Source organism: Sinohyriopsis cumingii, chromosome 1 (genome assembly GCF_028554795.1).
Source record: "Sinohyriopsis cumingii isolate HCF-2022 chromosome 1, ASM2855479v2, whole genome shotgun sequence".
Classification (NCBI taxonomy): Eukaryota; Metazoa; Mollusca; class Bivalvia; order Unionida; family Unionidae; genus Sinohyriopsis; species Sinohyriopsis cumingii.
The window spans coordinates 175,418,865-175,707,222 of record NC_142961.1 but is presented as its reverse complement, the minus strand read 5'-3'; the positions used below and the strand labels follow the sequence as shown (position 1 = coordinate 175,707,222).

Below are 288,358 nucleotides of genomic sequence, written 5' to 3'. Positions count from 1 at the left end.
AAGGAATAACCCACAAGTTGTAGTATAAATAGATAGTGGGATTTCATATGAATTTTAGCTGATTATAGCTATAAATAGATACATGGGTGTTTATCCACGATCGTCACACAAGTTGATATTGTAAGTAGTTACTAATTTTATCCATTTTAGTCTAAACCATTGTAACTTAATTTTCGGGGATATGTTTATTTTCCTTTAAATTCTGGGACAATTTCGTCATTTTAGCGTTACTTTTAGTCACATCCATTTTGTCGTTGAACATATCCTTGATTATAGCTATTTATAGCATCATTACAATTATGCAAATTTTTGAACACCCCAGCAAGATTTCAGGTCTTGGTAATGCTTTATATATAAATCTCACGCTTGTGCTAGTGTATGTATGTCTCTGTCTCTGTTGTGTTTGACCCTCTACCATCATTGTCCCTAGACAATCCCACCATGTTCAATTCCCCTTGACGCTATACAGACCCACCATGTTCAATTTCTATATGTTAAATTCCCCTTGACGCTAGACAGTCCCACGATTTATTCCCATGTTCAATTTCCCCTTGTCCCTAGACAGTCCCACGATCTATTCCCCTGTTCAATTCCCCTTGTCCCTAGACAGACCCAAACTCTATTCCTCATGTTCAATTCCCTTGTCCCTAGACAAGCCCAAACTCTATTCCCATGTTCAATTCCCCTTGTCCCTAAACAAGCCCAAACTCTATTCCCCATGTTCAATTCCCCTTGTCCCTAGACAAGCCCAAACTCTATTCCCCATGTTAATTCCCCCTTGTCGCTAGACAGGCCGAAAATATATTCCCCATGTTAATTCCGATTGTCGCTAATCTTACCCAGGGTTTTTTGCCCATGTTAAATTTCCATTGTCGCTAATCTTACCCAGGGTGGTTAATGTTAAATTTCCATTGTCGCTAATCTTACCCAGGGGGTGCTTTTAATGCTAATTCCCATTGTCGCTAATCTCACCCCTTTCACTACTACCGGAGGTCCCGCCCCCTCTGCTGCTATCAATTAAAAATTATCGTATTAATAATGCCACCAGCAAAGGAATCTCACACTGCTAGATTAGCTCGAGAGAGACTAAAAGCAATCAAAACATTTCTTCCTGTTCGTGATTCTGTTAGACAAAAGTTGCAAGAACGTCAAAAAGCCCAAGTTGAATTTACAGAAGGCACAGAACAGTTATTTAAACCCATTACAACAATTACTAAAAAAGCTGTATGTGGAGATTTTAAGGATAATGAGGATGACGAGGACGAGGAGAAGAAAAAGAAGAAGAAGGGTATTCTTCAAGTATTAAAACAAACCGCTGCGCAGACTAAAAACGTAGCCGAAAGAACCAAGAAAACAAAAAAGATTTTACGAGATCTTCCAACTGAAATAGCTGCAGCTCAACCTTTACCTGATGAAGAAATACCTGAAGGTATTGGTAAAGTTCGTACTGAAATCGCCGACGTGAAAAAAGAACTTGCGTCTAAACCAATAACAGAAAACATTAAAATAATGGAAAAATTTAATGAAAAATTTATCAGAGAAATTAGAAATACTGAAGAGGATGATTTACCTGAAAAAATAGCAATTGGTATGCTTGATAAATCCAGTATTTTAAAACCCGGTCATGAAAAAATAAACAATGATAATCTTATTAAGTTGATATATCGCATATATAAAAACAAAAGGCAAGTCAGACATGATGATTTGGAATATGCAGATCTTTATAACGAAGTACAAAGACTTTATAGAGAGAGGCTGGAACAAATAGAGCAACAATAATCTTCTCCATCGCAATCCCCCCAGCAAGAGCCTTCCTATCAGCTTTCTCCACCTCTGCAACAAATAGAACAACAACAATCTTCTTCACCGCAGCAAAGGTTGACGTCGGAACTTAAAAAGTCTGAGGAGCTATTTAAAAGAGAAGGGGAACGAAAAAAAGAAAGAGTGAGACAAAAAAAAAAAGAATTGATTGAGAGAGAAATTGAGCGGAAAAAGAAATTGTCTCTTTTATTAAGTAAAAAAGATTCTAAAAAAGAAGATCTTGATGATGATCCTCCTGGCGCTACTGGAAACGGTTTGGGGAGTGATCTTATTACCCGTCCTAACAGTGTTCTTTCTGACGTAGAACGACTAGAAATACTGATTGGAGGAAAACGAGCTGGGAATAATTCTTCAGAAATTGTTAATGAAATATCTGATATTTGTCGAAGATTATTTCAAGGCGGTATTATGGATCGCAGTATTTATCGTTCTCTTATTGATGAAATTGCTGATGATTATCACAGTGACTAAACAATTAATTAATCAGTATATAAAAATGATTATATACACTGCTCAACGTGGACCGATCATGGTCAGGGTAGTAAACTCACGACTGCCAGATTACAAAACAATTTACGGAGATGGATTTGGTCATGTTGTTCAGGGTCTATTTAGAAGGATGGCTCCAAAAGCAATACCGATTGCAAAACAATTAGGGATGAAGGCTATTGAGGCTGTTCGTGATAAAATTCCTGGCGCTGTTGGTAATATTGCCAGTAAAGCGTTCTCGAAAGTCGAGGACAGAGTAGCTCGATTAGTGCGAAGAAAACTGCAGCAACCAATGAAACTGACCAGCACTGAAGTTATGCTCGCAAATGTCAGCAAAATAATAAATCAAGCCGCAAATCAAACCCTAGCGGAATTATCTGAAGAAGCAGAAAGAAATATAACTGCAAATTTAATGGCAGGAAGTGGTCTTCGGCGATAATTTAGATCACCATTTGGAAAATTGATAATTATAATAAAATGTTCAAGCGGATATCCGACCCAGCATTTGACATGGATGCACCGGTCCTCAAAGATGAATCAATACGTGATTATCAATTTTATTCCTATGACGCAAGACAACCAAATCAGCGGGGGAGAATCGAATTACAGGTTCAGGACACAAGTAGATATTTCTTGCCCGCTGAGGCGTTTATTGAAGTAGAAGGTGAACTTGTAAAGGCGGATGATACTAAATACGGCGTCAATGACCGAGTTGGTTTTGTCAACAACGGGATTATGGCACTGTTTAATAGCGCCACATATATGATTGATGAAAAAAATATTGAATCAATTCAGAATGATGTTGATGTTGCTACAACAATAATTGGTCTAGCGAGATATACTGATGATTACACAAGATCAGCTGGTCCAACAATGATGTTTGCCAAGGATATTACCAACAACGCCGATCATGTTAAGTATATTAAGTTACAAACACCACGAGATACTGCAGTTAATCCACAACCAGGTGATTTTGAACATGAAGATAGACCAGGTGCTGTTTTGATATTATAAAAAGTGTTAATGCATCTTACAACTTAGGATTTGCGACACGCCGAGCAGTGTTGTCAGGAGATAAAAGAAATTTTTCATGTGCAATTCCACTGTCTCACATCTTTGGATTTTGCAGAAATGTTAGAAAGGTCATCTTTGGAGCTAAACACAGTTGTGCTCGCAAGAAAAAGTGATGATAATGATGCAATCTGGCTAGGTGTTGGTGTTGCTGATGCTGGTAAAGTAAATATAACGAAGCTTTCATTGTGGATGCCAGTAATGATTCCATCTATTGCTGAAGAACAAAAATTACTCTCTTTTACGGATCAAGGCGGTAAATCATTGCTATCATGGTTAACAATAACCACAGATGCTGCTCAAAATAATGCTGATGGTTTATTTACATGGAATATAGCATCACAGCAAGGTGTTTCTGCGCCACGACATATTTTTATTGCGCTGAAAAATAATAATCGGACGAATAGTCAAGAACATTCACATATGATATTTGACAAACTTGGAGTTGATGAAGTTTCCTTGCGGATAAATGGACATCAAGAACCAGCTGAAGATATATTGTTAAATTTTGGTCAAAATCACGTAGCGCGTGCATATCATCGTTTGATGTCATTTATGGGACGTGATCAAAACGTGGATACAGGGCTGCAAATATCACAGTTAGATTTTATAAATCTGTATCCGATTTATTACTTTTCGCTGGAGCATCTTGATTTATCCAAGCAATCTGTTGTTGATATACACTTTCGAGCTCGTGTTATTGACCTGCCAGGTGGTGGTATCTACAGAGCAATCGCGGTTATACTCAGTGACAAAGCGATGTTACTTGAAGGTGGTAGTTATCGAATGAGGGTTATTGATGCACCAGTGGAAAATCTTTAATCATGTTATTTAAAAACACGAGTATTATCATAAAATGCCATATCATCACGTTAGTGTCAGTCTGACTCCTGGTCAGATTAAAAACCTTCTATCAAATTCAGCAAAAAACTGCGGAATGAAATTATCACTAAAGCGAGATCAGATCACGGGTGGTCAAAATAAATTATCATTATCAGAACGTCAACTTAAACATTTCAACAGCGGTAAACAATCAAAGACATGCGTCAAACTTAATCTCTCTGCGGGTGCGGTTAAAGACTCAATTAAAACAGGCGGTATTTTTCCACTTCTCGCGGCTATTCCAGCATTAATTGCCGCAGCGGCACCTGTCGTAGCAAAAGCAGCCGCATTAGGTGCTGTTGGACCGCTGCTGCAATGGCTCTAAAGAAAGCAACAGGGCGAGGATTAAAAAAAAAGAGGGACCGGATTAAGATTGCCGGGATCTCGTTGGGGAAAAGGTCTGAGGCTTCCAGGATCACTTCGTTAATTATTCCAGCATCAAATCTTGATTTACTTGATGCTGTTAAACAGCTAAAAATAAAAAACTTCACAGGTGTTTTTATGCGAGATCAATTGCCGGGCCGACCAAACAGCACTGAAACAGGTATTATTAATCTCGATGATAATTCAGGACCTGGTACTCATTGGACCGCATACGCAATTGATCCACGTGGAATCGTTTATTTCGATTTGTACGGGTTAGCTCCACCTCGTGAGTTTATCAAGTATGTCGCGCCACTTCACGCAGAGGTTTGGTACTCAACGCTACCAACACAAACAATGACGGATCCGCCAATATGTGGCAGTGAAGTAATTAATGTACTTGACGCTATATCAAAGTCCTCCGCGGAACCTCATAAAGTAGTGCATGATTATACAAGCAACCGTTTCGTTTTGAACAGATCTTAAATTATAATAGTTGATATTTACGGAAGATTTTCTCCTACTAGTAAGAAAAAAAAATCCGACATTAATTTGTCGAAGTACGCGACTAAAGATGAACTCGCTGATATTATGAACCTGGCTGGAGTTGACCCAGATGAGGTTGTTATTTTTCAGGACCGATACGGAAAACTAAAAACGAGCAACATCAAATGGAATGATATAGTTCGACGAGTACTCGGTGCGGTCACGGATAACATTCCTGTGTTTACTGACGGCGGTAGAATCAGGGATTCAAGTATATCGCTTATAACCATCAGAGATGAAATTGCAAAAAGTGTTGCTAATCGTGTAAGAAACACCGGCGACATAATGACAGGTGAACTCTGCATGAACGGAAACAAGATAGTAGTTTTAAGAGATCCAACATCCGACGAAGATGCCGCGACGAAAAAATACATCGACGTCAACTACAATACCGTTGACGGTAAAATATCCACGTTGCGGGCCGAGCACAGCACAGTAGATGGTAAATTATCCATGTTGCGGGCAGAGTATGATGTGCACGTAGGCGCTTTTGGAAGATTTCGAAGAAATTTTCAAAAAACCGATGAAGCCATCGATAAATTCTTCGGCACTCCGCACGCCGTTGACATAAAACTTTCTGATATCAAAACTAACCTAGACGCAACTAAAAAAACATTGGAAGATGTCGTAAGTGGAATTCCTGATATCGTTAACAAAATTAGTCTGATTAAAATTTCAGCCGGAATAACTCCCGGGCATATTACCAATATCGTATGCACAGTATCATCTGGATTCGCAACATGGTAACAGCAAAATAAAACTATTAAATATACCGCAACAGTCACTGGATTGTACAGGCTGTCTGTGTTCAGTGCTGCAAAATTCGAGATTTTTACAATGTACCCATGGCGTCATTCCACCGACAAGTTTTCTGCAGTTGTGCCTATCATATTAAATAGCGGAAACGAAGAAATATTTATTCTCGAAACAGCTGATAAGAAATTAACCACAGCATCTTTCTGGTGGTGTCTAGAATTTGTAGCTGAAACACCTCAATTGGTTACTGTATAAAATATAATAAGTACCTCAGCATCGCATCATTACAGGTACAATCAAGCACGTGAATGGCAAACGAACTTAAAAGATCGATTCGAACAATATACGGTAAAAATAAAGAAATATCGACGACGACTAGTTATTGTTGACGTAATCGTTTATTCAGTATCCGCTGTTGTTGTGTCCACCAGCGTATTATTATCAACGATAACAATGATGGCGCCAGTAGCCGTAACAATCTCGATAATATACAAAATTTGTTTTTGTTGTTATCGCAACATTATAATGATGATTTAAAACAACAGATCATTGAATCGATAAAACATTTAAATCAATTGGAATCAGATTATAATTATGCTAATGAAAGTTTCATTAGGGAAGTATATGATCATATAAGAATAGAGATTATTCGTGCTCGTGATCATCGTGATGGTGCTCTTCCTTTCCCCCTCCATAGAAGGCCATTTATCGGTTACGAAATAGCAGAAAAAGAATATGAGGAAAAAGATTTTACATTTACGGTACCAACATTTAAAAAAATTATTGATACAAATTTTCCTCAAATCATCAAATCATGGAGAAAAATAGCACTTGTTTTCAAACATGATAACGATCCATACGGCAGCGGTAGACATGTTTCACCAGGAATTGTTAATATAACATCGACAATCGCGCTTAATCTCGTTTGTGATGCGATCGATGGCAGCTATCAAATAGATCTTGAAAAATCAAATCAGGCTCAACAAGGATACATTTTATACACGTTCACACCACAAGTACCCCCTGGGGATTTGATCGTGCAAGTACCAATCAATCCTGTTTATCTGCGGTGTCATAATAATATGTTAGCATGAATAAATTTTAAACTAACTGACCACCTTGGACACTTAATTGACATGAGGGGAGAGGAATTGATTGTGAATCTGTATGTGAAATCTTAATGATTTTTCAGAAATATTTTATTTATTCTGAAATAATTATTATTATCTGAAATATTTTATTCTGAAATGTTTGATTTATTCAGAAATTGATGGGGTGGTTGGTACTTAAAATCATGTAAATCAATCAGATTGTTTGTTTTTGATGGGGTGGTTGTTACTTAAAATCATGTAAATCAATCAGATTGTTTGTTTTGATGGGGGTGGTTGGTACTTAAAATCATGTAAATAAATCAGTTTGTTTGTTTTGATGGGGTGGTTGGTACTTAAAATCATGTAAATCAATCAGATTGTTTGTTTTGATGGGGTAAATCATACTTAAAATTGTGCAAATCAATCAGATTGTTTGTTTTGATGGGGTGGTTGGTACTTAAAATTGTGCAAATTGCAATAATTATTATAACCTGAAATATTTTATTCTTCTGAAATATTTTATTTATTCAGAAATTGATGGGGTGGTTGGTACTTAAAATCGTGTAAATCAATCAGATTGTTAATTTTGACGGGTAAAATGGTACTTAAAATTGTGCAAATCAATCAGATTGTTTGTTTTGATGGGGTAAATGGTACTTAAAATTGTGCAAATTACAATAATTATTATAATCTGAAATAATTATTATAATCTGAAATATTTTATTCAGAAATATTTTATTTATTCAGAAATTGATGGGGTAAATGTTACTTAAAATCATATAAATCAATCAGTTTGTTAATCATCGATCAAATAAAAAAATTCAGAATAAATAAAAAATATTTCAGAATAAATAAAAAGTATTTCAGAATTAAAAAAATACTTCAGAATAAATAAATTTTAACAAAAATAAACAGTAGCAATGATGAGCGGTTATCAATCATGGGTTTTCCTGCACTGTCCTGTGTGTCTCCATGGGATCCTTTGTTTGAGACTTTTGTCCCGAGACTCTGTCGGTTGAGACTTTTGTCCCGAGACTCTGTCTTCATTTGAGACCTTTCTTATGGTCTTTTCTCGGCATCCCATGATCGTTTCTTTTAGCCAAATATTTTTTCTAAATATTGTTTTGTGGGTACCCATGTGACTTAGAGCTTATACATCCACACTACTGTTTATTTTCGGGGCGTCATAGACATATCTCAGGAGAATTTATCTAACCGAAACTAAATGCTAGAATATTCAGAAGATTGTCTATGCGCCATGTACACCCCCCCGGAGAAAATCCCGGGGTTGCTAAAACGCGCTCACACTACGGTTTCGTAGTGTGAGAGGTACATGGGCTGATGCCGCCCCCACTTTTATATAGGAAAAACCCTACCTTAGGTACCGTCGACAGTATGTCCGTTACGAGATTCTAATTGGAGACCCCCAGAATGAGAGTCAGCTGCGCTACCATTTGCGCCACAGTTCCTAATCTGATTGTATACGCTTTAAAAGTTATTATATAGTTAAAACCATCACTGAAGAAATCTCTATCTCTACAAACTTAATATTAAATCATTCGATAAAACTAAGGAACTCAGTATAACTAATTGTTCAGTTTGAACACAGATAAAACGTACAAGTCAGATTTAGAAAGTTAGTTATTTTTTGGGATAATATATGTACCTGAAAAACGTTCTGGCTACTTGCTATCGCAGAAGACATATGCCACACTGTAACCAGAAAAACCGAACGAATTTAATTAAAAAATATATTGTTTGTGCTAAATACAGTCACTCTGATATAAAATAAGGAAGATAATTGATACTATTCCTGTAAGACTTTTCAGTTCTGAGTACAGATAAAACGTATAAGTCAGATTTAAAAAGTTAGTTATTTTTCAGGATAATATATGTACCGGAAAAACTTTCTGGCTACTTGTTATTATCGCAGAAAACTTACATCACTATAACACGAGTATCGATAAATGGACCAAACTGCCACACTGTAGACATGGTAGCGAACCAGGAAAACCGAACGAATTTAATAAAAAAAAAATATATTGTTTGTGCAAAATACAGTCATTGATATAAGGAAGATAACTGATACTCTTCCTGTAAGACAACGGAAAATAACTGATATTCTTCCCGTTAGCCAGCTCTGGACAAATCAAAATTAAATAAGTACGGTTTACATCCAATAACTCCCATGTACATTGAAATCAATGGTTAATTGACATACATGAATACATCGCAATTTTGAAATAGATGTACTGTCCATTTCATTTAAAGTTGGAGGGTATAACAATTTTCCGCTTACGGTCGTAAATACGGTCAAAGGGAAGTAACTCAATTACATGAGTATACTCAACGGAGTTATCCCCTTCTTCAGGTAAGTAGTGTGCTCGTACACTACAGACCCAAATATTAAATAAATAGTTAATAAATATAATTCGAGGTAATTTGACGATTTATCTCCATCATTGATATTGGAAGATGATTCTTTGATCATATTTTTAGAGAAAGCGGATCTGGTTATATTTTCCGCGACAGAATTTATTGAAAACCTTTCAATATCAAAATATTTGCCAGCTGCATACATCGATTGAAATATTCTCTCTTCACCAGTCTCTAAATTTATAGATAAGTCTGCTTTGGCACTCTTATTATTACAACCGGTGTTTCCAACTCTACAATTCTGACTTTGCGTGGCAATCCTCAGATTGGATAAATTGTAATTAAGTTTGATTCCATCAATATGATCAATAACAAAACCATCTTTGATCAACCCCTTATGACACTCGTATATGAATCGATGACAGAAATAATTTTTCCTCCCATCAACAGTAAATCTTAGATAACCAGTATTACTAATAACACCAACTGGTCTCTTCAACCTGCAATTTCTGATCACACCATTACGATTTGATTCGTAATTCTTGATGATAGGATGCTTCACAAACTCGTTCATATTTTGCTCCATTTATATAATAATAGTATTTGTCTAAATCATAATTTGTCTGAGAACTTATTTAAATAGTCCTCTTCAAGTTTTATAACTTTGTCACTGTCATTATTTTTTTTATCATAATATCTTTTAAGTTCCCTGTATCGCTTACCAACACCACGAGCACATAACTGTGTCTTCCGCCAGACTCTGACACCACATCGCAGACACTGTATTGGTCCTAAACTACCATTACGAACACATTGTGAATGTTGTCCGCAAAATTCGTTTTTACAGGAATTATTACAGCGGGTCAATGAACCGGTCATCAACCATTTGCACTGAGACTTTATATATAATATTTTTCATTTAAATACTTGTTTGAAATATAATATGAGCGAGTTCGATAGATTGTCCCGAATCAAGCCCTGGAGCGCACATAAATTTAATCTCGACAGAATATCTCCCGACCTACCGATGCGAGATCTGGTTGATCCGAAAAATAAAAGTTTGATTAATAAAATTCACGGCGCCAAGAAAGAATTTCACACAGATGGTGCATCTCATGTATGGTCAACGTTCAAGATTATACGCAACGGTGTCATCGACGCTACGATGAATGACGAACGAGCAGCAACTATCATTAACTACATTGATAATCGCAAATATCTTTTCAGAATAAAATTTGTCGTGCTAACAGAAACAGGTAATTGGATTATCCGTGACAATTATGATCCTGTACACAAGGGTGAAAAAAATTTCGTACTAAGTAAAGATTCCAAACCAGGTCTACTGACTGGCATTGACAAACCATATTATGAGCGAGCGTGTCCTGTAATAGCAGTTATTTATGAAATCTATGTGATAAATGAAAAACCCAACGTTGATAAACTGGCGCCGATGAAATTTTCAAAAATAAACTGTGTGGCTGAACGAGTAACAGAACATTTTACCGTTTCGACTCGTGGAAACGGCTTAAGGGATAAAAGACGTAAAATAATAAACACGTGGGGAGAAATGGTTAAAGATACCGGGGCGTCAATCAAAGATGTGGCTGAGTTAGGAAAAAAAACTAAAGTTCCCAATAACCGTAGCGACGATAACAGAAGAAATATTGTTTGAATCAAAATATAAATCAAAAGGAGCTTCGATCGAAATTATTGATCATAACGCACACGCTTGGACTAGCGCAGTAACAGTGTTTCCACGAAATCGAACTGTTAAAATTTACCGCGGAGATATGTATGATTTTATTAACGAAATAAGTAAAGACGATCCTGTGTCAGTATGGTTATTTCAGAGTTCTAACGACGAATCATGCGTGGAAGACAAAAATAAATTTGATCAGTTTGTACGACCTAATGGCGTTATTTATCGAAAAGATCTTTCCACGAGAAAATGAAAAACCTTGCACTGCAATATACTGATGATACTGACGAACTATTGAGCAACTGTTTTACTGTTCCGTCAGTTGCGGATCATTTTGCTAGAAAGAAAAATTCGTGGAAACCAACTAGATTTGATTTTCTCAATGATATAATATCCAGTTGTGTCGAATACGGACACGGTGGATTATGGAATACTAAATACGATCACAGAGATGTTATTTCGGTTGATATGGTCGCGTGTTATCCCGGAAGTTTTCTCGGGTACGGAGATTGTTCTGTGTACTTTGAGCGATTCGGTCATCCGACGCACGAGATGATACGAGTATCAATAAATGGACCATTACCGGATTTTGACCTGACTGGATTCGCTCTTATCGAGTCATTCGAGTTTGCTATGGGTCTTCATCCAATTTGTTATGTTTGGTTTGGAAAACATTTTTCAGATAAAATGTGGGTACCAATAGTACTGTTACGATATATGCTTGATTGTGCGATGTTAATATCGTTCACGATCAGCAAAGCAATTATATCATATCGGAAACAAACCGAAGTTTGGTTACCACAACATAAACAGTATTCTGATGATGAAAACCCGGATAAAACAGATTACGAGAATAAAATTACGAAAGATCTTGGCAGAAAAATAATTGGCAAGTTCACTCAAGGAGGATCATACGATCATAAGCGACACTGTACAAGATTGATCATGGACGATGCTGAGTTAGATTTTATAATCGCTGATACAACGAAGAAAAACACGTTTATAAGTCGAGAAATAGCTTTCTTGTCAAACGGAACTAAACTAGGTACAATTGTGAGCTACATGGACGGTGAGTCACCTCAGTATACTCATTTAAGATCATCGATGCTCGCGTACGTTTCGATAAATCTGTTATCGATGATAAATAAGGTTTCTAAGTTTGCGGTCAGAGTTGCCACGGACTCGTTTTATATTAATAAAGAATATTCAGGATTGTTAGGACAACTACATATCGATACTTGTGCACAGTGGGGTTCGTGGAGAATAAGAAAAGAAAACATACTCGATTATTCCGAATCCGCAGATGTTACAATTAAAGATATTTATTGTAAAAAATATCAAACATTAAAGCTATCTTCTGCACCATCTGTGTACGATCCAATAACCAGAAATAAAACGGTTTATCTGAACGGACCGGGAGGGTCTGGTAAGACGACTCGAGCAATCGAATTATTTCAGAATTCAGATATGATTGTTTTAACTCCTACACATAGACTCGCGCGAGAGATGAAACAACGAGGAGTACAATCGTGTACTTATCACAGCTTCATCCGATGGAAGGGTGATGCATGGACTTCTTCATGGATGGGTGAAAAATATATTCCGAGGATTATCGTTTGGGATGAAATATGTACAGTACCGTTAGAAACATTAAAAACGTTTCTTGATTGGCTATTAACAAGAAATACTGCTGTGATAATGTGTGGCGATTACGGTCAACCACCACCTTTTGTTGGACCATCTCCACATTATTGGCTGAAAGATTGTGTTGACCACTTCGAAGAAGTGGCTGATGAGCATAGAGCACTTGATCCAGAATTAAGGGAGTTTAAAAAATTAATCAGACTGTGACCAAATAAAATTCAATGTGAATTGATGCGTGAAGTGATCTCAGAAACACCCATGAACGACTTTTTACGCGCGTGGAGACCAAACGATTTGATAGTTGCAAGTTGAAAAATAGTCAGAGACACACTTCAGCAGCGGTTGTTTCAGTTACAACGAGAAAAGTTTCCAACATTGGCAGTTCCGTTATGTTATCGACCAGCAGATACACGACGACAAAATATTGATGTTGATATACCAGGACAGACCAAGAAACAGAATTTAGTGTTGAATGATATTGTCGCAGTTGATGTCAATGTTGTTGAAGATGCGCTAAAAACAAATAAATCCCCGTGGACGCTAGGATACGCGATGACGATTCATTCATTTCAAGGATTAACTATTACTGATACAGTTGTTTGGATCGTCGATGATCGTATCGAGTGGTCAAATTTGGTTTATCTCGCAGTATCTAGAGTCAGAAGAATATCTCAACTAAGAAGGATTGTCCTGGACGAGTCAGTGATCAATGATGATGATGTTGACGGTGACATAATAAGAAAAAAATTAGCTGGTTATAAACAGTGTGATAAAAAAATAAACGCGACTTTGATCTTGACGTTGAATTTATTAATACGCTGAAACAGCAGCAGAATAATCACTGTGCGAGTTGTAATTGCATAATGTTATGGCGGTATCTGAAAAATAATCCAAGACAATTTACCGTAGATAGGAAAGATAACCATCTTGGCCATACACGAGAAAACACGATGTTGACATGTCTTGAATGTAATCGACGTAGGGGTGCTAGTTAAGTGATTGCGGTGGTAATTGAGTGTCCTCGGGAATTATTTGTAGTTGTTCACGTACAAATCCACGTTGAGGAGCAGTTGAATCTAGTCTGTAGATTGTGGATCTTGTTATGTTAGATATCTTGTGTGTCGTAATAATCCAAATATGATCAGTTGCTCTTTTTTTACCACCTTCAAGTTCACCTCGTTCATATAAATATCTTACGGTCACATTACCTAATACTGGCTGTGTTGAAAAATCACGTCGTTGTACATGTATATTTTATTTGGTAATTGCGTTAATAGGTTTCATATTGGTTATTCGAGTAATCTCATTATTTAACGCGGCTCTCACACTTGGTAATCTTGCAACCCATTCGCGAGATCTTTTATCTTGAATGAATTCCTTCGCGTATTGATATCCAAATAACCGCTCAGCAAGTGTTCGATTGAATCGTTCAACAATTGCCTGATCACGATGAATTGCAGTGTGTCCTCGTCTGATTTTGACATTATGTTGCTTCATTAACGATGATACTGGACCAAGAAATTCTTTGCCAGGATCAACCTGTAATAGTTGTGGCCATCGTAATGGTCCTCGTTGATAAATTCGTTCAAACGCATCGGCTACTTCAGATGATGTTTTCGTTGATAGAGGTTCTACTTCTTTATATCTACTGCAACATCAACTACAGTTAACGCGTATTTGTATGTTTTTCTGCGTACAGTATCATGTGGTAAAAGCAGAATATCTGCTTGATGAACTTCATTAGTAACACTAATGTCGAAATACGCGTACTGAATTCGTTTCGGTGATGGTAGGTAAATTTTCCATATTGTTTGTTTGGATAACCACGCTTTAGCAGTAGACTGTTTAACCGCTGCTGCATCAGCGAGTTTACTAATTGCTGCTTTACACCTCCAGTATCCCCTTGGACTATAATAAATTGATTCCATTTATAATTAATTATCAGCCCCTAATACGAGTTTACCTTTCATTGCAGATTTTACGAACCAATTAGCTAATGATTCTCTGATATTTTTATTTTTTATGGAGTCTAGCGAATGAATCAACTTCACATCTGCAATATGCCTGTGTTGTAGATCTTTATTTTTATAAGCCACATCATGAACGTGACATGCTTTATCAATATCATTTATGGGATACTCACGTGGTTTTGGTTGATCCTGATTGTCAAGCCTGATATCAAGTCGAGTACCAGGACTACAATAATTATATCCTGGTAGATGTTTTACTCCAGGGTATTTAGCCCATGGGGTTCCTGGGAAATTTGACATTAATTTAGCAATATCACCACCATCTTTTCTGGGTAAAAAAGAAAACTTTTTTTTCTGTTACATACTGCACATCTTCCACCATATGCTATTCTCGCATTTTTTTGTTGTAACCGTAGATAAGTCATTAGTTGGAGTTTTAACTCTGCAACGTAAACAATATAGATTCATATTATTTATATATGGATATAATTGATTTCTGAGCGACACGAAAACAAGAGCCAGTTAAACACCATCCTGCGTTGCCCAATTCGATCAGAATGATAATAATAGGTCCATCTGGATCGGGTAAGACGCAATTATTACTTAATCTGATAATGAGATGGCTAAAATGGGTTAAGTTGTATTTAATAGCATCATCAGTTGATGATCAACGATGTTATGATGTGCTTAAAGATTTCAATGAAAACGCAAGATTACTGGACGAAGATAAGGATGTTATAGAGTTTATAACCGATATTGATGAAGCGCCGAGCGTTGATGTTTTAGACGGATTTATTAATAATTTAGTTGTATACGATGATGTGATGCTGGACAAGCAATCAAATCCTGCCAGAATTTTTTCACGTGGCAGACATAAAAACACTGATGTGATTTATGTTACACAGCGATACACACAAATACCAAAAGTATTCAGAGATAACTGTAATATTTTAGTTATGTTTAATGGAGTTGATACGCACACGTTGCGAAATATTCATCAAACTTGGTGTAGCGGTGACATGGATATAATTAAATTCAGAAATTTCTTTTCACAAGCACAGTCAACCCAGCACGGGTTTATAACAATAAATTTACATGATCCTAGAACAAGATATCGTATTGGACTTGATAAAATTTTTGGATAAAATCAACAGAGGGGGCGGGACCTCCGGTATCTAAACACAACTCTCGGTCAGGTTAATAGTGACCTTATTTTTTTTATTTCGGAAGAAGCTTATACTTTAAGCAAATTCGGTTTCAGACAAGTGGTCTGTTCGCCCCCTTTGCTGCTCATTCATAGGATATTTATTTCATTAAATATTTAGACTGAGTTTTCGAAATTTGGTAGAGAAAACGGTGTGATATTTGTTTTTATAAAAGAAACTTATTGTTTTGAGTGAGTGGTCATATGTGTCGTTTTCTCTCTACTTTTATTGAATGAGAGGCTTGTCCGATAAAGGTTCCACATTTTCTTTTCTTTTTTCTGAATGTTTCGCCTTTAGAGGAGTGTAGCTCCTTTATTGAAAGTGTAATTGAGAGTTCCAAAAGTTATAACTTGTATTTATGTGTTAGTTAAGTTAGTATTGTTAGACTTGTTCTTCTTTAAATGTTACTATTCCCCCATGTTTATGTTATGTTTGTCCATATCCTCTGCGTGGGTTTTTCTGTCACTATTTCGCAGGCCTGTCCACTTCGCGTAGCGCCTTATGACTTAGCCCTGCGACGTCTATGCAACATACCTCTCCCACGTATAGGTTCCCTGTATCCCTTACTAACAACAAACGTCAAACCAAAAAAATAAAATAACAAATTTTAAACATTTTTAAAAAAATAACAATAAAAAAACTCGTTTTTCTCTTGTAAGTTTGGGTTGAAGGTCTTTTAAGTTGGGGTTGAAAATATGTTTTATCTGCAGGTAAATATTAGTCGCGCCGTGGGGCAGAGTTCGGCTCGCATCTGCGTTACCGCTATCAGTACTACCGAAACCCTCCCCCGCCTCCCCACTCGAGATCGTAGATTGGTGTTTATTTTCTATTTGGTTTTCTTATTTAAAAAACTTAATCACTTGTCCGCAGGATATCATAGTTGTTATTATGTAGTCTATTTTTTTAAAAACAGTTTTGTTATCATAATCCACATCTAAATATAAAATATTATTTCTATGATACTTGTATTTCTTACAAATTTCCATTATAACCATGATCCTATTATTACTGTTTTTGTCGCATTGGGCCATCGTATGTAGTTTGGTGAAATTGGCATTTTTACGTAGCGGACATTTTGGCATTTCCCTAATCATACGACGTTTTATTGCTTCTTCGCCTGTAAGCCAGGCGTTGTGTAAATACTTAAAAATTATACTTTGTGTTTTTAAAGATCTTATTTTTTCCAAGTTTTAGTCCAGTTTATCCCCCAGTTTTCCTGCTCTACTCTACATTTTATATATTTCGTTACTTCTTCTCTAATCCATGTATAACTTTTGCTTACTTCTAATTTCCATATTTCCGTTTTATCCCTGTACTTTAAAAGTATTTCTTTAATATATTTGAATTTTCGTGGTACTTCTAATCTTTTGGTTAATTTATTATTTTTATATATTTCTGGTCGGTTTCTCAGAGTGAAGCCGAACCAGTAAATGTATAGTGCTTCCCATGCTGTAGCCGGGTCTGGTTGTATTTTTTAAAATCTATTAATTATATTTGTTAGTTTTAGTAGTAGAGGGCTTGGCAAACCCAAGCCCCCTCTACTTTTGTCTCTATATAACGTTTCTTTTTTTATGTAATGCATTTTAAAATTCCAGACATAGTTTATTATCTCTTTGTCTGTCTTATTTAAAATTGTGTTATCTACGTCTATGGATTTAATTATATAGTTTATATTTGAATATAAGTATGTCTTTGCCACTTCGGCTCGCTCCATAATGCATAATGGCGTCATGGCCCAGATATCCACATTTCCCTTTATTTTTTTGATAATTTGTTTGTAGTTTTCTATTGTTTCTTTTTCCCCAAAGTGCATCCCTAGAGCTTTTACCGTATCTCTCAGTGGGGGTGGGGGGAAGCCCAGGATGGTTGCCCCTCCAGTTTCCTATTTTTAAGACTTCCGTCTGGTCGTGATTAATTTGTAAGCCAGACGCTTTACCGAATTTTTCAAATTCTTCTTTTAAGTATTTGTCACATCTTCCCTCCCTTATAAAGTTAGTGCAATCGTCTGCATGTTGGAGCATTTTTAATTCTTTTTTTAGGTTAGGTATTTGTATGCCTTGTATATCTGGGTTATTTCTTATCTTGTGGCTTAGGATTTCTATTGCCATTACGTATAATAGCGTCGATAGTGGACATCCTTGTCTCACTGATCGTTGTATTTCAAATTCTTTCGTACATTTTCCATTTACCTGTACACATGAAGTTATCCCTGTGTATAGGATTTCGGTCCATTTTCGGAAATTCGGTCCGAAGCTAAATTTTTCTAAAACCTTCTGTACATAGTTATGTTTTAATCGGTCAAAAGCTTTATCTTGGTCGAAGAGTACCATGGCATCCTTCGTGCCTGTTTCATTTATATAGTCTATTACGGTTTTGATATTTAGAATGTTATTTTGTATATCCCTCCCTTTTCCCCCACAAGTTTGGTTTACATTGATTATTTTGTTTATCCCACCCTTTATCATGTTTGTTAGTATTTTACTTAAAATTTTGTAATCTGTATTTAAAAGCGATATAGGTCTCCAGTTCTTTATTTCACCTCTTTCTCCTTTCCCTTTATATATGATTGTAATAATCCCTTCCCTCATTGATTTAGACATGTGTTTTTTGCTTAAAAATATATTGTTAAATAAGGCGTTGAGGATCGGCGTTAGTTCACCGTGGAATTTTTGATAGAATTCCACGGTGAGTCCATCTTTCCCTGGTGATTTTTTCTTAGTGAAGCTATATTCTTATTTATTTCTTCATCTGAGATGACATCCCATATGTCTCTATGTTCTGATGATATCGTCATACAATCAACATTATTTAAATAGCTGTCGATTGTGATGGAGTGTATGTTCTGTGTAGTGTAGAGTTCTTTGTAGTAGCTAAATATATTGTTCAAAATTTCTTCCTTTTTCGTGTAAATTACATTGTTTATTTTTATTTTATTTAGAGTTTTTTCGCCCCCTTTTCTAAATTCTTCCCGTTTATATAGACTATTTGCTTTATTGTATAATTCTTTACATTTTCCCGCCCTTATTATTCTCCCTTGATTCTCATCTTCTTCAAATTTTTTTATTTTGTCTGACAGTTGCTTTTTGTCGTCCTCGTTTAGCATCTTTTTTAGGCTTGATTTAAGTTCATATTTGTCTTTTATTAGTTTCTCTGCTCGTCTGTTTGAATATTGGATCGAAATTCTTGTTATTCTATTTTTTTAAATATCTCACTCGTTTATTATGTTTATAGTTTCTTCATTTTGGAAAGTTTCAATTTCTTTTTTTATTAATTCTATATATTCATTTTCATTTAAGATTTTGTTGTTCAGTTTCCATAGTCCTGGCCCCCATTTTATCCTTTTCCTGACTCTTAGATCCATTGTGACCATATAGTGATCTGATAGCTTGGTATTAGTTATGGCTGCGTTGATATAGGTTGAAGGATCGTAGAAATTTCCATAAAATTTGTCGATTCTTCTAGCTTGGATTTGTTTGTAATTGGAAGTGAATTCTCTTCTTAATATGTTGAGTTCTCTGTAAATGTCATGTAATTGATGTTTATTCAATAAGTTTATCATTTCGGTCCTGTATATTTTGTCGCTAGTTGTTAAGTCAGTCGTTCTGTCAATTTCGCCCCCTACCCAGTTGAAATCTCCCCCTATTATTACATTTTCCATTGAATAAAGTTGTAGATAGTTTGTTAAATTTTCGATAAAATTTAGCTTTTTAGTTCTGTTTGTTGGCATATACACATTTATTATATGCCAGTTTAAACATTTTTACATGTATTAAGCGACCTTTGAAAAACTCTTTCTCCTCTATCCTTTCCCAGCTTAACCCCAGTTTATTTTTGATTATCGTTGGTACTCCTCCTCTGATATCATTGCTAATATAATCATTACTTATAACTATTGCATTTAGTTTGTCTTCAAGTAGAAATTTTAGCTCTGGTGTAATTCCATTGTGCGTTTCTTGTATCAATATTGCGTGAAAGTTTGTTAGTAGTTAAGGGGGATCTTATAGCGTCAATGGGAATTAGCATTACAGACCCCCTTGGGAACATATAGCGTCAAGGGAAATTTAACATGGAGAAAAATCGTGGGAACATATAGCGTCAAGGGAAATTAACATGGAGAAAAATCGTGGGACTGTTGAGCGTCAAGGGGATTTGAACATGGGAATAGGGGACTGTATAGCGTCAAAGGAATTTAAACAGGGTGGGACTGTATAGCGTCAAGGGAAATGGAACATGGGATTTTTTTTTAAAAAATAAAAAAGGGGTAGGCAATTCAAAGACTATCTCTTTTCGAGAAATATGGCTGGCCCTGAAAAGGGCCTTTGGTTTATGTTAATATGCCCTTAACATAAAGGGCATTTGCGACATCTTCTTGTCCTCAAACTTCGTCTTACAGCAGGGCCATACATCAGAGTCCTCTTGAGGCAACCTTGTCTCTCTATATAGACTCTTCTTATCCACAGGCTGCTGCTGGTCCTGTGGACAACGGTCCACTTGGATCGGACATACATGAGCATGTCCGTCCTGAACATCATTGTTGACACAAGGGTTGAAGATTCAACGTCTGTCCACATGTTGAGGCTCCGACAATAGGTGAATCAATGCAGTGAACTGCGCTTATTTATAGGGACAGAAAGGATTGAAACGGATTGAGTTCATTCACCAATCCTAACACGCGTTACAGAATTCAGTCAGCCCGCATCCAATCCGAAGAGAGCAGTCTGTGACGTCACGTAGTCTATATAGATTCGCTAGCGCTTGTGTGCACTCAATCTATGCGACAGTGATTCAACATGACGGAAACTCAGAAAACGATCCAATGGGGTGCACCAGCAGGGGAGACCGCCCAAGGGAACCCGGACTTACTTTCAGAAGAGGTGAATTGGGATTTTGTCGATTTTCTCTCCTCGCAAGAATTTGTTCCGGAACCTTCGTTACCTTCTTCATTACCGCAAGTGGAGAATTTTAGACAGAGACAGAAAGAAGAATTGGAGAAATTTATACAACGACAAAAGGAAGCGGAACAGGCTTTTCTCCTACAGCAACAGCAACAAGAAGAAGAGGTAAGAAAAAAACAACAGCAAGAAGAAGTAGCAGCAAAGAAACAAGAGGGTGAAAATCAAACGGTCACGGTACTGTTGGACATTTTAGCGGAGTTAAGAAGTCTGAAACAAATGTATCAGACTTCTTTATCACGACCGAAGAGAATACGACCTTCCCGAGCTAAACACGTCAACCCTGTGACTAAGCCTACCGTACCACCCTTAGTGATTTCAACCCAATCATTATCATCATCATCAACATTACGCAGTCCAGAAGTAGGCCTTGGCCGTGGCAAAGGCATAAGGCAGTTAAAGTTGATTGCTTAAACTCACCCCTACATCATAAAGAAAAAAAGGCCCTTTTCAGGGCCACCCACATATCTCGAAAAGAAATACAATTTCAATTTGCCAATAACTCAAAAAAAAAAAAAAAAAAAAAAAAATAACCCACCCATTTTACCCTATAGTACGTGTCTTTGTATGAGTGCGTGAGTGTAGCTTCTTATTTTAAAATCAAAACTCAAAGACTCTTACCTTATATCATTCATTTATTCTTTTCTCCATTTTTTACAATCCAATTCACAATTCACATCATAACACTTTAATTTAAAGTTCATTGACTTCTTCTTTTTCCTTGTTTAGTCTCTCTGTTTTTTGAATTTCTTCACTGTCACACTCTTTTCCTCTTCTTCCTCCTCACTGTCTTCCCTTCTTCTTTTCTTCTCCTGTTTCTTTTTCTTCACCTGTCTGCTTTCTTCCTCTGAAGAATTCCTCTCTTCTTCTGAAGAATCCCTCTCTTCTTCTGAAGAATCCTTCTTTTCTTCTGACTCCTCTTGTTTCTTTTTTGGGCAATCTGGAGACCAATGTCCTTTTTCTTTACAATAATAACAGGTATCTTGACTTTTGTCTTTTTTAGTCCCTGTTTTTGTTCTTTTTTGACGGTCTGGACACTCTGAAGACCAATGCCCTTTCTTCTGACAGATATAGCAAGTATCTTGACTTTTATCTCTAAAGGAAGGAGAGTAGTCCGTAGGCTGGTCTGAAGAGAATTTTCTAATGACCCCTCGCAAAGCTCTGACGAAACGTTCCATCTGGTTAGTCTCTTCCATCGTTGTGCTCGGCTTGAGAGTGAAATGAATAGTGAAAGGACAAGACACACACCCTTTTATATACGCTGGTATGCTATGACTATAAAGTAGCTCATGGTGTTTGAACTTGAGTCATTTGACTTTTTGCTTTCAAGATGAAACGATCTAATTCATTCGAGAAGAAAGAAGAAGAAGAAAGAAGTAAGAGGCAGAAACGTGATCTATCGCCTCGTACCAGGGCTGAAATCTTGGCACAAATTCATGCCAGTGATTTTGAAGAGGACATGAGTGAACCAGAATCCGAACCCTCTAAACCAAGTTCACCACCCTTAGTTAACCCTGAAAAGTACTATTCCATTCGAGAGACGGAAAAGCGCTCCTCTAGAAAATTTAGAACTACGGCTTACAAATACACAGTGAAGTTTAAAGATTTCAAGGCTGAAGTGCCGTTAGAGAAAGCAGAAGTGTTTATCACCGGAGTGTGGGATTCTTTGCTCACTTCACTCAAGCAACAATGTCAACCCAAAGAAGACGATCGCTTGAGACTTTCCATACAACACGACGGTTTGAAATCCCCTGTTTGGATCGAGTTTAGCACCCCTGCAGAATTGACCGCTTCCAAAGTCATGGACAAGATTCAACACGTGCAACAATCTAATGACCAGTTTGACATCACCGATGGAAAAGCCACATTGGACATGACCCACGTTTCTCCTCCTCAAGGGACCGGACGCAAAAAGATGTTATTGGTGAACGACCTTCGCAGCATTAAGCGTAGCCTTGTCCAAATTCACAACCCTCATGACCAGATGTGTTTAGCCCGTGCCATCGTAGTGGGACGAACCTATGCCAACAAGAACGACACGGTAGAATGGAAAAGAACCTGGAAAACTATTCAACAATCCGACCGAGCCAAACAACGAAACGAAGCAGAACTCCTGTTGCAACAAGCTGGCCTGTCCAAAGACACACCCTGTGGCATTCCTGAGATGCAAAAATTGCAAGATGCCCTAGCTCCACGATACACCTTGAAAGTGCACCCTCAAGAAGTGCGAGGGCCTATGTTGTTTCGAGGGCAAGATTTTAAGGACGGAAAATACATTCATGTTTATCATCACGATGACCATTTCGATACCATTACCAGTATCACTGGATTCCTGGGATACGGTTATTACTGTGAGAAATGTTACCATGGTTATAATAATCGAGAGCAACACAAGCATTGTGGATGGAAATGCTCAGGATGTTTGGCCGCTCAACCCTGTCTGAGCGAAGAACCAGTGCCTTGTTCAACTTGTCTGCGTACGTTTGTCAGCCCTACCTGTTACCAACAACATCTGAAAACGCAAGGTTCACAGAAGAAATGTGCTTGTCAACTCCTGAGATTGTGCCCTACGTGTGAACAAGTCATACGTACCAATAATACCAAGGCACACGTATGTTCAGGAAAGAAAAAATGTCACATTTGTCACCACATCGTGGACTTGGAACACGAATGTTACGTGCAAAAATACCAACCCCCACCAGAGAAAGAGGACGGTCACAAGAAGAAAGGCAATTTCATCTTTTTCGATTTCGAAAGCATGCAAGAGACTGGCATTCACATTCCTAATTTCTGCGTGGCTCATCGAGCGTGCGAGAAGTGCATTCAAGAACCTATCTTCAGTCATTGCCCTCACTGCAGCAAGATTCCTGGAGGGCGTGAAAAAATATTTCGGGGACCAAACACGTTAGTCGATTTTGCCCAATGGGTCTTAGACCCCGTCGACAAGACGTGGAGCCAAGAGGACATCGAACTTTACGGAGATTGTCATCGCCATGCCACGGTGATGGCTCACAATTTCTCCGGATACGATGGACAGTTTCTTTTGAGGTACTATGCGGAACAAGGCACCGAACGTCCTAAAGTGACTTTGAACGGAGCCAAAATCATTTTCATGCAAGTGGGACAAGTACAGTTTAAAGATTCGATGAGCTATTTGGCCATGCCTTTGAGTCGAATGCCTAAAACGTTTGGAATGACAGAAATGGCTAAAGGGTACTTTCCACACTTTTTCAATACGGAAGCCAATCAACACGCCGTTCTACCCCATTTGCCCGAGGCTCACTATTACGACCCCGACAACATGCGTACCGAACAACGAGAAGCTTTCTACGCTTGGTACCAGGCTCACGCTTTGGACCCTTTCGACTTTCAGGAAGAAATGTTAAAGTATTGTCGTTCCGACGTGGACATTTTACGGCGTTGCTGTGGAAAATTTCGAGAACTGTTCATGGAACACGGAGGGGTCGATCCTTTGAAAGAAGCTTGCACCATTGCCAAAGCGTGTTCCTTAGTGTATCGACAACGATTCATGCCTGAAAACACCGTGGCTGTCATCAGTCCTCAAACGACCCACTTTGTCAAGCGTCAATACTCGGTCAAAGCCCTACGCTGGTTACATTACTTGTGCGACAAGGAAGACAAGTGGATTCAGCATGCTCGCAACGGAGGGGGTGAAAAGACCATCGGAACGTATTCGGTCGATGGCTGGGACTTAGAAAACCCCAAGATCGTGTACGAGTTTAACGGTTGCTTATTTCACGGATGTCCCGTTTGTTACCCTGACCGTGGCACTAAAAATCAGTTTTTACAACGAACCATGGAAGACTTGTACCAGGACACTTGTCAGCGACGCCTAAAGTTAGAACAGCAAGGATACCAAGTGGTGGAAATGTGGGAACACGAGTACGATCACCGTTTGAAAACCGATCCCGAGTTTAAACGCCTCGTGGAAAGTTACCAGTTCATGGACCCGCTGAACCCGAGGGATAGTTTGTACGGAGGAAGGACCAATGCCACCTGTTTGCTGTACCAAGCCGACGAAGAGAAAGGAGAAGAAATCAAATACTTGGACGTGTGTTCGCTGTATCCCTACGTGTGCAAATATTGTCGCTTTCCTGTAGGGCACCCGCAATTGCTGACGGAACACATCGACCTGGTCAACATTCGACAATACGAAGGCTTGATCAAGTGCAAAGTTTTGCCTCCCACGAACCTATACCATCCCGTCTTACCTCACCATTGTCAAGGCAAATTGATGTTTCCCTTGTGCCGTACTTGTGCCGAAACGTGCAACCAAGACCAACCTTGCCATCACAGCCAGGAAGAACGGGCCTTGACGGGAACCTGGGTCAGCGTAGAATTGTTCAAAGCTCTGGACATGGGATACCAGCTGTTAGAAGTGTACGAACTTTGCCACTTTCCCAAGACACAACAATACCACAAGGGTGACCCTACTCAGAAAGGCATTTTCGCAGACTACGTGGATGCCTTTTTGAAACTGAAGCAAGAAGCCAGTGGCTATCCTTCCTGGTGTCACACTCCCGAAGACCAAATACAATTCAAAGAGAAATACTACGAACAAGAAGGCATCACTTTAGACCACATCGAGAAAAACGAAGGCAGGCGATCGTTTGCCAAAGTGATGTTAAATTGCTTGTGGGGTAAAATGGCACAACGACCGTGTTTACCCAAGACGGAATATTTGACAGAACCTTCCCGCTACTTCCAGATGATTCACGACAAAACCAAATTCATGAAACACGTGGACGTCGTTCGCGAGGATTTGATCTTAGTCAATTACGAAGAAGATCTGGACTTTGTACAAGACGACCCCTTTGGAAATGTCATCATTGCGGCTTACGTGACAGCCCATGCTCGCTTAAAATTGTACGAAGCTTTAGAACTGTTAGAAGAACGCGTCCTGTACTTTGACACGGACAGTTGCATTTACATCCATCACCCGATTCAACATCACCCTGACATCGAAGGAGACCGTTTAGGAGCCTGGACAGACGAGCATCCCGACGACAAGATTCTAAGTTTCGTCAGTGGCGGTCCCAAAAATTACGGCTACGAATACCGGGACAAACAAGGAGAAGTGCACACGACGTGCAAAGTGAAAGGACTGACTCTGAATCATCGTACCAGTCGAGTGGTCAACTTTGGGGTATTGAAAGAAGCCTTGCAATCGGAAGAGGATGGAAACTTTAAAGTGACCACCTATCAACCGAACAAGATTGTACGTTTACCCACTCACCACATCGTCAGTCGACCCTTGGAAAAAATCTATCAAATTATATACCAGAAGCGAGTTCGACTTCCCAATCATTTCACCTTACCGTACGGTCACGTCGGTATTGGTCTGTATATAAAAAGGAACCCTAGGCAAAATCGATAGTTCATTGTGACTACCAAGACCGAGCGAACAAGATGAATACTTTCAGAGAAACACAGAACAAGTTGTTTAGAAGGGCACAATTCAAGTGTGAGGCTTCGGAAGTGGAATGCGATTGTGAGCCTTGCGATGGGTACGATGCTGTACCTTGTGACCTGAGCGATTCCGTAAAGCATCATGGGAACTTTAGTGCCCCTACCCCTATCATGGAAAGTGATGCTGTGCGTGTCAAACCTGTGGGATGCGAAAGTGATGCCGCTCGTCCTCTTGGACATTTTACTGGGTTTCGTTTTAAAGGGGAATGTTCACCTTCACGTCTACCCCCCTACGGATGTCATCCAGCCCTGAGCAAACTCCTACCCATGTCACTCAACCCTCATCGAAACGAACCTGTGAAAGACGAATATTCGTTCCCTGTGCGTTTGTCGGAATACTGCGACTTTGAAAATCGTCTTCAATCGTTCAAAGGAAAATGGCCTAAGTATCTGGGAGGACCGACCCCCGAAGAATTAGCCAGAGCCGGATTTTTCTACTTGGGCGAAGGAGATAAAGTCAAGTGTTTCAGTTGCGGTGTGTCACTTCACCACTGGGAACCGCAAGATTCGGCCTACGTAGAACATGCTCGATGGTCACCGAATTGTCATTACTTACCCTTAGTGGGACCGAGACATTGAAGTAACTTCTTACCATAATAATCTGTTCATGGATACTTTACAAGAGAACATTTGTGCTTTGCCTGTGGAGTTGAGAGAACGCATTTATCGAGAACTGGTCAAAATACAAGTGAAACGTAAAGAACAATTGCATCCGATACGTCACCGGTGTTTGAACCACTGGTACCTGAAGGCTATACAAGGACTGATTCAATTGAAAGTGTTCCATCGGACAGACATTGATCAACGATCCTCTAGTTTTCAAAAGGATTGGTTTGTTATGGACGATTCTACCTACATCATTGTAAACGTACTGCATCGAATTCCAGAGGAAGAGTTAACGAATTACCAACATCTTGAACGCAATGTCAACTTAGTGAAAGAGGAAACTTCTGAACGAATTGTAATGTGTAGATTAGTGACTCAACGATTTAAATTCGACACTGAAGTGAAACCATGTTTGTGCAAAGAGTACATTTCTTGTGTCAGACCAAAGAGGATTTAGTATGACCTATTCATGGATACTTTGCTAGAGAACATTCGTGCTTTGCCTGTGGAGTTGAGAGAACGCATTTACCGAGAGCTGGTGAAAATACAAGTCAAACGTAAAGAACAATTGCATCCGTTACGTCACCAGATCTTTAACCACTGGTACCTGAATGGTATAAGAGAACTGATTCGTCAGAAATTGTTTCAGTGGTCAGACCTTGTTCAACACTTTGAGTTAGTGAATGATCGAAATGTTCATTATTTTGGTTACTTCGAGATTCACCTACAGCAATACATTGAGGAAGACAAGTTAAAGGATTATCAACATATTTTACGTGGAATCTACTTAGAGGAAGAGGAAACTTCTAAACGAACTCTGAAGTTTCGGTTACAGTATGCAAGATTTAGATTCCCTACTGGAGAACGAAGATCTCTGGCTAGAAAGTACGTGTATTGTTTCCGAAACAAAGAGACTATAAAAACAGGCTGCCATGCCACGACTTATGTCACATGTCATCCAACAGATTCCGTGGAAGGAACTCAATGACCATATTCAAACCGTGGATCATTACCATCGATTATTGCAAGAACTGTATCCATTCAATTTGGGACGACAAGTGGTGTGTGTCTTAGTGACTTGTTTTTTGGGATTTCGTTTACCAGCCGATTCTTTGTGGACTCTTTACGATCAGTACTTACCACCTCCATGGCCTTAAATGGTCACGAAAAACTCCTTTTGCTCAAAGCCTTGCGTTTTCATCTGGATACTTCTCGACCTCAACAGGAAAAAAAGATTCGTCAACTTTTAGCTACCCAAGACGTGTATGACGATGTGTGTGTAGCTTGTGACTTACATCCCCATTGGACAGATGTCCGTGCCTGGAAAGAATGGGATTTTGAGGCTTGGACCCAAGAAGTGGCCCAGTATGCACGAGAGTTGTTCAAGGAAAAAAGTTACTTTTCAACCCGTGTTAGTGACGGTGCCAGAAGAACCCGTCACCCAGGACAGGACTGTCGTGGACAGACCTGAAAGACCCTTTCGGGAGGACACTTGTGTGACTTTACCCCCTGTTGAACTAGTTAGAACATTACCCAAAACATGTGATTGTTGTACAGACACTTCTGTTTATTCCACGTTCATCGTTATCATGTGCCTCTTATTCTTGTACTTAAGCCTTTGGCTTTTATGTATTTTTGTCTTTCGTATTCATGTTTGATAAAAAACATTCAATAAACGTGTTCTGAAAAAGTATATAAACTCTTGTCTTGTTTGTTTTCGTGTCACAAGTGACATTTCTGACACCATGGCTACCTCTACTGTCTCTGCTCCCTCTTCCTCCACTGTCAAAGTCATCGACGAACACTTAGATCGTGCCAGTTGGGAGGCTTTGTATCTTCGCCATCCCTTTAACATGCTCATTGCTGGACCTAGCGGTTCAGGCAAAACCGAATTCGTCAAACGTTTGATCGAGCATAAACATCATTTGATCGATCGGCCCCCTCAACGGATCGTGTGGTGTTACAAAGAGTGGCAATCGGCGTACAGCCTTTTGCGAGAAAGTCAAGGCGATTCCATCGTGTTTGTGGAAGGCATTCCTAAAGAAGACGACGGCATCGTCTCTGACTCCCGTCTAACCCATTTGGTCATTTTCGACGACATGTTAGGAGAAGACGAAGAAGAAATTAAATTGTGGTTCACGCGCAAAGGGCATCACCGTAATGCCAGTGTCGTTTACATCACCCAAAATTTGTTTCAACAAAGTAAAGCCCATCGTACCATCAGTCTCAATGCGCATTACGTGGTCTTGTTTAAAAGCCCTCGAGATAAATCGCAAGTGCAAGTCTTAGCCAAACAGTTAGGAACGCCTTGGCTGACTCAGGCGTACGACGATGCCACTCAAACGCCACACGCCTATTTACTCGTCGATTTGAAACCTACGACTCCTGAGGATTTGCGATTTCGTACCCACTTGTTTCACCACTGGTGCCAAGACGGAGGGCCTGTCCTGTACACGTCTCCGTCCTCGACTTCATTTCACTCCCCATCAAAAAATCTATAAAAACCTCAGACCCTTTTTCGTCTGTCTCACTCTCAGTGCGAACATGACGTCCCTTCAGTCGCATCTTCCCGTCAAATTGATTCGTGCCTTGTATGGCATCAGTCGAGAAAAAGATCCACAAACACGAGCTCGTGTCTTAGAAGCTAGTCTCAAAGAAGTCTTACGATGGTTCACGGTGACGGCACGTCAATTACTCCAAGGAATCATTCAGATTCCTCATCAAACCCAACGCTTTTTCGATCGAAACAAAGTCGCTTTGGTCCAACTGGCCGATCCCCGCATCGACACTCAAACCAAAAAACAAATCATTTTGAAACCTGGAGGGAGCGGTACTCTAGGAGGGGTCATCATTCGCTCACTCTTAAGATGGGATCCTAATGCCCCCAAAGTTATCCCCAAGACAAAAGTCCAACGAAGCCCCAAGAAGAAAAAGAAAAAGACCAGGTCCCCAAGAAGAATAACTTCTCCAGTGGCGGGACCCTCCTCTTACCAGACACCACCCCGAAAAAAGAAAAGAAGCCCCCAGAAAAAGAAACAGAGAAAAAGTCCCCAGAAAAAGAAAAGTCCACAGAAGAAAACTAGTCGCAAGAGAGGCACTTCGGCCAGGACGCAACCTTACACTCGCAAACCACGACCTGCCACAGCAGTGACTGCGTCTCCGGCATCCTCACGTTCATCCACTTCTCCGTTGATGACACCCAGAACTGAAGAGTACTTGGAGACGTTGATCACACCAAGAACATCTCCGTTGATGACCCCCAAAAGAACTTCCCCAGTGGCAGGACCCTCCAATTTAGTGGCAGTGGCTGCTGCTCACAAAGTACCTTCTCCCAAAATCAAAGTCCAAGAAAGATCGGGCATGTTACAAAGTTTACTGGATTTGTCCAAGCAAGAACTGGCTCGATTTAGTCCGTTACGTACCCCTGCACGACGTGTCATGCCTGTCCTCAAACTGATAAAACGTAAAGACAATCAGTGGCGACGCGTTCCAGTATAAAACAGGCCTGTGACCAAGTAGGGTATCAGTGTTCTTTTGGTGCTCCTAAAGACTCAAAGATGTCACCCTCCAGAAAACCCCAAGGAAAGAAAAGGAAAGGACTGCCACCACGTTTAGCCAAACATGGGGACCTGTTATCTGTCCTGTCCAAAGCTTCTTCACCCCTACGAAAAAAACTCATTCAAACAGCCTCCAAAGAGGTCATCGATACCGTGTGCGAATGTTGTTTGAACGTTTTGAAAGGCACGATCCCTTTGTCCAAACACCAGAAACAATGCTTAGGCAAACATCGTCACGTTCTTCGCCAAATGGTTCAAAAGAAAATTCCCATTCGTCAAAAAAAGAAGATGTTGGTTCAACGTGGAGGCATTTTGCCTCTCTTGTTAGGCCCCATACTGAAAGGAGTCTTGGGAACCATGTTGGGAGGACTAATGGGAGCAAGATAAAAAGGCCTTCGAAAGTCCCAAGATCTCAGAATCGACCCCTGACAACCCCATGGAAGGACGAAAACTAGCTTTAGTGCCTTACAAACGATGGATGGAATACCATCGGTGGCAAGAACAACGCACCCCGCATTTACCTCCCAATCCCCATTTGAGCGAGATGTCCCAGTTACAACACGAATTGCAGTCCTTGATGGATCGCCAAGATTTGTCCGAAACAGAAAAATCGCAAAAGTACGGTCAACTCTTGCAACGACTGCAACTCTTTCACCAGAAAGCTTTAGACGAAACAGCTTTACCCACTCTAAAAGATTTTAAGACCTTGATGAAAAGTCCAGCACCATCATCATCATTACCACCACTACCATCCCCAAGGGTCACCAGAGATGCTACCCCACAAAGACCTGAGGAAGAAGAGATGCACGAAGTGTTTCAAACACCGTTAGCAGCTCCCATTTCGAGTAAGATTGCAGCATCCTTATTGACCCCGTCCCCCACACCCCAACGAGAAGAAATGAAAGCTTGGGTTAAAAAGATGATGTCCACGCCTCCTTCGACAGAAGTGAAAAAGAAAGAAGGGAAACCAGAAGCGAAAAAAGAAAAGAAGACCAAAGCCATTCCATTGCCACCACCACCACCACCACTACCTTCTACTTCTACTCCCGTAGCCCATCGGACACGTAAATCCGTTTCCAAACCACCCTTTCGACCCACCCAAAGTAGCATCACCGAAGAGTGGGTGACTTATTAAAACGCCAACACAAAATAAAAATGGAAAAAGTCTTAGCCAGCATTTACTACGATCCCTCACATCCTGCAGGTTACGCAGGAGTTCAAAAATTGTATCGTGCTGCCAAAACTCGACTGAAAAGTCTCCGTTTACCTCAAGTGCAACGATGGTTACAAGAACAAGCTACCTACACTTTACACAAACCCATTCGACGCAAGTTTGCCAGAAGTCGCACCCGAGTGGAAGGCATCGATCATCAATGGCAAGCCGATTTAGCCGATGTCTCTCATTTGGCCAGCTACAATCGTGGCTACAAATATTTGTTTTGTGTCATCGACGTCTTTTCCAAATTTGCCTGGGTCGTACCCTTGACTTCCAAATCCAGCAGCGAGTTAGTGCGAGCCCTGCAACGGGTGTTGAAACAAAGCGGTCGTCACCCTCTTCGATGGCAAACGGACAAAGGCACCGAATTTCTGAACCAAGCTTTCCAAAAAGAATTAAAGAAACGTGACATTCATTTTTTTACCACCGAGAATCCCGAAACCAAAGCCAGCATCGTGGAACGTTTTCAACGCACTTTGAAAGAACGCATGTGGAAATATTTTACGCATCACCACACTCTGAAGTACATCGACATCTTACCGCACCTGGTGCAAGCGTACAACCAATCTTACCATCGAAGCATCGGACGTGCCCCGCAAGACGTGACTCCCGACAACGAAGTGCTGGTGTTCGAGCGCCTGTTCGGTACGTCCCCGACGAGGGCTGTCCCCGAGAAAAGTGGAGAGTTGACCGTAGGAGATTGGGTGCGCATTGGCAAAACCAAACGCACTTTCGACAAAGGTTACTTACCTAACTGGACGACCGAATTGTTTCGCGTCACTGGACGAGTGCATGGCCGTCATCCTGCCGTCTATAAATTGGAAGACATGAACGGAGAAGTACTCAAAGGAACGTTTTATTTGCCCGAGTTACAACGTGTCACCAAAAAAGAAGACGACGTGTACGACATCGAAAGCATTCTCGAACGCAGAACCCGTAAAGTGGGCAAACGACGTGTCAAAGAAGTGAAAGTACGTTGGAAAGGATATCCACCCAGTTTCGATTCTTGGATCGACGCTTCGCAAGTCATCGACTATAAAAAGAAGAAGTGACCATCATGCCCTTTCACACAGCAGCAGACGCAGCTACGTCGACCACTCCTTCTTCCCCTAGTTCTTCTGTGCAAGATTTACAAAAACAACCCTTGTGGGTGTGGTGTGGAGAACGTGTGCCTAAAACACAAATCGTCTTTTTCTGCCAAATCTTCGTGGTGTATTGTGTCATCGGGGCAGCCATCGCCAATTTGAGTTTGCAACAAGGAGACAAACAATTGTGGACCATTTTATTGAGCAGTTGCATCGGTTACCTGCTTCCCAATCCCTCCCTGAAATTCTCCTCGAACGGGAACGTTGTGTCCAGTGCCAGTGCCAGTGCCAGTCACCAGTCCAACCACAATCAGAACCCCATTTTGGGCGGAGACACGCCTCTGACGTCCAGTAATATCCCCTCGGAGAGCCACAGAACTCTGGAATTATGAGTCACCAAAACCAATTTTACTTAACTTTACCCAGTGACAGTTCCATGGAGGTGTTTCCCAACAACACGTTGTGCTGTTACACGGCCAAATTACCTCAAGCCATCCCCTTAGATCATGAAGCCCATTGGGAAGTGGCTTTAGTAGAAATGATTCACCCGACCCAAGTCCTCAATGTCCTTCCCAATGAAAATAAATTTGATGTGGAAGTTCATGACGAGCAAATGCAACAGTGGATGGATACCCATAGCAAATATGACAAGAAAACCCGTACACCAAATTCAAAGTGGACCACCTATCACTTGTTCATTCCCCCAGGCTATTATTTTAGTGGTCAACATTTGGTCAACACCATAGCCACCAGGTTTAATAGTGTGTTTCTGAAAGCTTTGGAAAGTGTCAAAAAAAGTGTCACCCTGGAGTACCACAAAACAGCTCGTCGCTTCCTGATGAAATTTCCTGAGGGGCCCAAAATCATGTCTTTCTTATTTTGTCATGAATTGTTTGACATGTTGGGCGGTGACATGGAGCTAAGGAAGAAAGTAGAACAAGAAAAAGGTGAATTACCAGTCATTTCTGACAACGATTCTTTTGCCAAGTATTTTCGTACCCCGGTAGAACTGAACCAAGGACTGAATTTGATCTTCGTGTACTCCGATGTGGTGGAGTACAACGTGGTGGGACACACCTCCGTACCGTTACTGCGTGTCATTCCTTTCAAAGTGGATTCTGCCACAAACGCTGACAAGGAAGGTGGAAACACTTACCACGTCCACCGCGAATTTGTCCATCCTCACTATTTACCTGTCAGCAAGTCGTATTTGGACACGGTCAACATTACTATAAAAGGAGATTTGGGACAAAATATTCCATTCACCAAAGGAAAAGTCACGGTGAAACTCCATTTTCGAAAACGGTTCTCTCACGACTCGTAAGTAAGTCATGTATCCAGTGTACCAAGGGGTGGCTCGACAGCGAGGACACGGTTTAGGAGACATGTTAAAATCGGCCTTTCGTTCGGTGGCCCCGGTGTTGAAACCGATGGTGACACGAGGATTGCGCGCCTTGAAAGATGCGGCACTGACGCAAGGCAAAGAATTTCTCCAAAATGTCATCATCGACAAACAAAACCCTAAAGAAGCCTTCATGAGGGCAGGCAAAAATGTCTTGCTGCAAACGGGCAAAGACATTTTGGGCCGACGAGAGACACCTATAAATGCCCTGCACGCTACCGAGTCAAGCATTCAGCAAGGACAAGGCAGAAAGAGACGACGAAGAAGAAAACACCCTTTCACCAGACTTCAAGCGAGAAAGGCCAAGAAAAGAAGAACCGTTCGAGACTTAGACGTTTTCGATTATTGAGACACAAAACAAAATGATGCACCGAGAATCTTGCGCCTGTTCCAAGACGGAACTGGATCTGTTTGCCATGCCCCCCACCATGATGACCATGCAAGAATCCCAGTGGGTGGAATTTCACCCCGTCTCCTCATTGACAGCCTCAGCTCCCATCGAGTTTGAAATCAAAGGACAGCCCGAAGATTACATCGATCTGAATAGCAGTTACTTGTACTTGAAAGTCAAAGTTGTCGATGAGGACAATTCGACCCTAGATGGCGATGAGGTAATAGCTCCCGTCAACAATTTCATGCATTCCTTGTTTAGCGGAGTGGACTTGTACTTGAACAACAAACTGGTCAGCAGCAGCATGGATACTTACCCTTATCGAGCGTACCTGGAAAATCTCTTGACGTACGGAATAGATGCCAAGAACACTCATCTCAATGCCTGTGTGATATGGGAAGCTGACGAAGCAGGCCAGTTTGAAAGATTCGAAACTGATGCAAGCAAAACACCAAACAATGACGGATTTGTAGAACGAAGAGACAAAATCAAAAACGGACAAAGTTTAGAACTGATGGATCGTTTACATCTGGACATGTGGTTGCAAGAGAAATATTTGCTAAACGGGGTGAATGTTCGCCTGAGACTGAATCGTAGCAGTGCCGCTTTCCATTTGATAGGTACTACTGTTTGCAAAACTGTCATCGAGGAAGCCAGGCTCTACGTACGCCGTGTGGAAGTGTTACCTAAAGTGGGTAACGACATCAGTCAGACGTTGAGCAGAACGACCGCCAAGTATCCCATACGACGCGTGGAAGTGAAAACGTTCACCATTCCCAAGGGACAGCGATCCATGATCGAAGATCATCTGTTCCAAGGACAGCTACCCAAACGTTTAATCGTTGGTATCGTCGAGAATACAGCCTTCAACGGAGATTTGGGTAAAAATCCTTTCTACTTTCAACACTTTGGCGTGTCCAAGATCGAAGTCAGTCGCGATGGCAAGACCTTGTGTACCCGACCTTTCGAACCTGACTTTGAGAAGAAGAATTACTTGAGATCGTACTTGTCCCTGTACGAAGCCACCGGCCAGTTAGGAACCAACACCAGTCACGGTATTACGTACGAGGATTACGTAGGAGGCTATGCTTTGTGGGCTTTCGATTTCACTCCTGACCAAGGCAGCGACGAGGGACATTTCCACCCTATAAAATCTGGCCAGATTCGTGTGGAAATTCAGTTTAAAGACCGAATCCCTGATGAAACGGTGAACGTCATTCTGTATGCAGAATTCGACAATACCATAGAAATCAACAGTTTGAGAGAAGTCATTCTAGATTACTAGAAACCATGGAAGACTGTTATCCCACTTTACCTAGTGGAGAAACTTTGGACATGAAATGTGAGGAGACTGTGGAAGAAGTGATCATGATGAAGTCAAGATGGCCAGAACAAGAAGCCCATTTAGTCTCCTGTTTTGCCAAACACTTGGTCGACAAAATGATGGAATTGATCAAGAAAAATTGTTATGGATGTCAAAACGATCATCCCAGTCAAATTCAACACGATAAATGCCTGATGTTGAGTCAAGAAGAAAAATTGGACGAGTATCTGGACGAAGCTTGGAGTCTCATCTCGAACAAAGACGTGTTGCACCAGTGGTATAAAGACTTGCGTGAACATTCTTGTCCACCATTAACCACTCAAGAGATCCATCGTATCGAAGCTCTCCTGAATCAGAGTGAGGAAACAGAACGAATAACCGTTTATTCGTCAGACATTTTCAAGCAAAAAGTCAGAATCGAATTGACGACTTATTATTACCTGTGAAGAAGAAGAAAAACACAAATCAATGGATACCTGGGAACTTTATTACCTTTTGAACCACAGTTCGTATACGGCTTCTTGGAATCCTGTCGTCTGTGCTAAAGATGAACTCCCTCATCGCAAACCTAAAGACCATCAAGCTTACGTGATCAACACGGACGAAAGTCATCTCCCAGGAACCCACTGGGTAGCCGTCTACTTTCCTCAAGAAGGATGTGTGGAATATTTCGATTCGTACGGATTGCCCCCTTTGGAAGACGATATCATCGACTTTATGAGAAGAAATACTCAAACCACCCGATTCAATAACGTGAAATTACAAGGCACAGATTCCTTGGTGTGTGGACAATATTGTGTGTATTTTCTGCATCATCGCAGCCTGGGCTATTCCTTAGAACATTTAGTGACTCATTTCGATCCTCGTTCTTCTGCTAGAAACGATGTGAAAGTAGATCGATGGTTTTGTGACCATTATGCTTATCTTTTGTCTCAAGCTAGGAAACGTAGTGTCCATCAATGGCCTAATGATTTCCAACAGTGGAAATCACAATTTCATTCACAACGTTGTCAGCCCTGTTCTAAGTAGATTGTTAATTGAGAAAAAAATGTTGGATGTTATAGTGTTATATTATTGTTAAAAAATGTTAGAGTTGTTGTTTAGTGTTAAGTGATTTTTGAATAAAAAATGTTGTGTTTTGAAAAAATGCCTTTGTCTTTTGTTTAGCTATAAGAATGTTGAATTGATGCTCTTTCATTTCTTACTATCCCTCTCATGAACGTTGCGGCTCGAAAAAACCGTGTGGGGATGTTTTCCTTCACGTCCGCGCTTTCACTATAATAACCGGGGTTGTTTCCAGTCTAACCATCCATTGTCGACTCATCCTCCTAAGAAGATGTGCTCCAAACTAGCTAAGCTCAACGAAGCCTACGTGAATTTGCATAGGGTCAGACACAGTCTGATACCGAAGCCAGAAGAAATAGAGAATGTGAGAATGTTAAAAATCACTGAAGACCTAATAGAAGAGCTCTTCAGAGAAGAAGTGAACAGGGAAAAAGAAGAATGGACAGAGAAGTACAGACTTCAAAAACAGCAGCAACAGCAACAACAAGAACAGCAGCAGCAGCAGCAGCAACCTGAACCTGACAGAGGCTTTGTAGATTGCCGTATCGACACCAAAGAGTTCTTCTTCTCTTTCCGAAGAAGCAGACCTATTGCCAGAAAGTCTATCCTCAGAGGACATCGCATTCTTAGAAACTAAAAAAGAATGCCATAGCAAAACAAAAAACAGCCCTTTTCAGGGCTACCCCAATACTCTAGAAAAGAAGTAATGATCCATTTGCCAATGTGTGTAGGTAGAGTAGTGTGAAAATAAACACTAACTCTTTCTTAAAAATTTTGAGGGTATGTGTTGGTGTGTTTGTGTTTGTAAGTGATAAAGTAGGTTGGTGTGGATAGTAGATTAAAATGATGTTTGTTTGTTTTTTTTTTGGGCTGCTTGAGGTGTATATTTGGGGTTAGATTGGATTGCTTTGAGTATGTGGATAGTCTATTGAAGTGATGGGTAGCATAAAAAAGTGAGCAAGTGTTTCTTTTAGGTCCGCGCGTTGTTGTTGTTTCTTGGTCATGATCTAGGTAAGATGGATTTTATGTTTTTAGGGGATGTTTTAGTTCACGTCCGCGCTTTCAGTATAAATTGAAACTCGTTCGGCAGTCCAGCTACCCTTGTTGATTGATCAACACCAAAAATGAACACGAGACTTGAGAAACTGTTGGAGCTTCATGTGCATCTGGAATATGCCAGGCGCATATTAAATGAACTGGCCGCGGAAGCCATTGTCGAGGAGGGAAGGATAAGAGAGGAGGAAAGAAGAAACAAAGAAGAAGAAGAAAGAAGATATAAAGAGGAAAGAAGAAACAAAGAAGAGGAGGAGGAAAAGGAGAGAAGAAATTTCAAAATCCCAGAGAGTGAAAATTGGGATTCTGAAGCAACATATCCTGCCTCTGCTCTCTCCCCCAAAAAGGTAAAAAGTAACTGGGGGATAAGATGTGTATGTGGCGCCAGGCCTGGAAGGTGCCACCATTAACCAGGTGCCCATGAAGTTCCAAACAAAACAGCCCTTTTCAGGGCTACCCAATACTCTAGAAAAGAAATAACTATCGATTTGCCAATGTGTGTAGGTAGAGTAGTGTGAAAATAAACACTAACTCTTTATTAATAGTGGAAGTGTATGTGTTTGTGAGTTTGTGTTTGTAAATGATGAAGTAGGTTGGTGTGAATAGTAGATTATGGGTTTCTTTATTGTTTGTTAGAGTATGTGGAGAGTATAGTTTGGGTTTGATTATATGAAATGAGAAAAGTGGGGATGTTTTCCTTCACGTCCGCACGTTGTTAGGTTATGATCTAGGTAAGATCCATTTTATGTTTTAGGGGATGTTTTCCATCACGTCCGCGCTTTTTGTATAAGAACCCACAGTATTCGTGGTTCAAACCATTCTGCAAAGAATAAAAAAGAAGATGGCTTCAAACCACCTTAACAAAATGGAAAAATTGCAAAACGTCATGGACAATTTAGGAATGTTTGAGCAAATGTTGGTTAACCTAAACGAGGATCACTACTCATATAGTCCCCATAGAGTGAAGATGGAGATAAACAATTTACGAAAAATGAAGGTAATCATCAGTGATCTGTTAAAAGAAATAAAGGAGGAAAAGGAGGATGAAGAGGAAAGGATAAGGATGAGAGAATGGAATGAAAAAATTGAAAAAGAAGAAGAAAATGAAAAGAGGAAGAAAGAAGAGGAGGAAGAGAAGAAAGAAGAGGAGAAGAAAAAAAAGAAAGAGAAGAAGAGTGTAGGAGATAAAATAAGAACTTGGTGGAGGAAAAGAAGAAATTAGAAGAAGAAGAAGAAGAAGAAAACCCAAAGGCCCTTTTCAGGGCCAGCCATATTTCTCGAAAAGAGATAGTCTTTGAATTGCCTACCCCTTTTTTATTTTTTAAAAAAAAAAAATCCCATGTTCCATTTCCCTTGACGCTATACAGTCCCACCCTGTTTAAATTCCTTTGACGCTATACAGTCCCCTATTCCCATGTTCAAATCCCCTTGACGCTCAACAGTCCCACGATTTTTCTCCATGTTAATTTCCCTTGACGCTATATGTTCCCACGATTTTTCTCCATGTTAAATTTCCCTTGACGCTATATGTTCCCACGATTTTTCTCCATGTTAAATTTCCCTTGACGCTATATGTTCCCAAGGGGGTCTGTAATGCTAATTCCCATTGACGCTATAAGATCCCCCTTAACTACTTTTGTTTCTCTGGTTATTTTTTCTGCTTTCGCCTTGTCTATCCCGTTTCTGTTGATAGTAGCGATTCGGATGTTTGGTTCTTCCATTTTTGCTTCACTTCCCAGGTGCCGCATCGCTTTATGTAAGCTGTTTGTCCTTATATTCTAGTTACGATATTTATTTCTTTTTAGTTTAGTTTTTTATGGGGCTCTGGGTTGCTTCCAGAGCCTCATTTGATGGGTCGTTATTTTCTGTAGTTTGTGAGTTGTACATTTTTGATTCGTTGTCGTTGTCGTTTTCCATATCCGTTCCATTGTCGTTGTTTGTTTCATTATCATTGTCATTTTCCGTATCCGTTTCATTGTCGTTGTCTGTTCGTTCCTTTGAAGTTTCTTCGTCTGTGTCTTTGTCTTTGTCCTTAGCCTTCTTACCCATTCTTTTTATTATTTTGGTCTTTACTGGCGGGATTATTGTCTGTTGGGTTTGATTTTGGTCTGGTCCAGCCGCACTCCACTCCCCTTCTGGGGAGGAGCTTTGTAAGGATGTATTGTATTTGCGTTTCTGGGACGGTGCAGGGGTCGACGTCATAGGTTTGGTTCCTATTAAGTCCACCGGCCCTTCTTTTTTCCCTTCACTTTCTTCACTTTCTTGGGCGTTACCCTCGTCAATTTGTAAGAGGAAATATGTATTGGTTGTCAGTATTTCACTCTCCTCTTTGTGGGATCCCGGGTGGCAAGTCTTTTTGGGAGTAGTAAAATCCTCCCACTCCAGATCTTTGCCTCCCATTGTATTTATGGTAGATGTATGCGTATTACCATATTGTGTAGTTGTCTCTAGTTGGGAAGTTATGGGATCCCCCTCATCTTGCTTTTCAAATTCAAGTTCTATTTCAGTCTCCTCGACTGGTTTGGGTGCCGCCGCGCTTGCATAAGTATACTGTGTCATTGGTTCCTTGCAATCTTTGGGTGTATGCCCAACCTTACGGCAGCGTGTGCAGGGTCGCTCATATTCACATCCCCTGTACCATGCTTTAAGCAAGAAACCCAACACATAGAAAAAAGTAGGCAGCTTAGCGGCGTTTTCCTTGGCTACTGTAAGTATCCTTACCCCTGATTTGATTTTTTGGTAACCCCATACGGTTGCCATTTTTTGATTTTTGATGGGGATTTTGGATTTCTGCCTTATTTTGTCCACTAGGACTTCATTGTCGATCTCCAAGGGGAGCCCCGAGATCATGACGTCTCTTGTTCTGGGCTCTAACCCTCGGGTTATTGGGGGTGCCTCTGATAATGTTGCTGTTAGCCCCTTTACTTCAGTTTGTGTCATTCAAGTATTGGGGTGTCATAATCTGTAGGGTATACAATGAACTTGTTTCTCCCACCCATTTTGTATGCCCTTAATCCCTTCAATGGGTATGCCCTTTGCCTTAAGGGAGGCAATAATGTCAGATTGCCTGGGGCATTCTGCAATATTCCCGAAATCCAACATCTGGCACCCTCTAGGGTGGGAGGCAATAAGGATGTTTCTTCCATCTCCTTTCTCGATTTGTACATGAAAGTACTGTTCGAGTCGTGCCCCTTTGTGCGTCATAGTACCTGCTTGGGCCATCTTACTAACAAGATTTCACAATGTTTGCAAGAAATTATGAAAACAAAATAACAAATGAGAGGGATTCTTGAAGAAAGGATCACGACTGTGGTCAAACTAGTTATCAAATAATCCCAGTGTAGGCAAGGTGAGTTTTACTCATGTGGCTCCCGCGCTACTGCGTAGGGCCAAATTACTGTGAAATATGATCACAGAAATATCAAAAATACAAAATTGTTTCAAAGGAAAATGTCCTTCAAAGCAAATATCAAAAATGCAAAATTGTTTCAAAAGAAAAAAGTCCTTCCAAACAAAACCAAAATGACAAATGAGAGGGATTATTAGATGAAAAGATCACGGCTATTTATCAAATAATCCCAGTGTAAGCAAGGTGAGTTTAACTCGTGCAGTTCCACGCTACTGCGTAGGACTAAATTGTTATGAAATTTGAACACAATAAATCTCAAAAGTGCAAAATTGTTTCAGAGGAAAATGTCCTTCAAAACAAAAACAAAAACATATGTAATGAATTTCAAATGAACTGAAAAGGAAAAAGGGGAAAAATAGATCACAAAAGAGATCAAAAAAAAAAAATGAAAATGTAAATGGAAGGTGTTGTGACACTAATTTTACCCTTCACTACTGTGGTGCGCTCTTACGAGCTGCCTTGGTTGCCAATTCCAGTCCATCGGAGTTGGGCTCTCGTGACCATCGCTTCGATACTGGTTAATCCTACTCTACCCAGCACTTTTACGTTCGTCACTCTGTCTTGCCATCTGACGCCCATAATGCAGCGCAGAGCTCTCATGTGGAACGCTTAAGTTGCTTGATGTGCTTCAGGTATGTTGTCCAGGTCTCACATCCATATAGGAGGCTTGTTAGCACAACTGCTTTATATACATTTATCTTGGTGGACAGTTTGATATTCCTGTGACTCAACACGCGCGAGCGGAGACGTCCTAGTTAATGTCTGAGCTGCTGATGCGTGCCGTTATCTCTTTTTCGAGGGATCCATCGGAAGATATGATGCTTCTAAGGCACTTGAAGTGATCGACAGCTTTCAGCTGGGTGTCTTCGATAGACACAATCGGGGAGGGGGCGAGCTATGGCGTCTGGGACAGGTTGGTTAAATACCACCTGTCTTGTTCAGACTGATAGTGAGTCCTAAGAGTCTCGAAGCTTCCGCAAAGCGAGTAACGATGATCTGAAGATCTGCTTCCGTGTGTGCCATGAGAGCACAGTCATCCGCGAAAAGTGCTTCAAGAATAAGATTTGCCATTTTTTGGTCCGGGCATTCAGTCGGCGAAGGTCGAAGCGACATCCAGTCTGTACTTTATGTACACTCCTTTCTGGGGATCACATGTAGCATGGTTCAGGACACATACGAAGAATGGGTTGAATGACACTGGGGCGAGAACGCAACACTGCTTCACGCCGTTAGAAACGTTGAATAGTTTAAATACATCCCCGTTGTAAAGAACTAGTCCCGTCTCGCCGTCGTGAAAAAGTCGGATGTGAATGAGAAAGTCTTTGTGTTGTGATCAGTATGGCTTCAGTTTTATAATAATAATAATAATAATAATAATAATAAAAATAACGAGGACTTTGTATAGAGCGTAATCTTTAGAAGCTCCAAGCGCTTTACAACATTAGACAACCCTTAAACATAAAAAACATATATAATGATATGATTACAAAAAAACAAACACCATGAAATTAGATAACATAAAATCATGCTGAAAATAGTTAAGGTAGGAAACTTTATTAGGTTTTTAAGTTTGTTCTTGCAGTCGAAATAGGTGAGTTTTAAGAGCACTCTTGAATGGGATCACTGTGAATTTGTGTCTAAATTCCGTGGGCAATTCATTCCACGTTGCTGGGCCCTGATATGCAAAATGAACACACAAGTGTTTTAGTGGCATCAACTGAAAGATATTTCCGAATGGAGCTGATGCGTCTCAGCTCAGGATATGCAGCCTTGCATATGTTCATGACATGTTCGTTCAATTTGAGAGTACTGTTGAGAGTAACACCTAGGTTTGGTACTGACTGTGTGAATTTATGTTGGTGTTGCTAATATTTATTGTTTGAAGTAAAGGATGTGAATGAGAAAGTCTTTGTGTTGTGATCAGAATGGCTTCAGTTGTATCATCATTCATATGCAGCTTGTTACATGCCATCCATGATTTCACATCAGAAATGCACCTCTCTACACCTTGGATGGTAGCATCAACTTCAGTTGGGTGGCTAGATTTGTATATTTTGGTGTCATCAGTGTGCAATTGTTGAGACACTGGATGATGATTTATGACATTTGAGAGCGGCTGAGTGCATATAATGAAGACAACAGGTCCAAGAACAATCCCATGTGGAACACCACAACGTAGATCAACTGGGCTGGAGTGTATTCCATTTGCGGACACAATTTGTCCTGTTGAGCAAGTAGGACTTGAAACTAAGTAAGACTGTATCATGAATGCCAATTACATGCGGGAGACGGTAAACTAATATATCATGGTCTATTGTGTCAAATGCTGCAGACAAATCAAGGAGGGCGAGGACTGTATTCTTTCCGCTATCCAAAGCAGAGAGAATTTCATTAAGTACTTTTAGAAGAGTAGTTTGAGTACTGTGGCAAGGGCGATATGCAGATTGTACATTTCTAAAAAAGAATGTTTGAATTCAGATGAGATAAAAGTTTGGGATAGAACAACTTTTTCTTAGATGTTTTTTTATATGAATGGGAGATTAGAAACTGGGCGGTAGTTCTTTAAATCGTTATAGTCTAGTGTTGGTTTCTTCAGCATCGTTATAGTCTAGTGTTGGTTTCTTCAGCAGAGGCTTAGCAGCAGAGAGGGTGAACAGACCACTTAAGGGAATGGTCACCCTTGTGTTTGACCAAAAAAAATAGTGACCACTCATAGAGGTCAATTACCACGTCTACGATTATTGTTTGTCCCAAACAGAACCGTAGACGCCCCTCTCTGCTGCTATCAATATTGGGAATCATCATCTGAATCATGGGAATCTTCATCTGTTTCATCTTCATCTGAATCTTCGGAATTTATTCTATGTTTCAAGTAATATTCAAGTTCTGATGGTGGTTTTTCTATTTTTGGATTTATGTTCTTTCTGTGTTTATAATATATCATCAAACTTCGATATCGATCTCCACCGCAATTTTTGCAAATCTGATATAATCCTCTAACGCCGTTGTTACATCCAACACATCTTCGTGGACCAGCATGAGGATTTTTCTTTATAAGATAATTATGTTTCTTGCAATATTCTCCACGGCACCTTTTGTTGCATTTATCTGTTGTTCCTTGACGCAGCCACGCACAGTTGTTCATTATATTAATGATATCTGTTTAATTAAATTTAATTTTATCATCACCCCTGTTACCCAAATATTTTATCAATACCCACACGATATCTTGTTCTTGGATCATGTAAATTTATTGTTATAAATCCATGCGGAGTAGCTTGCGCTCGTGAGAAGAAATTTTTGAATTTAATTATATCCATGTCACCACCACACCAAGTTTGATGAATATTTCGCAACGTGTGTGTGTCTACGCCATTAAACACAACTAAAATGTTGCAGTTGTCTCTGATCACCTTTGGAATTTGTGTATATCGTTGAGTAACATAGATCACGTCTGTATTTTTATGTCTCCCTCGGGAAAATATTCTGGCTGGATTTGATTGTTTATCTAGCATCACATCGTCGTATACAACTAAATTATTAATAAATCCATCTATGGAATCTACGGATGGTGCTTCATCAATATCGGTTATAAACTCTATAACATCAGTATCTTCATCCAGTAATCGTGCGTTTTCATTGAAATCTTTAAGCACATCATAACATCGCTGATCATCAACGGATGGTGCTACTAAATACAACTTATCCCATTTCAACCATCTCATTATCAGATTAAGTAATAACTGCGTCTTACCCGATCCAGATGGTCCTATGATAATCATTCTGATGGAGTTCGGTAGCGCAGGATGATGCTTAACTGGCTCTCGCTGCCGAGTTGCTGAGAAATCAATTATATCCATATATGTTATAACATGAATTTATATTGTTTACGCTGTAGAGTTAAAACTCCAACTATTGATTTAGCTACAGTTACAACAAAAAATAAAAAAATAGCGTACGGTGGAAAATGTTCTGTCTGCTGTAGAAAGAAATTTTCATTTTTACCTAATAAGCGGGGTGGTGATATTGCTAATTTGATGTCAAAGTTTCCAGGTGCTCCATGGGCTAAATACAGCGGAGAAAAACATCTACCAGGATATAATTATTGCGGTCCTGGTACCAGACTCGATATCAGGCTCGATAATCAAGATCAACCAAAACCAGGCGAGGAACCAATAAATGCTATTGATCGAGCTTGTCATGCTCATGATGTAGCTTATAAAAGTAAAAATCTACAAGATAGGCATATTGCAGATGTAAAATTAATTCATTCATTAAATTCTATAAAAAATAAAAATATTAGAGAATCATTAGCTAATTGGTTAGTAAGATCCTCGATGAAAGGTAAATTAGCGATTGGGGCTGGTAATTAATAATGGAATCAATTTATTATTCACCGAGAGGATACTGGAGAGGCAAAGCAGCAATTGGTAAACTTGCTGATGCAGCATCGGTTAAACATTCTACTGCTAAAACGTGGTTATCTAAACAAGCAATATGGCAAATTTATCTACCACGTCCTAAACAAATTCAGTACTCGTATTTCGATGTCAGTGTTCCTAATGAAGTTCATCAAGCTGATATTCTGTTTTTACCGCATGATACTGTACGTGGAAAAACGTACAAGTACGCGCTAACCGTAGTTGATGTTGCAAGTAGATATAAAGAAGCAGAGCCGCTATCAGCGAAAACATCATCTGAAGTAGCCGATGCGTTTGAACGAATTTATCAACGAGGTGGTGGACCACGAGGTGGTCTACGATGGCCACAGCTACTACAGGTTGATCCTGGTAAAGAATTTCTTGGTCCAGTATCATCGTTGATGAAACAACATAATACCAAAATACGACGAGGTCATACTGCAATTCACCGTGATCAAGCAATTGTTGAGCGATTTAATCGAACACTTGCTGAGCGGTTATTTGGATATCAATACGCGAGGGAATTTATTCAGGATAAAAGATCTCGTGAATGGGTTGCAAGATTACCAATCGTGATAGCTGCATTAAATAATGAGATCACACGAACAACCAACATGAAACCCATTAGCGCGGTCACAAAAAAAAATATACCAACACAACGGAAAGATGCTGGAAAACAAAAAATATTAGGTGATGTCACAGTCAGATATTTATATGAGCCTGGTGAACTTGAAGGTGGTAGCGCGAGAGCAACTGATCCTATTTGGAGTGTTACCACACACAAAATATCTACCGTGACAAGATCCACTGGAAGAAATGCAGGCGTTTCCAGACCTGCAATCTACAGATTAGATTCAGCTGCTCCTCAACGTGGATTTACACGTGAACAACTACAAATAATTCCCGCGGATACACAACTACCGCCGCGATCACTCCGGTGATTTCGATCACTTAACTAGCACCCAAGGCGCTAGCGCCTCTACGTCGATTACACTCAAGACAGGTTAACATGGTATTTTCTCGTGTATGACCGCGACTATTATCTTTTCTATCTACGGTAAATTGTCTTGAATCATTATTCGAATATCGCCATAACATTATACAATTACAACTGGTGCAATGATTGTTCTGCTGCTGTTTTAACTCAATAATAAATTCAACATCAAGATCAAAGTCGCGTTTATTTTTTTTGTCAGATTGTTTGTATCCGATTAATTTTTTTCTTATTATATCATCATCGATGATGTTAAATTTATCAACGATTTCAGGAATTATAATTCTACGTAATTGAGATATATTTCTGACCCTCGATACCGCTAAATAAACTAAATTTGACCACTCGATGCGATCGTCTACAATCCAGACTCGTGTGTCAGAAATAGTTAATCCCTGTGACGAGTGGATCGTCATAGCGTATCCCAACACCCATGGAGATTTGTCAGCGCGTAATGCATCTTCGACCACACTGATATCAACGGCGACAATATCATTTAATACGAGATTTTGCTTCTCAGTCTGTCCTGGAATATCAACATTAATATTCTGTTTTCGTGTATCTGATGGTCTATAACATAACGGAACGGGTAGTTCTGAATATTGTTCTTTATGCAGCTGAAATAACTGCTGCTGTAAAGCGTCTCTGATTATTTTTCTACTTGCTACGATCAAATCGGTGGGTCTCCATGAGTTCAAAAAATCACTCATTGATGTCTCTGAGATCACTCCACGTATTATTTCACACTGAATTTTGTTTGATTGTAATCTGATTAATTTTTTAAACTCCTTCAAATTTGCATCAAGAGCTCTATGATCATCATCTATTTCTTCGTAATAATTAACGAAATTTTTTAACCAATCATGTGGAGATGGTCCAACAAAAGGCGGAGGTTGACCATGATCGCCACACATTATTATGGCGGTATTTTTCGTCAACAACCAATCAAGAAACATTTTTAGTGTATCCAATGAGACCTTGCATATCTCGTCCCAAATAATTATTTTAGGTATATATTTTTCTCCCATCCGTTCAGGAGTCCATGTATCCCCGCGCCATCGAAAGAAACTATGATACGTACACGATTGTACTTGCCGCTGTTTCATCTCACGTGCAAGTCTATGTGTGGGTGTCAGCACGATTATATCTGAATTTCTAAAAACATTAATCGTTCGAGTTGTTTTGCCGCATCCACCAGGTCCATTGAGATATACTGTCTTATATCTCGTTATTGGATCACTCAACGATGGTGCTTTCGACATTTCTGATATTTTATTACCCTCACGATAAAAATCTCTCACTGGAACATCTGCTGATTCTACATAATTGTGTAATAGTTCCTTTTTTATTCTCCACGAACCCCATCGTTCATCATTACTTGTAAATTTCATGACAGGTTCTAAATATTTACTTGAAATATAAAACGAGTCCGTTGCGACTCTGACTGCGGCCTCAGGAAATCTATTAATCATCGATAATAAATTTATAGAAACATAAGCCAACATGGAAGATCTTAGATGAGTATATTGCGGGGATACGTCATTTATGTAACTAACGATCGTACCTAATTTTGTTCCGTCGGATAAATAAACACTCTCTCGATTTACAAATGTATTTTTCGCCGTTGTATCAGCGATTATAAAATCGTACTCGGCATCATCTAAAATTAATCGTGCGTGATGTCTTTTATAATCATATGCACCACCTTGAGTAAATTTACCTATAATTTTTCTACCGAGATCTTTTGCGGTTTTGAGTTTATTAGGAATATCATCCTTAAACTCGCTAATAACTTCAGAATCTGACATGGGCAACCAAACTTTGGTCTGTGCATGATATGATATAATTGCCTCACTGACCACCAACGATGTCAGTATCGCACAATCTAGCATATATCGCAACAAAACTATAGGTGTCCAACGTTTTTCACAAAAATGTCTGCCAAACCAAACATAACAAATCTTGTGAAGATTTTCGTTAAACTCGAACGACTCAATACAGGCGAATCCAGTCAGATCAAAATCAGGTAATGGTCCATTAATTGCCACCCGCGTCATCTCGTTTGTTGGGTGACCAAATCTTTCAAAGTACGTAGAACAATCTCCGTATCCCAGAAAACTTCCTGGATAACATGCAACCATATCAACCGAAATAACATCATTGTAATTGTATTTGGTATTCCATAATCCGCCATGTCCATATTCGACGCAACTTGCGCGTACGTCCTCGAGTAAATCAAATCGTGTTGGTTTCCATGAATTTCGTTCCCTGGCGAAATGAGCCGCAACAGATGGAACGGTAAAACAATTAGTTAGTAATTTGTCAGTATTTTCCGCGTGCTTGCACTGTAAAAACGTCGCAAGATTTTTCATCTCGTCATGGAGGGATTCTGTGCGATATATTTCACCGTTCGGTTTGACAAACTGATCAAATTCACCCTCCTCATTACTTTTGAATAACCATACCGATACAGGATCGGTTTTACTTATTTCGTTAATAAAATCAAACATACTCATATCTGCCACAGCCATATCTGTGGGATAAAATCTAACAGTTCGATCACGTGGAAATATTGTTACTGCGTTAGTCCATGCGTGTGCGTTATGATCGATAATATTTATTGGAGCTCCTTTCGATTTATATTTCGACTGGTACAGTACTTCTCCCGTTATTGTTGCTACGGTTATTGGAAATTTTAATATTTTTCCTAACTCAGCAACATCTTTTATTGTAGCACCGGTATCCCTAACTGAATCAGCCCACGAGTTTATTTTTTCACGCCTTAAATCAGTTAATCCATTTCCACGCATCGCGTTTGTAAAGTGTTCTATTACTCGTTCGGCTACACAATTTAACCTTGAAAATTTCATCGGCGCTAGTTTATCAACGTTAGGTTTTTTATTTATCTCATAAATTCCATAAATAACCGCTGTTACAGGATATGCTCGTTCATAATACGGTTTATCAATACCAGTCAATAGACCCGGTCTGGAATTTTTACTTAATATGATAGTTTTATTATTGCCAAGGACAGGATCATATTTGTCACGGATAATCCAACTATCTGTTTCTGTTAATACAATAAATTTTACTCTGAATAAATATTTTTGATTGCCCTCGTATTCAGCGATGTAGTTAATGATAGTTGCCGCTCGCTTGTCATTCATTGTAGCGTCCGTGACAGTGTTTCGTATAATCTTGAACGTTGACCATGTATGAGATGCACCATCCGTGTAAAATTCTTTCTTAGCGTCATGAATTTTCGAGATCAAACTTTTATTTTTCGGATCAACCAGATCTCGTACTGGCAAGTCAGAAGATAATCTGTCAAGGTTGAATTTATACTTAACAGGCCTAGTTTGGGATAATCTCTCAAACTCGTTCATATAATTAAAACAAATATTTAAATAAAGAAAATTATATATATATATACAATGTCCCAATGCAGATGTTTGATGATCGGCTCAGTAAATCGATGCAACAAATCCTGTAGAAAGGAATTTTGTTGGATGCACTCACAAAACATACGACGAGGAAGTCTAGGACCAATACCATGTCTACGGTGTGGTATTGGAGTGCGAGGAAAGACAGAATTATGTGGGAAGTGTGGCGGGAAACGGTTCAGAGAGCTTAAAAGATATTATGACAAAAAAAATAATAGCGGTGAAAACGCTATAAAATCCGTGAAGGATTATATATCAAGATTTCAGACAAACAATGATTTAAACATATAATATTATTATAATGGAGCAAAATATATTTGTCCCACATCCTGTCATAACAAACTATGAATCAAATATTAATGGTATCATCAGACACCGCAAGTTGAAGAGACAAGTTGGTTGTATTAATAATGTTGGTTATCTTAGATTTACAGTTGGGAAAAAACATTATTTCTGTCATAGATTTACGTATGAATGTTTCTTCGGAGTGATCAATGATGGTCTTGTTATTGATCATATTGATGGAAATCCTCAAAACAATAATTTATCCAATTTACAAGCTATCTCTCACAGCGAGAATAATACACGCGGTAATACAGGAAGATGTAAGACAATCGGAAAGAGGGCGGTAATTTCTACAAACATAGAAACTGGTGAAGAAATAAAATTGCGTTCAATGCGTTCAGCTGCTAAATATTTTGATATTCACCCGCAATCAGTACAAAGAGTGGCAGAAAATATATATAAAACAGCTTTCTCGAAAAAATATAAACAGAAAATTACATTTCAGTATCAATAACTATCATCACCACATTATTAACTATCATCACCACATTATTAACTATCATCACCACATTGAATTAATTTTTTTTAATTTATGTCACAGAGGTCCTCCATACACTACTGAATTTTTGATTACATAAGGGAGATTACTTTGTAATATATAGTTTTCTTCGTAGATGGTTGGTTTTTTATGATCGTAATTAGTCAGTTTAACTAATTACATCGTATAGTGCCGACGAACCTAACTCATTAGACTCATAAGTATTATTTATGGTTTTTAAATATTTTCCCATCATACAACACATGATAATATTATTGATCCGTAGGAAGCTGTGTGTAAACAGAAACCGTTACTCATTGTAATTGACCTGCAGTTGTGTGTTCACTGAACTTACAATTCTGGAAAGTTCTTTGACTGGTGCATTAATGCCACTGTATTATTGATTTTCGGTCTGCTACAAATACAGAAACTATTATTCAGAAACCGCTACAAATACAGAAACTGTTAAATACAGAAACCGTTATAAATGCAGAAACTGTTATAAATACAGAAACCGCTACAAATACAGAAACTGTTAAATACAGAAACCGTTATAAATGCAGAAACTGTTATAAATACAGAAACTGTTATAAATACAGAAACTGTTATTATTCAGAAACTGTTATAAATACAGAAACCGCTACAAATACAGAAACTATTATTCAGAAACCGTTATAAATGCAGAAACTGTTATAAATACAGAAACCGCTACAAATACAGAAACTGTTAAATACAGAAACTGTTATGATTCAGAAACCGCTGTTTACTGTAAATATTGGTTCCTTAGCTATATATTAACTTCCGAAACATATGTTCGTAACAATGTTTGATAGCTCGATCAGTATGGTATTGGACTGTGGCGCTCGCGGTCCAGGATCAAACCCCCATGGCTGACAATTTGTCGGTGGTGCGCATAATTGCGATTTTTATAATAGTGGGGGGGAACCGCAAGAACCCCTCCGCTCAGCAAATTCACAACCACAATATTGACTGGTTGTTGATACATATTTTCGTATCACCCACTGGATTAATTATTGTGGGTGTGATTTTGCTGAGCGTATATGTTTGTACTGTCCTTAGTTAGTACCGTTTCATTCATAATCTGAGCTCGCTAATACACTCGATAGGGGCTCTTCATTCATTGTATATAACCATTTCATTGTATATAACCATTTCATTGTATATCATTCATTTCATTGTATATATGTTATATGTATATCCTCTAAACTTGGTAGATTGCGGTGGCAAGCTACGAGTTTAATGAGGACTGTGCTGTCCTTATGCTGTCCTTAGTTAGTGCCGTTTCATTCATAATCTGAGCTCGCTAATACACTCGATAGGGGCTCTTCATTCATTGTATATATGTTATATGTATATCCTCTAAGCTTGGTAGATTGCGGTGGCAAGCTACGAGTTTAATGAGGACTGTGCTGTCCTTAGTTAGTTATATGTTATGTGTATATCCTCTAAACTTGATAGATTGCGGTGGCAAGCTACGAGTTTATGAGGGTTGTGCCGTCCTCCCTCTTGGGCCTCTAGACCGTTGTTTGGCGGGTTAGGGGCTCTCGTAGAGGGAATATTTGCCTAATGAACTTGGTAGATTGCGGTGGCAAGCTACGAGTTCTTGGCTGTGCTGTCCCTGAAACATCCCGACGAACTCGCTAATACACTCGATAGGTGTTCTAGGGATATTTTTTTTATTTTAAAGATTTATATATTATATAATGAACCATGAAAATATCAATGATGTAATTGTCGCTATTAAAAAATTAAAAAAAGATGGAATTAATATATCTGATGAACTTAATCCTGAAAAAATAGTTTCTGACTTTGAGATTTTACAAGAACGTAAAACCATGGGGACACACACACTATCATCTGAATACAGGCTCATGAAACGGATTCAATCGGCAATGTTTCAGTCGCTAGCTACCGTAGAAGATGATCATGTGAAGGAGTTCGTTCCTCTTTCTACCGCCGTAGAAAGAATTAAGTCGTTATTATCCCACGAGTATGAGGCAAAGAAAACGATTAGTACTCGCATAAGACAATTAAGAAAAATAATGTCAGAGAGTAACCTCGTTACTGGTGAAACGATCCAAGGTAACTTCGTTACTGATGAAACGATCCAAGGTAACTTCGTTACTGATGATAATGAAAATGAAAGTTTTGGTAACTGGGGTCCAAGTCAACGCTGACCACGTGTATTGATAGTCAAAATCAAGAAAGTTCTAACCTTGTCAAATTTGTTCCTAATAAATTTTATTTATTATAAATTTTATTTATTATAAATTTTATTTATTAATAATATTATTTTTTACTGAATTAATTTATTTTTTTTTACTAAAATCAAGAAAAATGCACAAATTACTTGATTCTGACGGGGTAGTTGGTAGTCAAAATCAAAGAAAAATGCACGAATTACTTGATTTCTGACGGGATAGTTGGTAGTCAAAATCAGGAAAATTGAGCAATTTCGTTGTATTTTAGTAAAAAAAAAAATAAAAATCTCAGTAAAAATAATATTATTAATAAATAAAATTAATTTATAATAAATAAAATTTGTTAGAAACAATTTGACAAGGTTAGAACTTTCTTGATTTTGACGGGGTAGTTGGTAGTCAAAATCAAGTAGTTCATGCATTTTTATGTTTCTGAGGGGGTAGTTGGTAGTCAAAATCAAGTAGTTCGTGCATTTTTATGTTTCTGAGGGGGTAGTTGGTAGTCAAAATCAAGTAATTTGTACAATTTCAGTAAATATCAGGAAAATTAATAAATATTATTTTTTTTTGTGATAGAAATTTTAATTTTACTTTCATCGACTAGCTTTTTTAGTTGCCTGGGCCGATTAATTTGTACCAAACACAAATTTGTGCCAGTAATAATAAAATATTTTTTTAAGTTGATTGAATTTGATTCTGATCTCTGTTACAAATGTTCTTCTAACTGTTAAGAAATCCTCGCGTGTAAAAACCCTCCACATAAAGATCTACGATAAATCCTTAAGACAAAAGTCTTTACGACAAAAGTCCTTAAGATTTCACATACAGATTTATTACAAGCTCTTCTTCACGTATGTCAATCAAGCGATTAAGGTGGTCTGTGAGTTTAAAATTGATTCGTGTTAACATATTATTGTGACACCGTAAATACACCGGATTAGTTGGTTCTTGCACGATTAAATTTCCAGGGGGGACTTGTGGTGTGAACGTGTACAGGATGTATCCTTGTTGAGCTTGATTTGATCTTCCAAGATCTATTTGATAGCTGCCATCGATTACGTCACAAACCAGATTGACCGCGACCGTCGGTGTTATATTAACGATCCGCGGGGATACGTGTCTTCCTCCGCCATGTGGATCATTATCATGTCTGAGAACGGTTGCTGGTGGAATTAATTTTCCCCATGCATCGAGTATTTTAGGAAAAAACTCATCAATGACATCATTGATAGATTTTCTTAACTCGGTTACACTATACCCGGGAAATTTATAATTTGGTACATCGGCTTCTGTTAATTTATATTTTTCTAACCACGCCTTTGCATCAGGATTTTCAGGTGATTTTAAAAGACTAACCATCTCCTGAACTATTCGGTTATTAATATATTCCATATCTGATATAAGCTGATTTAATATTTCCACACGCGTGATGATTTTTTCACGCGATGACGCTGATATGTCAAAAATATGTTCGTTAAAATATTGATTCAGTTGATCTAGTTGTTTTTTACACTCTTGATTGATTTCCTGAAAATATCTAATAATCGTTTCTCGATGAAAACCCCAATGAGGTCCTGTTTCTCCCGGATTTTTAAAAAACCATGCCTCAACTCCACCGAAGAAGACAAAATTGTGAAGCATTGATGAGTTTTTTATAATACGTAGGTGTTCCCCGTATGATGGATTAATTTCATGATATGATTGTCTATCCGTGACATAATCAGACTTTTTCGGTTCTGGTGGTATCGGTGTTATCGGTGGTGATATTTCAGGCCATCCTAGCACGGATCTGATTGAAGATTGATAAATATCAACGGCATAATCAGGCGAGTTTATTTCAACCGTCGAGGACAACGTCGGCTCATGAACGTTTATTGATATTTTTGATTCTTTTCCTGTTATTGATTTTATTCTACGCGCAAATTCCTCACCGATCTCTTCAATCTGGTAACTGCCGGTTGGTATTCCAACAACAACCCAGTCAGGTGTTCCATCGGGTTTGTTGTTGTTAGTAAATACGAGCGAATTATTAGCTGGTGTACCATTAAATGATTTTGATCTGATATTTGGCCAGCTGTAATATACTCGTAATTGTGCTAGTGCTATTTCTTTTACTGGAATTGCAGTAGGAAAATTAACACTAAATTCAGGATTGGTTGAACTTACCGAGATCATCGTTATCTTTGGCGGAGTTGTGTTGGTCACGATCTGCTGGAGTAATTCTGTCATTATTGATACTTGTATCTTTAATACCTTCATCGTATATTTTGGTCATCATTGAAAATTCGAAATCAGATATAATTCCATCACTGAGACTCGCTGATAACAACGAGGATAATTTCGAGTATGCTACCGTCGCTGTATGTAATTTTATTTTGTAATCGGATAATTTTTCGTTCGTACAAGTACATATTTTTTTTGTGATGATACTAAGCACACCTGCAATAGTTGTTGCTGCTGAAATACAGATAGTTACAGCTACTGGTGCCATCGTTGTCAACGCTGATAATATTACACCGGTTCCAGCAACAACAGCGGATACTGAATAAACAATCACATCAACGATAACCAATCGTCGTCGATATTTTTTTACTTTTACTGTATATTGATCAACTTGATCTTTTAGCGCAGCCTGCCATTCACGCGCTTGATTGTATCTGTATTGCGCACCGTCCATATATATTTTTATGCCGTAACCAATTGAGGTGTTTCAGCTACAAATTCCAAACACCACCAGAAGGATGTTGCGGTTAATTTCTTATCAGCTGCTTCCAGAATAAATATTTCTTCGGTTCCGCTATTTAATACAACAGATACAACCCCGGAAAACCTGTCTGTGGAATGACGCCATGGAAACGTTGTAAATATTTCAAACTTAGCGGCGGAAAACACAGACACGCCAGTGACTGTTGCGGTATATTTGATAGTATTATTTTGCTGCGACCATGTTGCAAATCCCGATGATACCGTGCATACGATGTTTGTGATATGCCCGGGAGTTATTGCAGCTGAAATTTTAATCAAATTGGTTTTACTGACAATCTCAGGAATTCCCGTTACGACGTCTTGCTGTGTTTGTTTGATCGTGTCTAGGTCAGTTTTGATATCAGAAAGTTTCATGTTGATGACTGGAGGAGTGCCAAAGAACTTATTAATGGAATCATCGGTCTTTTGAAAATTTCTTCGAAGCCTTAAAAAACCGGTTACGTGAACATCATATTCGGCCCGTAACGTGGATAATTTACCGTCTACGGTGCCATAGTTGACGTCGACGTATTTTTTTGTTGCTGCGTCTTCGTCAGATGTTGGATCTCTTAAAACTACTATTTTATTTCCGTTCATGCTGAGTTCACCCGTCATTGTGTCGCCGGTGCTTTTCATACAATTAGCAACGCTTTTTGTAATTTCATTTCTAATTGTTGCAAACGATATACTTGAATCTCTGATTTTGCCATTGTCAGTAAACACGGGAATATTATCCGTAACTGCACCAAGTACTCGCCGGACTATATCATTCCATTTGATATTGCTGGTTTTTAGTTTACCATATCGATCTTGAAAAATAACAACTTCATCTGGGTCAACTCCAGCCAGGTTCATAATATCAGCGAGGTCATCTTTAGTCGCATACTTTGACAGATCAACGTCGCCGAGCTTTTTTCTTAACGCGTGAAGAAGATCTTCCGTAAATATCAACCATTATAATAAGATCCGTTGTTTAAAATGCTTTACGCGCAACATATCGGTTGCTTGTATAATCGTGCACGACTTTATGTGGCGGCTTGGATGATTTTGATATAGCGTCGAGTACATTAATTACTTCACGGCCGCATATTGGCGGATCTGTCATTGTTTGTGTGGGTAGCGTTGAATACCAAACTTTATAACCGCTAGTTGTTGCGTGGAGTGGTGCGACATACTTGATAAATTCAACAGGTGGAGCTAACCCGTACGAATCAAAATAAACAATTCCACGCGGGTCAACCGCGTATGATACCCAATGAGTACCGGGTCCAGAACGTTTGTCAAGATTAATAATACCTGTTTCTAGTTTGTTTGGTTGTTTCGGTAATTGATCTCGCATAAAAACACCTCTAAAGGCGGATATTTTTAATTTTTTAGCAGCATCAAGTAAATCAAAATTTGATGCTGGAACATCTAACGAAATGACCCTGGAAGCCTTAGGCCTCTCCCCCAACGAGATCCCGGTAATCTTAGGCCGCGTCCCTTTTTTTTGTATCCCTTTCCTGCTGCTTTCTTTAGTGCCATTCCAGCTGCTGTTCCAACAGCACCTAACGCGGCCGCTTTTGCTACGGCTGGAGCAGCTGCAGCTATTAATGCCGGAATTGCCGCAAGTAGTGGGAATATACCACCCGTTTTAACCATGTCTTTGATGGCGCTCGAGGAGAGATGAAATTGAACTCCAGTTTTTGATTCCAGGGCTTTATTGAAATGTTTAATCTGATTATTTGTCAACGATAATTTGTTTGGACCACCACTAATATGATCTCGTTTCAGTGATATTTTAGTTCCGCATTTGTTGGCGGTTTTTGATTGAAGCTTTTTTACCTGACCCGGGGTCAGAGTAACATTAACATGACTATACGACATTTTTATATAAAATATATTTTTCTAAATAACACGATTAAAGATTTTCCACCGGTGCATCAACAACTCTCATTCGACCACTGCCACCTTCAAGTAACATGGCCTTGTCGCTAAGTATGACCGCGATCGCTCTGTAAAAGGCACCAGCACCTGGCGGGGCAGTAACATGAGCTCGAAAGTGTATATCAACAACAGATTGTTTGGATAAATCAAGATGTTCTAGTGAAAAATAATAAATCGGATATAGACCTGTAAAATCTAGTTGTGATATTTGCAAACCAGTATCTATATTTTGATCACGTCCCATAAATGACATCAAACGATGATATGCGCGCGCTACATGATTTTGTGCATAATTTAATAATATATCCTCGGATGGTTCTTGATGTCCATTTATCCGTAAAGAAACTTCACTAACTCCAAGGTTGTCAAATATCATATGTGATTGTTGTTGATTATTTATCCGGTCATTATTTTGTAGTGCAATAAAAATATGTCGTGGTGCAGAAACACCCTGTTGTGATGCTATATTCCATGTAAATAAACCATTAATATTGCTTTGAGCAGCATCTGTGGTTACTGTTAACCATGATAGCAATGATTTACCGCCTTGATCCATAAAAGATAGTAATTTTTGTTCCTCAGTAATAGATGGAGTCATTACTGGCATCCACAATGAAAGTTTTGATATATTTACTTTACCAGCATCAGCAACACCAGCACCTCGCCAGATTGCATCATTATCATCACCTTTTCTTACGAGCACAATTGTGTGTTTAGCTCCAAAGATGACTTTTCTAACATTTCTGCAAAATCCAAAGATGTGAGATAATGGAATTGCACACGAAAAATTTCTATTATCTCCTGACAGCGATGCTTGGCGTGTTGCAAATCCTAAGTTGAAAGTCGTGCTATCACCTTTTACAATATCAAAAGCAGCAGCTGGTCTGGCTGCATATTCAGGACCATCAGCAACCGGTTGTGGATCAGATGCAGTATTTTGTGGTGTCCGTATTTTAGCATACCTGATATGATTAGCGTTATCGGTAATATCCTTAGCAAACATCATTGTTGGACCAGCTGATCTTGTAAAGTCGTCAGAATATCTCGCCAGACCAATTATTGTTGTAGCAACGTCGACATCATTCTGAATTGATTCAATATTTTTTCCATCAATCATGTATGTGGCGCCACTAAATAATGCCATGATCCCGTTGTTGACAAAACCAACACGTAAATTAGCAGCATATGCCGTATTAGCATCAACATTCGTTACAAGTGTACCTTCTACTTCAATAAACGCCTCAGCGGGCAAGAAATATCTACTTGTATCATGAACCTGTAATTCGATTCTCCCCCGCTGATTTGGTAGTCTTGCGTCATAGGAATAAAATTGATAATCACGTATAGATTCATACTTAAGGACAGGTGCCTCCATATCAAATACTGGGTCTGATTCGCGCCTGAACATTTTTATTATAATTATCATTTTTCCAAATGATGATCATCGTCGACGAAGACCGCTTCCTGCTATTAAATTTGCTGTTATATTTTTTTCTGCTTCTTCAGATATCGCCGCTAGTTTTTGATTTGCAGCTTGATTTATTATTTTACTAACATCTGCAGGCATCACCTCAGTACTTGCCAGTTTCACCGGTGGTTGTTGTTTTCGTCGCAATAATCGTGCTAGTCTTTCCTTGATCGCCGAGAACGCCTTACCAGCAACATTGACAATTGCACCAGGAGCTTTATCACGAACAATATCAATAGCCTTCATCGATAATTGTTTTGCAACAGGTGCTACTTTGGGAGCTATCCTCGTGAATAATCCTCGAATGACATCACCAAGTCCATTTCCGTAAATTGCTTCATAGATTGGTAATCGTGAGTTTACCGCTCTGACCTGTGTGGGTTTACGATGATTATCATGCACAATCATCTTATTTTATTTACCATTTATCTAACAACTAGTCATCAACGAGCTCATCAATAAGTTCTCGGTAAACGCCGATATCCATGATGCCACCTTGAAATAGTCGCCGACAAATATCAGCTGCTTCATTAATTATTTCTGGTGAATTATTTCCAGCTCGTTTTCCTCCTATGAGAACTTCTAACCGTGATACGTCATTGATGATATTATCAGGACATAAACCATGTCCTGTTTTAGGTTCATCTTGGGGTGTTTTAAATACTGGTGGTTGCATTACCGGAGTAAGTACTTCAGTGGTGGCCGGGGGTGAACCTTCTCGAAATCCATGTGGTGAATCTGTCGGTGTAAATGTCATTTTCGGTGCAGAAATTTTACGTAAAGGTGAAGGAATTTTCTTCGAGGAGGGTGATTTAAGTGACTCTTTAGCCTTTTTAATTTCCGACATCAACCTTTGCTGTGGCGAAGAAGATTGTTGTTGTTGTTCTATTTGTTGCAGAGGTGGAGGAAGCTGATACTGGGGGGACTCTCCTTGTTTTGGTTGTTCCCATCTCTCTCTATAAAGTCTTTTTACTTCTTCTTTAAGTCTTTCGTATTCTGAACCTCTAGCTTGTTTTTTGTCGTAATATACGCGATATATCCATTTAATGAAATTATCATCATTTGTTTTTTCATAACGGGGTTTTAAAATACTAGATTTATCAGATATATTATTTAATATTGCTTCAGGTAATCTCTCTCTTTCAGTTTTTCTAATTTCCTCAACAACTCCTTCGTTAAATTTTGCAATTAATTCTACGTTTTCTCCTGCTGGTTTGGATTTAGATGCAAGTTTTTTTCTCACATCGGCGACTTCAGTACGAAGTTCTTCAATGCCTTCAAGTATTTCCTCATCAACAGGTGGAGGTTGAGCTGCAGCTATGTCAGTTGGAAGGTCTCGTAAAATCTTCTTTGTCTGTTTGGTTCTTCTTGCTGTTTGTTCTAATACCGGAAAAATACCCTTTTTCCTCTTCTCATCTTCCTCCGCAATATCTCCCCATATAGTTTTTTCAGCAGCCGCCGCAGCTTTCTCAGTAGCTGCAGTGACGGGTTTAAACAGTTTTTTAGTGTCCTCTTCATACTCAACTTGTGCTTCTTGCTGCGCTTGCAAGTTTTTTCTAAATGAGTCTCTGACAGGAAGAAATTTTTTAATTGTTTCTAATCGTTCTCGTGCTGTTCTTGCAGTATGAGATTCTGGATGTACCATTTTTATTATAACATGATAATTTAATTAATATCAGCAGAAGAGGAATACAGAAGTTTGATGATATATTATAAACACAGAAAGAACATAAATCCAAAAATAGAAAAACCACCATCAGAACTTGAATATTACTTGAAACATAGAATAAATTCCGAAGATTCAGATGAAGATGAAACAGATGAAGATTCCCATGATTCAGATGATGATTCCCAATATTGATAGCAGCAGAGAGGGGCGTCTACGGTTCTGTTTGGGACAAACAATAATCGTAGACGTGGTAATTGACCTCTATGAGTGGTCACTATTTTTTTTTGTCAAACACAAGGGTGACCATTCCCTTAAGTGGTCTGTTCACCCTCTCTGCTGCTGGCTTTACAATGGCAGTTTTGAAAAATGATGTTAATTCCCCGGATATGAGAGAGAGAGAGAGAGAGAGAGAGAGAGAGAGAGATGTATTAATAACATCGGATATAAGCACTCAAGCAGCAGTGCTTTTGGAATTGGATCAAGTTCATATGACTTTGGTGCACTCTTCATCACGGTTGTACGTACTAAACCCATAGAGACAGGTTCAAATGCTGCTAATGGTTGCCACTGAAATTCTGTATCCCAACTGTATGGTGACGATGAGTCAATTGAAATTGTTGTCAAGCTCATCTCTAATGGTTTGTATTTTATCATGGAGGAAATTTGCACACACACACACACACACACACACACACAGATATATATATATATATATATATATATATATATATATATATATATATATATCGTGACGAAACGTGTATATTATCAGCAGTTCTAATGTGTTTCAAATCAATATCGCCTTTATTTATGGTTTATATCTTGATGTTTTTTTTTTTTTTTGTTGTTGTTGTACAAATAATAGATACACCATATCAGCATACTATTATAGAATTTGTGTTCTATATATACAGTGCATAACTGAGTGTCAGGAGCCAGGGCCGGACTAAGGCGGGTGGGGGGAGCTTATAGACCTTCAAAGACATATTTAAACTGTCTTTGAAATGTGAATAATTAGTATTGCTATATTTAAGGTAAATATTAGACTTTTAGACCTTTATATGGTTTATTTAAACACATTTAATTTTATCCACGGAAACTAGGGCTGGCATCCATGACTGTGGTGAGAGTTGCCTGGGCATGTCCCCCTCCTCCCTTTAATCTGGCCCGGCCTAAAATATAGTCAATTTCGGTCCGGATCTTAGACGAATTTCCGGTAACTCATCTTATGTGTTGGTTCTAACCTTTCGTTTCTTCTACAGCTAGAGGAGTATTCTAAAACGTCTACAGCAGATTGGATCGTCGTACTAGAGTAGCACTGGAAACGTCTGTAGGAATGAATTCTTTCAATTTTAGAACCACAACATTTTAAAAGACGTCTACTGATTTATTTTAAGAAGTTCTCTCTAAATCTGTTGACATTATCCATGATTACGGGGGCAGGTTACAAAAGAAGTCACAGTATCTGTCAGTTGGTAGAGGGCTGCGGCGGTTCAGTATAATAGGGACTTAGTCCTACATGTAAGATATAGCACATTTTGATTTTGTTCCTGACGCCCAAAACATAAATATCAGCGTCAGGTCTTACAGGTGGGACTAAATAGGGACTTAGAACAAATTACCATCAATAATTGCAGAAGCTCCTGACTTGGTATCTCACAAGCATGAGCTTTCCAAAATCACATTCTAATGAACTAGTCAGCTACAAGTAAGACCTAGTGATTCTTAGGGTTATGCCAGTTGAGGTTCCTTAACTCATCGCCATTTGAAGGGACGAAAACGTAAACTGACACTCTTACTTATTTATGTCTTTCCTATCATTACTCTTCTGACTGTCCTATCTCTTCCGTCTTTACTTTATCTTTGACCACATATCACCCGTTGCTTAATAGTCAAGTGTGACTGTGTCAGCGTATTTATAGATAATGTATACCTTCTGTGACACGGCGTCATCCTGATCTCCAGTTTGGGAGAATCACAATTTCAAAACAATAATTGATCGAATCTAGGTCATAATTAATACAATAGTATGGGTAAAAATGATTAAAGATAAATTATATTCTTTGTTTTGCCACCTTGACTTTCTTCTCTACATATCATCCTTAACTTGGACACTTATGATAATAAATATTTTATCAAGTGCTTAGGTAACCCATACAAAACTGATCAGCTTAAATGCTCCAGAAGTTTTGGAAAAGTGTTAGGATTATTTCCATTTATTTCTTACCTTTTATTTAGTTTTTCACCCCCAAACTGTTGTCACTCTTGTCATTACATACGCTCAAAAATATGACACTAGCAGCATCCTTGAATGTTTTAATTGCAAGAAATTAATTTTAATATGGATATTAAATTCCATCTTAAAGCTTTCACACCTTTAAAGACATCGGCCGTTGCTAAAACCAACACAGTTGTGGGCAGAATTGTACTAAGGAATAAAAGGATATAGATATTACCCCACCTCACCCTGCATCAAAGGAGTCAAGGTTTGGGGGGCAAAAAGCAAAATCCTGCTGGGAACCCATGTTCCCATGCTCAAGGTGCACCACAGGAAAAGCACATATATCAGTATGTAGTGTGATAAATTTAAAACAATATCTACTATGTTGCAGTGTTTTTACTTTGAATGAGGCAGATGAAAATTTTGATGTTGACAGCTGCCATGCTGCTTTTGATTTGGACTGCATGGAGAAAGGGAAGCATTTTAATATAATTTCCTTGGATAGTATCAATTTTATTCTTGTAATTTGGGTGATTTTCTGCAAAAAAACTTTGCAAGCATGTTCATAAAAACTCCTCATTTATTCCTTTGTTGAAAATGAAGCTGTAACATGGGGCACTGTATCCAGTTAAGCTAAATCCATATTGGTCTCTGTAATTCAAATGCACATGTTTTTAATGGACATCGTGGGTACAGAGCTGAATTCACAGTTTTGTAACAATTATTTCAATGCAGTATCATGTGAACACATCTGTCATGTCTGAGTGGGATATCAACAGTTCGTTTTGCTCCTTAGGCTCAAAAACTGAGCAAGGATTGAAGCATGTACAGTACATTGCCAACAAAATTTGAATATGAAGAATTGTTTTCATCATTAGGACAAAAAAAAATCCTTGACTTTCCCATCCTTTTTTATAAAAAGGGATCATTCTCAACTCATTCCTTTGCCCCCACCCCATCAACCCAATAAATCTGAGGAATCATAACCAGAGATCAGTTATATATGTGTAATCTGCTCTGACTAAGTAGATAATGTTTGGTAACAAATATTTGTCCATGTGCCAAAACAAACATGGTTCATATATGTTTTAAATAAAGGTGGGGTTATGTTATCTTTCCCAGGGGTCTATTACTTGTAATATTTTAAGTTCTGAGCTCCCTTGGTTGGAAATTTGTAAGTCCCATAACTCAAGGCTTTGAACCTCCCAGACAGAAGGATTTTCCTCCTGAGATGAGGAGTACCTCGCAGTGATCACTGAAATCTTCTGTGATTGCAAAATTATTATTGAAATTTTTTTTTCTCAGTTTGGTTTTGCACCTTGTTCAAGTGCAGTATATTTAGAGTAATACTGCCTGTGATCAAATGACGACTGTTTTAAGCAGGGCAAGATGATTTTGATGCCAATTTCAGGAAACAAAAACTGCCAATGAGCAGGATTATGTTATGTGTGATCAGCAGGATTATATTATGTGTGATCAGCAGGATTATATTATGTGTAATGCCGAAAGAATTAATGGGATTAGTTGGTTTTAGCTGAATTACTAACGAGCTCAGTCAGAATAAAACAGGATCAATTTGGGTTGGGTGTTTAAAGTTTGTTGAGATGTGCAAGTGTGCATTATCTCCCAGTGCCAAAGTACCCAAATCTAAATCAAATTATCACTTGAAATTCAGTGATTAATGAAAACATGAATTTCATCGAAACTATGTTTGCAGAACCTGCACCAAATGTTGATAAAGGCACTTTGTGTCAAGATACTGTTTGCCATCTTTATAGCCAAATATAATCTCCCATTTGTGGTAGCAGATTATTTGTCACATCTAATGTTCACTGATTTGGAACTTGCAAAAAAGTTCTTGTACAAAGGGATGAATATGGATTAAACTACTTTTAGAGACCCAAGCTTTAGGTCCCATTGGGAAAGTAAAATCGAAGATGTGCCACAATAAAAAAATGTGCAGTTCTCCTTGAAAATCTTCCCTTTTTTAAAGTAAAATCTCCTGACCAAATATTGCATTTCTCCTGATTTGTCATAAACTAAATTCTCTGTTTTGTCATATGTATGAAATGTAGCCCATCCAATCAAATCACAGATGGACTATGGTGAACATAGTGATAATGAGAAACATTGGATGCTACAAACATTAGCTCAGAACTGTTCTGTTTAACCCACTATGCATCAGTTTCTTTCCTATCAGTTTGCTCATCCACACTCTCATCTAGCAACATGAATTTATTATTGCTAGGAGTTGTAGTATTACATCTTTCCACTACCATCCTGTGTAATGTAAACACTCCATTTTTGTTTCTCATATTGTCAGTTATTTCTGGGATAACATAAAGTAAATGCATCTCTATAGATGGTTCCCAACCAAAGTCGATCTCCACACAAGGATCCAGATGACCAGGTCATCCCAAGCAGTATATTGCTGTTATGCTGACAGCTTGCATCAAAAGTCATTTACTTTATTCATAGATAATAGATACCTTTCAAGACATGTAGTTATTTCTCCTTTATTTATGTCTTTTTCCAACTTTTATGTCATGAAATGTTCTGAATTGAAATACATTATACCCACCATATTTGCCCTTTTCATTATGATACTGCTTATGATGTTTAGTTAGAACTAAATGAAGCTGTTGCTGTTCCATGTCCACTTTGACTACTGTGGTGGCTATCTTGATGTCCACTTTGACTGTGGTGTCTATCTTGATGTCCACTTTGACTACTTTGGTGACTGTTCCATGTCCACTTTGACTACTGTGGTGGCTATCTTGATGTCCACTTTGACTACTGTGGTGGCTATCGTGATGTCCACTTTGACTATTTTGGTGGCTGTTCCATGTCCACTTTGACTACTGTGGTGGCTATCTTAATGTCCACATTGACTACTATGGTGGCTATCTTGATGTCCACTTTGACTACTGTGGTGGCTAACTTGATGTCCACTTTGACTACTTTGGTGGCTGTTCCATGTCCACTTTGACTACTGTGGTGGCTGTCTTAATGTCCACATTGACTATTGTGGTGGCTATCTTGATGTCCACTTTGACTACTGTGGTGGCTATCTTGATGTCCACTTTGACTACTCTGGAGGCTGTTTTATGTCCACTTTGACTAATGTAGTGGCTATCTTGATGTCCACTTTGACTACTGTGGTGGCTATCATGATGTCATTTTGACTACTGTGGTGGCTATCTTGATGTCCACTTTGACTACTGTGGTGGCTATCTTAATGTCCACTTTGACTACTGTGGTGGCTTTCTTGAAATTCTTATTCTCACAACTCCTTCTGGGCAGATGGTAATATTTTTATGAAAGACGATGCTTGTATGTGAAAATGGAGCTGATCAAATGTAGCCATCTTGAAAAAAAAGTGATATATTAAAATGATTCTGATCTAACCTCCAAAATGGCTGCCTTGATGGCCATCCTGGAATTCCTTATATGGCTCCATTTCCAGAACAGATGGCCTTATCCAGATGGATTTTAAATCAAATACTATTATTTCAATAGATTGATAGTTCTGAATGAAAAGGATGTTCTTCAGACCTCCAGTATGATACTGTTATGGCCATCTTAAGAAAAACCCTGTTATCACCACTTCTCTAGCATGAATAATGGCATTGACATGGAGTTTTCATAAAACATTTCTTGCCATATATAATATGCTCAGAATGAAAATGATGCAGATCTGACCACCAACATGTCTGCACATTTGTGAAGGATTTTTCAAAACCAGATCTAAGTTGTGGGGGGGGGGGGAAATCTCCATACAAATATTATAGCTTGAATCAAATTTAGCAAATGGGTATAGTTGAACACAGAGACAAGTTCAATAATTTTCTATCCATGACGTCAGTTTCAAAGCTAATATCTGTGACAAAGAACTTTTGTCATGCACTTACGGGTGTCTTATCCACATGTTAACTTGGACTTGTTGGAAAATTGTGAAACCAAATTTTTTATGTTGAAATTTCTTCAGGATATCAGAATTGGTTTTAATACTCTGCAGCTAAAAAAACATGGTGTTATCATGGATTCCAGGAAATTCATTTCAGCCATTAGAGTGCCAGTCCCATCAAGGGGCTCTTGTTTATGTTTAAAATATCTTATTCTTAACAGAATGCAGAACAATAATTTAATTGCATACATTGTAATTGCACCATTTTTCTGCAATTAAGGTCAGCATAGAATTGCACTTTATTGATAAACATTGAATACACTTTATAAAGATTTAAGTAGGTGTACAATTGATAAATATGTTTATATAATACCACAAACAAAATACATAATATAATTCTTTATTTATCAAACCTTTGATAATGCTGTCACATCATTGCTGTGCATATATATCCTTTCTTCAGGATGCCTTTCTGAGATCAGTTTATTAATTCATCATAAGTCTTTGTAACTTTCTTACCATCACATAACTTGTACATTTGAATTCTACTTCTTATTTAAAAATGGGGAGGTTGTCTTACACAGCATATACATTATTCAACATTTTGAGTAGTCCTGACAGAACTTAAAGTGACTAATGTATGTACCCTTTGAAATCTACCATTCAGTAGTCCTGACAGAACTTAAAATGACTAATGTATGTACCCTTTGAAATCTGCCATTCAGTAGTCCCGACAGAACTTAAAATGACTAATGTATGTACCCTTTGAAATCTGCCATTCAGTAGTCCCGACAGAACTTAAAATGACTAATGTATGTACCCTTTGAAATCTGCCATTCAGTAGTCCCAGCAGAACTTAAAATGACTAATGTATGTACCCTTTGAAATCTGCCATTCAGTAGTCCCGACAGAACTTAAAATGACTAATGTATGTACCCTTTGAAATCTGCCATTCAGTAGTCCCGACAGAACTTAAAATGACTAATGTATGTACCCTTTGAAATCTGCCACTCAATAGTCCCAGCAGAACTTAAAATGACTAATGTTTGAACTCTTTGAAATATGTCACTCAATAGTCCCAACAGAATTTAAATTGACTAACGTTTGAACTCTTTGAAATATGTCACTCAGTAGTCCCAACAGAATTTTAATTGACTAGTGGATGTACTCTTCAAAATCTGCTTCTCAGTAAGGTTGTGGGAAAAAAAACAGTTGTCAGAAATCATTATACACACTTTTAACAAGAGCTGTCAGCAATTATTTGGAATGCCAGCTGCAGTAGATATGTTGGGTGGAAATATGATTGTTTAAAGATGGTTTGCTAAGATGCCTAAATCAAGGACTAACACTTGAATTTGGTTATTAACTTACTAGTGTCCACACAGTGTTGGCAAGGTAATTGTGACAGGCATAAAGGATCTGCATTTTGTTTTTTTATTACTGGGTGTTGTAAATAAATTAATATTCAAAATTACATGTAATTGGCTATGCTGGCAGAGATATGTTGCATTTAGAAAGAGCTTGGACAACAGGGGTTTATTATTTATAGAGGGGTAAGAAAAGGAAATTCCCATTTCACACAGTTGTAGAATTCTTGACATCATTGAAAACAAGTCAGGTGTATAATCCATCCAGATGTAGAATTCTTGACATCACTGAGAATAAGTCAGGTGTATAATCTATACAGATATAGAATTCTTGACATCATTGAAAATGAGTCAGGTCTATAATCCATCCAGATGTAGAATTCTTGACATCACTGAGAACAAGTCAGGTGTATAATCCATACAGATATAGAATTCTTGACACCATTGTGAATAAGTCAGGTGTATAATCCATCCAGATGTAGAATTCTTGACATCGCTGAGAATAAGTCAGGTTTATAATCCATCCAGATATTGAATTCTTGACACCATTGTGAATAAGTCAGGTTTATAATCCATCCAGATGTAGAATTCTTGACACCATTGTGAACAAGTCAGGTGTATAATCCATCCAGATGTAGAATTCTTGACATCATTGAGAACAAGTCAGGTGTATAATCCATCCAGATGTAGAATTCTTGACATCACTGAGAACAAGTCAGGTGTATAATCCATCCAGATGTAGAATTCTTGACATCACTGAGAACAAGTCAGGTGTATAATCCATACAGATATAGAATTCTTGACACCATTGAGAATAAGTCAGGTGTGTAATCCATCCAGATGTAGAATTCTTGACATCACTGAGAATAAGTCAGGTGTATAATCCATCCAGATGTAGAATTCTTGACATCACTGGGAATAAGTCAGGTGTATACTATGCCAGGATGTCCATTAACGTGAACCCTTGTCCTTCTAGTTTGTATTTCTTTTCATCCATTAGTCAGTGAATCAGTATCATACTGTATCTTCACATACACTACTGAAGATATGAACTGTTGAATATAATGGGTGGGTGTCTGTAGATGTGCACAACGATTATAGAAACTGATATAACTCCCTGAGATTGGGCGTGGAGTTGGAGTGGTGTGGGGTGTTTTTAAAAAAAAAAGAGATACAGTGTAACTGAAATTTCATATTTTTCTTTTCAGTTGTATACGGAAAACCAGACTTACAGAATGGAAGATGGGGAGGTGGGTACAGCTTGCTATTGATATTTACATAAACTGCCATATTCCCAGACAGTGGGTGTGTGGGTTGTTAGTAACAAAAAGTGCATTTTTAGGTCCCAAGCAAGATCAGTGCAAAAAAGTAATATTGTCCAAGTGAGAATAAGCCTATAGAAAATGATTGGAAATTCAAATTTTAATAAAAGAAAATAACTTGTCTGTTTTTTTTCCAAAGCATTTCATACACTTACAAAGAAAGAAATAGTTGATACACTTAGCATTGTCAAACATAATCACTTTGACACAACATTAATTAAAAAAATTCATCAAGTGTCTGTCTTTAAGTACATTGGGTGTCAGACTAAATATTTAATTCGATGCAGTCTTTGCTGCTCTTGGCAGTTCAGTAAGGGACATGAAGGTAATACAGGAGCCATTAGTGTTTGGTTTTGGACTCACTAGAAACCAGATGATACTGTTATTCAAACTTCACTGCCTATTCCCTAAGCAGATCCTGGTCAGAACAGAGTTGTTGTTGTTGTGGGCTGTAACGCCATTTTTCAGCACATGATAGGCTGTACATGGCGGCCAGTATTAATGATGGAGGAAGAACCCAGGAAAACCCCAGAAAGAACCACCAACCCACGAGAAGCTACTGGCAAGCTTTCTCACATACCCACATTGGCCGAATCCGAGACTCGAACCCACGCAGACAGATTTGAGATGGCAATGATCTGTAAAGGAAAGCACTTTAGACCACTCAGGGGCCCCCAGAACAGAGTTGTTCTTGATGACCATAATGTTAGCATTGTCAAAACTGTATCTGATGCAGTTTGATCATGAGATATGCTTGTTTTTATAGAAAATGAATATACATGTACCTCACATTTGGGACTGACAATATCATTGGCAGGGGGATTGGACGGGGGACAATATTTTCAGGTTGAATGGGGGGCTTTACGGATAATACAGCAGCAGTAAATGACTCTGTCCAGGTCAGGTGTTAATGCTTTATCAACACGAGTGTCTGAATATTATTGTCCTTCAGTCACCTTGTAAAGCATGCACTAATTAATAGTTAGTATTTTAATGAGATTAAGCAGCAGGGGGGGCGAATCCGACATTTTGTCCAATCGTTATTTTGCTTAATTATTACTTTCTGCACTCAGCGGATCCGGTGTCGTCAGCGCCTGGTAAAAAAAAAACGACGTCGTCGTCGAGGGGATCGTCCGGACGTCATTTGGTTTAATTAATACCTTCTGCGCGCCGATCCCAGCGTCGTCAGCGTCCGGTAAGCACATCGACGACCGCGTCGATGTCATCGCCCCCCCTGCTGCTATGATCTTACAAACAGAGTGATCACTAACTCCTCCTCTTGTAGATCAATTAGGTTATTTGACTGATCGGTAATTCTAAAATTAATTCTCGTTAAAAACCGATCATGGCATCGCATATAGACCGGATTAATCGGACTCTCAATGATCAAAAATCCCGGAGGGGCTGTTGGTGAAAACGAATAAAGGATATACCCCTGTTGAGCTTGATTTGATTGCTTGGTATCCACCTGGTAACTCCCTTCGATAACATCGCACACTAGATTAATCGCTATCACCGATGCAATATTTACGTTGTATGGAGCAATATGCCTACCACCATCTCCGTTATCGTATCTGAGGATAGTTGATGGGGGGGCGTCCGCGGGTGGATTCTTAGGCCATCCTAGTATGGTTCTTATTGAACTGTTATAAATATCAACCATATACCCCGGTGTGCTTATTTCAATCGTCGACGATAACGTCGGTTCATGAACCGTAATAGCGATTTTTGATTCTTTTCCTGTGATCGATTTTATCCTGCGTTGAAATTCCTTATTGATTTGTTCTATTTGGTATGACCCAGTTGGTATTGTAACCTCCTCCCAGTCTGGGGTCCCATCGGGTTTATTTGTCCGTGCAAAAACCAGCGAGTTATTAGGTTGTTGTCCATTAAATGCGTCCGCTCGAATATTAGGCCAACTGTGATATATTCGCAATTTTGCCAGTGCTATTTCCTTTACTGGAACCGGCGATGGGAAGTTCACACTGAATTCGGGTTTCGTTGACGTTATCGATATCATATTTGTTTGTACCGGAGTGGTATTCTCCGCGATCCGCTGAAGTAATTGAGACCCTTTGGGGTTCAGCGACATTATTATTATTCGTTGTCTTTAGTGTCTAATTTCAGCAACCAGGTGGTTCCGGCTTCCAGTTAAAAATCCTCGATTTTTGACATCGCGGAGCTATACAACTGGACCATCGTGGAGAATTCAACATCGGATACGAACAAATTATCAATCGATAACGAGATCAACCCGGATAATTTCGAGTATGCGTCGGATACTATTTGATGTTTTACTGTATACTCGTTGAGTTTTTTCTGAAAACACAATGATATCTTTCTAGTGATTGCATTGGCGACTCCAGCAACTGTTGTCATCGCGGAGACAGCGATTGGAACAGCGATCGGGGCTATCGTGGTCACCGTGGATAAAATAACACCGGTGCCAGCTACTATACCCGACACCGAGTACACGACCGCGTCGATGGCGGTTATTTTACGACGGTATTTTTTTATTTTTGCACGGTATTGTTCGGAAAGCGTTTTTAAGTTCGCGGAGAATTCTTTTGCGGTATCGAATCGATATTGATGTGACGTCGGTGATACCTCTGATTCAATTACCTTGGTGGTCATTTTATTCTAAAAGAGCTAGTGTTTTTAATTACTTAGATTCGCTACAAATTCCACATACCATGTGATGTTTGCCCGGGCTAAATTTCCATCAACGGCATAAATTGTAAACTGTTCAGTTGCGTTCTTGTCTATAATTGTTGATATTGTATTGTTAAACCCGGATGAACTCGACGATAATATATTAAACTGCATCATTGAAACCAGTGTCAATCGATAAATGCCCTTAACAGTTGCGGTAGTATTTACTGTATTCTGTGTAGGAGTCCAATCGAATGATCCATGCCGAATTGTGTATACTGTGTTGATGATGTTCTCATGAGGGATTTTTATTTTTTCGAATTGCTCTGCTACTCTCGGTAGTCCGTCTTTAATCGCTTCAACATCAGTTCCGATTATTTCTATTCTCCGCAAATTCGCGTCTATATTATTCTTGTTCGCTGCAACCCTAGTAATGAGTATATCTATTTCCTGTATATGCGCGTCCACATTTTTTTTGTTCGCTGCAACCTTAGTAATGAGTGTATCTATTTCCCGTGTATGCGCGTCCACATCTTTTTTGTTCGCTGCAACCTTAGTAATGAGTGTATCTATTTCCCGTGTATGTGCGTCCACATCTTTTTTGTTCGCTGCAACCTTAGTAATGAGTGTATCTATTTCCCGTGTATGCGCGTCCACATCTTTTTTGTTTGCTGCAACATCAGTTTTGACTGTTTCTATTCTCCATTCATGCGCGTCTATATTATTCTTGTTCGCCACAATATCAGTTTTGATCGTTCCTATTCTCTGTTCATGCACGTCTATACTTTTTTTATTCGCTGCAATATCAGTTTTGATCGTTTCTATTTCCCCTGTATGCGCGTCTATATTTCTTTTGTTCGCTGCAACATCAAGTTCGATTGTTTCTATTTCCTCTGTATGCGCGTCTATATTCCTTTTGTTCGATGCAACATCAGTTTTGATTGTTTTTATTTCCTGTCCATACACGTCTATATTTCTTTTGCTCGTTGCAACATCAGTTTTGATCGTTCCTATTTCCCCTCTATACACGTCTACACCCTTTTTGTTCGCTTCAATATCAGCTCTGATTGTCATTATGTCCTGTGTATGCGCGTCTATATTCCTTTTGTTCGCTACAATATCAGTTTTGATCGTTCCTATTTCCCCTGTATGCGAGTCTACATTATTTATGATCGTTGCAACATTAGCGCCGATTATTTCTATTTCCCGTTCATGCACGTCTACACTCCCTTTGTTCGCTGCAACATCAGTTTTGATTGTTTTTATTTCCTGTCCATACGCAGTGATATCATTTATAGTTGTTGTGATTTCATCCAGCTTGGTATTTTTTTTACCAAAGAATTTATCAAAGTTGTCATCGATCCTGTTAACATTTTTTCGTAACGTGTAAAATTGGCCCGACAGCGTTGTAAACTCCGAAATAGTATTTTTTATTGTTGCAAGATTCGGTTCGGTTACCGTCGGGGTCCCGAAAAAACTAGCGGTAGTGAGTTGTATATCGGTGACAGATTTTTTCACCTCGGTGAGAGATTTTTTCACCTGCGCGTCAAGTTCGGTCACCGATCTATTCAACCTTATAAAACCGTCTTTGACTAATGTTATCGTCGACAGATGTTCACCCGGCTTGAGTCGTCCGTCGCTGGTATACAGCGCGATAGTGTCCTCGGCGGCATCACGCCGTCGTGTTAAAACGTCATCCAGCGACACATTACTGGATTTCAATTTACCCTGGCGGTCTTGAAATACAACTATTTCACCTGGGTCAACACTTGTTAAATTCAACGTATCAGCGATTTCATCCTCGATTAGTTTTTTTATGTCATCGGTGGCGGGCGTTTCCGTGGATCCTTTCAGCGCCGAAATAGGTCGTCCCCAAATATCAATCATCGTTATTGTAAAAAAAAACAGCGTTTCTAATTAACCCGCCGGGCCTCTACGACCCCACTAGTGTATTCGTTTACAACCACATGAGGTGGTTTTCGCGATGATGAAATCGCCGCGAGTACGTTCAATACTTCACGGCCGCATATCGGCGGGTCGCTTAACTGCTGTGTTGGCAGCGTGGAATAAAAAACCCGGGCTGAACACGTCCGGATATACCGCATGAACTCGTTTGGCGGGGCTAACCCGTATGAATAAAAATAGACGATCGCACGCGGATCAATCGCGTACGCAACCCAATGAGTTCCCGCTCCGGAGGACCCATCGACGTTAATTATGCCGGTTTCAATATTCCTTGGTGCCGCCGGTAATTGATCCCTCATAAAAACACCTCTGAAGTTTTTTATCGCTAGCGCGTCTGCGGCGTCTATTAAATCAAAATTAGACATGGGAGTCATAGACTCCTGAGTCAATAAACGGTTCCCGGTAGTCTTAGACCCTTTCCCGAGTACCATGAATACGGGGTTCCCGGTAGTCTTAGACCCTTTCCGGCCACGGATCGTTTTTTTTTATAGCCTTTCCCGGTTGCCTTCTTCAATGCCATCCCCGCCGCGGTACCAACGGCTCCTAACGCAGCCGCCTTAGCCACTGCTGGGGCCGCCGCGGCAATCAATGCCGGAATCGCGGCTAACAACGGAAATATCCCACCGGTCTTTTCCATGTCCTTGATCGCTGCGGCCGAGAAATCTATTTGAACACCCTTTTTATTCTTCATCGCATTATTGAAATGTTTTATTTGACGCGCCGTCAACGATATCTTATGATTACCACCCGCCATCTGCGACGGCTTCAGCGTTATTGTGGTCCCGCATTGTTTAGCCGACTTTGATCGTAATTTCTTGACTTGACCATCAGTCAACTCTACACTGACGACACTATACGACATTTATTGTAAACGCGTTTGTGCTTTCAATTACGTTTTCCACTGGCGCATCAACGATTCTCATTCGTCCACCAACACCTTCCAACAGCATTGATTTATCGCTGAGAATGACAGCAACCGCTCTGTAATTGGCACCACCCGGGGCTATACGAGCTCGGAAGTGTATATCAACGACGGATTGTCTCGTTAAATCAAGATGTTCCAACGAAAAATAATAAATCGGATACAGCTTTTTAAAATCAAGTTGTGATATTTGCAAACCAGTGTCGACGTTTTGATCACGACCCATATATGACAGCAATCGATGATACACACGTGCGACATGGTTGTCGCCGTAATTAAGCTGTATATCCTCGGATGGTTCCTGTTGTCCGTTTATTCTCAGCGAAACATCCCTGACTCCTAATTGATCAAATATCATATGGCTGTGTTCTTGATTACCCAATCGTCCCCTATTCTGTAGTGCTATAAATATATGACGCGGGGCTGAAACGCCTTGTTTTGATGCCAAGTGCCATGTAAACGTATCGGCGACGTTATCCTCTTTAGCATCAGTTGTTACCGCTAGCCAACTCAACAACGATTTCCCTCCCTGTTCCATAAATGATAACAATCGTGCTTCCGTGGTAACTGATGGAGTCAGCACCGGCATCCACAATGCCATTTTAGTTAAAACGACTTTACCGGCAGCGACGCCAGCAGCATGCCATATTGCATTGTTATCATCGCCCCTTCGCGTGAGCGCGATTGTATGCTTAGCCCCATAGATAACTTTTCTGACATTTCTGCAGAATCCAAATATGTGATGGAGTGGAATCACGCATGAAAACTGCCGGTGTGGTCTTTTTAGCATCGACATTCGTGCTGCGAATCCCATATTGTAATTATTGTTAAGACTTTTTATAACAGTGAAATCAGCGCCTGGTTTTGCTCTGCGATCTGGATTGGTTGCTTCAACCTGGTCAACTGTGATATTTTCTTTTATTAGCACGTTAACGTACTGAAAATGGTCAGCATTATCGGTGGTGTCCTTCGCAAACATCATAGATGGGCCCGCCGATCTTGTATAATCATCCGAGTATCTCGCTAACCCAATTATCGTCGTTGCAACATCAACCTCGCGTTCTATTGATTCAATTTCTCGCCCGTCAATAAGATATCTGGCGCTCTCAAATAACGCCATGATACCGTTGTTGACGAAGCCAACTGGAACACGATGGTCATCTGCGTACGGTGCATTATCGGCAGCATTTGTCACGAGTTCTCCCTCGATTTCGATAAACGCTTCACACGGCAGAAAGTATTTACTGGTATCTTGGACTTGAAGTTCAATTCGCGATCGTAGGTCAGGTTGCGCTGCATAATAAGAATAATATTGATAATCGCGGACAGAATCATCCCTGCGCACTGGGGCATCCATATCAAACGCGGGATCAGCGGTTCGCGCAAACATTTTATTATTATTCATGTTGATGTTTTCAATTGAAATCCATCAACGTCGTTTTCGTCGTAGACCACTTCCCGCTATCGCGTTCATGAGCGCGTTGGTTGCCGCATCGGCGGATGGCGAAGTCGCCATTGGCGGAGTCATCGCCAACGACTCTAGTTTTTCTTCCACGGCGTTATTTATTACTTTACTGACATTTGCAGGCATCACTGTCGTTGATGGCATCACCGGTAGTTTCTGTTTTCTTTTTCTCACCAATGACATTAGTTTATCCCGCGCGGCTGAAAGCGCCTTTCCGGCAACATCTCCAATAGTACTAATACCCTTATCACGAATAACATCAATAGCCTTCATTCCTAATTGTTTGGCTAACGGCGCTACTTTTGGGGCCATTCTTGTAAATAACCCCGCAATGGTGCTACCGAGACCATCTCCATAGTACGCGCGGTAAACAGGCAATCGCGAGTTTACCACGTAGACGAGTACTGGTTTATCGTGGTTGTAGTGTATGATCATCTTTATTATAAAAACACCGGTTTTTCAATTAGTGATTGTGATCACCAGTGATTGTGATCACCCCTTTCCCCTTTCCCACCGCCGTGTGGAAAACCGGAATAAATTTTATCAAAATTTCCTGGGGTTTTTGCCCTCGATAAAAATCCGTTTTTTTTCCGGTTTTTTCCTGATTTCTAGTCATTTTTGGTCGTTTTTTCTTGCCTATAGTCGTTTTTTTTCGATTTTTCAGCAAAAACATCGATTTTCTCTAAATGATTTCCTGGGGTTTTTGCCCTCGAAAAACGGTCAAAAACGGTCAAAAAATGGCAAAAAACGACCAAAAACTGTCAAAAAACGACCAAAAACGGTCAAAAAACGACCAAAAACGGCCAGAATTAACAAAAACGATAATTTTTTTAATCATCCACGAGTTCGTCTATGAGCGTTCGATACGCACTAACGTCCATGATACCGCCCGTAAATAACCGCTTGCAAATATCAGCGGCCTCATTGATTATTTCCGGAGAGTTATTTCCGGCTCGTTTTCCTCCGATTAGTACCTCTAGCCGTGATATATCACTGAGAACACTGTTAGGACAGGTAACGCCGTAGGATTCTTTACCAACAGAGTATCCTTTTCCTTTTTTTAGTTTTACCCTTTTTTCAACTTCCTTGTGGAATGCGTCGTAATCGGGACCATCACCACGTAGTAATACATCTTTATGTTTACTCGCTAAATACACTGTTCTTGTCCAATCCTTTAACGACTTTATATTTTTCTCGTAACCGCTATTGATATGCTCCTTATCTCGTGTTTTCTTAGCAAAATTGTTGGCAGCAAAATCAATTAATTCTTCCCTCTTGCTGCTGAGGTCTCTAATTTGATCTATTGTGGACTTTCTAAGCACATTACGGGGTATATTCCCCCCTTTCTCTTTTTCTTCCGGTGTTTCTTCCGGTATTTCTTCTTCTGGTTCTCTTGCGGTAGCACCTAGTTCTTCTTCGTCGGCCATTGTAACATAAGGTTCTTGTGGTTCGGTTATAGCGAGTGGTGGTGGCCTCCGTGTTGTAGCAGCCGCTAGTGTTTCTAAAGACCTTTTTGTTTGTTCGGTCTGAGCCGCTATCTTTTCAAGCGCATCGAGGACGGGTACAGTTGCCGCCGTAACATCCTTGGTCGCTTTAGTTACCGGGGCAAAGAGTTGTTCGCTTCCAACAGTAAAATCGGTTTGTAGTTGCTGCCGCGTTTGAAGTTGTTCTCGGACCCTGTCTCGTAACGGTATGAACTTTCTAAGCGCTGCTAGCCGCTCTCTGGCTAGCCGAGTAGTGAGTGATTCACCTACCATTATTGCAATTGCGAAGCAATTTCTAATTTCTCGCCGGAGTTTTCGTCTATAATCCTTCTAATGTTTTTGATCTTACTAGAAATCTCCCGGCGTCGTTCATAAACACGTCCGAGTTTTTTTCGTATTATTTCAACGGCAGTGAATAGTCCAATGAATGCATTTGCGTCATTGTGGTACAAGTTTTCATTGATCGTATGTTGTAATCGTTTTATGAAAAAGTACTTGCGGGCCAGGGTAAAACGCCCCCGTTTCGATTGTTCGTTAATAATCTCATAATCGGATAATATTTTTTCACTGTCGAGACCATCAGATAATTCAATTCCTTGATTTTTTAATTTTGAAATCTCGGCTAATATATTATTGATGTCTTCGATATTCATTATTCTTATAGAACATCTTGTTTTTAAATTAAAAAAAATGAAACCCCGTGTATCGATCCCGAGGTGTTCAACAATACTGAATACTTTGTTTTCTTCCGGAATGGACAATTTATTGTCATGGCGACTTCGTCAGCGCCATCGGCGCCGGTGACTTCGTATCTATATATGAAAATCGAATTCTATGCCCGGTCTTTTTTGAGATTGCTGTTTGATATACTCGTTCTGCTACTTTTCGTATTGAGGCGATACAAATGTCAAAGTATCTACTGGCTTCATTCATCGACTGAAATATTTTTTCCTCGTGAGTTGTTGTATCAAATGACTTTACGGGTTTTGCTTTCTTTGGGTATTTACCGGTTTGGCCTTTTTTGGTATTTTGACTCTGCGAGACGGCTTGCAAGTTTATAAGAGAATTATCAGTCTTATTATTATTAATATGATCAATCACAAGTCCATTTTCGATTAATCCGTTGAATACCTCAAATATCGCCCTATGAACATGGTACTTCTTCTTTCCGGCACCAAACATCAAATACCCCTGATTACTTACGGTACCAACCGGCTTCTTCAGTTTGCGGTTTCTAACAATGCCGTCGCGAGATGCCTCGTAATTGACGAGCACAGGATGCGGCTGAAATTCTTGGTCCATTTGTATAATAATACTATTTGTCTAATTTATTATTTGGTTTAATTATAAATCTTTCAACGTAGTCCTGGGGGGTTTTGATGACGAAGTCGGCGGTAGGGTCAATGACGGCGTTTTTAATTCGCTTGTCATAATAGCGTTTTAGTTCCCTGTATCGCTTTCCGCCACAATTGATACACAACTGCGATTTTCCTCTTACACCGACGTGGCAAACCAAGCACGGGAGGGGGCCAAGAGAACCATTACGAACGCTTTGTAAATGGTACCCGCAGAATTCACCTTTACATGATTTATTGCACGGGGTTGTCGACCCAATCATCAACCATTTGCAGTGATTCATTATACTATATTCTTTCATTTAAATACTTGTTTTAATTATATGGAGGAGTTTGAGAGATTAGCAGCAATTAAGCCCTGGAAAAATATTAAGTTCAATCTCGATAGAGTCCTCAAGGACGCACCAAAAGCGTTAATAAACAATAGAACCCTGTTGAGTAAAATACGCGATTGTATCGATGAATTCAAGCGTGATGGCGCATCTCATGGTTGGTCAACATTTCGAATTGATGGCGTTGTTGATGCTACCATGAACGACAACCGCGCAGCAACGATAATATCACAACTTGACGGTAAAAGGTATTTCTTCAGAGTAAAATTCATTGTCCGGGTGGAATCAGGTGATTGGATCATACGTGATAAATTTGAACCAGTTCTCAGCGACAAGAAAACAGTCACTGTTAGCCGCGACTCCAAGCCGGGGTTGTTAACCGGAATTGACAGACCATACTATGAACGAGCGTATCCTGAAACAGCAGTTGTTTATGGAATATACCCGTTAAATAAGAAACCTGATATCGGAAAACTGAAACCAATGAAACAGTCAACTGGGATAAATTGTGTAGCAGAACGAATAATAGAGCATTTTACAAATGCGTGTCGAGGAAACAAATTGACTGATTTACGACGTAGCAAAATTAACCAGTGGGAACTAACCGTAAAAGAGCGTGGAGCAACCATCAGCGACATAGCGAGATTAGAAACGTCGTTGAGATTTCCAATAACCGTTACAACGATAACCGGTGAAGTATTATACGAATCAAAGTACAAATCAAATGGGGCCCCAATCAAAATTATTGATCATAACGAACACGCATGGACGCCCGCGATCACAGTGTTTCCACGGGATAGAACGGTAAAGTATATCCCGGGGGAATTTATACAAGATGGTTTTCTCGCGGAGAGGAAACTATTTGATGCTATCGCTTATTTGTGTAAAAACGACCCTGTATCAGTGTGGTTACTTCGCAGCGCTGATACCTTTGATCAGTTTGTAAGACCAAACGGTGAATTATATCGCACTGAAGCATTTCACAACAGGATGAAAAAAACCGCCATAGAATTTGAGGAGCATGATGAACAACTGCTAACAAATTGTTTTACGATTCCATCGGTTGTAGCTCATGTTGCAGCAAGGAAAAATGCGTGGAGTCCAACGCGCAAGGAATTTCTACCGGATGTACAATCCAGTTGTTTGGAATACTATCATGGTGGACTATGGAACACTAAATACAACCGCGACGCTATGATTTCCGTTGATATGGTTGCCTGTTATCCAGCGAGTTTTCTCGGGTATGGATCCGCCGCTGAGTATTTCAAACGATTTGGACACCCCAGACATGAAATGACTCGTGTTGCTATTAATGGACCACTGCCTGATTTTGATTTAACCGGATTCGCTCGCATAGTATCATTTGAGTTCGCGGCAGGACTTCATCGCTGTTGCTATATTTGGATCGGTAGACACATGGCTGAAAAGAAGTGGTTGCCAATAGCGCTGCTACGGTATATGATTGATTGTAAAATGCTAGTTTCGTTGATTGTCAGTGACGCGATTATATCATATCGGGCGCAGACTGAAGTCTGGTTACCAGAACCAGAGCGTCTAGATAGCATAATTGACGAATCCAGAAAACACATCGATGCCGACGAGGAATATATCGTCGAATGGTCCAAAAAGATATTCAACCAACGAAACCGCGAGGCAAAAGATCTCGGTAGAAGAATAATCGGTAAGTTCACACAAGGTGGAAAAAACTGCGACTACAAACGATATTGCTCACGGCTGATTATAGATGACGCAGAATATGATTTCGTAATCAAGGACGCAGTGGCGAAAAATAGATACGTGAACTGCGAAACAGCTTTCTTGTCCAATGGAACAAAGTTGGGTACAGTTGTTACCTACAGCGATGGAGACAGCCCGGCATACCCGCATTTGAGGGCGTCTATGCTGGGTTACGCCGCTATCAATTTATTCTCGATGATAAATAGATTCCCCGACACCGCGGTTAGAGTAGCCGTTGATTCGTTTTATGTTGACGTAGCGTATAAGGAAAACGTAGCCGAGTTTACTAGTCCGGACGAGAGTTGGGGTACATGGAGAATTAAAAATGAAATACGACGCGATTATTCCCCGTCAGCAGATGTCACCGTTGAGAACAATTACCTACGCGGCGATAAATTGTCAGAATGGTCTAATGCACCACCGTGTTCTGATCCAATTTGTAGACACAAGACGGTTTATTTAAGCGGCTGTGGCGGGTCAGGAAAGACGACTCGGGCAATTGAATTATTTCGAACGCAGGCAAGTATAATCGTGCTTACTCCGACCCATAGACTAGCGCGAGAGATAAAACAACGAAATGTTGACGCCGTTACTTATCACAGCTTTTTTCGATACAGCGGCGGTGAGTGGACTCCTGATCGAATGGGGGAAAAATTTATTCCCGACATTATCATCTGGGATGAGATATGTACTGTTTCGTTAGATACTTTACAAATGTTTCTTGAGTGGTTGCTGCGCGCGAATACAGCGGTAATCATGTGTGGGGACCATGGCCAACCACCACCATTTGTCGGCGAGGGTCCACATGATTGGTTAAGGGGTTTTGTGGACTATTATGAAGAAACCGATACTGATTACCGAGCACTTGATGAACAACTGCGCGGGGTTAAAAAATTAATCAGATTACAGCCGGATAGAATTCAGTGTGAAATAATTCGCGAGGTGATTCCGGAAACGCCGTTAAATGAATTCTGGGAAACATGGAGACCAAACGATTTGATTGTAGCGAGTAGAAAGATAGTCAGAGACACACTTCAGCAGAAGTTGTTTACGTTGCATAAGGAAAAGTTTCCAACGCGTCCAGTGCCGTTATGTTATAGACCCGCGGATACACGGCAGCAGAACATTGAAGTTGAAATTCCAGCCCCGACAGCGTCGGGGACAAAAAAACAAATTCTCGTGCTGAATGATATCGTGCTCGTTGATATCAGCGTCGTCGAGGACGCGCTACGTGCTGATAAATCCCCGTGGACGCTAGGATACGCAACAACAATACATTCCTCGCAGGGACTAACCATCACGGACACAATTGTTTGGATCGTTGATAATCGCATCGAATGGTCGAATCTAGTCTATCTTGCAGTGTCCCGAGTACGGAAGATAAATCAGCTTCGAAGAATTGTTGTTGACGAAGTCAGTGACGGAGTCACCAACGACAACGACATTATCGATGCAAGTGTCATTGATAGAAAACTCTCGGGTTACCGCCAACAGGATAAAAAAAAACAACGGCGTTTTGATATTGATGCCGAATTAATAATTGCGTTACGACAACAACAGAATAATCACTGCGCGAGTTGCAATTGTATAATGAGTTGGCGTTATTCGGATAAAGACGCTCGCCAATTTACCGTGGACAGAATCGATAACAGTCTCGGTCATGTTAAAAACAATGTGAGGTTGACCTGTCTTGAGTGCAATAGACGCAACGGCGCTAGTTAAGACCACGCGGGGGTAATTGAGTATCGTCAGGTATCACTTGTAGTTGCTCGCGTGTAAACCCCCGCTGTGGGGCAGTTGAATCCAGTCTATAGATCGGTGGTCTACCAGTTGATCGTGTTATCGTTGATATGTTATGTGTGGTAACACTCCAAATAGGATCAGTAGCTCTTTTTTTACCGCCTTCAAGCTCTCCTGGTTCATACAGATATCTAACAGTGACATCGCCGAGAATCGGCTTGGAAACGCTATCTATTTTTGATCTTCCGGGTATATACTTTTCTTTAATCGCGTCGCTGGGCTTCATGCTGATTGCTCGGGTAATCTCGTTATTTAACGCGGCAATTACGCCTGGCAACCTTTTGACCCATTCACGAGATCGTTTTTCTTGGATGAATTCCTTCGCGTATTGATATCCAAATAACCGTTCAGCGACAGTCCGATTGAATCGTTCAACAATTGCCTGATCACGATGTAGCGCAGTATGACCTCGTCGTATCGCGACGCTATGATGTTTCAGCGTTGATAGAACAGCGCCGCGAAATTCACTACCGGGATCAACTTGTAATAGATTTGGCCAGCGCAGAGGACCTCTTCGATAAATTCTTTCAAACGCAGCGGCTACTTCAGTTGCTGACTTTGTTTTCAACGGCTCCGCTTGTTTGTATCGACTCGCAACATCAACTACGGTTAGCGCGTATTTGTAACCGTTGTCATGCGGCAGAAATAGTATATCAGCCTGATGAACTTCATTAGGTACGCTGACATCAAAGCGCGAGAAGTTGATTTGTTTAGGCGGTGGTAGATAGATTTGCCATATAGCCTGTTTGGATAACCAATTAGCCACAGTGGTCTTTGTTACCTTTGCAGCGCTTGCAAGCTTACCAATTGCGGCCTTCCCCTTCCAGTATCCTCTCGGAGAATAATAGATGGATTTCATGTTGTTATTAATTACCAGCGCCCATCATTAATTTACCTTTCATAGCCGATTTTACCAACCATGAGGCCAATTTTTCTTTGACGGATTTATCAGGAATAGCATTTAATGCGTGAATTAATTTTACATCCGCGATATGACGCTGTTGCAGATCGCTACTTTTGTAAGCAACATCATGAGCATGACACGCCTTATCGATAGCGTTTATTGGATACTCACCGGGTTTGGGCTGATTTTGATCATCGAGTCTAATATCTAATCGTGTTCCGGGGCCACAGTAGTTATATCCTGGGAGGTGTTTTTCTCCTGGATACTTTGCCCACGGTGTTCCGGGGAGTTTTGCCAATTTGGCTGCGATGTCACCTCCTCGCTTTTTTTTAAAACATCTCCGGGTCTAATAGAAATAAATCTAAATTTCTTTGTACCGCATTGTACACACTTACCAGTAAGCGCCGATCTGTTATTTCTTGTTGTAGCGGTTGTCATATCATTTGTGCCAGTACGTACTCTACACTTCACACAATATAGATCCATAATTTATGTATAGAGATATGAATATAATTGATTTTTCGGCGACTAAAACAAGAGAACCAGTTAAGCATGTTGCAGCGTTACCAAACTCGATCCGGATGATTATCATCGGACCATCTGGATCCGGCAAGACGCAATTGTTACTCAATTTAATAATGAGATGGATGAAGTGGGATAAGTTGTATTTGGTTGCTCCTAGCGTGGATGATCAACGATGCTACGAGGTGTTGAAAGATTTCAACGAGAATGCATCAGCGATCGCTAAAAAAAATGTTATTGAGTTTATTACGGATATCAATGATGCACCGGGTATTGATGATATTGATGGCGACGTTAACAATCTAGTCGTGTACGATGATGTTATGTTAGATAATCAAAAAAACCCAGCTAGGATATTTTCCAGAGGCAGGCATAAAAACACTGACGTGATATATGTCACTCAACGATACACTCAGATTCCAAAAGTAATTAGAGACAACTGTAATATTCTTGCTGTGTTCAACGGCGTTGATACACACACGCTACGAAATATTTGGCAGACATGGTGCGGCGGTGACATGGACTTTAATGTTTTTCGAAACTTTTTTAGTCATGCTCAGTCGACCCCACATGGATTCGTAACGATAAATTTACATGATCCTCGCACACGATATCGTATCGGACTTGACCAAATATTCGGTTAGTTGTAAATAATTTTCATTGTAAATAACTTCTTAGCAGCAGGGGGGGCGATGACATCGACGCGGTCGTCGATGTGCTTACCGGACGCTGACGACACTGGGATCGGCGCGCAGAAGGTATTAATTAAACCAAATGACGTCCGGACGATCCCCTCGACGACGACGTCGTTTTTTTTTTACCAGGCGCTGACGACACCAGATCCGCTGAGTGCAGAAAGTAATAATTAAGCAAAATAACGATTGGACAAAATGTCGGATTCGCCCCCCCTGCTGCTGATTAAGATGAAGAATAGTAGTAAAGAGAACTAATATGAGTGTTCATTTCAGCATGTTGAATATGTTACAGGTAGTGCTCCTATTTCAACAGATGTCATACACCCCAGAATGACTTAAGTTGGTAGGTTGCATTGCAGAATGCATAAAAAATCCCCCACCTTGTCTCCGTGCTTCACAAAGTAAAAAGTCCATCAGCCTGGAGCTGTGAAATTTATTTTTGCTTGGCTTTGGTGATAGCTTATTGCTTCCTCAATCACCTTCAAAAGGAATCACACTCGAGCACTATTCTGACAACTGAAATATTCATGCATATGTGTTTTAGATATGGAGTAGAATCTGACTTCAAAGAAACGTTGCCGCTGTTCAAAAACTTGTCAGTTTTATTTAATACAGATGGCTTTAACATTCTCATTCAAGGCAGTGATGGGTAATAACTTTTGTTCCTCTATATGCATCTAGCACCTCTTTGATTTACCTGTAACTTATAATGAATTGGGTTGTTCCACTTTTTGAACTTTTGCTAAGCAAATTAGCACAATGTGGTCCCTGGCAGCATTCTTCAAAGGACTTGATACATCGCTGTACCTATTGTCAGCCAATTAAGTAATTTGTGAAATGGTGGGTGGTTATACCTCACTTATTTGCCATTAATTGTTGTGTAAGCTGCCCCATGGATAGTTTTACATGAGCTGTCTGTGTTGTGTACAGCAAAATACCTTTCAAGTGATTATCACGTGTACAATTCTGATGCCAAGTGCTGTGTTGTAGAAGAGAAAAAAATCAACATAAGTAGATGCATCTAGTTTTGATAAAGAAAACAGAACACCAAAGAGACTGAGAAATTTATGGAATCATTCATGAAATAGAACATTCCTATTGGCCAAAAAATGATAAAACAAAGGAACATTATTAGTTTTATGCACATGGTGTTTTGACTGGAAGAAATAATGGAATGGCAACCCAAAGAAGACGGAGCTTGCAAAATTCAACAGAAATGTATCAAGACAAAGGGACATGAATGTTTAAAATAAGAAACTATTATGAAATTGATGGTGGTATATGAAGGTCTATAACTTGCAAATTTAGATCCCAAACCTGCTGGGAGAAATTTGTAAGAGTGAATGTAGTATGGCATGTTTTGCTTAAAGGTGAAGTGAAAAAAGTGAATGGAATATGGTCATTTGTTTCTAATTCCAGTGTCTTGGAAAATTGATTGATTTTGAAATGGAATTCAGCTAATTAAATAATATAGACAAGAAAGTGAGATCTTTTACTTTTTTCCTTCTATTTACACACAAAATTAAAGAATGTCATTGTAATGGCTATAGTGGAACATGGTATCACAATCATAGTTATCACAGTTTTCAACTGTCTTCATTTTTATTTTAATACTATTTCATAATGAATGAGCATTAGCAGTCTGGTGACATTATATATGTGACAATAATATGCCATGTTAGAAAATTATTGCATGGGGGGGGGAATAGTATGACTATTGGGAATGTAAGTTTTGCTGCTGGGCCTGCAACTTTTTTTAAAGTAAGCAGTCCTGGGCTGCAATTGTCAAATTCCTGTGGATAACCCTGGATGTGAATTGTAAAATTCCTGTGGATAACCCTGGATGTGAATTGTCAAATTCCTGTGGATAACCCTGGATGTGAATTGTCCTTCCCATCAATGGTACCATTTATGCCCAGGCCTTGACCTCATAGCAGTGCTGGTGTTGTGAGTCATGGACCCACACGGCCTGCTTGTGGTAGAGTCAAAAAGAAGTGGAGGGGACACAATTTTCTTTGAAAAATGTTCTAGTCCTCGTGTCAAAATATGTGCAGCCCCATCATTTTGATTGAGGAATTATGTGACATGGATACCTCCCCCCCACCTCCAGGTTTCCTCCTCAACAGAGAAACTAAAGGTTAGAAATTGCTTCAGTCCAGGATGAGCATATTCTGTCAGTCATAGTGAGTTTGCCAAAGAACAGGCCGAGACTGTGCCTTCTTCCTTCAGGTTCCCTGCATTCTCCCACCTGTCAACTCAGTTGGTTTATGATTAAGTTATCTGATCTTCCAATAAGGTGGAAAATGAAGTTAATCACCATCTTCCCTCAGTCAAATCTTGTGTGGTTACGAGAAGAGGTTCTTATCCTTTTACATAAAGGTGCAGTGGAATTTCCAACCTCCTGCTCCCAAATTTACTGGTATCCAGAAACCAAACAGTTTAACTGATTATTGATTTTTCCTTGCTTAAACAGCAGCCTCCAGAGTCCCTCAAACAAGGTCTGTCTCACTGCTGGTCCATAATGACCTGGCTTGGACTCATTCCAAGACTTGAGAAATCAGAGCTAGTTCCATCTCAGGCTTTTGTATATTTGGGGTACAGTGGATTAGTTAATGTCCCTCAGGTCATAGCAGACCAAATCGTGCAAGTTGAGAATAAGTTAACAGCTCAGTTTTTTCTTCCCTGCTGGGGACCTTGAACTTTACACTCTGTCTGGATCCCCAGGAAAGTTTGCACTTTTGCTGCCTCCAATTTCTCCTTGTGCCAAATTGGAATCTGCACAGGGATTCCCTGACAGCTCAGATTTTTCTAGGATCAGAATTTCTCCACCACTTAAGTTGGTGGACTGTTTTGTGACCGGAGTCAACATGCATTCCCCAGAATCCAGTTCTTATCTGTTCACAGATGGATCAGATTTTGGGTGGGGAGATTCTTTGATAGGGTTTTTGGTCTCTGGAAGAAACTGCCCTACACATAAACAGTTTGAAAATGTGGACAGTATTTTTAGGCTACAAGTCAGGGGCTATTGTGTGATCGCAAAAAGTTGTTTGTGGCATACCTCAGGTGACAGAGGAACATACATCATTCTTCTCTTTGCATGGAGGTTTAGAGCCTCCTTCACTGAGCATCCTTAGAAGGGTTTACCCTCCGAGTTCATCATATCCCTGGTATGAAGAATATCCTGGCAGACATCCTGTCCATGAGAAGCATGGTAGTCTTAATAGAATGGTCTCTGCACCTGTCCATAACAGAGCCCTTTTCAGACTGTAGAAAAGGCACTTGGTGGATTTGTTCACAATGAGCCTGAAATATAAGCTCCATGATATGTCACTCTGGTCCCATATCAGTGTGATCATGTTTGCTTTTGTTTTCCCACCATTCAAAATAATGTCAAAAGTCAGGATCTCCACTGCTCAGCTCATTTAGATAGCCCTCAGTGGACAGGATGTCTGTGATTGCATTCCTTTATTTCCCCCTATGAATTGTTGAAGCTTCTTTTGAGAACTTTACCCTTTAAATTTGTTTACAGCTTCCTTTGATAACCCCACTCCGCAAAGAGATTCCCAGTCTCCGTTGTGTCTGCACTGAGAGGATTAAGATACACTTATGCTGCGATACAGTTTTACTGTTCTATTTGCCCACTTCTAAATTGGAGAAAAAATGGTTGGAGGCATCCTTTTTTTTTGCTTTTAACTTTTCTGTTAATATTTTTGGCATCCACCATTTCCAGGTGGATTGTCATCATGATGAAGACCCATCAGTCCCTTATTGAGAGGAACCATTCATTTATGAAGCTGAAAGCCTCTAAAGTTCAAGTTCTGCTGCCTTATAAGCTTGTCTAACTTATTCATCACTGGAGGATGTTATTAGAGCTGCTTTTTTGTGGTTCACCTGCTTTCTTCTTTGATGGTTGGTCTTTGCTTCGCAGAGCAAGGCATGTTTTCTTGGGGCCAAAAGTTATGGCACAAAAATTGGCCAGAGTTGATGCAGACTTAAAGTAGTTGCCACTTATACTATAAAGGTCAGTATGTCATTTGCTATTGTGCAAAGGCCAATAATGTATGGATCAGTCTGGGGATGCTTTTTTCTAATTCTGCACTTACAGAACTTTCTATCCAGTGGCAGGGGGGATGGGATTTTCTTATACAGATAGGGGTGATTTCCATCTGGGAAAGGTAGGCAGTGCAATTGCAAAATAAGCATTACATCATTAAGGCTCATTTTACACCCCAACCAAAACCTTCCAAAAAAACCCCAACAGCTACATTTCTACATAAAACTAGATTATTGAGTAACCTTTTTTCTTGCATTGAATATATTGTGATGTTAAATTGCTTTTTAAAAAACAGCAACTATTCTCATAGACAAATACTTGCAGTTGTGGAGTTTGTTTCTATATAAACTTTCTCTCTATTATAACATGTTTCTTTTTAGTTTTGCTTCAAATTTTGTCTTTTCAGGATGTTTTTGTGCCAGGTGATTCAGAGGAGAGTAGAGCAGGTATTATGTTACATTAGTTTGTTTGGATAATTCTTGGAAGGTACTTTTCAATCAAGGCAGAATGCTACATTATTCTTTAGGGTAATTGATGGAAGGTACTGTTCACATCAAGGCAGAATACTGTATAAGTCATTTATGATAATTCATGGAAGGTACTTTTACATGAAGGCAGAATGCTTGGAAGGTACTTTTACAGGAAGCCAGAATGCTACATTAGACTTTAGGATAATTGATGGAAGGTACTTTTACATGAAGGCAGAATGCTACATTAGACTTCAGGATAATTGATGGAAGGTACTTTTACATGAAGCCAGAATGCTACATTAGACTTTAGGATAATTGATGGAAGGTACTTTTACATAGAGGCAGAATGCTTGGAAGGTACTTTTACAGGAAGCCAGAATGCTACATTAGACTTGAGGATAATTGATGGAAGGTACTTTTACATGAAGGCAGAATGCTTGGAAGGTACTTTTACAGGAAGCCAGAATGCTACATTAGACTTTAGGATAATTGATGGAAGGTACTTTTACATGGAGGCAGAATGCTTGGAAGGTACTTTTACAGGAAGCCAGAATGCTACATTAGACTTTAGGATAATTGATGGAAGGTACTTTTACATGAAGGCAGAATGCTTGGAAGGTACTTTTACATGAAGGCAGAATGCTACATTAGTCTTTAGGATAATTGGTATAAGGTACTGTTCACATCAAGGCAGAATGCTACATTAGTCTTTAGGATAATTGATATAAGGTACTTTTACATGAAGGTAGAATGCTACATTTAGTCTTTAGGATAATTTATATAAGGTACTTTTACATCAAGGCAGAATGCTACATTAGTCTTTAGGATAATTGAGATAAGGTACTGTTACATCAAGGCAGAATGCTACATTAGTTTGGATAATTAATGTAAGGTACTATCACATTTAGGCATTATGATACATTAATAATAATAATAATAATAATAATAATAATAATAATAATAATAATTATAAAGACTTTATTTAGAGAAGGTAACTCAATTAGTTACAGAACTAATCTACCTTGAGGCCTTCTATCTGTTATGTACAATATATACAGCATGATGTGAAGAATCTGGCTTGACACTAAATAATTAAGTAATTTTAAAATTCAAATTATTTTTGTCTAGATAATTGATCATAGGTATTGTTACATCAAGGCAGACTGCTACATTAGTTTGTAAGATAATTGATGGTATTGCCTTTTTCATCTTACAGCTTCCTGCAGCATATGACACATTCTTGGGAATGAAACATCTCTTGTAGTAATTGATGGTTGTTTGTCATATTTGGTACATGTACTGTAGTCCGAAGATAGTAATTATGTGGGTTCCATGCATCCTTGCAATGTTCTTTGAAAATATGAAAGAGCACCACCACATTCTCTCACAGCAGTGGCATTAAGATTACTTGGTTCTAAATGTCTGCAAAAGGATGTTGGTTTCTTTATTTATTTATATCTCAACATGTATTCTAAGTGTTAGAAAAGAGTAACTTACTAATTAGTCCAGTTGGCTGAAGATAATTTGCTCAGAAATGAGTACAAGTAAATGATTGTGTAAACTCATAGAGAGAGATATATACATTGTTTTTTTGTTTTATCATGATTTGTTGCTTACTTAAAAACAAATTATTATTCATCCACATTATTTACACATAAATATGCATTTAAAAAAAACCAGAATGCAAAATTTGAGACCCACAAATCTAAACTAATTCACAGTATACCATGGCCATCAGAAGCTGTACATATTGATTTCTCTTCTTCTTAATGATAAATCCAGATTATTAATTAAGTAAAGTATTTTTTTTATAAAAAAAGCAAACAGGGGCCCAGGGTGGTCAGGTGTTCCGAACCATTTGCCTTTACCATTCACTGCCAACTCACCTCTATCTGCAAGGGTCTGAGTCACAGGCTTGGCAAATGAGGATATGTGAGAAAGCTTGCCAGTAGCTTCCCATGGGTTGGTGGTTCTTACCGTTTTTTTCCCAGGTTCTTTCTCCACCAGTTTTGCACTCTGCCATGTATAGCCTATTGTGCACTCAGAAATGGTGATAAAACCAAAACTACAGCAAACAACAATATAAAACAAACCACAATATTTGAGACCAACAAAATGAAACTGATTCACTGTATACCATGGGCATTTGAAGTTGTACATATTAACCAGTCAATGTGCTTTCAACATTTGTTTGTGAGATTTGTTGCCCTTTTCCACATGCAGCTGTAGGTAATTAGTTTCATGGTTACAGTTTATAAACCCAGGAACAGACTCATTTCAGTCACAGGCACAGGGCTGGTACGCATGAGAGGTGAGGATATATTTATAGCGGCAGTATCAAAGACTTTTCTGTAATGGCTATTGGATTGGTATGCAGGAGAGGTGGGGGTGAGTCAGTAACATTTACTCATTCCATCATGGTCTTTAGAGTTGTATCCAGGATGGTTGAGTGTGAGTCATACTCATTTCCATCATATGCAGTGAAGTGGTATACAGGATAGTTGAGTGTGAGTGTGTGTATCGACTAATTTCCAGTGGAGTGGTATACAGGATAGTTGAGTGTGAGTGTGTGTATCAATTTCCAATGGAGTGGTATACAGGATAGTTGAGTGTGTGTATCAACTAATTTCCAATGGAGTGGTATACAGGATAGTTGAGTGTGAGTGTGTGTATCGACTAATTTCCAATGGAGTCGTATACAGGATAGTTGAGTGTGTGTATTGACTAATTTCCAATGGAGTGGTATACAGGAGAGATGGTACATTTATGTCAGAAATAGCTTATCATTCCTCAAGTTTCAACAGAGTTGAATATTTTCAATATATTGGGAACCTTGGTGAACAAAAGATTGAAATTATTCATTGGGGTCCATCAATTTTATTTGAAATGATTATACCTGTGGAATTAGATTTATCTCTTGGTGAAAAATTGTCATTTGATTAATAAAAACTACATAAAACATTAAATGATTTTCAGGTCCATTTATATGCCTCATAAATAACACCTGCATCTCACATGGCATTTTAATGCAAAACAGGATTTTTTCCTATTGCACTGGTTTTAAAATTTGGGTTGGCAGGTATTTGTGTTTTTTAAAACATTTATATTTATATGACTTTTTTTGTTATTTTTTTTTTTATACCATTGGGATGAAATTTTTGGGGTCAGCCAATGCAAAATAAATTTTTTCCCCGGCATAATCTCATTTATTATGTCGTGAAGTTTTATAACATTTTAAGATAGAAAAATATTGTATAATTTTATAAACCTTAGCGGCACAGATAATCAGGTGATAAATTATAACAGGTACATTTAATGATAGATTTAGTCAGTCCAGACTGGATCTGCATAGAACTTTGGGAGATATCATTCCAGAAAAAAGATTGTAAAAGTAATCTCCCTTTACTTAAAGCAGATTTTAAAAAATATTTTATCCTTTGAGAAAGCTTTGACATTATTATATACACACACACACACACACAAAGTTTGTTATATTTACAAGTCTAATTCATACTTCTAATATAAGGGTAAATGTCTCCACTGACAAATTTTCCTTTTTGTGTAGTTTTGGACTTTTCCTTTTGTTTTCTTCTACAGAATTTGAATTCCAGCTGTACGAAAAACTTCCAAAAGGCCACATGACATTGAACAAGTTTCTGAACATCAAACGTTACTGGAACCAGGAGATATTCATAAGTAAGTTGCAAACTGTATTGACTCATATCTGCTGTATTATGATAAAATGACAGGGCTGGGTCTATGCAGTTTATTACAAGTAATTAGTAGAACACACAACACAGGCAGATTAGGGTCTATGCAGTTTATTACAAGTAATTAGTAGAACACACAACACAGGCAGATCAGGGTCTATGAAGTTTAAAGTTTAACACAACTTAACAAGAAGTATATATGGTAAACTCAGTCTTTTAATGTCAGTTTTGAATAATGTATTTGACTGTTTTCAAATACACAATCTATACTTGCTTATAAGTACAGTGCAAACTCCTCTGTAATTGTGCTAGTATGCCTAAACCTCATCAGTTTGTAAGGAATAAATAATTAGTAGAACAAGCAACATCATCCAATATTTGCAGCATATAATGCGATGGCAGATTAGGGTCTATGTTCTTTTCATTTCGACTTTTAAGCAAATACATATATATATATATATATATATATATATATATATATATATATATATAGTAGGTTGAAAAATGTTTTGTATGAGACTGCAGTTTTCACACTTTATGAGAAGTTTTGACTTGGTCTTTGAAAAATTTTAGTAGTCAGTCTTCAGCAATTTATTGGTAAACTTAAAAACTTACAACTGCCTTTATAATTGTATCCTAAAAAGTTTTAAGGATGCTTCAAAATTCAGTCTGACGGTTGTTGGTATAACGCCATTTTTTCAGCACATGATAGGCTATACGTGACCATGGTTAAATAAAACTGAGTAAGTATCATTTTAAAAATGTTAAAATATAAGTACTCTATAGAAAAAATCCCAAAGTAACACATTTAGTTTTACTTTTTAAATTTTTGTCCTTCCTGTGATTCTTTGCAGATGTATGTGGCTGGTGTCCTTGTGCACAGTCATTTGAGAGTGGAAACTTCATACAAGATAAAGGAATCGAGATGGTGAGAGATCTGAATGTATTGATGAAGTACTTGTTTATTTACACTGTCAGTCAGTAATCTGTAACTTTATTAAATCTTAACAATAGATAATCATCATATTTTTAGCTTCACTTTCTGAAGAATAGGGAAAGCTTACATAGATACCTTGACACGAGCATCAATCTCCTATCTTGGTTCATGTTTTGTGGCAGGTTGTTGCTTATATCACATTCATTTATCACTGTTGATGTGTGGATTTTGGTAGATATATTACTGATTATCAGCATATCAATGTTTTCCCGAAGAATATATCACAGTTGTCTTTAAATGGGGTTTTAGGATACTAAAATATGTTTTAGGGTAAGTTCTGATCAGTATCTACATGATTTTGACTTTTATCAGATCATTAAGTTGTAATGTGTATTATTTACAGGGCCGTCCCTTATTAAGAATGATAACAATGCAATTCGACTGAGGGTAGGATTAGGTAGATTTTAAGCTTTTGGACTTGGTGACAGTTTTTCTTAGCTCTAAGCTTACTCAGATACAGGTTTCTACTAAGTTATATATCATTTTAGACTTTTCAGTTGTGAATGAATTGATTTGGAAACAAAATGTAGTATATTTAGAAGCTCTTTTTGCAGTATAGTGCCTAATTTTATGGTAAAAAAATGCAAAAGAAGTTCTCAATTTATAACCCATTTCACTTTAAAAAGCACAGAACATATCCATTTATAATAAATAATATTCACTAAAACTTTCTGCAGTTCAATAAAATATGTAAACATGTGAGAAATGTGACAAGATTAAATTCAAGGGGAAAAAATTGCCAATTAGATTGACTGTTAATCACAGTTTAGATCAGTTTTAAGCATTTGTATTGTAGGCTTATTCATGATACAGCCTTACTGTGGTCCAAGTCCTACTTGGTCAACAGGACACAAATTGTATCTGCAAATGGAATACACTCCAGCCCAGTTGATCAATGTTGTGGTGTTTTACAGGGGTCTGTTCTTGGACCTGTTCTCTTCATTCTGTATACTCACTCGCTGTCAAGTGTCATAGATCCTCATCCAGTGTCTCACCAATTGTACGCTGCTGACACCCAAATATACAAATCTAGCCACCCAACTGAAGTTGATGCTACCATCCAAGGTGTAGAGAGTTGCATTTTTCCTTCAAATACATTCCCTGATCACATTAACATTAGGGATATAAGCCTGCTACCTCTCGAATCCAGCCCTATTAAAAGACGAAAATTCGACTTTTCGGTCTATCTCATATAGACCAAAGGGCAATAACTCTTGCCCCATACCTCCCCTTCCCACCGTCAGGTGTCCTTAGTTTTTAAGCTTCGCTTGTATGGATAACACGTACATTATACCTCCAAACAATCCAAGCCGTCTTAGCGTTAAATTGGACCATCCAAAGTTACATTTGGATTTATTGCGTCGGACAATCATTCTTCTACAGGTTGTATACATTATTTTAAAAAAAAAATTCAAAATTTAGTGACTTTGTCACCCTTATGGATTTCGTCTACTGAAGACCATGTTACACATGCTATCGCTGAACTCGTGTTGTCATTTAAGAGTTAACGCGACACTGACTAATTTCGCTTACTCCGTTAGTAACGGTTGTGGTATTAGCGAATTAATGACATGCTGAATTGCTAATTTGTGATTTGTTTTCTTTTCTTGTGTCGTTTTAGTAGAAATGTCAACTAAATGCATGAAATGCAAAAAGTTCAAAGTAAAAGAAGACAACCATGACTCTTGTATTGTATGTACCAAGTGTACATCATCTATACCATGCAGCGTGTGTAATACTTGGACAGAGCAGACGTGGGCTGATGTAGCCCAGAAGGCAGCAAAAGGGAGGGATAGACGGAATAAGTCGAAGAAAGATAGCATTGATGTCCTCAGTATACATCCAAAGACAGCCTCCATTGTGAGCCTTGTGGGGGACGTTGGGGTCCCCCCTCCACCTAAAGTTCGTCATTTGCAACCGTCAGCCACAGTAACATCAGCAGCAATGGAGGAAAATAATGTTGACAGGGTACAACAGTCCACCTTGGAACAGATGCGTCATTTGGTCCAGGAAACGACGACACAGCTATTGACATCAGGCCAGATATTACCCTTATTTCCCTCGCTCGCTTCCACAGCTTTTTCTGACTCTTTGGGGGAATGTTCCCCCAATTTTAGGCTGCCCAGTGGGTGTAAGTCCCCCCGCATGTCCTATCATGGCCTTCGGGCCTGTAAGTCAGGACATGTGGGGTTTTTACCAGATCCATCGGATCCATTTCATTATACAACCTCTACGTCACTGGCCGTCCAGCTGTCCCAGCATGGGGACCCTATTGCTAAAACGGTCCGACCAGATATGACTTACAGGGATTTTAGTGATAAATCCGTCCGTCAAGCTGTACCGCCAGCAACATACCAATACTATGGCGGAGATTTTAGTGAGAAATCTGTCCGTCCAGCCAGGCGATTGGAGCAGCCGGTACCAGTGATAGCAGGACTGTTGCCAACATTCAGGCTGACCGCAAGCCAGACAAACCAGCCGGCAGGGCCGGCCGTCCATATGTTCATGGCTTATCCACAAGGGAGAGTTAGTGACAGTGTTAAGGATGACGGAATCGCGTCATCTGTGCCACCTGGTATGCTCTATCCAGAAATGCAAGCTATTCCAGAACACGACTCAGCACACAGTGAGGGTGATGAAACTCCTGCAAATCAGCCATACACAGATCCAACCATGGAACGGACTAAGTTTGGCTTCAAGGCGGCAGTGGAAGAAATTTATAGGGTGTTGGCTAGTCCGGAACATAGTCGCGCCGTCTTCAATGTCAGACTTGGTTTCATTAGCCATTTTCCGACTCGCAGAAAAATCCGACAATGACCATGCTTGGGAAGCGATGGCCTGGATCGCTAGAGTTATTAACAGGGCAGCTCACCATTCCATGGCTGATGTGTTGACTGCTTCTGCCAACTTAGACCTGATACGACGTGACACATGTCTGCGGTCCATGTCGCTCAAGCCCCATCATACTCTGGCTTTACGGATGACTCCGTTTGGGTCGCCTTTACTATCTGAAGGAAAAATTGAAGAAGTTCGGAAGCAGACAGCTCAGGAACTGCCCCTCCAACTCGCCGCCCAACCCTCACAGGCATTTAGAAAAAATCAGCCCCGGCCACAGCGGAGGGATGGTTGGCAGACCAGGGACAAGGGATCCTTACAATCAAATGTGCAGTATAGATCCCAACCCCATGCCAGGAGACAACAGTCTAATCAAGCTAGGAGGCAACCATACAGAGGCGGTAAGAAACAAAGTTTCTCCGTCTTCAAGCCTCCTAACTCTATAAATTGACATACCCTTTCCACCACCCACGGACAGCCTACCTGTGGGCGGCTGCCTCCTGCAATTTCAGGACCACTGGACCACCTTTTTTCCTCAGAACGATTGGGTGATCCAGGTCATTTCAGAGGGGCTTCAGATTTCATTTATCCAACCCCCTCCTCTGTCCTCCTCTCCCCTCTTCACAGACGTACCGTCTCATCGGGAGAAGGATACCTTTCTACAACAGGAGATACGGTCGCTCATAGAAAAACGGGCGGTGGAGATTGTGAAAAAACCACAATCACCGGGGTTTTATTCCAGGCTGTTTCTTATCCAGAAGGCAAAAGGCACGTTGAGGCCGATCATCGACCTGAGTCGCCTCAACCAATACATTTTACCACCGAAATTCAAGATGGAAACGGCGAGATCAATCCGTCTTTCCATCCAGCGGGGCGAGTATGCTGTCAGTCTAGATATGACCGATGCATATTTTCACGTCCCTATCCACCCCGCGTCACGGAAGTTTCTCCGATTCGCTTACCGCGACGCAGTTTATCAGTTCCAGGTCCTACCCTTTGGCCTCAACATCAGCCCTTGGGCTTTTACCAAGGTTATGGATTGCATTGTCACCCTGTTCCGCTCGACTTCATCTACAGGGATGGCAATGTACTTGGACGACATCCTCCAGAAACATATGGTAAGTTCTATTCTGCTCAAAGGCAGAAACGATCTTTTAGCACTTTTAGATCATCCAGGCTTTCTCATGAACTGGAAAAAGTCCTTCGCTACAGTCATTGGCACGTGGGAGCCAGGGGAGAGGCCTCTCCACATCAACCTTTTAGAAATGAGGGCTGTCATCAATGCCTTTTATTTCTGGAAGGATCAACTCTCAGGAAAAACTGTCCTCATTATGTCAGACAACTCTGTGGTGGTGACTTACCTCCTCAAACAAGGGGGCACCAAATCACTAGACCTGTGCATTCTGATCTGGCAGTTTCTACGTTGGTGCGACAACCTCCACATCAACATACAAAGCAGACACATTCCCGGCAGACTCAATGTCTTGGCCGACACTCTATCCAGGAAAGGTCAAGTCATTCACACGGAATGGTCACTCCATCGATCAGTCTTTCTTTGGATTTGCACACTTTGGGGGCGTCCGATGATCGATCTTTTTGCGACAAGGTGGAATCGCAAGTTGCCCACCTTCATCTCTCCGGTTCCAGACCCAGAGGCTTGGGCCGTTGACGCTCTGTCAATCAGCTGTGAGAAGTTGTGGGCATTCGCCTATCCTCCCACGGTTTTGGTACCGAAAATAATCCAGAGGTTAAGGGGTCAGAACTGTCGGATGATTCTGATTGCCCCTCTCAGATGGAACAAGTCCTGGGTCACCGATCTACTCGATCTAGCGATAGATCTACCCAGGAAGATTCCAACCAGCCCAAATCTTCTCAAACAACCGCGGTCACAGGTGTTCCACCCCTGCCCGGACTGTCTCCTTCTTCACGCTTGGCTCTTGTCCGGGCAGCCTTGCGAGACAAACAATTTAAACCTTCAATTGTGGAGAGAATCTCAAGAGCAAGAAGGCCCTCCACTCTGAATGCTTACGAGGGAAAGTGGCGTGTTTTCAGGGACTGGTGCCATATCAATAACATCGTCCCTTTTGAGTGTCTCAATCCTTCAACTGGCCAACTTTTTTCTCTGGCTTTTCGAGGAGAAACAGTTGGCCCCAATTACTATCAAAGGCTACCGCTCCATGATATCAGACACATTCCGCCATCATGGTAGATGTGATATTGGGCATAAGAAAGATCTATCAGATCTTTTAGACAATTTTGATCTCAATCGACCAAAATCCCTCACCCTGTTTCCAAAATGGAATCTGTCCTGGGTTTTAACATGGCTCAATTCAGACAAATTTGAACCTTTAGCCCACACTTCGTTAAAGTTACTATCATACAAAACATGTGTCTTGATAGCCTTAGCTTCAGCATGCAGGGTGAGCGAGTTACATGCCCTTTCCAGTGACCCGAACTTTCTTCAGTTCAGATCAGATGGTTTGGTGGTCCTCCTGACGCAACCAGGCTTTGTAGCCAAAAATAGGTTACCATCCATTGGCAATCAAAGAATCGTCATTCGCTCGCTCTCTTCCATAGATAAGTCAAGAGCAGCAGCCATGCAAGATCCTGTTCATGCACTCAAGCACTATTTAAAACGCACAGAGGCATGTTGGGACACATGTAAGCACCTCTTTCTTCCGGTCAAAGCTGGTAAATGGGATATCACCCCTCAAGCCCTTGCTTCATGGCTGAAGTGGATTATACGCTCAGTGTACTCTGAGGTCTCACAAGATCAGAGTCGCCTCATGAAGACTACGGCTCATGAGATTAGAGCAATCTCGGCAAGCCTGGCATTCAAACGCAATGTTTCGATCCGAGATATAATAGAAGCTGTTGGCTGGCATGCGGAGTCAACCTTCTCCAGTTTTTATCTCAGAGATTTGGCTTCGCAGAGGCAAACCTTGAATCTGGTAGGTCCGGTGTCGGCAGCCCAGATGACCACCAGACCCATTTAAAACAATCAGCACAGCCTATCAGCTTCGCTGGATTCGCCAGTGAAATTTTGTAGGTAAGAAGATTTCAATAACTATCTTCTTAACTGTATATAGGGGTCACATATCACGTGACCCTAGGCTGTGTTGCTGATGAAATTAGGAGAATGAGTTATCGTTCAAATGGGGAATCCAGCCATCATTCCCTAGAAGGTACCTGGGGTGGAGGTAGGATGCTCAGCATTCCCTCCTCCTATTACTTATTCTCCTAACGTTAATGTGATCGGGGAACGTTTTTGAAGGAGAAAGCAAATTTTTAGTAAATTTTGTTTCTCCGAGAATACTTACCCGATCACATTACTTAAAAACCCTCCCAACCACCCTGCTATGCGAGCATCCTTGCATAATATATATCGCTCAGCTTAAAAAACTAGTGACACCTGGCGGTGGCAAGGGGAGGTAAGGGCAAGAGTTATTGCCCTTTGGTCTATATTAGATAGACCGAAAAGATGAATTTTCGTCTTTTAGTAGGGCTGGATTCGAGAGGTAGCAGGCTTATATCCCTAACGTTAATGTGATCGGGTAAGTATTCTCGGAGAAACACAATTTACTAAAAATTTGCTTTCTGATGTGAAATCATGGATGACATGTAAGAAGCTGCAGATGAATGATGATAAAACTGAGGCCATTCTGATCACAACAAAAAGACTCTCTCATTCACATCCTTTACCTCAAACAATAAATATCAGCAATGCTAACATTAAATTCACACAATCAGTACGAAACCTAGGTGTTACTCTGGACAGTACTCTCACATTGCACCAACATGTCATGAACATATGCAAGGCTGCATATCTTGAGCTGAGATGCATCAGCTCAATTCACAAATATCTTTCAGTTGATGCCACTAAAACACTTGTGTGTTCATTAGTACTTTCAAGACTGGATTATTGTAACTCAATTCTGTCTGGTTCATCTCAATATCTACTCCAGAAACTTCAAAAAGTTCAAAACACAGCTGCTCGTATCATACTTAGAGTACCACGATCAGAGCACACCTCCCCGCTGCTCTGTACCCTACACTGGCTATCCATTTGATCCAGAATCAAACACAAAATCTGTTCTCTGTGCTATGTTTCACTGTCGGACTCTAGTCCAACATACCTATCCGATCTCACCCATGTGTACACACCAGCAAGATGCTTACGCTCCTCTTCTGACAATTGTATACTCATTATTCCCACTATGAAAACAAAGTCATATGGACAGTGTTCTTTTGCATACCAGGGCCCAGCAACGTGGAATGAATTGCCCACTGAACTTAGACACAAAGACACAGTGATCACATTCAAGAGGGCTCTCAAAACTCACTTATTTCGACTGCAAGAACAAACTTAAAGACCTAATAATGTTTCCTACCTGAAATATTCTCAGCATGTTTTTTATTTTTTAATGTTTTTTCTAATTTCATGGTGTTTGTTTTTGTAATAACATTATTATATGTTTTTATCTTATAGGTGTTGTCTAATGTTGTAAAGTGCTTAGAGCTTCTAAAGATTAGGCGCTATATAAAGTCCTCATTATCATTATTATTATTAATGTAAGTCGTTATTTTATCCATGAAATTCTCCAGCATAATGTATGCATCATGTAAGCACTGTATGCCAGGTTATGGCTTAAATTGAAATTAGTGTAAACATCACGATGTGGTGTACTACTGCATTCTGATAACCTTTACTAAGGCATCAGGAAGTGGTACACTGCTGCCTTCTGATCACACTGACTAAAGCATCAGGAAGTGGTACACTACTGCATTCTGATAACATTGACTAAAGCATCAGGAAGTGGTACACTGCTGCCTTCTGATCACACTGACTATAGCATTGGCAACCCATAGGAAACGTTTGGATCATGCCCACCCATGTGAGCCTCCAACAAGACCCCCTGAAGGCAGCAAGTAAAGAGGCTAATAATAGCCTCTTGCATAATTTCCTGTTGTCTCTCAATTCAAGGTACGTATACAACACCCGTATACAAGTGTTAGCCAATGACTAAGCCTTAACGTTGCATCAGCTTACCACATGACCAATTCCTCCCTTAACGGTCGTTATCAGACAAAGCCCTTTGCAAAATGGCAATATGTACATAAAATAATCAGGATGTGAATAAATTAAAATTTAATAAATTATCATAAAAATACAAATAAACGAGTAATTTAATTAAATAAATGAGGCAATATTAAAACCGTTTTCGTTCTGAGTTATCATAGCATGCAATTTTCAAGTGTAGATAATTCCCTCTCTCATCCAATACAGTATTTGCTGTAACTCATGCAACCATTAAAAAAAAATAGTAAAGTGACTGTCTGGCATAAATATAATTTTGACATAGAGGTTCATTGGTAATTTTGACCGAGTTTGAGTTTGTGGTTCCCATTTCATTGGTAAAGTGAAATGAGACATGTCCTGGTTGAGAGAGTAGCATGCTAGCTGGGGATAGAATTGAGGTCAGTGTTACACTGATCCAAATAAAGACATTTTGGTGTTTTACACAATTTTGTTTTCAGTAAAATTCACAAATGGTTTTTATTTTGAGCAAGGAACCTATTGCATTGCAGTTTAAAAAAGTCAGGATCAGGGACCCTAGTAGCACCTACATACAGAACTTGTTCAGTTGATGTACAGCATATTGGTCATGGTACTTGTGTGTTTTGATTGTCTTTCTTTATTACAAAAAGTCAAAACTGTGCAAAAAGATGAACTCCTTGACTCATTAATATTGTACACTAACTTGGAGAGAGTTGCCCCAGAGTTGGATACATTTTTCTGAATAATACACAAATTAAAACTTGATGAAGTTTAGTACTTATAATGTTTTGTGTCACAGAAGCACAGACTCATTATATGAACAGATGACAGAGGTGGAACAAGTTAGAAAATTAATCTTGGTCTGCAAAGGATGTGCACATTATCTAGCAGCATACTTTCTTTTTACAGACATTAACCTGCTTGCAGAAAAGGTGCTGTTCATGTTACAGGCCAAATGAAGATGAGGAGACCCAAAGAGCAGCCATAGGACTCCTCCACCTGCTTGTTTTGTGTGACCAGAACCTGGCACTGATACAGATGTTGATCCAGAGTGGATACAGTGATGTGAATGCCTGCACAGCCATCCTCAAATTCTCACCTCTGTATTTTGCTGTGTCAAAACATGCAAAGAATGTTGTCAGACTTCTTCTTCACCACAATGCAGATGTCAACCACATTGTCAACAAAGTTCCTCATAGCACAGCCCTTCATCAGGCCATCGCAACGGAAAATGAAGAAATTGTTGAGATGTTGCTGCAAACCAAAGACATCAATGTGAACCTCAGGTCCAAAAATGATGATACTGCTCTTAATTTAGCTGTAAGGATGGATAAATTTGTGCTTCATCTTTTGGAGGCTGGGGCGTTACCAAAATTGGCAGGGCCCCATGGACACACTTGTCTCATGCATGCAGCAGTTCGTAGCAATGCTGACACTGCAAAACTGTTGATAAAATATGGAGCTGATGTGAATGCAAAGAATGACCAATCAGAGACAGCCATTCTTTTCGCTATCTTCAGAGGTGGGCACTTGTTTATATTTTTCACATTTCCATCATCTGTGCAACATAAGATAAAAATTCTTTATTTTAGACTCTGTGCTCCATTGAAGAGAAAAAACACGTTAAATGAAATGTATATTTTAAACTAATTACTCAAGTATTATGTTAAGTGACATATCTTTTATAATAGAAAATCTTTGAGATACAGACTCTAAGACCCTTTTTTTGAGTGTTCTTATCAGCATTATAACAAATATTATTTAGATTTATATAATAATTTCTTCCAGCTTTCTGTGATGCATGAATTTATATGTGTATATCAGTATTCCAAAGAGACATTAATGTACATGTGAACCTACCAGACAAGAGGGTTTTCCTCCTGAGATAAGGGGTTTCCCATCCTTTACTGAAATCTCTCGTGTATGCAACACTATTATTAAAATATTTTTTGCATACCTTGCTTCCAGTGTACAGTATAGCTCATGTGGTCTTTTGATTCCCCTTTTTCAGAGTGGGGGACTGAATCCCTCCACAGTAAATCAACACCATACCTCAACAGGCACACCATTGGTCACTCCACTGTGATGGAAGTGGTTGATATTACTGATTGACATTGGAACAGCCAGTGAATTAAAACCACCCATGCAATGACGTTAAGATTGATTTACAGTCAGATGCAGTTTGAAGAGTCAGTCATCTTTATTTCAATCATATATTTTGACAGTGAAAAATATAATTTAAAAAGTCTTAAAGATTCAAAAAATGTATATTTAGAAAAGTTAGATCGACTTTTGCAATAAGTTTGTGTCTTACTCTACTTAAAGAAATCTGAAATTACATACTGACTTGACAAGGGGCACAACTTGTTGAGTTTCACTTGAACAACATAAGTTTTACCTTTTGTTAGAAGGAAAAGTAATCTTCTGATATATGACTAGTTTAATTTCAGATGGCAACTGCTTTTGTTCTAAAAAAAATCTCAGAAGCACAAAATGCTGAATTTACTGTGAAATGCAACCACATGCGTAGTACTATAGTAGTATAGGAACAGTCACGAGGTTCAATATTCACAACTTTGAACTAATCTTCAGTTCAGACTGCATGTGTTCTGTAAGGGCCTTTGAGGGAACAAGAATGCAGGTTCTTGGCTGTGACTCTAGACCCATCAAACCATCCAAAAAGCATGCCCACCATAGCTGCCCTGTTGGAACATCTCCCAAGTTCTTTAGGCAGGTGCTCAATAGTCTCACAAGCTTTCTCAGTTGAAAGCTTCCTCCCATCTGTCATTTGCTATGTGTTACAATCAAGGAGACAATGGGAGAAAGTCTTCAAACTCCTTCCCCTTTTCCACAGAAGTAGGGGTTAACTGTATGGTGTAGCACCTTCTCCTGTAGCATCTTCCTCTTTGCAGCATCCCATTTGGTGCCTGCAGAGCCATCTTTTCAAGGATTTGGTCAGGCATGGATGATGTGTGGGTCCATTCCACATTAATGGATAGGTACCAACTTTGTTCCTGGGAACATCCTATCATGGAACCCCATCTTCTTTCACCAGTCTAGTCTGGCTCAATTAAAGGCTTGTTTACTGCAAGACTGAACACAAACTCCCTCTTTATGTATATCCAGTACCTAGTAGCCCCCTTCTGGCATCGTGTGTTTTTGGCCTTTGTCAAGACCCTGTTATGAGCCTTTGAGTGAAAATTACTTGGAGAAACTTACCCTTAAGACTGCTGACATACTCTCCTTAGGATCTGTGGTGAGGAGGAGTGAGCCTCATGCCTTGTAAGAAGGGTTGTTTAACAATGACTGGTAACAATGATTCAATTTCTCTTCATTGCAGACTTTGGTTAATGGCTGAGAATCTTAAGTAGCTCCATGTCCTATTGAGATCCAGAGTATCAGTCATATCTACACTGAGAATAATCATGATTGGCTCCTTTGCCTAGTAAAGGCTTTACATTTTATTTTGGCTTCCTCTAAAGTGAGAAGGAAGGGTCAGAGTCATCACATTTTACCTATCAAGGGTTCCTCTTCTATTTTGGTGGCCACTATTCCAAGGTGGATTGTACTGTATAAAGAGTCCCTCACCAGTGAGAACCTTGCTTTTATGAGAATTAAAGCTAGGGCAGTTGCAACTTCTTTGGACCTCCTCACTCCTCTTTGGACAATTTTATGATAGTCACATTCTGGCAGTCTTACATTACCATATCTGCCATTACTTTCAGGCTTGCTACACAAGAGTGTAGTCATTGGGGATGGGTCTGTAGGGAGGGGATGGGTCTGTAGGGATGGCACATTGTGTGACTCAAACAACAACTTACAATAGTGAGTGCTCTGTAATGTTAAGAGCAGATGTTTTCTATCTAAGTTTTTAGGAGGCCATCACCTTCCTTCTTACTGGTAAATTCAGCAATGCAATAGTAAAAGGTAGTTTATTCTTTTAAAATGCAGGTGGTGGGGGTTAAAACTAATTTTGATTAAGTAATAAATGTTACTTTTGCAATGATTTCCTCCTTCCATCCTGCTCTGATGTCATGTTCTTTCTATCCAAGTCAAAAGAGGAAGACATTTCATATAGTGGGCTATGACTAAGGAGTCAGACTGGGCTCATCTTCTCTTTTAGCGCTAATACTAATTATTAGAGAAGGGAATAATTAGCTAGGAAAAGGGACGTGAAGTCATGGAAAAGGAAAACAATGCAATTGTAGCAGGCAAATATTACATAATAAAATTTGCCCCCCCCCCCCCCGTCATTGTGTACTAGTGATTTGTTATAATAATAGTTTATGTTGGCTGTTAGGCTGACATAACCTCTACAATGTGTTTAATACAGTGTTTTTACAAATATTTGCCATGATACTCTGATCACTATATGGGCGACTACTTCACATTGAAAGTGCCTTCCTTGGGTCCAATGTTTTACTGGAACAACCTTAAATAAAAATTATGTTAGCTATGAATAATTATTTCAAAAACATGTTTTTGATGCAGATTTGGCTATCAAACAGTGAGAATAATATCTAAATTCATAGCAAACAGGATAAATATACTTTATAACTCTCATTAATAAAACTTATTTTAAAGATTATAAGCATTTTTAAGAAGAATGTTTGGAGTTTATAATTTAAATATGCTTTTATACATAATGTATGTATTTTAGGTCATACTTATTTTAATAACACATGCATTTTATCTATCTGTGGACCAAAGAGTCTAAAATATATAACTTTCCTTGTCTGATTTAAGCTGTACATTCAAAGAACAGTGCTTAAATGTACGTGCTGAACATGTTGACTAATATCTCACAGCTGTGGTTACATTATAAAAAATTATAATGCAAGTATTGCTTTACCCATATGCATATCGTACAATTGCTTGTCATGTAACCAGAGTATGAAGAACTTAAATATTAATTTAGTTCTTTAAACAGTGTTCATTGTTTGACTCTGTCAAAACGTTACTGCCAATAGGAAAATGAGCCAAAAACTCTCTATCATGCATTGCATGTATTAGTGTATGAAATCTTGTTATTGTTGCTTCTTCAAAACAGAAAGCCAAATCACACATGGTGTTTTAACCAGAAGACTTCTTATGATGTCTTGTTGTTCGTAAATGATGTCTTGTCAGCTGTAAATGTAACTGGTGCCAGTAAAATCTTGTTATTGCTGAAAAGTATCAGAGGGAGGTTCAGTACTCAGCAGTTACAAGGAAGAAATACTCTTAACTTGAACTCTTTGAAATTCTTTTGAACCAGTATAACATTAGTCCCTTCAGGCCACTCTTGTTCTTTTCAAACGGTAACATTTGTTCCTTTTGTAAAATTTTCTTGCATAAAAATGGTAAACAAATTCAAAATGAAGTAAAGTTATTAAAAACAACATACAGACTTTTGTCAGAAAATGTTTGACCCATTTGCTTACTTTGTTATTTGGTGCTCAAAATAGAAAAAGTCTGCACCCATTTGCTTACCTTTCATTATCTGGTGCTATGCATATAAAAAGTCTGATCTGTGTGATTACCTTTTGATTAGCTGTATCCCATTCAGACTTGACATTCAGAATAGTTCATTTAAACTCAAACAATAATTTCATACTGACAAGGTTTTTTTCTCAGAAAATACAACACTAATTAAAACTAATTGTTCTACATTGTATTTATTTTCTTTTGGCCATAGGTTTTGATGATTAAGTTATACAACATTGTATTGTAATTACTTTGTATAAAAGTATTCCAAATGAATAATTGGAAGGTTTACTTTCTGCTTGAATATAAACTAATATAATTTCAAACATCATTCATTATAGAAATTTTCAGAAACTTTATGGGAAATTAAATACAGTTAATTGTGACCATCTAATTGCATGATGTCAGTTCCAGATACTAAAATAATTTGTCCATCTTTTGGGACAACTTTAGAGAACTTTTCTAAAAGTCATGTGACTGTTGAATTGTCTTGTATAGTCATGATGTTTTGATATTGTCGCTTTGGACATGATGTCTTGATATTGTTCCTTTGGACATGATGTTGTCCCTTTGGACATGTTGTCTTGATATTGTTCCTTTAAACATGTCTTGATATTGTCCCTTTAAACATAATGTCTTGATATTGTCCCTTTGGACATGATGGCTTGATAATGTTTCTTTGGACATGATGGCTTGATACTGTCCCTTTGGACATGTCTTGATATTGTTTCTTTGGACATGATGTCTTGATATTGTCCCTTTAAACATGATGTCTTGATATTGTCCCTTTGGACATGATGACTTGATATTGTTTCTTTGAACATGATGTCTTGATACTGTCCCTTTGGACATGATGTCTTGATATTGTTACTTTGGACATGATGTCTTGATATTGTCCCTTTGGACATGATATCTTGATATTGTCCCTTTGAACATGGTGTCTTGATATTGTCCCTTTGGACATGATGGCTTGATCTCTTGGACATGATGTCTTGATACTGTCTCTTTGGACATGTCTTGATATTGTTTCATTGGACATGATGTCCTGATATTGTCCCTTTGGACATGATGTCTTGATACTGTCCCTTTGGACATGATGTCTTGATATTGCCAGATCTGCCAGTACATTTTTGTGATGGCAGACCCGGGTTTGTGCAGCTTGAAGTTGGACTCGGCTTCTAAGCAAGCATATATGGTACTTTACAGGTATTTGTTTTGAAGCAGCTGGTTTACAGTATGCTGTGAACACATGTTAATAAATATAGATTAAAAGACTAGGCAAAACCTACACAGATTATATTGCTGATTTTCTTCATTTCCTGCTAAACTTCACTTGACCCAGAATTGATGTTTCCAATAGCTATTCTACAGTGCCTACTAAACTGCACTTGATCCAGAATTGACGTACCAAGAGCTACTCAGCTGAAATTTAAAACCAACATTTTTATAGATTTTTTTGCAGTACAGTAAAAACCGATTATTTTATTAGACCTAAACTGGTTACTTAAAGGATTGTATTTAGTGCATCTTTAAAATGAAAAGAAGAAATGCTGTTTATTTATATGTTTGATTAAACCTGTCATATTAAAAATCATAAGTAAGATTTGTCTTTTTATTTTAGATGATTTGAATTTAATGAAGATTTTACTAGAGGCAGGGACAGACCCAAACACACTACAATCGACAGATGAAAAAAATTCCATATTGCTCCTCACAGCCTATGATGGTCAGTATGACTTCATGAAGGCCATTATTGATCATGGGGCAGATGTGAACCTTGAGAATTCCATGGGCTACACCCCAATGCATATTAGTGCCTGGAATGGACACTTGGACTGCATAAAACTCTTGTTGGAGCATGGTGCCAAGCATGATAACCCAACAAAGGATAAGAACACTCCATTAGCACTAGCCTGCCATGGTAATCACCCAAATGTAGTTGAGTTTCTTCTTCCTCTCGGCTGTAACATCAACAACGCTGACAAGGATCTGGATACAGCCCTGATTTATGCTACATATAATGGCATGACAAACTCAGTTCGGTCTCTCTTGAAGTTTGGAGCAGACCCAAACCAGGTTAACAGAGCAAACTGTTCTCCTCTTTGGAATGCAGTGTATAACAATCACAAGGAGATTGTCAAGCTTCTTCTAGTGGAGAATGTGATATTAGAGACTGCATCTGTAGGCTCCGACCAACAAGCAAGGTCAAATAACCCAGTATACATATATCCTGAGCCCAAAAGTCCACTGTGGGTGGCAGCAAGCAGAGGGGCCAAAGAGATCCTTCTACTGCTAATCTCAGCTGGTTATGACATCTACAAAGAGAAATGGCTGTATAATGGAAACATTCCAGATGAGTTTGCAGCAAATAATGTGGACAAGATTCTTGTTAAATATGCCAGCTCACCACCACGGCTTCTTTCTTTGTGTCGAAATTTTTTCCGCAAAAGGTTTGGTCGAAATGTTATCGAGCATGTCAAGTCCTTAGATATACCCCCTTCTCTGAAAAGCTATATAACAATGAATGCGCTTATGCAAGCCAGTTGATGTTTTCAAACTTTTTTGTTTTGAAAGTTTTCTTGACTTGAATTATTACCCATCAGAACCATTTTCGATTTGCTAACTAAATGGTAGAGAGATATTCTGCGGGGATATTAAAATTTAGGTGGCAAACACTATTTGGATGTAAACATGTTTTATCTCTTACACAGTAAGGTTAAATCTCAACGACTTTTTGGACAGTCTCATAGTCACACCCTGCAGGGCAATTTCTCAAAGAAATATTAATTTAATTTCTGAATTCTCTAAAGCTTATATTTTAGATATTTATGGTAAATTTATTGACCTGAGGTACATACATGAAATCATAACTTAATGACTGTGTCTTTCATAAGAGGGTTCTCTTTGGGTAAAGTCAAAAGTAGCCTGCATTATGTTAATGATTATTTCATCATTATTTGTTTGTAAATCTCCTTTGTGAATGTAACTAAAATAAAGTAAATTTTCATGTTATAGCCATGCAAACTCAAAGAAAATCTCACCAAAATATCAAATCTCACAGAATATTGGCATATTTTATGGCTTGTGTCAAGTACAATTTAGTATTGTTTATCTAACTTCCTGTTTCATTATGATGTCATAGATAGGTAAGATTAATTTGAACATTGCTAATAAAGAATCGTGTAGATTTTAACCAGTGCCTTAAGGGGTATGAATAGTGTGTAGATAAAAACCATACAGTGCAACCACCATTACCTGTCACTTCTCCTAAATGTTTACCTCAGTTTTTATCACTACATTTGTCCACTTGTCTTATCAGGCCAACCATCACTGTAATAGATCTATAAAAGGGACAATGTTTATATGAAAGGGTCACATAGAATCCTTACTTGACCAAATTTGTTTTTCATTAGAATTAGGCCTTGTAATATCAAAATAATTGTAATAATAGTAACACATGATCCTAAATTCATATGAATCTGTTCACATTGGAAGAGAATGTCTATCAAATTCCACTTGTAATCAGAAATATTTGAATCTTCTGATTGCCTATGTTAAAGTCTGGAAGCTTTGAGAAGCCAGGAACTGTCATCTCCATACATCCTGCTCTTTTCGATACTTGATCACAGCTCTAGATAAGCAGCCCATCTGCATTTTTTACATAAACTGACTAAATAAACTTTTCAATATATTGCACCTACAGAAAGTACAGTCCCTGTTGTATGATAGCACATTGGATCAATTAATATGGCATGCAGTGGGCTCAAGTACCAGGTGATTTGTACATATTTGAAATTACAGTACTTGCTCACTGTGAAAACATTTAGTCAAGTAGAGCCACATATTAAAATGCACACCATAGATTATTGTTAGTAACTAAATCATATGGTGCCTTGAAATGGACAGAATTAATGCCTTGATGTTTATGACAGTCTAAAAAGGTAAGTCTGCATCATGTATGTTTTGTGAATACCCCAACTGAATTTTTAAAAATGCAGTTGGTTTGAAACCAGTGAGTTGAATACTTAATTTATCTAGAAATCCAAAATGAATTTTGTCATTTTTTTATCCACTTTATAAGGTTCTTTTATTATTCTGTTGTAGAATGTTTCATATTTAAAAAGTCTTGGGTAACAATTGGCATCAGCTCAGCCAGTTGTAATTTATTTAGTTATAAACATAACTCAGTTTATACGAGTTCTAAATGTAACTGCTTATTTGAATTCTAAATGTTTCAAGATCTCTTTTAGCATATATGTAGCTACATGTATGTGTTTTGTTGCTAAAATCATACTTGGGCAGTAGCATTATGAAGTGCAGACTTTTCATCTCTTTTGTACCTCCTGCTCCTCACTGTCCTTAAAGTGGAATCATTTGAAACTCTTTGTTAAGGTTTGGTCAAAGTTTTTCTGAATTTATGTAGCAAAAATTATTGCCTTTCATTCCCATTCACTCTTAAATTCCTGCTTCCCCTCTAGGCAAGGTCACAATCATTTGAAATCTCAGATAAACTATATTATGTTGTTTGGTTTTTGAATGTTAAATGTTCAGTTAAGGAATCATTACATATTCATCATGAAAGTGAGACTTATAATTCCTGTTCTTATATTGATATGAACGCATTTAGAATTATTATCCACATGTTAAATCATACTAACTAGGTGCTCCAGTCTAAAATGAACCTTGTTTCCTTCACTACCTGACATCAAATATGCTTTCTAGTAGGTCTGGCTGGTTGGGAGCATGTTGCGCCTCAATTTTATTTGCTTAAATAATCCTGACACACACTTGACATTTGTATTCTTGAGGTAGCCAATCGACAGGTCTGGGTAATATCAAATCCACAACCCATGGATTACGATTCCAATTTTCTACCAACTGAGCAACTATGGCTTCCTATAAGGAAGATTAATTCTTTTTTTTAGTATGTCATTAGGGTAGGCATTGTCACTGAATTAAAAGTTCTCGTTTCTTCGCGAAATGTGTTTTGTATTATTTATATACAAATACAGCTGCTATATCAAAAAGGGATCAAGTCCCATGTGAACTATAATTGTATAATACACCCAGTCACAAGATTATAAAGTCCCATATGAACTATAATTGTATAATACACCCAGTCACAAGATTATAAAGTCCCATATGAACTATAATTGTATAATACACCCAGTCACAAGATTATAAAGTCCCATATGAACTATAATTGTATAATACACCCAGTCACAAGATTATAAAGTCCCATATGAACTATAATTGTATAATACACTCAGACCCCAAATGATATAGTCTTAGATGAACTATAATTGTATAATACACCCAGTCACAAGATTATAAAGTCCCATATGAACTATAATTGTATAATACACTCAGACCCCAAATGATATAGTCTTAGATGAACTATAATTGTATAATACACCCAGTCACAAGATTATAAAGTCCCATATGAACTATAATTGTATAATACACTCAGACCCCAAATGATATAGTCTTAGATGAACTACAGTTGTAAAATACACCCAACCCAAATAAATGTATTCTAAAGTCCCATGGGAACTAGAATTCTAAAATACAGCCAGAGCCAAGCTTATCAAGTCCCTTATGAAAATTAATTGTAAAATACACCCACCCCCAAGATTAAAAGTCCATTAGAATTGTGCTTGTAAAATACGCCCAACCCAATGATTAATTGTTTAATGCTATTTTTCAGCACAAGATAGGCTATACATGGCGGCCAGTATAAATGGTGGAGGAAGAACCTGGGAAAACCCCAAAAAGAACCACCGACCCACGAGAAGCTACCGGCAAGCTTTCTCACATACCCATGTTAGCTGAGCCTGAGACTCAAACTCACACAGACAGAGGTGAGATGTCAGTGATCCTTAACGGTGAGCACTTTATACCACTTGGACACTCCGGGCCTTCCAATGATTAAAATGTTCCATATGAATTGTAGTTGAGAAAATATACCCCGCCCCAAGATTATAAAATTCCATATGAATTGTTGTAAAATACACCCATCCCAAAGATTATAAAGTTCCTTATGAATTGTCGGAAATTACACCCAATCCAATGATTAAAAAGTTCCATATGAATTATGGTTGTAAAAATATGCCAAGCCCCAAGATTAAAAAGTTTCATATGAATTATGGTTGTAAAAATATGCCAAGCCCCAAGATTGTAAAGTTCCATATGAATTATGGTTGTAAAAATATGCCAAGCCCCAAGATTAAAAAGTTCCATATGAATTATGGTTGTAAAAATATGCCAAGCCCCAAGATTGTAAAGTTCCATATGAATTATGGTTGTAAAAATATGCCAAGCCCCAAGATTAAAAAGTTCCATATGAATTATGGTTGTAAAAATATGCCAAGCCCCAAGATTAAAAAGTTCCATATGAATTATGGTTGTAAAAATATGCCAAGCCCCAAGATTAAAAAGTTCCATATGAATTATGGTTGTAAAAATATGCCAAGCCACAAGATTAAAAAGTTTCATATGAATTATGGGTGTAAAAATATGCCAAGCCCCAAGATTAAAAAGTTCCATATGAATTATGGTTGTAAAAATATGCCAAGCCCCAAGATTAAAAAGTTTCATATGAATTATGGGTGTAAAAATATGCCAAGCCCCAAGATTAAAAAGTTCCATATGAATTATGGGTGTAAAAATATGCCAAGCCCCAAGATTGTAAAGTTCCATATGAATTATGGTTGTAAAAATATGCCAAGCCCCAAGATTAAAAAGTTCCATATGAATTATGGTTGTAAAAATATGCCAAGCCCCAAGATTAAAAAGTTCCATATGAATTATGGTTGTAAAAATATGCCAAGCCCCAAGATTAAAAAGTTCCATATAAATTATGGTTGTAAAAATATGCCAAGCCCCAAGATTAAAAAGTTTCATATGAATTATGGGTGTAAAAATATGCCAAGCCCCAAGATTAAAAAGTTCCATATGAATTATGGTTGTAAAAATATGCCAAGCCCCAAGATTAAAAAGTTTCATATGAATTATGGGTGTAAAAATATGCCAAGCCCCAAGATTGTAAAGTTCCATATGAATTATGGTTGTAAAAATATGCCAAGCCCCAAGATTAAAAAGTTCCATATGAATTATGGTTGTAAAAATATGCCAAGCCCCAAGATTAAAAAGTTCCATATGAATTATGGTTGTAAAAATATGCCAAGCCCCAAGATTAAAAAGTTCCATATGAATTATGGTTGTAAAAATATGCCAAGCCCCAAGATTAAAAAGTTATTCTAATACTTCAACTCAAATTTGACTAAATATTTAGACATCAAGTTGGCTAACATTGAATCTGACCAATTATATAATCATCAAATGTTTTGAGCACAAAAACTTTGAATTTGGACTCACAAGTTCAGGAATTTTTTCATTATAAATAGAGATGGTTTTATAAAATCAGTCAAGAAATTTCTTTTTTTTCTCTCCAGAACTCCAAAATTTCATGTTTTTTTCTCTCTCCTTAACTCAACTGCTCCTGTGGCCTAGTGGTTAGAGCATATGCCTTGGATGCGGGATGTTGTGGGTTCAATCTCCAGCCAGGTCATATCAAAGACTTGCAAAAATGGTACTAACAGCTGCCTCACTTGGTGCTCAGCATTAAGAGGTTAGTGTTAGGACTGGTCGGCCTGGTGTCAGGATAATGTGACTGGGTGGGACATCATGCCACATGTCTGCGGCATGATGCCCCAGTGCTAGACATTACTATAAACTGTTACACTGCAGACATCGTAGTGATATGACTGATTTTTTTTAAAGCTACGTTAAAATCCAAATCACACACACACACTCTCCATAACTCTAAAATTTCATATTTTTTCTCTCTATAACTCCAAATATCCGTTTCCGAAGAACTTTAATTATTATTTCTAATTTTAGCATTTTGGATGAACAATTTCATGACTACAAGGCCAATGTCAGGATTTGGTGTTGAGTCAAGATTCAGCATAAGATTTATTTTAATAATCTTTCAGTCTTGCACAGTAACCACAAAATGACTATAGAGCACAAAATTATTTTTTTTTATTTAAATCCTTCGATTAGAAGATAGAAAGATAGACACATGAAGACCTCGGAAGAATTTTGCTTTTGCTTTGCATATTTGCATACTTACTGTTGAAAATTTTGTTAATTTCTTTTTAAATCTTGAGTTTGGGTCAAATTTAAAATTTATATCAGTTTAGTGTGTTCATTAATTATGCTTATGTACTTTATGAGTATGGACCTTCTTGATGCAGAATTGATTTTTTGAGACAACCAATACATTAATTAATCAATCAGCACATCCTTGAAAGGTCTGGTTCTGTTTTGTCTTGAATTTTTTTTACAGACTGTTCTCACAGAAAAGACACAAACATGGCATAAATGAGTGTCTGAACTTAAATGTGTTGAAAGTGACAAGCTAAAATGTCCTCTGTCATTTGTTTGCAATAATGTTCATGAGACCTGTATTGCTTATTTGACTGGTATTCTTTATAATACTGGGTATTGCTTATGACACAGTATTGCTTATCTGACTGGTATTCTTTATAATACTGGTATTGCTTATGACACAGTATTGCTTATCTGACTGGTATTCTTTATAATATTAGTATTGTTTATGATATCAGTATTGTTTATGATATCAGTATTGTTTATGATATTGGTATTACCATACTAGTATTCACAGTAACAATGTAGTTTGTTTATAAAGTTTTCTTACTGTGTGAATTACATTTATATAATGCTGCTAACTTTATTGCTTTCTTACATGGTATTAAATATTATCATAATTATGTTTGTAGCTTTTAAAAGTTTATTGCATTAAAAGTTGGCTATTGCTTAAAAACATCTTCATTCTATTGTAATCTATGTTATTGACCCAATTTTCTGTAATTTACACAACTATTTTCACAAGAAGATCATTGATAGCTGTAGCTCTGCATGTCATAAACCGTCAAGTTTTCACTAAAATATTTTTTAATGATGTCTGGTTGGTCCTAAATGAAAATGGTTCTGATAGGACATCCATTATGGCTTCCACAGTGACTATCTTGAAAATCTTATTGCCACTCCTGAATAGAAGATGGTCATATCAATATGGGATTGGCGCTAAAAGACTTGCAAAGTCAGGGTGGTCCTAAATTCAAATGATGTTGATCAGACATCCAGTATGGCTGCTATGGCAACCATCAGACTTATGTTGTTGTCTCATTGGTCATAATTGAAAATGGTGTCCCATGGGCATCCAATATAGCTGCCAAAATAAACAGATCAAAAATCTTGCCACCAGGTCTCCTGAATATCGATTCTATTAGCATGGGATTTTGACTAAAAGTCTTTTAATGGTGTCTAGTTTGTCCTAAATGAAGATAGTGCTGATTTTACAATCAAATAAGTCGGCTGCAGCAACTAATTTGAAAATCTTATAGCTCAAGAATATCAGAGATGATTTAGGCACTCAGCATTTTCAGAAAAGGAAATGATCTAATCTGAATTTTTGGAAATTCTTTTGGACAATAGTCATTCCATTCAATTACAGAGTTATGATTTAGATCACTTGTATAGTTTAGATTGCCATTTATTAACTGTAACCTTGGACAAGCTGAATACATCTATGATGAAAAGTTACCTAAACAAAGAGCTTCCATGTGTCTCAGAATTGTTTCATTGGTTGTTTTTGACTTGATTGTAAATGTTTTTGACTTGATTGTAAAGTAATACTGACTGATGTCTTGAAATCTGTCCATATTTCTGGCATCCAAACTGATATTAGGGCTAATATTTTTAATCATTCTCTCAGACACTTTTATTGGTAGAGTCACATGACATGGTATGTATGTCAATGTTTGATGAGAAGCATTCCATTGATTAGTGGAAAACTAAGTTGCTGTGACACATATTTCATGCATTGCAATCTGGCCATACTGCCATCGGGACTTTCCTTGTTGATTGATTGATTAGTTGGTTCAGTGATTGATGTTTCACTTTATTTATATAATAATTTGTTTATATATGTTCCTGGTCTGGCATAAGACTGTAGCACACAAGATTCCATTCTTCTTTGCTAAGCAGAATCAACACAAATAATAATTCAGAGTTATATTGTTTAAATAAAAGTTCTTAGTTCACCTGGCCATAAGACCACTGGAACTTACAGTATTGTATAGTCCTGCACCTGTCATGTATTGTCCATCATGTGTTAGATATGCATGCTTCCTGCATCAGCCATCAAATTCTATTATCAACTTCTTCTCAAAAACCCATGGACCATTTTTGCATGGAGCATCCTGTCAAGAACACATTTCAGTTTTAATACAAAGGATGCTGAGCTGTCATCAACTATGGCCATCATTACTAAAAGTAGAAAATCCTTCAAACAAATTCTCAAAATCCACATTTCAGAATTTGACCAAAGGGTGGGGTGGGCATCACAGCTTGAAGGCCTTTCAGATTTGGATAAATGATGCTGATCTGACATTAGAATATGGCCACTTTGATCTGATATCAAATATGGCCACTTTGATCTAACATCAAATATGGCCACTTTGATCTGACATCAAATATGGCCACTTTGATCTGACATCAAATATGGCCACTTTAATCTGACATCAAATATGGCCACTTTCATCTGACATCAAATATGGCCACTTTAAACTGGCATAAAATATGGCCACTTTAAATGAGAAGAAAAAAAACACTTTACAAAACCTTGTCAGATACTGCAGAACAGAATTTTATCGAAGTTTACAGAAAGCATCCTGTCATTTAAGGACTTAGGAGATTGTACACATGATGGCAAATACAACTTCTTGACAATGCATAAACTTTAAATTTTTACCAAATTTGAAAGAAAACATTACGGCATGAAAACCTTGCAGTTCGGGGTGGGGATGGTTGTTTACATTTGATGCCAATCTGCTGTCAGATATAACCACTAGTGCTAACAAATGTCAAAGACATTAAATGGCTTTAGAAAAACTGCTGAACAGAATATGAGCAAGTTGATAAAAAAAAACAGACAATCAGTTCTGTCATGTTGATGTCAATCTTCTATCAAATATGGCCAAGTTTGACAAAAAGCATTCTGGCATAGACATTCAGTTCTATTGATATGATGCCAATCTTCTATTAAATATAACCAAGTTTGACAAAAAGCATTCTAGCATAGACATTCAGTTCTGTTAATATCATGCCAATCTGCTATCAAATATGGCCACCATTACCAAAAATAGTAACAAGCTTACTTTGACCAAACTTGACAGAAAACATCTTGGCATAAAGTTCTTACATTTTTACAATTTGTGTTCATCTGAAATAAGATATGGCTGTTACAAAAATAGAAAAGAACTCCAAGCATCATCTCAAAACTCACTAGTAAGCTGAATTTAGCTAAATCCGACAAACATATATTTCTGGCATGAAGTCCTTGCAATTTTAATCAGATTGTGCAGATACCCCATAATAATGGCACAAAGTCCTTGCAATTTTAATCAGAGTATGCAGATACCCCAAAATAATGTCATGAAGTCCTTGCAATTTTAATCAGATTGTGCAGATACCCCATAATAATGGCATGAAGTCCTTACAATTTTAATCAGATTATGCAGATACCCCATAATAATGCATGAAGTCCTTGCAATTTTAATCAGAGTATGCAGATACCCCAAAATAATGGCATGAAGTCCTTGCAATTTTAATCAGATTATGCAGATACCCCATAATAATGGCATGAAGTCCTTGCAATTTTAATCAGATTATGCAGATATCCCATAATAATGGCATGAAGTCCTTGCAATTTTAATCAGATTATGCAGATACCCCATAATAATGGCATGAAGTCCTTGCAATTTTAATCAGATTATGCAGATACCCCAAAATAATGGCACGAAGTCCTTGCAATTTTAATCAGATTATGCAGATATCCCATAATAATGGCATGAAGTCCTTGCAATTTTAATCAGATTATGCAGATATCCCATAATAATGGCATGAAGTCCTTGCAGTTTTAATCAGAGTATGCAGATACACCATTAAATCGTCACTTACTAAAATAAGAAAAGTTTTTAAACAACTTGGAAAAAATCTTCTGAATAGAAATTTGATCAGATTTGACAGAAAGTTTCCTCTCATGAAGGTCTTTGTTTGAGTTGATATATAAATTTTGCCCATATGCCTTCAAATATAGCTGCCATTTTTATGAAGAGAAACATCTTTAAATTACTTCATTTCAGGACAGTAATTGGTCATATTTGACAGAAATCCTTACATGATCTGCCTTCAAATATGGCTCCCATTACAAAAATAGAAAAACTTTAATTTGCTTCTGATGTATTGATTAGAGTTCAGCCAAAATTGACATAGCATAATGGCACGACTCTATGGTCTTAAAATAAGTAATAGAAAAAGAATGAAAACCAACAAGTTTTGTAAAATTCAACAAATAATTTATTTCCTTAAAATACAGAAGCGAAATGTAAAAAGAACTTACGTTATTGTTGACTTTATATCAATACCTAATTAGATCGAAAATTAATTAGGACTGATAAACCTATGCATCAGACAGTCCCAACCTCTTAAAGAAACTGGACAACATACAGTATCAAGCTCTAGTTGTATAAAGCGGTGCTCTGAGAAGCACATATAAGGAGGAACTTCAAGCATTATTAGGAGAACCACCACTACGCTTAAGAAGAGAAGAACTACTCTTGAAATATGAGGCTACAATACCAATACATGATATGGCGTGCCACTTGAGGTCAGCAATCGAGATATGCCGTTAGCCGGAAATTGGTACCTAACACACCTGGAGGGAAGAATATACATGAACTTTCATGTAATCTTGGGATAGAAAGGATCCAAGCAGAACATGTAAAGTTTCCAGACCCAGCCAAATGGATGTGCAATAGCCCAACAATCAACCTAGATGCATTCAAATATGACAGCAAGGAGTAACAAACCTTGGAACTAAGAGGAACAATTTTCTCGGAGTTAGGATATATAAGCAATACACCAAAATTTACAGAGTAGGATCGAAGTTATCAGAAACAAACAGAACTGCTGCTGAAATTGTTATTTAGGGAGAGGATACAGTCCTGTGGGTGAGACTGCCGGATGGCTGTTCCATTTTTACTGCAGAATTTTGGGCAATAAAAGAAACCTTTAAATGGACGCAATCCAATAATAAACAAAATAACAGTGGTGGCGACTCCCTCAGATCCATATAATCAAGAAAAACTACAAGCAGGGGAAATTTTCTGAAAGAAGTCAACCTCTCTCTTAAATATTTAGAACACAAACTGTACAGTAAATTTTATGTGGGTACCATCCCCAATAGACATTTCTGGCAGCTAAAAAGTGGATAAATAAGCCAAATCCAGACGAAACGAAGTCAAATTCAACTCTATTACAGCTCACAGGACTTCTTTAGTTTAATCAGACAAAATCTGTGACAAATGGCAAAAGGGTAAGGGACGCATGCTGTACTCACAAATTAGCAGAAAATGTTAGACACCCAAAATTAGCTAACCCAATGGAAATTAAACCAATCAAAACAGGAATCACATTATTAGCTGGAAGCTTCCAAAAATACCTACCCATTAATGCCTGAGACTCTACAACATGTGTTCAATATATGCCCATGCTACCAAGTAAAAAGAAGGAAATTGGAGGCTACACTAAAAGCAATAGGAACATGGAACACATATCCAGAGTTCATTATACCAATGCATAGCAGTGTCTATGTGATATCCAAGAATGTTATTAATTACATATTGGAGATTCGAAAGTTAAGAAAAGTATAAACACCTCCACATCATTTCATTATATACACACAGATATCCACCCCTCCACTAACACTTACCAATGTATGTAAGTGACACAGGAACAAATATAGCATGTTACAAACCCCTGACGTGTGAGGCAAAGGGATTCAATCCGCTGAGTAACAGAACGTCGGGAGTCAGGCCACTAGAACATGGCAACACCATATGCGTATCACACCAAACATAGGCTGAGAAAGAAATTCTTGTTTTCCAATTAATCTGGAAAGGGGCAAGACCACTCTGATAAGTATAACTTGGAATTTTAAGTATAGTATATAAGTAACAACTTATCTATAACTAGATAGAAACTTATTCAAAACAATTACATTAGGCTAGTTTCTAAGTCTCTCTAATCTGTTTCACCGCTGTCATTCTGCATTTTCTCGCATCTCTCTAGAAAATGGTGCAAGTTCAAACCCGAATACTACAATATAGACCCACCCACCCTCCATTTAGTTCTCTATATGGTCATCATCAGGCCCTGTTGATAAAGACAACTACCATTTACAAACTGCTCATAATCGGGTGATATGTGTCCTCAGATAGTGTAAGCCCAAGAACATCAGGCCCAACCACACAAAGTGGCATCTTCAACTAATTGATTAGCAAGATTAACTACCAAAATTGTATACAAAAAAATATAAGGTAGTATATGCCAGTACTAACCCCACCCCCACGGATGCGGAATTCAAAATTAAAATATATAAGGACATGATATACATGGTTCACAATGATTACTGTCACTCAAAACGACGCATAAATTATCGAACTTATAAGGTGGTTATAAGCCCAACACCATCAAGCCCAGCTGCACAAGGTAGCAGAATTCAGATGCATCTAAAGCTGAAACCCCACTTCATGGCCATGCTTACGAAATCATCTTTACCCTTTATTTAATGTTATTGCCCATTTTAGACTCTAACTTTCTTTATTTCTCTCTTCTCTTCATGCCACAGAGATTCCATTATTCCAAATTCTGGCAATACATCGTGCTTATTTTTCGAATCTTCTGGTGAGGCTTGTCGGAGTGCCTGTCCACCCTTATCATCCCTTCCACAAGATCTATCCCTATTACCGACACCTGCATTCAGTTATCAAGTAGTCAACATGATTTGGACTTTTACCCTACCATAACAAGACAGAGGCAAATAGTAGGAATAGGCATTGAGACCCAAACAAACAAAAAACAACCAAAAACCAGATAATGACATTTATCACCAACCCAAACAAAAAACAGTGCAGCAAGAAGACGAGTAGGAGGTGGTTGAAGAGGAAAATAATGACTGCGACCCATACAGGTAAAGGCTATTGAATATGGGAGTTCTATCTGCATTAGAAGACAGTAAGAAGGCTGACCATTGTTATTAATGCAGTTACATACATGGCATGGGGATTGGTGAAAACCAGAAAACCAGGGTCTCAGCAATGGCAGATTGGAGCCTACATTCTCAGCCAGTTTTATTGAAATGCCTCAAAGACAACCCTATGCCTGATTTGGTGGAGGCTGCTGAACATCTGTTGTAACTCTATGATCTTGGACCCACATTTTTATTTTACATTAGAAGAAATTCAATGGATTTCATACCTTTGGTCCAGAACCCCATATCTTATAACATAGCAGAGTTCTAATTTTGGTCTAGAGCTCACATTTCATACTAATAATAATATTATGCTAACTAATCAGCCTTAAGTACTGAGTTCCTATCTTCAAAGTTAAGCATCCAGGTGCAAGATAATGGAATGAAAGCTTGGAGGAAAAAAAGAAAAACAAATCACCACCATGGATTATCATGAGCCATCTGGGCACTGCCCTCTCCACCTCTTTTCGTTTGTTGCTACTTCCGAAACTTAAGGACAATGTAGTGCATACATTAAGGCATCAAGCAGCTGCCCAGCACCAGTTAGACAATTAATCTAAGATAACACTGTGTGTACGGTAATCAGACATACATGACCAAAAGGGCGCAGACACCTTTAAATAAAGATCATCATTATTATAGTTTTACCATTCATCATTGACTAGTCCAGAATGACCAGGAATAAGACCAGAAAACTAAGTCAGAACTTAGTACACCAAGGGTATGTTCTGTGCCTCCTGGAATAAGTCGAGGAACTCAAGACATGTAAGAGATTCCTCAAGAGGACCATGATCCATTTTAAAACGCCGAAACAACTTGTTGATTTTGGGAGATGAGGTTGTAGAGAACCAGAAGGAATGGGAGAAAGAAAAAAGGGAAGGAAATTTGTTAAGAAATTCGATTTGACAACTAAAGACTATCATGTTAGATTGCCACAGATGCGAATTAGCTGTGCAGTCAAACCTCTTGCGTGGACCGCATGAATATCTCAAAGCAAAGGAAAAGTAGGGCTCTCCAGGCTGATGATTGAGCTGTCCAGACTAAAGACTAGCCATCCAGACTGATGAATGGGCCGTTGAGACTAAAGATTGGTCTGTCCAGACTGAAGAATAGGCCTACCAGACTGATGATTGGGAAATGGAGATGAAACAGTGATGGAAAAGGGTCGTCCTGACTGAAAAGGATTTAGACCGGCAATAGCATGAATAGCAGCAACAACAACATCAGCAACAACAGAGACAGTCACTCAGTCCATCAGGATTGGGAAAGTGAGGCAAATAATCCTAACTCATCCCTACCTGTCTACATCAATGCTCGAGTTGGAGATTGACGGAATTGGAGTTGTGGATTAGGGAGTTGTTGACACTAGGTGTCTAAAATAATCGAAACAGTCCTTTTCACAGCCACACAATTTTCTAGAATACCACTCAAATGTATTGACAAACATCTGTGTTATGCTTATATGTTTGTGTATGTCTGTGCTCATGTTGACAACTAAAACTTAAAACATTTTACCGTTGTTAAGTAATTTGATTTAATTTATACTTGATTTAATTTAATTGTTTGTTAGTCTTAATTTCTTTTTATTCCATTACATGTTATAGTAATGTAATTTTGTTTACTGGAATTTGTCATTTTCCAGAAATTAGTTTGACCTGTTGCTTCATTAAAAGTTTGTGTCTTAATGCTGACCAAGTTCCTGACCTTAATACAACATTAGGAATAGTTCAAGTAAACAACTTCTTTTTTTAATTCATTCTTAGTGTTGGATTTATAAGTGAAATCGAAGCTGTAATGGGAGTGCATGGTGTTAAGCATGTAAAGCTTCTATCTTGTTCTGGAAAGTGATCATGCGACTATCATACAGGAATCTGTTTTGCATCTTAAATTAGTGTATAACTTTTTTCTGTAGAGAATTTAGTCAGTTGGGTTTTTAAACACTTCGATGTCAAGGTGGTCTTTTCTGTTGTGACCTGTTTGAGTTGAAATTCTATTTTATGGAATTATTAATTCTTTGGTCTGGAAAATATTTAAGTGCTCATACAGAGTTCTTGGATAAAGACATTTATTGAAATTTTATTCAGAATTCAAAATGGGAATATTATTTTTCTGTGGTTCAACGAAGACCTGTTGACACATCAATACTATACTGGTTACAATATACGTCATTGCCTTCAATTTTGGATTTTCGTCGGGAGTCGAACTCAAACTCAAATTCATTAGAACATTTTATTACTAAGACTTCTAATTTTTAATTCTTTGCTTTTTCTTGGATTATTTTTGGATTTGATTCTGAAAACCGCAAGTTCTTTCCTTCATTTTTACCTAGTACTTTCTAGGGAAATAAATTATTTGTTAAGTTTTACAAAGATTGTTGTCTTCATTTTTTTCTTGTTACTGTTTATGAGAACCTAAACACATAACACCCTATGTGTCCATAAACACTCCTACTTTTGCCTGCTTGTATGTGATATAAGATGAGTATAGCGTGTGTATCAACACCCCTACCATTTTAATAGATATTAAGGTGTTTGCTGGATAGTATATCAAAAGACTGGTGTTGGATGGTTGTGTGTGTACGTGTGTGTGTGTGTGTGTGTGAAAATGTGGATGCTGGATAGCAGGGTGTGTGGGTGGCTGGGTGTGTATAACAACTAGGTGGTGGATAGTAGGGTGTGTGTTGGATTAGAATCCAAATAAATTTAATATTAAATTTCCCATGAGAAAGGGGGGGGGGGCAAACATTGTTCAACATGGAAATGGATTAAAACAGTCGACAAGTTAACATCACCATTCCCATCAGGAACCAGACTGACATCCTGAAGTTAAATCTATAGAGGTTTTCAACATTATCATTACCATAGGAGGTTAGAATGCCATCCCATAATGAACCTATAGACATGTTTAACATGACCACTCCCATAACGGGCCAGAGTGCCCCTCTCCCCACATGTTAAACCTATCAACACTTTTAACATCACCATACACATAATGGGGCCGAATGGCATTTACATGTTAAACCTACAGCTAATCTTTACTCCATATTTTGTATTGGGACTGGAGTGTCAGGAATTACTACTGATATAAGAGTATAAACCTGGTTTTGAAATTGTTTGAGCATAAATGAATATTCGTACTGTTATTTGCAAGAGATGTGTAATTGGGTCACTTTGCAGACTACATCTAAATACTGATCTTTCGAAGAGCAACATAAATTTCTGGTGGACCTGAACAGGTTTACAAGTTTGTATTTCCAGTCAACATGATTGATGGTTTTGTCGTTGACCTAAGTTACATATTTTGGTAAGTGCTATTCTGGGTGACAAACTAATGCACAGCATTCCTCTTTGACTAATAGTGGCCTAAGTGGTTATAGCATCTGCCTCAGATGTGGAAAATTGCAGTTTAATACTTGAGAGTGATGGACTGTTTAAATATTTTTAATTATAATAATTCAATAAATTTAAAAAAACATTTGATCAATTCAAATTCCAACACTTATAATTACTAAAATTTAAGAACAAGAGTGCAACATAAAAAGCAAATATCCGTGAAACCAGAGATAATGTGAATGTGTTTACAAATTTGTATGAGATGGAATAAAAGTGTGGCTAATGCTAGTTGTGGTGCAAATAATATTTAAGGGAACAAAATTAACGATTTGCCGATTTCAAATATCAAAAAATATCCCCAATGTTTTAAAAAAAAGATTGATAATTACAGATTATATTTCAATCGATAACATTGAAAAATGCAAAAACATCATTCAAAACAGTGCAGTATGAAGAAATGATAATGTTCTATATTTAATTTGCATTATTTGTTGGCTTTTCTTAATGATTATATGTTATGTGCATCTGTATTTTTTACTTGATCTTATTCAAATTCCAGTTAATGGTGTATCTGCCCAGTGGCATTTATTTTATAAACAGTATAATACATAGCTAATATTTCACTAAGATCAAAGAGTAAATATTCAGATCATTATCAATGGATAAAAACATGTTTAATACAATACGAGTCTTGTACAGTAGTTTTTCACTTGGAAATTCCTAAACTTATTCAGAATTTTAAATGTGTTATAAAGGAGAATTACCTATTTCCTGGCTGTATTAGTGTGTCTTGGCTTTTCATATAATGTTACTTACTTTACAAATTACTCAATCTTGCCTTAACATCTTGAAGTAGAATTAGTCATATTGTTGTATTCAGTTTGTAATTTTGGTGGATTTATTTATTCAAGTTATTATTCACTGGAATTAGAAAGTGCTCAATAATATTCTTGGACGAGAACATTGATTGGAATTGTACCGATTTCGGACAAGAACATTATGGATTATATTATTGTGAAACAGCAAAAGCCTTAGCACATCATCACACTCCAGGTCATTGGCACATGAGCACATTCAAGACTATAGGTATATCAACACATTCAATATCAGAATTTATTTGAAATACGGCTGGAATTCAATTTGAACTATACACATTTTGACTTGTGATAGAACTTTTGAGACCATTCGGGATTTAATTCACAAAACTAAGTTCTTTTTACATTTTCACTTCTTAGGGAAATAAAATTATTTGTTGAATTTTACTAAACTTGTTGGTTATCGCAGTTTTCTTTTACTTAGTTTAAGACCAAGTAGTTGTAAAAATAAATTGCTTACTAACTGTGAGTGGATAAATGAACAAAGTTTTATACGAATAAATTTATATTATAGCTTTAAGTTGTAGTGGATTTTACAAGATCAATTTACAACATTTCAATAAGAACAGTATTTATGGAGAACATAGTGATAAACAACAGCACATGGTGTCTCAGTATCTGATGAACCTGCTCTAGACAATAGGAATGGCAAAATTGTACACACAAATTTGAAATCATTCATACATTTGAAACAATTAAAGAAATTTTGGAAACGGTGACGTTAAATGCTCATATTGTGGATGGATGGATTGGCTTGCTGATATCAATAAAAGACAATGTATTAATCGTAAAATAGTCTCTTGATGTTTAAAACCGTTTTAAAGTATGTACCAAAGATATACATCTCTACTGGAGATGATTGACAAAGGTTGTACCAATGATACACATCTCTACTGGAGATGACTGATGAAGAACAATACTCAAGACTTTTCTCTCATCGATGATGAAAATCCAGTTGTTTACACAAAAACTAACAATGGGAATAAATTACAAGAAACACGCAAGAAAAGAAAAGAAAAAGAAAACTGAAATAAAATAATGGGCAACTGAAAATGTCCACTGCAAAAGTTATTGAGAACGATTTTCATAACAAGCCCAAGTACACACATTTCGTATCAAAAACTTTTTAGGAGGTCCATCATTCATAATTGCAAAACTATTTCCTTCCTTAAACTGAAACAAGCTATCTGACATAGGAATTCTTCAATTTTATCTTCACCCACTAAATTTCCACTTGAATTGAATTTGATAATATATTACAGGCAGGTGAAACTGAACATTGCATTAGTTATGCCGAGTTGGACAGAATAAGAAGCATAAAACATGTTCAGTGTGTGTGTGTGTGTGCAATAAACAAACAATGAACGGTGCAGAACTAGTTTCTAAATAGCCTAATGGTTTTCGACTCTCATAGAGTCTTTTTCAAAGGCAAATACAAAACAGAGACAAGACACAAAAAATACAAAAAGCATTGAGGTTAAAAAATTTGTACAAAACTATCTCTTCAGGAATAAAAGTTTGAAAATTTTGATGTTGCAAGTATCTGGCTTCAGCTTGATGCTAATGCTGAATACTAGCTTCTGTTGAAGTAGAAATTGATGACCCATATAGGCACGTTTTTTATGTAAATTTTCGTAACTGTAAAGTATTTCCTAGATATTTCATTGTTTTAGTAGTAATTAAAATTAAATGAGCGACTAATACTCAAATTTAAAGAATTATTGAAATTAAAATGTGCCAGCTGCTAAAACTATGATAATTTATTTGTGCATGGTTGTCTTTTTCTAGACTTCTTGGTTTAAACCTCTTGGTTTCAGTGTTATAATGTGATGTATCTATTAAGATTCCTTAACTTTTTGGGGGAACAACAATTGTGGTTGTGAGTAAATGTAATTAGTGTCATATCACTGAAGATGTACAATTTCTCGTTCAGTAGAAACTTAGCAGTAATCAGCATCAGCATCCAGTTGATGCAGACCAGTTGAAACATCACCATTTTCAGGACTTTATTCCTGTAAAAATAATTATCTACAATTTGTGTATTTTTTGTTTGTCTTGTCTCTGTTTTGTACTTGCCTTCGAAAAAGACTCATTTTGAGTTCAAAGCGCTTAGGCTAGCTAGAAACTAGTTTTGCATTGTTTGTTGCATTTATTTTAATCGATCCCTGAATCACTCGATCCCCTACTGGTTCAGTACACTTGAAAGGAATATATATATATATATATATATATATATATATATATATATATATATATATATATATATATATATATATATATATATATATATCGTTAAATAGGAAGTATGAGCTTCCACGAACATAACGAATTGTTCTTTGAGAAACTTTACCACACTCGTTTTAAAAATTTGTTCAAGAATTATTATTTTTATTCACCTTAAACTCCTTTGGAAGAACCATTTTCTTTTTGCATTAAACCGGTCTTTAGTAACTACACATTGGCTGTCAAACTGAAGTAAATGTATATGTTGTATTATTCCCTGTATAGAGATGTGAAGCCTAAACCAACCCAAGTCCGCAGGAAAAATCTGCGTTTGGGTAATACAGACAGCCATCGGCGTCTTATAAATGCTTGATATTTCTCTTTCTGATGACAACCTGCGTAAAATGTAGTCTGCAAAAAAAGATTTGTGTTCCCTGTTTAAAACCACAAATGTCTTGGATCTTTCGAGGAAGGACAGAAAAAATTTCAAAACAAGACCTTGGACTGAATTTTCTACCTAGGTAAACGTCGTTTTTAGTCTGTAGGCCTATTGATAGATAGTGATATTGATAGATAAATATTATCTAAGGTCATTATCTAAAACGAAAGTTCTCACGAAGTTAAACTGTTTACCATATACGCCAGTCCTACAATGTAAGACGCTTACTCTGATACCCTGATATTTACGTTCTTTAGGCGAATACAGAACAACATAAATACGACGGTGGACGTCTTACATTGTATGACTACATTTAGGCCCAACCACAGGGACTCGTATCGTTGCTTAAAATTGACCTGTCATACATATACTACAGTATATAATAACTATTATTTATTATATATTACATGTATGACAGGTCAGTTTTAAGCAACGATACGAGCCCTGTGGGCCCAACATGCATAGAAGAATCAAACAAAAGGCAAAGGAAGGGTGATAAAGATACATTCCTCATTCTTTTATTATTTTCTAAAAAAAGGAGACGTCCAATGGAAAGATAAATATGGTAAGAAGCCTACCTAACACAAAAATCGTACATACACACAATATAGCATATATCATATGGCACACAGGACAGTAAGGCGACCTTTTGGCAAAAGGTCACAACGGGGGTGGGGGAGGGAAAACAGCCTTATGCATATGTATCTGGAAGGGAGTACGACCCCCTTTTCCTCAAATAAATTTGGTGAACCAGACTGGGTACTCTGACTTGTATCAATATTAGATAGATCAACCCCAAATTGAAAATAAATTTTTTACAAAGAATTCTTTTTGATCTTTTATGAAAATGCAACACTACAGACCTTCGGGGAGTACACAGACATATAAAATACATTAATTTCTGACTCATGGGGAGGACTCCTCAAATGGTGCCAGTTTATATAGCTGGGAATTTGTGAGGGACCCGAATAAAGAAGAATCTCTTGACTTATATTTCATGATGTTTTGACATCCTCACAAATATTGCTGGTTCGAGTCTCAGATTCGGCCAATTTGGGTATGTGAGAAAGCTTGCCAGTAGCTTCTTGTGGGTCGGTGGTTCTTTCTGGGGTTTTCCCAGGTTCTTCCTCCACAATTAATACTGGCCACCATGTATAGCCTTTGTGTGCTGAAAAATGGCATTAAACCCAACAACAGCAACAACAACAACAAATATTGCTCTTTAGTAAAAGTCATACAGGTATGCACATTTACTGATCTTAAATATAAATTGCTATTTTAAAATATAATACTAATTTTGTTCATCTGTTTCTGTTAACCTGTTTTAAAGTCAAATAGGTCATGTTGGCATTCAGAACTATTTCACTTTGTTCACTTTCTTATCTGATGATACATACTTTTAAATAGGAACTGTTCACTTTATTTGGATTCTCACACAAACAAATTCCTTTGGAAGGTTATTATTTAGATACCCTGAGAAATACATAAATTATTGGTTTCTGGACCCAGTTTAGTACATTGCCACCATAGACTAACAAGTTGCTCTGTTTTTTTTCTTTCTTTCAGACATTACTGGTCTTCTAGCAAACATTAGAGTAAAAAAAAAAGCAGAGAACAACTTATTGGTCTACTAGAGACCATTGTTAAAATCTATAATGATCAATAATTGTCATCTGATAGTTTTTTTGATGACATATAAGGTGCAGAACATTTAAGATCCATGCCCTTTGATTTGCACTGCATTAATGCTTTAAACGCATCTTATTACAAATTGTGTGTCTTAAACTTGGAAGACATTATGGTGTTATCATCAGAGCATAAGAAATATTAGGAAAATCACATCTAGAACACGGATTCGGCCAATGTGGGTATGTGAGAAAGCTTGCCAGTAGCTTCTCAAGGGTCGGTGGTTCTTTCTGGGGATTTCCTGGCTTCTTCCTCCACCATTAATATTGGCCGCCATGTATAGCCTATCGTGTGCTGCAAAATGGCGTTAAACCCCACAACAACAACAACAACATCTAGAACAAGTCTGAGTTTGTGGGTTGGGATGAATCCAAGCAAAATCTATCACATTATACTTCAGGTTGATGCAAAACAAATGCCGCATCCACAGGCACTTGTTTGTGTTAGTGAAGAATGAAAGCTATTGAAAACACCTGCTCCCTTTTGAAAAAGGAAATTACATCTTTATGAAAGGTGATAAACTCGTGTGATTTTAAATGTCTCCTTGCTGAATTTGTGATAATTTTATTTATTCCATTGGCACATTCAGTTACTGTTAAATATCTCAACATCAAGAGGAACTTCCTGAATATGCTTCTAATGTATGATTTAAGTACATTACAAATCATTTAAAAACCACTTTTTGACATTATTACTACCTTTTGAGTCAGAGTTTGAATTTCAGGTGATTTAGTAGGCTTGAAGTTGTTCTCTTGTAAATTCAAAGTTGCATTAGTCGACAGTGCACCTTGTTTGTTTCTTTTAAAGAATAGTGTCAAACTTGTTTGATAAACCCGCACAATTTGAGTTCAGATTTTCTATTAAAATATTAAAAAAAATATTCTGATTTGAATGTTTGTTTGTTGCTCTACCAAGGGTACCAATTTGATTTTAAAATTACAAGTTAGACCAGACAAAACAGAGAACCATGTGTACCTTTAGATCATTATCTTTAGTCTGTTGTCAGCTTAGTTAATGTCAAAGGATGATGATGATGATTGTGGTGATGATGTAAATAAAATTTACTTTTGATATAGTCATTAGAACAAAATCTGTATATCATAAAGTTTAGTCTGTCATCAGTTTTCTTGGCATCAAAGGATGGTGATGATGTAAATAAAATTTACTTGTCATACAGTAACTAAAACAAAATCTGTATGTATCCAGTGAAAAACAGTTCTTCATGATGACCAAAAATGAGTTAAAGGTGAAGGTTTGTATTTTGGATTCAAGTCACAGTTGTAAAAATATCTATGCAAGCAGTAGTTTTTCCAATATACTTTTAATATTCTTTTTGCAGAAGTGGCTAGGAGACTTCTTTATACAGTGAGAGCACTGAAGAAAAATGGGTAACAAACAGGTACTAATAGAAAAAATTTAACAAGGATAGATGTACAAACCCTAGCTCTGGAAATAAGTTTTTATTTCTTGTACTACTAAATGTTGGTGATTTCTTTATCAGTTAATAAATTTAATTCCACTATAGTGTTCTTATATACAGTACTTCCACATTGTAGTACTGGCCATGGAAGTCATATTGTGTACTGCCATATAGTGAGATCACTTTATAAGGAAGTACATGATGCATATAAAGTATTCCCTCATCATAATGTTGTCCATTGGAGTCATGTGTTGCCTTATAGTGAGATCACCTTATAAGGAAGTACATGATGCATATACAGTATTCCCTGATTATAATGTTGTCCATTGGTGTCATAGTGTATTACCTTATAGTGAGATCACCTCATAAGGAAGTACATTATGCTTGAACAGCATTCTCTCATTATAGTGTTGTCCACTGGAAGTCATAGAGTGTATTACATTACAGTGGAATCACCTTATAATGAAGTCAGTGATGCATATAAGTTTCACCGGTACACTGGAATGGGATCCATGACCATTCCAGCCAAACTGGATTGATGTGATAATGAAGGACCTTATAGTGATGGGGTACTTTCATAGAATATATGGATTTTTTTTCTCATAATTGTTAAGTTCCCATAAGAAATATCATTGTCTTTACTAGTTTCATTACCTTGAAAACAGCAGTCTGAAGTAGCCCCCATATTCAAAAGTACAAGCCGGGACAATACAACCAAAAAAAAAGGTTATTGCTAGGGTTTCAAAATATGATGTCCAGTACTCCCAACCTGGAAAATGTTGGAGGTATAGATATAAAAAAACATCACAGCGTACTGTCCTGTTGTCAGCATTATTATTTATGGTAGTTCAATTAATAAACAGACTGAAATGCATAAACAGAGATCAAATTGAATGAGATGTGAATTTTAGGAATGAGTTAAATTTCAAACATGAGCAAACAATAAAAAGTTTGCAATCAAAATTAGAACTGAATTGCCTTTCCCAAAAACCACTCCTGACTTATTTTTAGCATTTATAATGATGATGAAAGATTAGGATTTTAGTGATTCTTTCTTTTACAATATGACATGTGACTTAAGACTACAAGGAATATCTTACATAAAATTAACCTCATCAATGATAATTGCAAAAAAGAATAAGTGTGAAGTATTTTAATGTGATTTGCAATAAAGATTTGCAAACTATATAAATCTTCTTGCTTACATTATATTATTCCATATTGAAATTATGAAGTAAACAAACAAGGTTTTCATTATGTTTGTCTTCACACCTCAACATTACTATTAAAGGTCTTTTTTTAGTGGGGGGGAAATATTTTGGTTGGCACCAGAATTTTCCTTTGGTCAGTTTAACATTATTTACATGTTCTTTACTTGGCTTGCAAGAAAAAGATAAGAATATTGCCCTCATTTAACTTTTAGTCTTCATCCATCATTTACAAGTGTTTTAATTAATAATTTCATCATTCTCTGAATTTTTTTCATTCAAAACTAATGATTGTGTTAATGCCAAGGGTATATGGCCTCCATTTGTCTCAATAAATGCCAGTGGAATATGGCCTCCATTTGGTTCAGTATATGCCAGTGGTATATGGCCTCCATTTGGCTCAATAAATATCAATGGTATATGGCCTCCATTTGGCTCAGTAAATGCCAATGGTATATGGCCTCCATTTGGCTCAATAAATGCCAACAGTATATGGTCTCCATTTGGCTCAGTATATGCCAATGATATATGGCCTCCATTTGGCTCAGTAAATGCCAGTGGTATATGGCCTCCATTTGGCTCAATAAATGCCAATGGTATATGGCCTCTGTTTGGCTCAATAAATGCCAATGGTATATGGCCTCCATTTGGCTCAGTAAATGCCAATGGTATATGGCCTCCATTTGGCTCAGTAAATGCCAATGGTATATGGTCTCCATTTGGCTCAATATATGCCAATGATATATGGCCTCCATTTGGCTCAGTAAATACCAGTGGTATATGGCCTCCATTTGGCTCAATAAATGCCAGTGATATATGGCCTCCATTTGGCTCAATAAATGCCAGTGGTATATGGCCTCCATTTGGCACAATAAATGCCAATGATATATGGCTTCCATTTGGCACAATAAATGCCAATGGTATATGGCCTCCATTTGGCACAATAAATGCCAGTGATACATGACCTCCATTTGGCACAATAAATGCCAATGATATATGGCTTCCATTTGGCACAATAAATGCCAATGGTATATGGCCTCCATTTGGCACAATAAATGCCAGTGATATATGGCCTCCATTTGGCTCAATAATTGCCAGTGATATATGGCCTCCATTTGGCACAATAAATGCCAATGGTATATGGCCTCCTTTTGGCTCAATAAATGTACAGGTTTTCAAAAAAGTAGTTTATTAGAGAAGATCTTGGCAGAAATATACACTTTAAATGTATATTTGCATCAAATCAGATTATAAATGAAATGTTTAATTGCCAGACTCTGCAACAGAAATTTCTTTATACTTGATTAAACAGCCTCTTTGAAAACGTCCAGATGTCCCTGAACTCATGCATGCTTGTGTGTTTGCTTCTTGTTTCAGTATATTTGGAATCCATATTGATGCACATATAAAACATTTTCTGCAATTTTCAGACCTGAAAGTTTGATGATTTTTATGTTTCATTGTTCAGTGTAACAATAATAACATGTGATGCATGTCTATTCAAGGTTTAGTTATAAGTTTACATCTTACAAGTAAATATATGCTAGAATGCATACCTGCCATATGCTCAGACAGTGTTGTGTGGTTTTCGAGAAATTGTTTTGAGGTCCCAAGGGGCTTTGTCTGTGTGACCAAAATAAGTGACGACATCATCCAACTGAGAATAACCCAACTTTTCATGTGAGCCTATAAACACATCTGAATAAAGAAAATAACTTGTTTGTCTTGTGCAAAGCATTTAATACACTTATATGTACAAAGGAAAAAAATAAATGGCAGACTTAGTACTGTCAGATATCATCACCATACAAGTACAAACATGTGCAAACACTCACATAATCACAGCCACAGACATTAAATAAAAACATACACCTATTTTCTGTCTTTAGAAACCTTTGGAGTGCAAAATATAGGCTTAATGAGATGGATGCCATCTTTGCTACTCTCTCTCTCAATAGTTTAATTAGGAGTTTAATAGCATTACAGGTGTCATTAGTGTTCATCACTACACTCACTGGAGACTTGATGGTACTGGTGTTCAAACTTCCCTGCTGGATTCACTAAGCAATTCCTGGTCAAACCAAGTTGTTCTTGATGACCATATTGTTAACATTGTTAGAACCACTACATCTTACCATGGGATATGCTTGTCTCTATAGAAAAAATGCATCACATTTGGGACTGACCATTTCATTGTGGAAAGGGAGCATGATATTTTCAAGTTTAATGGGAACTTTACAGATAACATAGCAATAATAAATAACTCTGTCGGGTATGGATGTTAATGCTTAATGCTTTATTAACACAAATCAATTGCACAAATACAAGTGTGTGCATATTATTACCTTTGAGTCAATTTCATGGCTAAAATCTTCTAAAAAGGCACAGATTAGCTTATAGTATTTTAACAAGATTAATAAAATGAATAAAAATAAGGAGAACAGATCTGAACGTTTACTTCAGCATGTCGAATGTATTTCTTACAGGTGGTGCTCCTATATCAACAGATATTGTACACTCCAGAATGTCTTATGATGATACGTTATTTGCAGTATGTACAAAGAATTAAATTCTCCCCATTGCTGTTGTGTTTCACAAAGTAAAACTCCATCACAGGAGTTTTGAAATTTACTTTTACTGAACTTTGCTAATAGCATATTGCTTCCCAAAATGCCTTCCTGATTATATTGCCCACTGAATATACAGGAACTTAAGACCCTTTATTAAAATTAAAAACAACCCTAAAACATGAGATAATATTGAGTTCTAATTGGTTATCCCACATTATTGAAGTCATTGATAAATATTGGGTGGGGGCAGTGTGCACTGGAACAGATAGATTTGTATTAATTAGTCTTACTGGAGATCTATTTGAAATAACATACAAAACCAGTGCCTGTTCACTCATCATGCCGACTGGAGATCTATTTGAAATAAAATACAAAACCAGTGCCTGTTCACTCGTCATGCTGACTGGAGATCTATTTGAAATAAAATACAAAACCAGTGCCTTCACTCATCATGCTGATTGGAGGTCTGTTTGATATAAAATACAAAACCAGTGCCTGTTCATTCATCATGCCAACTGAAGATCTGTTTGAAATAAAATACAAAACCAGTGCCTTCACTCATCATACTGACTGGAGATATATTTAAATAAAATACAAAACCAGTGCCTATTCACTCATCATGCTGACTGGAGATCTATTTGAAATAAAATACAAAACCAGTGCCTGTTCACTCATTGTGTTGACAGTAAATGTCTCAAAACTGATGTCCTAAGCTGGTATAGTAACAAAATCATGCTGCATATGTTGAACAAGTGCTCCACATGATGTTTACTTGACAGCTGTTGTACCACCTCTCTCTCTCCCTTCCTCCCTCCCCCATATTAATTTAAAGTTATCAATTTTGGACCAGTCAATCATCATAAGGAACACTCTTTGAATATTAACAATATACACTAATAAACTAAGCTTTTCCACAGAATGATAAATGAACAAAACTGATTCGATGTTGACATTCTGAACATTTTTAATTCTTCTGTATACACAGTATCAACATTCTGCTATTATAAATATACACAGTGTATGCACTACATTTCATGAAGAAGTTGATAAATACATTGTCTTTTCTGAGGCGATTCTGGCAAGATTTTGTCAGCAGGTCAGTGCTAAATATGAACATGAACCAAACATTTTGGATGAAATGAAAATATGTGTCAGAGGTAATCAAGTGAAGCTAATGGAAATATTAAAATCATTCAAACAATGTTGGACAAGAAATGTATCACATTTTTATTAGGCTTCTCATTGACTATTATTACACACACTGCATTCATATGCACAATTTGGGATATTTTTCTGCAATATGTGTGAGGAGATTTTATCCATAATCCACAAATATAGGTACCACAATGGAGAAGAACACCATTGGCTATATAATGGTTTCTTTCCTTTTATAAAGCAGTCCTGTGTGGAAATGAAATACATATTTAAGGAAGAGAGAGGAGCATCTTTGATCTATACAAATTTCATCTTGATCTCATTAGGGGCCAAAATAGACTGTTATAGTGCCTTCCCGTTATTTATTTCTTCAAGCTTGTTTCTTCAAAACTAAAGTCTCTCATATCATCAATCCAGCCTCTAAAGAATGTTACACTAACAGTTTGTGCTAGCTTTCCAGTGCAATTCAGCCACTGAAGTACATTACATTAGCATTTCATGCTGGCTTTCTGATCTAATCCAGCCACTGAAGTACATTACATTAGCATTTCATGCTGGCTTTCTGATCTAATTCAGCCACTGAAGTACATTACATTAGCATTTCATGCTGGCTTTCTGATCTAATCCAGCCACTGAAGTACATTACATTAGCATTTCATGCTGGCTTTCTGATCTAATCCAGCCACTGAAGTACATTAATTAGCATTTCATGCTGGCTTTCTGATCTAATCCAGCCACTGAAGTACATTACATTAGCATTTCATGCTGGCTTTCTGATCTAATCCAGCCACTGAAGTACATTACATTAGCATTTCATGCTGGCTTTCTGATCTAATCCAGCCACTGAAGTATACATTAATTAGCATTTCATGCTGGCTTTCTGATCTAATCCAGCCACTGAAGTATACATGAATTAGCATTTCATGCTGGCTTTCTGATCTAATCCAGCCACTGAAGTACATTACATTAGCATTTCATGCTGGCTTTCTGATCTAACCCAATCTCTAATGTACATCACATTAGCATTTCATGCTGGCTTTCTGATCTAACCCAATCTCTAATGTACATCACATTAGCAGTTCATGCTGGCTTTCTGATCTAATCCAGCCACTGAAGTACATTACATTAGCATTTCATGCTGGCTTTCTGATCTAATCCAGCCACTGAAGTACATTACATTAGCATTTCATGCTGGCTTTCTGATCTAATCCAGCCACTGAAGTACATTACATTAGCATTTCATGCTGGCTTTCTGATCTAATTCAGCCACTGAAGTACATTACATTAGCATTTCATGCTGGCTTTCTGATCTAATCCAGCCACTGAAGTATACATTAATTAGCATTTCATGCTGGCTTTCTGATCTAATCCAGCCACTGAAGTATACATGAATTAGCATTTCATGCTGGCTTTCTGATCTAATCCAGCCACTGAAGTACATTACATTAGCATTTCATGCTGGCTTTCTGATCTAACCCAATCTCTAATGTACATCACATTAGCATTTCATGCTGGCTTTCTGATCTAATTCAGCCACTGAAGTACATTACATTAGCATTTCATGCTGGCTTTCTGATCTAATCCAGCCACTGAAGTACATTACATTAGCATTTCATGCTGGCTTTCTGATCTAATCCAGCCACTGAAGTACATTACATTAGCATTTCATGCTGGCTTTCTGATCTAATTCAGCCACTGAAGTACATTACATTAGCATTTCATGCTGGCTTTCTGATCTAATCCAGCCACTGAAGTATACATTAATTAGCATTTCATGCTGGCTTTCTGATCTAATCCAGCCACTGAAGTATACATGAATTAGCATTTCATGCTGGCTTTCTGATCTAATCCAGCCACTGAAGTACATTACATTAGCATTTCATGCTGGCTTTCTGATCTAACCCAATCTCTAATGTACATCACATTAGCATTTCATGCTGGCTTTCTGATCTAACCCAATCTCTAATGTACATCACATTAGCAGTTCATGCTGGCTTTCTGATCTAACCCAATCTCTAATGTACATCACATTAGCATTTTGTGTTGGCTTTCTGATCTAACCCAATCTCTAATGTACATCATATTAGCATTTTGTGCTGGCTTTCTGATCTAACCCAATCTCTAATGTACATCACATTAGCATTTCGTGTTGGCTTTCTGATCTAACCCAATCTCTAATGTACATCACATTAGCATTTTGTGCTGGCTTTCTGATCTAACCCAATCTCTAATGTACATCACATTAGCATTTCATGCTGGCTTTCTGATCTAACCCAATCTCTAATGTACATCACATTAGCAATTTGTCATGGCTTTCTGATCTAACCCAATCTCTAATGTACATCACATTAGCATTTTGTGCTGGCTTTCTGATCTAACCCAATCTCTAATGTACATCACATTAGCATTTTGTGCTGGCTTTCTGATCAAACCCAGTCTCTAATGTACATCACATTAGCATTTCGTGCTGGCTTTCTGATCTAACCCATCTCTAATGTACATCACATTAGCATTTCATGCTGGCTTTCTGATCTAATCCAGCCACTTAAATACATCACATAAGCATTTCATGCTGGATTTCTGATCTAATTGAGCCACTGAAATACATTACATTAGCATTTCATGCTGGCTTTCTGATCTAATCCAGCCACTGAAGTACATTACATTAGCATTTCATGCTGGCTTTCTGATCTAATCCAGCCACTGAAGTACATTACATTAGCATTTCATGCTGGCTTTCTGATCTAATCCAGCCACTGAAGTACATTACATTAGCATTTCATGCTGGCTTTCTGATCTAACCCAATCTCTAATGTACATCACATTAGCATTTCATGCTGGCTTTCTGATCTAACCCAATCTCTAATGTACATCACATTAGCAGTTCATGCTGGCTTTCTGATCTAATCCAGCCACTGAAGTACATTACATTAGCATTTCATGCTGGCTTTCTGATCTAATCCAGCCACTGAAGTACATTACATTAGCATTTCATGCTGGCTTTCTGATCTAATTCAGCCACTGAAGTACATTACATTAGCATTTCATGCTGGCTTTCTGATCTAATCCAGCCACTGAAGTACATTACATTAGCATTTCATGCTGGCTTTCTGATCTAATCCAGCCACTGAAGTACATTACATTAGCATTTCATGCTGGCTTTCTGATCTAATCCAGCCACTGAAGTACATTACATTAGCATTTCATGCTGGCTTTCTGATCTAATTCAGCCACTGAAGTACATTACATTAGCATTTCATGCTGGCTTTCTGATCTAATCCAGCCACTGAAGTATACATTAATTAGCATTTCATGCTGGCTTTCTGATCTAATCCAGCCACTGAAGTATACATGAATTAGCATTTCATGCTGGCTTTCTGATCTAATCCAGCCACTGAAGTACATTACATTAGCATTTCATGCTGGCTTTCTGATCTAACCCAATCTCTAATGTACATCACATTAGCATTTCATGCTGGCGTTCTGATCTAACCCAATCTCTAATGTACATCACATTAGCAGTTCATGCTGGCTTTCTGATCTAATTGAGCCACTGAAATACATTACATTAGCATTTCATGCTGGCTTTCTGATCTAATCCAGCCGCTTAAATACATCACATAAGCATTTCATGCTGGATTTCTGATCTAATTGAGCCACTGAAATACATTACATTAGCATTTCATGCTGGCTTTCTGATCTAATCCAGCCACTGAAGTACATTACATTAGCATTTCATGCTGGCTTTCTGATCTAATCCAGCCACTGAAGTACATTACATTAGCATTTCATGCTGGCTTTCTGATCTAATCCAGCCACTGAAGTACATTACATTAGCATTTCATGCTGGCTTTCTGATCTAACCCAATCTCTAATGTACATCACATTAGCATTTTGTGCTGGCTTTCTGATCTAACCCAATCTCTAATGTACATCACATTAGCATTTTGTGCTGGCTTTCTGATCAAACCCAGTCTCTAATGTACATCACATTAGCATTTCGTGCTGGCTTTCTGATCTAACCCATCTCTAATGTACATCACATTAGCATTTCATGCTGGCTTTCTGATCTAATCCAGCCACTTAAATACATCACATAAGCATTTCATGCTGGATTTCTGATCTAATTGAGCCACTGAAATACATTACATTAGCATTTCATGCTGGCTTTCTGATCTAATCCAGCCACTGAAGTACATTACATTAGCATTTCATGCTGGCTTTCTGATCTAATCCAGCCACTGAAGTACATTACATTAGCATTTCATGCTGGCTTTCTGATCTAATCCAGCCACTGAAGTACATTACATTAGCATTTCATGCTGGCTTTCTGATCTAACCCAATCTCTAATGTACATCACATTAGCATTTCATGCTGGCTTTCTGATCTAACCCAATCTCTAATGTACATCACATTAGCAGTTCATGCTGGCTTTCTGATCTAATCCAGCCACTGAAGTACATTACATTAGCATTTCATGCTGGCTTTCTGATCTAATCCAGCCACTGAAGTACATTACATTAGCATTTCATGCTGGCTTTCTGATCTAATTCAGCCACTGAAGTACATTACATTAGCATTTCATGCTGGCTTTCTGATCTAATCCAGCCACTGAAGTACATTACATTAGCATTTCATGCTGGCTTTCTGATCTAATCCAGCCACTGAAGTACATTACATTAGCATTTCATGCTGGCTTTCTGATCTAATCCAGCCACTGAAGTACATTACATTAGCATTTCATGCTGGCTTTCTGATCTAATTCAGCCACTGAAGTACATTACATTAGCATTTTATGCTGGCTTTCTGATCTAATCCAGCCACTGAAGTATACATTAATTAGCATTTCATGCTGGCTTTCTGATCTAATCCAGCCACTGAAGTATACATGAATTAGCATTTCATGCTGGCTTTCTGATCTAATCCAGCCACTGAAGTACATTACATTAGCATTTCATGCTGGCTTTCTGATCTAACCCAATCTCTAATGTACATCACATTAGTATTTCATGCTGGCGTTCTGATCTAACCCAATCTCTAATGTACATCACATTAGCAGTTCATGCTGGCTTTCTGATCTAACCCAATCTCTAATGTACATCACATTAGCATTTTGTGTTGGCTTTCTGATCTAACCCAATCTCTAATGTACATCATATTAGCATTTTGTGCTGGCTTTCTGATCTAACCCAATCTCTAATGTACATCACATTAGCATTTCGTGTTGGCTTTCTGATCTAACCCAATCTCTAATGTACATCACATTAGCATTTTGTGCTGGCTTTCTGATCTAACCCAATCTCTAATGTACATCACATTAGCATTTCATGCTGGTTTTCTGATCTAACCCAATCTCTAATGTACATCACATTAGCAATTTGTCATGGCTTTCTGATCTAACCCAATCTCTAATGTACATCACATTAGCATTTTGTGCTGGCTTTCTGATCTAACCCAATCTCTAATGTACATCACATTAGCATTTTGTGCTGGCTTTCTGATCAAACCCAGTCTCTAATGTACATCACATTAGCATTTCGTGCTGGCTTTCTGATCTAACCCATCTCTAATGTACATCACATTAGCATTTCATGCTGGCTTTCTGATCTAATCCAGCCACTTAAATACATCACATAAGCATTTCATGCTGGATTTCTGATCTAATTGAGCCACTGAAATACATTACATTAGCATTTCATGCTGGCTTTCTGATCTAATCCAGCCACTGAAGTACATTACATTAGCATTTCATGCTGGCTTTCTGATCTAACCCAATCTCTGATGTACATCACATTAGCATTTTGTCCTGGCTTTCTGATCTAATCCAGCCAATGAAGTACATTACATTAGCATTTCATCCTGGCTTTCTGATCTAAATCCAAAATTAATCCAAGAATAACATTTTTGTAGTCATAATAACAAAATGTTCTACTGATTTTATGTTTGAATCCCAACGAAGAATCCAAGAAGGATTACGATGACATATGCTGCAATCTGTAGTGTAGACTTTGTCTACAGTTCCTTGTAGAAACAAGAATTATCTCTCCGGTTTCTGATAGCTGAATAAATTTTTATAAAAACTGTTCTTGTTCCACAATATTACCTGAGCACAAATATTTTCCAGAAAAATAACAGAATTAATCCTTTTGAATCCAAGTAATTTGAAATAACTCCAAACCAAGTAATTTGAAGTAACTCCAAACAGCACAACATACAACTAACAGTTTAACAGCCCAGCTTCTACTGAGATTAATTCTTCAAACATGGGTTATATGGTCTTTCTAAAACATAAACAAGGGGTCACATGATCATCTTCTGGAAGGTTATAGAAGCAAGTACTTGTTACAGATCACTTTTACCCAGTGTGACCCTGACGAAAACCAATCATTTTACTCTAAGAAATAAAATTTTAATAAATTGTTTACATCTTAAAGATAAAGTGCCATCATGACCTCGAAACAACCAATCATTTTAAAATAAAATAACTTGTTTACAGTGGTTTCTATAAATTTTGAAACAAGGTCAGGATTTAGATCAACACCTGGTGTTTATAAACTAACAGTCAAGGTCAAACTATTTTCTGAAAAAAGTATCATCTTTAGTGAATAAATTTACATTACGATATCATGTAATGAATTTTTTTTTTTAAACTGACATACAATTAAATGGAAATAAATATATATTAAATCAGATATAGTTAAATAAAATATACATAACAGGTTATAACTTTGAAATCACTGACATCCTTCCCTAATAAAGGGTTTCCATGCAGGTCTGGTATTCTGGAAAAGGTCTCAGATTTGAAAATTGCTCTTCCAGGTCTAGAAAATATCTGGAAAAATTGAAAAATTACTTAAAAGTCTTGAAAAAGTCTTAAATTTTTGTTATTGCAGTAGAACCTGCCATGAAAGACCACCCCTTCTGCCAAAACATTATGGTCTCTCAAGACAGGTGGTGTCCCATAACAGGTCATAAGACTATATAATCAATAAATCTGTGCATTGAGAATAAGGTCTGTCATGACAGGTGGTCTCACATAACAGTGGTCTTTCAAGACAGGTTGTACTGTACTACAATTTTTAGTTGGAAGCTGGCATTGTGGCTGCTCTTTTGAATTTGGGAGAAGTTTTAATATATAGATTCCAATCTTGTCAGGAGGTCATTCTGTAAAAGGTTTGGAAAACATCTGGAATCTTTTAAATTTGTGGCAGGAACTCTGCTAATAACCAGATGTACATATTTTCTCTGTGTGAAAGGCCATATCATTGATGCTTCCAGCATTGACCCCTCAGTCTGCTTCTACCTCCTGTGGACTAGTCCTTGGCTTATAACTTAGATATTATTTATAGCCCAACTTTTAAAATATATATACACTTAGTAGGGATGAAAAGGGGATTTGCATGTAGTAACCAACAGAAAGGAAGTCGATTAAGGATGCAAAGGGTGTGATAGTGTTAGTGTTCCATGGACATGGGTCAAATTAAACCCAGTTGAAACCAAACATTTATTTTCATGTTTTGTGTTTTTATATCTTTCAGTTTCCTTGTGTTTGTCATTCATCTTTAAAAAACTGTAGCAAGGGGGACTTCGAGAATCGGTATCTGGATTTAGGAAGAAATGAGGATACAGTTGCAGCTTCTGTTGATGAAGGTAGTGTATATGTTTAACAGAAAAGACATATTTGGAAATTAATGTTATAGATAATTGGTTAATCACTTGAAATAAGGGCTATAAATGAATATTTATATAAACCATGTTCATTATTTTAGGAAGACATTACTACCATGAAAATCACTTTTTTAATGGAATTTTAAACTACTTATTGCCCTGAGTAACAAGAATAGGGGATTCCATTTAGTTCTGACCTCATGGTTACATACTGTAAAATTGCACTGTCTTGTTCGTAGATAATGTGTCATAGTTATTATACATATTTGCAGCAAATTGGACAAATTGTACAATGCATATAATAAACTAAAATGAAGTGCACTAGTTGGGTCCAGCTTCAAGTAATACAGGTAAAACCCATTATAACATGATATGTTATAACATGATTCTGCTTATAATGCAGTATGGCTCCCATTTTTTAATTTAAGGTGATTAAGGTGACCTCTCTTTTTAACAACCAAAATACATGCTCTTGGAAAAGCCGATTATTTGTATCCCTGGCAGATTTTTATTCCAACACTGCTTTTAATGTTGCATTAACTTCACCATTTACCATTTCTACCATACTGGCATGTATGCAATTCAAAACTGAAGTATATTTGATGTCTGATGAAACCCGGCAAACAAAATAAATGACATATGATCAGGAGGTTAGTTAAAACTGATGATATTGAAATTTCAGTTTACATTTTCTATGGGGAAGTTTTTTTGAAAACTTTGTTAACACAATCCCACTTATATCAAGATGTTATTCTTTGGCCCTCGAGCATCTTGTTATAACAGGTTTTACCTGTACAAAGCTGAGAATGTTATGTTTTGATTCTACTATACCCATTTCGGATGGTGTGGTTTACTGTACAGGTGCACCAACACAATTATTTTTGAATTCTTTGGAGTCCTTTTGTTTTCTTGTGAAAGCTCAATAATTCATTATTTATGAATATAACACACATACAAATGAGTGTATATAAAGAAAAATTAGCCTGCTTGATACTTCACATTTTCTAGTTGCAAAATTAATTGGACATGCAGAATTCACATAGTTCAGTGGACTATCACTGTTAAGTCCGTCAATATGCTGCCATCCCTCTTATAATGTTGTTTTGAGCATGGATCCCTTTCAATTTGGCAAGTTTCAAATCTTGTTGAGTAGTATGAAATGGATGGTTTGAGCCCAGCTTTTTTGGAATCCATGTTAGAAGCCTCAGTTTTGACTACCAAAAAAACAAAGTCAGCGGTCTTAAACTAAGGAACAGAAAAGAGTGAAAAACCAACAAGTTTTGTAACATTAATAAAATAATTTATTTCCACAGACTACAAAGTAAAAATTTAAAAAGAACTTACATTACTGTGAATTAATTCCCAAATAGTGCTAAAAGTTCTAGCAAGAGTCCAAATGTATGAAATTCCAATTGACTTCCATTGTTATTCCAAATAAATTCCAATGTTGAATGTATTGATGCACCTGTTGTCTTGAATGTGTTAATGTGATTATAGCAATGTGCCAACAGAATTTATATATATCACAAGAATAAAATCCAAAATATTCTTGTCTGAATTCACAATAATTCCAAATTAATGTTTTAGACCAAGTATATTATTGAGCACTTTGTAATTCCAATGAATAATAATTTGAATAAATAAATAAATACTACCAAATTAAAAACTGTGCACAACAATATGACTGATTCTGCTTCATATGATAAGTCAAGAATGAATAATCCCAATGTAAACAAGATTATATATCCCTCTACTATACCTAGGTCACAATTACAATTTTCTAAAACTTTTCTATCAACTTAATAGGAAATTTCCACTTTGGAAGTTTATAAGGTCAGAATCAAATTGAAGTAAACATGTTTTACTACTGTTGATCTGAAAATTTAATCAACAATGATAGGGAAATATTATCCATGTTTTATGTTGTGTGCAAATAAATGCCCTGGTAAGGTACACCGTTAACTTGATTTTGTGCAAGATTATTTACAATAATACAGATTAGCATAACATAATAAAAGCCAACAAACAAGACAAATTAAATATAGCTCCAGCTACCTTGGATGATCTGCCATTTTAGAATCATTGACAGTATAAAAATTCTCTTTAACTAACAACCAGTACATGAATGGTCATTGGCAGATGGTGCAGCCTTTTTTGTTTAGATCAGTGGGCTGGGTGCTGATTCAGTAGGCCCTGATGAGCATTTTGTGTGGCTGTCAAGTTCTTCCGCATCTTCAGGGCAAACAGCCATACACCACAATGCAGCAACAGGTAGGCTTTTGCATTGTCCTTCTCCGTGCTCTTCTCATCAGACCGCTCCAGTGGCCTAGTGGTTACAGCATACACCTAGGATGCAGGAGATCGTTGGTTTGATCTCTGGCCGAGTCATACCAAAGACTTACAAAAATGGTACTTACAGCTGCCTCACTTGGTGCTCACCACTAAGAGGTTAGTGTTAGGACTGGTCAGCCTGGTGTCAGGATAATGTGACTGGGTGGGACATCATGCTATATGTCTGCATCAAAGCGATATGGCTGAAAAATTGTTAAAGTTACGTTAAAAATCCAAATCACACATACACACACTTCTCATTTTCTTCCTTGCTTCATCTACATCTCTTATCTCCACTTCTCAAAATTTGAATTGGAGCTCTCTTCAAATACAAGCTGCACCTAATCCTCCTGTGACATGTTACTTGTTGGGGTGACACTATGAAAGATTTTGTGGGCAGATATTTAGCCTGTTTGTCAATTTTCTTTGGCTTTTTTGGGACCTTGACAAACTCATCATGTTTATCAGAAGGCTGCTCTGGTTCCTCCATGATAGACTTTATTCATGACCTGAAGACCATTAGTGAATGCTCATTACAGACAGGGTAAAGGCATGCAGCTATGTAAAGGAAAGCTAAATAGGCTGGGGTAATTGAGGCCTACCTAACATTTGTCTACTACAGCCCAAGGGTTACTGGAAGAGGGTGGTGGCAGTTAGAAAGCTGGCAGTACCCACTAGGGTCCATGTAGACACAGTTAGGGAGTGGCTGAGAATACAGACCACATGGCAGATCAACCTGCAAAGTTGTTTGCCCAAGTTTTAACATCTTGACCCCCAACAAATACACCAAGCTTATTTCTTGCTTTTGCCTTTTGACAGGGTTGAATGGCATTTGTACAAGGAGGCTGCCAAGGTTGCTGATGCAGGCCTGCAAGCAGGGACTGCTGAAGTGGCCCAAGATGCTGCAGGCCAACCCTGGGCAGGAGTTTTTTGGGTGATATGATATGGCTGCTGTTGGTATACAAGATTTGCATTCAGCTGGGTGAGACTGCCCCCCCCCCCACTGGGTACAGGGCATTGTGGAATCATTTAACTGCACCCTGGCTGAGTGGTTCTTTGGTCATCAGTATGCCTAGGAGATGAAGCATGGCAGCAATAAGTGTCGCATTGTGAGGCAGCTGCCCACTGTGGTTGCCTTCTTAAATGAGGAAATGACCCATATGATAGTCCAAAGACCAGCTGACACTGTGTGTGTGGCTTTGGTGGCTGCAGTGGCAGCCTCCCAGGTTGGCTGGCTTCTCGGCAGCCCAGGCTCTGGTTTGTCACTTGGCAGATTTAGACAGCTTGATTGGTTGGGCTGATAAGGCATCAGGGGCTGACATCTTGCTGTCTTATCTCGTGTGTATATGTGATGGTAAATAGATTTTATCTGCATGGTTTGACTGGATGTTGTTATGCACTGCTGCGTGTTGCAGGTCAGCAGGTTGGCTATCTACATGTGTACTTCTGTATATAAGTTGAAATTGCACAGTAGACTTCCAGAACTCATAATGCTACAGAACCAACTTTTTTATGCAAATTTTTCAAATGTGTTATATTTTCTCAAATTTGAAGCAAGATTTATAAAGAACCAAGCAGATCATTTGATTTGATATTGAGAATTTGAGTTACTGATATTGTTGCTCTCTCGCCCGTCATTATTATATATTATTATAGACCAATCTTAAAAGTAACTAGTACTGTAGTTGTATCATTTTCACAAAATTATGGTTGTGATCTTGATTTTTTTTTCAGACTGGGAGGCAAAAACAACTTTGTATGAAAAGCTCAGAGAAGGAGAGATGTCACTGGAAGAATTTAAAACTTATAAGAAATACTGGAAGCAAGACATAAGACTAAGTAAGGTTTGCTTATTGGCACCCATTTTCTTTAATATTAAACTTAAATGCAAGGATGTGTTGTTTTCTTAATGTTTTGCAATAAATTGTGTATTCGGGTGTCATTCCATTAGTGTCTGTATGATCAATAAGTCGGGGTCACCATCTTCCAGATCATCAACATTTACTGTACCTTGATGTGTCATATTTAGCTCACTGCACCAAGGGCCAGTTGAGCTTGTGGTGTGACCTTGCATCCATCTGGCGTTGTGCATCATCACATGTTGTGCTTATCAACATGCATATGATTGACATTTGCTTGTGTCTTTCACATCTCAGGGTACAGCTTGAAAAGAGTTTAACCACTTTTTGCAGGAAATATTCTGGCATTAATTCCTTTCAAGAATATATATAAAAATAAGGATTATCTCCTAACATGATCACCACTACTAGAAGCTTTACAAATAATGAAATAATATTTGCTAAATCCCACTTAACTGAATTTGATTATATTTGACATTTGCCAGGTGTTACAGCCTTTTAAAGTTGTACAACTGATGCCAGTCTGCTTTCAAATATGGCCACCATTGCAACTCCCAACCCTCACCCAAAAAATAAAAAAGCTGAAAATCTACAAAACATTGCACCTTCTCAACATCAGACCCAAGTGCACATGAGAAAATTAACCTGGCTCACATAGACCTAATTGCCAAATGCAATTAGCATTTTGCCAAGTAACTCCGAATAGGAACAGCTGGCAACCATATATTATATCATATTGGCTTTATTTGTTTCAATTTTAAAGGAATTTATGCTGTCAGGTTGCATAATCCTTTTCTGAGCTGTTGAGTTGTCAAAGATTTTTTTTTGTTGCTGTTGTAAAAGCAGCCACATTTCCTGGATAGTTAGAACGAACTATGCAACAGCCTTCTCATTATCAACCTTAGTATTTGCAGACTCTCCCGTTTGTTAGTACCCTTCTACCAATTTTAAAATTAAAAGCATGAAAGGTAATATAAAAAAATGCACAAAACTTAGCCATTTCATTTATCAATTTGTAATTTATAATCCGATTGTTACCAGGGGTCACTCTACATTAGCCGGTGGCAAAATTACTATATAAACTTTTCCAGTTGAGCCATATACTTTTTCGAGACTGTAATATTTTTTGTTATAAATTTAATTTTGAAGCAGCTACTGTAAAAAAGATAATGAGAAAGCTGATGGAAGCTTGGAAGGCATTGCTGCCAGATGCTCAGTGTCAAATCTGGTCAAATTTTGTTCTTTTTGCAGAAGTCATTCTATGTCCTTGCAAGTTTATACAAAAGAGGCTGAGCCACCATGATATATGGCTGTCATTACCATAAACAGAGTATGTCGTTTATGAACTCATAAAATACTCTCCTGAATTTAGCTAAAAACTATGAGAAATCATCCTTTGGTATTAATGCTTTTCAGTTACATGCATATGGTAATGTGTGCAGTAAAAAGAAAGAACAAGAAAGCATAATAACCATTTTTAACCAAATTTCATTACAATCAGCCTGGTATCAACATGTAATATAGCTTAAGGAGCATTTGTACCAACTTTTTAATTAAAGCACAAGTTCATATTTTCCCATACAATGCAATAACCTTTTTATTATATACTCATTTTGTTTTCCTGCCTAAGCATTAATAATAACAGAATATACTCAAGAAATAAATTAATTGAATTTTAAAAATACACCACCGCAGATTCATCAATACACAGTAACAATATTGGTGCACACAGCACTGCCCAGCAACCATTGAACTTCGGTTCATTCTCAACATTATTTTTTTTTTTAAAATTCATCTTTTGGTTTATTTAAAAAGAAAGAGTCATATTTTGATTGAATTTGGTCTGGAATGGATGGATTTTGTTTCTCTGTTGGTTCCAATCAGTTTTGTTTTCCTGCTAGTGATGAACTAGGTTTATTAGATTCCATACAATGTACATCTAATCAGAGCAGTGGTCTGGCATTGAATCAACCACACCTCTGTTCTGTCACTGATTGTTTGGAATCATAATGTGTGAAAAATATTAATTCTTTTAATTGAAATTATCAGAAGGCTCTATGGAATACAACATTCATTTCATTTTTAGTGGAGTAATGAGAATGTGATTTCTGTTGGAAATGACATGGGCCATGTTATTCAGATTTGCAGAACTAAGAAAGTACATTCTAAGGAAATTCAAGATGTAAAGAGGAAATAAATATATTGTATTGCCATTTTTATTACCAGCTAAAGATGATATGTTTATGCCAAATCACTTGGATGTTCTCGTTTGGAGGGAACCCAGCTTAGGACATGACCTGTATGGCTTCTACTGCTACTCTAAATCCAAAAATGGTATCAGAAACTTTAAACAGGGAAATATGCAAAGCAGCTGCTGTGTGACAGTTAGTAGCAATAAGACTTCTACATTGCTTTGGTTTATTGGCTCTGAGGTCCTTAGTTTTCTGTCTAAACTTTAAGTTCCATTTTTTCTTGAATTCATTATTTCAGATGACTTGTAAAATGGTACGTCTCTGATAGATATGCAATAACCCTTGGCCTTAATATGGTTTTTTGTTATAGACCTAAAAGAGTAGTGGTCGTAGACTGAATTATTCTATTTGCAAAAAGTGCCAAACATTTCTCCTACAAAACTATATAAATGATCAGAACAGTATTTTCGATACTGCATCACTCACATTTGTTGTGAACAATTTGTGAGTCAGTGAACTCATCCATATTAACTTTATTATCTCTACTTTCAAATATACAAAACAGTATGTTTAGTTCTTCCACAAAAAAGTATTATAAACCAAAAGCTCAAGCGTCTATTACGTGAGTGTACATGATTTTTTTACCAAGTAGCTTTTAATACACAATGCTGTTTTTGGATACGTGCCTTGAAATATGAAGCTGTGCAGTATGGAAAAATACTGTATGAGTCTAACAATGTAAAGTTAACTGAGAAAAAAATTGAACATTTAATAAGATAGGATTCAGAGCATATTTAATGGACACTTCCATTAAACCTGACTTAAGCAGACATATTAGGCTGGTTGTAGTAGTCTCAAACAAAGTCTGTGCAAGCATGTATTATATACTCATAAAATTATTCATTACAAGGCTGATATATAAATTAGTATGATCATTGTTATGCTACACTTATATAAAATTTCCAAAAAATATTTTACAAGTAAATTCCAACAACAACAGCATCTTGTAAACTTAAAAAAAAAAATTTGTTTTATTTGCCTAAAATTGGGATTTAAAGTCATACTGCAATATTGGGATAAAAACATGCAGACTTAAAAGTATTACATATTAATCACAGAAAGCAGGGAAGGTGTCAGTTTGGACCTCATGTTTTATGTTTTGAAGCAAATGTAAATTTATTTATTGTCATGGATGTTAATTTTCAAAGTTCTGTAAAAGATGACATTTAGTTAATACGTAATTTGTTTCTTAGGAAGGAATCATATTGTTTCCGAAAGAAAGAGATTTGTCTTATAGGTTTTGGGCTGTACTGGTTGAAGACTAGAAGAGCTTGTGTTATTCATTTCATGGCACCTGGCATCCATTAGAAGTTATTTTGCTACTTTTCTTAGTCTGCTCAGAGGAAAGTCATGAAATTTGGCATATTGTTTAACCCTGAGGCCCATTTGGTCTGAGAAGTATGCTCCACAGGCATCCAACATGGTCACCCTGAAATCTTGTTATTTCTACTTTTTCTGAATGGATGGTTATATTGAAATGGGATTTTTTGTGAAAGACTTCTTATGAAATGCAGATTGTCTTGTTTGAAAATGGTGCTGATTTGATCACAGACATGGACATGATCCTCAAAATCTTGTAATTACTGTTCCTGAATTGGTGTTCATATCGACATTGGATTTTCACTAACAGACTTCTTATGACTAAAAGATGGTCCAGATTAAAATAGTGTCAATCTGACATCAAACCTGACTGTCCTGGTGGCTGTTTTTGTCATTACTGTTCCAGCATTAATGGTCATATCTACATTTGGTTTTCACCAGAAGATGTTTAATGCCATAGATATTCCTAAATTAAAATTGTGCCATTCAGCATGGCCAATGGTGACCATATCAAAATTGTTGCTGTTATTAATTCTGAACAGATTTCATACTGACATGTGTTTTAATACAGGGTTATGACTTGTAAATGGTATACATCTGAATGAAACTTGTGCAGATAAAAAAATTCAACGTGGCCATCTTGAAAATTGTTGTTGTTGTTGTAGTAGGTTTAATGCCATTTTTCAGCACACGATAGGCTATACATGGCGGCCAGTATTAATGGTGGAGGAAGAACCCAGGAAAATCCCAGAAAGAACCACCAACCCATGAGAAGGTACTTATAAGCTTTCTCACATACCCACATTATCTGAATCCGAGACTCGAACCCACGCAGACAGAGGTGAGATGGCAGTGATCCGTAACGAAGAGCGCTTCGGCCACTCGGGGCCCCCCTTGAAAATTGTAACGCTGCTTTTTTTGAATTTGAAGTGATATCGACATGAGATTACTAAAACATTTCTTATGACATAATAATGGTCAGAAGTGAAATGGTACTGAACATGCATCTCTTTAAAGTTATATCACTACTTTTTTGTATACTTAATTTGTATTTGTTGAATTTTACAAAACTTGTTGGTCTTTGCTATTTTCTGGTTTTTAGTTTAAAACCCTATAGTCAGGTTGAGGTTTGGGGTCTCTTGTATTGGATACAAATTTCTTTAAAATATTTCAGAATTATTATTTTTTAAAATTTAAATTCAATTGTTTACAGATTTTCTCATTCCCATGCATTATTTTTACATATTCAAGAAATCAGTAGTGAAACCAGCAAGCTTTCACAATGTCATTTAAGTGGAGAACTTTTAAATCCTACCTGGGAAAGGTTAGAGTCTTTGAAAAAGGATGAATTGCTCCAGCTTGCCAGATAATATCACCTTTCTGAGGCAAAGGCTTATTTAATGAAGCAGGAAATAAAAAATATTTTTTTTGCAAAAGAATTTATTAGATAAAAGTGCTTTAGGTTTGATTAGTAAGTCTTTACCTGTTTCTGACATACAAGTCATGGAATTGAAATTAAAACTCAAGATGGAAATAGAATTAAGAAAGCTTGAGCTTCAGAAAGAGGAGAGGGAGACAAATGCAGCTGCAAAAAGAAGAGATGTGCTGTTACAGGAAGAGGAAAGAGAGACAATTGCAGTTGCAGAAAGAGGGAAGAGAGAGAAAGAAAGAAAGAGAAGCTTGGCAAATGCTAATTGCAGATGCATTTCATGTGTAGAGAAGTATTATATTGTTTCATGTATATTATGTGTCATTCATAAGACTTCATCTTAATCTGTCATTTTTAATCACATGTATAAATGGCTAATAATTAAAAGAATGGTGCAAATATGCCCTCTAATATAGTCACTTCATCATGAAAATCTTGTTGTGACTAATCAGATCTGAATGGAATTGGTTTCTATAAATATGAGGTTTTCAGTTGTTGTTATTACAAGGCCAGATAAAATAGTAGCGTGGTTCTGGACCCTACATTTGTTTTTGGTAAAGAAAACAATTCAGGAGAAAAAAAATTTAACAAATGATGTAACTATGATCAAAGTTAAATTTGGTTTGCAAATGATGCTTATTTTTTAGTTTATACTTCATTTAAATGTGTCAGACAAAAAAAACTAAAATTTATTCCGACCTTCCTACCCTAATTTTTTTCTTCAACATAACCAGAACCACATGTAGTTCTTTATTTGGCCTAATCATAGTCATCATCATCATCTTCACTTCATGGTTGACATAGCAAGCTAACCGTCCAATTTTTTAACTTAGAAACAAGACATGGATGTAGATGTGCCGGACGATTTGAGCAGGGGGAGTTATCAGAATTTAGAAGTCTGGAGACAAGGTAAAAAGTGATAATTCTTAAGTTTTTTTTAAACTTTACAGACCAAAAGAACTTAATGGATGGCCTGTTGTTTATCGTCCATCATTCATCTGCACATGAACACAATTTTGATATCACTGCTTCTCCTCAGCTACTTGATGGATTGCCTGATTTGATGATTTTCACTAAAACACTTTCTGTCATGTCTAGTAGGTTGAAAATGATGCTGGTCTACATCCAGTACGGCCACCTAGATTGCCATCTTGAAATTTTAGTACCGCTACTCTGACTGATTGGGTTGTCATATCAACATGGAGTTCTAACCAAAAAGACTTCTTATGAATCTAGTTGGTCCTTAGTAAAAATGTTATTGATCTCACATCAAAGATGGCAACCATGGAAGCAAGCTTGAAAATCTGGTTTACACTACTCCTGAACAGAAAGTTATATTGTCATGGGATTTGCACCAAAATGCTTTTATGATATCTGGTTGGTCCTAAATGGAAATAGTGCCAATCTTTCGCCAAAATCCTTTTTGAAAAACTGTTATGGATAATCCCCCTAAAAATAGATGGTCATATCTGCTTGGGATTTTTACTAGTTCAAAGACAAGACTTCTTAGGATGACTTGTTGATCCAAAATGAAAATTTTGCTGATCTTGCATCCAATATGGCCACCATTGCTTTAGTCATATCAGTGTCAAAATCCATCTTTCATCTGCACATTGAGCAAACTACAGAAGTGTCAGATTTTTCCTAAATCTTTCTGTCAGTATGTAGATTTTCACAAATGTTTGAAAATTTTGGGGTCACCTGGCCATGAGACCCAGTGAGCTTAATGTATGTTACTGCTTTTTCCATCCATCATCTGTCAATATTTGCACTCTTTTCAAATTCTTCTAATAAGAAACTGGACACTTTTAAGTCAGACTTGCCAGAGAGCATTTTGTTATGAACAGCTTTCAGTTTTACGCCACTGATACTGATCCACAAATATGGTCCTTGTTACTGAAAATAGAACAAACATAAAGCCACCACCATCAATCTTGAAAATCTTGTTATTATTATTCATCTTGATGGGAAAGTCACATTGACAATAATAACAATAATAATAATAATAATAATAATCTTATTTAAAGAGGGTAACACAGTTAGCTAAGAACTAATCTACCTTGAGGCCCTCATACAAAGGAATTTATTTATTTTAGCTGCATCTCTGAGCCACTGGATAATATTGGGTTTCGAAGAAGGAAATAGAGTGGGCATTTCTAATCTCAACTGGAATACTATTCCAGAGCAGAGTTCCAGAGTATTGGAAACTTTTTTTAAATAACTCCTTATTTGGTTTGGGAATCTTATGCTGTTTTGTAGACTTGGATCGCAGATGGGGAGTATTACCTGGTAGCCTATACTGGAATTGTGATTGTAAATATTCAGGAGCACTATTATGGGATATTTTGTACATTAATTTGGCTTTTCTCAAACAGATTCGGTCTTTAATATTTTTAATTTTTAATTATCCATGCTTTCTTTCTGGATTGATAATAGCCCTAATGCTCTTTTTTGAAGATTTGCCAGCTTTGCTATGTTTATAACATTTGAATTACCCCATACCTGTATTACATGGCGTTTCCACCGGATTCATTCTTATGATGTCTATTTGGTCCTAAATGAAAATGGTTCAAATCTAAAATCCAGTATGGCTATACCACAGTGGCCATTTTGAAAATCTTGTTATTGCTCCTCCTAGATAGATAGTCACATCAAGATGGGGTTTTCACTGGAATACTTGATCCATTATGGCCACCACACCAACCATCTTTAAAATCATGTTTTTACAACTCCTTCTGACTTTATAGTTTTTCAACATAGTATTTTTACTGAAAGACTTAGTATGTTGTCAAATTACTGATCTGAATGAAAAGTCGCATTGTATTTTCATCGAGAGACTTTTTATGATGTCTAGTTGATCCTAAAAAAATATAAATGGTTGCAGGTTGCACATCTCTTATGGCCACCACAGCATTTATCTAGAAAAGTTTGTTATTGCTATATATTCTGAACGGATGGTCACGTCAATATGGTTTTTTTTACTAAAAGATTTCTTATGATGTCCAGTTGGTCCTAAATGATAATGGTACCACTCGGACAGTGGACATCTTGAAAATCATATCACTACTTCTCATAAATGAAGGGTCATATCTGCATGGGGTTTTCACTGAACGATTTCTTGTGGGTTTTGTTTGTTATAAATGAAAATGGTGCCAATCTGACCTCCATCATGACCACTGCAATGGCCACCTTGAAAATTTTCTTGTTGCTACTTCTAGAAGGCTGGTCATATTGACATTATGCTTTCACCAAAAAGCTGCTTATGATGATTTGTTTGTTCTAAATGGAGATGGTGCCAGTCTGATATCCAATATGGCCACCATAGCAGCCATCTTAAAATATTGTAATTTTTACTCCTCCAAAATGGAAAATCATATTAACATGGGGTTTTCACCAGAAGACTTCTTAAGACGTCTTGTTGATCCTAAATTAAAATGTTGCTGATGTTCAGTATAGCCACCATGGTGGCCATCTTGAAAATCTTAATTTTGCTACTCCTCTTAAATGGAAAGTCATTTTAAAACGGGTTTTCGTCAGAAATATTGATCATCGACAGTTTAAAAATGCATATATTTGTCCAAAACAGTTTAGAGGTAAAAATGTATTATGGTATACAATATTTATAAAAAGGATAGATATATTCATTTTATTATTTTAATTGTTTTCCATTTAATGTATTTTTTCTTGGTCAATTTACAGTACATCATCAAAGATTTGTGCCTGTAATCATTATGGAATCGGAGAAAGGGGAGAAACAGCATCTGTGAAACCCATCCACCTGGTGGCTATGTCAGACACTAACCATGACCTTCTGTTAGCATTAATTTCTGATGGATGTGATTTGAATTCCCGCACAAACTACCACAAGTTCACACCCATGTATATTGCAGTCAGCTATGGTTGCAAATCTCTTATGAAAATTCTTGAAGAAAGAGGTGCTAAAGTCAATAAAGTAGCTTCCAAAACTATATTTTGCACGGCTCTTCACAAAGCCATTCAGAGAGGTGATCCAGAAATTCTCGATATTCTTCTGTCCTCAAAGAAAATAAAGGTAAACAAAACATCTCCTAGAAATGAGACTGCACTGCACCTTGCAGTACTGATCGGAAAGAAGTTTGTGCCAACCCTCCTAAGAGCAGGGGCCGATCCAAACATTGTTTTTAACCAAACAACCTGTCTAATGCATGCTGTGAGCAGCCAGGATGAAGAAACCACAAAGCATCTGTTGGACCATGGAGCAAATGTCAGAGCTAAGGATAAAGATGGTCATGAAGCTATTTTTTATGTACCTAGAACATTGTGTGGTATGTATTGATTACTATTACACAAGTCTTGTCACATGTAAACATGAAAGAATGAATATATAGTGTGAAAATTGTGTAAAGTTCACTTGGGTGAAAACAACAGGACCTAATGGAAAAGTAATCTTTTTAACCATAAGCCCAAGTAAACTGAATGTTATTCTCACGTCTACATTAAACCTGCATAGAATTTCAGAGAATTACTTTTTGCACTGTAAACTTCATACAGAGATTGCAAAATGCACCCAACTGACATGCCATATGAAAATTATATTAATGCTCTTTTAGGGTAAGTTAACATTTTCTTAAATTCATTTGTCTCATTACTGCTTGGTTTATTTCTTGAGATGTTTTGAAGATGATGAAATGGTATGTGTGTGTGATTAGAATTTTTATTGTAGCTTTAACAATTTGTTAGTCCTAACACTATGTCGTCTGTAGTGTGGCAGTTTATAATGATGTCTAGCACTGGGACATCACATTGGTATTGTTTTAGAAACACTACAATTTATCTAAATTTGTTTACTAAAACTTTCTTTTTTCCATTTTTATTGCATCACCTGCAGTGGATATTGCATTAGGTGAGACATAGCAGTCACAATGTCTGTCTGGCATGATTGATTGGTTCATGTTTTTTTTTTTAAAGACCCAATACATGTATATTCCATTTCGTCACAAGAACATCACCAGACTTTGCCCAAAAATGCATTGGGGTGGGGAAGAAATATCCATGGAGATTGTGGGCTAAGGTCACAAGGAGCTGAAGTTTAAATTTTAAGCCATCAGTGATTAAAGATTTGGATACTAGTTATTGTTGCCATGGATAAATTGACAGTAGACAAGTAAAGATGTTTACTGTGGGATATAAATATCACTGCAGTTGTGCAGGCTAGAAGGTCAAAGATTAAGGTTACATTGGTCAGTTTATTATTTTTGGGGTTAGAAGGAGGTGGATTATATAATGTATCTAGAAATATATGTTTTATTTTTACCGAGATTTACCCGTGTACATAGTGCAACTTGAGGTAATGAATCCAAGCATTGAAGGCCACAGAGTGAATTGTTCTTTTAGAATTTTGGGCAGGTAAATTGTTGAGTGTTCTGTGAAAGAGAAATATTATCTATTGTCAGATTTGTCACATAATTAGCTGCAGAGTTAAAATGTCAAAGGGCACATTTTATAATGTCAGGTATTTACCATGGCAGCAAGAACATAGTCGCTGACAAGATAATAAATATATTTTTCTTTTTCCTGTAGCCAACTTGTACACATTGCTTCTGGATGCTGGAGCTGACCCAAATGCAATAGACAGCAGTGGATTTCCTCTGCTGGTTAATTGTGCCTCGGCACGTAATTATGATACTGTAAAGACAATTGTTGAACATGGGGCAGATGTGAACTTAACCAACTCTGTTCAGTACTCTCCACTACATATGGCAGCATGGAATGGACACACAGACTGTGTAGATTTGCTGGTCAAATATGGAGCCACACATGATAAACAGACTTTAGATGGTAATACTCCACTTGCCCTGGCCTGTCATGGTAACCACCCCAAGGTTGTGGATCTCCTTTTGGCACTAGGATGTAATGTAAATAATGCTGACAAAGATCTTGACACACCACTCTTGTATGCCACCCACAATGGCATGACAGACACAGTCAAGAGTCTGATTGAACATGGTGCGAATCCAGACCAGTGTAATGTGGCAGGAACCTCACCATTATGGAGTGCTGTTTATTGTGGGAGGAAAGAAGTGGTGAAAATATTACTGATGGAGAGTGTCCATCTTGAGAAAACCAGTGTGGGAAGCGATCCACACCTTCGCTCAGTTCAAGTTTACAATAACCCAGTGAGTCCATTATGGTTAGCCACAGCAAAAGCAGACATAGAAATCCTTCAGCTTCTCCTGTATGCTGGATATGACGTCCACAAGGAACAGTGGCTTACAAGAAGAGAATTCCCAGAAAGATGTCTTGAAAATAATGGAAACAAGATTCTTCTAGACCATCTCAGTTCTCCTCTTCCTCTCAAGTTCATCTGTCGTAATTATCTAAGGAGAAAATTTGGGCGCAGTTTGAGAGAGGTTGTAGATTCCTTTGAAATACCTCATACCCTAAAGGGTTTCTTATTGCTGCAGGACATTCTACGGATGTGATGAACTAAAAAAAATAATTGTCTCACCTGATTGCACATATCCAAGATGTCAGAAAGTATAGAGAGTATGATCTTAAATTGGTAATTACTTTGCTTTACTTAAAAGTAACATACCATTAGCTCATGAAAAATGTTTAAAATATATATACAAAAATAAACTAGAAAAGTAAAAACTTCAACCTCTTGCATGGAAAATAAAAAACATGCTTTTCTTCTCTCTGTTTTTCAGGTAATTTGAATTTCAGCAAGGCCTTCATAATATTTTACAAAAATGCCTGAATGTATTTGTTGATGTAACCAGTGTGTTCTGATAGTCTTTCAGTTTTTTATCCATCTTTTAAAAATCTGGACAGGTTAACAGACACAAAATATTTAATTTTGCACAATATTTTAAAATAAATTTCAGATCGAGTCCGATCTGAAAAGTTGCACAAAGCAATGCCTTTCTCCTCAAGTTACTAAACTGACTCTTCCTTCTTATGTGTCTTGTATCATCACATCAAGGCATAATGGGGACACGCATAAAGTGACAGCTAACTTACTGTCATATATTGCGGATTCTTTTGGTTCCTGCCCATTTATAAAAAATATGAACTTACAATTTACGACTCTTCTGCCATGATTGAAACTTGTGATAAAAACAGTTGTCTGACTGGAGCACTACTAGGTTTAAGACACTGTAGGTATCATAGCAAGTTCATTTCCCAATCATCTTTGGAGAAATAATATTTTCCACATAGTTGGTTACTAAAAAATCCCTTCTGTCTGTTACACTACGATGTCCATCTGCTACCAATTTTGTTTCCATATAATGATTCAAGTTCTGCACCATCTACAAATACCAAACTTTGTGGATGGCTTGCACATTTGGGTAAGGAAGAAGCCTATCGATTTTGAGGTCAAAAGATGGGTCATTTTACCTTAAAGAACAAAAATTGTTTCTACACAGTAACATTATTTCTGCATCACATCCCTGGACTGAGGGATGGCTTGCATTTGGGCTTAATTGGTTTGAGTCAAAAGATCATGGTAACTGTGACTGAAAAAAAAATGGTTTCCACACAGTAAAGTTAGTTCTACATCACAGCCCTTGACAAAGCTTTGTGAACAGTTAACACTTGAGATAAGCAAAAAGCCTAACGGTTTTGAGGTTGGAAGTCAAGGTCACAGTCATGGAATAAAAAAAACGCTTTTTGCAAAACAACATTAGTTCTATGTCTTTGACTTATGCCAGACTTTGTGGCTGACTTGTGCTTGGGGTAAGTAAGAAGTTTATCGATTTTGGAATTAAAAAAAACCCACAGGTCAGGGTCACAATGACTTGAAAAATAGACATAGCTTCTGCACAACTTTCAAAGTTTGTGTATGACTTCCACATTGAGTAAGAAAGAAGCCTGTTGATTTAGGGGTTACAAGTTCAAAGGTCAAGGTCATTGACTAAAATTAAAAATGGTCTTTGCATAATAACTTTAGTCCTTGGCCATATACATTGATCAGAGTTTGTTTAGGGCTTGAACTTAAGGTATGTAAGAGGCCTTTTGCTTTTGGGTTGAAAAAAATTCAGATCAGAGTCATTGTAGTGCAAAGAAAATTGGGTTTTGTAGAAACATTTGTTCTAGAGTATATTCCTTGACCAGCATTGTGGATGACTTACACTTAAGTAATAAAACAAACCCATAGATTCTGGGTTTCGACCATGGTAAGTGTAAGAAAATAATGGTTTAAGCACAGTAAAGTTTCGTTTAAGATAGCATAACTTGAGCAAAGGTCCAGGTCGAAGAGGAATCTCCTGAGTCAGTCATGCCTTGCTATTAACTTTGCATAGAGGACTATTAAATATGGAATGGGCATAGTTCACATTATTCAAGTTTATAATTATTTATTTCACACATGTAAAAATAAATTTCATACATGTGAAAAAGAATTTTACATACATAGAAAAGGAATTCATTTCACATACCTGCAATTCTTTTTCAAATGTGCAAAAAACATTAAAATGTTTTTCATATAATGTGAACATATGATTTATAATACGTATGTGAAGCACAATTTTTTCATATATAACAAAGAATTTAAGATCTTATGTGAAAATCTTTTCACCTATGTTGAACACAAGAGATGTAAAATGCTTTTAATTTCCTCAACATAAGGTAGAGCATGTTGTACTGTGTTGTGATTATTTATCTGTCCATTAAAAAATTTGGGTTCTACACAGTAACTTATCAACCATCAGTTAACAAACATTGGATGGCTCACAATTTGGGTAAAGGATGAACTATATCAAATTTCAATCTAAAATGTAAAGTCAGCTTGACTGAAAGAATAACATTGGTTTCTACACAATAACTGGAGTTTTCTACCAGATACAGAGTCCAAACTCTGTGGATAACTGACACTTGGGATAAGAAAGAACCTTACTGAGTTCAGGGTCAAAGGTCAAGGTCACTGCAATTACTGAAAGGCAAATAATGGTTTCTGCACAGTAAGTTGAGTTCTCCACCATCTAGTAATGAAACTTTGTGATTGTGTGCATATAGAGGAAGAAAGAAGCCCCTTTGAGTTTAGGCTTAAAAGGTTAAAGGTCAGAGTCACTCTAATTTTAGGAAGAACAGTTTCAGCACAATAACTTGAGTACTCCATCATGTACAGTTACCAGACTTTGTGGATGGCTTGCACTTGAGGCTGGTAAAAACCCTACTGATTAAGGAGTCAAAGGGTCCAAGGTTACGATTACAGTGACCTAAACAATAAAAGTGGTTTCAGCAGCAGTTCTTCATCCTATACCTCAAACATTGTTGATGATTTACATTTGGGAAAGGATGAAACCTTTTGATTTTGGGGTTCAAACGTCAAGGTTGCTGACTGAAACAAGAAAATGGTTTCCAATGGTTTCTGCACAATAACAGTTCTGCATCATAGATGGAACAACATTTGTAGCTGGTTTGTAATTATGGTGATTTGTGAGGCAAGAGGTTATTATTCAAGGTCACTAACTGAAAGAAGCAAAATGGTTTCTGCATTTTCGATACATACATAGAAGACTATTAAACATAGGGTGGGCATATAATATGCCATTCATGGTATTCTCGTTCAAGTAAGTGGAATTTCTTATGTAAAACAAAGTTCATGTCAATAAAGTAATTTATGTGAAAACAGAAATGCTGAAATGATGTGCTATTGGTACCAAGTTTGATTTCCATTTTTAGGGTGATCCTGATATTGTAACCACCATTTGCATTTTGTACAACTGAATGGCTTTCTTTTGACATGAAGAACTTGCATGGTGGTCTGTTGTGTGTCATTCTTCATAAGGTATCTGTCTGTTAGTGAAGCTATTCCTCCTAAACTACTGGGAGGATTACAAAGAAACTACACACACATACACACACAACCTGCCCCATGGAAATTCAGTATGATCTTGAAAATCTTATCATTAATCCTCCTGAAAGAATAATCATATTGAATCAAGGTTTTCACTTCAAGACTTGTGCTGTCAAATTGATCCTCAAAGAAAATAATGCCAATCTCCTGCACTGATGGTCATATTGACATGGGGTTTTATTAAGACACTCCTCACTACATTTAGTTGATCCTAATTGAAAAAAATGCCAATGTTACTTACCAAAATTGGCAAAAAATCTTTTAACAGCTCACTCTTTAGCAGATGGCCATATAGACACTTTTGTCTTGCAGTATATTGTTGTTCCTATATTACAATGATGCTGATCTAACCTCCAACTGAAAATAGCTGCTTGGAGGCCATACTGAAAATCTTTGTACAGCTACTTCTTCTGAACAGGTGGTCATATTAAACATAGGGTTTTCACAAAAACAATGGCAGTATATAGCTTGCTCTCATCTGACCTCCATCTTGGCACATGAGTGGCCATCTTTAAAAATGTGTTATTACTACTCTAGCACAAATGATGGCATTGACATGGAGTTTTTGTTAAAATGTTTCTTGCAATTTTATGTGGTTCTAAATGAAAATGATGCAGATCTGACCACCATCATGTTCTCACTTTTGTGAGGGAGTTTTGAAAAGCAGATTTAACTCGCCTTTGGGTTCAAGTCAGAGGTCACTGCTTGCATTTTATACTTCCTTGAGCTTATGAACAATGGCTTCTACATATACAGAGAATTTTGATCAGACTTTGTATTTAGTTTAGAACATGTTAATAGTCAGCACTTTGACACTGATGTCTTGACTTGGGTGTTTAATTTTGTAAGGATGATTACACAAACAAGCATGAATAGATTTACAAGTATGGTTTTGGAATGTATCTAAAGAATACCTTGAATGATGCAACTTAAATAACTTTTGTCCTCCCAAAAATACTTCATTTTAGATTTAACCCAACTGAACAGATGGTTATATCTGGATACTGTCTGAGAAAAGTTAAGTGATTTTCTACTTCTGAGATTCAGTCAAAAGCAGTGAAAGAGAATTTATTCTGCACTTAATGTGTCTTGTGAACATGTTAATTTAGACATGTAATAAAACATTTTTTACTACAACATTGGGTATGTTGGATAATGTCAAGAATATCAGAGATGGTTTCAGTACTCAACAGTTAAAAAGAATAGAGGACAGAAAAAAACAGAATTGTCTTGGATTCGTGAAGAATCCTTTCAGCGAGTACATCAGTCCTTCTAAGGGACTCTTGCTAGATATAATTCATTGTGTCACATCTTAATACCAGTCCTGTTCTAATGTACTCAGAAGGGGAATAAACCCATAACTGTACCATAACAGGAAAATGGTTGCCATTTAACATTAATTTAATTGTCATGAATGAAGTTCAGAAATAAGATAATGTATATTTGGGATGTTATTTTGCCTGAGCTATTGCAAAAAAGGTACAAAAATCATCTTTAGGGAAGTGGTGTAAACTCGAGTTGGCATTACATTGGAGGCATCAATAGCTAGAACTGGACTATGAGATATCATATTTAATTGAGTATTAGGTAAAATCCAACTGCAAACAACATATACCCTGATCTGCCATTGTATAATGCACTGGCAGACATATCGGCCAACCACAAGCTACTAGTATAATAGTAGGATATACCAAAGCCAACCACAAGCTACTATTGTAATAGTAGGATATATCAAAGCCAGCCACAAGCTACTATTGTAATAGTAGGATATACCAAAGCCAACCACAAGCTACTAGTGTAATAGTAGGATATACCAAAGCCAACCACAAGCTACTATTGTAATAGTAGGATATACCAAAGCCAACCACAAGCTACTATTGTAATAGTAGGATATACCAAAGCCAACCACAAGCTACTAGTGAAAGAGTTGGATATATCAAAGCCAGCCACAAGCTACTATTGTAATAGTAGGATATACCAAAGCCAACCACAAGCTACTAGTGTAATAGTAGGATATATCAAAGCCAACCACAAGCTAATATTATAATAATAGAATATACCAAAGCCAACCACAAGCTACTATTGTAACAGTAGGATATACCAAAGCCAACCACAAGCTACTAGTGTAATAGTAGGATATACCAAAGCCAACCACAAGCTACTATTGTAATAGTAGGATATACCAAAGCCAACCACAAGCTACTATCGTAATAGTAGGATATACCAAAGCCAACCACAAGCTACTAGTGTAATGATAGGATGAACCACGGCCACACTACAAGCTACTAGTGTAATGGTAGGATGAATAACACCCAATCACAAACTGAAGATGGATGCACATCTATGACAAATGTGACTTGAATTCCATGGGGAAATTATTGTTAGATGGAGAAACATTACAAGGTTTACAACTTTATTTGTCTGAAAGTCTCTAAATAGTGTCTCCTGGACCTTTACATTAAACTATATCTATCTACAGTTTGCATACAAAAAATACAAGAAAGTCATAAATATCACAGTGAGTTCCTGGTTAATTTGTGCATAGTTCTATTACATGTGTGACTGTCAATCACTTGAACACAAAATCTTAATTATATTGATATACACATCACAATCGTTCAAAGGAATTGATGCTCTTCTGGGCAAGAAGAATTTCCAGAAATTTAAAACAAGACAGATTCTTCCTTTTAACTGTCAAGTGCTGAAATCATCTCTGATATTCTTCAGTGATAACAAACTTTTCAAATTAGCAGCTGATGTACACGTCAGCTTAGCACCATTTAGGATAAAGTACACATCATTAAAAATCTTTTAGTGAAAATCCCATGTCATAATGATCCCCCATTTAGGACAAAGTACACATCATTAGAAATCTTTCTGTGAAAACCCCATCATAATGATCATCCATTTAGGGGAGCAGTGACAACCAGAGTTTTAAGACAGTTGTCTTGGTAGCCATATTAGATGCATTTAGGAGCAAATAGGTATCATAAGAAGTCTCTTGGAGGAAACCACGTGTTGATATAGTGAATCATTTAAAGAGAATCACAGATAATATTTTTAAGTAATCATTTAAGACAAACTAGACATTATAAGAAGCCTTTTGGTGAAAATGCCATGTCAGAATAACTTTCTGTTCAAGTTGAGTTGTGACAAGATTTTTAAGATGGCTGCCATAGTTGCCATATTGGATGTCATCTGCATAATTTTTTTTTAAGGACAGCTAGACATTATAATAAGTCTTTTATTGAAAACTTGTGTTGATATGATCATCCATTTTGGGGAGTAGCAGTAAGAAGATTTTCAAGATGGTTGCCAAGGATAATACAATAGACATCTGATCAGCCCCATTTTAATTTAGGACACACTTGCACATTATAAAATGTCTTTTTTAAAAAAGAAACCAATGCTGATATGACCATCCCTATTGGGCAAGTAGTGATAAGCTTTTCATGATGGCTACCATAGCAGCCATTCTGGACATCATATGGGCACCATCTGCATATAGAACTAACTAGATATCATAAGAAGTCAATGAAAACCTCATGTTAATATTATCATTTGTTCAGGAGGAGTAGCTATAACAAGATTTTTAAGATTTCTACTGTGGTGGCCATACTGGACAACTGATTGGCATTATTTTCATTTAGAATCAACAAGACATCATAAGTCTTTTATTGAAAAGGCCATGTTGATATGATAATCACTTCAGGAGGAGTGCAATAACAAGATTTTCAAAATGACCCAATGTGGTGGCCATACTGGATGGCCAAGCAGCATCATTTTCATTTAGGACCAACTTGGCTATGGGATGAATGTAATGTTTAAAATGTCATGACAATCCTCCAGTTAGTTTAAGAGGAATTGTGATAACAAACATGTGCTTAGGAATGGACAATGGACAACACACCAGTAGAGCTAAACATTAATGCACTTACAGCTAAAGCAGGCATATTTTTTAAAAAAATGATTACAAATCAGAATAGACAAAACCCTGTGGGTCCTTAACAGACAACTTTACTGTACTATAACTGACTAAATTTCATACTGGAACATCTCAGGAAGATACATTTAAAATATCATATAGTGTCTTAATCAGAACAGCAAAAGGCTGCCATTCAGTTGCTTCCATTTCTAATATCAGTTTTGTTGTCAGCAACAAAATATATGCTGAAAGGGGTAGACAAAACCACCATTGCAGAAAATCAGTTGTGTGGCCTCAAATTGTTTATCCAGTCAAACCTGTAGTCAGTCCCCTCATATAAGTGTCACTTAAATAGAATTGCCTAAATTCTTTGCTATGTAAACATGTTGTATATACTGTGCATTGCCATCACTGTTCTTACATGGTCCCAAAAATATATCTTGCTTATAGTAAAGGTCATCAATTCATCTGTATTGGCTCGATTCCTTTGTATTGCTTGGTGGTTAACAGCACATCCATGAAAGGCTATATTGTGCAGAGGTAATGGGAGTAAAGTGCCTAGCAACCAGCCCTTGACCAGTCTGAGCAAGATTTGAACTTGAGCCTTTGGCTTGTTAGTCTGGCATGCTAACCACATAGCCACTATGGCTTCCCGTCTGTAATGTCTAAAACGTTTAAGAGTGTATTGTATTGTATTGCTATAAGCTAAGTAAAGCAATAAAAAAAAAGTATTTGTTTTCACCAATAATTCTAATTGCTACGATCAGTAAATTTCCTCATGCTGATGATTTGTCTCCTTCCTTTCGTTCTCAACTTGTCCAGTTAGTTGACCCTCCCTGTAAAGGCCATGTGCCTATAAATTCCACTTTTGGTCCATCAACAGGGTGACAACATTACACAGGTTTTACTATACATTTGTATATAGGTTTATCTGTATACACTGATTAGTATATCAGTAGGACAGATTATTATATTAATTACAGTGTAATTAGTATATCAATTACATGATGATTAGTTTATCTATAACAGTGATTAACATATCAATTATACAATGCCTTGCATATCAGTAACAGTGATGTCAATTACACAGAAATTAGTATCAATAACTGATTAGCATATCAACTAAATAGTGATTAGTAAATCAATAACACATTGGCTTGCATATCAGTAATTAGTATCAATAACAGCAATTAGCATATCAATTAGTGATTAGATAACAATAATAATAGTTAATAGTTTATCAATTACTGAGTCATCAGCATATCAGTCGGCGATGAATATCAATAAAGGAGTGATTAGAATATCAATAACGGTGACTAGCATATCAATAGCACAAAGATGAGTTAGTGCCAATTGATGCAAACAAGGAAATGGATTTCAGCATTTTAATAAATGCTCCTTTTAAAAGAAAGTCGTGCATTTGGAACATAGTTGTAAACTAATCAACAATTTTACCACGATTAATTGTGCCAGGAAGTTGAATAGTACAATTAATAATTGAAATATATCATTATCAGGAACAAATCCAGAATTCTTTCTATCATGGCTTGATCCTAAATATAAATATGTTTAATTTGGATCACAATGACCATATTTTTATCATTTATTTAAAAACGTACAAGTTTAACTGGAAATGAGGGTTTATTCTGAATTCGTACCCCTATTCACTAGATTTGCCATAGAGTGTAACATTATAGGTGATGATTTGTAAATTGTCTTGTGTAATCTGTGAACTAAAAAAAGCTGCAATACATTTAACTTTGTAATATTTCAATTGTTCTCAGCTCTTTAATTATCAGTTACAGGAACTAATCATACTCGAGGTATGCAGTTACAGGAACTAAACATAATTTGGGTCCTCATTTATTGGAACTAATCATACACAAGGTCCTCAGTTGCAAAAACTAATCATACGTGAGGGCCTCAGTTATGTTTAATATATTTAGTATATGCACCACTATATGATAAATTTTACTGCTCTCTGAAAATCACAATTCCTTTACACATGGACATGGATTATTTATTTTGCACACATACATATATAAAATATCATGTATATTGAAAATTCATGTGCAGGAAAAATGTATTAGCAGAAAAAAGCTGGAGGTATTCATGTTATTTAGAATTGTTTTACTGTCCCAGGGATGCATCCAATTGAAACATTAATTATGAAAAGAATACATGCTAGGACCCTGTGACACCAGGAATGTTGTTCCATACCAGCAGACCTGTATAATGAACACTAGTTTTAAACAATTTTGATTAACTACATCATTGCATTATAATTGGTCCTCATTAGCCAAGAAATTGGATATTTCATGAAATAACATCACATTATATAATTGGTCCTCATTAGTCAAGAAATTGTGTATTTCATGACATAACATCACATTATAATTGAGTATTTCATGACATCACATTATAATTGGTCTTCATCAGCCAAGAAATTGAGTATTTCATGGAATAACATCACATTTTAATTGGTCCTCATTTAGCCTATAAATTGGAGAAACTGGGTATAACATCACACTATTCGTTCTCATCAGCCAAGAAATTAGGTATTTCATGACATAACATCACATTATGACTGGTTCTCATCAGATAAAAAGTACAATCTAGTTAGCAAAGATAAAACTCAAATATCCAATTTAATGGGGATTTATAGTCCGTGACCAGTGTGTTTGTGTATACACATGCAAATACACACAAGATTGAACCACTGCAAACAAAAATACAATCCAAAGTCAAGCAATTACAATGTATCTTATGTCCATTTATTTCACAATGTTTCCATGTTCTAATATTTCTGTTTTAAAAATATTCAATTATCATCATCAATGCAGTTATGTTGCATTTACATTTCTTTTTAATACGTCATTGTAAGTCATATTGTACAAATCTAGACCTTTGTCAAAATAATTTTAAGTTTTATGAACCAGAAAACCAACAATGTAATGTCAACCAATACAAATTGGAGGTCAATTGTGTATGATTTACTGGTTAATACAACTTAGCATTCATGGAAACAAAGGACTATAATTTGTTTGATTACAGGATTTATTTAGCTTTTGAACTGTACATGATCATTTTAAGTGCATGATGCTATGAATTTAATGTCATGATATCACTACCATGCAATATTAAGAATGACCTTGTGATACAAGGAAATATCACATATCATGTGACATTGTGCATTGCAATTTAAAACAAAATGTGAATCATGTAATAAACTATTTTTATAATATAAATACCATGTTTGTCATTTTTAAAGCAATATTTGAAAGAAATGCTGACATGATTATCACATAATGCCACTAAGTATTCTGACTTAATTTTGCAGTAATAATAAAGAAGTTTGCAGACAACTAGCAGGTCACTGAGTGTGCATCAGCTGATATCTTCAGTGCCACTGTATTTTCGGCCTTGCAAGCATTAGGCCAGAACAGCTCATGTTGTGAAGATGTTACCCACCGTACATTATGTAACATTTATTCATCATAGTGAAACTGAAATCATGCACAAGATCACTTCTACTGAAAATACCAGATGAATATGTACTGTATTTCAAAACAAAAACAAAGTTATCACAGTTGTTTCTTTGTTGAACTGGAGTACACTTTAATATGTTCATTTCTGGACTGTACATAACTCACTCCTGATCCTATTGTTGTAGCTGCTGTTATATACCTGTAGAACAAAATGTAAAATATTTACGCATGACAAACAATGCTGGAAAACAAAATGTTTAGACATGACAAACAACAATGACAAACAGTCGAAGAGAAAAAATGTGAAATATTTAGGTATGACAAACAACACTGGAAAATGAAATGTGAAATATTTAGGAATGACAAACACTGGAAAACGAAATGTGAAATATTTAGGAATGACAAACAACACTGGAAAACAAAATGTGAAATATTTAGGAATGGCAAACAACACTGGAAAACAAAATGTGAAATATTTATGCATGACAAACGTCACTGGAAAACAAAATGTGAAGTATGTAGGCATGATAAACAGCACGGGAAACAAATATGTGAAATATTTAAGTATGGCAAAAAGCACTGGAAAAAGCAGCGTCATCTAATTGGATTGAATATTGTGCATACTCATATCTTAAAGCCAATTGCAAACTGAGACCCAGATCTGTCTGTCATCACATAATGCACCAGCAGATCAGGGTTGTTCTAGTGATTACTATTACTACTTGTTTTAGTGATTACTATTACTACTTGTTCTAGTGATTACTATTACTACTTGTTCTATTGATTACTCGCAACAAACTGGATAGAACCAGATCTGCTAGCACATTATGTGATAGCTGATTTTGGTCAGTGCCATTTGCAGTTAGACTTATAACTAAGTATATATGGTACAATTTTGATAAATCTGTAATGGAGACCTTTTTTTTCTAACCCCAACATAAAAATGGTTCAGATAATTCAGACTATGAATGATAGAAACAGTGCTTAACAGTAATCACCCTTGACAACCTGTGAATGGGGAACCTGTGCATAATCAGGCATTAGAAATGGGTAAACAAGGTTTATTGTTCATTCTGTTTTACTTCATTTCTTATGTAACAATTTTTTATTTTAAAAGTAGATTACACAGATTTTTAGTCTGATATTCTGAGGCCAATTTAAATAATGAAAGGTTAAAGTTGTCCTTCATGATTTTAGACTACTGGTATTTCAATTTAAACTTTATTTTCTTATTGCTGATATTGTCTGTGCAAAAAACTAATGGAATAATGAAACAACGACATCTCTCCAAGAAATGTGTCTAACTGAATGAAGGTAATGATTCAGTGGACAAAAGGTTTGAATTTTACTGAACAAAATGTTAATGTGATCATCTTTTGTGATTAGGAATGCTTGGGAAATGCTTTCTTGCATGACTGGAAACTTGGGGTTGTGTATGCCAACATTCTCTCTAATGTGCATGTTTCAAATACAAACAACTTCACCTTACATATGTCACTCTCTCAAAAGTACATAATAAATGGTCAGCGCCCCCATACCCATACATGATTATCCTAGCAACACGAGTATATCCCCATTGTTTGCCCATACATGATTACCCTAGCAACATGTGTCTATTCCCATTATATACCCAAACATGATTATCACAGCAACATGTGTCTATCCCAATTATATACACATACATGATTATCCTAGCACAGGGTTCATGGAGAATTCTGAATGATAAATTCAAAGACTTTTCCCAAACTTTCAAAGACCATAAACATATATTTCCAAGACCTATTTTTGCTAACATTTTGAATACAAGTTACTTTTTTATGAGAAAACAACGAATGCAAAATACTACAACATTATTTAATGATGAAATTCAAACTACAATTAATCAAAATAAAGAAACCAGGAAAACTCTACTACATCCAAATCTAACAACCTTGGACAATTTTATTTGTGATTATGGAAAGAAATAAAATGTTTGGGTTTATTTAAATTTTCAAAGATTTTTAAAGACCTCAGGGTAATCTGCTTGATTTTCACAAACGTTCAAGGCCTTGAAAATGCTACCTCATTTTTCCCAAACTATCAAAGACCTTCAAAGACCATAAGAACCCTGTAACAACATCAGTCTATCTCCATTATATACCCATACATGATTATCCTAGCAAACTGATTCTATCTCCATTTTTTAATACCAACACAAGTCTTTCCCTATACATGATTATCATACCACCATTGTTTTCCCTATACATGATTATCATACCACCATTGTTTTCCCTATACATGATTATCATACCACCATTGTTTTCCCTATACATGATTATCATACCACCATTGTTGTTATTACTATTGCACATAACAATCAAATCCACAATAATTGTGTCTATCTCAGAAATGTAATTGGAATCAACTATAATGGCTCTTTTACAACATTCTAATAAATAATGGTATAGTAACCAAAGTCCCTGCAGAAATGGATGATTTAATAAATAATGGTATACTAACCAAAGTCCTTGCAGAAATGGATGATTTAATAAATAATATTATACTAACCAAAGTCTTTGCAGAAATGGATGAATTAATAAATAATGGTATACTAACCAAAGTCCCTGCATAAATGGATGATTTAATAAATAATGGTATACTAACCAAAGTCCCTGCATAAATAGATGATTTAATAAATAATGGTATACTAACCAATGTCCCTGCAGAAATGGATGATTTAATAAATAATGGTATACTAACCAAAGTCCCTGCAGAAATGGATGATTTAAAAAGCCAAATACAGGTGCAGCCAGGGTGAAGGCCACTAAAGACAGCTGCAGCCCCGTGTTCACCTGAAAATTCCAACATAAAATAGCATTTGAATTACCTTACTATAGACAACATGCAATTAAATATATACAAAACATAATGTTAAAGCTATACAAAGCATATAATTAAAGTAACAGAAAACACATAAGCAACTGAAAATGTAACTAAAGCTACAGAAAACATGCAAATAAAGCTATGGAAAAAATAATTAAAACCACAGATAACATCAGAGGTCTCGGAAATGCTTAATCATGCATATTTGGATGCAAATTTATTATCTGGGACGAAGAAAATCGCTTATGCAGGAGTCCTCCATATGCTTGCAATATCTGGATGGCAAATTCAAAGGCTTGCCAGTCCTGCTTCAGTCACCTGCTGAGTGTGAAAATGTGTTGGTCAATTGATCATTATAGCTGTACTGGTATTTACAATGACAGAATTCAGTGGCTGAAAGACCCTTAGATGTGTACATGTTGTCACTGTAAGAGTACATCAGAAGAACATGATGCAATAGCTGGGCAGCAAGATCAAAGACTGTGACTAGCTGCTGAGTGGTGGGAAAATGTGCTGATATTTAAAATGACTAAATTCAGAGGCAGAAAGGCCCAGTGATGTTCATGTGGTTATTATAAGAGTATATCAAACGAACAACTTTAGTTTTCATTAATGTGTTCATTTCCAAGTGTAGTTCAATAAGTAGTGCATGTGACCTCAAAATCAAGATACACTGAGAATTAGACAAAATGCCATTGAAATCTGGATAAGTGTTATGGGGTTAAACGGCAAACTAAGATTGTAATGAGGTTCAGAAGAGTGCTAAAGTTGTTAAAACTGACAGTTTGCATGGAACAATAGCCAGATGTAAGAAAGTATGTGATGCCTAGCTTAGTGTATGGAATATGACCTTTCCTTGGCCTGACATAATTCAGTCTTCTGGAAGGGGACTGCAGCTTTTGCTGGTGAGACTCCTATTTTTCCCCATATAGGAGTCCTGGACTCCTAGTTTTAAAATCCTAGCGAGACCTCTGTAACATGTCAATAAACCTGAAGAATACATGTCATAAGAGCAATAGAAAGCATGTAACTGAAGCTAAAGAAAGCACATAGTTAAAGCTGAAGAACTAATTAAACCTACAGAAAGCATGTTATTGTTCTTTTGTGGGGTTTAACGCCATTTTTCAGCACACGATAGGCTATACACGGCGGCCAGTATTAATGGTAGAGGAAAAACCCGGGAAAACCCTGGAAAGAACCACCGACCCATGAGAAGCTACAGGCAAGCTTTCTCACATACCACACTGGCTGAATCTGAGACTCGAACTGGCGCAGACAGATGTGAGATGGCAGTGATCCGTAACAGAGAGCGCTTTAGACTACTCAGAGCCCCCAGAAAGCATGTAATTGAAGCTATAGAAAGCATGTAATAAAACCTACAGAGAGCATGTAATTAAAGCAATAAAACCATGTAATTAGAGCTACAGAAAATGGATAATTTAAGCTAAAGAATTACAATATTTATTTATACACTGTACACCAAAATGTCAACAGGATCAACCAAGATCTACAATGGCAGATCTGGATCTATGTTTTTAGGTGCTCATTAGACACTGGTGATGTGATTTGGATTTTTAATGTAGCTTTAACAATTTTTCAGCCATATCGCTACGATGGCTGCAGTGTGGCAGTTTATAGTGATGTCTAGCACTGGGGCATCATGCTGCAGACATGTAGCATGATGTCCCACCCAGCCACATTATCCTGACACCAGGCCAACCAGTCCTAACACTAACCTCCTAATGCTGAATGCCAAGTGAGGCAGCTGTTAGTACCATTTGGTATGACTTGGCCAGGGATTGAACCCACGACCTCCTGCATCTGAGCGGGTGCTCTAACCACTAGGCCACCGGAGTGGTCTTGGACACTGGTAATACAGGTACTAAATGTGATGAATACAAAGCCATGGCAGTTAGCATTAAATGTGGTGTTTTGGGAGGGTTCCCAAACTTTTTGGAAACAAAGCCTTCCCCATCTTTTCCTTAATTATTCCTGGATAAAACTGATTTTTTCAAGGTTCGCTTGTGACAATTACCAAATGGAATCAACAACAAAGTGAATTCAAAAACATGCTTTGTTAAAATCAGAAGCTGCTTTGTGTTTGAGACTCTTCCATAACATCTGACTAAACAACATGATGTATCTTGAAATTCATGCAAATTTGCAATAAGTCATTTAAATTTATGGAACAAAAATGTTAACTTTACCAAGCATAAATGCATATGTTGGTATGAAGAATGTTTTTTTTTGGAAAAATTTTGTTTTAAATTTTGACAAAAATTATTATATTTCAGTATAGAACAGAGGACTGCATTTTTAAAAACCACTAGGCCTGGTTGGTGCCCTTACATCTACTATCAATGTAATCCTAGGCCTGGTTGGTGCCCTTACATCAAATATCAATGTAATCCTAGGCCTGGTTGGTGCCCTTACATCTACTATCAATGTAATCCTAGACCTGGTTGGTGCCCTTACATCTACTATCAATGTAATCCTAGGCCTGGTTGGTGCCCTTACATCTACTATCAATGTAATCCTAGACCTGGTTGGTACCCTTACATCTACTATCAATGTAATCCTAGACATGGTTGGTGCCCTTACATCTACTATCAATGTAATCCTAGGCCTGGTTGGTGCCCTTACATCTACTATCAATGCAATCCAAATACAGATAATATTTCTTGAATTTAGTTTTGACAGTTAAATTCAACTCCAAGGGGAGCTGGGGTTTTTTGTGGGCAGTGTCAGGTCAAAGGTTTTTATTGGAAATAATGTTTTGTACTGTTTTCCCAGTGTTAGATACCAAACAATAAGCAAAGATGTATCATGGTAACAGTTTCATTAACTTTGCATGCCAAAAAGGGAATTAGGAGAAGATAAGCTTTATTATTTTTAAAAACTATTGAGGTAAAATGTTGCGGACAACTCTCTCACATGTGCACACCATGACACCAGACTACAAGGTAACCAATCCACTTTACTAATCTGATTAACTGAACTGACTACACAAACGTGTTTAGGGCAAACACACATGTGAATTATATAGCAGCTGCACCTCAACTGACAGCTACCCAAAAATTCTAATAGAATCTAATAAATTTAAATTATTATCAGATAAATTATGACTAGATTATGTATTTTTTTCTACAGTCAAGTTGCAGCTGAAACTTCCTGCTTTTTTTCCCCTGACTCTGATCAATATTTGTAAAACTAAAGGGTTTTTCCCAGTGTGAAACAATCTGATTCTTTCCCCCAACATTTTCCCAATCTCCTGGTAGTACTAGTGTATGAACACAGCATACAGCAAACAAAGAGATAATCTGATTCACCAGCAGTGTGTGAACCCATCGTATGGCAAACAAAGGTATAATCCAATTTACCAGTTTAAACATTATTGCAATTAAATATGACCTGGGGTTTTGATGACATAAGTTTTGTATACAAAATTTTTATCCGTCTGTCTGATCATTTTACAATTAGCAGCAATGGAAAAATGGGCAAGGTGCAGAAGTCAGACATTTGAATAGAACTGAGGAAATACCTCTGTCAAGAAAAAACCTGAAATAAATATAAATAAACAGACCTTTCAGACAGTCAGCCATAAAGAAGGTACTTGAGGCATAACACCAAAATCCTTATCTATATCACTACTTCCAATATTAATAAACACTGTACTGGCTCTATACAAGTCTCCAAATCAGTATTACTAAATAGCAAGCCTTATTCAGCCCCCTCCCATCCAGCAATCTGTAATTTGACTTGACTGAATTTCTCTGCTCAGTGGGCATATATAGGACTAAAATAAACCATGTGACCTCCTATGACAATAGCTATTAAACACTTCAGCATCTACGCCACAGACACTACTGCATAATTCTCTGGCATTACACATGTTGTAGGCATACTGTAAATTACAAAAATCAAAGACCAAGATCTGCTACCTCATGCACCAAAAGATTTGCTTGAAACTATTAGTAGAACAAAGAGCTAGTATCATGATCATCTGTCACTGAGGACTCCAGTCCAACATACCTATCCGACCTCACCCATGTGCACAAACCAGCAAGATACTTAAGCTCCTCTTCTGACAATCATATACTCATTATTCCCACTATGAAAACGAAATCACATGGACAACATTCTTTTGCATACCAGGGTCTAGCAATGTGGAATGAATTGCCCACTGAACTTAGACACAAAGACATAGTGATCCCATTCAAGAGTGCTCTTAAAACTCACCTATTTCGACTGCAAGATCAAATTTAAAGACCTAATAATGTTTCCTACGTTAAATATTTTCAGCATGCTTATTATGTTTTCTAATTTCATATCATTATATATGTTTTTTTTTAAATGTTATAGGTGTTGTCTAATGTTGTAATGCGCTTAGAGCTTCTAAAGATTAGGCACTATACAAAGTCCTTATTATTATTATTATTATTATTATTATTATTATTATTATAATCATGTATTGGCAGATCTGGCTCAATGATTTTCAAAGATTTTCAATGTCTAGACAAGTGTTACACATTACCTTGACAGGTGTTTCACATTACCTTGCCAAGCATAGAGGGATACACCTTGGCTGTTGATCTGGTTACATCAAAATAGCGAGATATTGTCTTCTGCAAAAAATGTACCAAAAATGTTGCAAAATTAGATGAATATTTATGAAGCTATGATTATTTCTTTGGAACTTTTTGGTACCGATAATCCCATTAAATCATAGGCATAATATATAGCATATACAGATAAGTACTGTGAACAATGCATTACATCCCTGCCCTGTGTTTCATGTACAAATGAGTACTGTGTACAATGCATTACATCCCTGCCCTGTGTCTCATGTACAAATGAGTACTGTGTACAATGCATTACATCCCTGCCCTGTGTCTCACGTACAAATGAGTACTGTGAACAATGCATTAGATCCCTGCCCTGTGTCTTATGTACAGATGAGTACTGTGTATAATGTATTACAACCCTGCCCTGTGTCTCATGTACAAATGAGTAATGTGAACAAAGCATTGTATCCCTGCCCTTTGTCTCATGTACAAATGAGTGCTGTGTAAAAGCATTATACATGGTTCCCACGCTTTTCTAAATATAAATTTCCAGGTCTTTTCCAGGTTTTTTCCAGGATGAAATTAATTTTTTCAAGGTTAACATATGACCATTAATGAAAGGTATTAAAGAACATTTTGATTATAAGACATGCATTTTCCAAATCTGAAGATGTTTCTCTTTCAAGACTCCAAAACATATATGTCAGAAAAGATGATCATGTACAAAACCACAAAATGAGTCACATGAAACAAATTTGACTATATTCCCATAAATTGGCATTTAAAGCCATTTCAATGTACAGAATACAAATTCTAACTTTACTTTGCTGACCTGCATTCTGTTTCTACATGGAAACAACATAATAAGCATAAATTATTTTGTTTCCTTTCAAATTTTTAATTCCAAAGAATTTTAGAGCAATATGTGTGCATGTTATACAAAGTAAACATTTCCTATCACAGTACGAAAAAAAAACAATAAATGCAAAGTTTTAGAATCTTATCTTGTTACGAAAAAAGTTTAACCCTGAAATTATGTGTGCCAATAAAATCTCAAACAAGATTTTTCAGCCAACCAAAACTCCTTAAGACGATTTGTTTAAAAAATTCCATCATTTAAAGACATTTACAAAAGGGTTGATTTCAATTTTAACAAAAGACCTTCAAAATTATATATTATTGGATAAACAAGGCCTGAATTTTCTGTAAAAGCAACTTGACTTCTTGTAGTTCAATAAACCAGTTCCCAAACCTGTATTGATACATGGGCTCTTATTGTTTCTTAATATACAAAAAAGGGATGACAATTTCCCATTTCTCCCACATTCCATTTAAGATCTGAAACCAATGTTTTAAGCTACATGTACCTGTGTATTAGTTTCACACCAAAGTTCAGTTCAGAGCAATTACATATAAATAATTTGGAATCTGCCGCCACCATAAGATAGCTTACCAGTGGGCCTAGCAAATTTAAATAGGTAATATCGACTTTTACCTGCATGAAATTGATAGGAAAATTATTTATTTTCTCAAAAATGGCAAGTATTATAATCATTATGTCTTTATTCCACTGACAGACTAGACGAAACTCAGCATAAGTGAAACCTGACCTGGTACACGCCATTTGCGTTAATAGTCACATTACTTCACAAATCTCAAACAATGACATCGGAAGTCCAAGTCACGTGATATCAACAACAAACTCCTTTTTAATGTTGTTGTACAAAATTCCAATTATATTAAATGAAAGTCTGATACCTTTTGTAAAAACCAGAAAGAACATACAATTCTCAACATATTTATTTCGAAAATAACTACAAGAAACTTGGCCAGTCTGATTCATCAAGCATAGTAGTCTGGTTCCTGCTTCATATACTCCCTATGTGAGAGAGCACATGTCAATATGGTAGTCACGTGATACAACAAAACTCCGAAGTTGGTCTCGGAATACATATAGAGAATTTTGTGCTTTTTCATTTTTGTATTTTTATTACAACCAGTATACGACTTTCATTTAATATTTTTTTCTACATTATTTAAAAATGAAAATTGTGAGACTGTGTGGTTGTGCGACATGCTATCGAAATAGCTAGTACAAGCTCAAATTTCATCAACACATTAGTTTCATCGTCTTTCAGCAGATTAAAGTCATAAAGATTTTAATACTCTCCCGATTTCTGAGAAAATAAATAATTTTCATATCGATTTCATGCAGGTATAACTCGATCTAACAACGTTTAAGTTTGCTAGCCCATCCTCTAAGCGGCTTTGCTTTAACGCCACCATGTTGGCCTCTTGTGATGCCAGACTGGTTTTCATACCTTCCATATATATAAAAATACGGATATCGAGCTGTCTGTTAAACAAAAAGTCTACTAGATGAATCTAATCCACTGAGCATTTGGATTGTCTCAACAAATATATTTATGGCAAGCATCCAAATGATCCATACTGCAACCTCCTAATATTCTGGTTAGAACTTGATAAATTTAATTCACGATCAGTTCAGTTATGACTCTATTAACATAACTGTTTCGGGCATCACGTTGTGGAGGAAAATTCCCAGGATTTTCCTGACTTTCATTAATATTTGCAAAATTCAAGGACTTTTCATAGTCGGGAAACAAATTATCATTTCTCCCAACTCTTTCCCGATTTCCCAGTAGCATGGGAACCCTGATTATATCACTGACCTATGTCTGATGTACAAATAAGTAAAATGAACAACACATAATATACCTGCCCTGTGTCTCAGAGTTCTGTAGGTGGAACTGAACTGCAGTAGCTCAGTTGGTAGAGTGTTGGTTTCTTAATCCAAGGGTCATGGGTTTGATAATTGTCCAATCCAGCTAGCATTGGCTGCCTTGGTCTGTACATGAGGAAAGGCACTTAGCACCATTTCCTTTGCAATATAGCCAATAATGTGTTAAAAGTGCGATTAAAAACAACAACTCAGTACTGTAACAGATCATCACGGTCAGTATTATACCACAGGCCTTGCTTGGACATGCTGGGGTACTGGGGTCTGCCGCAGCATGTGGGGATATCTTATGTCTTTTTTGGAGAAACTTGATGAATGGAGAAGTAGAAAGTCCCTGAAAGCAAGCATCCATGATATCATTTCCTGTAAAAGACTCCACATTTACAACTATTACCAGCATCTGGAGTATATACTCAGAATGCAGCATTATCCTTCAATTCATGCTGGCCAAACATAACTGTTGGCATAGGCCTCATATACATGACCTTAGATGGGGGTTGTGTATTTGGTTTTTTGGTACATGATAGGCTATACAGGGCAGCCAGTACATTTGGTACAGGAAGAACCTGAGAAGAACAATTGACTCATGGGAAGGTACTGGCAATCCTTCTCACATACCCACTTTGGTTCAGCCAAGATTCAAAGTCATGGGCACAAGGTGAGATATGACAGTGATCTGCAAAATCAAGCACTATAGATCACTTGGCAACCCATGGCAACCCTTATGGTGGGGTGGTCGTAGCAGGGTTTAAACAATATTCCTATGCCATGTATATTGATATGTATTGCAATACACAACATATAATTCAATATGATACATACTGATACATGTAAAGAATAAAGAGGCTGTTGATACATAAAAGTTACATTTTATTGGTTGAATATAATTTGTAATCAATTCCCTACCTTTATTATCAGTGTGTGTACAATGGCAGTAAACTATTAATACACTGATACATAAGTGAATCATTTCACCCCTTGGGTAAGAGGCCATTATGATATCTCCTACTACACTTGTTACAGACATCAAAGGATGAAGGTTCTTGACATTGCTTTCTATTGACTTTGACTTCAATGACATCTTCTACAATTTCTGTGCAGAAAAGAGGTCATTATTCCCCCCTGACCACTCAGTATGGACACTGCATGCTGAAGTTCATGAACACTTAGTGTTAGTGAGTTATACTGTCATGTGTATCATCACCAACTTTAAATTTCTTGCACTTTTGAACATTTGGGTCTCAATTTTTAAATGAAATGACAAGAATGACAAAAGTAATTGAAAATAACAACCTGTACATATTCACATATCACATTAACAGACTCATTACTAAACAATCAAAGAAAACGTAAAGCATTAGACTATGTTGGTGTACAAGGTCAGAAAAGTAAAATCCACCAAATGCGAAAAAAATTCACATAATTGCTAATCTAAATACAAAACTAAGGATGACAGCATGTAGCAAATACATTAATAAGGAAAACTATACTAATTAATAATAAATACTATACTAATTAATAATCAATACTGTACAAATTAGTAATCAATACTATACTGATTAGTAATCAATACTATACTAATTTATAATCAATACTATACTAATTTACTAGACAGATGGGTAGAATTCAAGCTGATTTTGTTGTGTATCAAGATGAAATGTGTGCCGATGTTGATCATACCACATCAAAAGCTTACAGTGGTAAACATCTGGTTGAAGGACAACCACTTAATGGTGGCAAGTGGAGGTAAGAATTTATTGCCTCTGTTTACATTATGTAGACAGGAAAGATGAAATTATTAGTCTTTCTGGAAGGGCAGCATACAAGAGATTATGGAGTTTTTATGGAACATTAATGTGATCTTATAGAATGTATTCAATGGAGAATTATGGGTTAGTTTAAAAATATCTTACATCTAATTTTTTTAATATTCTTTAGTAAAGGCAGCCATATTGGATGTCAAACCATCATCATTTGTCAAACTTCAATGTCCCCTTATGTCAGGATGCTTTCCGTGAACATTAGTTAAGTTCTATTGACTGGCTTTTGAAAAGTTGTTTTTAATTTTTTGTTTCTTCTTTTTCAATGGCCATATTGAATTGTGGATTATCCTCTTTGTGCAAAATTTAAAAGTCCTTAATGCCATATTCCTTTCAGTCAAATTCTGTTTATCAGTTTTTAAGAAGAAATCATTTTAAGTTTTAATGCTTAAGTATATCAATGAGGTTCAATCTCATGGCAGAATAGCATCACTGTACACATTTCTTTACAAGACACTTTTGCTAAACTTTGGAAAAAATCTGTAAAGCAGTTTTTAGGAAGTTGCACATGGGTTTTTCTTTTTTTGTTTGTTTTTTCTTTAACAGCAGCCATATTGCGAGTTGATCAGCATCATCTGCATGGTCCTTCTGTCAAATTTGGTCAAACATGTTTTCCCATTTTCAGTAACATCATCCATATCTTAAGATGGATCTGTATCATTTGTGTAGTTTTAACGGTCTTAATGCCGGAATGCTTTGGGTTGAATTTGGTCAAATTTTGTTCAGCAATTTTTAGAAGACCAAAACCATTTATGCAAATATGTTAGATCTTGATGACAGTTTTTTTTGAAAATCTGGTTGAACTTGGGTTTTAAGAAGGTGAAAATAGCTGTTGCAAAATGAGCAGATTTGGTGTTATTGTTTTGGCTCTTTATAGCACATGAACACTTTGAAGGTTGAATTATAACAAGACAAATATGGTAAAATGACCTGCTGAAGTACATATCATGGGAGCTGATCCAGGCTGATCTGTTGGTGGGAATTAAACCCACACCCTTTAGATCATGAGTCCAATGCTTTAACTGATGTTCCACCATAGTTCCCACAATAACAGATGATGGATAATGGACAAAGGCCGCACCATAATCTCATTCTAGTGAGCTAAAGACCACAGTATGGAATTCACGCTAAAGGAACAGTGAGATCTGGCATTTAAATTCTTACCAAAATATATGCCTCTTGATGGCAGGAATTTATACTGTATAATTGCAAAATATGACATTTGTATAACACATTCCACAGAAAGAATAAGGGCCTGAATGCTTTTCAACCAGTGAGATAAGAGTTATCAAGGTAAAAAGTGGAGCCATTTAGAAAAAATATGGGTCACAATTCTTGTTTACTTAAGAAAAATCAAGTACATTTCATGATAAGAAACCATTGCTGTGGGCTGTTCTGCACCAAAAATTTGATTTCTCTTGTTTGGTAGACCATCCTTCTCTATAATCTGACTTTCAGCACCTGATTCTACATTTTCTCTCACTTCACCAAAAACTGCTTTTGAAAATAGATGCAACAGTGCTTCTGCTCAGGATTTCACATTTCATCTTCTCTTCCTTATCTATACATGATCTTTGACCATGTGACCTTGGGTAATGCCCAAGCTAAATAAAATGAGAGTAACAATACTACATGCCAATAAAAGGGTGCAATAGATTTATTAAACCAGCAATGGTATGCTCAATTCAGTCAGTCCAAAATCAACATCAACACTCTGTTGTCATCTTTTCTATAGGGCACAATAAAGAAAATATTCTTAAACCAATAAATGGAAATGTCCAATCGATGGCAAAATGCAGTCTAAATGGCAAAAAGCACAATGGTGCAGTCTAAATGGCAAAAAGCACAATGGTGCAGTCTAAATGAACACTAGTTGCTCATCATAATTGCAGGAGCAGAACTAAATTTTTTGACCAGGGACTCCCAACTTTTTCAAGGTTGGGAGTCAAGGCCCCTCTATTATAAAACTATAAACAAAATTCTGAGTTTACTTGAAAATCTTACTTAAACTGTTCAAATAAGCCTTGCGATCAGTCAGAATATTTTCATGCAAGATCTGGAGTGGAATCAAATTTTAAGGATGTGGTCTCAAGTCCAACTTTTGAAATCCTAAGAAAGCGATCTCAAGTCCAGCTTTTAAAATCCAAGAGAGAACATTGAATGCTACAAAATAAAAGTATCATATTCATTTTATTAACTGATATGTTTTCCATTTTGACTTGAGTAACAAAATTCAAGTTTGGGCCTTACCGGTGGTGGTAGAGTTCGATATCGCATGTAAAAGAATGCACTGACCAGAAGTATATCTCTCCCCACTACAACACAGGTTAGGGGCACTGAAAAGAAATTAAACTGTTTTAGATATGAATAAGCCTGAAAATAGCCCAAACAATTATGCAAAGATTAACATCTGTTTATAAAACTGATCAAAACATAAGATACATCCAAGTAAAAACAAATAACATCAAAAAGACTGGTAGCAAAGGCCCATATACACACATGGGCGACTACAAATAACATAATAAAGACAGGTAGCAAAATGAGCAAATTATCTGAATATCAGTATTAAAGCCCATATCCCACAAAGGGGCTTACAAATAACATTATATGTTACAGGTAGCAAAGGCCCATATACATGCATTGGGGACTACAAATTTCATTATATGTTACAGGTATTAAGGCCCATATCCCACATGGGGGGATTACAAATAACATGATATGTTACAGGTAGCAAAGGCAAATATACCCAAATGGGGGACTACAAATAACATTATATGTTACAGGTAGCAAAGGCCCATATACACACATGGGGGACTACAAATATCATTATATGTGTCAGGTATTAAGGCCCATATACACACATGGATGACTACAAATAACATAATAAAGACAGGAATCAAAATGAGTAAAGGAATTTGATATGAACAAGGTAGGGATTATTACCAGGTAAAAGCCCAGCCACAGTTAGAGTAAGGTACATCATGCTGATCAGTACTTTATCTGCCAGTGGGTCCAGGGCAGTTCCCAGAGCCGATGTCTGATTCTTGAAATTTCTGGCAATATACCCATCCAGCTGTGAATAACAAATAGTACATAAGTGTGAAAAACAAAAACAACCAGATTAATAATGCATGATTACCCGTTTCATAATTTTTAAGTGTGCAAACATGGTATGAACAACAAAAAAGCTGCAGCGCAATCTTGTACAACATAAGCATGAAATTTTTCAAAGGACTCATCGAGATGTATTTAATTGTCTTTTGGGCCCAACCATTTTTTCAAAGCAATCTGAAAGCTAGAAATTGTATTTTAAAAATTGTCACCCCTACCCTGACAAAAATTAAATGGTCAGTCCTTTATATCATACAAATTAAAAGCCTGCATTGTTACATGGAACTTAAAGACCATAGGAGTATGCAGGAGCATTTGTTACTGAGAAGTGCTTTTGTTCTTTCAAGTGATGTACCTCTCACACCCTACATTTGTATATATTGAGAATTCACTTACAGTAAAATATGCATATTATGGATACATGTAAATGCTTATTTTCTTTCATTTCATACAAGATTATTAGTTATCTACACTAACAGATAGTGTTACGCATCATTTATCTACACTAACAGATAGCGTTACGCATCATTAAACAGCTACACTGTATTTGTATTTCAATATTCCTGCTCATCAGTTGTATTTCACATTACATGTATATTACTTACAGAAGGCAAATGAAACAAAGATATTATGAAAAAGAATGATTAAACTAAATAAGTTTTAAAAAAAAAATTAAACCACCTTTTTGGAGAGGGATAATTTTAATATTTACCTGCTGTCAATCTTCTCCTGGACTTTTCTAGATGTGTTGCTTACCTTTCAGGATGGAAATTATTCTCAACCTTATAAGAAAATTCAATCCTCCCAAGGCAATATATTTGTTGTTTTCTTAGTAACTCAAACAGTGCTGGACTAGAAAAAAGTTGTCCATGTATACTACACAGGATTTCCCACATATGAGTAAGAACTGTCACAATGTGGACACCAAAGTACTCTTTTTTTGTGCATCCAGTCTGGCCTTTTTCTCTTCTGACATACAACTGGAGCTTGTGCATGTAACCATTGTATGGGCTGGCTCATTTCCAGACTTTCATTCCAAATGTGTTTGGCTTTGCTGGCAATTATTGTTTGAAGAATAATCTACCTTATAAGCAATGATCCTTTCATCCACGCTTTGCATTTTATGATCATTATAATTTGCAAGACATGTTTTAGAAACTAAGAATAGATACCTTTCTGTGGCATAATCATTTATGACTCCTTAGCTTTTGACCCTATCACAAGGCCTTCATTAGAGGAATGACTTCTGGACTTTATCACAAGGCCTTCATCAGAGGAATGACCTCTGGACTTTATCACAAGGCCTTCATCAGAGGAATGACTTCTGGACTTTATCACAAGGCCTTCATCAGAGGAATGATTTCTGGACCCTATCACAAGGCCTTCATCAGAGGAATGACTTCTGGACTTTATCACAAGGCCTTCATCAGAAGAATGACTTCTGGACTTTATCACAAGGCCTTCATCAGAAGACCTTCATCAGAGGAATGACTTCAGGACTGGAGTCACATGATCATCTAAATGTTGAGTGTGTGACAAAGCCTTTCCGTACAACACTGGAAGTTCCAATCCTGAATCATGGTTCAACAATGGCTCCCCCTCCATGATTTCAATAGTTTCTTTTATTTTCCTCCTCTGGTTATTGTTCTCTCTACCAAGTACTCTGGGTGCATTTTTTCTCCTCTGGGTATTGTTCTCTCTACTGAGAACTCTCAGTGCACTTTTTCTTGGGATAACATCAAAACAGAGAGAAAAATACTCTTAGCGTAGATTCTGTGAGAAATATTAGATGCATATCACAAATATCTGTGAAAGCTAAGAATCAGTAAACAACCATATCCACCTAGCAATAATGGGGGATGGGAAGGGTTCAAAAGAGTTTCTTCCGTTTGTTTATATGGACTATAGATACATATAAGAAAGACAAATGTTTTCTCCTTGTTCTATTGCTGGATTCAGGAGGTAGAAGATGCTATTCTTAATGTTAATGTGATCAAGGAATATATTAGGAGAAGAAACACAGCATTATTGTTTTTCCTTGAGTAAGCATTGATACTGCAATGTATCAGATGATAGTGGAAATCCTGATCTAAAGAAATCAGATCACTGAAGGGTCCCTGTGTGGTTTCAACACAACCAAAAGGAGAAACTGGCGAGGGCTCAAGTGCAGTCTGCCAAGGGGAACCAGGTCTGCTGACAAGTTCAAACTCCCCAGTAGAGAAAGAAAAAGAATGCTGACAATGTGGTCTTCACTTTCAGCATCAACAACAAGGAAAGGAACATGTCTGTCTCTAAATTAGATTCTTCCCAGTACCAAGAACCTTGAAGAATCAGTCCTTCTGGCTCTGGATGAGTCCCTCACCCTGGCTGAGTCATAACAAAGACTTAGAGCAATGGTACTAACAGCTGCCTCACTTGGTGCTCAGCATTAAGAGCTTAGTGTTAGGACTGGTTTGCCTGCTGTCAGGATAATGTGACTGGGTTGGACATGATGCTACATGTCTGTGGCCTGATGCCCAAATGCTAGACATCACTATAAGCTGCCTCACTGCAGACATCATAGCAATTTGGCTGAATGTTTTTTAAAGCTAAGTTAAAAATCCAAATCACATACATACACACGAGATTTAACTGGCAGAAGAAAATGGAGACCTTACTAGAGAGAAATCCCTAAACTGAAGCCAACAGCCATTTTAGAAAGGACCCAGCCATCAACATATCTCATATTGAGCCTCTGTAAAGGTTTAGCCTGATGACAACAGGTACCAACTGAAGAGATACGCTCTGCAGAAGAGGGAGTGAGACCCAACGGCTGCTCACTCCTGACCTTAGGAATGGGGGAAGGACCCACAAACTTACTTCCTGGTTCACCTCCGGGGGGGGCAGGCTTCAGACGGTTATTACTGTTGCTCTAGTAATAACTTGGAAGTGTCCGAGCAATCCCTGTAAAGATGGATAATGCATGCCTATAAGTTTTTGCCACTGCTTCCAACAAACGATGAAGAGCCATTGCTCAATGAGGCTGCTGGAGAGAGGTCGGTATATGAGACTATAGTTACTAGTGACCTAGCCTTCTGCACTAAGGATTCCAAAGTTTTCACTTGAAAGCAAGCCCAAGTCCCCACATACGAAATGCTCACATAAGCCGATTCATCATCCAAAATGAGCAATTTAGCAGGCTAGGAAAAGATATGAACCTTATAGCTAAAAGCAACCACCTAGGGTTACAGTACAGCGGGAGAGATAGATCATTCCTTACATTCTATAGCAAAGTCATGGTCCATGCTAAACCTATGAAAGAACTCCTAAATTGTAAATAAAAGAGGAAGCAACAAGATATCTGATCAAGAGTTTGCCCCAGAATGTTTTTCCAAACTGGCAAGAATCTGAATCACCAGAACCGAAAGGTTTGGGGCACAGGTCACTGGGCAAGAGGTGGTAAACCCTATTTACCACTTTATTGAAAGATCAACGCTCTTTACTCCTCTGCTGCCTAACCAATGGGTGAGTGGGCTTAGGACCTGAAGGGCAGGGTGCCACATGTGCACGACTTGTTCCGTTCATCCCACTCTCTCCTGGGAGGCAGGACTTTGTGACCTAATTGTCTCTCTGATGAGTGGAAGATTTGGAAAAAAATGATGTACAAGCAGTAACTCATCTCATGGAGGTAACAGACTATCCTTAACTGAGTACTCAGCAAGTGGGTGAGTGTGACTCCACCCACTTAGTGCATTTGGGGGAAGAAGGTACATACCTATCTCTCTATTTTGCCCCAACTTTAAAAGATGATGTGGGTCAATGGTACACAGCAACAAACTCACTACCATGTGACTCTGGCTATATGTAGAAAAAGCAGAAGGGCCCATATCCTGTAGAGATTTAGAGGGAAAATGGGGGATGCCAATCTGAACCTCACCCCTAATCTGGCATCTAAGCCTATTTCAAGTCCCCACCCCCCTGTAGGGTGAAATGACAGTTGGGGGATGGGTGCTCTGCCCAATCCCTATCCCTTCACCAGTAGGGCTCCAAATGACTGGTGCTCAGTGACTGGAGAAACAGGCCTTTTCTGACAACTCAGATCTGAAGGAAGACACCGATTTCCCCAGCTCTGATAAACTTAGATCTGAGCCTCCCTCCATACTGGAAGGCTTCATCCCATCACCGATAATGGGATCTCTGGACTGAAAGGGAGTTGCTCCCCCCTTTTATGAGAAGGGTGTGTGCGCACAACTCATTTTCAGCCAACATCAAGCTGTCGGTGAGTGAAAAAGAGGCTATGCAACTTGCTCTCTGCCCTTCTGAATGAAAAAGGGTGCTGCTCCTACCAGAGGGAAGATTATGGCTCACTCTCTATCTTAGTGGAAAAGAGATGGTGCTGATCCTACACTGTAGGATTAAAGTATAACATAAAAAAGGCTGTATTGTTTTGCACTTTCTGCACTGGTTATTTGCAGGAATATGAAGGTGTGTGGGGTACTTAATTTATTGACAGCTGTAAAATCTTTCTTAAATCATCCATGGAATCATACTAATGATGGTGCTTCTGTTTAATTTTAGCAGGATCATGAAGAGTTTTATTATGGTTATTGAAAAGAAATCCCAATACAAAGCCTGTACCCTTATTGCCAATACAAAGCCTGTACCCTTATTGGCCAATACAAAACCTGTACCCTTATTACAAATACAAAGCCTGTACCTTTATTGGCCAATACAAAGCCTGTACCCTTACTGGCCAATACAAAGCCTGTACCCTTATTGGCCAATACAAAGCCTGTACCCTTATTGGCCAACACAAAGCCTGTACCCTTACTGGACAATATCAAAGCCTGTACCCTTATTGGCCAATACAGATCAGGCCTCATATTAAGTGTTGTGTGTGATTTGGATTTTTAATGTAGCTTTAACAATTTTTCAGTCATATCGCTATGATGTCTGCAATGTGGCAGTTTATAGTGATGTCTAGCACTGGGGCATCATGCCACAGACATGTAGCATGATGTCCAACCCCAGTCACATTATCCTAACACCAGGCCGACCAGTCCTAACACTAACCTCTTGACGCTGAGCGCCAAGCGATGCAGCTGTTAGTACCATTTTTGTAAGTCTTTGGTATGACTCGGCTGGGGATCGAACCCACGACCTCTCGCATCCGAGGCAGACGCTCTAACCACTAGGCCACCGGAGCGGTGTGGCCTCATATTGAAGCATACAGCTTGTGGTACACTCATCTAATTCCCTTACTTGTGTACAATACAGAGTGAATCTGCTTATGTTAACACCACAGCATGTAATACACAATCATGAATAGGAACAGTTTGCCACTGAATAAATATTTTTCTTCCTACTTTCAACCGATCTGGTCAGAAAACACCTTCAGAGTAGGCTAGGATAAACATACTATAGAAGATTATGTGGTCATAAAAACAAAATATTTAACGCATGTTAGCAAAGCATAAGAAGTAAGTTACAGTCAATATCTCTGTCTGTTTAGATGTAGTACTAACAAAGATGCATCTAATCATAAAGTTTCAAGGTCGGAAAATAAATGAGACCCAATAAGTGAATTTTAAACAAACAATTTCAGCAAATCAATAAACCATTAAATATAGATCGTAAGCTTGATACACTTAAAATTCAGTTCACTTTTTGTTTAGTACTAACAGATATGTATAATTTCATCTAGTTTAATAATAATTCAAGCATGACCATTAAAAGCCCACAATTTAACCAAAGTCAGTGAGGCATGAAATATGGGCTACAGTGACTTACTTTTAAGATGAGGTTATCGTAATCATTACGATGCATTTTCAAGGCATAACAGTATTTATACAGCATGCAAGAAACCCTAGCTACATCAAACATGGCTACCATGAATGGAACATAACATGCCTGCATGTGTTTACTACTTCCATGTGTAGACAACTGATTTTTTTTTTAACAGACACTATTTTTCAACTTTCAGTCACACGCCATGACCTCTGACATTTTGACCCCAAATGCAACATGCTTCTCCCTCCTTATCCTAAAATCAAGCTGTCCACAGTACAGACAATATATGTGAGGTAATGTTACTTCTTCTTCCAGTCAAAGCAATCTTAACCTTTTGACCCTTAACTCAATAGACTTCTTCCTTACACAAAGCACAGACCATCCACAAAGTCTGACTAAAGTATGTCATTCAGAATTAACATTATTGTGCATAAACCATTATTGTTCTTTTAGTCACAATGACTTTGATCTTTGACCTACTGACTCCAAACATCTATATGGTTCTTTCTTATCTTACATACAAGCCATCCATAAAGTCTGGTAAATGCAGGTGATGAAATACTGAAGTTATTTTTCTTCTTTCAATCACAGTGATCTTGTGTTATGTATATCTATATTATGCATATTATCATTCATGATTAAAGTTAGTAAGGGTTATCTAGTTAATGACAATTTTAAGCAAAAGAAGAAAACAAATTCTGTCTCTGTCAATGTTTTACAGTTATCTGATGCGGCCACAGCAATAACAAATGGGCATTTGTATGGTCCTTCGAAGAAGGTCTTTAGCGGCATCTTCAATAACACATGAACCTTCATCAAAGCAAGCCGATGACCTCTGATCAAAGAAAGTCGGCAACAAACTTAAACAAAAGCATTGTTTCATTTTTTATAGTGACTGGAACATATTTATTTTGCCATGAAAGTTTCCTGTTTGCAACAAAATAGTTCATGCTTATGATCACTACCAATGGCGGTTTAAAACCCAAATTAAAGTTCCAATATTTTGAAACAATAGATATCTGGCCGTCGAGTTAAATGAAGGTGAGACATTTTGCAAGAATGTTAAACTTTTTAATTTGTTCACATGTTTTCATTTCCTTCTTAACAGCCTCATCCCCTTGGTAGCCTCTGGTTGACCAAAATCTAGGCCAATTTAAGTACATGTACATGTAGCATATAAACAATTATACAGCCACTTGCTACTAGGATAATAAATATTAGAGTGAATTGTTTCGGGAAACAGGTTTGTTGACAATGGGATATAGATCAAATGACAACAATCTTTTTTTTTAATTTCAGCTTTAGTTATTTTTTCTAACGGGATTTGACGGATACATAAATTTTCTAACATATGATCAAATACTCGAATTCATGGATTTTTCATATGCATGTATATTATTTAACACACTGTGGAGTGTACTACACAAATATAAGTTGTCAACACACAAGTGTATTTCAGACTAGTTGTCTTCATTTAATCAAAATTTCCATTTTTTTCTCTGCATAAATCCCAGTCACTGATGACAGGTTATCTCTTAAAAAGCTCACTCGTATGCACAATTTCAATTTATTTTCAGCCCCCCCCCCCTTTATCTAAACATCTGCCTATGTCGACAATATTACCTTGGTTCTGAGGATGTTGAGATAAATGGATAGTACCATATTATGAAAATGGCAACTTCATTTAAAAGTTGGCGACAAAATACTGATGTTGGTAATTTTTCGGGAAACAACTTTTTTAAAGCCAGTGCCATCCCTGATCATACTGTAATTACCAGGTCACTTATCCCAGCCAGGATGAGTATCATATTGTAATTACCACATCACTTATCCCAGCCAGTATGAAGATCCCCAGCGCCCACTCAAAGGATCCATTTATTATAAGGTAACCAATAACTGGAGTCACAGCTATCCGCAGTGTTGTCAGTAAGTTGGGAATAGTGCGAACATCTTCTTTGTGGAAGAGTGAAGGCTGACCAACTTCTTTCTGGGAAGGCTTCAATGGAAAGAAAAAGTAAGATGAAAACAGCTTGTGTGTTATACTTGATCTGATGCTAACATTTTATAAGAGTGTTTACAATGGTCACTGCCTTTAAGTTTCTAAAGTGAGATGGGTGTGTAAATATTTAAAACAATTGTTCTGATTTGAAGTATAAAAAGGACATTATCCATTCCTTGTTTTACTTGAAACAAATATATCTTCTGATGAATGAAAGAATAAAACTATCCGAACGGGAAAGAACAATATTGTCCCATAAATTAAATGACCAGTCCATTTCAGTACAGATGCAGTCAGAACTGGACTAGTTCATAGCTGTGTACATGTATATTCAGCCTTGTGACTGGTCCATTACTGTTTAAGTTCTAAACACGTGGTTCACATTTGGGTGTAGACTCTATTTTCTGTTATTCGTTTTTTTTAAAACGAAAGTGGCTGGAATATATTGTTCATATCTGAGGATTACTCTTCATCTTTAAACAGCAGGATCAATTTACAAGTTAGAGAAGTTCAACCAGATCTCAAGTCAGTGTGTAATTTTAAATCAGATCTCTTTGAATAGAGAAAAAGGATAAACTTATTGCAAAAGATGTCAATCATCTTTTTCTAAATGAAAAAATGTACAGTTGTATTAATACAGTTTGCTAGGCACTGCTGTTATGGATATCGGTATTATATATTAATGTATAATACAGTTTTATTTAAGTCATTTGGGTTTATGACATTTATATTTTAATTCTTTACATTCTGTGTCTGGCTTGTGTTATAGAAAAAGGACATGTACGATATGTGTAAAATTTCATCCATAAATCAAGGCTGATTGTCAAGATCATGTCAACAACTATTTTTGTTAAGTATTTAGTATGCCAGGCAATACTCTGAATGGAGGACATGAAAACATCACATGATACTAGGAGTGCATTTGTCTTGTAGAGATATCATGCACGCCTTATTTGTTGATTGGGTCAATAGTTTGAGAAGGTCAGAACATGACTGTCACATTATTTCACAATCAAATGATTTAAATGTTAGGTTTTGTTGATTTAATGTGCACATAGAAACTATATAAGAGAATTAAAGCACCACATTAGTATTCTTCAGCTTATAGCCAGTTTTTTAAGAGTCATGAGCGGAAATTGTGATTTATGTATAATATGTTCATTGAGCTAGCATAATGAAAACATTTATTCTAAAACAGACAGCACCTGTAGAGGTATGTGAAATTACTCAAGGACTTGAATATTTAAATAATTCTGTTGGGTTATGTGAAACATTCAAGAACTTTTGTGATATTCAACTTCTGTAGAATTTACCTTGAAGTAAAAAGTTTTGGACTTAGAGCTGTGATTCTTGAGTGGTGTAAATTTCGCATATTAGAAAAAAAGCATCTTCATTCAGAATAACTTTGGATAGTTTCTGGATTAATGTGATTGTACCAGCTAGACTTGAATTTTAGGGAGAAGTGTGACATTTTCTTTTGGACAAAACAGATAGAAGGGAGAACTAAACAGGGAGAAGTGGAAGCAAAAGCAAGATATGCAATATATATATATATATATATATATATATATATACACACACACACACATACATACACATGTGTATGTAGGTGTGATTTCATTGTTTTTGAATTATGACATCTATTTCTCATTATGCATATGTACATTTGACATTGGTTTTAAGCAACATTTTATGACAAGTAGAAACATTCTGAGCTGTATGTACATTAAAAACTCATTTATTATCATAATCATATGCAGTGTATTTTGGCCACATGACTTAAAAACACTGTAGAAGCTATACATCTGCAATGAATTTTAACTGACAGAAGTAACTAGATTACAGTACTGTAATTTCAAGTTAGTAAAATTGCTTAATCAACTACCCTAAAATAAGAATTGTTTTTCATTATATGAAAATTCAATTTAAAATGAAAGTTGAAAATTTGCTATATTGTTATAATGTCTGCAGTGTGGCAGTTTATAGTGATGTCTAAGACATGGGTATCATGCTGCAAACATGTAGTATCATGTCCCACCCAGTCACATTATCCTGACACCAGCAGACCAGCCCTAACATTAACCTCTCAATGCTGAGCACCTAAAGAGGCAGCTGTTAGTAACATTTTTATTAGTCTTTGGTATGACTTGGCTGGGGTTCATACCCATGACCTACCAAATCCTGGCGGATACTGTAACCACTAGGACATCGAATTGGTCCAACCAACATGTGATTGCATCTATTTTAAGAAAGAAGGGCTTTCTTATGTAACCACTCACGTTCTAGCTTTGTTACATCAGTCCACTGACAGGATTGTAAATTTATGGTTTTATTATTTGTCTACATTTATTTAGTAACATCAGGCACTGGTTAAATTGCTTCACTGCTTTATATCCATATTTTCAGAAAAATGATTGAAATTTTGTTTGACCTTCCATAGCTTCTCAAATTCCAAAACATAGCATTGCCCCATACGTTGGGACCTACATAATTGCATTTTTATGCTAAATCTTGAAATACATAATATTTAGACTTTGCTTTATATGAGCTGAATATTTTCCTTAATATATTTGCCCAAATGTTTACGAAAACAGACACACTAACAGAATGGTACTTCCCAGATACAGCAATGTGTGCCATTATTTCCCACCTGTTAGGTGTGGGTGTGTGTATGTGATTAGGATTTTTGATGTAGCTTTAACAATTTTTCAGTCATATCTCAGTTTATAGTGATGTTTAGTAATGGGGTATCATGCCGCAGACATGTAGCATGATGTCCTACCCAGTCACATTATCATGACACCAGGCTGACCAGACCTAACTAACCTCCTAATGCTGAATGCTTAGTGAGGCAGCTGTTAGTACCATCTTTGTATGTCTTTGGTATGACTCGGCCAGGTTTCAAACCCATGACTACCTGCATCCGAGGCGGATGCTCTAACCAATAGGCCACTGGAGTGGTCCTCACCTATCAGGTTCACTTATGGTTTAAAACTGATTTTATGAAGAAAATAAAATCATCAGGTCACTGATTATGTTCTTATAACACAAACTGCTATTTACATACTACTGTTTACATTTCAAAACACAAATTTGTATCATCAAATGATAACTTGCAGAAATTGGCTGATAGCGATAGTTGCTATAACCAGTGACATATAAAACACAGCTCTGCAATAACTTACTTAGAAAAGAGTTAATGGTCAGCCAGCTATCAAAAGCCTGTGAATGTACAAGAGTTTGTTTGTCTGAGCAATTTAAATCAACACCAGCTATATGCTGGCTTGATGCCTACATTTCACATTAAGCTAAAAACTGGAAATAACTGACTAAGGAGAGGGAGCATCTAAATATGTATGGTCACTGAATGTACATGTAAAAAAAATACAAGGCAAAGTTGTTTTTGCTGTCACAACCAAAAAAAGGTGAAGTTTTCATGTTTTAGGCAACTTAGTTGCCCACTTTGCCTGGCAGTGTGACCCCTGAGTACAAATTAAGACAATATAAAAGAAATTCATATTTTGTAAGTTATTTTGAATTCTTTCACTGTCTTTGATTTTATATTTTAAGGAAATAAATTTATATTTTGAAAAATTTAATGCTGTTGGGTTTTACCTGTCTTGTTACTTAGTTTAAGCCCCAAGATTAACAACTGCAACTACATGTATATTAATATTAACTAAAATTCAATTTGGCATTATATCAATTACATAACCTTCTTTAGAACTTGGAAATATTTATAATCAGCTGATAACAATGTTGATAAATCAGCACCTCTCTCTCTAAACCTCTAAAACGCATGCTTGCAGGGATCATACACAGTAAACCATGCCCTTTGATAGAGACCACATCCACTCCGCATTTTTAACTGACTTTGGTATATGGATGGTACATAAAATCCCTCTTCTTTTGACCTATGGAATTAAATCCTTCAGAACACTAACTTTTTTGCAGTTGATCCCTGTCAGAACAGAGCACCGGAGTATCTGTAAGTTACTGACCTTTCTTTAAATTGCTGGCACATGCATGGAAAAACAGCATCACCCCAAGGTAAGAGTAACATGTGGAGACCATCTAGTGTGGACTATATCAGTAAGAACTCCATGTGTTATGCTTACTGTGGGGTGATGCTGCTTTGCACACAAGCATCATCAGTTTAAAAAAGGTCAGTAACCAATGGATAAATAGGTGTTCTGTTCTCATAGGAATTAATAATAAAATGGTGAGTGTTATAAAAGATTTCGTGACATGGGATTTTACTTACTATCCATATATAAAAGTCGATCCAAATAAATTATTTACCAGCAAGTGGTCAATAATCCAAACTGATAGAAAGATGAAAGCTTCATTCAAAATTGTACCTTAGTGCTACATGTAACACCTCAAAGCTGATATTTATGTTTTGGGCGTCTAAGTCTTGCTGCCTAAATAACAGCACTGTGTAGCATGTTTTGATGTTGAAACATCATAATGAAAGTAAAATTTTCAGGAATATCTCATACAACTAGCAGCCAATAATGACACTTTTCTAAAAAGTAAAGTCATAATGTTTCCGTCAGACTTTACTTACTCTGATGTATTTTCTCTAATAAATTCAATGTCTCACAAAAGAAATGTTCCTGTTTTCAAGTTTTGTTGGCCGACATGTCAAATGGCTAGATAGTGATGGAAGCCGGGAATTCCGAAATTGGGTAAAAATTAAGTATACTTCTTTAACAAAAAAAAGAAAGTGTTCAGATAGCTTGTTTTGTTCAAGATACTTTTCATCCTTTTAACCGATTTTGGTATTCCCAGCTTCCATCACATTTCCAGCCAACTGAAATGTAGGCCAATGAAACTTGAGAACAGGTCCATTTGATTGTGAGGGAAATTGAATTTAGTAGGAAAAAGACGTCAAAGTAAGTAAAGTCTGACTAAAACATTTTAACTTTAATTTATGCGCCAATATGGGCTGCCAAGTGTGTGAGATATTTTTGAAAATTTGACTCGTCATTCAGATATTAAACGACATTGGAACAAGTTATACAGTGCTGTCATTTGGATAGTAAGAACTAGACGCCCAAAGCATAAATATCAGCACCGAGGTCTTACATGTTGGATTAAATTTTACCTGTGCAGGTGGTCTTTGCTAACAGAAATGTGACAAAACGGTTGAGATCTACTTGTTAGTCTACAACTTGGCAATGTTTCTCTTTACCCTCATTTGCACTTCAGATATCCCCACATTTTTAATTTGACCCCCAGTTTTGATACCAATGTTAGTTTTTAACTCAGTCTGACCCCCAGTTTTGACACCAAGGTGATTTTTGACTCTCAGTCTTGCACCCCTTGGGGATACACTGACTTGGGTGACATTGATGTTTATCCTATACAGTTAATATATATCACAGATGTCTATCCTGTAAAGTTAATCTATTAAACATAGATGTCCAACTCAGACAGTTAATCTATTAAAACTTACAACATCTGTACGTATGTCCTTTTCTTGGCTTGAGGTTTTGCTTAGTTTCTGATCAAGTTTGTCGCTTTTGTCGGAATCTGGTTGAACACTGTGCAAACAACATACAAATATTTTATGACTTCGATGAAAAGTGTTTATCCCGGTGTCCGTGCTTGCATATAAGTTTAATTTGTTCGCGATATACTTTCCTGCTTTATGGTAGAAGCCTCTTGCTGATTGGAACGTCGTTGGCGAGTTGCTTCCCTTTATCTTTTGGCTTCGCAAGTTTTGAGGAAAATGCAAAGCATCATTATTTTCTGACCATGTAAAATGTCTACAGAAGGAAAACTGCAACTGTTTTCTACACATGGAACATATCTCAATACATGTTTTAAGTTTACACGAAGTGAATACTGCGTACTTTGCTCTCAATGGTAAAGCAGCTGCAACATATGATAACTTGGGCGCCGCCATGTTAGTGTAAAATCTAAACTATTTTTGTGAATCCTGAAAGTGATGTATTATTATTATTATTATTTAATAAGTATTGATTACAATTAGTTTATATCTTAGAAAGATTCATAATTCCTACTATTTAAGAAGTATATTTTTATTCGCGACAACTTCCGGACATGCAAATATACAATCTAGGGACAATTCCGATACATGCCGTACGTCTAGCATTTCCATCCGCCTACACTTCCTCCAATTGATTCTGTTTTGGTTTACTTTTTTTTTTCTCTCACGTTCTTTTGTGACGTGGGTTGATTTCGGTCAATGGATACGTAGAGCGGTCGACATATAACTTAAAGTAACTTTACATATAACCTCCCAAAATTAAAACGTCATTATGTGCTCCGTACAGGTAAACGTTTTCTTTTCTTATTAATGTATTCTTTTTGAAAGTTTCACCAGTACTTGTACCTAGCCGTAGGTTTACAAGTACAGCATAGCTTTGATGCGTAGCATGGTGATGATGCAATCTGATAATCTGAATGAAAACGAATATGGTACTTGGCTTTTCTCTAGATCGCCTGCACAAATGGCTTAAAAGTAGTCTTGTCATGTAAGATGTTGAACCCGGATATTTATGTGTTGTGGTCTTCCTACTAGCCTACACCCTGTTTTGATGCAGAAATAGTTTTATGCACTTAACGATGCATCCACCTGCCTTATATACAAACTCTGAAAATATAAGACACAAGTGAGGTTAAAAAAGGTGTTTATTTCGATAGCAATAATAAAACATGAATATCATTCACTGTACTTGACAATTTATTAGAAATTAATAGGAAAAGAAGTTTATGCATTCCAACCCCAATTTTCATGTTTCTAACGTCATTTTTTATTCAGTATGATACAACCTGAGTGATAATTTTGAAAAATACTGTGTACTAATAAAATAGTTGGATGCAATTCAAATTAGTTGCCATCCAGGCTGTTTTTGAGGTATTTTATTTGCTTTGAACCCACGTGTGTACTGCTATAGGTGGCTAGCTCTTCCTCCTAGCTGACTTATTTTGACCAATTGAAGTTTTTAAACTTTGTTTCAATATGGTAAGAATGATAATAAACTGAAAATAAAACCTTCACATGTAACTAGATCTACAACGTAAGACACTTCACCCAATATGTTGTTTCTGGGGGTTGATGGGTCTTACTGCCTAACTAATGCCACTGTGTAGCATGTTTTGATGTCGACTAACAGTGTAAATTTTCAGGAATATCACTCACAACTGGCAACCAATAATGATGCTTTCTACAAAGTAAAGTTATAATGTTTTTGCCAGACTTTACTTACCCTAATGTCTTTTCTCTAATAAATTGAAATTCTCATAGTTGGCTGGAAAGTGATGAAAGCCGATAATGCCGAAATTAGGTTAGGTCGAAATATTATTCTTTAACAAAATGAATAAAATGCCTATTGGAATGGTAATCAACATTTTGTTTAATTCAAGAAACATATCCATCACATGAACCTACTTAAACATACTTCGGCATACCTCGACTACCGTTGCATTACAGCAAATTCAAATGTATGTCAATGGAACATGAAAATGCATCCATTTGCTAGTGTTATGTTTTCATTCCGCCAGGATAAAGACAGCACAGTAAGTATATTTATTACACATAAATTAGTGGAAGAGTGTCACTATAGGCTGCCAAGTGTGTGAGATATTCCTGAAACTTTGACTATTAATTCCGATGCTGTACAAGGGCATTATTTGGTTTATAAGATATAGCACTAAAACCAAATCATGTGCTATGTCTTACATTGTAGGACTACACATGTGACCTAATGTCTTCTGTCTCTGATTATTTGCATTTGTAGAGAAATGAGCTGTTAGGATGCAAAACAGTTTTGAAGTACCAAAACCAGTACATGCAAGGATTCAGGTTCTGAATATCAAGATCGCCAATTTGGTTTTAAAAAAATAGTTTACATGCTTAATCAAATCATTTTTATTACAAAGAAACAATTTATTATTATACTATCTTCATTTTTCACAATTTGATTCTTTTTGTTTCTGAAATGAAATCTCTCGCAAAACCAAAATTATGATAAATATAAGGAAAGTTATACCAATGCTAAGTTAAGATCCTTGATGAAATTTTTCCTTTAAACTTGAGTTTTCTATGTGCAGTTCATGTTAATCTGCAGTTTAATTTTTGACTGGCTCACTGTGGTGTCTTAGGTAGAAGTAAACGTATATGTAATGTGTCAAAGTATGTCACGTAATACACAAACTTTCCAATAAGGAGTAGTCTGATTGAAAGAATGCCAAGAATATATCAGTGTCATTTGATATGCATGTAAACATAACTGTTGTTTGAAATGAAATGAGAGGTACCCCCATGAACAAAGTATACATCAGAAAAGGTCAAATTGAATGTTTAACTACATCAATACAGAGGACTCAAGGATACTTTGTAAATTACACCAGTATGGCATTAGAAATAGAACACTTAACTTTATTAAAGCTTTCCTGCTAAGATGCCATCAGTCAGTAATCAGAAACAAATTGACATCTGACATATATCAGGACTTCCACAAGGTTCGGTTCTTAATCCCCTCTTGTTTTTGCTATATATCAATGACCTACCTGAAAACATTCAATGAACAACAAAAAAAACTATTTGCTGATTATCCAGCCCTATTCCTCACCGCTGCTGAAATCTTAGACTATAATAAACTTGAGCAAAAGGTTGCAGATTGGGAAAAATTGTTGGATTTAAACTGAGAATGAAATGATTATTCAGTATATTGATGTATCAATACATTTTCGATATCGATAAAAGAGGTGAAGAATCAATGCAATATACAAGTTAGTTTAATCTTAAGCAGTCATGAATAATTATTAGTTTTTTGCCTTTTCATTCTTTACATTGAGAATTCATTTGAGACTGCCATAGTAAGAATGTGCACTCATTCCCATCAGTAAGAGAGAAAAACTAACAAATTAGCAAAGATCAATACAAGTGACTAATTCGAATGGTTAAAATATGCCTCCACATCCCAGCCCCAACAATTCCATGATGGTTATTTTATCCCCTCAACATGGGAACCCACTGATAACAGATATATATATATATATATATCACTGTACAGTAGTTATTCCAGATTTGTTCTCATGTGTGATTTTCATACTTTACTGATCATTTAATAACCACATTATGTAATGCTTATCTGTTGCTTCATTTCATATCTTATCTGCTTGCATCAAAGTTGAGTGCTATGCTTCCAGTGTGTCACACAGTTAAATATATCACATCAAAACATAGTAGTTTTCAGAGTAAAACAATAACCATTCATCAGAACTAGCTATGACATATTCACTGCATGACACACATGAAGAATTGGCATTCAGAGTAGGTCAGTTTAGAAAGAGAAAAGTGGCTATTGATTGTTTACTTGTTTTTATCATAATCTCTTAATTCTTGCTTATTTATCAATGAACATTATTATTACCTTGCAAGGTTGATTAATTCAGTAAGTTTTATGATGAACACTGTTATTACTTGGTAAGGTTGATTAATTCAGTAAGTTTAACATTGAACACTATAATTACATGGCTTGGTTGATTAATTAAGTTTAACATGGAACACTACAATTACATGGTAAGGCTGATTCGTTCATTAGCTTTAACATTGAACACTGTTATTACATGTACATGGTAAGATTGATTAATTCAATAAGTTTAACATTTACATTGAACACTATTATTACATGGCATGGTTAATATTAGTATAATAATGAACAACATTATTACATGGCAAGGTTGATTAATTCAGTATGTTTTATGCTGAACACTATTATTACATGGCATGGTTAATATTAGTTTAATAATGAACAACATTATTACATGGCAAGGTTGATTAATTCAGTATGTTTTATGCTGAACACTATTATTACATGGCATGGTAAATATTCAGTAAGTATAAAAATGAACAACATTATTACATGGCAAGGTTGATTAATTCAGTATGTTTTATGCTGAACACTATTATTACATGGCATGGTAAATATTCAGTAAGTATAAAAATGAACAAGATTATTACATGGCAAGGTTGATTCATTCATTAAGTGGTCTGAAACCTGTCATCTGTTTTTATGGTACACCAATGCCATAGTAACTTACAGGTCAAATTTTTTGTTGGGATTATCAATGAAATTGGTAATATTTTCCAGATGACAAATTTACAAAACAAATTCATACCATCCCAAAACTAATGAAGCTGTCCATTGCACAACCCTCTAATGGTCCAATGCACAAAACTTTAAAGGTTATTGTAATAAAGACGATGGCAATTGAACAGATTTGCTTCCAGGTATAATCCAAAGTTTCAGTGTTGCTCTTTGTACTCAGTATTGTTACTCACCATGGTTTCTGCTCTTTGGCTGAGAGAATCATATGCCTTTTAACACGAATCTGATACCTTTCATATTGATATTGTCATTTGCCTTTTGACACTGACCTGTTACCTTTCATATTGATATTGTCATATGCCTTTTAACACTGACCTGTTACCTTTCATATTGATAATGTCAAATGCCTTTTAATGCTGACCTGTTACCTTTCATATTGATATTGTCATATGCCTTTTAATGCTGACCTGTTACCTTTCATATTGATAATGTCAAATGCCTTTTAATGCTGACCTGTTACCTTTCATATTGATATTGTCATATGCCTTTTAACGCTGACCTGATACCTTTCATATTGATAATGTCATATGCCTTTTAATGCGGGACCTGTTACCTTTCATATTGATATTGTCATATGCCTTTTAATGCTAAACTGATACCTTTCATATTGATATTGTCATATGCCTTTTAATGCTAAACTAATACCTGTCATATTGATATTGTCATATGCCTTTTAATGCTAAACTGATACCTTTCATATTGATAGTCATATGCCTTTTAATGCTAAACTGATACCTTTCATATTGATAATCATATGCCTTTTAATGCTAAACTGATACCTTTAATATTGATAATCATATGCCTTTTAATGCTAAACTAATACCTTTCATATTGATAATCATTTGTCTTTTAATGCTAAACTAATACCTTTCATATTGATATTGTCATATGCCTTTTAATGCTAAACTGATACCTTTCATATTGATATTGTCATATGCCTATTAATGCTAAACTAATACCTTTCATATTGATATTGTCATATGCCTTTTAATGCTAAACTGATACTTTTCATATTGATAATCATATGCCTTTTAATGCCAAACTGATACCTTTAATATTGATAATCATATGCCTTTTAGTGCTAAACTAATACCTTTCATATTGATATTGTCATATGCCTTTTAATGCTAAACTGATACCTTTCATATTGATATTGTCATATGCCTATTAATGCTAAACTAATACCTTTCATATTGATATTGTCATATGCCTTTTAATGCTAAACTGATACCTTTCATATTGATATTGTCATATGCCTTTTAACGCTGACCTGATACCTTTCATATTGATATTGTCATATGCATTTTAATGCTTGACCTTCATATTGATAGTGTTGTATGCCTTTTAACACTGACCTTATACATTTAATATTGATATTGTCATATGCCTTTTAATGCTGAGCTGATACCTTTCATATCGATAGAGTCATATGCCCTTTAATGCTGACCTGATACCTTTCGTATTGACAGAGTCAGTGTTGCTTTATGTACATGTACTCAGTATTGTTACTCACTCTGACGTGTTAGGCGTGGTCGGTCTTCGGGGTGAGGCAAGGACCAGTGGTATACTAATTAAAACACTAAGCCATATTGTAATCTACTGGTTATATCCAATATACACACTAAGGTCTGCCCTTTATTACTTTTTTCTTCTTTGTTTCCTCCTTTCATCTGCTTTCTCTACCCCCTACTATATCTTGTATCTATCTTTATGCACATATTATAATCCTACACCCTTTCCCCACATACAGAATATGATTGGCTAACCATTAGTAGATGAATGACAGCACCCTTCCCCCAGATCATACCATAACTAAATGGTGCTAAAACAGCAGGAATATGACCCAGTTATCCAGATATGTGATGATACTGACCCATTTACCCAGATTTGTCAAAGCCTTCCTGAAACCCAAAAACTTTATTTGATATGTTCTCACACCCAACTTACATTAGTTTCTATAATGCTGACCTAGTTACCCAGATTTATCATTGTTTTCCTCACATCTGTCCCATAGTCACACCCCCTACATATTATTAGTTAGAAACCTGATACTGGTGCTGCTATATAATTTACTTTATCCCACACTAAAATCCCTTTTGTCATACTCATCATGATTTCTGCTCTTTGGCTGAGAGAATCATATGCCTTTAACACGGATCTGATACCTTTCGTATTGATATTGTCGTATGTCTTTTAATGCTGACCTGACATCTTTCTTATTGATTGAGACATACCTTTTACTGCTGACCTGATAACTGTCTTATTGATTCATAGGTCTTTTAATGCTGACCTGATGCCTTTCATATTGATATTGCCATAGGCCTTTTAAAGCTGACCTGATACCTTTCTTATTGATTGAGTCATATGCCTTTTAATGCTGACCTGATACCTTTCTTATTGAGTCATATGCCTTTTAAAGCTGACCTGATACCTTTCATATTGATAGAGAAATAGGCCTTTTAATGCTGACCTGTTAACTTTCTTATTGATTGAGTCATATGCCTTTTTATGCTGACCTGATACCTTTCTTATTGAGTCATATGCCTTTTAAAGCTGACCTGATACCTTTCATATTGATAGAGAAATAGGCCTTTTAATGCTAACCTGTTAACTTTCTTATTGATTGAGTCATATGCCATTTAAAGCTGACCTGATACCTTTCTTATTGATGGAGTAATAGACCTTTTAATGCTGATCTGATACCTTTCTTATTGATTGAGTAATAGGCTTTTTAATGCTGACCTGATACCTTTCTTATTGATTAATGGGCTTTTTAATGCTGACTTGATACCATTTTAATTAATTTGATAGAGCAATAGGCCTTTTAAAGCTGACCTGATACCTTTCTTATTGATTAATAGGCCTTTTAAAGCTAACCTGATGATACCTTTCTTATTGATAGAGTAATAGGCCTTTTAATGCTGACCTGATACCTTTCTTATTGATAGAGCAATAGGCCTTTTAATGCTGACCTGATAACTTTCTTATTGATTGAGTCATGTGCCTTTTTATGCTGACATGATGCCTTTCTTATTGATTAATAGGCCTTTTAATGCTGACATGATACCTTTCATATTGATATTGTCATATGGCTTTTAAAGCTGACCTGATAACTTTCTTATTGTTTGAGTCATATGCCTTTTAAAGCTGACGTGATACCTTTCTTATTGATGGAGTCATATGCCTTTTAATGCTGACCTGATACCTTTCATATTGATGGAGTCAAATGTCTTTTAACGCTGATCTGATACCTTTCATATTGATGGAATCAAATGCCTTTTAACGCTGACCTGATACCATTCATGTTGATGGAGTCAAATGCCTTTAAACGCTGACCTGATACCATTCATATTGATAGAGTCGTAGGCCTGATACCTTTCTTACGGACAGAGTCATAGGCCTGATGCCTTTCATAATGAATGAGTCATAGGCCTGATGCCTTTCATATTGATAGAGTCATATGCCTTTAAACACTGACCAGATACCATTCATATTGATATAGTCATAGGTCTGATGCCTTTCATATTGATTGAGTCATAGGCCTGATACCTTACATAGTGATAGTCATAGGCCTGATGCCTTACATAATGATAGTCATAGGCCTGAAGCCTTACATAATGGTAGTCATAGGCCTGATGCCTTACATAATGATAGAGTCATAGGCCTGATGCCTTTCATATTGATAGAGTCATAGGCCTGATACCTTACATAATGATAGTCATAGGTCTGATGCCTTTCATAATGATAGAGTCATGGGCCTGATGCCTTTCATAATGATAGAGTCATAGGCCTGATGCCTTTCATAATGATAGAGTCATAGGCCTGATGCCTTTCATATTGATAGTCATAGGCCTGATGCCTTTCATATTGATAGTCATAAGCCTGATACCTTACATAATGATAGAGATAATGTACATATGAAGGCTTCTTGTATTCCACATTTGCAGGAACAAACTTGATTGGAGGAGGAGAACTTATCACAGTGGAATTTTTGGAAAAGTTAATTACATAATTTCAGAATGCAAGTTTCATTATTAAATGTTTTATAGAAGTTTTCTGGAACGCTGAAAAGATTATATTTTTGAATATGTAAATGTTATGATGTCACAGTTCTAGCTAAGGTTTACAAAACACTTAAATCTGTATTTAATACTTGGGTACAAATATCTGCCAGTATTAGATGATGACAAAGTGTCACACATATGCCATATTAGCTGAGGAGTTCAGTTTAGCAGAGTGATGACCTTGAATGAAGTCTCCCGTTGTATAAATTGTAGGAGTTTTTATTGCCACAAAATGTAGATAATAGACATACTGAAATTCTACGGACTAAAATGTGTTAACTCTGAAACTAAATTTAGACTGTTATGGACAGCATGAGTTGGGGTGTCAGGTTATTATGCAGTGTCAGGGAATATATGTGTACTTAAATCAAATGAAGCTTATTGATCTAATTCCACAGCAGACAAATAACTTATACGATGTCTGATCCTATCATGCCTTTGATTTGGCTTTTACTCTCTTCTCGTTTACTGATCTACACAGACATTATTGTATACCACAAAATAAACCACCACCCACAGTGTGTTGATAGGGAATAGTTGTACCTAAATAAACCATCACCCACTTGTGTTGATAAGGAACAGTTGTACCAAAATAAACCGTCACCCACTTGTGTTGATAAGGAACGGTTGTACCAAAATAAACCATCACCCACTTGTGTTGATAAGGAACAGTTGTACCAAAATAAACCATCACCCACTTGTGTTGATAAGGAACGGTTGTACCCAAATAAACCATCACCCACTTATGTTGATAAGGAACAGTCGTACCAAAATAATCCGTCACCCACTTGTGTTGATAAGGAGCGGTTGTACCAAAATAAACAGTCACCCACTTGTGTTGATAAGGAATAGTTGTACCAAAATAAACCATCACCCACTTGGGTTGATAAGGAATAGTTGTGTCAAAATAAACCATCACCCACTTGTGTTAATAAGGAATAGTTGTACCAAAATAAATCTGGCAGCAAATGTCCTGAGCACTAAATCACCAACTTTTCAGTGTGACTTTGTATTGTGATCATTCCACTCAGTTATGGGCAACAATTAGTGCAATAAAATATAAATATAGAAGCAGATATTGTCTTGTGTAATTTTTAACTTTGTACTCTGAAAATGTGTTGTTTTTTTTCTTTGTCCCAGTGTTTGAGGAGTGATTCTGTTTCATCCTACTCAGCTTGATTGTTATCTTATCTTACAGAATGGAATTAAAGAAGAGTCACTTTTTGACCCGAAAATCCTGTATAACTTGGATTTTTCCAAAAGCACAATGCAGTACAACCCAGCTGTGTCAGTACAGAACCCAGGGGAAGGACTCTATATCAGGCCACTATGCAGGCGTGACTATGATGAAGGTACAATGAGTGGAATTTTAAAGTGTTATAGCTGGGCAGTCCTACCACCTGTATGGGTCCTTCTGAGACAAACAGGATTGATTCTTACCACACTAATCAAACAACAAATGACACAGGCTATTGCTTTGTTCATCTGTCTGTCTGTCCATATACATTTTTAATTTTGGAACATTACTATTAAACCATTCAAGATATTGTATCTTTCTGAAACTTTGTACATATACTTAATTAGTGGAAGTGCCTTTTTTGTTAGGAATTCTTCAGTATTTATATGTTTTTGTCCATCCATCTATCTAGCATTCACATTTTGTGTCTGGAGTGAATTTCATACCCATTAAATATATCTCCATGAGGTTTAAAGTCATCAAATCAGTGTAATTTTATAGGGGTGAGAAATGTTGATATGTTTTCTTTTTTTGCACATGCAAGTATATAGTACTTTATTAGCCTCCTTCTGATTGAATTAAAATAAGTTAAGATATTCCAACAAGTTTTATGGAAACATTTACCATCAGTCATCGAGGCGCCGAGTGGCCGAGTGGTCTAAAGCGCTCACCGTTACGGATTACTGCCATCTCACCTCTGTCTGCGTGAGTTTGAGTCTCAGATTCGGCTAATGTGGTTATGTGAGAAAGCTTGCCAGTAGCTTCCTGTGGGTCGGTGGTTCTTTCCGGGGGTTTCCCGGGTTCTTCCTGTACCATTTATACTGGCCGCTATGTTTGGCCTATCTTGTGCTGAAAAATGGCATTAAACCCTACAACAACAACAACCATCAATCATCCACAGTTGGTGCAAGCAAATAGATGTCATTACCAGTGATAGCATTGCTGTTGCTGCTGATGTTCCCTTTGCTATGGTGCATGAAATGTTACACCTACTTGGGTCTGGTAACAAGGATCTTCATTTTTTTCTATATGTTAATTCTGATAGTGACACTGTCATATCTCTGATACCAAATATTAAGGATATTGTTTATTAAATTAATGATTGCCAGAAAGCAACCAATTTTTCTGATACTGAAAGTGACAAGGATGACAAATGATTTAGTACCAGCTGTTATACCCTGGGCCATTTAGGTTCAGCTTAGTATATCGTACATTAGACTGTAACCTACAAGCTTAGCATGACACGCCTTATATTCTTTTTAAGCAGCTGCATGGAATCAACACAACTCTCATTAATAACAGATGACTAATGACAATTTATTTCCATCCAGATAAATGAGACTAATTTAGTTTTCGTTAAGTTATTGAACAAAGATGTTTTCACATAAAGGTGATTTTTATATGATTCATCATTGGATGTCAGACTTAATGGTTTATCATTTATTTTCATAATGATAACATTTATTATACAAATATATGTTGTTGTTGTAGGGTTTAACGCAATTTTTCAGCACACAATAGGCCGTACATGGCAACCAGTATTAATGGTGGAGGAAGAACACAGAAAGAACCACTGATGCACGAGAAGCTACTGGCAAGCTTTCTTACATACCCACATTGGCTGAATCTGAGACTCGAACCCATGCAGACAGGTGAGATGGCATTGATCCGTAATGGGGAATGCTTTAGATCACTCTGCCACTCAGGGCCCCTGTACAAAATATATGTTTAAAAATGATATTACCATTTCAATTGCAACAGTAATCATACCAGTATAAATTCTTAATGACAAGTTACAAGTATATCAAATATCATCAAGCTGGGTAAGTATGTAGACATTTTGAAAAAATTAACTTTCATTTTGGATTTATATTGCACATGTAACCCAGTCCCCAGTAAAATATTACAAATGGGCTTTACAGTACCATCTGCCATTAAATGACTTAGATTGGAAGAATGTTATACTTTTTTGCCCCAGGTATGTAATACAAGTGGAAGCTGTCAATAAATGTTTATCTATATGTCTGTCCATCAACACTTTCTGTATTGGAACATAACTCTGAAGCCATTCAAATCTTTGAATCAAATTTGGCACAGATTTGAAGTTTGTTGCACAGAGATGCCTTATTCAATATTAGTTTAGTTTTCATAAAAACAAAGTGTAGCATAAGTAGTGTAAAAATGTGAGTACAGGACAAAGGGTACTAGCCCAACTAGTATATAAATTAAGAGTGCTGGACCATGGGATACTAGCATAAGTAGTATATAAATTGAAAGTGCATGACTATGGGGTACTAGCATAAGTAGTATATAAATTGAGAGTGCAGGATCATGGGGTACTAGCAAGTAGTATATAAACTGAGAGTGCAAGATCATGGGGTACTAGCTTAAGTAGTGTAGAAATGAGAGTACTGGACAATAGGGTACTAATTTAGTTAGTATATAAATTAAGAATGCTGGACCATGAGGTACAAGCATAAGTAGTATATAAATTGAGAGTGCAAGACCCTGTGGTACTAACATATGTACTGTATAAATTGAGAGTGCAAGACCATGTGGTACTAATATATGGACTATATAAATTGAGAGTGCAGGATTATGGGGTACTAGCAAGTAGTATATAAATTGAGAGTGCCAGACCATGGGGTACTTGCATAAGTAGTATATAAAATAAGAGTGCCAGACCAAGGGGTACTTGCATAAGTAGTGTTGAAATGAGAGTACTGGACAATAGGGTACTAATTAGTATAAAAATTAAGAATTCTGGACCATGCATTACTAGCATAAGTATTATATATATTGAGAGTGCATGATCGTGGGGTACTAGCTTTAGTAGTGTAGAAATGAGAGTACTGGACAATAAGGTACTAGCCTAATTAGTATATAAATTAAGGATGCTAGACCATGAGGTACTACCATAAGTAGTATATAAATTGAGAGTGCAGGACCATGTGATACTAACATATGTACTATATAAACTGAGAGTGCCAGACCATGGGGTACTTGCATAAGTAGTATATAAATTAAGAGTGCTATAGCATGGGGTAGTTTTAGTCAGAATCTTTACACAAGAAGAGGACCAGGACAATATGTATATCTGTAGATAACACTTGTTTTAGTCAGCATTGATGTGGTACAGTATTAGCATCAGAAGCATTTGAGAAGACTTTTATTATGAGGTCACATGGTTGTCTTTAATTAAAATCATTGCTTCCTTCACATTATAAAGAGATGAATGTCCTTTGCAGTCATGTTTTTGTTAATTATGAATTTAGCAATACATGGTGATGTGGGTGTACTGGTGTGTTTACATACTGCATATCTGGTGAGTATATTTGTGTATTCCGTAGGATATATATCACTGTTGTCCCAACCGACAAAGCATATCTGATGAGTATATTTGTATCTTCCATAGGATATATGTCACTGTTGTCCCAACTGAAAAAGCATATCTGATGAGTATATTTGTATCTTCCATAGGATATATATCACTGTTGTCCCAACTGAAAAAGCATATCTGATGAGTATATTTGTATCTTCCATAGGATATATGTCACTGTTGTCCCAACTGAAAAAGCATATCTGATGAGTGTATTTGTATCTTCCATAGGATATATATCACTGTTGTCCCAACCGACAAAGCATATCTGATAAGTATATTTGTATCTTCCATAGGATATATATCACTGTTGTCCCAACCGACAAAGCATATCTGATGAGTATATTTGTATCTTCCATAGGATATATATCACTGTTGTCCCAACCAACAAAGCATATCTGATGAGTATATTTGTATCTTCCATAGGATATATATCACTGTTGTCCCAACCGACAAAGCATATCTGATGAGTATATTTGTATCTTCCATAGGATATATGTCACTGTTGTCCCAACTAACCAAAGTAGGAGATGTATCCAGAGAAGAATTTGAAGGTAAGCCAATTGTCAGTTAACCAGCTGTTTTGAATACTTCGCTTCCTGTATTAACCCACTATTCTCATAATCCTTAGCAAGTACATTTTGTTTTCACTTCATTTTCAGAGAAAAATGTAGTAGTCGGCGATGCTGATGCTTTTTACAATGGCAATCTCAGCGGAATATTTTTTTATTTAAATGTATGACTTATAGCTGTAAAACTATGGATCTTATTTGAATGAAACTTGCTAGTTTAGGGAGAGGGAGGTTTTTTTCCATCAGTATGAATTTCATCCACCTGTAACAAGCTAACCGGGTTGGATTTCAGATTTACAACAGAACCCTTTGATGGTGATACAAATACAATGTTTAATGACAAATGACTTGAATGAGAAAGTAATTATGTTTAATTAATGTGTATATAATATCCAAATCTTGGATCAATTAACATAATCCGCATGAACTAAATAATGAAAATACAAATAAATGATCTTACACAGTACACAGACAAAGGGTGATTGATTCACAGTGATTTCACAATGAAAGAATGATGTATTTTACTCGCATAGTAAATATGTATGCACTCAAATAGTGAAAATGATAAAAACAAATGGACAGATGTACAAAATATCTTTACAGTCCCCAAAACACACTTGGTATTACAAACCCCAAAGATTAGCCCACATCTAAAAGATTACCTCTGTCACCAGCACACTTGGCTACCAGTCACACTGGTCAATCAAGCAGACAGTATTCCAGGTTGGTCAATCAAGCAATCAGCACCCACCAATCTCTGTCAGCAACGCCCAATCACCTGCTACTTGACCAGCAACACTTCACTCAGCTCTATGGCTGCTATGGTTCAGCTTCACAGCTGCTATGGTCAGTTCCTATGGTTAGCTCTACAGCTTGTACCACGATGACTCTGATCACTCTAGTCATCCGACCACTCCGATCACTCTGGTCAGCTTAAAATACATTTAACATGGGCATATATGATAAAATGTAATAACGTTTTATATGGTAAGCTACACTGATTACATTATCGGCACAATAATTACAAAACAATGCGGGGCCCCGAGTGGTCTAAAGCGCTCTCCGTTACGGATCACTGCCATCTCACCTCTGCATCAGTTCGAGTCTAGGATTCGGCCAATGTGGGTATGTGAAAAAGCTGGCCGGTAGCTTCTCGTGGGTCGGCGGTTCTTCCCGGGGTTTTCCCGGGTTCTTCCTCCACCATTAATACTGGTCGCCATGCATAGCCTATCGTGTGCTGAAAAATGGCGTTAAACCCCACAACAACAACAAAACAATGCACAAGTTCAGAAGTGAACCCAAACATGCCCAACAAAAATCCTACAGTACTAAACGTTTCTTAAAAATGCAACTTCATATAGTGCTAATATAAATCTCTTGCTATGTCACAAACAAGAAAAGAAAATATTTGCATGATACTGTGTAAGCCAAAGCTACATAGAAAATATACAAAAAATAAATGTGGTAGTACAATAGTTATAACTTGTACACAAGAAATTAATAACTCAAATACCTCTACAGCTGAAGATGCACAAGTCCTTAAAGTAGACCGCTCACTGACAAGACGTTCCATAATGTAAAGATTTTGTCTTACAATGAGGCATTTATACACAGACGATGCTGCAATACATGTCTGTGTGCTGGAAGTTTTTGGTTCTTCCCATCGAAAGCACTTTGCACGTGCATCATAAGATGAACCAAACTCACTATTTCTAAATCTTTATAGAACGTACATATATCACCCTCGGGTATAGGTGTACACAAAAAATGAAACCCGAAAAAATGTATTTAATAAATAAAAGGATTTATACAACTCCGTGACACCACCCACTCTTATCCATCACCATCATAGTTAGAGTGTTGCATATGACATTTGGTATACATCAGCATCTTAGTTACAAAAGAATGTTGCATATTACATTTGGTATATGTCAGTATTTTAGAAAGAATGTTGCTTATGACATTTGGTATATGTCAGTATTTTAGAAAGAGTGTTGCATATGACATTTGTTTTACTTTAGCATCATAGAGTGTTGCATATAACATTTGGTATATATCAGCAGTGTAGAAAGAGTGTTGCATATGATATTTGGTAAACATCAGTTATCACAGAGTGTTGCATATACATCAGCAGTTTAGAAAGAGTGTTGCATATGATATTTGGTAAACATCAGTATCATAGAGTGTTGCATATACATCAGCAGTTTAGAAAGAGTGTTGCATATGATATTTGGTATAAATCAGTATCATAGTAAGAAAGATTGTTGCAAATGACATTTGGTATACTTTAGCATCATAGTTAGAGTGTTGCATATTACATTTGGTAAACATCAGAATCATAGTTAGAAAGAGTGTTGCATATGACATTTGTTATACATCAGAATCATAGTTAGAAAGAGTGTTGCATATGACATTTGGTATTCATCAGTATCATGGTTGGAGAGAATGTTGCATATGACATTTGGTATTCATCAGTATCATGGTTGGAGAGAATGTTGCATATGACATTTGGTATACTTTAGCATCATAGTTAGAGTGTTGCATATGATATTTGGTATATATCAGCAGTTTAGAAAGAGTGTTGCATATGACATTTGGTATACATCAGTATCATAGTTAGAAAGAGTGTTGCATATGGCATTTTGTATTCATCAGTATATGGTTGGAGAGAATGTTGCATATAACATTTGGTATACATCAGCATCATCTTTAGAAAGAGTATTGCATATGACATTTTGTACACATCACCGTCATAGTTAGAAAGAGTGTTGCATGTGACATTTGGTATACATCACCATCATAGTTAGAAAGAGTGTTGCATATGACATTTGGTATACATCAGCATCTTAGAAAGAGTGTTGCATATGACATTTGATATACATCAGCATCTTAGAAAGAGTGTTGCATATGACATTTGATATACATCAGCATCTTAGAGTGTTGCATATGACATTTGGTATACATCAGCAGTTTAGAAAAAGTGTTGCATTTGATATTTGGTAAACATCAGTATCATAGAGTTGCATATGACATTTGGTATACATCAGCATCTTAGAAAGAGTGTTGCATATGACATTTGGTATACATCAGCATTTTAGAAAGAATGTTGCATATGATATTTGGTATACATCAGTATCATAGTAAGAAAGATTGTTGCATATGACATTTGGTATACTTTAGCATAATAGTTAGAGTGTTGCATATGATATTTGGTATACATTAGCATCTTGGAAAGAGTGTTGCATATGACAGTTAGGGCCCTCTCTCCAAGATCAAGGTTGTGGCACAGTATGTTAAGTTTTCAATAACACTTTTCCATCCACTCTACAACTTTCAAGTCATTTGAGTTTAAGGGATGAAACTTTTGTATTTTTATACATTATCAGTAAATTAAAATGGTGTGTTGCTTACTTAATTGTGTTTCCTGTATTCAAGGTCAAGATCCTGGCTCAATATTTTATTTTCTATCGCACTTTCATTTCCAGTTAACTAACTTCATTTGAGATTTAAAGATGTAACTTGGTATATCTATATATTGTCATTATGTTAAGTACCACATTGGGGATTCTGTTGTGAAGGTCAAAGTCATGGCTGATCATTTAAGTTTTCCTTATGCTCTATAATTGTAAAGCTTTTTGAGGTTAAAGGATGAAGCTTGGCTTACTTGTATAGTGTCACTTAAAGTTGTGTTGTGGACCACACTAGTGGTTGTATCGTCAAGGTCAAAATTGCATCTCAGTATTTTAAGTCTTCCGTTATACTTACCTTTACCTTTAAAACTTTAGAGCTGTTTGAAATTTAGTAATTAAACTTCGTGTACTTATGTATCATCAGTAGATGTGTCATGTACCACATCTAGAGTCCTATCTTCATTGTCAGTGTTATTGCCTAATAGTTTAAGTTTTCCATCACACCTTCCCATTCTTTGATTTAAGAGTTGTTGTAGATTAAATGATAGAACTCAGAGATCATAATGAGTATGTGTGTCATGTACCACACTGGATGTCCTCTCTTCAAGGCAGATGTCATTCTTCATCATTTTGAGTTCTCCGTTACACTACTCTTTCTGCTCTTTAATTTTGAGCCCTTTCAAACAGAAGAACTTCATTTAACCATCTATAATCACAAGAAGGTGTGTTGCATATCTCATTGGGGGATCCTGTCTTCAGGTCTGGGTATGTGAGAAAGCCTGCCAGTAGCTTCTCGTGGGTCGGTGGTTCTTGCCGGGGGTTTTGCATCTCAGTATTTTAAGTCAATATATGTCTTGTTTTTTGCATATGGGATATTATTCTCAAGATCACTCTGTGTTATCAATAGATGTCCTGGTTTTTGAATATGGGATATTATCCTCAAGGTCATATTGTGTTATCAATAGATGTTTTGGTTTTTGCGTATGGGATATTATTCTCAAGGTCACATTATGTAATCAGTTGATGTCTTGGTTTTTGCATAGGGGATATTATCCTCAAGATCACAGTCACATGTCAGGATTTTGTTGTAACTTTTTTTTGTTGCTTTAAATCATGAAAATAGGGGTATAAGAATGAACCATAATACACTTTGACTTCTAAGTTCTCATGCTCAGGGTGGTTTTTTCCTTTTCTGTAACGGATTTTTATATATGGTTGAGAAAATTAGTTACTGTCCATGTTTAACTCCATAGCTATGTCACATATTTTAACTCCATAGCTATGTCACATATTTTAACTCCATAGCTATGTCACATATTTTAACTCCATAGCTATGTCACATATTTTAACTCCATAGCTGTCACATATTTTAACTCCATAGCTATGTCACATATTTTAACTCCATAGCTATGTCACATATTTTAACTCCATAGCTATGTCACATATTTTAACTCCATAGCTATGTCACATATTTTAACTCCATAGCTATGTCACATATTTTAACTCCATAGCTATGTCACATATTTTAACTCCATAGCTATGTCACATATTTTACTGTTATGTGCATTTGGTGACAATTCCACAGTTGCTGTTCACTGGCAGGTCCAGATCAGCAATCACCAGCAGTTCCGTCACAGTTTCTATGGCTGGTTTTATTGGACTGATAAATGTACCCAGTCAGATAAAGTGAACATGATTCATCTTGAAACAAAGTGCTTTTAAAATCAGCTGTGTTCAAAATATGCAATTTAGCCTAGAGTTTGAACAAGTTGGTTCTTTATTGTTCACCATATAAAAATCTCCCTTCCCATTTATTTACAATTGTTGCAATGGCCACACCAAAAGAAATTTTGAAGCAATTGCTCTTCAATAAAGAATGTAAATCCCACTCTGATTGGCTATTATTGTTTAGGAGGGTGTGCAGATTACACTTGTATATTTTGTTTATAGTTGACTTGCTGTGATATATTTTCATTTGAATATAGGGAAGTAACCTTTTTTTTGTTAATAAGAACATGCTTTTCTTTTATCAGCTCGGTTCACTGCAATGGAGGCATGTCCAAATAGTTACTATGTTGTTGTCATCGAAGACACAATGACAAAGAAGGTGATAGGATCAGGAACTTTGGCTGTTGAGCAGAAATTTATACGGAAATGCTCATCTGTAAGTTATTGATGTTTACAAATTTTGCCCATGTAAAGGGAAGTTTATTTGGCCATTACTGTGCATGCATATACATTATTGATTTCTACACAGATTTTTCTAGAATGTTGGAGGACCTTTGTCTTTTAATAATGCATTGATGTTCTGAAAATTTGTTTCTGTGCTAAAAAATCAGGTTCTATGCTTTTTTCTATAATAATAAGCTTCACAAACAACTAAAAAAAAACATTCACCTTCATAGCCTTGTTTAACTAATAAGATAAAAATTTGATATATATCCCATAATGTTAAGAATTGCATACAAGACAGAGGGACTCAACCAGTTGCAGCTTAACCAGCTGTTCTTAATTCTGTATGTCCTGTTTGCTTATAGTGGCAAATATTGAAATATAAGTAACACTTGTTCTGTTACTATCTAAAAATTAGTGTACAGTATTAAGAACAAGTAAGCATCATGTAGCCACTGGTTGATAGAAAAGTGTCCAGAAATAACTTAAATGAGATATCCTAGGTATTGTATATGCACACTGTTGCATATTCTAGCTATTGCATATCCTAGGTATTGTATATCCAAGCTGTTGCATATCCTATGTATTGTATATCCAAGCTGTTGCATATCCTATGTATTATATATCCAAGCTGTTGCATATCCTATGTAGTGTATATCCAAGCTGTTGCATATCCTAGCTATTACATATCCTAGCCAAGATATTCCTTTCTACAGAGGATACAAAATATTATATCTTTTCCAGAGGGGCCGTATAGAAGATCTTGTTGTAAGTGACCAATACAGAGGAAAGCAGTTAGGAAAGCTGTAAGTATTTGTTGGTGCTTAGGTATTCATTTGCAGCAGCAATTAGTGCTTTTCTCATTTATTTCTCACCCTCATAGCATGTACAAATGGACTACAGCCTTGCATGCCATTTTGTTCTTAGCATCCTCCTCTATCCTTCCAAAGGAGCAACCCAAATTTACACCACCACCCCGACTGTAGATTCATAGACAGGGTCCCCATAAACAGAGGTTATTGGCTTCTGTTTTATTTGTTGCTTTGCTGATAGTTTAGGTCATAACTGTTCCAACTTTTATGATGAATCCAGTTATTCCTAGATGTTTCCAGACATCTAGGGTAGGTGTTTCATTTTTCCATTCATGTCCTGAATATTTTTTGTGATCTCATCTTTATATATATCTATCTTGGATGATCACATGGAGTCTTGCACCAGTCTTTATCATCAGTAATGAGCTTCAGTTTTAATCATTATGTTATACGGTGTTTTTCAGTGGTCTTCCGTCACTTATTATCATCAGTACTGTAATGACAGGTGATGTATTGTTGATGTTCAGTTGTGGTAGATGCCTCACACCATTTGTTATCAATGTCAATAGTTCTGATTTATTGTTTCTGGTTTAGGGCATGTTTCATTTGCTGAAATAAAATGTCACAGAGTGTGCAGACATACACACAATGCCTGTCTGTCTTAAACTAGATGTGACCATATGGATGGTTGTGTTTCCTGTTGTGTTCAGACAAGGTAAAGGACCTTCCTCAAAGTAGGCATATATACTAGGGGAGAAAGAAAAAGCCTTCTGTCTCATCATCGGGACACATGGGATCCTTCACTGAAAACCCCACCACTAGGTTTCCACATCAGTAGACAGACATGAGATTGGAAGCATGCGTGTTGATCTTAGTGGACTCTGATGAGGTCGCTAAAGAAAAGTCTGAAGCAGCACCTCATCCTCATACATGCCAACTATTACGCTTTTGGCTTAATCATTATACTTTTTTCACTAAATTACGCCTTAGACGTAAACATGTATGGATTACGTGATTTCATTATATCCACCTTCCAAAAGAAATCAATAATTTGTTTTCTCGCTTTTATTAACATCCCATTAATCACACAGGCCATATTCTAGAAAAAATGGCTTCTATGTAACTACAGTATAAGAGTACGCTTGTCCATGGACTTGCATGCATTTTCCTAACAGCATAATAATCTATTTATAGCAGCTATCCTGTTTCTAAGAAACATGTTGGTTCTACTTTCAAACTTTTGACCTCTGATTCTATTTGTAGCAGCTGTATGGCTTAGTGAGAAGAGAACAGACTGGTTTTTTAATTTTTAATCTTTACTCGCAGATTCTTTGTCCTAGTTCATATTTGGTACAGAACCATTCTATAGGTATTTGGTGCTAAAAAATCTAATTTATTTTTGTCAGTGCATGTTTTTGAGCAAAAATATTTTATAAAATAATTTCATAGAAGAATTAGAAAAGATAAAAATAAACGAAACAAAAAACAACAGAATCCTCCAGATATGAAGACACGAATGACCTAATAGTGTTCCATTCGAGGGCAATATCATGTCCATTGCAGGCTGTGTGGAAAGAATTTTAATATTTGGTGCTAAAAGTCTTCAGATAGATTCTAGTCGATGTGTGTGTTAGAGCACAAATATTTTTTCCAATAATTTCACAGATGGATCAGAAAAAGACCAACAAAAAAAAACAAATCCTCCAAAGATTCAAAGATGAATACATGAATGGCATAATACAGCATTCCATTTTACGGTAGCATCATGCCCATTGCAGGCTGTACGGAAACAATTTTAATATTGATCATGGTGGTATATTTGATGTGGAGAAAGACTTGAAGACAAAGAAACACATCAAATTAGCTCATCCTACTAACTCAAATACTGAGGTAACTTCTTATTTACAGCAGAACTCAAGTGCGGACATGAATGTTATAAATGCAGAGGTGTTATTTACTGAGTTCTTAATAGAACACAGACTACCCCTAGTGTTAGCAGACCACATTGGTCCTTTGTTCAAACGAATGTTTCCTGATTCCAGAATTGCTGAAAAATATGCTTGTGCAAGAACAAGATCATCTTTTAGTATTCTGTATTTAGCAGAAGATACTTCACTTAAAATTGCAGAAGCCATGAAAATTGGGCCGTTTAGTATTGCCACAGATGGGAGTAGTGATTATGACAACAAAAAGGTATGCCCAGGCTGTGTTAGATACTTTGACAATGAAAAGGGTAAAGTCATGAGTGTCCTTCTTTCATTACCAGAATTAACATTATATTCCACTGGAGAAAACATTTTTGATTTGCTTGATAATGCTTTGAAGAAACATGACATAAGTTGGCAGAACTGTATGGGGTTTGCAGCTGATAATGCATCATTGATGACTGGAATTCATAAAGAAGTTGCATCCTATATTTTGAAAATGTCTCCATCAGTGTACATAACAGGCTGTCCCTGTCATTTGATGCACCTTGCTGCTGGAAAGGCTGCTGATAAGTTAAAAGTAGATTTTGGTCATTTGCTAATTGATATCTACTACTGTTTGGAGAAAAGTAGTAAAAGGAAACAAGCTCTAAAGTTGTTACAAGATCAGTTTGATCTTTAAGACTATAAAGTTATAAAGCATGTGTGTACAAGATGATTATCCCTTGGAAAATGTATTAGCCATTTACTTGAGCTTTGGACAGCACTATAAGCTTTCTTTCAAACTGAAAGTGAATCTGCAGAGAGAAACCGGGGAAAAAAGTTAAGAAGAGTAGCACAAAAGCAGAGTATGTTATTATAAGTCAGAAGAGGACAAGAGATAAAAGTATAGATAGAAATACTAACAATAAAGAGGATGGGTTATCAAAAAGGAAGAAATTTAAATCCATGGAATTTTTATTTGAGAAGCCTATATTCATCCAGCATGAGGGCCTCCAGGCTCAGACCAAGATTGTGAAAGATAATCTTGTGACAGAAAACTTCAACCCATTGTTAGTAAATTAATTCAGCCAACTGGATCTGGTTCTTCAGAGGATAAATTGAGTACAAAGCATACTGGATCTTCTCATTCTTCTAAGGACAAAACTAGCAAAGTAGATACTAAGATGTCACAGAAAGAAACAGAATTTGTTCACTGTTTGGAAGAATCAAAGTGTGAGATGGTTTTCAAAAAAAAACTTAACAATCCAGTTACAAAGCTGTGTTGCTTGTTTATGAAGAGAGCCATTCCATTGTTTGATGCAGCAAATGTTGTCTTACAGAAAGAAGAAGCATGCATTCATATTATGCACAAGATTCTGTCAAACCAGTTGTCAGATTTGCTAATAAGGTTTATTAAACCAGAAATCATTTCATCAGCCAAGCTTTTAGCTGATGTAGACTTTCGTGACAGAGCAAACCAGAAAGATAATGAAGATCTTGCTATTGGTGCAGAAGCAAGAGAATTCATAGAACACAATTCTATTCTTGCTGTGAAGGTTTTCTATGATAATATTTGAGATTATTATGCTACAGCCTGTGATTACATGCTCCAGAAATTTCCATATGGAGATGAAGTGCTTTAAATACTTCAGTTACCGATGTAAATGAGAGACAGTCAAAATGTTTTAAAAGTGTTAGATTCTTTGTCAAGAGATATCCCTTTCTATTGCCATCCATGTCTACCTTGGATCATCTGGAAGGAGAATTCCTGAAGTATCAAGTTGGCATCCTACCTGACAATATACTTAATGCAGATAGAGTTGATGTGCAATGGCACCTTATTTCCCAGCTAAAAGACCCAGTCACTGGAAGATATAAATTTCCTCTTCTTTGTCAGGTTATGAAAGGAATATTGGTTCTTTACCATTCTAATGCTGACTGTGAGAGATTGTTCAGTATTGTTAACAAAAATAAAACTGAATTCAGATCCAGACTCAGTAACCCAGTACTTAGTGCTCTACTTGTGTGCAAAACATTTGTGGTCTCAGCTGGTACAAAGTATTTTGAAATGCAACATGTTAATCTTTTGCTTTCTAAAGGTAAAAGTGCTACATATGAAAACTTGAAGCAGTAAAAGATGTTAAAAGACCAGAGGGCAAATAAATCATTGTTCGTTGAATTTTTAGTATGTTATATGTGGAGTACTCTTTTTCTGCTTGGATTACTCTTTTTGTTCACTTGGATTACACTTTTTCCTTGTCAGGGGTTGGCATGTTTGCATCCTCTTTCCCTCAGGTCCTCTTCCTTCTCCCACCTGTCAACTCAGGTGACAGAGGATGAAAAGGTCTGGCCATTTGCTAAGATAGGATGTTTACCACCCTTTTTTTACCCAAATTTGAGTTCCATGCCCATATAATTAGAGGACAAGAAAATCGTCTTCAGTTTGGAGAGACTCTCAGAGATGTGTTTATGCCCAGCACCTTAGCTGGTTCTCTTTCCAGTTAAGGTGCTGGAACTTAAGGCTAGGATGCTCATCAACATAGCCTCACATGCCAATCTGTTTTTGGCTGTCTCCTTCAGTCTTACAAGGCAGAATCTTGGTCTCTAGCCATACTACAATACTTGTTGGAGTCAGTTGCTAAAATCTCAAGGCATGCTTTATAGATGTCCATGGCACTGTCTAAATAGCTGCTCCAACTCTGCATAGATGTTGATCTGGACACTTCTGAAGTCTAAAAGACCACCTTAGGGCTGCTTCTTCCCACTCCTCTGGCATCTTAGACCTGAAGGACCAACAACACCAGTACCTTGCATCAGCTCCTGATCCAATGAAAATGTCCAGGAAACTTGTTCACCTACATGACCTGTCTAGGCCTCCAGTGAAGTTCTTTACAGAGATGTAACCCCAGACCAGGAAACAACCCCAATCTAAGGCTCCATCTCAGCCATATGTAGCTATAGAAATAAGCCAGAAAGGCTGATGAAGGAAGTTTACAGGCCCCTTTCCCTTTTCTGCCACACACCTCTCTTCCAAGCTTTCCCATTGGTGCTTCCAAAGATACTGGCTTCAGTTTTGGGAAGATCCTTCTCTGGCAAGGACCCTGTCAGTCAAATCTGGTCTGGTTAAGTTAAGAGAAACACACCATTCTACAGAAAGGCACATTAGAGAGAACTTTAAATGACCGGTAACTGGCCTTTTACTCTGGATTTTACTCTGATCCAAAATAAGTAGAGAGTCATTGGTATATTGCTCAGCTTAAAAACTAGCAACACAGCAGGAGGAGGTAACAGGTAAGAGTTCTTGTCCTTTGTCTTTATGAGCTAGACAGAAAAGATAATTTTTGTCTTTTTAGTAGGGTAAATTCAGGAGGTAGCAGCCTTATATCTCTAGTGTTAATTTGATTGGGTATGTATTCTTGGAGAATCATAATTTACTTAAAAATGTATTTTCCTCTAATACATTAAACTGTTAATTACACAAATAAACAGTGTCTCTCAGTCCCTGATGTAATTTTTTTGTATATCTTTTCCTGTGTACAAATATTTTCATTTTCCTGATTGGACCAGTTAATCTCAAATTTTACTGTATTGACACTTTTTTCTCAGCAATCTGCTTGGGTATGGGTATTATTATCCTCACCCATCAAATAGTTCCATCACTGTTTAGTACAATGCTTAGGAAAAATTAAATTGACTGGATTTCGCCACCATCTTTTTGCAGCTGTTTCTATTGTTGCTACTTTTGCATGATTATCTTTTAGTCTGACACATTGTTATGATCTTTATATGCAATGAAATTATTGTAACTGTTATTCAGAATTTTCTTTTTTCAGATTTCTTTTTCAAATTCTCTTGTTGCAGATTGATGGATACTTTGATGATATTAAGCCAGCAGGTAGGCTGTTACAAGGTGTCACTGGAATGCAAGGACAACATGGTCAATTTTTACTCCCAGTTTGGACTCGCCAAGGAGGAGGGACAAAACTACATGTGTCGACGATTCAAAGAAATGTAGAATATCCGGAATAATCTTAAACAAGGAATTGAAACTCAATCATTCTGCACCATATGTTTAAAACTGTGTTGCACATACGTATATTGAATTAATATATCACCTGTTTTAGTGCCATATTTCACTTCATGGATAATGTAAAACCTTGGGAAATAATACAACATGTAGCAGAGCTGTAATCAATAAATTGGGTAATTTGCACACTGGTATAAAGCTAGTTTTTAAATTCCATGGGGTATTTTGTGAACACCTTGAAGTTAAAACGTATTAAAACAGTCTTCATCATCAAGAACTTAATCTCGCTATTTACAATCTATCCAGCAGCTAAATGACATTGATTCATTAGACTAATTAAGGGCACTTTTGATTGTACATAATCTATCCAGTAGCTAATGGCATTAATTAATTAATTAGACTAATTCAAGGTACCTTTGATTATATATGATCAATCCAGCAGCTAAATGACATTGATTATTTAGACTAAATCAAGGTACCTTTGATTATATATAATCTGTCCAGCAGCCAAATGACCATGATTCATTAGACTAATTAAGGGCACCTTTGATTATATATAATCTCTTCAGCAGTCAAATGACCATGATTCATTAGACTAATTAAGGGCACCTTTTGATGATTCAGCTCTTTTTAATGTCAGTGTTCTAACTGTGATAAACTACTATCATTTCAATCATGCGTGGAATATCTAGAATTTATCTTGATAACACAGTTTATATTGATCATCTGGAATTTATCTTGATAACACAGTTTATATTGATCATCTGGAATTTATCTTGATAACACAGATTATATTGATCAAGATGGACCATCATCAAACATTGACTATGCTTATCAAAGGCACAGTATGTTGGCAGCTTAAATTAAACAGTTTTGCTTATTTTTACGATTAAAAATTTAGTTAATGTGTATTTAGTCAATTTGTTTTTGTAAAAGCTCCGATCAAGTATGGTATGATCCATTTTATAAGTGAATTAGATTTCATTTTCATTTGATCAAGCATTGACAGTCTAAATACAGTATCAAGACTTCCTTGTCATAGAAATCTCTGCATGATTTGGGACTAATTTTGCAAGAACTCTTGTAAATGGTATAAACCAGCTACCTGTGGGATTTTACAGCCTCTGTAATTTGGCTGATTCAAATACCTCGTCTTCCATGGATAAGACACAAACTTAAAAGAAATACTTTGTTTTCCAACATTTGATGCATGTATACATGCAGTATGAACAAGCAGACATTACTGTCAATCTAAAAACTAATATAGAACATAACAAATTTAACAAGTCAACTAAATTTTGCGAAATTTGTATAAACTGTAAAATTCTTTGATTACATTTAAACATCTTAAGGCTTAAGCTACAAGTGCCATTGATGATCTGGACAGACAGTTCCATGATTGAAGTTACAAATCAGTAATTATATTTTTGCTTTAATACTATGCTTCGCAAGTGATTTAAGTTTTAATGTTTAATTCCATTTCAGTATTCCATTCTTTTGCATTGATTTTTTTTTGCTTGCAGTTTGATAATCCACTCATGTTTGTATTAGAGCATTTGTTTGTTTTTAATTAATGTAACATGAAAGTACAAATTGCTTTGCGTTAGTGTACACAAAACCATTACCTTTAAAAATTGATATGTTTTCATATCAGTATTTCACAAACATTTTAACTTGCTAGTATACTAACATTTATTTAGTCAGTTCCATCTGATTGAAATTATCTGTATTTGCATTTATTTGTTAATTTACTTTCCTTAATGTAGCTAGAAATTGCATACATATTCCACTTGTATTAATAATGTTATTTGTGAATTCCATTTTTCTAACAAAAAAAATATCATCATTTAGACAAAGTATCTTTGATCAACTAAAAGACTATACAAAAGTCATTATCTTTGTCAGAAATATATATATATCCAAAGATTCAGATTGCCTGTGTGTTTTATGGGGTTTCAAATGTAAGATTATTTTAATGAGTATGAACAGTAATTCTGTTGAAAGCATATGGCATTAATGTTGTACCATATTAAACAGAATACAGCTAATTGCCTAAATAAGCACGCACTCTTTTTGGGGTCAAAACTGCTACAAAATATTCAGTGTTGACCATGCCTTATGATCTCAGTGCATCTTATGAAAAGAAATGATTGCAAAAAGCTGCATAGAACACCTTTGTTTCCATGGAACTTGTCAGAATCTCTGCTTATTATCGCCATCCATTGCTGCTTAGCATTGCTGGTGTCTCCATTACCATGTAACATTGCTGGTGTCTTCATTACCACGTAACATTGCTGGTGTCTCCATTACCTCTTAACATTGCTGGTGTCTCCATAACCACTTAACATTGCTGGTGTCTCCATTACCATGTAACATTGCTGGTGTCTCCATTACCATGTAACATTGCTGGTGTCTCCATTACCATGTAACATTGCTGGTGTCTCCATTACCACTTAACATTGCTGGTGTCTCCATTACCACTTAACATTGCTGGTGTCTCCATTACCATGTAACATTGCTGGGTAAATCAGTTTCAGAATTTGGGATCTTAAATATTCTTTACTCAGAATAACCCTTCCCACTGGAGAGCACCTGACACATGTAAAGGTAGTTAACTCATCTAACACGTACTTTTTCACTGTGGACTTGATTTAATAAGCTTTAACTTAATGCCGCTTACCCAAATAATTGTTAGGCACACTGTGGGTATTAAATTGAATGCAGTATGCGATACTTTTGTATTTTGTATAATGACTTAAAGAACTGGTTGTGTATATTTTAAAATGGTAAATGCATGTATTATTTCGTCTGAAAAAGAATTGTCTTTTATTACAGTTTGTATTAAATTAAAAGGTTCACATAACAAAATTATAATAAATTAGAAGTCTTAATGTGTTATCATGACAAAAATGAAAAAGAGGTTTTTCATGTCAGTTCCATGTAAGGGTTATTCCATTAAAACATGCATGGGACCCAGGCAATCTGTGAAATCGAAGTACCCTGGCACATATTTTAAAAAACTGCCTTCACTGGGTATCATGTATATTTAAATGGAACAGCCCTAAAATAGATTTGAGAAAAAGAATTGGATAAATCACATGGAGGATTAAATTTAGAGATTCCAAATAGAAGTAGGAAAGGTATTTTTGTATGAAAAAATAATTATTGGGAAATTATACAGTAATTATGCATCATCATGATCATACATGCTTCTATACATACAAACTTTGATTTTATATATATATATATATATATATATATGTTTATGTGTGTGTGCTAATATTAGATTTCATTTTGGTTTTAGTAACAAAAATGGTATGTAGATAGACATTTTTTTCATGTTTTTACATTTGTAATTGTTATTTGCCTATGCTGTCTGCCTTAAAAATACATATCTGTAGATCTCAAAAGCACACGGCCAGTTTATCAGACTTGATGCACTGTGCTTTGTCAAGTTTGATTTGTCTAATTTTTCTTTGGAAAAAACAATCAAAGATCCAGAGCATTTGGAATGCTTGTTATATATTGGTTTCTGATCAACATCATTAAGTGCAATTCCCCATGTATTTTAACTTTGCATTGATGTAAAGACAACATATTAAGACTATTTCTGTATATTTCTTGTTAACATTTGTGAATGTGACAGAATTTTAAAAATATATATATATTTGTTACCATCACCAAAATACATAGTTTACTGCTGGGTTAGCACAGTGTACTTGAGATGAGCTCTGCTGGGTTGGCACACTTAATGTACTTGAAATGAGCACCTGCTGTGTTGGCACAAATAGTGTACTTGAGATGAGCTCCTGCTGGGTTGGCACAATTATTGTACTTGAGATGAGCCTCTGTTGGGTTGGCACAATTAGTGTATTTGAGATGAGCACATGCTGGGTTGGCACACTTAATGTACTAGTGATGAGAATTTGCTGGGTTGGCACAATTAGTGTACTTGAGATGAGCACCTGATGGGTTAGCACAATTAATGCAACATTTATTATTAAGGAATCTCTAAAGCACTTAGTGTGAAGTGAAATTTGTTCCTGGGTAATCACATGGCTTTATGATTCTCAGGGTGTAGTCTTTGCAGTAGATCACTAGGAAAGGCATCATCTAACAATCAGACAATCATTTAGGACTCTGCTGTGTTTCTTCTAAGAAATATGTCAGTTGGTTGAACAAGGCCATTAATACTAGATTTACTTTAGCGGACTTCTGTTGCAACTAACCTTAATCTTCTTGGAAGTTCTTACTAAAAATGCAATTTGCCTTTTCTTATGAATCTAATAATTGCAGGTGTAATGATGGTCTGTGGTGATCCCTGGTTAAGTGGCCGAGGTTTTTAGGGTATGGCTGTAAATTATGTATATTCATATTTGCTCATACTTACAGCTTGTGCTTGTATTCGTAGAGAATTTCATGATCACAGTTTACCTTTAAGCTAAGCACAGAGTTATTTCCAAGAAGTCTGAGTGTTGAGATGTAGAAGGTTTGTATGGAATTAAATCTGACTTATCACGGCCCATAACATTAAAAAAAAAACTTTAACCAAGGTTACATCCCTTGAATCCCATTGGATTGATCATTTTGTCATTTTGACACACTAACACATCTCATATTCAAGGATTTGGTCAAAACAGACACATTGAAGAAGTGATCTTTTTAAATCTAAACAAAATCTGTGACTGTCTACCACAAAAGAACAGAAGAACAGTGCCGGTGTATTCATCATGAAGAAGGCAGAGTCCAAGAGTTATAATTTTTCATGTTTCATATCTCATTGTGTCATTTGATTACCCATAGAAAGTGCACAGCCTTAGAAAGGTTGGTTTGGTTAAAGATGGGCTGTACATATATTTCCATCTCCCATCTTACTATTAATTTGTTTTTTGGGGATTTCAGTAGTACTATGTAAATGCTGCCAAATTTCATTGTTTCTCTTGTGTCATATTTTTTAAAATTTAACTAAACGTCTTTCTTTCCATACCTTCATTTTTTAGTGGATGTTATTGTGGGATTTGCCTTTATACATATATATTTTGATTTTTGTTCATATTTATTTCTACTGTAGTCTTAGCTGAAAACATTGGGATTTACAATTTTTCAGAGGACAGGGTTAATGTCCAGATGTATGAAGTTTTAAAAATATTTTTATTTAATCTATAATTATCTGATCCATGTGAAATTGACTGTTAGTTTGATTTTGTATCTTTTGTTACCTTATGTTAATGTGTATGCAACAGCATATAGTATAGGCCCAGATCTCACATCCCATAATATGCTGGCAGTGTTTACATTATTTACTTGAAAGTATTATGGGATGGCAAGTCTGAGTTTATTCTCTCTACGGTTGGGCTTATGATATGTGTAAGCATAGACAGTATTAATGATGAATTAGTGTTGCCCTGAAAATATTGATGATGAATAATTGCTGTTCTGAACACATTAATGATGAATAATTGCTGCCCTGAACACATTAATGATGAATTATTGTTGCCTTGAACACATTAATGATAAATAATTGTTGCCCTGAACACAATAAGGATGATTAATTGTTGCCCTGAACATATTAATGATGAAATATTGTTGCCCTGAAAACAATGGTGAATAGTTGTTGCCCTGATCATCTTTTATACTTTATTTTGACCCGGTCAAGTAAATAAATCTTTCCAGTCTTCTAAATAAAATACTTCAAATCAAATTTCAACTACAGACCTTTGCAACAGGACAGTTGTCGTGTCAAGCAGTTAAATGAATTTAAATTTCATTTACAGAGCATGATTTATGGTAGACAATTAGAAACTTGGAAACAAGGGCATTTCTATACAAATTGGCGATTTTTGCAGATCATTGTGGGTAATTGTTGGCAAGTCATTTTGTGGGTAAGCCTGGTACTGTGTTATACTGTAACTAGTTCATCCCATTAATAAAATGTTATTGCAGATTATAACATAATACCATCCATATTTACAGTATCTTGCAGAAAGTTGCCCACATTGACTTGTTAAGATGGTGCCAATATTACCAGAATTTCTGCCCCCTGTTCTGCTACACTGTTTCTAACTAAATTTTAAAAAATTGTTTTTCAAAATAACTGAACTTTCTTCTTTTGGTGTTCACATTTTAAATTTGATGCAGTGTGTTTCAGCTGATGTGAAGAATATATTTACTCTCTGGTACTGATATAGGCTTTGAATCCAATTTATGAATTTGTGTTTTTGTATGCTTTCCTTGATTGCAGGTGGGATTTTTTTAAAAATCTGGCTACAAATTTTCTTTTATATGGTGATTTATATTATTTATAAATTGCTGAAAATGATGTTATTTTCTCAAGTTCAGGACATGTAAGTTTCTGGAAATTAACAGCAATCTCAAATCACTGCACAATGTTAACACTTTTTAAATGGTTTGATCTTTACAGTGTTTTCTGCTGCCAGACTTAAAATCAGCATGCATGTAAATGTTGAATTGTTACATCATCATTTTCCAACTGACCTTGGACTTGTAGGCTGAATGATCCCTGCTGCGAGTCAGTTGATGTTGCTAATGGAGGAAATCTGTTTGATCTGGAATGCATCCCATAACGATATTCATGCTGGGAAGTCCTGGGCTTTTTAAGAGTGTGGTTGATATAAAAAAAATCTACTTTGTATTTTAAGAAGTTTATTGTTGTTTGCTTTCGCTTTTGTCTTGTATGCCTTTTTGGATATGCCTGACTTTACTTGGCAGTAAGTAGCCTGGATTGTTCTGATGTGTCATTAAACGTTATGCAGACATACATACATAAGAACATCCTTGCTTTACTGCAATGTTAATGTATCATTCCTTATTAATGCATCATCCCTTGTTAATGCATCATCCCTCTGCATTCAAATTATGTAAATTGCTTTGTTCACAAGAAACTTTTGTAGTGTTACTAATGCATTAAAAAATGGCCACAATCAATAACAGTGCAAACAAGTTTACCAGGATTTAAAAACAAGAAGTCTGTCATTTTGACAAACTTCCACTTTCCCCTCTACTTCCTTATAATTTTTTCTCCAGACGCATTCTTTAAGGTGCATATCAGAAAAATCCACTCAGGAAACTGTACAGTTATCTTACTTAGATTTAAGAGGAATGTGTAGACTTAAATTTTATAAACTCTATGAATTTCAGCCTCTTGATATTCAGTCTGTTTGAAATGTACTATGATATTTGATTGACATCCTAAGAATGGATCTCAAGGCCAAGTGAACCTATGAATGGATCTTAAAACCTGGGTGCTTACTAATGGACCTTAAAGCCAAGTCAGCCTAATAATGGACATTAAGGTCAAGTCAACCTATGGATAGATTTTTAAACCAGGTGCTCCTACTATTGGATCTAATGAATCATTAGGTCATGTCAATCTACTGATGCATTATTAGGCCATGTCAGCCTTCTAATGAATCATTAGGTCATGTCAGTCTACTAATGCATTATTAGGCCATGTCAGCAATCTAATGAATCATTAGGTCATGTCAACCTACTGATGTGTTATTAGGCCATGTCAGCCTTCTAATGGATCATTAGGCCATGTCAATCTACTGATGCATTATTAGGCCGTGTCAGCCTTCTAATGAATCATTAGGTCATGTCAGTCTACTAATGCATTATTAGGCCATGTCGACAATCTAATGAATCATTAGGTCATGTCAATCTACTGATGCATTATTAGACCATGTCAGCAATCTAATGAATCATTAGGCCATATCAGCATATCAATGGATCTTTAGGCCATATCAGCATATCAATGGATCTTTAGGCCATATCAGCATATCAATGGATCTTTAGGCCAGTCCTCATATTCTCAAAACCTTTTGAGCAATAAACTCCACCTCATGCTTAAAATCCCAAAGTTAAATACACTTAACTCAAATCAAATGTACTGAAATGACATGAAAGTCAAGTTAGATGTACTTAACTCAAATCAAATGTACTGAAATGACATGAAATTCAAGTTAGATGTACTTAACACAAATCAAATGTACTGAAATGACATGAAATTCAAGTTAGATGTACTTAACACAAATCAAATGTACTGAAATGACATGAAATTCAAGTTAGATGTACTTAACACAAATCAAATGTACTGAAATGACATGAAATTCAAGTTAGATGTATTTAAATCAAATGTACTGAAATGACATGAAATTCAAGTTAGATGTACTTAACACAAATCAGATGTACTGAAATGACATGAGATTCAAGTTAGATGTACTTAACACAAATCTAATGTACTGAAATGACATGAAATTCAAGTTAGATGTACTTAACACAAATCAGATGTACTGAAATGACATGAAAGTCAAGTTAGATGTACTTAACACAAATCTAATGTACTGAAATGACATGAAATTCAAGTTAGATGTACTTAACACAAATCAAATGTACTGAAATGACATGAAATTCAAGTTAGATGTACTTAACACAAATCAGATGTACTGAAATGACATGAAAGTCAAGTTAGATGTACTTAACACAAATCTAATGTACTGAAATGACATGAAATTCAAGTTAGATGTACTTAACACAAATCAAATGTACTGAAATGACATGAAATTCAAGTTAGATGTACTTAACACAAATCAGATGTACTGAAATGACATGAAATTCAAGTTAGATGTACTTAACACAAATCTAATGTTCTGAAATGACATGAAATTCAAGTTAGATGTACTTAACTCAAATCAGATGTACTGAAATGACATGAAAGTCAAGTTAGATGTACTTAACACAAATCAGATGTACTGAAATGACATGAAATTCAAGTTAGATGTACTTAACACAAATCAAATGTACTGAAATGACATGAAATTCAAGTTAGATGTACTTAACACAAATCAGATGTACTGAAATGACATGAAATTCAAGTTAGATGTACTTAACACAAATTAGATGTACTGAAATGACATGAAATTCAAGCTAGATGTACTTAACTCAAATCTAATGTACTGAAATGACATGAAATTCAAGCTAGATGTACTTAACTCAAATCTAATGTACTGAAATGACATGAAATTCAAGCTAGATGTACTTAACTCAAATCTAATGTACTGAAATGACATGAAATTTAAGTTAGATGTACTTAACACAAATCAAATGTACTGAAATGACATGTGAGTAATAAAAGTAAGATGTACTTGTATCAAACGTGCTGAAATGGCATCTGAGTAAGGAAAGTGATGTCTAATGCAGGTAATGGAATGTTTTGCATGTGAAAATGAATGTCAAATATGTATATGTCTACATCAGTGTTAGCTTTTGCATGTCAAAAGCAAAGTCAAATATACTTGTATAATATCTACAGCAGTGTTAAATTTGCATGTGAAAAGGAAAGATGTCTTTATCCACAGCAGTGTTAATTTTGCATGTGAAAAGGAAAGTCAGATGTCTTTATCTACAGCAGTGTTAAATTTGCACGAGAAGGAAAAGTTAAATGTGCTCGTATCTACAGTGTTCATTTTGCATTTGAAAGAGAAACTTAAATATACTTTTATGTACAGCATGAAAATTTGGCATGTGAAAGCCAGATATGCTAACCTTGTATCGTATTTACAGCATGCTTATTTTGCATGTGAATGTCAAATATACTTGCATCCTATTTACAGCATGCTAGTTTTGCATTGAAAAGGAAAGTTAAATATACTTATATCAAATCTACAACAGTGTTAATTTTGCATGTGAGAAGGAAATTTAGATATATCTACAGCAGTGTAAATTTTGCTTGTGAGAACGAAAGTTAGAAATACTTTTATCTATAGCACTGAAATGCTGCACATGAGGCGGAAAGTTAGATATCTTTTTATTATATCTACTGCAGTGTTCATTTTGCATATGAGAAGGAAAGTTAAGCACTCGTCTTTTCTTATCACTGCCATCTTACCTATGTCTATGTGGGTTGAAGCCTTGAGCTCAGCCAGTGTGGGTATGTGAGAAAAATTGCCAGTAGCTTCCCATGGGTCAGTGGTTCATACCAGAGTTTTCCCGTGTTTTTCCTCCATCAGTTATACTATCATGTGCTGAAAAATGGTATAAACCAACAACAAGAACATAGAGTCTGATCATGTTCTAATTAAAGTTACATAATGTTAAAGTTAATGAATATTGCACTTTAGTTTTTTTTTTGAGAAAGTTCAGAGGATATGTGGCCAGATATGATACTTGAACCTGGAGTGTATCAAGGTTGCTTAATTTTAGCAGTCTCTGAGATTTACTCAGGTCAGTGAAATGCTTAATATTGGTCTGTTTTACTCTGTTCTCATGTAAGCTGCTGGCTGTAATTGTTTTGAGACTTTGAGCTTGGACTGGATTTTCATGCTCAAAATGTTTATGACCACAGGACTATCTGAGCACAGAACTTGCATTCACGCTCAAACTTTAAAAATCTTGATATCTAAGAATTGCTCAAATTACCAGATGTTCATTTGTTTGTACATGTCTATTGAGATGCATGCCGAGTTTCACAAGACTGAGCAACATTAAGGATGGGTTTTAAATTCTAAAATTTTACATTGGAGTTAAGTTCTTTTATGCTCAGAAAGTCTCATGACTACGGGGCCAGGACCAGAATCCTGAAGGCAAGAAACTGAGGACATAAACTGAACCTGTGCTAAGAGTTTTAAAACTTTGATTTATAATATAATTCACAGTGAATTTAGAATGTCCAAAGTTTCTGTATTATTTTTTTGTCTCTCTCTATGCTTGTCAAATTCATGATAGTGGGAAACTCAAAGAAATGTTTTTGCTTAGATTAGTGTTTTGAATCAGAGTTCAGTTTTTGTGCTCGTCGGTTTCATCAGTATGAGGCCAGATCTTGTGCCAGTTTTGGCTCCTGCAAACCATTCTGGATTGAACTCTTACATATCACTAGCTAAGGAATTATGGGTAATCAATGCTGAAAAGTTATAGCACTGAAAGAAAAAGCTATTAATTTGTATGCCTGGACAAAGGCACAAAAAAGCAAAAGACAAACAGGAGAATATCCAGTAAGTTCAATAGTTTTTGAGATGTTTACAGAGGTTGGGAAGATGTAAAATTGATTGAAAAATGCCATTCAGTCCATCAGGATAGCAGATATCCTTTAAAAGACACATCTAGGCTGTTCATCTACCAGATGGCATTATGTGCATAGGTTTCAGAGCTTTCGTAGTTCAAAGAAGTGTGAACAGACAGATAAACCAATGGAAAAGGTAAATACTATAGGGTTCCTGCATCTTCATACCAGACCATAATGAATTTTTCAGTGCTGTGAATTCTTACTCTCTTATGTTGAGTTGTGGTTGTTAGAAACCATGAATTTAAAGTTCTAATAAACAATGGTTTTTACATAAGACCTCTTTACTAGATCTAAGTACAAGCAACCATGCCATGAAAATTAATACCCACAATTTTTTGTTTTAAGTAACTGGAATATAATATTGAGGTCATAGGGACCCATGTTTTAAAACCCATGTACTCCATAATGAACTCTAGATATCAAGTTACAAAACTCAAAGGAAGAGTTCAAGAACCTGCTAAACATGGCACATGTGGAAGATACATGTAGGTCAGAGCAACCTAGTTTTGTCTGAATGGTGTTGTACAATATGAATTCATATTTCAGGTTGTGTAACTGGTGACAGAGAAGAGTATGAGAAACAAGGATAAATTCTATTCAGATGTTGATGCCAGACAGACAAACAGACTGACATCATTAATCTACATGCCAGACTTGCCTTGCAATCTAGACAAAGATGATGCAACTTTTCAGTTTATATCATCACTGATTAAGCCATAGTTTCATAGCTTTTTCTGAATTTTAATTTTGTATAAAAACAATGGTTCCAAAGATCAACAAGTCTTACCTACAAATAGCCGTATGCTAACATATATAGTTACTGAACACAACCTTGAGTCAGGGCAAGCAAATCAGGATACAAACCTGAGGCATTCAGTAAAAAGGTACTTGGGTGTAAGCTAAATATATTAATGCAGAAGACATAATGCATAAAACCTTGAACAGAATCCGAAGCTTGATACTGTTGACACAGACTTAACAATACAAAATGACATTTCCCATGTCCCCTGCTTATGTAGGGACTGCTACTGAAAGCAACCGATGGTCCCCTGCTTATGTAGGGACTCTACTGAATGTATACTATGGTCCCAAGCTTATGTAGGGATTCCTACTGAATGTACACCATGGTCTCATGCTTCTGTAGGGACTCCTACCAAAAACACACTATGGTCCATCACTTTAGATTTTTACAAATATGCTGCTACATTGTGTTTACATGGTAATATACAAAATATCGTATTGATAAACATGATTAGTACTAAACATGCCTCAATGCAGCTTGCTTGATGTCTACGACGTTTTCCTGAAATATGTTGAATGGTTTGAGTGGAAATAAAAATGTTTATTAACAGTGCTAAATACATGGGGGCTGGGGGAGCATGAAGACGGGAGTAAACTACATCCCAAACCCTGTGAAAATGTCTGCTTGGAGACAAACTAATTTGACAATTTCATATATACGGTCTTCCATGGTATCCCATGAACTTGCATCAGATCACTTCTGTATTATATGTCATCTTGACATATCAGTCCCTAACCCTCCACTTTTATTTGCTACTAATAGAAACCTCCGTATGATAAATAGATCCAAACTAATGCATGACATCCAAGCAACCCTAACAACTTGCTTACCTCCTACAGCAGAGCGACTCGATAACTGCCTGCATTCATTGCTTGACAAACATGCCCTAGCAACGAAGTACAGAGTATCAATTCATAAGTATTCTCCATGGTATAGCAGTGAGGGACCAGCTTTGCACTGCTAAAAGAGACCGCCTTAAAGCTGAAAGGCTTTGGCTTTCCACCAGACTCACTATTCATAAGCAAATCTATGAAGCTGCTAAGAAGAATGTCACAAATATAGACCATACAGCGAAATCAGCACACTACACTACTAAGATCATGGAAAGTTCCAGCTGCAAAGAGCTCTTCGAGATTACTAGCAAGCTAATGTCAAGGAACAAATCTACACCACTTCCAACTACCTTCTCTCCAGTCGACCTTCCAGACATGTTTGCAAATTTCTTCTGTGACAAAGTACAAATTAGAGATGAGCTTGACACCACATTTTCAATTGACTCATCATCACCATACAGTTGTTGGGTTACAGAATTTGAGCGGCAACCATTAGCAGCATTTGAACCTGTCTCTATGGATTTGGTACGTACAATCCTGATGAAGAGTACTCCAAAGTCATGAGAACTTGATCCAATTCCAACATCACTGCTGCTTGAGTGCTTAGATCCAGTATTGCCTTCACTAACTGATGTTATTGATACCTCACTCTCATCCGGGGAATTCCCATCATTTTTCAAAACTGCCATTGTAAAGCCTTTGCTGAAGAAACCAACACTAGACCATAACGATTTAAAGAACTACTGCCCAGTTTCTATACTCCCATTCATATAAAAAATCTTAGAAAAGGTAGTTCTATCCCAGCTTGTAATTCATCTGAATTCAAACAGTCTTTTTAGTAATGAACAGTCTGAATATCACCCTTGCCACAGTACTGAAACTACTCTTCTAAAAGTAGTTAATGACATTCTCTCTGCTTTTGATAGCGGAAAGATTACAGTCCTCACCCTATTTGATTTGGCTGCAGCATTTGACACAATAAACCATTATATATTGCTTAACCGTCTACAGCATGTATTTGGCATTCATGGTACAGTGGTTCAAGTCCTACTTGGTCAACAGGACACAAATTGTATCTGCAAATGGAATACACTCCAGCCCAGTTGATCTATGTTGTGGTGTTCCACAGGGGATTGTTCTTGGACCTGTTCTCTTCATTATATACAGTCAGCCGCTCTCGGGGGCCCTGAGTGGTCGAGTGGTCTAAAGCACTCTCCATTACGAATCACTGCCATCTCACCTCTGTCTGCTTAGGTTCGAGCCTCAGATTCAGCCAATGTGGGTATGTGAGAAAGCTTGCCAGTAGCTTCTCGAGGGTCGGTGGTTCTTCCCGGTGTGTTCCTGGGTTCTTCCTCCACCATTAATACTGGCCGCCATGTATAGCCTATCATGTGCTGAAAAATGGCGTTAAGCCCTACAACAACAACACAAAAAAAAATCAACCACTCTCAAGTGTCATAGGTCGTCATCCAGTGCCTCACCAATTGTATGCTGATGACACCCAAATATACAAATCTAGCCACCCAACTGAAGTTGATCCTACCATCCAAGGTGTAGAGAGGTACATTTCTGATGTGAAATCATGGATGACATGTAACAAGCTGTAGATGAATGATGATAAAACTGAGGCCATTCTGATCACAACACAAAGACTTTCTCATTCACATCCTTTACCTCAAACAATAAATATCAGCAACACCAACATTAAATTCACACAGTCAGTACAAAACCTAGGTGTTACTCTGACTCTGAACAGTACTCTCACATTGCACCAACATGTCATGAACATATGCAAGGCTGCATATCTTGAACTGAGACACATCAGCTCCATTTACAAATATCTTTTAGTTGATGCCACTAAAACACTTGTATGTTCATTAGTACTTACAAGACTGGACTAATGTAACTCGATTCTGTCTGGTTCATCTCAATATCTACTTCAGAAACTTCAAAAAGGTCAAAACACAGCTGCTCAGATCATCCTTAGAGTTCCACAATCAGAGCACACCTTTCCCCCAGCTCTGTACCCTACACTGGCTATTCATTCGATCCAGAATCAAACATAAAATTTGTTCTCTGTGCTATGTTTCACTGATGGACTCTAGTCCAACATACCTATCTGACCTCCTCCATGTGTACACACCAACAAGATACTTGTGCTCCTCTTCTGACAATCATATACTCGTTATTCCCACTATGAGAAATTTCATGGTGTTTGTTATTTGTAATCATGTCATTATGTTTTTTGTTTTAGGTGTTGTCTAATGTTGTAAAGTGCTTAGAGCTTCTAAAGATTAGGTGTTGTACAAAGTCCTCATCATTATAATTAATATTATTATTATTATTATTATTATTATTATTGTTGTTGTTTTTATTATTATTAATATTTATATAAGAATTTCATATTTACAAAAAATACAGGGAAGTGATAGACATCAGGAGTTTTGTACCAGAAATAAAGGTGTGAATCATGTTGGATGGATAAAGAAGAGATAAAATGAACAAAAAGGTATTTAAAAAAATGAAACTGACAAATTTTGAAATACAAAGGTCACATCTCCACCACTAGTTTATTATGTATATCAGATTTCATTGAGATATAATGGTTTGATGTTTTGCTCCAGAAAGAAATGTGAATACTGGATGTATGGTTGGTTGGTTTGTTGGTTTTAAGTGGCATTTTCAGCACTTTGTTTGGCCAGTCAACAGAGCTACCACAATTCCATTGGATGGATTGTCAAACAAACAAAAATACTGCATATATTAAAGTTGTTGAATTGTGATACTGGTAGCTTAAATACAACAGGACCACTAGTCTAATAGAGATATCTTGGACACTTTGAAAAGTATGTTCCAGAAACAAAGTGTGTGGAAGATGGATGGGATGGATGGAAAGGCACATCAGTGACAATGTTAAAAATGCTGAAACTGAAGATTTGTGAGTAGCAAAAGCAAATCTACACCACGAATCCAATAAGTTTACCGATCTACACCACAAATCCAATAACTTTACCAGTTTGCACAGCTAGTCCACTAAATGTACCAATCTATACCACTAATCCAATAAATGTACCAATCTACACAAGTCCAATAAGTGTACCAATTTATACCACTAATCCAGTAAGTGTACCAATCTATGCTGCAAGTGCAATAAGTTTACCTGTTTACACCACTAGTCCAATAAGTGTAAAAAAAACTATACCAGTAAGTGTACCAATCCAGACCACTTGTCCAATAAATGTACCAGTACACCAATAGTCCAATAAGTGTACCAGTCTATACCACTAATCCAATAAGTGTAGCAGTCAAGACCACTAGTCCAAGAAGTGTACCAGTCTATACCACTAATCCAATAAGTGTAGCAATCTAGACCACTAGTCCAATAAGTGTACCAGTCTATGTCACTGATCCAATAAGTGTAGCAATCTACACCACTAGTCCAATAAGTGGACCAGTCTATATCACTGATCCAATAAGTGTAGCAATCTACACCACTAGTCCAATAAGTGGACCAGTCTATACCACTAATCCAGTATGTGTACCAGTCTATACCACTAATCCAATAAGTGTACCAATCTATACCACTAGTCCAATAAGTGAGCCAGTCTATACTCACTAATCCAGTAAGTATACCAGTCTATACCACTGTTCCAGTAAGTACTAATCTACACCACAAGTCCAATAAGTGTACCAGTTTACACCACTAGTCCAATAAGTGTACCAGTCTATACCACAAATCCAATAAGTGTACCAGTATACACCACTAGTCCTATAAGTGTACCAACAAGACTTCATGTGCCTGTAAATCTATGGCAGTTCATGGTGCTACAATGATCCTGATCTGTATGATGGTGTGGGGGTGGTTGGCATCTCGAATTGCAATACTTAGTTCCTAGAGCCAAGGTCTGATTCCTGAAATACCAGGGAACGTACCCTTCAGGCCATGACATAATAGATAGCATTACAGGGTGCAAACATGGTATGAACAACTCTTTAGAAGCGGATGTCTTAAGGTCATGTGCAATTTAAGCATGCAATTTTTTAATGGGTTCGTCTTGAATGGATTCATTTTATTGTCTTTATGTCAAACAGATTAATGGTTTAAAAAGTCATGTAAATGGTTACATGCAACTAAATAGACTCTGACATAAACTATTTAAATTTTACAAAGCTTGCTGTCTTCACTCTTGTCTGTTACTTATTTTAAGACCATAGACTCGTAACAGTGTGTTTATCTTGCCATTACTATCATTTCATTGTAATTGTTCATGATTGAAAATTTTAGGATCAAGTAAAAACTGTACATGATAAATATTTACACCAGCTGCATATTTGCGTGAATTTTTTATATACCGTTTTTGAATGCAATTTCAAAGACGTTTTAACGTCCTCGTGATTATGTCAACATCTGCGTGAGTTTACCTTTGTCAAAATCACTTATACCGGCTTGTAGTCTATTAGAATATGTTTTTTTCAGACATTTGTTTAATGTCATGAGCATCAACTTCAGGTACAGTCATGTATGTTGATATGTGTGTTTATTGTATCCTCCAATTAGCTTTGGTGAAACATTTACCCATTTTCAGGTTTCATTCTGTGTCAGATACTTCCACATATTAATTTTCAGAGTTAAAATATTATTTTGTCTGATTAAGTCGCAAAGTATTCTGTTTTCCTTTTCCACCAAATTCTTAAAGGAAGAAAAACTGCTTGTGACAACCGGTTTTAATAAACATATATACCATAGTTTTTGTTTGTTGCCTCTCCTGTTTCTCGCTTTCTTTTTGCCAATGGATATGATGGCCTATTTATAAGCTCTGAGCCGTTGAAAGTAATAAGTCTGTGCCATGATGTTGATATGGCCATGTGACAAGTTAACCCTGGTAGTACTGGTTGTAGTGTGCTCAGTTATAACATGATGTTGATATGTCCATGTGACAAGTTAACCCTGGTAGTACTGGTTGTAGTGTGCTCAGTTATAACATGATGTTGATATGTCCATGTGACACGATAACCCTGGTAGTACTGGTTGTAGTGTGCTTAATTATAACATGATGTTGATATGTCCATGTGACAAGTTAACCCAAGTAGTACTGGTTGTAATGTGCTCTACTGATTATAACATGATTTTGATATGTCCATGTGACAAGTTAACCTTGGTAGTACTGGTTGTGATGTGCTCAATTATAATATGATGTTGATATGTCCATGTGACAAGTTAACCCTGGTAGTACTGGTTGTAGTGTGCTCAATTATAACATGATGTTGATATGTCCTTGTGGCAAGTTAACCCTAGTAGTACTGGTTGTAATGTGCTCTACTGATTATAACATGATTTTGATATGTCCATGTGACAAGTTAACCCTAGTAGTACTGGTTGTAGTGTGCTCAATTATAACATGATGTTGATATGTCCTTGTGACAAGTTAACCCTAGTAGTACTGATTGTAGTGTGCTCTACTGATTATAACATCATGATTTTATGGACATTTAATCCATCATATGCCTAATCTCCATTTGTTGCTTGAAATCCAAATTGCTCCATTATAGAGTCTATCTTTGCTTGCCTAATCATTGTGTTTATAACTTGTAAAGTTTACAAAATCTTCAACTTGTGAAATAAATTAAGCCTTATTAATATTTTTTCTTTATCTTCATTCTTCACTTTACACTGTATAGACCATCTTAGTTGCATAGCTGTTGCTACTTGTTTCAATGTCACTGGACGTAGCCTAATATGTAAATCTGAATATATTTGTGAAAATAATTCCATTACATCTATTTTATGTTTCAGTTCATCACATAAGTATTTCATTTTCTTGTATGGTACTTTTTATAACACAGCTCCCTTTTGCTATAACCTTTATCCCACCCAAACTTGTAACCTAAAACACATTATCTCCTGATACAAAGATTGTTGATTAATGATCAGTTCAAGATTTTTTTTATCACCTTTCTAAAAGCTGTTGACTTTATTATTACGACTATGGTCTTGAAATAAGTAATCAAAAAGAGTGAGAATCAACAAGCTTTGTAAAATTCAACCGATAATTTGTATCTCTAGAATACAAAGTGAATGTGCAATAAAAAAGAAGTTTTGCGAATTGTCTTTATAGCAAACATTAAAAAGTCATGCAAATGGTTACATGCAACTTCATAGATTCTGACAACTAGTATAAAGGAACATGGCTATGTGCATCTTCGTAGATTCTAACAATGTAAAGGTACATTTCTTGGTGAGAAGTGTCTTAAAGTGATTTGCCTCTCACACCTAGGGTTGCCATATTTGAACTTTTGAAAAAGAGGGTACTCGGGATAGTGGGTATATTTGTATCAATACATGTATAGAGATGTAAGGACCAAAGCGAAGATATATCCTGGAAAAAGAAGACATACGGTAAACCCTATTCACACCGTACAATTGTGTAATGTGGATTCATTTACCTCTCACACCATACAATTGTGTAATGTGGATTTATTTACCTCTCGTGCTGTACATTTGTGTGATGTGGATTCATTTACCTCTCACTGTACAATTGTGTGTTGTGGATTCATTTACCTGACTGTACAGTTGTGTACTGTGGATTCATTTACCTCTTACATTGTACAATTGTGTGTTGTGGATTCATTTACCTCTCACATTGTACAATTTTGTACGATGGATTCATTTACCTCTCACATTGTACAATTGTGTACTGTGGATTCATTTACCTGTCATGTTGTACAGTTGTGTACTGTGGATTCATTTACCTCATATTGTATGATTGTGTACTGTGGATTCATTTATGTTCCTCACATTGTACAATTGTGTACTGTCGATTCATTTACCTCTCACACTGTACAATTGTGTACTGTGGATTCATCTACATCTTATACCATTCAGCTGTGTACTGTGGATTCATTTACCTCTCACACTGTACAATTGTGTACTGTGGATTCATTTGCCTCACATTGTACAGTTGTGTACTGTGGATTCATTTGCCTCTCACATTGTACAGTTGTGTACTGTGAATTCATTTATCTCTCACACTGTACAGTTGTGTACTGTGGATTCATTTACTTCTCACACTGTACACTTGTGTACTGTGGATTCATTTACCTCTCACACTTTACAATTGTGTACTGTGGATTCATTTGCCTCTCACATTGTACAGTTGTGTACAAAGAGTTGTCTTTAAATTTGAGGATACCCTTGAAAATGGAGATTTTTTATTTAAATATTCTTGGTGTACATTAGCAGCCTATACTGGATTATTTTATTTTTCAATTTTTTTTCTAATTGTTTCCCATACATTCAAGAGATATTTAAAAATCAAGAAAGTAAAAATTGTGTCCTTTTTTTGGCTTGGTGCCTTACTTAGTTTCTGATCAACTTTGTCACTTTTGTCAGAATCTGCTTGAAAACTATGCAAACTGCATGCAGGTATTGTGTGATTTGCCAAAAGTGTTTTTCTGCAGTCCATCCTTATAAGCAATCTTAATTTGTTCATGAACTGTTCTCATTTTATACCACAAGCTTCTCGTAGACTGGAACTCCAATGTCCAGAGTCAATTCAAATTATGGCAAAGTTAGGCCAAATGCCAGGCTGATTTGGATAATGGAACACACATACATATTTTATTTTTATAGTTATTCCTACTTTTGAAAACAAGGTCTGAGAATTTTCAAGGTTGATTTTCAGCTTTAAAATTTACACAAATCAGATTTTACATGAAGACCTTCTGGTAGTTCAGCCATGTAAAATTCAAACTATTCTTCATGAATTTCTTTGGCAGAATTGGAAAAAATAAACATGAGTTATCATTGTCTACAATAAAGGAAGACAAGTTATTCTTTGAATAACTATCTTTGAAAACCATGTTGTTAAAACATTTCATAAAGCAGGCTAATGTAGCTGACTTTCAACACTCTCAAATAATAATAATAATAATAATGCTTTATTTATAGAGGGTGACTCATTAGTCAAAGACTATTCTCCCTTGAGGCTCTCTTAAGGAGAGTATAACAATGCACATTATATGAAGAGAGCAATACTTACTGTTTATTTTAACATGTTTAGTATTAAAATACAAAATTCCATTATCTATTAGAAACACATACAGGCTCAAGATATCTCTTCTTAAATACTCTAATATTTTCAGCAGATTTTACATGTAGTGGAAGCTTATTCCACAGAACTGTACCAGAGTATTGGAAACTCTTTTTGGAAAGCTCTGTTCTTGGTTTTGGTGCTAGAAGGTTTCCATGTGATATTGATCTCAGCTGGTATTGTGTTGAAAAAGGCCTGAATAAGTCCTGAAGATACTCTGGTGCGGTTCCATGTAGACATTTATATAAAAGAACTGCCTTGTGAAAATCTATCCTGTCATATATTGTGAACCATTTGAGTTCTGTAAATAATGCTCTTGAGGGATGATCAACAGCTGCATCTAAAATTACATGTGCTACTCGTTTCTGAAGTTTATAAATCCTGTCAAGCTCAGATTTAGCACAGTTTCCCCATACATTATAACAATAATCCATTGTTGGAAGATAATATACTCGTAGTATAGATTGCGAGTTTCCATAGGTAAATATTTCTTGATACTGCTGAGCAGGGTAATTTTGGATGACAGTGTTTTACTAAGCTTATGAATATGGTCATTCCATAATACATTATTATCTATCGACACACCTACAAGCTTTTCATGTTTGACATTTTCTAATGCAGAGGTGGGCAAACTTTCCAGTGCAAGTGCCGCATACACAAATTTACACCTTGTCAGGGGCCGCATAGTTCATTAAGTAAAATAATTAATATTTGAAATAGCAAAAACAAAAGGTTTTTCTAAATAACATCATAATTAATTTTCAGTTTATATGTTGTTAATATTTGAAAATTTAAACTTAAACTTCAAAAGAAGCACATTTATTTGATAAACAGAGTAACATAAACAGAGTCAGTGCGGATGATGACTTGTTCCTAGGCTGCATGAAAACCCTTGGCAGGCCTCATGAAAGCCCTTGGTGGGCCACGGGCCATAGTTTGCCCACCCCTGTTCTAATGGATGATTATTTATTGCAAGAGATAGTTCTGGGTTCCCTAACTTGTGTAGCTTTTGTGATGTCCCCAAAATCATACATTTTGTTTTACCTTCATTAATTACCATCTTATTTTTTTGTACCCAGTTTTGGACTCTAATAAGGTCTGAGTTTAATCTTGTTTGGATAACATCAGTATCAGAACTAGATACATACAAGGTTGCATCATCTGCAAACAAATCTGTATTTGTGGATTCATTATTTAATGGTAGATCATTGATATAGATAAGGAAGAGGAGAGGGCCCAAAACTGAGCCTTGAGGGACCCCTGAATAATGTGTATAAATTGGCCCACAACTTTTATTGATTTCTCATGCAAATTGCATGTTTTCTCTACATTATTTTTGCCAATATTGCTTGAAGACTTGTTAATGTATAACACATTATTAAAATGTACTTAATCATTATCATCAGTTTTTATCTTGCCTGTAACATATCCAACCAACTTGTTTTAATTTCATTCTGAATATTAATCATAAATAATGGTTGAACAGATCATGATGAGAACATTTGAACTAATAAAAATCATTATATATTATTTCTAGGAAACAATCATTACATGGGGCCTCGAGTGGCCAAGTGGTCTAAAGTGCTCACCATTATGGATCACTGCCATCTCACCTCTGTCTGCATGGGTTTGAGTCTCAGATTCTGCTATGGTGGTTATGTGAGAAAGCTTGCCAGTAGCTTCTCGTGGGTCGGTGATTTTTTCTGGGGTTTTCCCAGAGTTCTTCCTCCACCAATTATACTGGCCACCATATAAGGCCTATCTTGTGCTGAAAAATGGCATTAAACCCTACAACAACAACAACAATCATTAGATTTTCATCATTGGAACTAGCATTGATCAAATTGGAAATGTATAGTACTTAAAATCATTATAAAAAAATATGTACATGACTTCATTTATGAAAATATTAGACAAAGTTGAGTAAAATATACTTGATCTTTTAACAGAAATAACACCACCATTTTTGTTGTTAAGTCATAATTTTTTTTATTACAAGTATTATGAGGTTCAAAAGATTAACAGAAATATAGAGACATGATACTGTACTGAATTAAATCATGAATTTGACTGGACCTTAGTGTCATATTTTATTGTTCAAGTTTATAGTACTATTAGTACACAGTACAATATTTAATATGAACATAAATTTGACACAAATCTAATAAAACCATTTGCAAATAGAAAATTACAACTTGGACCTTGTTTTCAGGATTTTTCATTGTTAGTATTTGTAGTATATGTCAATAAAATAAAAGTAAGCTATTTAAAAATTGCACAAAAATGGGTTGCTTTAAAAACACTATTATATTTGAAATGCATTTGGAATATTCTCATTTCTGTTGCGAATTTAATAACTTTTGTTCTAGCATGCGACGGAAAAAGCTGATAATGTCTCAGTTGTACATTATTCTCTTAATATTCTTTACTTTGTTACTCTTCATTATAATGATGCCAATCGCACAAGCCCAGGAGGGGTGGAGCTTAATGTGCATGGAACATTGTATTAAGAAAGAAAAAAACCTGTGATTGGTGCATTATGTAAGAGTTGTAGTTTCTGTCAGGCTTGAGAAAAAAAGAAAATGAGTTTAGTCTATTGGTAACATGTGAGATTATGGTATTTATATCTAAATAATATTTTGTATTTTTCATTATTTTTTATTAAAACAATATGCTACACATCATTAAAAATACATCTGTTGTGACTGGATAACTCTTACCCCTGTTTAGTTCCAGCAGAGTTGTCTCTCTTAAATGGAGTAGAGGGCCTGGTTTTGTCCTTGTCAAATTGACAATCTAACATTGTGTGACACATGTGCTGAAGTAGAAAAAAAGGTATGTTTATTTCACCAGATATTGATGTCCATAAAAAAAACAATTGTTACTGGGCACCATGGCTCTTCGCTATAATGAAAAGTAATAGAAAGCAGTCAGGGAACCAGACTGCAGAATTTTATGTCCATGAGGAATATTTTCATCGCTTTCTGATGCTAGATGATTAACTTTTAGCATGCAGCAGAACACATGTCAACATCAACGTTGCTCTTCCATTTCCATGATGTTTGATAAATAACTTTGGAAGACATTGTAGAAATATACTTTATTTTAATGGGTTGGATGATTGGCCTAAGGCGGAGTACACCAAATATGTTGCATGAGAAAATGAGGACAATGTAACTTTGTCTCCTTCTGCCATCATATTGTACTCTGTAATTCTGAATATTGTTTGCAGCTATATCTATCTGTTGATTCTTTCTAGACTTGATGGAAACTTCAATCAGAATGTTCTTGTTAGACCATTTCCTTCAAGTCGCAAAAGAAACTTCTTGATTGAAGGAAATGACAGCATGATGTTCCAATCGCAACTGTAAATAGAATGTCCTCAGCATTTTCCATCACAAGCTGGTAAAGGAGCAATCTGGTTTCCTGACCACTCTCCACTCCTCTAATTGTTATGAGGGTCAAATTATGGCTTCCACCATTTTGCAATTGCACATTGTACCTGCAGAGTAAACATATTTTGATCAACTTGTTTTATATGAAATAAAAGTGGTACAGAGAAATGATGCTCTGTGGTGAGCGAGTACTACATGCTGGTATTCTTAAAATTCTGTGCTATGCCTTCATAGAACTTTGTGCAGCATGTTTATTTATGATGCATAAGTATGTGAGGTGAAGGTGTGTGAATACCATTTTACTCATCCCAGTACTTAACTGGGGTGGGCATGGCTTAGTTTTTTTATTCCTATGTTCTACTTGCAACAGTAAAGTTTGAAAGAGGTCCAGGCCTTAAAACATCTGTGATTCTTCATTTGTTACCATTATTATTATTATTATTATTATTATTATTATTATTATTATTATTATTATTTGCAGACTATGCTGGTTGTCCTCTTGGATTTCCATTAAAGCTGCCAGTTACTGGATGTTATTGTGACACATCAGCCATTGCATGTTCTTTCAGGATGGTTGTTTTTGTCTGATGTTTAATGGTACATAGATCAGCATTAATAACCTACATGTTGATGGCTGGATATAAACAACTATAAAGCTATCTTATGCAGATGGCTATATCCAGGTATTGTACCATTTTGTTCATGTTACAGAGTTAACAGTTCCATTTCCTTTGTAATAACAGAAGATTTAAGATCAAGGTGTAATTCATCAGAAGGAAAAGTAAAAACATGTACCCTCTAAGTCCTCATAGTTTCTATAGACTGAATAGCGAGGGTGAACGAGATCATAGTAGTCCTTTCGTATATTTTTTATTCATCGCTGTAAATTATACTGTAATATCTTGAGTTAGTTCTGCCTAAGTGTCCTGAATCTGTTGAGATTATTGTGTTGCATAGGATCTATAAATAGATGCTTAATAAGTATTGACAATTATTAATAATAATCTTAATAATAAGACTTAAATGGCACATATGGCTTAATTTCTCATTGGCTGATGAGGTTTCGATGTTTCTATTAGGATTCAGTAACTTCCCATTGGTTGGGCTAGGTCACATGAATAGACAAGTTTGACACAAAATGAATACTAAGTTGTGTTACATGGGGTCTAATGCGAAATATTGTCACAATAGACAGTGTATATATAGAGAGAACTGAGCAATCAGCTTCATTCTGATTTTGGGGCCATTCTTATTTCTTGTGTTCCTGTTCTAAGTCAGCAGACTAGTTGTTTGTTGTATGTGGATATTATTAGAGAAGAAAAACATTTGCCAGGACTGTTCTTTGGAAATAGAAGGTGCTCATTATTTGGGCTATAATATTATTCTGGAACTGTTGTGAAGTATTGGAAGGAGTTCTGGAAGATGCCATCATGACAACATCAGGATTCTTGTGGGATCAGTAACTTCCAGATTTAAATTTATAAGGAATAATTAATTCATTTATGATTTTCATATACCTTTTTAAGGTTAGTTTGGGTTCACTTCACAATACTGTAAGTTTCTCTCACATTTTCATGTATAACTTTGATAATTAAATTGTTTCTTAAGTCTTTAAAACTTGCTGGTTTTGCTTTTTTTCTGTTATTTAGTTTATGACGATAGAGTTGTTACACTACATGGAATATCTATTTTTATACACTGATGTATAGGATTTGTTCTCTATTTCAGACTGAGAAAAGGAAAAGAAACATTAAAATTGTATGGACCACAGAAGCTTCCCAGATTCTTTTATTGTCAGGTACTTTGTCTTTCCCTGAGAGGTCTTCTTCTAATGGAAGTGCTTTTATTCAGGAAGTTGAGCAGTTTGTTGAAGTTCTCTCAACTGTGTAAATTTGTCATCAGACTTAGTCTTAGGACCTGTGAAAGTTGGCACAATGATGTCTTTACCCATCGAAGGTTTATTACTAGGCAGTATTCTAGCTGGAGATAAGGTCGTGGTTAATCCACTTGTAACTGACAAACCTTTACTTTGATCAGAATGTCAATCCTTTAGAAAAATAAATCCCTGATTTATATGCAGCTTGTGCAGTTACTATAGCTATGGCAAAGAAAGCTCTTAAGAATGATGTTGATCAGGATATCATTCATCTATATGACACAATTATTGGTCAGGCTTTTGATGAGGTCACTTTTACTCCTTGTTTGAATCGATCAAAGGGTATTCATCACAGTGATCCTCTTTTAACTACTCATTTTCGTTATTTCAATCTGGTTGACAAATGACAGTCACTTATCGTCAAACAGGAAAAGAGATGCTGGGATCTGTTTGTTTCAGAGTGCTGTTATTGAAACTGAATCCACAATACCCGTTTTATTTTGTTAAAAATGGGGTCTTCATGAGAAAATGGAGATCACCTGAGGTACCTGCTGGTGACAAGTTGTTGGTGAACTGTCAAATTGAAGTTCCAAAATCGTTCAGACAGTAAATTCTTAGTTTGGCCCATAACACTCCTTCATTTAGGGATCAATAAGACATATCACAAGATCTTGAATCACTTTTATTGGATAAAATCGACAATGATGTTGAAATTCTAGATTCCACACCTGTGAAACAACACCTGTACAGGATGAACCCTCTCAAACAGGAATATGTGATAAAAGAAATTCAGTATTTGCTCGAGAATGATTTCATTGAACAGAGTAAAAGTGACTAGGATGAACCCTCTCAAACGGGAATATGTAAAAAATGAAATTCAGTATTTGCTGGAGAATGAATTCATCGAACTGAGTAAAAGTGACTGGAGTTCACAATATACTCATTTGCCAAAACCAGATAATACTTTCTTTATGTGCACTGACTATAGAAAAGTGAACAGCGTGATCAAAACAGATTCATTTGTAATGCCAAGAATGGATGACTGCATTGACAAAATTGGAAATGCCAAATATTTCACCAAATGTGACCTTTTAAAGGATTCTAGTGAATTCCACTCACAAAGCGGGCAAAATGAAATTTCGGCATTTGTAACTCCAGATGGAATTTATCAATATAAAGTCATGACTTTTGGGGTGAAATGTTCACCTTCTACTTTCCAATGCTTAATGAACATGATTACATCTGGTCTTTATAATTGTGACTTCACCTGGAAAGATCATTTAGAAACCATTCAGAAATTCTTTGAAAGACTGACTGATGCAAAGTTGACAATTACTTTAGGGAAAAGTTAGCTTTCTCTGCTTGTGTTATATTTCTAGGGCATATCGTGAGACACGATCAAGTTAAACCTTCAGAAGTTAAGGTCAAGGCCATATCTGAATCTGTATGCCTATCAGTAAGAAGTAATTGATGCAACTTTTGGGTACGGCTTGATATTGTCAAAAAATTGTGCACCAATTCTTCCATTATTGCTGGACCCCTGACCAATTAATTTAGTAGTCAAACCAAATTTCTTTGGTCTAAAAAATGTTAGGAGGCTTTTGACAAGCTAAAGGCCATACTTAAGACTACACCAGTTCTTTCAGGTCTAAATTTCAGTCAATCATTTAATATGTCTGCTGATGAAAGTGATACTGAAGTTGCTGGAGCATTGATTCAATGATTCAAGAAGACAAAAATGATGTAGATCATCCAGTGTGCTATGTTTCTAAAAAAATTAAATAATGACCAGAGAAATTGTTCCACAGTCAAGAAGAAATCTTTGGCTTAGATATTGGCTCTGTAACACTTTCAAGTGTATATTAGTTCAGCTCCTTATCCGAATATTGTATTCAGTGATCACAACACCCTTAATTTCAATAGCAAGATGAAAATTAAAATTAGAGAGTATTAAGGTAAAGTATGATGTTGCAGGAATACATTATTGTTATCAGGTACATCAAAGGAAAATATAATCTAATTGCAGATGCACTTTCACCTTTATAGAAGTATTATATTGCTTCAGTTATATTGTGTGTCATTTATAAGATGTCATTTTGCATAATTTTAACCACATGTATATTGGGCTGATATTTAAAAGAAAGCTTTATTGTACAAATCTTTATTTTTCCTTGTGTGTGGAGGTGTTATGTATATTTAATTTGTATTGTTTGTTGGCTTTGCTTGATGGTAATATGTTATTTACATCTGTAATTTGTACCTGACCTGGGCCAAAATCAACTTAATGGTATACCTGACCAGTAACATATAATGTGTAAACAACATAATACATAGCTAATATTTCTCTGTGAGATTAGATTAAATATTTATATCATTATTAATGTTCAACATATTTACTTGAATCTGAGTCTAGGACATTAAGTTTTCTGCGTGGAAATTCCTAAATTTACGGACAATTTTGAATGTTTTCTAGAGGAGGTTGACCTACATCCAGGCTTTATTACTGTGTCTTAGCTTTTTATGTCAATGTTATCTTGAAAAATTCTTTCTTGCCTTAACATCTAAACCAGAAACAGTTTTATTGCTGTGTTCAGTTTTTAGTTGGGTGGATTAATTTATTCAAATTTTTATTTGCTGGAAATACAAAGTGCTCAATACTATTCTTGGACTAAAACATTAGTTTGGAACTTTGGTGAATTCAGACAAGGACATTTTTGTTTAGATTATTGTGATTCATCAAAGGACTGTTAGCACATTGCCATAATCCATGCCGTTGGCATATTAGCACATTTGAGACTACAAGAACACAAATATATTCAAAATTGGAACTTACTTGGAATACAACTGGAATTCAATTGGAAATTCATACATTTGGACACGTGATACAACTTTTATGACTATTTTGGATTTCATTCACAATTATGAGAGTTCTTTTTTTAAGTTTCACTTTATATTCTATGGAAATGATTTGTTGAATTTTACAAAACTTCTTGGTTTTCACTTTTCTATTACTTAGTTTAAGACCATAGAGTCATGACAGTGATGCAATATTGTTATTCCAACAGAGCACTATTACTAAGATATGTGGTCAAAGGCTATTATTACATCTTATGATTCTGAGATCTAGTCAAAGATCATCCTTCTAGCAATGGTTAAAGATTCTGAATTTTCACCAAAGATTGTTATTCCATTAGCGCTTTATTACTTTGAAGCTTGCTCTGTTTCCAAATGTGCTAATGATTGTGAAATTTTGTTTTTCCATGTTTCAGATGCAAACAACTTCACCTTACATCTGTCTCTCTCTTATACCAACAAGCAGATCTCTGCTTTTTTACTGGTATCAGTACTGTCAAAATAAAAATTAAAATAAAAAAAGTGGAGATCTACTTGCCGGTCTATCACTCTCACAGAAGTTCATAATATATTTAGAGTGCCCACTGGTCCAAAATCTAAAAATATTTTACATAATGATTGGCTAAAATTGTGTATGATTCTATCATTTAATACATTTATTTTTAATTTCATTGAGTTTTTAACATAAGTGTCAAAATTGTACATACTTAAAAAGTCTGAATTAGCACCGAACTCTTTGGTGCGGAATTGAAAGCACACATTTCAAACACATGCAAGTCCAGAAAATGCAGCGGCTTGTATCCTTTCCTCTACACAGAAGCTGACATCCAGGTTTCATATATACTGATAAATACAGATTTGATCATGAGCACTCAAAATTTTAAGTAATTGAATTTTTAATAACATGGTATTTGCATATGTTTACTACGGAAACTGAATTAGTACCATGAGTCATATAGCAGAGAATTTGCATGTGCTGTAAAATTGCTGTAGCCTATATACGAAATTTAACGTTGAGATGACGTCCTGCTAAAAGACTTCATGTATAGAGTTGAAATAAGTGTGGCATGCAAATACAAAAGTTTGATTAAAATTGACTTTAAAAAAAATGGGCCTGTCAGGAATCAGATCACAATTAATAATTCCGGTTCAGTACCCACGAATGTAGTACCAGTCTTTTTTAAGAGCATTTTTTCCTGTCTCTTTTTGGTGGTGAAACAAGAGTTAGATTTCGGCATTCTTTGTATGGATTTAAAGGCAATTGTTTATTCTTTAGAATATGAGCTTATTGTGTGGTTGTTTTTTGTGTTTCGGCGACAGTATACAGTGAGTAATAAGGTCTTGGTAATGATTCGGAAGTGAAATCTAAATTTGTTTCAGATGAAAAGTTTTTTAGTGTTTGACTAGATGAAACTATTTTCTGCTGATAAGAAACAATTCATTTGGAGCCCAAAGTCAATAATAAACGGATCAACAATTCTTAGTTCAACAAGGGCCTAGTCTCTCACAATTTCTAACGAATACAAGTATGATGGAATCAATACACTAGTACCAACGTTTCCGAACTTATCTGTATTGTGTGACAAATAATTGCATTCTCTGTCTCATGCAGTAAGATTTCAAAGTTCACAGGCACCTCTTTTCAATACATATTAAATATTCCCTATGGTTACGCCAATTCAAGACAGTTTAGAACAGCAGAAACACTGATGACAGTTTGCGACCTTCTTAGACACAAAGAAAAAGAAAACACTGAAATTATGGATGCATATTTTATTGAATATTTGTTTACAGTCTATATGTTGTATTATGTGTTCCAAGACTTTGTAAGAAAATGAATATTTCGTTATCGATCATGATAATTTTCAGTTCATTTATCATGTAATTATCAAAGCAAAAATAACAAAAAGAAGAAAAATAATAAGAAACAGGATTTTTCTTGCCAAAAGTATGGAAAGACAATACCCGCTACATTATTACCTTAGCAGCAGAGAAGGTGAACAGACCTTTTGCTAGAACGTCATTTTTGACACACACAAAACAATGCGAAAAAATAAGGTCAATAACGCCAAACAGGAGCCTCTAACTTACGAAAGTATCTCTAATTGGGTTAGTTTTTTTTATACTTTATCTTTGTCGCGTTTTTCCAAATGTGTGCGTTCGTTTACCCGGCGTACGTTTCACTGAAGTCGCACATCCTCTGCTGAAATAAAATGTATGAGTAATTATATCATTATTATATCAATAATGGAATCTTACACTAGTAGATTAGCTAGAGAAACATTAGAAGCAGTTAGAAGATATATTCCTGTTCGTGATGCTCTCAAACAAAAACTGCAGGAACAAAAAGAAGCACAAGTTGAATATGTAGAAGATAAAGAACGATTTTTAAAACCAGTTCTAAAGGTTACCGAAAGAGTTGCAGAAGCTACTGAAAGGCTTCTTCCAACGTTAAAACAAACTGCTGAGCAAACTGAAAAGATTTTAAGAGATCTTCCAACTGAAATAGCTGCTGCCCAACCTCCCACCGTAGATCAGAAATACTTAAAGATATTAGTGAAATAAAATAAGATCATGCACTCAAATCTAAAATAGAAAAAGATAATGTTGAATTGATTAAAAAATTTAGAGAACATTGTTTAACAACTTAAAAATATTAAAGAAATAGTTTTGCCAAAGGAGACACTTGTAGCTATTTTTTAAAATGCTAAATTTTTAAAACCTAATTATGCTACTGCAAATGATGATAAATTCGTTAAGAGTGTATATCGGATATATTACGACAAAAGACAAGTCAGAGATAATGATCTAAAATATATAAGTTTTGTTAATGAAATAAAAAGACTATGATAATGCAGTGGAACACATTTCTCAACAAAAACCTTCCCCACCGCAACCTCCTAAGCAAGAACCTTCATATTAACTTCCTCCACCGCAGCAACAAATAGAACAACAAAAACAAAAACCACAATCTCCTTCACAAATTCCTCGACCACAACAACAAAAATCATAATCTCCAAAAGGACCTCCAGAACTAATTGATATTAAAAGTAGATTTACAACTAAAGGTATTGATCTTATATAAAAAATACTTATGATGATGCAGTTAAAATTGCTGCATGGGGAAATAATGAAACAGCAAAGTATGCAAAACGATTTTGGTGGATCTTGACAAAATGAAGATGATTTGATTAAAGATGTACATTTTATACTTAAAAATAGACCTTTCAAGGATGACCGTGTTTATCGTGAATTTTCCCGCCATGTAAAAAGACGTAAAGAAGAAGATGAACTTTAATCATTATTGACTAAAAAACCTGTTAAAGAAAAATATGTTCCTGGTTCATTATTAAACCCATATACTTCTGAAAAAAGAATTTTATGATATAAAATCTGACACGTCTCCCGGTACTACTGAAAGTGGTTTTTTCGACTCAAAGAAGTGGTCTTATTACTTGTTCTGACAGTGTTCTTGCCAATGTTGACCGACTAGAAATTCTAATCGGAGGAAAACGTGCAGGAAATAATAATCCAGAAATTATTAATGAAAGATCTGATATTTGTTGAAGATTGTTTACAGGACGTGTTATGGATCGTAACATTTATCATTGTCTCATTAGTGAAGTTGTCGACTGAAAACAATTAATTAAGCAGCATGTAATTTAGAAATGAGTATACACAATGCTCAACGTGGACCTGTAATAGTTAGTGTACGTACAAAGCAATTTACGGAGATGGACTTGGTGATTTTGTTCAAGGCTTATTTAAGAGAATAGCTCCAAAAGCAATACCGATTGCAAAACAATTAGGGATGAAAGTTATTGATGTTATTCGCGATAAAGGTATTGATACTGTTGGTAATGGTCCCGGTAAAGCCTTTTCAGCAATCAAAGAAAGATTAGCACGAAGAAAAACTCGGCCAGTAAAATTACCCAGTGCTGAAATTATGCCTGCAAATATCAGTAAAATAATAATCAAGTTGCAAATAAAATACTAGCAGAGTTGGCTAATATACCCTAATCAGAAAAATAAAATAATATAACAGGAAGTTTAATAACAGGAAGTGGTCTTCGTTTTAGACGATAACATTTATAATAAAATGTTCAAACGTAAATCCGATCCAGCGTTTGATATGGACGCACTAATTCTCAAATATGAATTTATACGCGATTATCAGTAGTATTTTTATGACGTACGACAACCAGATCAGCGTGGTCGAATAGAACTGCAAGTTCAAGATACAAGCAGATATTTCTTACCTGCCGAAGCGTTTATTGAAGTAGAAGGTGAAATTTTAAGAACATATGAAACTGAATATGGAGCTGATGTTAGAGTTGGTTTTGTTAACAATGGTTTTATGGTGTTGTCTGACACCGCTACGTACATGATTGACGGAAGAAATATTGAAACATTTCAAACAGGTGTTGATGTTGCTACAACGATACTTGCAAGATACAGCGATGATTACTCGAGGTCAGCCGGTCCGTCAATGATGTTTGCAAAGGATACAACTGATCGTCCCGAGAGTATCAACGTGAGACTAAATGCAACTGGAGACGCAGTTTCATCGACAAACGAACATTTCAACTTAGGATTTGCCGCACGTAGATCAATGTTAATAGCTAATCGTAGAAGATTTTCATGTGCAATTCTACTGTCCCACATCTTTGGATTATTCAGAAATGTCAAAAAAGTTGTCTTTGGAGCGAAACATACAGTTGTACTTGTAAGAAAACTACTAACCATGCATTATGGAGCTTTATCAGCGATGCTGATAAAGTAATATTAATAAAACTTTCATTGTGGATGCCAGTAATCACTCCATCAATTGCTAAAGAAGAAAAATTAATTTGTTTTATGAATTCAGGCGGAAAATCATTGTTATCATGATTGACAGTGACCACATATAGCATTCAGAGTAATGTTGCTGGGTTATGTACATGGCATATTGCGTCGCAACAAGAAGTTTCTGCGCCGGGGACATATATTTATCGCTTTACAAAATACTGAACGACTAAATTCACAACCACTTAGTCATGTGATATTTGACAATTTTAATGTTAGTGAAGTTTCCTTACCAATAAATGGACATCAAGAACCATCTGATTGTTGTTGTTGTTGTTGTGGGGTTTAACGCCATTTTTCAGCACACGATAGGCTATGCATGGCGGCCAGTATTAATGGTGGAGGAAGAACCCGGGAAAACCCCGGAAAGAACGAACCCACGCAGACAGAGGTGAGATGGTAGTGATCCGTAACGGAACCATCTGAAGATATATTGTTAAATTTTGAAAATAATCATGTAGCACGTGCATATCATCGATTAATGACATTTGTGGTACGTGATCAAAATATAGATAGTGGTTTACAAATATCACATTTAGATATTACAAACCCGTATCCGATCTATTACTTTTCGCTGGAGCATACAGACTATTTAAACAATCTGTCGTTAATATTCATGTCACATCTCGTGTAAAACCCAGGTGCTGGTGTTAATTACAGTGCAGTTGCAGTTATACTCAGCGATAAAGCAATTTTACTTGAAGGTACTAGTAGACGAATGAGAGGTGTTGATGCACCGATAAAAAACATGTAATTAAATCGCTTACGATATTTATAATGTCATATCATGTTAGCGTTACTCTGACTCCTGGTCAGATTAAAAAGCTTTAATCAAGTTCAGCAAAGAACTGCGGAATAAAAATTTCACAAAAAAAGATCAGATCACAGGTGGTCAAAATAAACTAGCCGTTGAAGCTCCAGCTGTAATAAAAGCAGCTGTACTTGGTGCTGTTGAAACTGCTGCTGGAATGGCTTTAAAGAAAACAACAAGACAAGGATTTAAAAAAGAGTGAAAGGTCTAAGATTACCAGGAACCCCTTATCGATATGGAAAAGGTCTGAGACTTCCAGGAACAGTTCCTCAATCTTTCCAGTGTCAAATATTGATTTACTTGATGCTGCTAAAAATAAATATAAAAAATTTCTTAGGTGTTTTTATGTGTGATCAATTACCTGAACGACCAAACAATATTGAAACAGGTATTATTAATATTGATAAAAGTTCCGATCCTGGTATTTTTTGGGTGGCATATGCAATTGATCCACGTGGAATTATTTAGTTTGATTTGTATGGGTGGGCTCCAACAAAATAATTTTTAAATTACGTAAACACAGTAAAAACTCCAGTCTGGTATTCAACATCACCAACACAAACAATAACCGATCCGCCAATATGCAGGCGTGATGTAAGTAGCCGCTAATCGTTTTAAAAAGATCTTAAAGTATAATGGTAGAAATTTACGGAAGATCTTCTTCTGTCAAAGACAAGGGGAAAAATGATGATATTGATTTGTCAAATTACGCGACTAAAGATGAACGTGCCGATATTATGAACCTTTCTGCAGTTGACCTAGATGAAGTTGTTATTTTTCAGGATAAATACATTGTTTAAAGACGAGTAAAATTAAATGGAATGACATAGTTCGTAGAGTTCTCGGTGCTGCTACGGATAGCATTCCACTATTTATTGACGGTGGTAGAATCAGAGACTCAAATATATCAATCGCATCTATTAGAAATGAAATTACAAAAAGTGTTGCTAATCGATTACGATCTACCGGTGATACAATAACAGGTGAACTCAGCATGAATGGAATAAAATAGTTATTTTAAGACAGCCAACATCTAATGAAGATGCCACAAAAAAAAAATAATATGTAGACAATAAAAATAATACAGTAGATACTGAATTAACCACGCTGCGAGCTGAGTATGACGTTCACAAAAATATGCTTTTAAATCTTCGTAAAAACTTTCAAAAACTCAATGAAATCGCAGATGATTTCTTTGGAAGTCTGTTAACTGTTGACGTAAAACTAGGCGATATTAAAACAGCTATGTCAGACATTGAAACGATTGATCAACAAGTAGGGGTTATCAGATATCCTAAATCATTTTCAGAGCTAATCACGATACCGCAGAGTAATATCGATGATATTAGAAAATAACTAGAAGATGTTAAAAATCAGATTAAAATTCCCCACAAGCAGATTATCAACGTGGTATACACAGTGTCATCAGGATTTTCCACATGGTCACAGCAAAGAAAAAAACACTATCAACATACTGCAGAAATCACTGGTGTGTACAGGCTGTCCGTGTTCAGAGGTGCGAAATTTAGTATATTTACCACGTATCTCTGGCGTCATTCATGGACCTTGTCTATTGTGTTAAATAAAGGAGACGAGGAAACATTTATGCCCGAATCATCTGATAAAAAAATTAACCGCAGCGTCTTACTGGTGGTGTCTGGAATTTGTCGCTGAAACACATCAATTGATTACTAAATAACTAAAATATAATAAGCATTCCGATCAACGTTCAACATTTTAGATATAATGAAGAAAGTGAATGGCAAACAAAACTAAACCATATCGTTGACGAATATACAGTAAAAGTTTTTTTTTTAAAAAAAATATCGCAGACGTGTAGTTGTCTTTGACATATTTGTATATTCGGCGTCTGCTGTTATTGCTGGAACCGGCGTATTACTATCAACAATAACACCATCGCTAGTGTAATGATGGCACCAGCAGTTATAACAATTTGCATTTCCGCTGAAACAACAATTGCCGGTATTCTGAATATCATCGCAGAAAAAAATATGTACATGCACAAATGCAAAATTGCATGATTATATAATAAAATTATAAACAGCGAAGTTAGCATACTCCAAAATTATCCTCCTTATGATCAGGAAGTCTTAGTGATGGAAACATACCAGATTTTGAGTTCACGGAGATGATTAAAATCTACAAAGAAGCAATGACTTTGATAGAATCCGCCCCTGATTTAGAAAATCGGGATTTAAATAACGTCGACTCCGAACGAATTACTACAGATTGCCGTTAACACAAGTCCGTCAAAAACAACGATGATATCAGTAAGCTAAACTAATCTAGAATTTAGTGTGAACTTTCCAACTGCATTTCCAGCGAAAAAAAAATAGCGCTAGCACAATTATGATTATATCATAGTTTGCCAAATATCAGATCAAAATCATTCGGTGAATTACAAGCGAATAATTCACTTGTATTTGCAAATAAAAATAAAGATGATGGAACTCCTGATTGGAAAGTAGTCGAAATTTCAACACGTAATTATCGAATTGAACAAATCAACGATAAATTCCAGCGCAGAAACAAATCTATAAAAGGAGGAGAGTAAAACAAATAGCTATAACAGTTCACGAACAAACATTATCAGCTGAGATAGAAATATATTCGCAAGATTATGTTGTAGATATGTATCAATCATCGATCCGATCTGTTTTAGGTTGGCCTGAAGTTCCTCCAGAATCTAATGGACGACCAGAACAAAAAACGAGATGATTTTTCTACTAACGAATTTAAAAAAATAAAACTTCCAAAATATCAACAATAAAAAACTATATGGAAATACACTGATGATGTTACTGATCGAATTTATTTCACTATGATCGATAATGATATAGATTGTTATACTTTCCCTGATGATACTAATTTAGTTGTTGACAAAACAATTATTAAATTATTTTAATGATGTAAAACAACAGATTAATGAAACAATACAATATTTAAATCAGGTTATATCCTATCTTGAGTTTATTAATCAGAAAATCATCAAATTTTTAAATAAGTCGACAGTATTTCTCAATCTTTATAAAATAAAAAAAGAACAATTATCAACGTTTGCAATACCAGAATTTAGAACTGACGAGCTAAGAAAAACAGTCAACGATCCTATCAACGAAAACTTTCCAAAAATTGTTGAGTCATGGAGAAAAATAGCCCCACTAGCAAATAGTCTTAGACATGACAGTGATCCATACAGTGGTGGCAGACATATTTCACCATGAATTGTAAATATAACTTCAGTAATCGCAGTTAATCTTGTATGTGATGCAATTCATGGCAGCTATCAAATAGATCTTGAAAAATCTAGGCAGGCACAGCAAGGATATATTTTATATACATTTACACCGCAAGTACCTCTTGGATATTTGATTATGCAAGAGCCTATTAATCCGGTTTATCTACGTTGTAATAATCCGTTATTATCAAGAATACATTTCAAACTTAGTGACCAATCCGGACACTTACTTGATTTAAGAAATAAAAATTTGAATATAAATCTCTACGTAAAATCTTAACGATTTCATGGGTATATTCAAATTATGGGAAAGAAATTGCACAAGTCAATTTTCTTTTATATTTCTCAGGTAGAATAAAGTCAGAGGACAATTAACCAAGACAGGGACCCCAGTTGCCATAACTTTCATTTTCATCACTGACGTCAACACTTTCACTTTCGAAATCCCCTTTACTATTTTCACTTTTGTCATTGTTATCTGATATAATTTTTTCAACTGCCTCACGCGCGTGTTAATAATTTTTTCGTTTCGTATTCCTGAGCTAATTCTGATCTAATTTTCTCAATCACGCTTGAGAGAGATACGAATTTTTTTAACTTCTGTGTCTTTCACAGTAGCCAAAGATTGGAACAAGCATTGATGGAAATCTATATTCGGCTGGTAGTGTATATCTATCTTCAAATTTACGTTTTAGCAATGATTAAAAAACACAATTTTTTCTCGATCAAGTTGAATTTGTATGCCGTTTATTTTAAAAAAATTAATTGCGGAAATATTATCATTAATATTTTCGTAATGCATTTTATAACATGATGTTGATATGTCCTTGTGACAAGTTAACCCTAGTAGTACTGATTGTAGTGTGCTCTACTGATTATAACATCATGATTTTATGGACATTTAATCCATCATATGCCTAATCTCCATTTGTTGCTTGAAATCCAAATTGCTCCATTATAGAGTCTATCTTTGCTTGCCTAATCATTGTGTTTATAACTTGCAAAGTTTACAAAATCTTCAACTTGTGAAATAAATTAAGCCTTATTAATATTTTTTCTTTATCTTCATTCTTCACTTTACACTATATAGACCATCTTAGTTGCATAGCTGTTGCTACTTGTTTCAATGTCACTGGACGTAGCCTAATATGTAAATCTGAATATATTTGTGAAAATAATTCCATTACATCTATTTTATATTTCAGTTCATCACATAAGAATTTCATTTTCTTGTATGGTGCTTTTTATAACACAGCTCCCTTTTGCTATAACCTTTATCCCACCCAAACTTGTAGCCTAAAACACATTATCTCCTGATACAAAGATTGTTGATTAATGATCAGTTCAAGATTTTTTTTATCACCTTTCTAAAAGCTGTTGACTTTATTATTACGACTATGGTCTTGAAATAAGTAATCAAAAAGAGTGAGAATCAACAACTTTGTAAAATTCAACCGATAATTTGTATCTCTAGAATACAAAGTGAATGTGCAATAAAAAAAGAAGTTTTGCGAATTGTCTTTATAGCAAACATTAAAAAGTCATGCAAATGGTTACATGCAACTTCATAGATTCTGACAACTAGTATAAAGGAACATGGCTATGTGCATCTTCGTAGATTCTGACAACTAGTATAAAGGAACATGGCTATGTGCATCTTCGTAGATTCTGACAACTAGTATAAAGGAACATGGCTATGTGCATCTTCGTAGATTCTAACAATGTAAAGGTACATTTCTTGGTGAGAAGTGTCTTAAAGTGATTTGCCTCTCACACCTAGGGTTGCCATATTTGAACTTTTGAAAAAGAGGGTACTCGGGATAGTGGGTATATTTGTATCAATACATGTATAGAGATTTAAGGACCAAAGCGAAGATATATCCTGGAAAAAGAAGACATACGGTAAACCCTATTCACACCGTACAATTGTGTAATGTGGATTCATTTACCTCTCACACCATACAATTGTGTAATGTGGATTCATTTACCTCTCATGTTGTACATTTGTGTGATGTGGATTCATTTACCTCTCACTGTACAATTGTGTGTTGTGGATTCATTTACCTGACTGTACAGTTGTGTACTGTTGATTCATTTACCTCTCACATTGTACAATTGTGTGTTGTGGATTCATTTACCTCTCACATTGTACAATTTTGTACGATGGATTCATTTACCTCTCACATTGTACAATTGTGTACTGTGGATTCATTTACCTGTCATGTTGTACAGTTGTGTACTGTGGATTCATTTACCTCATATTGTATGATTGTGTACTGTGGATTCATTTATGTTCCTCACATTGTACAATTGTGTACTGTCGATTCATTTACCTCTCACACTGTACAATTGTGTACTGTGGATTCATCTACATCTTATACCATTCAGTTGTGTACTGTGGATTCATTTACCTCTCACACTGTACAATTGTGTACTGTGGATTCATTTGCCTCACATTGTACAGTTGTGTACTGTGGATTCATTTGCCTCTCACATTGTACAATTGTGTACTGTGAATTCATTTATCTCTCACACTGTACAGTTGTGTACTGTGGATTCATTTACTTCTCACACTGTACACTTGTGTACTGTGGATTCATTTACCTCTCACACTTTACAATTGTGTACTGTGGATTCATTTGCCTCTCACATTGTACAGTTGTGTACAAAGAGTTGTCTTTAAATTTGAGGATACCCATGAAAATGGAGATTTTTTATTTAAATATTCTTGGTGTACATTAGCAGCCTATACTGGATTATTTTATTTTTCAATTTTTTTTCTAATTGTTTCCTATACATTCAAGAGATATTTAAAAATCAAGAAAGTAGAAATTGTGTCGTTTTTTTGGCTTGGTGCCTTACTTAGTTTCTGATCAACTTTGTCACTTTTGTCAGAATCTGCTTGAAAACTATGCAAACTGCATGCAGGTATTGTGTGATTTGCCAAAAGTGTTTTTCTGCAGTCCATCCTTATAAGCAATCTTAATTTGTTCATGAACTGCTCTCATTTTATACCACAAGCTTCTCGTAGACTGGAACTCCAATGTCCAGAGTCAATTCAAATTATGGCAAAGTTAGGCCAAATGCCAGGCTGATTTGGATAATGGAACACACATACATATTTTATTTTTATAGTTATTCCTACTTTTGAAAACAAGGTCTGAGAATTTTCAAGGTTGATTTTCAGCTTGAAAAATTACACAAATCAGATTTTGCATGAAGACCTTCTGGTAGTTCAGCCATGTAAAATTCAAACTATTCTTCATGAATTTCTTTGGGAGAATTGGAAAAAATAAACATGAGTTATCCTTGTCTACAATAAATGAAGACAAGTTATTCTTTGAATAACTATCTTTGAAAACCATGTTGTTAAAACATTTCATAAAGCAGGCTAATGTAGCTGATTTTCAACACTCTCAAATAATAATAATAATAATAATAATGCTTTATTTATAGAGGGTGACTCATTAGTCAAAGACTATTCTCCCTTGAGGCCCTCTTAAGGAGAGTATAACAATGCACATTATATGAAGAGAGCAATACTTACTGTTTATTTTAACATGTTTAGTATTAAAATACAAAATTCCATTATCTATTAGAAACACATACAGGCTCAAGATATCTCTTCTTAAATACTCTAATATTTTCAGCAGATTTTACATGTAGTGGAAGCTTATTCCACAGAACTGTACCAGAGTATTGGAAACTCTTTTTGGAAAGCTCTGTTCTTGGTTTTGGTGCTAGAAGGTTTCCATGTGATATTGATCTCAGCTGGTATTGTGTTGAAAAAGGCCTGAATAAGTCCTGAAGATACTCTGGTGCAGTTCCATGTAGACATTTATATAAAAGAACTGCCTTGTGAAAATCTATCCTGTCATATATTGTGAACCATTTGAGTTCTGTAAATAATGCTCTTGAGGGATGATCAACAGCTGCATCTAAAATTACATGTGCTACTCGTTTCTGAAGTTTATAAATCCTGTCAAGCTCAGATTTAGCACAGTTTCCCCATACATTATAACAATAATCCATTGTTGGAAGATAATATACTTGTAGTATAGATTGCGAGTTTCCATAGGTAAATATTTCTTGATACTGCTGAGCAGGGTAATTTTGGATGACTGTGTTTTACTAAGCTTATGAATATGGTCATTCCTTAATACATTATTATCTATCAACACACCTACAAGCTTTTCATGTTTGACATTTTCTAATGCAGAGGTGGGCAAACTTTCCAGTGCAAGTGCCGCATACACAAATTTACACCTTGTTGGGGGCCGCATAGTTCATTAAGTAAAATAATTAATATTTGAAATAGCAAAAACAAAAGGTTTTTCTAAATAACATCATAATTAATTTTCAGTTGTTTATATGTTGTTAATATTTGAAAATTTAAACTTAAACTTCAAAAGAAGCACATTTATTTGATAAACAGAGTAACATAAACAGAGTCAGTGCGAATGATGACTTGTTCTTAGGCTGCATGAAAACCCTTGGCAGGCCTCATGAAAGCCCTTGGTGGGCCACGGGCCATAGTTTGCCCACCCCTGTTCTAATGGATGATTATTTATTGCAAGAGATAGTTCTGGGTTCCCTAACTTGTGTAGCTTTTGTGATGTCCCCAAAATCATACATTTTGTTTTACCTTCATTAATTACCATCTTATTTTTTTGTACCCAGTTTTGGACTCTAATAAGGTCTGAGTTTAATCTTGTTTGGATAACATCAGTATCAGAACTAGATACATACAAGGTTGCATCATCTGCAAACAAATCTGTATTTGTGGATTCATTATTTAATGGTAGATCATTGATATAGATAAGGAAGAGGAGAGGGCCCAAAACTGAGCCTTGAGGGACCCCTGAATAATGTGTATAAATTGGCCCACAACTTTTATTGATTTCTCATGCAAATTGCATGTTTTCTCTACATTATTTTTACCAATATTGCTTGAAGACTTGTTAATGTATAACACATTATTAAAATGTACTTAATCATTATCATCAGTTTTTATCTTGCCTGTAACATATCCAACCAACTTGTTTTAATTTCATTCTGAATATTAATCATAAATAATGGTTGAACAGATCATGATGAGAACATTTTAACTAATAAACATCATTATATATTATTTCTAGGAAACAATCATTACATGGGGCCTCGAGTGGCCAAGTGGTCTAAAGTGCTCACCATTATGGATCACTGCCATCTCACCTCTGTCTGCATGGGTTTGAGTCTCAGATTCAGCTATGGTGGTTATGTGAGAAAGCTTGCCAGTAGCTTCTCGTGGGTCGGTGATTTTTTCTGGGGTTTTCCCAGAGTTCTTCCTCCACCATTTATACTGGCCACCATATAAGGCCTATCTTGTGCTGAAAAATGGCATTAAACCCTACAACAACAACAACAACAACAACAATCATTAGATTTTCATCATTGGAACTAGCATTGATCAAATTGGAAATGTATAGTACTTAAAATCATTATAAAAATATATGTACATGACTTCATTTATGAAAATATTAGACAAAGTTGAGTAAAATATACTTGATCTTTTAATAAAAATAACACCACCATTTTTGTTGTTAAGTCATAATTTTTTTTATTACAAGTATTATGAGGTTCAAAAGATTAACAGAAATATAGAGACATGATACTGTACTGAATTAAATCATGAATTTGACTGGACCTTAGTGTCATATTTTATTGTTCAAGTTTATAGTACTATTAGTACACAGTACAATATTTAATATGAACATAAATTTGACACAAATCTAATAAAACCATTTGCAAATAGAAAATTACAACTTGGACCTTGTTTTCAGGATTTTTCATTGTTAGTATTTGTAGTATATGTCAATAAAATAAAAGTAAGCTATTTAAAAATTGCACAAAAATGGGTTGCTTTAAAAACACTATTATATTTGAAATGCATTTGGAATATTCTCATTTCTGTTGCAAATTTAATAACTTTTCTTCTAGCATGCGACGGAAAAAGCTGATAATGTCTCAGTTGTACATTATTCTCTTAATATTCTTTACTTTGTTACTCTTCATTATAATGATGCCAATCGCACAAGCCCAGGAGGGGTGGAGCTTAATGTGCATGGAACATTGTATTAAGAAAGAAAAAAACCTGTGATTGGTGCATTATGTAAGAGTTGTGGTTTCTGTCAGGCTTGAGAAAAAAAGAAAATGAGTTTAGTCTATTGGTAACATGTGAGATTATGGTATTTATATCTAAATAATATTTTGTATTTTTCATTATTTTTTATTAAAACAATATGCTACACATCATTAAAAATACATCTGTTGTGACTGGATAACTCTTACCCCTGTTTAGTTCCAGCAGAGTTGTCTCTCTTAAATGGAGTAGAGGGCCTGGTTTTGTCCTTGTCAAATTGACAATCTAACATTGTGTGACACATGTGCTGAAGTAGAAAAAAAGGTATGTTTATTTCACCAGATATTGATGTCCATAAAAAAAACAATTGTTACTGGGCACCATGGCTCTTCGCTATAATGAAAAGTAATAGAAAGCAGTCAGGGAACCAGACTGCAGAATTTTATGTCCATGAGGAATATTTTCATCGCTTTCTGATGCTAGATGATTAACTTTTAGCATGCAGCAGAACACATGTCAACATCAACGTTGCTCTTCCATTTCCATGATGCTTGATAAATAACTTTGGAAGACATTGTAGAAATATACTTTATTTTAATGGGTTGGATGATTGGCCTAAGGCAGAGTACACCAAATATGTTGCATGAGAAAATGAGGACAATGTAACTTTGTCTCCTTCTGCCATCATATTGTACTCTGTAATTCTGAATATTGTTTGCAGCTATATCTATCTGTTGATTCTTTCTAGACTTGATGGAAACTTCAATCAGAATGTTCTTGTTAGACCATTTCCTTCAAGTCGCAAAAGAAACTTCTTGATTGAAGGAAATGACAGCATGATGTTCCAATCGCAACTGTAAATAGAATGTCCTCAGCATTTTCCATCACAAGCTAGTAAAGGAGCAATCTGGTTTCCTGACCACTCTCCACGCCTCTAATTGTTATGAGGGTCAAATTATGGCTTCCACCATTTTGCAATTGCACATTGTACCTGCAGAGTAAACATATTTTGATCAACTTGTTTTATATGAAATAAAAGTGGTACAGAGAAATGATGCTCTGTGGTGAGCGAGTACTACATGCTGGTATTCTTAAAATTCTGTGCTATGCCTTCATAGAACTTTGTGAAGCATGTTTATTTATGATGCATAAGTATGTGAGGTGAAGGTGTGTGAATACCATTTTACTCATCCCAGTACTTAACTGGGGTGGGCATGGCTTAGTTTTTTTATTCCTATGTTCTACTTGCAACAGTAAAGTTTGAAAGAGGTCCAGGCCTTAAAGCATCTGTGATTCTTCGTTTGTTACCATTATTATTATTATTATTATTACTATTATTATTATTTGCAGACTATGCTGGTTGTCCTCTTGGATTTCCATTAAAGCTGCCAGTTACTGGATGTTATTGTGACACATCAGCCATTGCATGTTCTTTCAGGATGGTTGTTTTTGTCTGATGTTTAATGGTACATAGATCAGCATTAATAACCTACATGTTGATGGCTGGATATAAACAACTATAAAGTTTATGGATATCCATGCTATCTTATGCAGATGGCTATATCCAGGTATTGTACCATTTTGTTCATGTTACAGAGTTAACAGTTCCATTTCCTTTGTAATAACAGAAGATTTAAGATCAAGGTGTAATTCATCAGAAGGAAAAGTAAAAACATGTACCCTCTAAGTCCTCGTAGTTTCTATAGACTGAATAGCGAGGGTGAACGAGATCATAGAAGTCCTTTTGTATATTTTTTATTCATCGCTGTAAATTATACTGTAATATCTTGAGTTAGTTCTGCCTAAGTGTCCTGAATCTGTTAAGATTATTGTATTGCATAGGATCTATAAATAGATGCTTAATAAGTATTGACAATTATTAATAATAATCTTAATAATAAGACTTAAATGGCACATATGGCTTAATTTCTCATTGGCTGATGAGGTTTCGATGTTTCTATTAGGATTCAGTAACTTCCCATTGGTTGGGCTAGGTCACATGAATAGACAAGTTTGACACAAAATGAATACTAAGTTGTGTTACATGGGGTCTAATGCGAAATATTGTCACAATAGACAGTGTATATATATAGAGAGAACTGAGCAATCAGCTTCATTCTGATTTTGGGGCCATTCTTATTTCTTGTGTTCCTGTTCTAAGTCTGCAGACTAGTTGTTTGTTGTATGTGGATATTATTAGAGAAGAAAAACATTTGCCAGGACTGTTCTGTGGAAAGAGAAGGTGCTCATTATTTGGGCTATAATATTATTCTGGAACTGTTGTGAAGTATTGGAAGGAGTTCTGGAAGATGCCATCATGACAACATCAGGATTCTTGTGGGATCAGTAACTTCCAGATTTAAACTTATAAGGAATAATTAATTCATTTATGATTTTCATATACTTTTTTAAGGTTAGTTTGGGTTCACTTCACAATACTGTAAGTTTCTCTCACATTTTCATGTATAACTTTGATAATTAAATTGTTTCTTAAGTCTTTAAAACTTGCTGGTTTTGCTTTTTATCTGTTATTTAGTTTATGACCATAGAGTTGTTACACTACATGGAATATCTATTATAATACACTGATGTATAGGATTTGTTCTCTATTTCAGACTGAGAAAAGGAAAAGAAACATTAAAATTGTATGGACCACAGAAGCTTCTTTTATTGTCAGGTCTTTCCCTGAGAGGTCTTCTTCTAATGGAAGTGCTTTTATTCAGGAAGTTGAGCAGTTTGTTGAAGTTCTCTCAACTGTGTAAATTTGTCATCAGACTTAGTCTTAGGACCTGTGAAAGTTGGCACAATGATGTCTTTACCCATCGAAGGTTTATTACTAGGCAGTATTCTAGCTGGAGATAAGGTTGTGGTTAATCCACTTGTAACTGACAAGCCTTTACTTTGATCAGAATGTCAATCCTTTAGAAAAATAAGTCCCTGATTTATATGCAGCTTGTGCAGTTACTATAGCTATGGCAAAGAAAGCTCTTAAGAATGATGTTGATCAGGATATCATTCATCTATATGACACAATTATTGGTCAGGCTTTTGATGAGGTCACTTTTACTCCTTGTTTGAATCGATCAAAGGGTATTCATCACAGTGATCCTCTTTTAACTACTCATTTTCGTTATTTCAATCTGGTTGACAAATGACAGTCACTTATCGTCAAACAGGAAAAGAGATGCTGGGATCTGTTTGTTTCAGAGTGCTGTTATTGAAACTGAATCCACAATACCCGTTTTATTTTGTTAAAAATGGGGTCTTCATGAGAAAATGGAGATCACCTGAGGTACCTGCTGGTGACAAGTTGTTGGTGAACTGTCAAATTGAAGTTCCAAAATCGTTCAGACAGTAAATTCTTAGTTTGGCCCATAACACTCCTTCATTTAGGGATCAATAAGACATATCACAAGATCTTGAATCACTTTTATTGGATAAAATCGACAATGATGTTGAAATTCTAGATTCCACACCTGTGAAACAAGACCTGTACAGGATGAACCCTCTCAAACAGGAATATGTGATAAAAGAAATTCAGTATTTGCTCGAGAATGATTTCATTGAACAGAGTAAAAGTGACTAGGATGAACCCTCTCAAACGGGAATATGTAAAAAATGAAATTCAGTATTTGCTGGAGAATGAATTCATCGAACTGAGTAAAAGTGACTGGAGTTCACAATATACTCATTTGCCAAAACCAGATAATACTTTCTTTATGTGCACTGATTATAGAAAAGTGAACAGCGTGATCAAAACAGATTCATTTGTAATACCAAGAATGGATGACTGCATTGACAAAATTGGAAATGCCAAATATTTCACCAAATATGACCTTTTAAAGGATTCTAGTGAATTCCACTCACAAAGCGGGCAAAATGAAATTTTGGCATTTGTAACTCCAGATGGAATTTATCAATATAAAGTCATGACTTTTGGGGTGAAATGTTCACCTTCTACTTTCCAATGCTTAATGAACATGATTACATCTGGTCTTTATAATTGTGACTTCACCTGGAAAGATCATTTAGAAACCATTCAGAAATTCTTTGAAAGACTGACTGATGCAAAGTTGACAATTACTTTAGGGAAAAGTTAGCTTTCTCTGCTTGTGTTATATTTCTAGGGCATATCGTGAGACACGATAAAGTTAAACCTTCAGAAGTTAAGGTCAAGGCCATATCTGAATCTGTATGCCTATCAGTAAGAAGTAATTGATGCAACTTTTGGGTACGGCTTGATATTGTCAAAAAATTGTGCACCAATTCTTCCATTATTGCTGGACCCCTGACCAATTAATTTAGTAGTCAAACCAAATTTCTTTGGTCTAAAAAATGTTAGGAGGCTTTTGACAAGCTAAAGGCCATACTTAAGACTACACCAGTTCTTTCAGGTCTAAATTTCAGTCCATCATTTAATATGTCTGCTGATGAAAGTGATACTGAAGTTGCTGGAGCACTGATTCAATGATTCAAGAAGACAAAAATGATGTAGATCATCCAGTGTGCTATGTTTCTAAAAAAATTAAATAATGACCAGAGAAATTGTTCCACAGTCAAGAAGAAATCTTTGGCTTAGATATTGGCTCTGTAACACTCTCAAGTGTATATTAGTTCAGCTCCTTATCCGAATATTGTATTCAGTGATCACAACACCCTTAATTTCAATAGCAAGATGAAAATTAAAATTAGAGAGTATTAAGGTAAAGTATGATGTTGCAGGAATACATTATTGTTATCAGGTACATCAAAGGAAAATATAATCTAATTGCAGATGCACTTTCACCTTTATAGAAGTATTATATTGCTTCAGTTATATTGTGTGTCATTTATAAGATGTCATTTTGCATAATTTTAATCACATGTATATTGGACTGATATTTAAAAGAAAGCTTTATTGTACAAATCTTTATTTTTCTTTGTGTGTGGAGGTGTTATGTATATTTAATTTGTATTGTTTGTTGGCTTTGCTTGATGGTAATATGTTATTTACATCTGTAATTTGTACCTGACCTGGCCCAAAATCAACTTAATGGTATACCTGACCAGTAACTTATAATGTGTAAACAACATAATACATAGCTAATATTTCTCTGTGAGATTAGATTAAATATTTATATCATTATTAATGTTCAGCATATTTACTTGAATCTGAGTCTAGGACATTAAGTTTTTTGCTTGGAAATTCCTAAATTTACGGACAATTTTGAATGTTTTCTAGAGGAGGTTGACCTACATCCAGGCTTTATTACTGTGTCTTAGCTTTTTATGTCAATGTTATCTTGAAAAATTCTTTCTTGCCTTAACATCTAAACCAGAACCAGTTTTATTGCTATGTTCAGTTTTTAGTTGGGTGGATTAATTTATTCAAATTTTTATTTGCTGGAAATACAAAGTGCTCAATACTATTCTTGGACTAAAACATTAGTTTGGAACTTTGGTGAATTCAGACAATGACATTTTTGTTTAGATTATTGTGATTCATCAAAGGACTGTTAGCACATTGCCATAATCGATGCCGTTGGCATGTTAGCACATTTGAGACTACAAGAACACCAATATATTCAAAATTGGAACTTACTTGGAATACAACTGGAATTCAATTGGAAATTCATACATTTGGACACGTGATACAACTTTTATGACTATTTTGGATTTCATTAACAATTCTGAGAGTTCTTTTTTTAAGTTTCACTTTATATTCTATGGAAATGATTTGTTGAATTTTACAAAACTTCTTGGTTTTCACTTTTCTATTACTTAGTTTAAGACCATAGAGTCATGACAGTAATGCAATATTGTTATTCCAACAGAGCACTATTACTAAGATATGTGGTCAAAGGCTATTATTACATCTACACTTATGATTCTGAGATCTAGTCAAAGATCATCCTTCTAGCAATGGTTAAAGATTCTGAAATTTCCCCAAAGATTGTTATTCCATTAGTGCTTTATTACTTTGAAGCTTGCTCTGTTTCCAAATGTGCTAATGATTGTGAAATTTTGTTTTTCCATGTTTCAGATGCAAACAACTTCACCTTACACCTGTCACTCTCTTATACCAACAAGCAGATCTCTGCTTTTTTACTTGTATCAGTATTGTCAAAATAAAAATTAAAATAAAAACAGTGGAGATCTACTTGCTGGTCTATCACTCTCACAGAAGTTCATAATATATTTAGAGTGCCCACTGGTCCAAAATCTAAAAATATTTTACATAATGATTGGCTAAAATTGTGTATGATTCTATCATTTAATACATTTATTTTTAATTTCATTGAGTTTTTAACATAAGTGTCAAAATTGTACATACTTAAAAAGTCTGAATTAGCACCTGACTCTTTGGTGCGGAATTGAAAGCACACATTTCAAACACATGCAAGTCCAGAAAATGCAGCAGCTTGTATCCTTTCCTCTACACAGAAGCTGACATCCAGGTTTCATATATACTGATAAATACAGATTTGATCATGAGCAGTCAAAATTTTAAGTAATTGAATTTTTTAATATCATGGTATTTGCATAGGTTTACTATGGGAACTGAATTAGTACCATGAGTCATATAGCAGAGAATTTGCATGTGCTGTAAAATTGCTGTAGCCTATATACGAAATTTAACGTTGAGATGACGTCCCTGCTAAAAGACTTCATGTATAGAGTTGAAATAAGTGTGGTATACAAATACAAAAGTTTGATTAAAATTGACTTTAAAAAAATTGGGCCTGTCAGGAATCAGATCACAATTAATAGTTCCGGTTCAGTACCCACGAATGTAGTACCAGTCTATTTTAAGAGCATTTTTTCCTGTCTCTTTTTGGTGGTGAAACAAGAGTTAGATTTCGGCATTCTTTGTATGAATTTAAAGGCAATTGTTTATTCTTTAGAATATGAGCTTATTGTGTGGGTTTTTTTGTGTTTCGGCGACAGTATACAGTGAGTAATAAGGTCTTGGTAATGATTCGGAAGTGAAATCTAAATTTGTTTCAGATGAAAAGTTTTTTAGTGTTTGACTAGATGAAACTATTTTCTGCTGATAAGAAACAATTCATTTGGAGCCCAAAGTCAATAATAAACGGATCAACAATTCTTAGTTCAACAAGGGCCTAGTCTCTCACAATTTCTAACGAATACAAGTATGGTGGAATCAATACACTAGTACCAACGTTTCCGAACTTATCTGTATTGTGTGACAGATAATTGCATTCTCTGTCTCATGCAGTAAGATTTCAAAGTTCACAGGCACCTCTTTTCAATACATATTAAATATTCCCTATGGTTACGCCAATTCAAGACAGTTTAGAACAGCAGAAACACTGATGACAGTTTGCGACCTTCTTAGACACAAAGAAAAAGAAAACACTGAAATTATGGATGCATATTTTATTGAATATTTGTTTACAGTCTATATGTTGTATTATGTGTTCCAAGACTTTGTAAGAAAATGAATATTTCGTTATCGATCATGATAATTTTCAGTTCATTTATCATGTAACACTGGTCAACAGTGAAATCATTACTGACTTGAAAAGGCCCTAATCTGTAGTATTTTGGTGTGCCGAACACGAATATAACCGTGAAAAATTTGTATTGGCTCTCGTTTTGAAGATATTCATCTACCTCATTTTCTATGTTTCACTGTGTAAATTTCTCCAGTAGGACTGCAGCAACATCCGGAATAATGATGTAACATTGCATAATACCATCATGCTCACATCATCCACAGTTGATTGCATCATTTTCTGATGCAATGCAATACTAATGCCATGCGGCTGCTGAAGTAAGTTGACGTCAGCAGTGTACTATACATGTGTAGGCCTATTATACTAATGCCAGGCGGCTGCTGAAGCTGACGTAAGCAGTGTACTATATAAAGCCCAATCAGATAGGTTCAGCATTTAAAATATTTTAGACGTTGTGCGAGACAGTTCAAGCTACTGTTACATAAAACTTATTATTTTATCCATTTACGTACAATAAAGAACAGTAATGCCTCGAAAGTGTGTTAATACCGCGGACAATTTTTGCTATATTTGTGGGGAAGTGACATTTGCCAACGAGAAGAAAAGTATCAATTCTCAAGTGAAGAAGGCATATCATCTTTACTTCGGATGCAAGGTTGGTGACCAAGACAAGCCTTGGGCTCCGCATATATGCTGTGCTACATGTACAACACAGCTTTCACAGTGGTTGAATTGCAAAAGGTCATCAATGCCGTTTGCAGTCCCAATGGTGTGGAGAGAGCCAAGCAACCACCTAAATGACTGTTACTTCTGCTTGGTTCCTCCTCTTTCCGGCGGAATAACGAAGCGAAAGAAGTCGAGAATAGTCTACCCAAACATTCCGTCTGCATTGAGACCAGTTCCACATGGTGAGGGACTTCCTATTCCAGAACCTCCAGCAGAATATTCTCTTGATTCATCTGACGAAGACAAAGGTGAGTCGACCTGTTCTTCTCCTGGTCCATCAGCATGCAGTGATCCAGATTTTCACTGTGGTGCATCATCAACCCCACACAGAATAACACAGGAAGAACTAAATGACCTGATTCGTGATTTGGACTTATCAAAGAACAAGGCAGAATTGCTAGGATCAAGACTCCAACAATGGAATCTTCTAGAAGAAGATGTCACAATTACTGCATATCGAAAGCGCCACCAGCAATTGGAGCCTTTCTTCAGAAAGGAAAGTAATCTGATATTCTGTTCCGATATTGAGGGCCTCATGAATGCTTTAAAAATCACTCATGACCCACAAGAATGGAGACTATTTGTGGACTCTTCGAAACTGAGTCTCAAGGCTGTGCTTTTGCACAATGGAAACATTCTTCCATCTATTCCAGTAGCGTATGCTGTCCACATGAAAGAGACATACGATAACTTAAGGCAGCTACTGAATTCCATTGAGTATAACAAGTACAGCTGGCACCTCTGTGGTGATTTGAAGGTAGTTGCCCTTTTAATGGGACTGCAGCAAGGATATACAAAATACATGTGTTTCTTATGCGAGTGGGATAGCCGAGCAAGGGAAATGCACTACATGAGGAAGGAATGGACTCACAGGCAGAATGTAGCCATTGGAGAGAAGAATATCCAACACCCAGCTCTGGTTGAGGCTCAGAAAATCTTGCTACCACCCCTTCACATCAAACTAGGTTTGATGAAGAACTTCGTGAAAGCCATTGACCGGACTTTGCCAGCATTCCGATACCTGCATGAAAAATTCCCTCGACTCAGCGAAGCAAAGATTAAAGAGGGAGTTTTTGTGGGTCCTCAGATTCGAGAGCTTTTCAAAGATGACCGGTTCAACAACTTGCTGGAAGGTGACGCGAAACAAGCATGGAATGCTTTTCGCCTAGTTTCTACAAACTTCCTCGGAAATGTTAGGGCAGAAAACTATAAGGAACTAGTAGAAGACATGTTGATGAAGTATAAGAAACTTGGCTGCAATATGTCTCTAAAGATTCACTTCCTTCATTCCCAGTTGGATTTCTTTCCTAGCAACTGTGGTATTGTTAGTGATGAACACGGCGAACGTTTTCATCAAGATATCGCAACAATGGAACAAAGATACCAGGGAAAATGGTCCACTACAATGCTGGCTGACTACTGCTGGACACTCCTCAGAGATGCTCCCGAACAGCTGTACAAGAGACAGGCGAAGAAATCTAAGATGTAGTCAATGACTTGATTTTTTATAGGTAGGCTATTACAGTTGACCTTTTACTATTGGAATGCATTTCGTTATGTAAACATTAATTTCTTGCAGATTACAAAAAAACTAGAGCCAATTTTGCAATTTGACTGTCATATTCGTGTTCAGCACATAAAAATTGATAAGAATTGACTAATTTTATTTCAGTAACATGACTTTTGTAAAAATTTGTTGTCCAGTGTTATGGATCGTAACATTTATCATTGTCTCATTAGTGAAGTTGTCGACTGAAAACAATTAATTAAGCAGCATGTAATTTAGAAATGAGTATACACAATGCTCAACGTGGACCTGTAATAGTTAGTGTACGTACAAAGCAATTTACGGAGATGGACTTGGGGATTTTGTTGAAGGCTTATTTAAGAGAATAGCTCTAAAAGCAATACCGATTGCAAAACAATTAGGGATGAAAAATATTGATGTTATTCGCGATAAAGGTATTGATACTGTTGGTAATGGTCCCGGTAAAGCCTTTTCAGCAATCAAAGAAAGATTAGCACGAAGAAAAACTCGGCCAGTAAAATTACCCAGTGCTGAAATTATGCCTGCAAATATCAGTAAAATAATAATCAAGTTGCAAATAAAATGCTAGCAGAGTTGGCTAATATACCCTAATCAGAAAAAGAAAATAATATAACAGGAAGTTTAATAACAGGAAGTGGTCTTCGTTTTAGACGATAACATTTATAATAAAATGTTCAAACGTAAATCCGATCCAGCGTTTGATATGGACGCACTAATTCTCAAATATGAATTTATACGCGATTATCAGTAGTATTTTTATGACGTACGACAACCAGATCAGCGTGGTCGAATAGAACTGCAAGTTCAAGATACAAGCAGATATTTCTTACCTGCCGAAGCGTTTATTGAAGTAGAAGGTGAAATTTTAAGAACAGATGAAACTGAATATGGAGCTGATGTTAGAGTTGGTTTAGTTAACAATGGTTTTATGGTGTTGTCTGACACCGCTATGTACATGATTGACGGAAGAAATATTGAAACATTTCAAACAGGTGTTGATGTTGCTACAACGATACTTGCAAGATACAGCGATGATTACTCGAGGTCAGCCGGTCCGTCAATGATGTTTGCAAAGGATACAACTGATCGTCCCGAGAGTATCAACGTGAGACTAAATGCAACTGGAGACGCAGTTTCATCGACAAACGAACATTTCAACTTAGGATTTGCCACACGTAGATCAATGTTAATAGCTAATCGTAGAAGATTTTCATGTGCAATTCTACTGTCCCACATCTTTGGACTATTCATAAATGTCAAAAAAGTTATCTTTGGAGCGAAACATACAGTTGTACTTGTAAGAAAACTACTAACCATGCATTATGGAGCTTTATCAGCGATGCTGATAAAGTAATATTAATAAAACTTTCATTGTGGATGCCAGTAATCACTCCATCAATTGCTAGAGAAGAAAAATTAATTTGTTTTATGAATTCAGGCGGAAAATCATTGTTATCATGATTGACAGTGACCACATATAGCATTCAGAGTAATGTTGCTGGGTTATGTACATGGCATATTGCGTCACAACAAGAAGTTTCTGCGCCGGGGGCATATATTTATCGCTTTACAAAATACTGAACGACTAAATTCACAACCACTTAGTCATGTGATATTTGACAATTTTAATGTTAGTGAAGTTTCCTTGCCAATAAATGGACATCAAGAACCATCTGATTGTTGTTGTTGTTGTTGTGGGGTTTAACGCCATTTTTCAGCACACGATAGGCTATGCATGGCGGCCAGTATTAATGGTGGAGGAAGAACCCGGGAAAACCCCGGAAAGAACGAACCCACGCAGACAGAGGTGAGATGGTAGTGATCCGTAACGGAACCATCTGAAGATATATTGTTAAATTTTGAAAATAATCATGTAGCACGTGCATATCATCGATTAATGACATTTGTGGTACGTGATCAAAATATAGATAGTGGTTTACAAATATCACATTTAGATTTTACAAACCCGTATCCGATCTATTACTTTTCGCTGGAGCATACAGACTATTTAAACAATCTGTCGTTAATATTCATGTTACATCTCGTGTAAAACCCAGGTGCTGGTGTTAATTACAGTGCAGTTGCAGTTATACTCAGCGATAAAGCAAATTTACTTGAAGGTACTAGTAGACGAATGAGAGGTGTTGATGCACCGATAAAAAACATGTAATTAAATCGCTTACGATATTTATAATGTCATATCATGTTAGCGTTACTCTGACTCCTGGTCAGATTAAAAAGCTTTAATCAAGTTCAGCAAAGAACTGCGGAATAAAAATTTCACAAAAAAAGATCAGATCACAGGTGGTCAAAATAAACTAGCCGTTGAAGCTCCAGCTGTAATAAAAGCAGCTGTACTTGGTGCTGTTGAAACTGCTGCTGGAATGGCTTTAAAGAAAACAACAAGACAAGGATTTAAAAAAGAGTGAAAGGTCTAAGATTACCAGGAACCCCTTATCGATACGGAAAAGGTCTGAGACTTCCAGGAACAGTTCCTCAATCTTTCCAGTGTCAAATATTGATTTACTTGATGCTGCTAAAAATAAATATAAAAAATTTCTTAGGTGTTTTTATGTGTGATCAATTACCTGAACGACCAAACAATATTGAAACAGGTATTATTAATATTGATAAAAGTTCCGATCCTGGTATTCATTGGGTGGCATATGCAATTGATCCACGTGGAATTATTTAGTTTGATTTGTATGGGTGGGCTCCAACAAAATAATTTTTAAATTACGTAAACACAGTAAAAACTCCAGTCTGGTATTCAACATCACCAACACAAACAATATCCGATCCGCCAATATGCAGGCGTGATGTAAGTAGCCGCTAATCGTTTTAAAAAGATCTTAAAGTATAATGGTAGAAATTTACGGAAGATCTTCTTCTGTCACAGACAAGGGGAAAAATGATGATATTGATTTGTCAAATTACGCGACTAAAGATGAACGTGCCGATATTATGAACCTTTCTGCAGTTGACCTAGATGAAGTTGTTATTTTTCAGGATAAATACATTGTTTAAAGACGAGTAAAATTAAATGGAATGACATAGTTCGTAGAGTTCTCGGTGCTGCTACGGATAGCATTCCACTATTTATTGACGGTGGTAGAATCAGAGACTCAAATATATCAATCGCATCTATTAGAAATGAAATTACAAAAAGTGTTGCTAATCGATTACGATCTACCGGTGATACAATAACAGGTGAACTCAGCATGAATGGAATAAAATAGTTATTTTAAGACAGCCAACATCTAATGAAGATGCCACAAAAAAAAATAATATGTAGACAATAAAAATAATACAGTAGATACTGAATTAACCACGCTGCGAGCTGAGTATGACGTTCACAAAAATATGCTTTTAAATCTTCGTAAAAACTTTCAAAAACTCAATGAAATCGCAGATGATTTCTTTGGAAGTCTGTTAACTGTTGACGTAAAACTAGGCGATATTAAAACAGCTATGTCAGACATTGAAACGATTGATCAACAAGTAGGGGTTATCAGATATCCTAAATCATTTTCAGAGCTAATCACGATACCGCAGAGTAATATCGATGATATTAGAAAATAACTAGAAGATGTTAAAAATCAGATTAAAATTCCCCACAAGCAGATTATCAACGTGGTATACACAGTGTCATCAGGATTTTCCACATGGTCACAGCAAAGAAAAAAACACTATCAACATACTGCAGAAATCACTGGTGTGTACAGGCTGTCCGTGTTCAGAGGTGCGAAATTTAGTATATTTACCACGTATCTCTGGCGTCATTCATGGACCTTGTCTATTGTGTTAAATAAAGGAGACGAGGAAACATTTATGCCCGAATCATCTGATAAAAAAATTAACCGCAGCGTCTTACTGGTGGTGTCTGGAATTTGTCGCTGAAACACATCAATTGATTACTAAATAACTAAAATATAATAAGCATTCCGATCAACGTTCAACATTTTAGATATAATGAAGAAAGTGAATGGCAAACAAAACTAAACCATATCGTTGACGAATATACAGTAAAAGTTTTTTTTTTAAAAAAAATATCGCAGACGTGTAGTTGTCTTTGACATATTTGTATATTCGGCGTCTGCTGTTATTGCTGGAACCGGCGTATTACTATCAACAATAACACCATCGCTAGTGTAATGATGGCACCAGCAGTTATAACAATTTGCATTTCCGCTGAAACAACAATTGCCGGTATTCTGAATATCATCGCAGAAAAAAATATGTACATGCACAAATGCAAAATTGCATGATTATATAATAAAATTATAAACAGCGAAGTTAGCATACTCCAAAATTATCCTCCTTATGATCAGGAAGTCTTAGTGATGGAAACATACCAGATTTTGAGTTCACGGAGATGATTAAAATCTACAAAGAAGCAATGACTTTGATAGAATCCGCCCCTGATTTAGAAAATCGGGATTTAAATAACGTCGACTCCGAACGAATTACTACAGATTGCCGTTAACACAAGTCCGTCAAAAACAACGATGATATCAGTAAGCTAAACTAATCTAGAATTTAGTGTGAACTTTCCAACTGCATTTCCAGCGAAAAAAAAATAGCGCTAGCACAATTATGATTATATCATAGTTTGCCAAATATCAGATCAAAATCATTCGGTGAATTACAAGCGAATAATTCACTTGTATTTGCAAATAAAAATAAAGATGATGGAACTCCTGATTGGAAAGTAGTCGAAATTTCAACACGTAATTATCGAATTGAACAAATCAACGATAAATTCCAGCGCAGAAACAAATCTATAAAAGGAGGAGAGTAAAACAAATAGCTATAACAGTTCACGAACAAACATTATCAGCTGAGATAGAAATATATTCGCAAGATTATGTTGTAGATATGTATCAATCATCGATCCGATCTGTTTTAGGTTGGCCTGAAGTTCCTCCAGAATCTAATGGACGACCAGAACAAAAAACGAGATGATTTTTCTACTAACGAATTTAAAAAAATAAAACTTCCAAAATATCAACAATAAAAAACTATATGGAAATACACTGATGATGTTACTGATCGAATTTATTTCACTATGATCGATAATGATATAGATTGTTATACTTTCCCTGATGATACTAATTTAGTTGTTGACAAAACAATTATTAAATTATTTTAATGATGTAAAACAACAGATTAATGAAACAATACAATATTTAAATCAGGTTATATCCTATCTTGAGTTTATTAATCAGAAAATCATCAAATTTTTAAATAAGTCGACAGTATTTCTCAATCTTTATAAAATAAAAAAAGAACAATTATCAACGTTTGCAATACCAGAATTTAGAACTGACGAGCTAAGAAAAACAGTCAACGATCCTATCAACGAAAACTTTCCAAAAATTGTTGAGTCATGGAGAAAAATAGCCCCACTAGCAAATAGTCTTAGACATGACAGTGATCCATACAGTGGTGGCAGACATATTTCACCATGAATTGTAAATATAACTTCAGTAATCGCAGTTAATCTTGTATGTGATGCAATTCATGGCAGCTATCAAATAGATCTTGAAAAATCTAGGCAGGCACAGCAAGGATATATTTTATATACATTTACACCGCAAGTACCTCTTGGATATTTGATTATGCAAGAGCCTATTAATCCGGTTTATCTACGTTGTAATAATCCGTTATTATCAAGAATACATTTCAAACTTAGTGACCAATCCGGACACTTACTTGATTTAAGAAATAAAAATTTGAATATAAATCTCTACGTAAAATCTTAACGATTTCATGGGTATATTCAAATTATGGGAAAGAAATTGCACAAGTCAATTTTCTTTTATATTTCTCAGGTAGAATAAAGTCAGAGGACAATTAACCAAGACAGGGACCCCAGTTGCCATAACTTTCATTTTCATCACTGACGTCAACACTTTCACTTTCGAAATCCCCTTTACTATTTTCACTTTTGTCATTGTTATCTGATATAATTTTTTCAACTGCCTCACGCGCGTGTTAATAATTTTTTCGTTTCGTATTCCTGAGCTAATTCTGATCTAATTTTCTCAATCACGCTTGAGAGAGATACGAATTTTTTTAACTTCTGTGTCTTTCACAGTAGCCAAAGATTGGAACAAGCATTGATGGAAATCTATATTCGGCTGGTAGTGTATATCTATCTTCAAATTTACGTTTTAGCAATGATTAAAAAACACAATTTTTTCTCGATCAAGTTGAATTTGTATGCCGTTTATTTTAAAAAAATTAATTGCGGAAATATTATCATTAATATTTTCGTAATGCATTTTATATATATATATATATATATATATATATATATATATATATATATATATATATATATATATATATATATATATATATATATATATATATATATGCGCTTATATTAATTTACATAAAATAACAGTTGACGCTATGACTCATCGATTTCTAGGTCAATATAAAATATCTTTCAGCATCCGCAACAAGTTACAATCATGTAATGTTTTACAAAGACAACGGTTTGTCTGTTTTATTTGTTTGTCTTGTCTATGTTTTGTATTTGCCTTTGAAAAAGACTCATTAAGAGTCGAAAACGCTTAGGCTAGCTAGATACTAGCTTTGCACTGTTCGTAGTCAGTTTATTACATTTATCTTAATCAATCCCTGACAAACGTGATCCCTTGCTGGATCCAGTGCACTTGAAAGGACTGTTATTCGGCATATGATTTGTATTCTTTATATATATATATATATATATATATATATATATATATATATATATATATATATATATATATATATATATATATACACATATAGATACATATAGATATATATATACACATACATATATATACATATATATACATACATACATATACATACATATAGATATAGATATGTATATAGATACATATAGATAAATACATATATATATATATATATATATATATATATATATATATATATATATATATATATATATACATACATATACATACATATAGATACATATATAGATACATAGATATATACATAGATATAGATATAGATACATAGATATATACATAGATATAGATCCATATATATACATAGATTTAGATATATATACATGTATATATACAGATACATATATAGACACACATATAGACATGAATATATATATAGATACATATATAGACACATATAATGACATGTATATATTATACAGATACATATATATACATGTATATATATATACATATATAGACACATATATAAACATGTATATATATATATATATATATAGCTACATATATAGACATAGATATATATATATACACATATATAGACACATATAAAGACATATATAGATATATACAGACACATATAAACACATATAGACATATATATAGACACATAGACACAGATATATACATATATATAGACATATATATA

At 36.4% G+C, this 288,358-nt stretch overlaps 4 protein-coding genes and 2 long non-coding RNA genes across 8 annotated transcripts; 4 read left to right on the top strand and 2 right to left on the bottom strand.

Moving 5' to 3' along the window:
- The first annotated feature begins 62,362 nt into the window (after nt 1-62,362).
- Nucleotides 62,363-113,393, top strand: LOC149808429 (uncharacterized). Of its 3 annotated transcripts, none has more exons than XM_089977045.1 (7): nt 62,363-62,504; nt 69,878-69,919; nt 90,285-90,324; nt 93,946-94,044; nt 94,913-94,986; nt 103,859-104,471; nt 110,034-113,393. In XM_089977045.1, the coding sequence occupies exons 2-7, from the start codon at nt 69,905-69,907 to the stop codon at nt 110,957-110,959; spliced, it is 1,767 nt and encodes a 588-aa protein (XP_089833171.1). In that variant the 5' UTR covers nt 62,363-62,504; nt 69,878-69,904; the 3' UTR covers nt 110,960-113,393. The 3 variants fall into 3 exon arrangements, with proteins under 3 accessions (XP_089833171.1, XP_089833172.1, XP_089833176.1); XM_089977046.1 differs by having other exon boundaries at nt 62,391-62,695; XM_089977050.1 differs by lacking the exon at nt 62,363-62,504 and adding an exon at nt 62,706-62,955.
- Nucleotides 113,394-130,406: 17,013 nt separating this feature from the next.
- LOC149808428 (uncharacterized) lies at nt 130,407-169,915 on the top strand. Its single transcript, XM_089977038.1, has 7 exons — nt 130,407-130,547; nt 133,491-133,550; nt 146,044-146,155; nt 150,239-150,343; nt 156,198-156,273; nt 159,064-159,668; nt 160,924-169,915. Exons 2-7 carry the CDS (start codon nt 133,536-133,538, stop codon nt 161,823-161,825), a joined length of 1,815 nt encoding a protein of 604 aa, XP_089833164.1. The 5' UTR covers nt 130,407-130,547; nt 133,491-133,535; the 3' UTR covers nt 161,826-169,915.
- Nucleotides 169,916-171,882: 1,967 nt separating this feature from the next.
- On the bottom strand, nt 171,883-201,570 carry LOC149808427 (cardiolipin synthase (CMP-forming)-like). The gene is made up of 7 exons (XM_089977062.1): nt 200,967-201,570; nt 195,326-195,502; nt 187,570-187,699; nt 186,877-186,962; nt 180,037-180,105; nt 175,358-175,449; nt 171,883-172,817 (listed from the first exon to the last, which is right to left on the bottom strand). Exons 1-7 carry the CDS (start codon nt 201,417-201,419, stop codon nt 172,715-172,717), a joined length of 1,110 nt encoding a protein of 369 aa, XP_089833188.1. The 5' UTR covers nt 201,420-201,570; the 3' UTR covers nt 171,883-172,714.
- Nucleotides 201,571-201,643: 73 nt separating this feature from the next.
- LOC149808426 (glucosamine 6-phosphate N-acetyltransferase-like) lies at nt 201,644-244,694 on the top strand. Its single transcript, XM_089977073.1, has 6 exons — nt 201,644-201,810; nt 210,916-211,069; nt 214,825-214,887; nt 220,349-220,479; nt 221,232-221,293; nt 227,068-244,694. The coding sequence occupies exons 1-6, from the start codon at nt 201,796-201,798 to the stop codon at nt 227,219-227,221; spliced, it is 579 nt and encodes a 192-aa protein (XP_089833199.1). The 5' UTR covers nt 201,644-201,795; the 3' UTR covers nt 227,222-244,694.
- Nucleotides 244,695-257,938: 13,244 nt separating this feature from the next.
- LOC149808425 (uncharacterized) lies at nt 257,939-262,821 on the bottom strand. The gene is made up of 3 exons (XR_016424982.1): nt 262,036-262,821; nt 261,241-261,429; nt 257,939-258,365 (listed from the first exon to the last, which is right to left on the bottom strand). It is a non-coding gene; the product is annotated as an uncharacterized LOC149808425 (long non-coding RNA).
- Nucleotides 262,822-272,365: 9,544 nt separating this feature from the next.
- Nucleotides 272,366-277,275, top strand: LOC149808424 (uncharacterized). Its single transcript, XR_016419822.1, has 2 exons — nt 272,366-272,766; nt 273,814-277,275. It is a non-coding gene; the product is annotated as an uncharacterized LOC149808424 (long non-coding RNA).
- The last annotated feature ends 11,083 nt before the right edge of the window (nt 277,276-288,358 follow it).

Excerpts from the sequence above, each read along its gene's own strand:
- LOC149808429 (XM_089977045.1), top strand. Across the intron at positions 90,325-93,945 it reads TTCAGAGGAGAGTAGAGCAG|AATTTGAATTCCAGCTGTAC; the intron begins GTATTATGTTAC and ends TTTCTTCTACAG. Across the intron at positions 94,045-94,912 it reads GAACCAGGAGATATTCATAA|ATGTATGTGGCTGGTGTCCT; the intron begins GTAAGTTGCAAA and ends GATTCTTTGCAG.
- LOC149808428 (XM_089977038.1), top strand. Across the intron at positions 146,156-150,238 it reads TGCAGCTTCTGTTGATGAAG|ACTGGGAGGCAAAAACAACT; the intron begins GTAGTGTATATG and ends TTTTTTTTTCAG. Across the intron at positions 156,274-159,063 it reads TTTAGAAGTCTGGAGACAAG|TACATCATCAAAGATTTGTG; the intron begins GTAAAAAGTGAT and ends GTCAATTTACAG.
- LOC149808427 (XM_089977062.1), bottom strand. The coding sequence starts at position 201,419 with ATGGCGGCGCCCAAGTTATCATATGTTGCAGCTGCTTTACCATTGAGA. Across the intron at positions 195,503-200,966 it reads AGGACATACGTACAGATGTT|CCTTCCCAGAAAGAAGTTGG; the intron begins GTAAGTTTTAAT and ends TTTCCATTGAAG. Across the intron at positions 186,963-187,569 it reads TGTGGCTGGGCTTTTACCTG|TGCCCCTAACCTGTGTTGTA; the intron begins GTAATAATCCCT and ends ATTTCTTTTCAG.
- LOC149808426 (XM_089977073.1), top strand. Across the intron at positions 211,070-214,824 it reads CAGGCGTGACTATGATGAAG|GATATATGTCACTGTTGTCC; the intron begins GTACAATGAGTG and ends TATCTTCCATAG. Across the intron at positions 214,888-220,348 it reads ATCCAGAGAAGAATTTGAAG|CTCGGTTCACTGCAATGGAG; the intron begins GTAAGCCAATTG and ends TTCTTTTATCAG.